The sequence below is a fragment of the Meriones unguiculatus genome, chromosome X (genome assembly GCF_030254825.1).
Source record: "Meriones unguiculatus strain TT.TT164.6M chromosome X, Bangor_MerUng_6.1, whole genome shotgun sequence".
Classification (NCBI taxonomy): Eukaryota; Metazoa; Chordata; class Mammalia; order Rodentia; family Muridae; genus Meriones; species Meriones unguiculatus.
Window position 1 is genome coordinate 127,962,562 of NC_083369.1, and position 288,358 is coordinate 128,250,919.

The window sequence follows — 288,358 nt, forward strand, 5'->3', positions numbered from 1 at the left end:
CAGACTGAGAACCAACCCTGTATCGGACAGAAGGCTAATATTCATAATATATAAAGAACTAAAGATGTTGAACAGCAGCAAATAATGTAATCCAATTAAAAAATAGGGTACACAGCTAAACAGAGAATTCTCAATAGAGGAAAGTGCAAATGGCAGAGAAACACTTTAAGACATGTTTAATGTCCTTAGTCATCAGGAAAAGGCAAATTAAAACAACCCAAAGATTTCACCTCACACCTCTCAGAATGGCTAAGATCAAAAACTCAAGTGACAATGCATCCTGGGAAGGATGTGGAGAAAGGGGAACCCTCATCCTTTGCTGATGAGGGAATATAAACTTGAACAACAATTTAGGAAATCAATGTGGTACTTTCTCAGAAAATTAGGAATAGTGCTACCTCAACATCCAGTGGTACCACTCCTAGGCATATCTCCAAAAGACGCTCAAATATACAACAAGGACATTTGCTCAACCATGTTCACAGCAGCTTTATTCATAATAGCCAGAATCTGGAAACAACACAGATGTCCCTCAACTAAGGAATGGATATAGAAATTGTAGTACATTTACACAATGGAATATTACTCAGCAATTAAAAACAAGAAATAATGAAATTTGCAGGCAAATTGTAGGAACTAGAAAAGATCATCCTGAGTGAGATATCCCAGAAGCAGAAAGACTCACAAGGTATATACTCACTTTTAAGTGGATATTAGACATGATTTAGTATAAGCATACTAAAATCTGTATACCTAGAGAACCTAAGCAAGAAGGGGATCCTAGGTAAGATGATCAATCCTCACTCAGATAGGCAAATGGAATGAACATTGGAAGACTCAGAAATTAGGGAACAGGACAGGAGCCTACCATAGATTGACTCTGAATGACTCTACCCAGCAGGGTATCAAAGCAGATGCTGAGACTCATAGCCAAACTTTGGGCAAAGTTCAGGAAATCTTATGAAAAAAGGGGGAGAAAGAAAGACCTAGAGGGGACAGGAGCTTCACAAGGAGAGCAACAGAACCAAAATGTCTGGGCCCAGGGTTCTTTTCTGAGACTGATACTTCAGCCAAGGACCATTTATGGAGATAACCTAGAATTCCTGCACAGATGAAATCCATGGAAGCTCAGTCTCCAAGTGGATATCATAGTAAGGGGAACAGGGGTTATCTCTGACATAAACTTAGTGGCTGGCTCTTTGATCACCTCCCCTTGATGGTGTTGCACCCTTGCCTGTCCACAGAGGAATACAATACACCCAGTCCTGGTGAGATCTGATAGGCTAGGATTAGAGAAAAGGGGAGGAGGACCTCCCTTTTCAGTTGACTTGGGGTGGGTCCAGGAAGATATGAGGCAGGAAGGGCCAGATTGGTAGGGAATGAGGAAGGGTGTTATAGCTGTGATACAAAGTAAATAATCTGTATTTAGTAAAAAATATTTTTTTTTAATTTTTAAAAAGAGATTCAAATATCAGGACAGTGGTGTTTAGAAAGGTAGAGTGAGTGAAACCAAGAAGACATTTAAGAGAGTATTAATAATGTACATAATATTTTATTTCCTTTTGAAGCAGATATGAAGAAATATTAACATAGTAATTGTATGAGTCATTATGTTATTATTCTTTGTGGATTTTGAAACAGTCTGTAATTTGGAAAGTAAAACATGATATTTACTGATTGCTCGAGATAAATCACTTTTATGACGAATGTCCTCAGAATCCATTATTGCTAAATTGGATGGTGTAAAGTGGTGGCTGCATGCCAAATCCAAACTTCAGACAGACTGATTCTTTGTGCTGTTAAAAAAGGGACCTGCAATGCCAATGATAGTGCTTTAGAATCTGGTTTTCTAAATTCAGTTTAAATAATCTGGGATGGAGATGTCACTCAGACATTTTAATTGAAGTGACCTCTTAGGTTTGGTTGTCAACACTGCAACAAGAACAACAAAAAAAATCTGACAATGGCAAATTTCTGAGTGGATTTCTAAGTGATGATACAGTAGCTGTCTCTTTTCACTGTTTATTCTGACAACTGTCAAAATTTTTTGAAGGTAGATGAAAATAAACCCTCAGATACCAATCAAGTACGTTCAACAATTACAGGTTCATGATGATGGTTTTATATTTGTAGGATTTTTATGAAAACATTTTATATATTCATTTACTTATTAAGTGCTTGAGAAGGAATCCAGGGCCCTGCTGATGCTATGCATATGTTGCAGCCCTGAGCTATAGCCACTAAAAGACATTTACCTTTGTGAAGCTGGTGCTAGAAACCAAGGCATCATATATGGTAGGAAGTGCTCTACTGTTATATTCCATTTCAGCCCCAAGGTTTATTTTGTACTTACTAAACAATTATTGTATGTTTTTATCAAAGACCACATGTTGTTTTGAAATAGTCTACATTGCAGTATTGCTGGATGGAAGGAATAAACACATTCATTACCTCACACATTCCTTTTTGTGGTGAGAACACTTAATATTTACTCTGTCACCAGTTGTCAAGAATACATTGTCAATAATTATAGTCATTATATTGTACAACAGAGACCCTGGCCTTGTTCTTCTTAATTGAAATTTTATACATTGATCAAAATGTCTTTCCCTCTCCTTCTCAGCTCTGAGAACCAAAAGTCTGTTCTCTGCTAATAAGAATTCAACTACTTTAAATTTTACATTTATGTGAGAACATGTGTAATAGTTGCTCTGTGCAGCTTTATAATATCCTTTACATTCATCCATGTTGCCATTAATGACAGGTTTCCACAAAATGAACAGTATTTTGTAATGTGTATATGTCTTTCTTCCCTCCCACCTCTAATACATGACCCAGAGATATGACTTCTGGATTTATTGACAACAAAAATTTGAGCACAGGGGTCTTTCCTGAGACTGCTGAGACACACTAGTTCCTGAGACACACTAGTTCCGTGTGCTCTGCTTAAGAGGCTGTTAGGCCAAGATTTTTTTGTAGACACTGCTTCTACCAGGTTACTCTTTCAGTTAAAATATAAACTTTGTAAATGTTCCAAGGGATATGTCAACTTTAAGGTGCTTCTTTGTAAAATTACTATAAAAGTGTTGGCTTGACTTCAGTAAAGCGCAGAAGATCCAAACCAGTACTACCTGGTGTGGGTCTGACTGTCATTTTGTCTATCTTTGCCTTCCTGATATCCGAATTCCCTGATTCTGCCAGGGTACCCAAGGGGGCCGGTCTGCAGCAAAACCCTTCCCCTCAAGGCTCAGGAAATTCTGTAGAAGAGGGGGAGAAAAGAGTGTAAGAGAGAGAGGGGATGGAGGATACCAGCAGAAGAAAGCCCTCTAAATCAATATGAACAAAGCTCATATGAACCCACAGAGACTGAAGCAGCATGTACAGGGCCTTCAAGGGTCTATCAGGTCCTCTGTGTACATATTAAGGCTTCCAGTTTAGTGTTTGCATGGGATTCCTGAATATGCAAACAAGAGGGTCCCTGATTCTGTGCTTTTGTTTGAGGTCTTTTTCTTGTTGTTTTGTTTTGTCCAATTTCTATGTGTTAGTTTTTGTTTTATCTTATTTTGTCGTTATAAACCTTAGAAACCTATTTGTTATCTTAATGAAACTTAAAAAGGAAGTAGATCTAGATGGAAGTGGAGGTATGGAGGAACTGGGAGTTGGAGAAGGAGGGGAAACTGCAACCAGGATATATCATGTGAGAACAAAAACTATTTTCAATAAAAGAAAGTAAAGGTATTCCATGTCAAGAAAAGAATAATTCAGTGGCTACTAGTATGATATAGAATTATGCACTGTTCTCCATCTATTGACATTACATCTAAAAGAAATGTATTAGCAGCCACTTCTTTTTAACTGCTTTAAATCACATTTATTTGTTTGTTTGTTTATTTATTTATTGTGTGCATGAGTGCTCACGATATGGCACACCATGAACTGTTGGTCAAAGGACAGCTTGTGGGACTTGCTTCTGTCTTTCTGCCATGTAGATTTTGGCCAGCAAACTCAGGATCCTGCCTAATTTTTGTGCAGCCATATGCTTTTAGTTTTTTTTTTGTTTTTTTTTTTTTTTTTTTTGTTTTTTTTTTTTTTTTTACTGTATACCTAGAATTGGAATATTTTAAGTCAGTGTTTAATTTTTAAGGGGACAAACAAATGGTTTCATACTCCTACTAGTGATGTATGTGGTCTGCAATTTATATCCTCATCAACATTTATAATTTACTTTTTTCATTTTAAGACTATCTACATGATTCTAAAGTGATATTGTAGTTTTGATTTTCATTTCTCTAACTACTAATAATAAGGAATCATCCTATGCCATTATTGGCTATTTGTTTATCTGTTTAAGAAAAATGTCTGTTATAATTCTTTGTATCATATAAATTATTTTGTAAATTTATTTATTTCTGTGTGTATGTATGTGTATACAGTTCACAAGTGGAATCACAAGACAAGTTGAGCAATTGAGTTCTCTTCTTTCACCATGTGAATCAAGGGGACTGAACTCAGGTGATCAAGTAGGGCAGTGGGGGTCCTTCCTTATAAAGTGTGCCATCTCACAGGCCCAGTAACAATTTTTAAAATTAGCCAGTTGGTTTGAGGAGTATCTCAGTGGGAGAGTACTTTTTTTTAACACGCATGAGGCTTTAGGTTCAATCTGTAGTGCAACAAAAACAAACAAACAAACAAAACAAAAAAACCCTGAATTTCCCCAAATACCACCATAAATTTGGTTATTTATAGATTTTTTTTCTCTATTTTTTGTATTGTTTTGAGACTGAGTCACACTAGAGCTTGATATGTAGATCAGCTGACCTCAAACTTGTGGAAAATCTTGCTCTGCAACTCATCCTCTGCATCCAGCTTTGATATTACTGGTTATTGTCATCACACTAAGTATATGAAATTATGCACTGAGTTGTACATCCATCTCAATGAAATACTTCCATTCTTAGTTTGTTGGTCGAGTGTTTTCATAGAAAAATTGTGTGGTTGGGTTTCATCAGTTTTTTTTTTTTTTTCCTGTGTATGGTCATGTAAGTTCTATCCCTTATCTTAGAGCTTCTTCAATTTTTTTCCACTTGTGAGCCCTGTTTGACCAAGAAATTTTGGTGCATCCCTAGGTATATTGAAATATAAAACAGGTATATCAATGAAATATTTGCTTATCATAAATCAAAAAATTTGTAAAAATAAATTCTTTTGTTCATCTGTAATGTCACTCCTCATTTAAAACTAAGTCAACTTTGCTTGCTAATGAGATAGATATGACCAATTTTACATAAAGAATCAAATCTTGGCAGAGTGTTTGATACACAGGTCACACAAACATGTACAAATGTGTACATAGCACACATACAAATATAAAATAATAAACTGAATGGTAAAATACTTTATTATGATTGAAAAGTAACAAAATCACAGAATAGTGTAGTCATTCCAATTCTGAATGCATGTAATAATAAAGGCCATAAATGTTTAGTATACATAATAATGGATTAGAATTGCCCAGTAGTATTTTTTGTCCACCTAAACATGATTTTTTTTTTTTTTTTTGTGATTCTGGAAAGCAAACTAAGGGTCCTACACATGCTAGGACCTACATGTATTCAATGGTATACTACCATGGAGCTACATCCCTAGCCTTAAAATTAGATAAATAGGAAAAAAGTAAACATTTTTCTGTGACTAAAGTTTCCTGAGTAGATTTGTTTCAATTTATCATATCTGTAACTTTCTTTTGGGGGAATAAATATGAAAAGCACATTTTAAAGAAGAGCAGAGAACTTTAAAAAACTTAACTCATAATATACAGTAATCTCACATCTGAGCTGCAGGCTGGTTAGTGCTGTGTGGTGTAATGAGGTACATAGTGCTGCATGTTCAGAACTAAGGTTACAGTAAAGTCATGATATAATAGATAGAAACTCTGCCAGAAACACCTTGGATTCATGAGCCACTTAATTTTGAGTTAATTTTCTGTCATTGCATGTTTAGAAAGCTTTGACTGCCACCACTATTTTTGAGCCTCCACATCCAGTTAATACGGCACATTACATCATTTTCTTTTTAAGATTCTGAGCCAACTTTGAATTCTTGGAACAAATCTCACTTGGTTTTTGCTCTGTAATCTCTTTTCTATGTTGCTGGATTTGCTTTGCTAGTATTTTATTGAGGGTATCTGTTTCTTTGTTATTGTAGCTGAGGGTGCAATCTGGGACTGTATGTATGCCAGGCATGTACTCTACCGCTGAAATGCACTCCAGCCTCTCATTTCTTTCTGAGGCTTTAGTGGTAAGTGATACCCCAGTTTCCTTTAATGGTGATAGTTTTGTCTGGTTTTGGTTTCGGGAAAATACTGGCCTACCAGAATGATTTACTGTGTCTCTATTTTTTCTGTTTCTGTGAAAGAGTGGTGTTACTCCTTTAGATGTTCAGGATGAGGAATTGAACATAAATAAAGCCCTTTAAAGCACCGCATGATAATGATGAGTGGTTGGTTTTCAGTAGGTGAGGAGAACAGGGAAGAGTACTGATGAAAACATTCAGGTAGAGAGGAACTGACAGGCAAGTTTGCCCTAGAGGAGAAAAGGAAGTTTGCACATATTATCTATCCATCAAAGGCATTCCCCTCTGCTGCATCTTGAAAAAAGGATCTAGCTTGTAGGATAATCTCATTCCTCAAAAAAATTCTCCACCTGAGCAAATATTGCATTCTTCTAGGCCAGTTGGAGCTTGCTCAAGAGTGTTAGAGCTACTGATCTCCTTTGTGATTTTTTCCTCCTATGGGGATGTTTAACACACTCTTTGAACATCAATAACAGGGTTGTCTAGCACTGGTCTTGACATGCCCAAAGATATCTTATTTCTGGGGTGTCTTATAATTCTCTAAAGTAGTTCACTTTAATTTTCTTTCAGAGAAGAATTATATGCCATTTTAGATAATGCTCAGTTGTGGGTGCGCCAGGGAGACAGAATAGGATGATATGTGCTATGAAATGAAAAAGAATGTAAGGTAATACAATTTTTAAACTACAAACACTCAAGAATCTTGGATTTTAGGCATCCAAAAGTGTCACTTTATGTAACAGAATGCTTGCCTAGTAATGGTTTCTGAAGTAGGGTAAGACTAAGCAAGGATTCTAGTCACTTATTTATTATAGTACTTGGGAAAGGTCTTGATCTATCAGAATATTTGTTCAATAAATACTTATTTAAATACAACTATTGGACCAATAAGTCTTTGTGCATATGAGAGAATAGATAGGATGTGAGGTTTATACATAAGGGTAGATGTAACAATAGGCCCCCAAAGAAATGGAAGGTATGAACATGTAGAGTGAGAGGTGATTATGTGTGGCATTCATATATCCTAGATTATTTTTGAGCCATCTCTACTTTTATGACTCTCTCCCATATTAGAACTCTCAGCCTAGAAGAAATAGACCTGTTTGTAAAGAATATGGTTGTTACAAAACAGTGGGGCGTTTACATGGACTATGGCATAGTAGAGAGAATACTGCATACATCAGAAGGAGTTAGTCACAGCTTTGTTGAGGGTAGATTGTTGGTCATTTTATCAATAATCTAATCTCCTGTGTTCATGGGACATCACTTCCCTTCTTTCTTGAGCCCTCTGTACCCTAGATTCAACCAAAAGAATTTTTTTTTGAAAATGGCATCTACACTAAACATGGACAGACTCTATTCCTAGCCATTATTACCCAAATACTTCATTATAATTGTTTTAAATGTATATTTTAATTGCCAGATAATAATTGAATATATTCAGGACATATCATATCGCATTTCAGTACACATATCTGATGTAGAATAATCATATCAAGTAATTGACATATCCATCACTTCAGGCATTTTTTGTTTCTTCATGTGGAGAACATTCAGAATCCTTTGCCAGCTTGTGTAAAATATATAATTTTTATTAGCCATGGTTATCCTACTGTATTATTAAACATTAAAAGGGTGTAATGCTTACTTATGAACCCTTTATATGGTATTAGGTATCACGGATGTCTTAGTTTGCTTTCAGTTACTATAATTGATCAAAAGCAATTTGGAGAAAAAAGAATTTGTCTTATATGTACCAAGCACAGTTCATAAGGAAAGGAAGTTAGCATAAAAACTCAAGGCAGAAAACTGGAGGTAGGAACTGAAACAGAGATCATAGAAGTACACTGTTTACTGGACCGCTCTCCATGGCTTGTTCAGCTTCTTTCTTATACAACCCAGGGCCACCTGCCCAGAATTAGCACCACCCCACAGTCATCTGTGCTACCCCACATCAATTATTCATCATGAAAATGTTCCAAAGGCTTGCTTCATCATCTCAGTGGTAGAATGTTATCCCAGCATGTACAAGATCTTGAGTTCCATCTGTTAAACTGTAAGAACAAAGAAATGTCATATTATTATATTATTTGGAAAGTGGAGACTAATCATATATCTTCTCTCTTAAAAAAGTAAATGATTTCCATGGGGTTGACATTAGAGGCAGTTGTTAGCCACTGGCACCAGGCATAGGTAGAGGGAACTAAGGTCAAGTCTTCTCTAAGAGCAGTTCTTAATTGATGAGCCAGGAAAACCATTTTACAATGTAATGTAATAGTTATAAAAAAAATCTATGCCACCAAATAACCATCATTAACTTATTTTGCTGGGGATGAAGCGCAGAGCTTCATGCATGCCAAGCAAGAGCTGTAACATTGATGCACATCCCTCTCCCTAGACATTTTTAAAAGCAGGAGCTAAGGTTCCAAGGAGATACAGATGGAAATACAGGCTAGTAGAAGTTTTCAGCACAAAGAAGATCAAGTATCATATACAGCAAGGATACAGAAACAGCAAATGATATAACTAGACAACAGTGGTCTGCATTGAATTTAGGACCCAATAGAGACCTTCCTTCTCAACTGCACAAATAGTAGATCACAAAGAAAACATCAGTAAACTCTATACCATTTCAAAGTTTCCAAACCTCCCTCTTAGTGTAGTGGCATAAGCTAGAATAAAAACAAAATATAAACTCCATTTATGCCTTCCAACTAAAAAATAATTTAAGTACTAGAGATGAGAGAATATTGGATACTTTTAGAGATGACAAGAAAATCTGTAGCTTTAAACACTTATGTCAGTAAGTATAAATAAAATATGTGAATTGTGTTAACATTGAAAGTCAGAAATGCAAATGTACCCAAAGAAACCATAAGGAAGAAAATAATAAGTATGGAAAGCAGAAAAGTAATGAAGATTTAGAATAGGAAATGGGTCAAATTAATGAAAGTTAAAAAATATATAAATCATTTGCCAAATTAAATAGATCAAATTAGGACAGATACAAATTATATATAGTATAACAAGAATAAAGTGGAATATCAATAGATGAATAAACAAACTGTCTTACAAATAGTGAGAGAGGGGAACAATCCAAGACATTTTTGAGTTTGGTATTTTGACTACAAACATTAATTCTAAAGGCTAAGTACTGTGAACAAGTAGTGAAACCCCATAATACATCTGAATTTCACACAAACCTAAGTTAGATGCTTTTTACTCCCATAGTTCTGGGAAGAAACTAAGGGCCCCCATACACTACACAGGTATTCTTCCACAAAGTCATCCATCACCCACATGGACGGCCTAAAACTACCTTGTAGTCTTGTATTTGATAGTCATTTGAATCAGGATTCTAAAGTGTGAAATGCAGAAATGGGAACACTATTGCTGGGGACACAGCTCAGTAGATAAAGTCCTTGCTACATAAGCTTAAGGACTAGAGTTCGGATCTCAATAGCCACATAGAGAGCTATCTAGAACTTGTGAAACCTGTAATCATAAAGAAGGTAGAGATGGCATCCCCAGTGCAAGCTGGCTAGCTAGACTATCCCCAACAGTGAGCTCCTACTTTAGTGAGAAACTCTGGCTCAGAATATAAAATGGAAAATTATCTGCAAAGATATCAAACATCAAACTCTCACCTCTACATACATGTATAATACATCTACATGCATATGTGAACATGTATACGTATAGCCCACACATAAACATGTGTAAAGGGGGAAACAAAAGAAGATACTCTTTTTTGCTGATTGAAGGTAAAAGTGCTAGTAGAAACTCCTGGGTTGTGACATTTTTCTTTCTGTGTATATCTATATGTGTTTTTCTGTCTATTGACAAAAACTTAGTATACTGCATCTTATCCCAAGTGATTATCACCAATCATGGTAAGATCACATATTTGCTCCTTTGCTGAACTGAGAGAACATAACTTTTCTCTGTGGCATTTCAGCCCCAAGTCATAATCCAAAGGGAATGTTAGTTATCATAAGATGGAGGACTTCACCCCAGTATGTGGATTATTCTTTGGAAAGACATCAAGTTTGGAGGGAAAGAAGATGGAAGAGCTATTCTAGATTAAATGAGAATAATGAGCCATGAAAACTAAGAGCCACACATGATTATGGATAGAACTTTGGACCAGAGGACATTATTTAGGAGAGTTGACAAAATTTCTATTGTAGATTAGATAATGGTGTCTGCAGGTTTACAATAGGAAAGTCCAAATACAGAGAGAATGGTAAAAACCATTGTACTAACAGACAAACAGTTGTCTAAATGGGAGTTAGTTGTACTATTTTCTAATGGATTATCCTCTGATTTTTAGATTAGCACTCTACACTGAAGCACATTTCTAGCCTGTTTATTTTTATTTATTTATTTATTTTTTACTTCTTTACTTTTATTTTGAGATAAGGTCTCTAAATAGCCTAGGCTGGCCTCAAACTCACTTGAGCTTGTGATCCCCTTTCCTTCAAAGTAGCTGACATAACCTTCCTGTGCTACCAGGATGAGCTTCTATACACTGCAGCTTTCTTAGTATTTTGAAAATAGTTCAATTTAGAAAGTAATAAAAGGAAGTATTTAAAAAAGTAATTTAGGAGAACTTGGGCTGGGTGACATACATTTATAAACCTAACACTCAGAAGGAAGGGACAAGAGGACTACCAGTTTGGCAGTTTGAGCCCAGCCTGAGCATCATGATGAGATTGTATAAAAACAAAAAAAACAAAAAAAAAAAGAAAGAAAGAAACAAAGAAATAAAGAAACAAGGAAAGAAAAAGAAAAGAAATACCCCCAAACCAAAAAAGAAGCCATTCACTGCATTATTGTTAATGATTAGTAAAAAGTTAGAAACAGTAATTTTCATCAATTGATGACAGTTGATGGATAAGTGATTTGTGTTCTAATCACAGAATGCACATTAGGTGGATTAACTGTTTATTCACATGTGTCACCATGTTAAACTTGAAAAAAGAGTGAAAAGAGTAGACAGCAGGGGGTTAGGTTAGTCTGGTTGGAGGGCGAGCCAACGGGAAAAGGAGTGTGTGGGAGGCAAGTAAAAGTCTAAACTCTATAAATACAGAAAATAAAAAAAATAAATATAGAGATTGTTGAAGAGCAATCTCTGTCTTTGAAGAATTTAAAGAAAATTCAAAGAATCAATGAAACCAAAAGTTGGTTCTTTGAGAAAATCAATAAAATAGACAAGCCCTTCACCGAACTAACTAAAATGCCGAGAGAAACTGTCCAAATCTGCAAAACCAGAACCAAAAAGGGGGGACAAAACAACAGTCACTGAGGAAATCCAAATAATCATTAGGTCTTACTTCAAAATCCTATTCACCACATAATTTGAAAATCTAAATGAAATGGACAATTTTCTTGATAGATTCCACTTGCCAAAATTAAATCAAGATCAGGAAGAAAGATTGAATAATCCTATATCCCCCAAGTAAATAGAAGCAGTCATCAAAAGTCTTCCTTCCTTCCTCCCTTCCAAACAAACAAACAAACAAACAAACAAACACCCAGGGACAGATGGTTTCAGTGCAGAATTCTACCAGGACTTCAGAGAAGGGCTAACTCATATACTCCTCAAACTATTCCACAAAATAAATACAAAAGAAACATTACCAAACTCATTCTATGAAGCCACAGTCACCTTGATACCTAAACCACACAAAGACCCAACAAAGAAAGAGAACTTCAGACCTATCTCTCTTATAAACACTGATGCCAAAATACTCTATAAAATACTTACAAACAAAATTCAAGAACACATAAAAGATATCATCCAATATGACCAAGTAAGCTTCATCCCAGGCATTCAAGGGAGGTTGAATATACAAAAATTCATCAATGTAATCCACCATGTAAAGAAACTGAAGGAGAAATAAAACCACATGATCATCTCCTTAGATGCTGAAAAAGCATTTGCCAAAACCCAGCACCCATTCAGGTTTAAAGTCTTGGAGAGATCAGGGATACAAGGCACTTACATAAACATAGTAAAGGCAATATACAGCAAGCCTATAGCTAACATCAAACTAAATGGAAAGAAACTTAAATCAATCCCACTGAAATCAGGGACAAGGCAAGACTTCCCACTCTCTCCGTATCTCTTCAACATTGTACTTGAGATCCTAGCTAGAGCAATAAGACAACTAAAGGAGATCAAGGGGATACAAATTAAAAAGGCAAAGGCAAAGTATCACTATCATAGATGATATGTTAGTATACATGAGCAACCCCAAAAATTTCACCAGAGAACTCCTTCAGCTGATAAACACCTTCAGCAAAGTGGCTGGATAAAAAATTAACTCAAAAAAAAAAAAATCAGAAGCCTTCCTGTACACCAAAGACAAAAGGGCCACTAAAAACATAATGTACCTTGGTGTGACTCTAACCAAGCAAGTGAAAGACTTGTTTGAAAAAACTTCAAGTCTCTGAAGAAAGAAATTGAAGAAGATATCAGAAGATGGAAAGATCTCCCGTGCTCATGGATTGGTAGGATTAACATAGTGAAAATGGCCATCCTGCCAAAAGCAAACTACAGATTCAATGCAATTCCCATCAAAATATCAACACAATTCTTACAGACCTTGAAAGAAAAATTCTCAACTTCATAGGGAAAAACAAAAAAACCCAGGATTTCCAAAACGATCCTGTACAACAACAGATTGTCTAGAGGTATCTCCATCACTGACCTCAAGCTGTACTACAGAACAATAGTAATAAAAATGGCATGGTATTGGCATAGAAGCAGACTGGTGGATCAATGGAACCGAACATATGACCCAGAAATAAACCCACACACCTATGGATACTTGATTTTTTGAAAAAGAAACCAAAACCATTCAATGGAAAAAAGACAGCATCTTCAACAAATGGTGCTGGTCCAACTGGATGTGTACATGCAGAAAAATGAAAATAGATCCATATTTATCATCTTGCACAAAACTAAAGTCCAAATTGATCAAAGACCTCAACATAAAACCAGACACACTAAATCAGTAAGAAGAAAAATTAGGGAAGAGTCTAAAACTCATTGGCACAGGAGACAACTTGCTGAACAGAACACCCACGGCACAGGCTCTGAGATCAACAATCAATAAATGGGACCTCATGAAACTGAAAAGCTTCTGTAAAGCAAAGGACATTGTCGTCAGATCAAAACGACTGCCTACAGACTGGGAAAGATCTTCATCAACCCTACATCTGACAGAGAGCTAATACCAAGAATATATAAAAAACTCAAGAAGTTAAAAAGCAACAAGTCAAGCAATCCAATTAAAAAAGGGGGTACAGAGCTAAACAGAGAATTCTCTATAGAGGAATATTGAATGGCAGAGAAACACTTAAAGGAATGCTCAATATCCTTGGCCATCAGGGAGATGTGATTAAAAACAAATCTGAGATTTCACCTTACACCCATCAGAATGGCTAAGATAAAAAACTCAAGTGACAATACATGCTGGAGAGGATGTGGAGAAAGGGGAACCCTAATCCACAGCTGGTGGGAATGTAAACTTCTACAACCACTTTGGAAATCAATTTGGTGCTTTCCTTGTCAATTAGGAATAGTGCTATCTCAAAAATCCAGCTATACCATTACTACCCATATATCCAAAATATTCTCAAGTACACAAGGGCATTTGTTCAACCATGTTTGGAAAAGCTTTAATCGTAATAGCCAGAACCTGGAGACAGCCCAGATGTACCTCAATGGAGGAATGGATACAGAAATTGTGGTACATTTACACAATAGAATACTACTCAGCAATTGAAAACAAGGAAATCATGAAATTTGCAGACAAATGGTGGGATATAGAAAAAAATCATCCTGAGTGAGGTATCCCAGAAGTAGAAAGACACACAAGGTATTTACTCACTTATAAGTGGATGCTAGACCTATAAGATAGGGTAAACATACTAAAATCTATACACCTAAAGAAGCTAAACAAGAAGGAGGTCCATGGGTAAGATGATCAACCCTCATTAAGAACGGCAAATGGGATGGACATAGGAAGTAGGAGAAAACAAGAAACAGGACAGGAACTTATCATAGAGGGCCTCTGAAAGACTCTACCTAGTACATCAAAGCACATGCTGAGACTCATAACCAAACCTGGGGCAGAACACAGGGAATCATATGAAAGAAGGGAGAGTTAGTAAGACCTGTAGAGGACAGGAGCGCCACAATTATCACATATATCTGGGCCCAGGGATATTTTCTGAGACTGATTCTCCAACCAAGGACCATGCATGGTTATAACCTAGAACCCCTGTTCATATGTTGGCCATGGCAGCTCAGCATCCAAGTGGGAACCCTATTAAGTTGAACAGGGACTGTCTCTGACATGATCTCAGTTGCTGGCTCTTTGACTTCCCATACCTCGAGGGAGGAGCAGCCTTGCTAGGCCACAGAGGAGGACATTGTGCCCAGTCCTGACGAGATCTGATAAAATAGGATCAGGTGAAATGGGAGGAGGACCTCCTTATCAGTGGACTTAGAGAAGGGCAGGGAGAAGATGAGAGAGGGAGTGTGGAGTTGGGAGAGAATGAGGGAGGGCACTACAGCTGGGATGCAAAGTAAACTGTAATTAATATAAAAATATTTTTTTAAAAAGAAACAGAAAATTCAAGTAAATATATGATTATAATGTAGGAGGAGAAATTCAGCAATTAGTATGTATTATGCTTAATGTAGACGGAGGAGGAGTTGGGACGTAGCTGAGTAAACATTTATTTCTCAGCAATGGTAAAACCTTCTTTGCCTCCCTTTCACACTAAACCAAATCTTGAAAGACCAGAAGGGGTTACCTCGATGAAGCATAGGAGGAAAGGCATGTTTCTAGAAGATACAGTGATTTGCAAAATCCCAAAAGAACCTGGTGGAAACAGCTAGATGTTTCTTGGAGCTGGAGCAGAGGAGGGGAAGTGAAAAACAGCAGATGCTACAGATATAAAGTGTTCTTTGACAAGGGCTCTAGACTTAGCTAAGGAGATGGATGACCTGAGGTAACAATGACAGTTGAAATTTCACAAAGGCAGGCTCTGTAAGCATGCTCAGTTGTCCCCACCACCGTCTGTGAGGAAGAGAATTAAGGAAAGCCCTAATTGGGGGTAGGCCTCACAACAGAAGTAGCAAAGGGAGTGATGAATATAGTAGGGTTTCCATCCAAAAGGGATGTGGACAGTTAACTGTCTAGGCGTATTGGTGCATGTTGGAACAGACTTTTTTTTTTTTTTTTTTTTTTTTTTTTTGACACAATCTTACAGCGCAGCCCATGTTGGCTTGGAACTCAAGCCTCTTATCTTTGCCTCCTTGGTGCTAGGATTACAGGCAGGAGATACCATGTTGGGTTAAGGAGTTTCGTTTTGTGCTGCCTGACCTTGTTTCTGGCCAGTGCTGATTGTACCTTCTATTTTTCACGCTTAGGTCATATATGAAAGGATCAAGAGCAAGGATAAAAGGTCATGGTTATCGCTGGAATAGGTTTCCCTGTAGGGTGTGAGTGGTTTTAGATTCATCTCGAAGGTTGGAATCAACAAGTAAATGTAACAAAGCTCTGTGAGCTCACAGGCGTCACATTTCTGTATTTTCTCGGAATTTAAACTAAATTTAATAACAGGATAATAAAATCGATGTTCTGTCAAGAATTAGTGAACTGAAGATTATTGTGGGTTGGTGGTGGGATATAAGCTCTGGGAAAAGGGATTGAAAGCAGAGAGCGGCTTGGGTAGAAACGGAGCAGATCACTGTGTGCGAGAGACCAGCGAGGCTTGGACCAGGTTGCTTGGGAGGGGGCAGGGAACGGAAACCAGAAAGGGGCAGAAGAGGGCGGAGGGGGGGGCGGAGGAGCGGGACTGTGGCTCAACCCCCCCATTTCCTCCACTGCCTCCAGCCTCGGTCTCGTTTTGCCCACCCCCTCCGCCGCCGCCTTGGTTCCGCCCTAAGCCCCCTACCCTATCCCGTCTCTCTTGGCCCCTCCTCCCTCTGTGACGCTACCTCCGGTCTCCAGGTAACGCTGGGGTCAAACAACGGAGCCGCTGAGGCCATTGACTGTCCATCTCTCTGGTGGGACCGTCGATCCTCATCACACGCTGACAGGCATGGCTCTGCCGCTTCTGCCTGGCAACAGCTTTAACCGCAATGTGAGTAGGCAGGACGCCCGAGGTCCTGGCCAGATCCTGGGGTTCAGACAGGATCCGGGAGTGTTCATCTCCCTAAATCCTACCTGAGAGCTAGTTCCTGTCCGTTACCACGGTGTGCTGAGTATTCCTAAAACCAAACTTCATGTTCCCTCCACCTTTTCTCTCAAAGTACATCTGAATGCTTTTCCTACATGACGTCTAAATACAGGTAGCAGGGCCATCCAAAGTAGATGGTGACAGTGATGATAAAAATAACCACGAAGTGTTTCAAGTATGTGGGGTGCTGTGCTTTAATCGCCTTGGTTATTCTGAACAGTTTGAATTAGATAATACTTTCGTTTCCATTTACAGTTGCGGAAAGTGAGGTCTTCGTTTCCTTTCAGATAGCTTGTCTTTATAGCCTATGAGTCTCATTATCTTTAGTACAATGGGTGAAAAAAAAACCATAAATTTTGTTATTAAATAAATGAAACCCAAAACAAGGCACAGAAAATAGGGAAGCCCTCTATTATCCTATAAAGTTTAGTGCCACACTATGAAGACAGGCACCTAAACATGGACGACAAGATAAAAATACAAAAACAAAACATCACAATAAAGAACTTGGCAAGAACTGGCCATGTACACAACAGAAGGAAAACTAACAAGATTTCTGTTGGCTAGATGCTACTGCCCTTTACTTGGGCTTGCCAGTGTCTTTAGGAGAAGGTAATAAATCTATGCAAAGAAATTCATTTGGAGCCACTCTGTTTGAAAACCTCTGATCAAAGTTTCCAAAGCATGCAGTGTATTGAATTGACAAATTCTGAACAGTGTCTTTACCTGAGTTGCTGGCCCTAAAGTATTATTTATACATTTTTCTATTTGAGGTTAATTTTTAACTCCTCACATCAGTTAGTCAGTTTAACATCAAACACTGGTTTATGCATCTCATTTCTTGGCTGCTGTAAGGCCTCTGAAGCATAGCATTGCTCTTTGGTAAGCTGAAGTCAGCCAAATAAGAATGGCTCCAAGGACAGGGGCATGAGAAAAGATTCCAGAAATAAAGGAGCATGCTGTGCAGAAGTAATTTTAATAAAAATTGCAAGCAAAGCCTACAGCATTTGGCTCAGCTATGCTTCAGATTACTTATGCCCACTGCCTACAGAAGTATCTCAACTCTCATATGCAGTGATTATGGGTGGGAGGGGAAAAGGAGTGTTTGGATAAAATATTTTAAAATCAGCAACATAGTACTGAGTGTACTTGGCTTTTTTAAAACATACGTTTTATTGTGAAGAATAACACATGTACAGAAAAATGCACAATGGATGATCATAAAATGAACATCAAGAAACAGACTACTATCATTACTTTAAAAGCAGCCACCTTGACTATGGCTGCCATTTGTAGCAGTTAAAAATAAATTTTCTGACTATTACCTGGGCCTAGTGTTACTAAAATATCACTTGTTACTCTTGTTACTTCCCTCACCCCCTTTTATTTAAACCTAATGCCCTTCTCCAAATGTAACCACTATTTTGACTTTAATTATTGTTAGGTTTGGCTTTCTTTTGAACCTTTGATACCTGGAAATATCCTGTGGTTTCCTGTGACTTTTTAAGTTCAGCATTATATTTGTGAGATTTGTCCATGTGGATAATGTTCCATTGTATGAATATGTCAGGTATATAGATCCATCTGTATATTTTACTCTTGATAGTCTCTTCAGGGCTTTTACAGATACTCTTGCTGGCATTTTCTTGTTCATTTCTTTCAGTATGATTGTATGACACTGATACATGAACTCTGCAAAGTGATCATTTCCATTGCTACCGGCATTTTTTATTTATGTATTTCTATTTCTAAATGTTTCTTTTGTTTAGTTTTTTAAATTTTACTTTCATTTGTTGGTGGGTAAACTGCAAATCTTTGCAGTTTATGTACTAAACACTCTCAATGACTAGTTTTCAATTTTACTTATACATAGAGTTTTGTAACCAGCTCATACTCAACTAGCTTTATTATTTTTATTGTGCTTTTGATTCTTATTTTGCTGTTGTTGCTGCTTCATTATAATGTAAAAACATTACATGGTTTCAAATTGAAATTTACAAAATGAGACAGGGCTAGTTATTATCCATGGCTTCACAACTTTGCTCCCTCCCTCTCTCTTGAAATAATTAAAAATATTTTTTCCAACCAAAAAATAGGCTGAGCTCGGGGACTCTTGTGGAAGAGAATGGGGAAGGATTAAGGGAGCTGGAGGGTCAAGGACACCAAAAGAATACCTACAGAATAAACCAACCTTTGGCCATGGGAACTTACAGTGACTGAACCACTTACCAAATAACATGCATGGGCTGGACCTAGCCCCCTACACGTACATATCAGATGGGCAGCTTGGTCATCATGTGGGTCTCCTAACAATGGGAGCAGGGGATATCTCCAACTCTGTTGCCTGCCTTTGGATTCCTTTCCCCTAGCTGGGCTGCCTTTCTGGCCTCAGTGGAAAGTATGTGCTTAGTCCTGCTGCAGCTTGATGTACCAGGTTTGTATCCACCCTTCCCTGAGAAGAAGGGGAGGAGGGATGGAGGAAGTGGGTGTGAGGGTGGGATTGGGAGAAGAAAAGGGAGGAGGCTTTGGTCATGACATAAAGTGAGTAAATAAATAAATGAAAAAAAAATCTTTTCTCTTTCTTCCCCACCACTGAAAATATGGTTTCTCTCTCTTCCCCATGTCTTATCACCCTTTCTTGCTTCTCTAACTTTGGGTCTGTCTCGCATCAGTCCATTCTTAAAACAACAATTTCTTAAAAGCATTTACATTCTTTTACTTTATTAAATACTAACCCACTCTGCTAATTCTCTTAAATCATTTTTTTAAATTTCATTTTAATGGCACATCTTAAAAGTCTCTTAATAGGATATAGAATTGGGCCTCATTGCTTTTCACATCTATAGAGCTACCCTAAGGAATGCAATTAACAATAGTTTGTTCAGTCTGTCCACTTATTTCCAACCTTTTGCTGTGATAAACAAATAATGCTATAATACATCATCAAACTTATACTTCAAAAGAGGCCAGCAGAAAACTGAAAAGGAAGCCAGCTCATAATGTGAGGAAAATATTTGCAAGCCATATATATGATAAGGGATTTTGAATGGGAATATATAAAGAACCCTTATAAGAAAAAAAAAAAAACTAATCTAATTAAAGTGGGCAAATGATTAGAATAAACATTTCTTCAATGAGAATATAGAAATAGCAAGTATGCATGTGAATAAATGCTCAGTAGCTTTACTTATTAAAGGCATGCAAATTATCAAGACCACAATAAGATACCACTTTAGACCTATAGGATGACTTTAGAAAAAAAAAAAGAGAGAGATAATAAGTGTTAGCAAGAACATAGAGAAATTGCAAGTGGGATTGTGAAATGTGGCTGCTACTGCTATAGAGAGCAGCAATGGCAGTTTCTGAGATGGTTACATGGAGTCACTGTATAGGCACTCCTAAGCATCTGTCCAAGGAAAAACATGCATAAGTGTTTGAGAGAATTGCTTATGCTTTATAATAATAGCTACTATATCATTATTATTATTACTATTATTATTATTATTTGGTGCTGAGGATTGGCCTTTAGTCCTTGTACATGCTAAACAAAACAAAGAGAAGCAATATCCCAAGCCTAGTATCCTTTGTAATGACTGAAAATAGAAAAAAAAACATAAATAGCTGTCAACTGATAGGTGGAAAATGAAAATTTTGTTTCTACACAAAATCAATTGGTTTTAATCCTTCCTTCCTTCCTTCTTTCCTTCTTTTTTTCTTTCTTGACAGGATTTCTTTGTGTAGTATTGGCTGTCCTCAACTCCTTTTGTAGACCAGGCTGGCCTTGAACTCATAGAGATCAACCTGCCTCTACCTCAACAAGTACTGGGATTACAGGTGTGTTGCACTGTATCTGGCTGGTTTTAGATTTTTTTTTTCACTTAGATTTTTAGAGACTTGCCCACAGGCAATCTGAAAAGAGTCATTTTCTTAATTAAGGTTCCTCTTCCAAGATGATACTAGCTTATGTCAAACTGACAAAAACCCAACCAGGACAAAGGCTCTTGGGAAGGTTGGCCTTGACAAAGTGGCCAGGCAAGCATCAGGATGTTCTTATGCAAGTGGTAATTCAAAGCAAATTGTCTGTACCATACTGAGGGACATTTATTTTCTTCTTCTTGATGTCTTGCTTCACATTCTCTAGGAGCAGCAGATACTTTTTATGCATGCTCCTCAGTGGGGACTGTGTTCCCACAGTGGGATTCCAGAGCTCCCTAGTAAAAATTTTCTATCTCCTGAGGCATGTACTGTGCAGTAGGATAGCTGCAAAAAAGACAGACACAGATTCCTAAGGATGGGAAGAGTGCCCCAAAGCAGGGCGAAGAGAGAGGTGGGGATTTTTACTCCCGCCTTGCCTAGGCTCCAGCATGCTCAGTTTTGACCTGGCAGCACCAAATATCACAAAATGGCCAGCTTGATCAGTTGAAGGCTGGATTCTTTGCTGCTTTTCTAATTCTATGACAGGTATTCCAAAGGAGGGGAAGTCTAGAACTCAACCTGGGTCTTCTGCAAGAACAGGAGGTTCTCTTAACCTTTGAGCCATCTCTCCAGCCCTCTTTCCTTTTTGTTATGTGATTGAAAATTTTATTTGTAGGTTGTTAGGTAGAGCCATATAAAAAATACATAAAAGTTGTAGGTGCCTTTTGCCCAATTTCCTCCAATGACAACATCCCGCAAAATGATGGTATTATATCCCACCCAGTACCATCTGCTAATCTGACTCCAGTTGTTTTCAGTTTGGCATAATTCCCTGGAGGTTTATCCAAGGTTTGTTTTGTTTCTTGTTTTTTGTTTTTGTTTTTTTTTTTGCCTTGTTTATTTGAGTTTGCTGCTGAGTAGCATTCTGTGTATGTACTATAATTTTTCCAATCATTTGCCTGTTGAAAGATACCTGGGATAGGTAGTTTTAGCCAATGGCTACTGGGAATAAGGCTTTTATGAATGTTTATGTACAGGGGTTTGTGTAAACAAGTTTTAAAAACATATTTTTATGTATGCATGTGTGGGTTCATGCTTGCCATAGCACATGTGTTGTTAAAGGACAGTTTTCAAGATTTTATTTTCTCCTTCGACTATGTTAGTCCTGTGGATTCAACTCAGGTTCTCAGGCTTGGTGGCACATGCCTTTATTCAACCGAGCTATCTCACCAGCCCATAAACGTAAGTTTTCATTTCTCTGGCATAAAGAACCAAAAGTACAATTGTTGGGTCATATAATAATGATTCATCTTTAAACAATACTGTCAAACCATTTTTGAGATCAGATACCATATTATATGGCCAGTGTTTATATATAGTGCAATATATATGATCTACTTCACCAATAACCAGGTTAACATTTAGTGTTGTATTTAATTTATCTGTCCTATAAGCATAGTGTTACTGATGGTTCTATTTTTTTTTTTTAATTTTCATGGTTTTTGTTTTTGTTAACTTTACACTATCCTGGGCCATCTAGAAAGAGGTACCTTCAAGTGAGAACATGTGGTCATCAGATTGGCACATAGGTGAATGTGTGGGAGTATTTTCTTGATTAATGATTGATGTGAGGAGGGCCCAGCACACTGTAGGCAGTGCCATTCATGGGCAGGTGGTCCTGGGTTCTATTAAAAGCAGAGCAAAAAAGCTGAGCAAGCCATGGGGAGCAAGCTAGTAAACAGCATTCTTCTATGTTCTCTGCATTAGTTCTTCACTGCAGGTTCTTGCCATGAGTTTTTACCTTGTCTCCCTTTTATGATGGACTGGGACTGGCACATGTAAGCCAAATAGGCCCTATTGAGGGGCTTTCAAGAATCCTGCTTGCAGTTTAATTAGGACACAGTTTAACAAGGAAATCATGAAATTTGCAGGTAAATGGATGGAACTACAAAAGATCATCCTGAATGAGGTAACCAAGAAACAGAAAGACAGGCACGGTATACACTCACTAATAAGCTGATATTAGCCATGTAATATAGGACAACCATCTACAGACCTAAAGAAGCTAAACACTAAGGAGGTCCCAAAGGAAGATGCATAAATCTCATTCAGAATGGCAAACAGGATAGATACCAGCAGCAAGGGAAAAGAGTAGTATAAAAATAGTAGAAAAAATCTACTATATAGGGTTCTCTGAAAGGATTCACCCAACAGAGGATGTAAGCAGATGCTGAAACTCAGATGTAAGCAAATGCCCAAACTTTGGGCAGAGCACAGGGAGTCTTATGGAGGAACAGAGGGTTGGGAGTACAGGAACACTGAGGGAACAGGAACCTCATGAGGAGACCAACAAAACTATAAGATCTGAACCTGGCAGGGGTGGTGGGGACTACAGAGACTGATGTACCAACCAAGGACCATGCATGGAGAGGACCTAGACACCCTGCTCAGATGTGGCCGATTGGCAGATCAGTATCCATGTGGACCTATGAGTGAGGGGATCAGGGGCTGCCTCTATCATGAACTCAGTTGACTGCTCTCTGATCATTTGCCCCTGATGATGCAGCCTTGCCAGGCCATGGAGGAAGAGGATCCAGGCAGTCCTGATGAGATTTAACAAGCTATGGGCAGATGGCAATAGTGGAGAACTCCCCCTTTCAGTGGACTAGGGGAAGGGGATGGGAGGGGGGATGGAAGGGTGGGACTAGGGGAGTTGATGGAGGGGACTTCAATCAGTATATATAATGAATAAATTGTGAAGAAAATTTTTTTTAAAAAAGACACAGTTTAAAGCTGTTGACTTTTTGCTGAGGCAGTCTCTCAGCTAGCTATCTAAACTTATCATGGCTTCTCCATTGCTTCATCTCTCCACATGGTTCTCACTGCCTTCTTTCCAACTACTATACCCTCTCTCTACTCTCTCTACTGCTTTCTTCTCCCTTTCTTTGAGTCTGCCTTGGGTCTGCCTGCCTGGAAGTCCTGCACTGTACTTCCTGCCCCAGCACTAGGCCACCAGTTCTTTATTACAAAAAAAAAAAAAAAAGCCACATTCCAGTCTGAAACAATCAGCAGCAGAACAAAACTGAATCCATCTCTCTCTTTAAAAAAAAATATTTATTCATATAGTATTCTGCCTGCATGTCAGAGGAGGGCACCACATCTCGTTATAGATGGTTATGGACCCCCATGTAGTTGCTGGGAATTGAACTCAAGACCTCTGGAAGACCAGCCAGTGCTCTTAAACTCCGATCCATTGCTTATGGGTTGCCCTTTAGCAGGTGAGGAAGAACAAGCACTTACAAATACAAAACTGGTGCTGGACCATAAAAATTACAATACCAAAAGCAAGCCAGCACTTACCTCTTTTCCAGCACAGTTAACAACTGAAAAACAGCCATACAACTTCTGAATGTGAGGGGAGGTCATCACCAAAATGCCCTTTTCTACCCAAGTTATTATTGATCATAATGTTTTATCACAGGAATAGAAAGCAAACTAGGACACAGGGTTGTCTCTCAGTCTGGTTTTAATTGGCGTTGCTTTGTGGTTAATGAGTTGAACATGTTTTCATGTACTTATTGGCCATTTATAGCTCTACCTTGGTAAATGTCATCTTATAATTTGCTCTTTTCTCTTTCTTTCTTTCTTTCTTTCTTTCTTTCTTTCTTTCTTTCTTTCTTTCTTTCTTTCTTTCTTTCATGTCTCTGTCTGTTTCTCTCTCTCTCTCTCTCTCTTCAAGACAGGGTTTCTCTGTGTAGCCCTGGTTGTCCTGGACTTGATTTTTAGATCAGGCTGGCCTCAAACTCACAGAGATCCGCCTGCCTCTGCCTCCACTTCTGGCTCTTTTGCTCATTTCCAAGTACATTTTTTTAAACTGTTGAGTTTTGAGAATTCTTTATCACTTTAGATAATAATTATTTGAACATGAGGTAGTTTGTGTATATCTTCTCTCAGTCTACAAACCCCTTTAACACTGTGTTTCAAAGGGCAAAAGTCTGAATTTACTTTGGATTAATTAATTGTTTATTTTTTGTGGTGCTATGGATATTATCTAGGACCTTATATATGCTACACAAATATTTTATCAGTGAACTGCACCCTGAGCCCCAAAATTTCTCATTTAATGAGACAAAACACATTACGTTTTTTTTTAATGGATTGTACTTTTTAAGGCTCTGAACATTTTTATTCATTTATTCATTTTGTGTGTGTGTGTGCATATGCATATGCATTTATTTGTGTGGGCATGAATGTAGATCAAAAGACAACTTGTGGGAATCATTTCTCTCCTTTTATCATGTGGGTTCTGGGCATTGAATTCATGTCATCAAGCTTGGTAGCAAGCTCCTGACCCATCTCACTGGCCTGGCTTATGCTAAGAACTCTCTGATCAGCCCTATTGCCTAAAATAGTTTCTTTTTTCTATAGTTTTACATTTTAAATTAATGTTTATGATTCACTTAGTTAATTTTTGTATAAGGTATGAGATTTAGGTTCTGGTTATTTATTTTGGCCTATGGATGCTAATTGCCCAGAACCACCAGTAAAGAGACCTGAGTTGCTTTTGCGTCTTTTGAAAAAGTCAAAACCACCCTGAGATTTCACCTTACACTCATCAGAATGCTTAAGATCAAAAATTCAAGTGACAACACATGCTGGAGAGGATGTGGAGAAAGGGGAACCCTTCTTCATTGCTGGTGGGATTGTAAACTTGTATAACCACTTTGGAAATCAATCTGGTGCTTTCTCAGACAATTAGGAATAGTGCTTCTTCAAGATCCAGCTATACCACTCCTAGGCATATATCCAAAACATCCTCAAGTATACAACAAAGACATTTGTTCAACCATGTTTATAGCAGCTTTATTCATAATAGCCAGAAGGAGGGAACAACCCAGATGTCCTTCAATGAAGGAATGGATACAGAAATTGTCGTACATTTACACAATGGAATACTACTCAGCAATAAAAAAAAAAAAAGAAAAAAGAAAAAAAAGAAATCATGAAATTTGCAGGTAAATGGTGGGAACTGGAAAAGATCATCCTGAGTGAGCTATCCCAGAAGTAGAAAGACACACAGGGTATATACTCACTTATAAATGGTTATTAGACATATAATATAGGATAAACATAATAAAATCTGTACACCTAAAGAAACTAAGCAAGAAGAGTAGGGGACAGGGTGAGAGGAGCAGAGAGTATCCACAGGTACTGAGTGAGCTTGATGGCCAGCTGTGGTCTTTAGTATGCTAATATGCACTCCAGTTAGCTTTCTGTCCGGAGTTTCTTTGGGAACTGACAGTATTGGTAGAGTTTTTATTTTATTTTTTATTTTTATTTTTATTTTTTTTATTTTTTTGAGACAGGGTTAGCTTAGATGGCCTGCACTTGCTGTGTAGACTAGGCTGGCCTCTGTCTCACAGAGATGTGCCTGCCTCTGCCTCCCTGAGTGCTGGGAAATATTGGTAGATTTTAATGTTTAAAGGACAATAGGCCTGTCACATGATATTCTTACATTGTCATTAGCTGGACAAAAAAAAAAAATCTACTAACAAGAGTTTATTAGAGGTCTCTCTCTCTCTCTCTCTCTCTCTCTCTCTCTCTCTCTCTCTCTGTGTGTGTGTGTGTCTGTGTGTGTGTGTGTGTGTGTGTGTGTGTGTGTGTGTGTGTAGTTGCAGAGGTTGCTGTCTCTCAAAGCAGCAGACATACTTTCTCATAGATTCTTCTAGCCTTGTTTCTTTTCCTCACTGCTGTTACCAGTTATCAGGACTGGAAGGGCTTACCTTCTTAAGCGTTCTTCAAGTTTAACTCACCATTTCAGCCTCCTTTAAAAACCATAGAAATGAGCTTCATCCCTCATATATACTTAAACATCTGATTTTTAAACTTAAGCGTCTCTGTGAATTAATTTTCATAGTACCTTTTCAAACATTATTTCCTATAAATATAAGAAATGCGCCCAATCTAGTAAGGTCTGGCTTTTCTCCTTCAACATACACAGTCTTTTTTTTTTTTCTTTCTTATTCTGCAAGACAAGTTCAAGGCTCATCTAAAGATTCGAATGTGGCCTGAATTTGTCTCTGACATCTACCACTTGCTAGTGGAATCCTTTGACTTCCTATATTCTGTAGCCATATGCCATTTGTTACACTTGGTTGCCAAAAAATAAATCTTAAAAAAGAAGGTATATTTAAGTTCAAAAGTGACTGACTACATCTGTATCAGGCCCGGTTAACCCCAGTGGTTGAGAATAAGACCACTACTATATTTTTAAAGCCAAATTTGTAGCAAGCCTTAAATAAATATTAACCAGGTGAATAGGCGCTAGCCAGGTCCTTCTCTGTGTTCCCAGAAAATGGTCCCAATCATGTTTTGCAGGACCTTTAAAAGCAAAACCCATAATTTACCACATTCCCATTAGGCCTGTACCTCCTGCCTACATCAATGAGGGGCAAGTGTACATTCTGATGTATTTTTTTGCCCATGTACCTCCTACTCACGTGTGATCAAGCACTTGTGCAGGTGCATATGGGCCAAACAAACTTGTTTAAGGGAGTGAAAACATAAATAGCCTCCAGTATTTAACTTTGGTTCTCATACCCTTGTTATATACTAAATGAGAAATAAGACAGGCTGTGCTCCCACTTTCATGGAACTCAGAGAAACACTGTTAAAAGTGATTCTCAACCAAGAAATAAAAATTAGAAAATTCATACAGGTTGAGGAAAAATTATTCTAACCAATAATGTCATAAAAGTTGAGATAAATCTATAGAATTATTTAATCAAATGTATGAAACTAAAGTGATAGAAAATGTTCATTGTACTATTATAAAATCCTTTATAGAACTGGATGTCATGGGGCATACCTGTAATCCTAGCATTTTTCAAGACTGAGTCAGGTTCTCAAGTTCAGGCCAGCCTGGGTTACATACTCTGTTTCAAAAACCTAAAACAGAAAGTTTTCATAAAATCTACTTGGAGAAGAGAAAAAAAATAACACTGAATAGTTGTTAGAATCTGCTTAATTTTAGTTTTAGTACTATTATTTTTTAATTTAAACTTTATTTATGTATGGGTGTTTTGTCAGTGTATGTGTTTATGTACCACATGCCTGGTGCCCAAGGTGGCCAGAAGAGGATGTCAAATACTCTAGAACTGGGGTTACATTTGACTGTGTGCTGCTACACAGGTGTTGGGAATCAAACCCTGATCCTCTGCAAGAGTAGCCAGTGCTTTTAGCCACTGAATCATCTCTTCAGCCTTTTATTATTATAATTTTTAAATTGGATATTTAACCAATTTTTTTTTACACAAAATCAATGCTACTATGCAGCCACAATCTCAGATATCCTCTCAGTCCTAAAGGTGGTCCTGTAAAGAAACTTTCACTCCTCTTAATTCAGAGATAGCAAAGCGAAAGGCCTCTAGAAGACAGTAGTTACTTCTAGCTGACATGGTTCATACATGTCCAAACTTGAATAGGATTGGCATCAAGTGCTTGTTTTTTCTTTTTTTTTTATTGCTAAGTTTATGCCTTTAGAGCCTAGTTCTACTCTGAATTTCCCAGAATTCCAAGAGTTTATATTCAATTTAAAGTGCTAAAAGCTACTTTAAAGTGTGTATATCCTTTAAGTGTGCACAAAGAGAGAAAAGGTAACAATATCCAACCATGAGCCACAACTTATTTCTCTTTACTCAAAGGACTTTTTGTTGAATCTGTGCCAGGAACTATTGTCCTTATTTTTAGGAATTAATAAGCCTACTGTCAAACATAAGCAGATCAATAGGTGACTAACATATAATATGCTAGGTACATGGCGGTTATCTAGAAATTAAGGACATGAAGCTGAGGCTCATTTGTTTACTGGATGTATCTGGTAGAAATATTATACAATTATTTGTGTTTGTGCTGTACCCTAAGGATAGCCCCACAAGTGACCAGTCTGACATAGTCAAATAAGTGTCTTTATTCCAGTCAGCAGGGACCACATCCAAGTGTTCTTGAACCTAGGTGTGACCCCAAGTATCAAGAACATCAGAACATGTGTTTTTAAGGGCCTTCACAGAATTAAGTAGTTTGAAGCAAACAGTTTAATAGAAGTTGAGATAAGCAGTTAACTGCCATACAAACAGGCAGTTTTAACAAAAACTAAGGTAAGTTACGCTGGATATCCTGACCTTTGGTTCTTAGAAGAGAGTTTGGGTAGTTTTTCATGGTATTCCTCATCAAGGAGATCAAATTCTAGTTTGAAATGGCCTCAGCAAGAAGACAAGATGAAAGAACCTCTTTAACATCTTGCCCTGTAACAGTACCACTGTTATTTTCAAGGATCTTGTTTGTTTTAAAAAACAAAACAAAAGCAAAGATATTCATGATCTGTGTTCGAGGTACTACGTCTGGTCCTGGCAATATTAGTAGGATTCAGGGGGTAAGTATATAAAATGATTAAAGATAGAGTGACCTTCATGATATCAGTAGAAAACCTATGTAGGAACAGAATGTTCTGTCTCTAGCAGGAAAGACTTCAAGATGTTTTGACAATCATTTATTTATTACATTCTTCTGAGCCTGAGTTATTTTAAGGAAGTTATAAATAGTAGAAACCCAAGAGTTTTGATTTGTAATATCTTACCTAGAACAATTAAAACAAAAACATACAGCTCACAGGGTATTTCTGTCCTCGGGACTCTGCCAAAAGTGTTCTCATCAAGATTATGACTGTTTTTTTTTTTATTGAAAAATCCAGAATAAAGTCTCAAGGCTCATCTTCACATGGTTTACCATTGGCATTTAACCCAGTTAATCACACCCTCCTTCAAATGCTTTCTTTCCAGTTTCCATGACACTGAACCTTCCTGTTTTCTTCCTATCTTGCAGATAGCCCTTTTTGGTCTTCTTTATTAATTCTTTACAATCTCCCTGAATTAAGTTAAACTTTACAGTTCTGTCTTGGATTTCTTTACTACATGATCACTCAATTCAGTATTATATTGCCTTAAACTCTAGCCTTCGGCTGTCATGTGTCACACTTTTATATGAAGCTTTAAACTCTTTTCTAGACTTCAGACTCACATCATCACTGGCTAATCAATAATTCTGCATGCTTGTCTCAAACTTATCATGGGATAGATAGAATTCTGGAATCCTATGTGACATTTTGGCTTTGTTTAGCCCAGTATGTAAAGCTCTACATGTCCTTTTTTCCCATGCCAAAATATTTTCAGCTATTAGACACGTCCCCTATGGCCCCTATTTTTTTCTATACTCCTTGTCTAATCTAGCAATAAACCCTCTTATGTTCTACATTTTTATTGTTTTTACTTCCAGGCATCTGCTTTTGGCTGCCATCACATCTTGCCTGGACTATCACAATATACCCAACAGAGTATTTTTGTAGTGCTCTGCTTATACCTAATGTGGGGAGGGGGAGGGACATGTTTATTTTGGCTCAGAACTTCTGAAGTCAATTAAGTGGAACTCATGGCATTATTTATTATTTATTTACAGTGGGGATGTAATATATTTGTCATGGCACATGTCTGGAAGTCAGAGAATATGTGAGTCCTGCAGAGTGAATTCAAGTTCTTAGTCTTGGTGACAAGCACCTTTAATCTCTGTACCATATCACTAGCCCCTATTTATGATCTTCACCTCATGTGTTCAGTTATTGCTCTATAGGCCTGTGTAAAGCTATATTTGTGTAGTGTCTGGCAAGGTAAGGCTAAATAGGGAGGTGAGGAAGCATGGAATGGTGAGAGAAAGCACTCTTGATGAGAGTGGATTGTTATTTGATATACTTGAAGGTGGAAGGTGTGAAGGTGTGAAGACTGTGAGAGAAGGAAGACTCTTGGTCAGAGGAGGCTTTACCTATATGTGATGTCTAACACTTGAGTATCTTTATGTGTCTCTACCCAGGAACTGACAGGAGGATTTAAAGCTGTTAACCCCAGCACCAGAGACACAAATGAACCCATAATTTGGGAGATATAGTTAGAGTTTGAATGTTGAAACAACCAATTGTTTGTAGTCACTCTTGTTTCCTTAACTGTGTGGTTTTTCACCACATAATCCATCTTATGGACAATGTCTTTTTAGTATCTTTGTTCTTTCTTTCCTAGCACCTTTGCTGATACATGCTGATACATGCATGATGTGACACAGCTTCTGAAGTTACATTGCTGCCAAGATCACTGGTTTCTCTACCTAAATTTCTGTTCTCCTTTTAGGTTCTTTTCTTTATGATGACAGTCTCACTCTGTAGCCTGATCTGAAAGTTGAAATGTAACTCAGGATGGTCTCAAACCCAAGTATCTCAAATGCTGAGATTACTGATGTGACATACCATGCCCAGCTTCTCTTAGTTTTTTCAACTTACTTATTTCTGTGGCATTTGTCCCAGAGAGTGAGATGTTGCCAAACTTTGGCATCATGCACATCATCTTCAGAATTAAAAATAAAACCATCTATAAGTCCAACAAGTCCATTATATAATTAACAACTTTCTGGCAATTGAATACCAATAAAACTAAACATTTAAAGTGGAAACTAGTTCCACTTTATAAAAGTGGAAGATCATAGTCAGAAAAATGGTAGACAAAAAGGGTGTATTTAAACTTGATGCTATGAATATAAGGCCTCATTTTTATTGTTGTAGTTAGAACTGTAGAACTGTTTCAGAATCCCACAATTAAGACAATGTTCTACTGTCAAACTGAGATTTTACTCTCTTTTCACCAAAAGGAAGGAGGTAGAGTGGATGTCTCTGGCATCATACTTGGAAATAGGACGTCAATGTTTATGTGCAGGGATTTTTTTTTATTTTAAAATAATTTTAATTACACATTTTTATTCTTTGAGAATTTCATACAAAGGATCTTGATTACATTAACCCCCATTCTTCTTCTTAATACCTATGAGATCCACTCCTCCCTTTTCCTCCCCCACTTCATGCCTTTTTTGTTTTTGAAAATATTCTATCTTGAAGCAGATATCCGGATCCTCTGGCTCTTATAATCCTTCTACCTCTGCTTCCTTGTTTCCTGAGCCTTAAGTATAAGAGTTGTGTTGTAAATATATTAACTTGGGACATATACCCATGGTCAGTTGATCTGTGCATTTTGATGAGTTGTGAGTTTTTGTGATGATCTCTGTGGTAAAAAGGAAGTTTCTTTGATGATGGGTGGAACTACATTTATCTAGGGATATAGGAATAAGTATTTATAATGCAGTTATAAATTGTTCTGGTTTAATGAGGAGGCAACAGGAGGTTCTCCTTTAGAGCCTGTAGTCTCACAAATGAAGGGTAGTTGGATAGGTTTACAGTACCAGGTAATACTTCCTCCTATTGAGTGGACCTTAATTCCAGTTCTGGATCTTGGTTAACCCTGAGATATAAGTGCCACTATATTTTTTTAAGATTTTTTTTTGTAGTTTGGGGAACAGAAAACCCCAGGTTTTATGTCCAAGGTAAACACTCTACAACCGAGCCTGAGACATCCCAGCCTCAGAAGGTTTCTTAGTTCTGTTGGACATGCTAGGATTTAATCTGCCTCAAGAGATTCATTTGGCTGCATCTTTCTCCAAATCATTTTTCTTCAGATGACCATCTTCTCTTAAGTCCATCATATCCCTGTGTCTTATGGTGACCTTTAACTGTCAACTTGGCACAGACTAGACTCACCCAAAAGAGGAGTCTCAACTGAGGGACTTCCTAGATAAAACTGGCCTGTGGGGCACATCTGTGAGGGATTATCTGGATTGCCTTAACTGATTTAGGAGGGCAGATCCCGCTGTGGGCAGCACCTAGGCAGGTAGTCCTGGGCTATAAAAGGAAAGCTATCCAAGCGTGAGGCAGTGACTGAGCATGTCAGCAAGCCATGTTTATGGTTTATGCCTTCAAATTCCTACTTGAACTCCTGTCCTAACTCTCTTCATATGGACTTGACCTAGAAGTAAAAGTCAAATGAACCTTTTCTTCCCCTAGGTTGTATTTGCTCAGAAAACAAGAACAACCTGAATCCTTTGGGAAATCTTTACTGGCTCCTTCCTGATTTTTTTACCCAGCTCAAAGTTTTTACCTGGACAGACATTTAATGTATCACTCAAGGCTTTTGGATTTCCTATATTTGTAGCAGTGTATTAAGGAGACATACCATAGTATCATCGTTTAAAAAATGTGTCATCAAAGCTGGGTATGGTGGTATACACCTCTACCACTACTTGAACCCAGGAATTTCAGATTGGCTTGGACAATATCTTTCAATTTGTGTTGGTCATCAGTATATCTTCTTGGGAGAAATGTTCATTTAAGTATTTTACTCATTTTAAAATTAGGTTCTTTCATCCTAGCCATTCTGATGGGTATAAGGTGAAATCTCATGGTCATTTTTACTCATTTCCCTGATGACTAAGGACGTTGAACATTTCTTTGGGTGTTTCTCCCCCATTTGATATTCCTCTATTGAGAATTCTCTGTTTAGCTCTGTACCCCATTTTTTAATTGGATTATTTGATTTGTTGCTATTTAACTTCTTGAGTTCTTTATATATATACTGGATATTAGTGCTCTGTCAGATATAGGGTTGGTGAAGATCTTTCCCCAATCTGTAGGCAGTCGTTTCGTTTTGACAGCAGTGTCCTTTGCTTTACAGAAAGTTCAGTTTCATGAGGTCCCATTTATTGATTGTTGATCTTAGAGCCTGTGCTGTTGGTGTTCTGTTCAGGAAGTTGTCTCCTGTGCCAATGAGTTCCAGACTCTTCCCCATATTTTTTTCTAATAGGTTTAGTGTGTCTGGTTTTATATTGCGGTCTTTGATCCACTTGGACTTTAGTTTTGTGCCGGGTGATAAGTATTGATAAGACCTGGAGAGGACAGGAACTCCACAAGGAGAGCAACAGATCCAAAAAGTCTGGGCACAGGGGTCTTTTCTGAGACTGATACTCCAGCCAGGGACCACTCATGGAGATGGCCTGGAACCCCTGCACAGAGGTAGCCCATGACAGTGTCCAAGTGAGTTCATAGTAATGGAGACAGGGACTGTCTCTGACATAAACTCAGTGGCTGGCTCTTTGATCACCTCCCACTGAAGGGAGAGCAGCCTTACCAGGCCACAGAGGAAGACAATGCAGCCATTCCTGATGAGACCTGATCGGCTAGGATCAGAGAGAAGGGGAGGAGGACCTCCCTTATCAGTGGACTAGGGGAGGGGCACAGGTGAGGAAGAGGGAGAGAAAGTGGGATTGGGAGGGGAGGAGGGAAGGATACAAAGTGAATAAACTCTAATTAATAAAATAAAATTAGAGTTTAAAATTAGAGTTTATAATAAAATAAAATTACACTTTTTGCTAATTTGTAAAAGTTCTTCATTTATTTTGGGTTCTAGACACTTTATATGACTTCCAAATATTTTCTCCTATTCTTTTGACTTTATCACTCCCTTGATACTATAGTTTAATGCATCTGCACTATTGATTTTGATAAAATGCAATTTATTTTTCCCTTGTTGCTTTTTCTTTTGATGTTTTTAAAAAGCTATTGCTAAATCTAAGTCTATGAATGCCTTCTAGTCAATGACTGAAAACTGAGATGTGCCCACAGTCATATTTCTGGAGTCTACATATTCCTGGAGTCAGCACAAAGTAGATGTGCATATGATGTTTGTGGGAGAGATGACAATGTAGTAGGGCATTAGTTGATTCCTGAGGAAAGCAGGTTTTAAGTAGAACCTAACCAGGTCCATGATTCTGAATGGGCCTAAAGGTGGCCCTTGAGGTTTATAAAACTTTTTATAAAATATGTTTTTTGAAGTTTATAAAACATAGATCATGATCTGACCAAAGGGAAGATACATACACATTGTGAAGTTCTATGGGTCAGTGAAGTCTTCCAACAATGGCAAGGGGTTTTGATTGTGGAAACCAGGATCTATGCAGGATACTTATAAATCATTGGGAAAGCTCTTCAGGGGATGGGAAGCTGACTATGATTTACTCTTTATACTATAGTACTATGAATAGAGCCTGGTTTATTGACTATTCATGCAGCTTGCTGAAAGAATCTATTAAGGTTTTCCATATTATGAACCTTCTTGGATATTCTACTCTAATGCAATTTCCTTTCAACCTTGAACTTGGCTTGTTTCTTTTTTTTGGGGGGGGACGGAGAGGGGGCTATTCTCACACTCAGAACTGTCAGTTCCTTTATTGTACTTCTCATTGTCTTGCTGGGAATATTGTCATGTCTCCTCTCTGCCTAATTTATCCCTTCCTTGAAGCCCAGAGCAGTAGCCAGTTATCTGTGAAACCTCAATCCTATTACCTCAGCGCAACCATATTCAGCTGTGGCTAGACAAAGTTACCAGAGCATAATGCCATATGAATGTAAACTCAGGTGCTGGCATCATGTCACTATGCCACTTGGAGTATATTAATGTATTGCTTTCCTCCAAAGAACATGACAGCAATGAGACTGATGTAGTAGTTTTTATACAGTGTAGTGGGACAGTAATATACAGTAAAATCTTAATAAATGGTCCAGCTTATAGGCTCAAAAATGTCAACTGTACTGTTTTCTTTTTGTTTTTTTTCTATGTCTAAATCTTGTTTTATCAATAAGTCTGAGTTTCTTCAAGAAAATAACTGAGTCCTTGGCTTATTCTAACTCTTATGTCTGACACAAAACAAGTACTATAGGAAATCTTAAACATTTGCTGGAGTGTTGCTTTCCTGAATTCCTAGATACCCAGGAATTTGAGAAAAAAGGATTACTAATTTGATACATTGTGGGTAACATTTTGCCTAAGAATAAAAACAAAACATAACAACAACAACAACAACAAAATCCCTCTCTCCACATAAAAGCTAAACAAAACAAAAAACCCAATGTGTTGGTTTGCGGTGTTCATGGTTATTTGAAATTAATTGCTTGACTCTTTGGTTGGTGACTTGGGACTGACTTGACGTAACCTGGTTGTGAGTATAAATGTGTTGTGATGGGGGGAGGTATAACAGAGGTGTTGACAAATGATTTTCTAAAGAACAGAACAAGGCTACATACATATTTAACAATCTGAATCATTATTGCTCATGGGTTTCCTTCCCCAGCCTCAGAGCAGAGATATTACTTGCCCTTGGCAGCTGTCATGGTCCTTGGCTCCCCTTGTAAAACTGCCAAGGCCCTTCTAAATTCTTCCAAGTTGTCTGCACCATAAGAGAGATGAGGTTCTTTTGACTCCTGTCTACTTCCAAGATGAAGGCCAGGAACTCACATGGGGCTTTAATAAATTGTATTTGAAATCTTTTACTGTTTATATAAAGTCATATTTCATGTGGTCATTTATTTTGCATCATATATAATTGCATTGCATATTATTGTGGGTATAATATAATTGTGAATTTGCTGCTTAACGTTTCTATGGATATACTATCCATAGCTAATGCTATATTTTTTACCATTTTGAAGTGTTGACATATGTGGAATTACCACTTTTCAAATGTCCTTGTTATAGAACTCTGCCCTCTGGTCATAATATTGGCATTTTTGTCTTGAAATTAGAGAGACAGTGATTACCAGCACAGACCTTCAGAATATCATGTCATCTTAAAAGGGTGCAGGATAGGATAAGAGACCTTCACCTGAGATTCCAACTACTCATGCTTTTCCACTCCCCACCTGTGCATGTAATTCTGCCCCAGCCTTTCATGGTCTTGGAAAGTGCTAAGAGTATTGGATGCTTAGAAACGTAGGGCTGACCATGGAAAGGACTCTAATCTAGTGACACAGCTTCCATGAATCATCACTCACATCAGGGTGGTGCTTTTTTGAGATGCAACTGCTCAGGACTCACTATGCTCTTATACACAACCCCAACAAACTCATTGGTTCATCAAGTTGGACTTAGATGGACTCATTTCTTTGGTCTGTAAGTGCCCGCTCCAGGAAAATAGATGTTTCTATGCATTTTCTCAGGAAAGATCACTCAACTGACCTTCATTAAATTCCAGTTTGGGGAGGGGGTGACACATTTTGACACTTGACTGTGTAAGTACATGTTATTGAAGACTTTTTAACATAAAGAAAAACACACTGAAGTTATCTTTTCTGCAGCTAACAGGCATTGAAATTGTTGCCATTTATGATTCTTATAAACATTGAAAGGCCTCTTGTGTACAGCCCCTTGTGCTTAGAGGGGCCTCTTAGAGGCTTTGCTAGGCCATAGAACATAAACACTTTTCACCTTGGTTGAGGTTACTACCTCTGTGTTTCCTCTGGTTGTCTTTGACTTTGCCAGCATCTATATAGGTGGATTGTCTGGCCTTCATCTATGACAGCTTCTGGCATTACTTGTGCCTTCTCTCTGTCAAGATCACCAAAAATCAGTGGGAGGTAAGGTCTCACAGTTAGGAGAATATCAGCTGTGAAGAATTTTTCTCTATATTAATGTTGATGAGGACAAAATTTGCTTTTCTGCTTTGGTGAATATAGTACTTAGGCTTCTGTGAAAACCAGTGGTTTTCTTCTCTGAAATCATTGTTTTTCTGCTTTGCATGTTTTTTGTAAATATTTAAAATAAACAAATTAGCAAGCCAGTATTCTAAAAGTTTACTTGCAGTAGTAATTATTCTGAAATATTGTAAAATAATACAGAACATTAGCTTTATTTTTATTGCTTTTCGAAGTTTTAAATTAATTAAAAATAAACTGAATTTAAAATGTGATACAACTTTATGGATAGAGATTTCTTACAGTTACTTGACACTTCACATGCATTTTTTGATGGAAGGAATAAACAGGGGAATGTATTTATATAAGAAAAATCAGAAAGAGTAACCTTTGCCTTTTATTTATTTATTTATTTATTTATTTATTTATTTATTTATTATCTGTTTTACTCACAGGCTGGAAAGGAGAAGTTCCATAAATCCCAACATTGGGGCTTTTGCAACAATGTCAGGATGCTTCTGAGTGAAGAGAAGCCTGGAGTAGGTGGAGAGCTGCTACCTGGGCAAAAGATAAAGCCGAAACACACTGTGTATCCCAAAGGAGATGGATACGATGCACCATCTTGGGTGGCTTTTGATAAGCAGGTAAGTCACATGGCATTGGGGAAACATTCAAATTTCAAGTTTCACATGTAGATGAGAGAAAATAAGCATATTTAATATGTATATCAAGTTCTTTTTTTATTTTGCCTTTATACATATTGCCTTTGTGCATAATATTTCTCCCGTTTTTTTGTAAGTTAACAAATAAACATGTGTGCAGTTGTTCTTCTGTGTCTGCAGGATCCACAGATATGGACTCAACCAACTTGCAATCCAAATTATTTGGAGTGGGATATATCTGTGCTGAGTATATATGGACTTTTTATTGTCATTCTCAAAACAATCTCCTTTAACAACTATTTACATAGCACTACATTGTACTAGGTATCCAAGATAAGTTTGAATATAAGAGGCTGTGTGGAAGTTTTAAGAAAACATTGCACTATTTATGTAATGGACTTCAACATTCTTTTTTTTTTTATCTCTGGAACAAATTTCCTGCAGATTCCAAGGGATGACTATATATTTAGGCAGTACAACATGTGTTTTGTTTTGTTTTTTTTTTTCTTGTTTGTTTTGTTTTTAAAGACAGGGTATCAGTATATAGTTCTGACTGGCCTAAAACCAATCATATAGACTAGGTTGGTCTCAAATACCATATAGGCCAGGTTGGCCTGCTTCTGCTTCCAAAGTCCTGAATCAGAGGTGTGAGCCTCCATGTCCAGCTAAGAATGCTTAAAATCTATTCTTATGGTAAGTATGTAATACATTACTATTACCTATGGTCACTGTGTTATGTGATACATCTCTGGAACTTATTCTTTCCATCCAACTTTAATATTTTTATCCTTTAACCAAGGCTACTTCTTGCCTATCCTTAGACAAAAATAAATAAATAAATAAATAAATAAATAAATAAATAACAAATTCAAGAGCAAACCTACCCTTTCTGACAGGGTGCTTTTATTATAGAGTAATAATGGTATTAGTTTCCAAGTAATGCTTATCAACTTTTATCTCATCTCTTTCTCTGGACAGGAGTAGTTAAGAGTCAGGTCACTGTGTCACTTTTGCCATTAACATTGTATGTTCTAAATATGGCATTAAGTAGGAATTTTAAAAAGTGCTTTCTTTGTTGCACAGTAAATGTTCTTATCATGAATATGGCCAAGGCTGGTCTGGTCTTGTACTCCTGATCCTTATGTCTCTGTCTTCTGAGTGATGATATTACATATGTGCACCATTACACCTGGCTTATGAATTTTTAAAATATATGTTTGCAAAGAATACACACAGGGATACATCCAAGAGTAAAAAGGGGGAATGCAATGTTATGTCTTATTTTTTTTGTATTTTTTTCTCTCTCTCACTCTAATGCTGAGGATTGAACCCAGATCTCAAACTTGTTAGGCAAGCACTCTGCCATTGGTTACATTCCCAGACTTTTCGTATCTACAGCAGAGACAAAGATCAAAAGAAAGAAACCCAGGGCAAACAGTGATTTTCTGTAGTGTAGCATATAGATTTACAAAAATTACAATGATCCTGATCATGCTTTGGTCTTGAAAAAGAACCTATTATATTATTTGGGGCCCTCCCGTAAGTTGAAAAGAATTCAGGACTAGATAAAGAATTAATATCACAGCAGTTCTCAAGCAGAGTGTCATCCACTACCGGGCCTTTACTATGAGTGTCCCGGCCTTCATGAAGATCAGTGAGGAAGACCAGGTGCAGCTGAATTTCATGCTTATCTGAAATCAAAAGGAGCTGAGATCTCAGAAAAGATTTAGCTAAGATTATTGATGCCTGTGATGTGTGTCTGAAGGAAGAGGACAAAGATGTTGAAAGTGTGATGAACAGTGTGGTATCCCTTCTGTTGATCTTAGAACCAGACAAGCAAGAAGCATTGAGCAAAAGTCTGTATGAAGAGTTGGTCAAGTTTTGGGAAGGCAATAGCCCATCTCTGAGACTGCAGTTGCTCAGCAACCTTTCTATGGGATTGACAAGAACACTTGTGTAAGGTTCACAGTTACTGCAGCCTCTTCAGAGTGAAATTGCTCAGGAGTTATACAGAAGACAATGCTTCCTAGGTGTGAGTAGATGCCCACAGGTGTATTGTGCAGTCACTGAAGGATCCACATACCGCCCCCCCTTTTTTTGAACATTTTCTTACTCTAAAGCCAATCAAGTTTTTGGAAGGTGAGCTTACCCATGATTTATTAACCATTTTTGTGAGTGATAAATTACCATTATATCTCAAGTTCTATCAGAATAATAAAGACTTCATGAGTTCACTTGCCTATTATATGAGCAAAATATGGTGAAAATGAGACTCCTCACTTTTATGGAAATGGCAGTGGAAAACAAAGATTTCTTTTTATACCATGCAGCAAGAGCTACAGATTAGATCTGATGATATTGAAGCATTTGTTATTGATGCGGTAGCAATTGCTCAGACCCAAATAAAAGTAGTTGTCAGTCACAGCACACATTGGATATTTGGAAAACAGAGGTGGCAACACCTGTACAACACTCTTAATGCCTGGAAACAAAACTTGATCAAAGTGAAAATTAGCCTTTTGAATCTTTTGGATACCTGAATTTTTATGCAAATAATTTTGTTCTTTAAGTAAAAAAAAGTTCTAAGTCATAGTAAACAACAAACAAAAGATATAACCAACAACAAAAAGAATTCAAATCACAATATGTTCAATTTATCAAGTGACTGTATTTTTTAATAGGTTTTAATATGATTCGGTTGGCAACACTTTGATTCTATTCAAAATGTCCTGAAATATGGTAGAAGTGACACATCCCCAATGTGATATGGTGCATCAGTTAAAGTACATATTATTTGAAGCCCACTTCTGATACTTATAAGATATCTAACAGACCACAGCAAGGCTTCTTCCCTGGGAAAGCAGCTTGATTTTCAACCTGGGCTAATATTTCTTTAATTTTTTTATGTCTGGTTTTGTTTTCAACATAGAGCTCAAAAACAATTTCTGGGCTGACTGACTGGCAGCAGTTGTGCATGGTTTCCTGTAATTCTGCATCTTATAGATTATATAATTGGCAAAAGCCAAAGAAAAGATTCTGTTTTTACTTCTTAAGTCAAAGAGAGCTTACTGGGAAGGTTGTGAGCTACCCAGCAGATCCTAGCTAATACCCAGAGCAATCATAAAGTGCTTCCTCCATTAGTGGCTCACCAAAACAAGTCAACACCTGTTAATCATTTGTTTTCTTAAAATGAAACCTTTTCAACTTATTGTCAGCTTTCCTAATAACCCTCTTAATCCCAGGGTTATATGTAAGGTTATATTCTCAAGTAACACAAAGTACAAGTGAAGTCAATTCTTTGGAGACCATATTCAAACAAGTATCTGTAAGTAGATGTTATTAATGTCAACCCAGATCTATATTAGGGGGTGTGTTTCTATTCCCTAGCTGCAATGACTCCATTCCTAAGCAGCCCACACTTGGAATCCTATCTGGAGCCTTGGCTGATAGAAGTTGAAGCACCCAGACACACCCCAGCCCTTCTCTAAGAGCTGACAAGATTAATTAAAACCAAATAAAGCTGGTTCATTGCCTCAAGGTGAGATACTCTATGCAGTATCCAGGCTCCCTTGTGCATCAGGCCAGTGTTCAAGCTGGTCTATGAATGCAGCTTGCTTGGCCCATTTCCCCTTCCTTTGGTGCTTTTTGTCCCTTCCTTACAAATTTTTTTCAAGATCAGGCACATGTGCATAAACCTCTGTCTTAGGCTCCACTTTTGTCAGTCCCAACCTAGGATAATATAATAATAATACAGTTCGTATCTGTGATTCTAAAAGTGACCATCAACATACTCTGGTTAGATAGACTATCACCTGATCAATAAAGTTCTATTTGCAGTGGCCTAAAAGAGCCAGTATGCATTTATCCTTCATGCTCCCTGCTGTGAACACATATTGCCAGCCACCCTTCTTTCATTTGCACTTTTTTCATTTTGTTTTTACAGGTGGACTACCAGTTTATTAGGTTGGAAATGGGACTATTTAATACTGTTTACTTTCCAAGTTCTTGTAGCTATGCAATTCATTTCCAGTCAGTGATACATATGCCTTCCTGCTGATGACATCTATGTTAAGCTTTATTGGGTAGGCTCCTGAGAGAGTCGTTTTTCTAATGAGAAGAGTCAGACTCAGCTGGTGTGATCTTTTTTTCTCCTCTGTAATTAGTAAATAATTCTTCAGCTCTGGAAGCCATACTTTGAGTACTGTCGAGATAATTGGATACTACATACCTTTTTGCACTATAGAGATACTGCCTCAGGCCTGGACTGACTTTCTGTAAGCTTCTTATATGAGAAAAGCAGCCCCTAGTTCAGAAGTTCTCAACCTACAGGCCTCTGAAAATGTGTAGAGGTGTTCCAGTTTGCCACAAAGTTTAAGAAGTAAGATTGTACTAGGACTAGGTGAGAGATAAGGTGAGATGTGGGCTCTCCATTTAAGGGGAGCCCCAAATTTAGCAATCTTTCTTGATAATATTTGTTATAATATATTTAAAAGTTAGTGCAAAAAATGTCATGATTAACACAGTAACATTTTGAACAATGGTAGGATCAATAATTGTGTGTGTTATCCACATGGAGCCTGAGGTAAAAGGCTTAGCAGTATTAATGCCTCCCTAGCACCATATTTAGCATTTTGATATTTTGTTGATCAGGGATTTTTTAAAAATTATTTTGATGTTATAAACTGCCTCATTCATGGCCTAGTACTTACTGGCAGGTCTGCTTCTATCTGGGTGCCTAAGGAATATTACCCATCTTTTCCATGTGAAACAAGCAACCATGTATTGCACAGAATCACTTAACCTAGAATGCCAGTCATGCTCCGTTGAGAAAATCTTGTTTGCTTAAAACCCTTAGCACTGGGGTGATTAATGCAAAGAGCTAAAGCAATTTTGATATTTTTCTTCCCATCTCTGAGAAAGCAATTCATGTCGTTGACTTCAGCTAAAAGGTCAAGCTAAAAGCCAGATTACACCATGGTCAGGTTAGAACACAGAAAATGAACACAGCTAAGCTTGGTGACTTGGGCATGCAATCCCAGCCACTCAGGTGATTAAGGCCTAAGTGGGAAATAAAATGAGTTCAAAGCTAGATTGGGAAAATTCCTGAGACCCTGTCTCAAAAAAGAAAAAAGAAAAACAAGAAGTACAGAAGGACCCAGAGGGAACAGGAGCTCTGCAAGAAAGTTCAGTGTAGAGGGCAGGGTATGCCAATCATGTCCTGTAACAGGTAAGGACTGAGAGATGCTGGGAGAACCTGGAGGCTGGGTCTATTTTGGTATGTGAAATAGGCACCTCAGCTACCTGTCTCAAGTCTGAATACCAACAATTTCTAAGAGGTCTGGCTGTCTAGACACTTGTTCATCCTAGAACTGGGCCTTGGGTTTTAATTACGTTGGGTTGAGATTTGGTATCTAGCAGTTTGTGATATCCCATGGTTGGTTATTATTGTATGTAATCTTGTGGTTAGCTGCTTTTATAAAAGATCAAAATATTTAGAAATGTGCAAATGGCTAAATGTTTTTATATGACTTTTATCGGGATGTTAAATACCATTTACACAGACTCTACAATTATGCTCTCACTTCTTTTCATTTTTTAATGGAAACTAGTTAGCATAATTTATTTGCTATTTCCATAAACAGTTCTGTTATAGAAAGTGCCAGGATAAAAGTTGATGTTGTGGGGACATACATGCATTTAAAAGTGCTATTTTTTATTTATTAAAACATAATTATAATTAAAACTACTGACTACTGAATTAGAATTTTAATAACTTTGCATTAATTGACCTTGAATTTACAGTGAGATAATTATATAGTATTTTATGAATTTTTCTACTTTGAAAAATAGAAAAAATAATTCAGTCTCTTAGGTCACCTTGATTTTCTTTGTGTTCATTTGTATATACAGGTACATATATGTGTGTGTGTGTGTGAACATAAGTGCACGTGTGTGCAGGTCAGGGGTCAACCTGGGGTATGGTTCTTAAGGAGCCACCCACCTTGTTTTTTGAAACAGTTTCTCACTAGGATCTGGACTTCAACAAGTAGATTTGGCTGGTGGGCCATCAAGCCTCAGTGATCCACCCCTGTTTCTGTCCCCAGTGTGTGCCACCACCCCTGGAGTTTTATGCTAGAGATAGAACTCAAGGTGTCATGCATGAGAATCGTTTTGTTCACTGAGCCTCTTGACATAAAAAAATGAGCAAGCTGGTTTACTATACATTGCTTTCTTAGCAGATATCATAGAAGACATGGGATAAGATTGGTGCTTGGGCTGGGGATGTTTGGGGCCTTATGGAAAAGAAGAGTTTTTCTGGATAGATATTATCAAGAAGCAGGCATATTTTTATGTTTGTGCACATCTTAACATATTTCTTTGACAAAGAGATCACACTAGAGAGAGGCTATTACTGTAACTGGGAGAAAAGCTGCTGTCACCCCTATGAACCAGAAAATGGGAGTTTGACTTTTTTTTCTTACATATGTCATTTATTTTCTGCCTGTGTTCACACATGATTATAGAGTTGTCTTGGTTTTTCCTTTACCCATAGTCACAGGGTGGTCGTGTCTGGTATTGTTGATTAAAATTTTTCTTGTTCCCCAGATGAACACCAGGCCAGCTGACAGTATTAAGTGAACAGACCTCAGGCGCTTATTTTCTTTTTTGGCTCAGTTCCAGTAAAAATTGGAAGTTTTTCTGCAGGAAGATTTAGCACTGGGTAATTACATCAAAATATCAGATGATTAACAAAGAACAATACAGAAATATAGATTGTAGAAATCTTGTCTAAAATCAATTAGGCATATGATAAAACATAATCAGTGTATAAAATTAAAAGACAGTTACACTTCAAAGTGTCAGGTACTATACCTTTAAGCTGTACCTCAAAGTGAAATGGAAACTTTTTCATAGGTTTATATAATTTTTGAATTATCTGATTACTGCTAGAAACTTTTTATAAGAGACCAATATGTATAATTATGACAATGTAATTGCAGTACATTACCATCTATTCCCCCTGTTTTACCAAAATTATATAAATCTTTAGCTATTAATCTTTAAAGAAGAAATCAAAAGCTTGTCTGAAATCACACATGTGATGCCCCAAATTCTCAACTATGTATTCTACATTTATCATTAGCAGCACAGTACCCTAGGGTCCTCCTTCTTGTTTATCTTCTTTAGGAGTAAAGATTTTAGTATGTTTTTCCTATATTATATGACTAATATCCACTTACGAGTGAGTATATACCATGTGTGTCTTTCTGCTTCTGGTTGCACAGCAAGTACTTTAAACTTCTGCAGCCTCCACTTACGAATTTTTATAGCTCCAATTTTTACTTGCAGTTGCCCCTTCCAGGCAATAGCACAAACATCTCTTCACCTGTGGTGGATAAACAAGATTATTCAGCAACATAATCTGAAGAATGATAAAACATAGGTGACCCATGAAAGCATGCTAAATGAAAAGAAATCAAATACAGAACTCTTCATATTGTATGATTCCACCTACATGAAATTCTAGAAAAGAAATTATGTAAAAAAAGCAAATGAGTCCTTGCTCGGGCATGCAGAGGGAACATTTCAAGGGTGAAAGAAATGTTCTAAACTAGATTGTATGAATCATTATATGGCACTATAAAATTATAAAATAAAACTTAACGGTGTAATTGTAGTGGCTGAATTTTATGGCATATAAATGGAAGCTTAATATATGGGTTTGAGCTGGACATGGTGGCACACACCTCTAATCCCAGCACTTGGGGAGGCAGAGGCAAGTGGATCCCTGTGACTTTGAGGCCAGCTTGGTGTACAAAGTGAGTTCAGGAGAGCCAAAGCCACACAGAGCAATCCTGTCTTAAAAAACTAAAAACCAATATATACATACATATATATATATATATATATATATACACACACATGTATGCATACATGTACATATACATGTGTATGTACATATATTTGTATATATATGTCCATATATGTATGTATGCATATATATATTGAGGGCTCATATATATATGGTTCATATTATTGTCCCATATATATATATATATATATGTACAATATCCTAGGTGACTTAAAAATGTATTTTCTACACAGTTCTGAGGATTAGAAGCCAAACGTCAAAGTGAAGGTAGGGTTGGATTCTCTTGAGATTTGTCCTCTTGTCTGGTAGATCACCACCATCTTGCTACCTCTCAAATGGTTACCCACTGTGCACATGAATTTTTTTTTTAACATAAAACCTTTTCATTTATTGACTTAAAATTTAGGCCAATTTATATGTTTCCCTGTATTTGTAATGTATAGAAGTCATGGGTACTCATATTTTCTACTTCTGATTTTAAACCAGCTGCAAGTTTATTTGAAACATTTAAAAGTAATTGACCACTTTTGGCTTTCTATTTTAATATTAATAGTGGGAAATAGTACAAATAGTATGAATTCTAATCAAAATCTTGATTTCAAAAATAATTTTAAATAATTTTGGACCCAAGAAAAGTAACAAAAAAATGATACAATGAGTTCTTATGTGCCCTTCCTTTCAGATTTTCCCAACAATGACATTTTATCTAATCGTAACAAAATATTAAAACACTGCAATTACCTTAGATAGTTTTTTGTGTCCTCTTCAGTTAGCACTTCCATTTAAAATTTTTATTTACTTATTTTACAACTTTTCAGTTTTCCTCATTTAGATTTATTCATGTGTGCATTTTACCTGCGTGTATGTATATACACCATGTGCATACCTGGTATCTCTAGAGGTCAGAAGGAATCCATTCCCTTGGAACTGGAGTTACCCATGGTTGTGAGCCAACATGAGAGTTCTGAGAAACAAACACAGAGGTCCTTTGCAAGAGCAATGAGTGCTCTTAACTGCCAAGTCATTTTTTTTTAGTTCCAGATTTTGTTGTTTAATGATATTCTGCTTGTATGTGTGTCTTTGCACCACTTAATGCCTGGTACCCACAGAGGACAGAAGGTATCAGATAGTAGAATCACTGTTTACCTGTTAGTCATCAGTTGACTTTTGTCCTCTCTTGTGTTCCTCTGAAAGTTCCCTTTTATTGGTCTATGACTGCTGCCACTCCACTGTCTGAATAGCCTTCTCATTAACATCTCTACTGTCAACGTGATTCTCTCTTTCCATTGCCATGATTTGCTACGGGTAACTTTAGAGTCCTTCAACTTCCTTTGCATATCCTTGGTACCACTCATCTTTTTAGCCACTTTTGCCCTGATAGTCTAGTCATCCCTGCTACTGTGCAATTCACCAATTAGATGGACAGAATTACCTGCAGCTTGTTACCCAGTTACAGAAAACCTTCATGTTCTTGGAACATTACATATTGTTTCCTTCATTATCTGTGTATTTCTTGATCTAATGTCCCTTTTACATAGCCATTTTAATTTCGGTGTTTGTGCATGGTACTTTTAGGTACAAAACATCTCCATACTATCTTTTAAAATTACATTTATTTGTTTAAATAAAATTTATTATTCTAAAATGTATTTATCTGTGAGTGTACGTACACATGTGAAGGTCAGAGAACCACTTGTGGGAGTGGGTTTTCTCCTTCCACCGTATGTGTCTCAGGTTTCTAACTTAGGTTGTTACGCTTGGCAACAAGCATCTCTTCCCACTTAACCATATTACTGACCCTTCTTCATACTGTCAGAACATTTTTCTCAAACTCCAATAATAATTTTTGTATCCTCCACTTGCAAGTGTAAGCAGAGCTTTTGTGATAGTTCAAGGGATATGGCTAAGTTTGTTGTCTCTAAAGCTGGGAAGCTTGTGTTTTCATCTCACTGTCTCGTTCTTTTACCTTGAAATCTTGGGTACACATAGCTCTACTTACCAAACCTTGACTTCTATAAGAAAATGATCACAGTCTGACCCACTTTATAGGATTAAATGAGATAAGCAGTATAAAAATAAATAACACACTGCAGTGTCCGTTATAGATACCTAATCAGTGATGCGTGCTAACACATGCTTGTGATTTCAGCACTTGGGAACCTGAGGCAGGAGGATTATGACTTCAGGCAGGCTGGGCTCTGTAGTGAGACCTCATCTCAGCCCCTACTCTGAAATAAAAAAAAAATACTTAATGAATGTTGATTATTTTATTTAGCTTTCAATACTTAGTGCCTAGCATAATTGTTGCACTTATTTTAAAATTATTTTACTTGGGATTTCTTAATACCTCTCCCTTTCAACCCTCAACCCCAGGTAGGAGAGAGAAGGTTAGTGGGAAGATGGGCCACACACCCCTTTCCTTCTTCTAGCTGTTTAAGGTCAATGGGTTCTTTTAGGGCTATACCAATTCTCTGTCAATAGCAAACACAGCAATCAGTCTCTTCCAAATCCCTGCATTGAAACATTTCTCTCCATCTGTCTCTAAGTTGCCACACCATTCGTCTCTGGTTTCTCCAAATTACCTCTTGTTACATGCCATCATTGCATACCACACTTTCTCATTCTGGGTTCACATATTCATATCCTCAGAGCCCTAGACCATATCCCTATCTATGCCCTACAAGACAGGCTGTTACCAGCTGTCAAAGACCGTGCCCCCACGTGAGACAATTATCAGCTGTGGACAAACTAAAGCCCAAACAAAAATCCCACATTGAGATTAGAACAAAAACATATTTACATAACATAACTGAGTTTTTAAAGAAAACAAAACTTCAGATAAACAATGCCTGACAAATGACAGGCATTCAGTAATATATGCTAAGAAACATGTTGCAGGGATTACAGGCCTGCACTACCATTAAATAAAATACTTTCGGACCATTAGGTTAATCCAATGTACTGGATGACAAAGGAGTCTGGTTTATTGGGTAACTATTAGAATTATAACCATATTGATTGACTATGGCATTTTTTAAGTGTATTGGTTAGTTACATGATTTCTCTTGGATTGGCTTTCTTGTTTTAATTCTAATATAAATGTAGACTATCAGGGATGGTTTTATGTTTTGTATGTGAATTTATGTGCTTGTGTAGAAAAGTACCTGTGAAAGCCAGAAGGCACATTAGATTCCTTAAAGCTAGAGTTATGTTTGTGAGAAGCCTGACAAGTGCTGAGATCTAAACACCAGTCCTCAAAATAGAGCAAACAATCTAAGCCCTAGAGATGTCTTTCCTGCTCCAGGGAATCTCCTTTCCACAGTGGTCCTAGACCTATTTCTTTAATAATAGCAAGTGTTTTTTAATTGCTTTGATCCATAGATTCCAAAAGGGTGTGAACACCATTTTATACGGCTTTGACAGTATTTTAGGCTATCAGATTTGCATTCTAAATCAATTGTTGGTATAATGTTCTTGTGAAGTGCATACCATTTACCGTTGTTCATTCAAATGCTGTTTTCTCAACCCCACTATCTGGTTTCAATCCAGACATTGCACTGTGATGTTTACTCTAAGCATTACTTGTCTCAAGTTTGTGTAAACATGCCACCATTTGTTCTTTATGTTGTCAATAAAACAACCAACCAGTGTTGAACAAAGGAGAGAATAGTTTGGGGCATCCTGGTCCAGACTGGAAGAGAAAGAAAGAATAGAGTGGGAGGAGCGGTAGTGTCAGAAGAGAGATCTGAGGGGAGAGGATTTAGAACTACCAGGAGAGATGAATAAGACTTAAGATATGAAGAAAAGCAAGTATAATGTAGGAAATCTGAGTGGTAGGAAGCTATGCAGGCTTGGAGGTTTAGGATGGAATAATCATTGCCCAGCATTGTGCAATAGGTTCAACTAAATACATCCTTGTCACTGTGTGGTGATTTGGGTATACAGCTGGTTTAAGAATAACGACTGCCTTTACTAAGTTGAGCAGCTGAAGTTCTTGGATTTCTAGCATGTTGATGATGAAATCTGAAGAAATTTGCAATGTGAGTGAATGGCTGCCTATGCTGTGGTGATGTACTGGTGTCAGGAGAGCTTCACAATTACATTCCAAGTTCAGACTCAAGACTCTCAGTGGCTCACATTCAACCCTACTTTGTCCTTAGCACTTGTAGCACCTTCAGGGTCTCACCTCCCATCACTGCAGTCCATCATACCAATCAGAAGTAGATGCTTTAGGGAGAGATTCTGGGAAAGATATCTGATGATTTCTTGCACAGTATGCAAGCCCATGCCTAGGTGGGCATACTGGCAAAGGCTGTTGGGAACTCAGTGAGGTAGAAAGTAAGGAGCATTGGTTTCAATAAGAATTCTCTGCAGTGGAATCTTTTTTTAGAGCCTCATGTGCCTGCCAGGCAGTAGAGTAAGTCAGAACTGCTGTGAAGCCTATGGACATATTGGGAAAGTGCTCTAGCATGGGCTCAATGAGTGGGTAACTACCAGTGAAACAATGCCTGTGGATCTTGTAGTCATAGGGCACACATTTTATCATGATGTGCATTAGATTTTCATCATCCTCTCCGCAGTGAATCACCAAAAGCTTCTTGATAGATACAGCTAACCTCAGTTGTCACTCAAATACCTTAAACTGATCTGGGACCAGGTGTAGTGCAATTGTAAGAATAATCTCCAAAGGACACAGCCTTGGGGTAGTACAAGGCATACAAGATGTTTCTTCTTGATACTCATTGTAGTTACATGCAAAATGAAGGTGATATCCAAAAGCTCCCCAAACCAGATCTTCGCTCAATAGCTCTTTCCATAGACCATTTCTTAATGTACGAGGATCACAGAAATCAGAGATGCAGCCTTGAAATTCCTTGGAAAAAGTATAGCTATAAATTTTCCTGAACTCAGCAAAGCTTCCTTGGAAGGACAACTTGGAAAACAGCATGTCCAAGTGACAATGAGTATCGATGAAACCTTCCATTTGGCTTGGATGCAAATGACGCCTTGACAGGAAGTCAGCTGCACATTCTCCATGAATATATGGCAATTTGTCCTCTTGATATGTGATCTTTGCCCGGGTTTTTTCACCTTTGGAGGATAAAATTATGTGGGAATTCCAGTATTCTTCATCATCTAGTCCCTGCATATGAATGATCATTTCTTCAGAGGTCATTGTGTAGTAAGAATGACCAGCTGGAATTTCCTTTATGATTGTTTCATCCATGGATGTGGTAGTACTGCTGCTGTTATTGGGATACTGTGAAATCTTGGTACCGCTGGTCCAAGAGCTGGTATAGTCACTCTAAGGGCTATCATATGATTTAGACTGAAGGAGGTCATTCTTAATCTTATCGGATAAAGGCTGTGAAATGGCTGGGAAACTTGATGAGAATGGCTCATCCTGAATGAATCTGGCTGTGGAAGTTTTAACATTAGACCTGTCTCTTCTTGAAGAGTTGGAGGCCTCAATCACCCCCGCCCCCTTTCTTTAGACTTTAGGAATGATGAACAGGAGTTATCCTCGGTTTGATATTTTGGGAGTAGAAGGCTTTTTTTTTTTTTAACAACTAACTGCATTTTTGTCACCAAATACCTCCTCACTAAGTATATTAAAACGACTTAAATGCCATTTTCTCTCACTAAAGCTGACTATCTTGAGAGGCTGAGACACAAAAGGGAGATCTCTTAATGGTCTTCTGCTAATCTTAGGATGCTCCATTCCAGCTAGAACGCTCCCCTTGGGCCACAGGAAACTCTGCTGGTGTATGGACAAACTACTCTGCATTTAGAGAGCTCTGCTCTGGGCACTGTAGGCTCAGCCCTGGGCTGTGAAGGCTCCACTCTCAAATGTGGAGACTGGGCTCTGAGTTGTGGGGGCTCCAGTCCAGACTTTTGTGGATACGCTCCAGGCATTGGCAGCTGCCCTTTAATCTTTGGAGGCTCTGCTCTATGCTTTTGCCACTGAGGCTGCATAAGCTTTACAGGGTCTACTTTGTGCTGTGGAGACTCTGCCTGAGGCACGGGAGACTCCATCTCAGGCTTTGGGGTCTCCGCCAAGGCTGGAGTAGAGTTTAATCAGGGATGTCCACTTCGGGCTTTGCACCAGCTTTAAAATGCTCTGCCCCTGCCTTAGGAATCTCTACCCCTGACTTAGGAAGGGCTCTTAGCCTGGATTTTGTCCTAACACAAGACCCCCTTTTCCTTTTGGAGAGCCAGCCTTCCCTTTTCCTTCCGGGGCACAAGACTCCTCTTTTCTATTAGGTGTAACAGCCAGTCCTTTTGCCCTTGGAGCCATTCCCCTTTTCCTAACATCTTCTCTTGAAATTGATGTGCAAGCTTTGGACACTTGGATTTTTTTTTTTTTTTTTTTTGAGACAGGGTCTCACAGTGTTGTACAAATTCCCAATCTTCCTGTACCTTTATCATTGGGAATGTGCATGCTAGAAAATATACCTGTCTTACATTTAGATGGTTAGTTCCTGAGTAAATAATCCATATGGTTTATGTATTGGTCACTCCAAACATCCCATATTTAAAATGTGATGTGATTTGATTGAAAGATTAGGCTTTAGCTTTAGCTTTTTGATTGTATCTCCTATGCTTTTATGGGTGATGTACACACTTCTGCAATACTGTTTTGTGTCAGTGCTGCACTAGACAATAATCTTTGATAACAATTTAAGTGTAAGATAAGAACTATAATGAATGTTAAAATCCAACTTGGACTATGCAGTAAAAAGCAAATAACTCAGGGATTCCAAGATGGCGGCGAGCAGAGCGCACCGTTTTGGAGAGGCAGAGACATGAATCTCCATAATTGGTGAGTGGAGAGTCAATCAACGCTAGAATTTGGACTGTGGGGCTTTCTAAAGGAGAGGGGCCACCACAGAAGCTTGGAGTGCTAATAGATTTAGATCGGGCTCAGACTTCTCCGGGAAGGAAATAGGGCGCCTCCCTTGCCCCGGCCTCCCGCGGGGAAACCCCCACACAGCACCAGGCAGCTGAGCACAAAACTCACATCCAGGAGATCAAGGCAGCAGAGACAGTGCTCCGGGCCCCTTACAGCAGCGGTCTACTGTAACCACCCGTTGAACACCCAACCCCTCCTGGGACACGTCCCACTCAGGGCCCTCCCGGTGCCGAGGATCGTCCCCTCCCCCATCCCGCTGATTTGATCCCGGGGCTTAGACCACAGCAGGAAGTGCAGCGGAGCTCACGCCCCAAGCGGCCAGAGCGCAATAACCCCAGAAACCTCCTCACAGAAGGAGGGCAGACCCAATCACAGAGCTCCAACCACTGAGCCCTAACCACAGAGACTCAGATCCACAATACAATTCTTCCTGGATACCAAAGCCGCAAAGCTCAGTGCCTGGGACCCAAGACAGGCGGAGGCAGGGAGGCAGGGCTCCAGACCCCGCAGCCGCAGCTGAGAACAGTAACGACCTGCTGAATGCCACCACTCAGAGGAGAACACACCCGACCTAGAGCCCTCTCACGGAGCTCTTGACCCGCGGAACACACTCCCCACTACCACCACCACCCGGCTCTGCAGGAGTGCATGCACCGCCGAAACTCCACCCTGCCAGAGCGCGCACCCAATACAGTGCTAGCCACAGAAACTCAGACCCACAGTACGACCCGTCCCAGATCCCAAGCCTGCAAGTAGCAGCACGGACTACACAGGGCTGCCCAGCCAGTGACTGTATGGGCCATCCAACCCCTCAGTGGCAGAAAACCAGCTGAATAGACACCAAAGACCAGCAGACCGGTAAAATCAATACGCGCACACATTCTTCAACAGCACTTGCGATCCCTTAGCGCCTGCAACAACTTCAGTGCCTGCAAAGCACCCCTCTCACACACTGAAGGCCTCTTCATTCACCAACACCCTGTCCCTTAGGACACACCCACAAGCACACTCTCAAACATGCTATCCCGCATTTGCCCTTCTGCGCCTGCGAACTTTCCTTCTACAGGTATAGCTGAATAACCAACGCACACACTGAAACCACTAGACCTCACTAGACCTTCATTTTCCTGAAGAATTCTCCAGATACCAGAGAAAAACCAGTCTGACCTGCAGAATCCAAGAACAGACAGTAAACACGACAGATAACCAAATGGCCAGAGGTCGGCGAAAGAACACAGCCAATGCAAATCAAGATATCATGGCTTCACCGGCAACCTCCAAAATTATTGGACACTCCAACTCAGCAGAAACAGAAAAAGAAAATGATTTTAAAGCTATGATTATCCAGTTATTTGAGGCACATAAAGAGGAAACCAAAAAATCTCTCAGAGAAATAGTCATAGAGATTCAAACAGTTAAAGAGGATACAAAAAAATCCCTTAACGATTTGGCCTCCCAAATAGAAACAAAGACAAACGAGGTGAACGAAGAAGCTCTTAAAGAAACGCATGCAAATATAGCCAAACAATTGGAGGCAGAAGCAGAGGCACTAAGAGAGGAAACAAACAAAAAAATAGAGTCCATCTTGGAGACACAGGAATCCACACTCAAACAGATGAAGGAAATGTTGCAAGACATGAAAACAGAATTAGAATCAATAAAGAAAACACAAACTGAGAAAACCCTGGAACTGAAGAACTTAGAGAAAAGAGAAGGAATCTCAAAGGTAAGCATCACTAATAGAATTCAAGAGATGGAAGAGAGAATCTCGGGTGCTGAAGATATACTCACAGAAATTTATACTTCTCTCAAAGCAAAAATAAAATCAGAAAAATCCCAAACACAAACAATCCAAGAAATCAAGGATGTCATGAAAAGGCAAAATATAAGAATAATAGGAATAGAAGAAGAGGAGTCCAGGTTACAAGGTCCAGAAAATATTTTCAAGAAAATCATAGAAGAAAATTTTCCCAACCTAAAGAAAGAGATGTCCACAAACATACAAGAGGCCTACAGAACACCAAATAGACTAGACCAGAGAAGAAACTCCTCATGCCACATCATAGTCAAAACACTTAATCTACAGAACAAAGAAAAGATACTAAAAGCAGCAAGGGAAAAAGGCCAAGTAACATATAAAGGCAAACCTATCAGAATCACACCGGACTTCTCATCAGAAACTATGAAAGCCAGAAGATCCTGGGGAGAGATCATGCGGGCCCTAAGGGACCACAGGTGCCAACCTAGACTACTTTACCCAGCAAAGCTTTCAATCAACATAGATGGAGAAAATAAAATATTCCACGACAAAACTAAATTTAAGCAATATTTGAACAGCAACCCAGCCCTACAGAAGATACTAGAAGGAAAATTCCAATCCATTGAAAACAAATACACCTAAGAAAACATAGGTTAAAGATAATTTCCAACAAAAGTCAAAAGCAAACAAGCAATGATTCACAGTAACATCGCCAACTCCACAATAATAGGAAATAACATTCAATGGTCATTAATATCTATCAACATCAATGGACTCAACATTCCAATAAAAAGACACAGACTAACAGAATGGGTGCGGAAACAGGAACCAACAGTCTGCTGCATCCAAGAAACACACCTAAGCAACAAAGATAAACATTACCTCAGAGTAAAAGGCTGGAAAACAGTTTTTCAAGCAAATGGACCCAAAAAACAAGCAGGAGTGGCTATCCTCATATCTAATAAAATAGATTTTCAACCAAAACTAATCAAAAGAGACATAGAGGGGCACTACATTTTCATCAAAGGAAAAATTCACCAAGAAGACATCACAATTCTAAACATCTATGCCCCAAATACAAGAGCACAAACATTCATAAATGAAACATTATTAAAGCTTAAACCACACATTGATGGCAATACCCTAATAGTGGGTGACTTCAACACCCCACTCTCACCAAGGGACAGATCAACTAGACAGAAACCAAATAGGGAAATAAAAGCACTTACAGAGTCCCTAAATCAAATGGACCTAACAGACGTCTACAGATCTTTCCACCCAAACTCAAAAGAGTATACCTTCTTTTCAGCACCTCATGGAAACTTCTCCAAAATAGACCATATAGTTGGTCACAAAGCAAGCCTCAACAGATATAAAAAGATTGAGATAATCCCTTGTATTCTATCGGACCACCATGGACTAAAGCTGGATATCAACAACAATGGAAACAACAAAAAGCCGACACGCACATGGAAACTGAACAACTTGTTACTCAATGACAGCTGGGTTAAGGAAGAAATAAAGAAAGAAATTAAAGACTTCCTAGAATTCAATGAAAATGAAGGCACAACATACCCAAATTTATGGGACACATTGAAAGCGGTGCTCAGAGGAAAATTTATAGCACTAAGTGCCTTCAAGAAGAAATTTATAACATCACATACAAGTAACTTAATGGCCCAACTGAAAACCCTAGAAAAAAAGAAGCAGATACACCCAAGAGGAGCAGAAGGCTGGAAATAATCAAACTCAGGGCTGAAATCAATCAATTAGAAACAAATAAAACTATTCAAAGAATCAATGAAACAAAAAGCTGGTTCTTTGAGAAAATCAACAAGATAGACAAACCCTTAGCCAAGCTAACTAAAAAGCAGAGAGAATCTATCCAAATCAGCAAAATCAGAAATGAAAAGGGGGACATAACTACAGACACTGAAGAAATCCAAACAATCATTAGGTCATACTACAAAAGCCCATACGCCACAAAATTTGAAAATTTAAACGAAATGGACAATTTTCTTGATAGATTCCATCTACCAACATTAAGTCAAGATCAGATAGAAAGACTGAATAGCCCTACATCCCCCAAGGAAATTGAAGCAGTCATTAACAGCCTCCCCTCCAAAAAAAGCCCTGGGCCAGATGGTTTCAGCGCAGAATTCTACCAGACCTTCAAAGAAGTGCTAATATCAATTCTCCTCAAACTATTCCACAAAATAGAAACAGAAGGAACATTACCAAACTCATTCTATGAAGCGACAGTTACCTTGATACCCAAACCACACAAAGACCCAACAAAAAAAGAGAACTTCAGACCTATCTCTCTTATGAATATTGATGCAAAAATACTCAATAAAATACTTGCAAACCGAATCCAAGAACACATCAAAGATATCATCCATCATGACCAAGTAGGCTTCATCCCAGGCATGCAAGGGTGGTTCAACATGCGGAAATCCATCAATGTAATCCACCACATAAACAAACTGAAGGAGAAAAACCACATGATCATCTTCTTGGACGCCGAAAAAGCATTTGACAAACTCCAACACCCATTCATGTTTAAAGTATTGGAGAGATCAGGGATACAAGGCACATATCTAAACATAGTAAAGGCAAGATACAGCAAGTCTACAGCCAACATCAAACTCAATGGAGAGAAACTTAAATCAATCCCACTGAAATCAGGGACAAGACAAGGCTGCCCACTCTCTCCATATCTCTTCAACATAGTACTTGACGTCTTAGCCAGAGCAATAAAACAACTAAAGGAGATCAAGGGGATACAAATTGGAAAGGAAGAGGTCAAAGTGTCACTATTCGCAGATGATATTATAGTATACATGAGTGACCCCAAAAATTCAACCAGAGAACTCCTTCAGCTGATAAACACCTTCAGCAAAGTGGCTGGATACAAAATCAACTCAAAAAAATCAGAAGCCTTCCTGTATACCAAAGACAAAAGGGCCAAGAAAGAAATTAGGGAAACAACACCCTTCACAATGGCCACTAATAACATAAAGTACTTTGGTGTGACACTAACCAAGCAAGTGAAAGACCTGTTTGAGAAAAACTTCAAGTCTCTGAAGAAAGAAATTGAAAAAGATCTCAGAAGATGGAAAGATCTCCCGTGCTCATGGATTGGTAGGATTAACATTGTGAAAATGGCCATCCTGCCAAAAGCAATCTACAGATTCAATGCAATTCCCATCAAAATACCAACTCAATTCTTTTCAGACCTTGAAAAAAGGTTTCTCAGCTTCATATGGAGAAACAAAAAACCTAGAATCTCCAAAACAACCCTATACAACAACAGATCAACTGGAGGTATCTCCATTCCCGATCTCATGCTGTACTATAGAGCAATAGTAATAAAAACAGCATGGTATTGGCATCGAAACAGAAAGGAGGATCAATGGAACCAAATTGAAGACCCAGAAATAAACCCACGTACCTATGAATACTCAATTTTTGACAAAGCAGCCAAAACCATTCAATGGAAAAAAGATAGCATCTTCAACTGATGGTGCTGTTCTAATTGGATGTCTATATGCAGAAAAATGAAAATAGATCCACATTTATCACCCTGCACAAAACTAAAGTCCAAGTGGATCAAAGACCTCAACATAAAACCAGATACGCTAAATCTGTTAGAAGAAAAAGTAGGGAACAGCCTAGAACTCATTGGCACAGGAGACAACTTCCTGAACAGAACTCCAACAGCACAGGCTTTAAGAGCAACAATCAATAAATGGGACCTCATGAAACTGAAAAGCTTCTGTAAAGCAAAGGACACCATCATCAAAACAAAACGACTGCCTACAGATTGGGAAAGAATCTTCACCAACCCTCTATCTGACAGAGGGCTAATATCCAGTATATATAAAGAACTAAAGAAGCTGAAAAGCAGCAAAACAAGTAATCCAATTAAAAAATGGGGAACGGAGCTAAACAGAGAATTCTCTGTAGAGGAATATAGAATGGCAGAGAAACACTTAAAGAAATGCTCAACGTCATTAGCCATTAGGGAAATGCAAATGAAAACGACCCTAAGATTTCACCTTACACCCATCAGAATGGCCAAGATGAAAAACACAAATGACAACACATGTTGGAGAGGTTGTGGAGAAAGGGGAACCCTCCTTCATTGCTGGTGGGAATGTAATCTGGTACAATCACTTTGGAAGTCAATCTGGTGCTTTCTCAGACAATTTGGAATAGCGCTTCCTCAAGACCCAGCTATACCACTGCTAGGTATATACCCAAAATTTGCTCAAGTACACAATAAGGACATTTGCTCAACCATGTTTGTAGCAGCTTTATTTGTAATAGCCAGAACCTGGAAACAACCCAGATGTCCATCAACGGAGGAATGGATACAGAAATTGTGGTATTTCTACACAATGGAATACTACTCAGCAATCAAAAAGGAGGAAATCATGAAATTTGCAAGCAAATGGTGGGATCTAGAAAAGATCATTCTGAGTGAAGTATCCCAGAAGGAGAAACAAACATGGAATATACTCGCTTATATAGACCTAAAAGATAGGATAAACATAATGAAATCTATACACCTAAAGAAGATAATCAAGAAAGCAGACATGGGGTATGATGATCTATCCTCATTTAGAAAGACAAATGGGATATGCATTGAACGTATGACAGGAGCCTACCGCAGAAAGCATCTGAAAGACTCTACCTAGCTGTGCTCCAAAATAGATACTAAGACTCACAACCAAACCTTCGGCAGAGTGCAGGGAATCATAAGAAAGAAGGGGAGTTTGATGTGGAAAGGATAGGAGCTCCAGAAGAACCAAACGTATCTGGGCACAGGGTCTTTTCTGAGATGGACACTCAACCAAAGCCCATGAGAGGATAAAACCTAGAACCTCTGCTCCGATGTGATCCGTGATAGCTCAGTAATCAATTGGTTTCCCATAGTAAGGGGAACAAGGACTATTTCTAACATGAACTCAATGACTGGCTCTTTGACCTCCCCACCTCCCAAGGGAGGAGCAGTACTGTTAGGCCACAGAGGAGGACTTTGCAGCCAGTCCGGAAAATACCTGACAAAAGCGAGTCATATGAAAGGGGAGGAGGTCCTCCCCTATTAGTGGACTTGGAAAGGGGCAGGGAGGAGATGAGGGAGGGAGGGTGGGATTGGGGAGGGAATGAGGGATACAGCTGGGATACAGAATTAACAAAATGTAACTAATGAGAAAAATAAAATTATGGAAAAGAAAAAAAAGAAAACAAAGAAACTTCAAAAAAAAAAAGCAAATAACTCAGTTGGCATGAAAGTAAGTTTAACTTCTTCATTGAAAGCCAAATTTGTAGTATGTTAAGGTAAAACAAGTTACCAATAAAGACGTACTTTTTTTTAAAAGATGTACTTTTGACTGCTTTGAATTTCTTGACTTTATAATATGATAGTGAATTCAGAAACAGAAACATTAATTTTTTTCCTCCCAAAGTAATTTATCCTCACATACCTGTTTTATTTTAGAGATGATATTATTTTCTGTAATCTCTATGATCAAAACTCTACAGATGCTTTGGATATCAAGCAGATAACCAAGTATAATAAATACTGTAGAGCGTTTGGAGGCATGTAGGGAACTGCAGATCACACACGGCGCCAAATTAAATCCACATTCTGTTTTTAAGAAAACTGTGTTTTATTAACAGGAGCAATGGCCAAATTACTCAGTGGGTAGTGGTGTTTGCTGCCAAGTTTACAGATCTAACTTTGATCCTCAGGACCCACATGGTATAAGGAGAGAATTGGTTCTCACAAGTTGTTTTTTGACAACCGTAGTGTGTATATATACACACGTGTACACACACACACACACACACACACACATGCTCACACTTTAAAAGAAAAATTTAAACAGTTATATCCTTTAGGTTTAATCTAGTTTGTGTAACTTACAAATTATGATAAAAACTTTTAGCATCATCTTCACTTTTTTTTGAGGCAGACTCAAATTGTAGTTTTGGTTGGCATGGAAATCACAATTGCTATGAACGGATGGCAATCATTTTGCTGTAGCCTACCGAGTGCCAGGATAATAAGCACTAGATTCATAGTTTTGTGTCTTTAAATTTTTGTTTCTAATGGGTTTTTAATTCCCCTTTCTGGATTCTCTGATAGATGGAATTCATTTATCTTTGTGAAACCACTTATTTTTATATTTACTTAGTGCGAATGGAGTGTGAGTATGGGTGTACATGTGCCCTGGCACATATTTAGAGATTAGAGGACAACTTTGGGGAGTATGTTCTCTGCTTCCACTCTGTTTTTGAGCAAGGACTCTTGTTTTTTGTCACTATATCTCATACTGAAGTCTCCAGGTGATTTTCCTGTCTCTGCTTCCTATTTGGCTATGAGTACTACAATTACAGACCTGAGTCACTGTATCTAACTTTTCTTTCTTTTTAGCAAGGGTTCCAGGAATTGAACCCAGATCATCAGGCTTGTGTGCAGGTACTTTTACCTGCTGAACTATCTCATTGGCTTTGAGATCACTTTTAATCTTTTGGGTGTCTCTTCACTTACCTCATACCTGCACAATTGACCACTAAGGCTACAGTTCAGCTCCTTGTTTAGTTTTTATAATTGAAGTTGGAAAAGTCAGTTGTGTATATGATATAATGCTGTGGTTATTTAAAATGGACAAAATGCACATCAATATTTACTTTAGGTGTATTCAGTTACCCTTATTAATATACACATGTGTAAGCTGGTCAGATGGCCCAGTTGTTAAAAGCATTTACTACTCCTGCAAAAGATTTGGATTTATTTTCCACTACTGACATGGTTGTTCACAACCACCTGAAACCCCAGTTCCAGCCATCTATGACCTTTTCTGACTTTAGTGGGCTCATGCATGCAAGTGGTGCATGCCCATGATAGCTATTCTCCCACTGATGAAATGAGCCAATTCAAGCCAAATTAGAGTATAAATGCACGTTTATTGGGGGCAGCTCTCTGGTGGGTTTACATACCCCACAGGAGGAGGTCAGTGAAGTCACCATGCTAAGAGAGACAGAAAGGGAAATCCTTTCGCAGAGAGAGAGGAGAAAAAAATGGAGACAGGGAAAGGGAAGGAGAGAGGACTGGTGGGAGGGAGGGAGAAGAGGGGAGGGAGGGAGAGGGGAGGAGGGAGGAAAGGGGAGGTGAGAAAGCAGGACAGAAAGGAGAAGGAGAGAGGGGAGGAAGGGAGGGAGGGAAGGAGGGAGAGAAAGACAGACAGTCCAGAGAGAGGGCAGGTTACCCAGTGAAATCCTATAACAAGGTAGGGACTGAGGGATGCTGGGAGAATCTGGAAGCCAGGTCCACTTTGGTTAAATGGGCACTTCAGCTGCTTGTCCCACATCTGAATCCCATCCGTAGCCAAAATATTTGTGACCACACTTTAATACATTTTAGTCCTCCTTAGAACTATTTAAAACAAAAATGACTTACCTAATTCAATTCTGACTAATAAACAAAACCCATACCCATAATGTAAATACAAAAAAACTAATACATTATTTAGTGCCAGACAGGTTAACTCCCAGCTCCACCAACACTAAAAAGTCACGTATGAGGAAAACTTGCATCTTTTCGATTCTAAGCCAAACCACCCCTCTCCAGAAGCTACGGAGCATTGGGGAGGGGGGAGGTACCGGGGGAGAGTGTGATAATGCTAGTGCTGGTTTTTTTACAGACTCCACCAGCAATCATATGAGTCAGAAAATGAAGCCACCAGATGCTTTCCAACTAATAAGGACCAAGTGGGACCGTTCTAACGAGTCCTCACAGATTTCAAAACAGGGGGAGGTACACTAAGATAATTATATCACATAGCTTACAAGATCAGACCTCAATAGCAGACTGCTAGGTTCAGAACTCTGCCTTCCAGGACAAGGTGTTATGCCTAAGAAATTTGGGTGGGGGAGGGCACATTGTATGGTGGCCCTGAAGTGACCAGAAGATGCAGACAGAACCTGGTCCTCAAATTATAAATGGAGAAATGAGAGCATACAAATGGGTCACCTGATGAACAGGAAGTACCTGTGAGTTATGTGACCTCAGCAAAGTACAAGCAGTATTCCCAGCACTGACTCAGGTGAGGGAAATAAGACCTAAACCCTGGGAGTTTAGGAAAGGATTCAGGCCAACCCTGCTTGGAAACAATCTGGAAGAGGGGGAACAGGCCAAGCTGGAGGAAACAGACTGGTAGGTCAAGAGGTGGGCATCCAGCTGTGGCACTTGCCAATGAAGCTCAGCAGTCAGCTTTTCATCTTGGCTCATCCTTCTGGGAGCTAATGTGCACACTCTTCCAGGTCCAACCATCCTGTCCAACAATGCCGCCACTGCCATTTTACACTGGCCAGCAGCAGCCACTACCGAGTTGACTTATTTCCTCAGCAGAGAATATCTATCAACATATACATACCCTTAGGCGCGCACACACACACACACACACACACACACACACACACACACATTTCCTTCTTAGTCTTCTTCCTGGAAAGATGGCTCAGTGGGCAAGAGTACTTTACACATAAGCCTGAGGACCAGAGTTTGATCCCTGGAATTCACATTAAGGTAGAAGATAAACTAATTGCACAGGTATCTTCTATCTTCCACTTGTGTTCCATAGAGCATGCAAGTCTCCACCAACTCCAGCCCATCATATTTTCACGATAACAATAAAAGAGCACATAAAGTCAAACCATTCCAAGAGTACTTAGATCATCTCTATCAGAAGCACAAACTTCACAAGTAGCATTGGGGGTACAGACACAAATGTGGGCACAGTCAATTTTTGAATCCCCAGCACTCACATCAAAAATAGAGTGTGGCAATATTTGTGTTTGTAACCCCAGTGCTTTGTGAGGCAGAGACAGGAGAATTCCTGGGGCTTGCTGGTGCCAGCCTAGCTCCCAGTCCAGTGACAGACCTTGTCTCAAGGGAGTATGGCAGAGAATGATAAGGCAGGATATACAATGTGATGGCATTCTCTGTCCTCTGAGAATACGCAGTCATGCGCAGCTGCACACACGTGTGTACATATATTGCATACACAATAAAATAAAAACCAATTCAATTTGAGAGACCAAGAGAATATTTAAATGGAACATTCTATGAGTGTGGCCCATAGAATCACAGAAGCTTGGAATCACAGAAATATTGTTCCACTAATTGTCTTCAATTTTTGTGCCCTTCTATATGAGCAAGTCTTCCTATTGAGAGTGATTTTCAAAGTTTAAAAAAAAAACATGCTATTCATACCACATGGCACAAAAGCATAACTATTAAAAGTTGTTTTTCAGAAAAGGTACTAATATGGGCGGGGGAAGGATTTATTTTTTCTTATTGTGAGATGTTTTTTCCAAAGCAGTTAAGAAAATTTCTAGGATATTTCTGTCAGGTCCCAAAGAAACTCAGGACAGATGGCTAACTGTGGTGCCTAATAGCATCCAAAATGCATGCTGACCTCAGGCTCTTTCACCATGGCAAGTACCTGTTACAATGTCCTGGCTCTTGTCACTTTAACCTCTTCAAGCCCTGAGCTTTGATTTCCTTCCCCCAGCTTCTGATTCCTATATAACCCTGCCATTTCAGCCACATTTGCCCATTTTAGCTCCATTTGCCCTCTTGTTTCCCTTGGCCCTTTCTCCTCTCTCTTCTCTTACCCTCTTGCTTTCCTTCTCTTTCTCTCTCTCTTCATGGCCTAGTTCAGCCTACCAAATCAGTCCAGTTCAGTTTAGTCTATTACTTTCTTTCCATGCTCCGGATTCCCCCAGATGCATCTAGCTGTACTTTTTCATATATATATAGTGAAAACTTTCTCCTGCACCAACCATACCTTGGAGTAGTCATGTCCTCATTTTTGTTCAATTTTTTCTGTCTGATTTTTAATAAACACTTTAGAACCCACTCCATTCCCATCCACGTTGCCATGTCAGAGCTAGATTATTCAGCTTCCTGGAGAAAGAGTAGGTGGAGTATCCATGCTTTTAAGAAGCTTTCAGATCCGCTGTTTTGAGCTATGTTAAGGCAAGCAATCAGAAAGGCTAGGAATCATGATAATTTTATCCCATAACCAAGGTAGCTTTAAACTATTTTTAATGGGAAAAATAAACAACATTTTGTTCATCATGAAATAAAAAGTATCTTTTGCTTCTGACGTACACTTTGAATCCTATTTTGAGTTTCCAAAGAGAGGCAATTCACTTTATTGTAGAGCTGAAAGATGAGCTTATTATTACTTTAATATAGTTTTATTATTGTTGTAACCAGAGGTTGGTTATGTTAACATACTATTACCTGTATTGTGTATATGTTCTCTTTAGGTGATATACAAAATGTTTTAAGGAAAATCAACTTTTTTATTAACAAAGATTGTATAGGGATAAATTTATTAATTTTAAGTATGCTGATTTTTCATATTTAATTAATTATGATTCTAATTATTATTCCAACAGGTATTATCATTTGATGCATATTTGGAAGATGAAGTGGCTGATAAAAGGCAAGAAAGCCATAGAATAAGATACTATAAAATCTATTTCTACCCTGAAGATGACACCATTCAAGTAAATGAACCAGAACTGATAAATAGTGGACTGCCTCAAGGTATTTATTTAAAACAGCAATGTGGTTCTTTTGCTTCTAATTCTTGTCTTATATATTGTCTGTCTTTAGCTTTTTGAAAGGTCCCATGCTAATACTTAAACATTTCAGTTATGTGGCATTCTCCTTTAGTTCATGATAGTGACTTAATATATTTCTGCCCCTTATAACTCAACATAGACCATTTCTCTCCTCTCTCTGCATTATGAAATACAACTATATCTAGTATAGCAAACTCTTCAAAGCTTTTGGTTTCTTTGTTGTCACTGCATTACCTTACTATGTCATCCAGGATGCTATTGCTTCTTTCTTGGACTGCAATTTGTGTCATCATGGCTCTCCTCATCTACTATTGATACTATGGTAATTATCATGACCTTGCTGTTTGTTTGACTATCCCAGTTAGCTTTAGCATTGCTGCGACCAGTTTCTGATAGAAATATATAAGGGAGTTTTTTATAGAAATATATATGTATATATATTTAAGGGAGATGATAGCTGTTTTGCTTGTTGTTTCAGTTCAGCGGGGAGCATAGTGGGGCAGCTGACATGGTGATGATCAGCAAAACAACTAGAATAGTAGGAGGGGCCATGGCATATACAGCCACCAATGATATGCTAATGACCTATTCCTCCAGTTAGACCCTATTGACAATAGTTTTATATCTTCCAAAGTAATACCTTCAAGTTTTTAATTCATTAATAGATTAAGTCCCTCATTAGAGTCTCAGGTATCCTGTTTATTAGGTCAACACCATTCTATTCTAATCAGTCTAGAAATGCCCTCACAGACAGAGCCATGATGTTTTTCTGGTTTTCTGGCATTTCTGAGTCCAATGAAATCAACAAGATTAACCACCATAGCATCTCAAAAGAGCCCTGTTCCTTCACTATGTATAATATAGGAGAAACATAATAAAATCTAGTCTTAAAGAAGCTAAATCACAAGGAGGACCCTAGGGAAGAGGCTGAATTCTCACTCAGAAGGGCAAGTAAGATAGAGATCAGAGTAGGAGAAGACAAGGAATAGGACAAGAGCCATGATTTCTTTTTTACTGGAATTGTGTTTGTTTTTTTTTTTTTTTTTTTTTGTGTGTGTGTGTGTGTGTGTGTGTGTGTGTGTGTGTGTGTGTTTGGTCTTTTGGAGTATTGCCAACTGTAATATTTTAGACTTTGAAACTTCTCTCTCTTACTATGACATCTACCACTCTTATTTTCCTCATTTTCTCATACTAAACCTACCATTCTGTTTTTGAGTCTCAGCAAAACATATATACATGTCTTTTTGTTCTCTTCGCCATTATTCCTTACATGCTACATTCATTGCTTGATTATAGGAATGGGACAGCTGTCTACCATGGACTTCTTATCTAAAATTTCTGATCCCCTCATCATCTGTTCTTTATGAACATCTTAGATATATAGTATACCTTGAAATATTGTTGGCCTCCAAGAAGTATGTAGACAGATTTTCTTATAGACCACCAAAGAGAAGGCTCATTGGCCAAATTAAAATGAATGAATCACATAATACATTAAAATATTTAAAATGCTTAGTGAAAGCTGGGAATATAACTTAGTTATAAAGCCCTTGCCCAGAACATTAAAGGTGCTGGCTTCCATCTTCCACACTACAAAATCAAACCAACTAACTAAAAAAAAAATCCAACCAAACAAACAAGCAGAAACAAACAACAACAACAACAACAACAAAAAACCCCTTACATTTAAAACATGCAGTGAGTTGCAGTGGTAAAGACACACTTTGGACCAAGCTTAAATGGAAGATAAGTACACTCTGCCTGAGTCTTGGGGGTAAACATTAGCCCCTCCCACCCTACTTTATAAACTTTGATAGAAGTAGTATGGTTTGGAGACCAATATTGTGGGTTAAACAAGGAGAATCACAGGCAGGAGGAGATTTGGGCCAAAGGTACATACGCAGATGGATCAATATGGATGAGTGTGCTTGGCCATAGATGTAGCTCATCAGTAATTCTACTGCATAGTAATAAGTTTTGTTTATCTTTCATGGTCAGAGTGCACTTGTGGCAAGAATGGATGTCACCAGTGAATGAGTGGCTAAATTAAGGTCTCATGAATATTGAGTGTTCATGAATATTTAATGACTTATATATTTAGTATACATGAATATTTAGTGTACATGAATAATTAGAGTCCAGGTACCTCATATATATTTAATATTTACTGAAAGTCTCTGTTTTAGTCCTTCAATCCTTCCTTTCTATATTTGACACATATATTTCATACTTACTATTTTCTTATTGTTATGATTCTGTTCATATTGAGTGAAATTTGTGCTTACTAATTATTTCCTTAGGCTTAACATCCCCATAGTGATTTATCATGATAAATTTAAAGAGGAAATTGGGAGGGGGGGTACAGTGGCTTTTGAAAAAAATCAAGTCATTTTTTCTTGATAGTGTAGTTTTATTGTATCTGGTATATGGGATGATGAATTTGGAGCCAGATAGTACTGACAAGAAGTAACTGTTGAATATCTATCATTGTAAAGTCCAAGAATGGACGATAGAACAAAATGAAGTTTATTGCTCTGTTGCATTGGGAGCCTGGCATCTTTAAAGGGGTGATTAGACATCTGTATGGCGATACAGTGAGAACCTTTTAGGAAAAACTAAAATCAAAATTAGAAATGTGGAGTGGGATTCAGGCACCAAGATTGTAACCAGAACCAGCCTGTTTCCTTTTTCTGAAGGTAAGCAGGTCCATTACTCTGTATCTCAGTTCTTACACTATCTATTCCCTGGCCAGTATCAACGACTGTATGCTAAATTCTTTAAAAATGAAAATAATTTAACATTAAAGACAAAAAAGGTTTTCACAGACATTAAGGCTAAAAATGAGACATGTTTTATTGCGAAGGGACAAGAAGTTTTAGATTCTTAGGGATTTTATTTTTCAAATGTAAGAATTTTTTTTTAAATCAGCAAATTCAGTTGGGGTGGCACACACTTTTAATCTTAGCACTCAGGAGACCAAAGCAGGGGAAACTTTGTGAGTTCAAGGCCAGCCTGTTCTACAAAGTCCACTTCAGGACAACCAGTACTCTATAGAGAGACCTTGTTTCAAGTAAACAAATGTACTAGATGGTTACGTGTGTCAACTGACACAAGGTAGAGTTATTAGAAAGGAGGCAAGCCAGCAAGCAGCACCCCTCCATGACTTCTGCATCAGCTCCAGCCTCCAGGTGTATGCTCTGTTTTGAGTTTTTGTCATGACTTATTTTGGTGATGAACAGCAATAAAGAAGTGTAAGCAGAACAAACCCTTTCATCTCCAATTTACTCATTGTTCATTGTGTTTTATCACAGCAATAGAAACCCTAATTAAAACAACAACAAAAAAAATTAAAAAAAAAAACAGAAAAATCAACAAGTATGTATTAGAAAGTGTTTAACGTAAAGAAAAAAATTACGACTTTTCATTTTTGTGACCCTATACTTTAGTAAATTAGGTTAGGTATGTGGGCAGCATTGCTTTAACAAAAAATATATTGTAAAGACTGATTTTAATTTTGTGCATGTTAGTGTTAGCCTACATGCATATTTGGTGCCTGTGTAGGTCTAAAGAAGGTATTGGATCCCATGGAACTGGAGTACCAGTTGTGAGCTGCCATGTGGAAGTTGGGAAGTGAATTTTCATCCTCTGCAACAGTATAAAGTACTCTTAACCACTGAGCTGTCTTTCAAGCTCCTAAAGTACTCTCTCTTCTAGTATTTCCCTCATATATTTTGCTGTGATGTTCCCTAACCTAGTTTTCTTTACTTTTGGATTATCTTTCCTACCTTGACACCCAGCTTGTCCAAATGGGGGAGTGGAGGTCACAAGACAACCCAAACCTGTATTATTTTCTTGGATTGTTTGTAATTTTATTATTACTTGTGCATGTGTGCAAGCATGTTTGTCTTTGGATGGAAGCCACAGATCAGCTTCAGCATCAAGTATCTTCTTTCAGTGATCTCTGCATTTTTTATTATTAGTATCTTGTTTGAAATAGAGTCTAACTGTGTAGCTGTGGGTGGCCTGGAAGTTTGTATGCAGGACAGGTGGCTGGTCTTAAACCCATGGAAATTCCCTCGCCTCTGCCTCCTGAGTCCTGAGATTATAGATGTATGACACAATGCCTGGTCACCTTACTTTTTTAAATACAGGATCACTCACTGAATTGGGAGCTTATTGATTCACCTAGGCTAGATGGCCAGCAAGCCCAAGGATAGTGCTGTTTATCCCCTCTACAGCTCTGGGATCTACACATGTGCTACAATGCCCAGTTTGCTTTTCTTTTGTTTTTAATGTGGTAGCTAGGGATTAAAACTTGCATCTTCATGCGTGCATGACACAACTTTTATCTATTGAGCCATCTCTCCACCCTATTCTCATCAATTTTAGGTAAAAATAATATTCTTGAAGCTTAGTGGTCCTTGTTTTTATTTCATGAAACTATCCAAGAACTGTCAAATGCAGCCTCTACACGGATTTTAGAAAGTTACATTTTTCTTAATTTCAAAGCTCACAAAAGCAGATTCTCATGTGAGTTCATAATGATTCACTTTAAAATTATTTTTATGTGAGGAGGAAGGAATCTCATGCACAAAGACTTAGGGGAAAGAACCCCAAGAAAAAAGACTGTCTTGTAGCAGCTTTATTTGTAATAGCCAGAAGCTGGAAACAGCCCAGATGCCCCTCAACTGAAGTATGGATGCAGAAATGTGGTACATCTACACAATGGAATATTACTCTGCAATAAAAAATAAGGGAATCATGAAATTTGCAGGTAAATGGTGGGACCTGGAAAGGATCATCCTGAGTGAGCTGTCCCAGAAGCAGAAAGACACACGGTATATACTCACTCATATAGACATATAACATAGGATAAACCTAGTAAAATCTGCACATCTAAAGAAACTAATCAAGAAAGAGGACCCTGACTAAAACGCTCAATCCCCATCCTGAAAGGCAAAGAGGATGGACATCAGAAGAAGAAGAAAACAAGAAACAAGTTAGGAACTTGCCACAGAGGGCCTCTGAAAGGCTCTGCCCTGCAGACTATCAAAGCAGATGCTGAGACTTATGGCCAACTGTTGGGCATAGTGCATGGAATCTTATGTAAGAAGTGGGAAACAGTAAGATCTGGAGAGGACAGGAACCCCACAAGGAGAGCAACAGAACCAGAAAATTTGAACACAGGGGTCTTCCCAGAGACTCATACTCCAATCAAGTACCAGGCATGGAGATAACCTAGAACCCCTGCACAAATGTAGCCCATGGCAGTTTAGTATCCAGGTGGGTTACATAGTAATGGGAAGAGCATTTTAGTTGTCTCTACTGTTTCTTGTTTTGGTTTTGTTTATAGAGTGCATGGAGGTTGGAATAAGTTAGAAATGAAAACAGGCATCCATTAGGATGGTACAAAAATAGGTATTCAGTTTACAGGTACAAAAATAGGTATTCAGTTTACATGAGGTTCTATTTAGAACAGTGCATTTTAATAAACACTAGTTCTTGTTCACAAAGAGATTGGTTTGTGTTATGAATCAAATAAGTCATTGTCACAGTTTAAGACTTTCTTGAATTTCTTGTCAAGACATAGTTTACACATAAGGCCAGGAATGTAAGGTAAACTCCAAAGCTTAACAACTGTACATATCTAACAGAATAATTGTCAGTCCACTACTATCATGTCCAAACTACTCAGTGTTAAAGAAAAAGAGAATGATTAGAAATATGGCATAATTTCTAGCATGATCCAGACCAGTCAGTCTCAGGTAGGGAGTCATAAATTTTGATATTGCTGACCTGGAGTATGGCTTTTACCTGTTTAGTATATCCTTGGTTAAGAACAATGATCTATATTAATACCTTCTTTTGGTTCCTCAACTGGGTATTTCGTCTTATATTTAAAAAAAAAGAGTAAATTTCAACAGGACAGGAGCCTACCATAGGGGACCTCTGAAAGACTCTACCCAGCAGGGTATCGAAGCAGATGCTGAGACTCATAACCAAACTTTGGGCAGAATGTAGGGAATCTTATGAAATAAAGGGAAGATAGAAAGATCTGGAAGGGACAGAAGTGCCACAAGGAGACCAACAAAGACAAAATATCTGGGCTCATGAGGGCCTGCATCGACTGATGAATCAACCAAGGACCATGCACGGAGAGGATCTAGACCCCCTGCTCAGATGTAGCTCATGGGCAGTCAGCTCAGTCTCCATGGAGATTCACTAGTAAGGGGAGCAGGCACAGTTTCTGGCATGAATTTGGTTGCCTGTTCTTTGATCACCTTCCCCTGGCTAGGTTGCCTTACTAGAGCACAGAAGAAGAGGATCCAGGCAGTACTGATGAGACCTGATAGGCTAGGGTCAGATTGTAGGGAAGGAAGACCTCCCCCATCAGTGAACTACGGAGGGACATAGAAGAGGAAGAAAGAGAGAGAGTACAACTGGGAAGAGATGAGGGAGGGAGCTACAGCCAGGATACAAAGTGATGAATTTTAAGTAATAATAATAGTAGTAGTAGTAGTTATTTTATTGAATGAAACAAATGTGTTTATGAACTGTATTTCCTCATTTGGATGCTAGGTATTTGTGTCAGGCACATTCTATATCTAAGTACCTTATCTCATAAAGTAGTGGGGTTGCCGGGTACAATGTGAACTGAACAGTTAAGTTTGTATTTGAAGTAAGGAATAAGGCTTTTAGTATAACCATATCTTAAATACTACATGTGATATACTTACAGTAAAAGTTATTTATTATTTTTCTGTAATTTAAGTTTAGTTGGGAATTCTGTATTTCATTTTGCTAAATATGATACCCTAGGAGGGCAAACATTGGAACAGGAATTATAAATGAATGGCTCAACATAGAATTTTAAAGTAAAAAGGACATAGGAGATAACAGAGTCAGTAAAGTGCTTGCCACACACGCACAACGAACTGAGTAAGGATTCCTCGTCATTCATGGAATAAACCAGGCATGATGGTGCACTCTGTAATCCCAGCTATTCTTACCAAGTCAGTGACTTCCAGGTACAGTGAGAGATACTGTCTTTTAAAAAGAACTGGAAAGCAATAGACAAAGATACCTAATGTTGACCTCTAGCCTACACACACACACACACACACACACACACACACACACACACACTAGCATGCACAAACAGATATATCTGCATGCATATAACATATGCACAAATAAAACATTTTTAAAAAGTATTTAAGAGCAGACGTGAATAAAGATGTGTATATTCCATTCAATAAAGCAAAATGAGAGATGAGGGGAGGAAAGAAAATATGGGAGGTAATATATAACGCTTGTTACACAGTGCAGGTGTCATCACTGATACCAGATGTTTGAGGGATCAGAAGTGGGAAAGCTAGGAACCACTTAGGAACATAGAATTTGAGTGGAACCTCAAAAGTTTCCCCAGTTAAAGGTGGAAGAGAAAGAAAGCATAGCCTAAAGGGATAGCATGGAAGAAATGTAGGTAAGTAGTGGAACAAGAAGTTCAAAGATAATTGGGAATAGATTATAGAATGTGTTATGAAAACTAAGCACTAAGGTAATAATGCAAGAGGATGTTTCAGCATTTACCAGGTCATATTTTTGTACTGATGGAGTGGTTCATGGGGACTTGCATACGGTTATTATTTCTCATTCTGTTCACAGATGGGGTTGTTTAATATTTTGTTCATTCATTGCTAGGTATATGTCATATTAGCAATATATGAAAAGTTACTGTTGTAAAACTTATACTGCTAAGGTGATATTTTAGAAAAATATCAGTAAAATAGGAACAGTTACTTCAGTGGATGAACGAAATGAATACAAAAGAAGGAACAATTCTCTGCCATATCTGATCACTAGATATAAATTTAGTAAACACAACAACAAGAGCAATTCCATTTTTATATTCATTCACTTAAATATTATCCTGTTCACCCTAGGTATGCAGTGTAACTGAAATAAATGTTGGATTTTTAATTCTGCAAGATAAATTCTACACTGCTGAATTTAATGTTATGAGAAAAATCTAAGACATGGAATGCCATGGAAACATGTTAAGCATAAATGGATATATAGCCACTTTGATATCCACCACAGGGAACCGTTAGAAAGTTAAAGTTTGAGTGTAGTCAAATAACAGGGCTTAAAAGAAGAAAGATGAGGACAAACTCTAAGGCAGGCACTTGATGCTTAGATGTGTGTTCAGGGTGTCTTTTTGGGACAGCTGAAAAGATAAACACTGAAAAAGGTAAAGGACTGACTTGCTGCTTTCGTTTCTCCTTTTTTTGTGTGTGTAACATTTTTATTTGTTTTCTTTAATAACTTGAACTGCTTTTCAGTGTGTGCCAAAGGCATGACATCCTGCCCATTTGTTTGGTATGCTACAACAAACTTCTACTGGTAGAGTTCTTGCCATTTATCATGGAAAACTATAAATATACAATTCCCAAAAATGGATGTTATAACCCTCTATAGGACAGTTGATATATCATGAGAATGTATGACTAAAAGCTCTCATGAGCAACTATACATTACAAATGGTCCACATTGGGTTTCTGATTCACACTGTATAATTGTGATATTGGATTTTTTGTTAGTAAAATTTTCTTGTTTGTTCATAGATGCACTTTCTGCTTCCAGCCCATAGATAGTCAGGACTTTTCTAGTACTATTTCCTGGTATTTTCAAAAGCATCTAATGGGGCCTGAAATGAGGAAACTGTGAGGAGATCTAAGATGCAGGCTCCGGAGGGGTGGAAATGTTGTGATGCAGAGATTGATGCAGTAGGCAAGTGGCTGGTTCTGGAAATTAGTCCTTAGACGGAAGTAAGGCTGTTTTGAAAGAGCAGCTTCACCATCAATTTCTCTTCTTTTCCTTGTAGTTGGTATCTCTCTAGTTGGTATCAATAAAAATTGAATTTTTATTCAATTTTGTAATTGGATCTTCTTTTCCTTTACTAAGGTATTTTCTGGATGATGTGTAATGAGATATAACTCAGTGAAAATGGTGGAAAATAATGGTGTTTTGTTAGTCTAAAAGCTAAAGTTCAAAATCCTTTACTCTCATTTCTTAGGATATACTATTGGTGAAGACACTTAAGCATTCTTAGTTTTAGTATCTCATCTATGAAGCAAACACTGATAATTCATGTACTGCCTGTCTCTGTCTCGATTAGATGTATCAGAAAAAGTCTAGTCTAGGGAAATGAAGCTAATTATTATTTAAATCCACTATAGTCTACTCCTACACACCTTGAAAGTGATAATATTCCTATTCAAAGTCTTACTTAACAAAAACTATAGCTTATTTGAATTCTTAAAATGAAGTACAAGTTGTAAGTATATGTATTACTTACTTTTTTATTGCTGAGACAAAACACCATCTTACAGAAGAAAGGTTTATTTGAGCTTATGGTTCTAGAGGGTTAGAGTTCATTATGGTTGAGTGAAGGCATGGCAGCACAGAGGACGCTGAGAGCTAATTTCCTTAACAGCAAGCACAGAGCAGAACTAACCCAAAGCCTGACTCCAGTGACATACTTCCTCCAACAAGGCCGTTCTTCCTATACCTCCCATTTAGTGCCATCAATAGGGGACCAAATATTCAAATGTCCAAAACTATGGGGGGGGGATTTAAATTCAAGTCATTATAGTATAGGTGGAGTTTTTTTGCACTTATATATGTAGTCCTTCTCTCTCTTCATCACTTTCTGTCTGTCTCCCTCTCCCTCTGTGTGTGTGTGTGCGCACGTGTGTGTGTGCATGTGAGAGTGTGCATGCATGCATGTATGTAGTTTATATATGGACATTCAAAGTCTATGCTAGATGTCTTCCTTGATCTCGCTCTACTTTATTGAGGCATGCTTTCTCACTGAACCTTAGGCTCACAGATTCAGTCTAGTCTAGATAGGCAGCATGCCCTGGGAATCCCCTGTGTCTGTTTCCTGAGTACTGGGATTACAGGCAGCTGCCACCCCTGACATGTATTTATCTGTGTTCTGCAATTCCAGGCAAATACTTTATCCACTGAGCCATTTCCCTAGTTCCATAGATGAAAGTTTTGAAGAAACTCCAGATTGTTGATTATTTAATAACCTGCCACAATGCAAGTACATTTAAAGAGGCATATAGTAGCTCCTGGAAATATCTGAAATGCCCATCCTTTTATAGATTTCAAGTGTGCAATTTGTTCTAAATATCTAATTTTGAATGATTAAATAATTTGCATGCTGTTTTCAGTGGCATGAATTAAAGGCTAATTGAAGTATAATTCCTTGCAATAAAATTATATCATCTTTTATGTAGTATATTTAAAAATAGTCTATTCCAGTTTTAATTTTATAGTTTTATTGTTTTAATTTAATGTACTAAGTAATTAAAAATTGCTATGAAGAAAAGAAGATGAACATGATTGATTTTACTTAAGTTTTCCTCAACAAACTTAAAAGTAGAATAATGTTGAGTAGTGGAACAGTGCCCAACACAGTTCCTGGTACATAAAGATTATTCATTAACTGTTCTTATAATAAATAAGAATAAATAAGTTTCAAGTATTTCTAGACTTTGAGAAAAGGCAATATTCTCAATACTATATACAATATAAAGAAGCTAAGTTGATGTCTGTATATTAAAATGCTTCTATACGTAGGTCACACAAACCATGTGTTACTGAATTATTAGCAACTTGGGATCCTTTGCTCTGAGGGTAGGTTCTCATGCTTAAGTCAGTTATAGATGTTAAGAGGCAACTGCATGAGTAGCTTCTATTTCTCACTGAACCTCAAGATATACTGACTGCCATTTCCTCGGAGCTCATTCTTAAAAGCTCTTTATATACACAGACAACTTTGGAAGACAAAGATTGCTTTGCTTTCTAGTGCAGGCTGGTGTGTAACGTTGGAAGACAGAGGCAGTCGGTCCTTCCCTGCAGCATGAAGGGCAGACATGTTTATTGTTTATTCTACTACAACTACTAACTGCTCACAGAAGTCTTAGGTCCCCTAAAGCAAGGTTCTTCTCTTGTTGTGCCAATTGTGTTTGTAAGTGTTGTTTCATCCTCATTTTGCTTCTTTCCCCTTGTGAATTGGGGCTTAGACAATTGGCTCAAGAAAGGCTGATTCTTTTTGCTGCTGTTCACCTCCATTGAATAGTGAACTATCCTTTCGTCTCTACCAGGAAGAGAATGAGCACCACAGAGTTGGATATGGAAGATGTGGTGAGATCAAGAAACCATGATTCAGTGTACTGGCTGAAACTATGAAATCTCTAGCAATCTTCATTTGATGTAGGTGGTTGTGTGGAGATAGGCAGAGGTAATGGAGGAAGAAGGAAGAATATGTTTCCAAATGAAGACGATTCTATGAGGTTTTCAAGCAGCCTAAAGTCGTTCATGCTTATTGAAGCTCTAAATCATATTTCTGGCACACATAAACTAAAGACAGCTACTTAATTTATTTATTTGTTGGCTTTTTGAATCAAGCAAATGCCTTTTATGAGACTTTCCTATTGGGCCTAATGCACTGTTTAGTTGAATGCATTGTATTCTATTTAGTAACTGAAAGCAAGCCTACTTACTGTAAGAAAGTACATGACAGAGTAACATTTTTTGCTCATTGTGCTAACACTACTATTCCTGTCTTCTAGTTTTTATGATTTATAAAAATACTTCCCTAATAACATTAAGGAAATTCAAGTGTCATATCAGGCTGGCTAGTGAACTCTGGACCTTGATTTACCTTAACTCGAGTTTAAATGTATAATGTTGCCTCCTAGAAATGACCCCTTGCATACTACACTGCCACAGGGAAGCATGGTTCTTGTTGAGATATGCCATAATTTCTTATTAACCATATAGCTAAGCAACTGTATTTTATTTGTCCTGCAGGCACTTCTATCAGGCGTCATCGGATTCCTCTTCCACCTCCTGATGATGATCAATATTATACTGTGTATCACTTCAATATCAGCATAGATGTTGTCTTCTATGGACGCAAGTTCAAGATTTATGACTGTGATCCATTCACTAAAAACTTCTTGAAGAAAATAGGAATCAAATTGAATCCTCCAGGACAGCGTCCAGTAGATCCCTACATGAAAATGTGGAGAGAGGTAAGAACTGATCCATCTGTGATTTCCTGCCTTCAAAGAACTGGTGAAGAGTGCTAGTGATCTTGCTGCAGATACAGAAGAGCTTTTGAATCATGGTTTTGTGAGAGCTGTCTTGTTCTTCTTTGGATAGATGGTAAGACTGAATGGTGGCTACAGAACAGGAATGATCCCCTCATTTCTCTCCTTGCAGCCTCCCTAGGCACTTACCTTCCAGTACTTTATGGGAGCCTCCCTTTCAGCTGTAGAGTATTTAGTGAGATGCTTAAGTGGGATAAGGTCTAGGAACCCATGGTCACTGATTGTATATGAGTTGAGCTTACATTTCTTCTGCTTGTGGTTGCTGGGTTTAGTTGCCTCTCTCTGGCTGGGAAAATTCTACAACTGTACAACTGATTAAATAAACCAAACCTCCAACATGACTTTTTCCTTCTTCTTTGAACTTTTTGAGATTGGGTGTTGAAATAGCTTAGAAGAGTGAAGTAGTCATGATTTTCGTTTCTCTCAGTTATGACATATGCATTTAAAATCTGATCCCATTATAAGGAGCAAAGACTCAGTGTTATTGTTCTGTAGTTCTTTAAACTGATTGCGTGACCCTTGTTTTCTATTTTCCAGATGTCTCTGAATACTCAAAATATAAAGTATCATTGTTTAGGTCACATACCTAGTCAAGTTCTTTATGAGAACTACGATGGATATCTTTGGATTCTTACCTACATTTTCATATTGTCATTTTTCTACTTTTTATTTTTGTATTTATTCATTTACAAATTTCTGAGACAGGATCTCACTATAATAGCACAGGCTAGTATTGAATTCACTGTGTAACTCGGGCTGACCTTGAACTCGTGGTTGGTCCTCCTGATTCTGAAATGTTGAGATTAGAGGTGTGTGCTACCCCTCCTCACTATTTTGTTGTTGTTGTTGATATATGACTATGCATAGCCACCTATATAAGCATTAAATGTACTTTGGAATGAATTTTACCCTCCATCCAAATTACAATGTTAAGCATTCCTCCCAGAATATCCCCTCGTGTATTTTTCAAATCAGCCCTTCTTTCCACTCAAGAATAAGCAATATTCTCATTTTTGTCTCCATAAGTTAGTTTCATCTGATTTGTATTATTTTCAAGCCTTATAATTCATTCCTTTCAGAATGATAACAAAATTTAAGATGAAATTCTCTTTGATTTGTTTTATCTCTCTTTAAAAACTATGTGTGAGATCATTCCCCTGTACCTACCTGTTAGTCTTAGCAAATTTTTTTTTCGTCATTAAAGGCATACAGTCTTTCTGTGAGGTATATGTGAGTTCTGTAATATCTAACGTAAAATGAATTTGCATCACTGTAAATGGAGATCTTCAGGTTTGGACTCATTTTTATGCCCTGTATGATACATACAAAATCTTAGAAGCACCAAAGAGAATCTGAAGGGGAAATGTCCATACAAGTCATTGCTCCTTGCATATGGCAATATGTATTCACTAACAGTTATATGATACTGACTGTGAATTCTGTTAAATGTTATGAATAGTACAGAATACTGCCAGAGTTTGTATATTTTTAAAGCAGAAAAAGTTACATAATTGAAAATAAATACCAAGGAAAAGCAAATGTTTTAAATAATTGCTCTTCAGGCTATGAGAACCATTTTAACATTCTGTTAGGGCAAAGAAAACCCATCATTAAATATACGAATCTTTGGAAAGTTAAGAGTTTAATACTAGCTTTTATATTGGATTTTATAGATTTACTTAAGCGTTTGCATCCTTGATATGTAAATTAAAGTATTTTGCTTAAACTGAACGGGATTTTAATGGTATACGATCAATAATGCATTTCTTAGCAGTCTTATACACTAAAAGCAATTTAATTAATGGAAGCAGAGGTCCCATAATTTCATTTAAATATCAAGGATAAAACTTGAAGAGCCTCTAGAAAGCTCTTTTGTTTTCCTCTTGAGATAAGAGTGTACTGAGACTGCCCTAGACAGACATAAAATTCAGGAATTTATATAATGATTATATAGTTCAATTTGCAATAACATCTCTCAAATGAATTTTTCCTTACATAACAATATAATTTGCTTATAGCAAATAGAATGGAGGCAGCTATACTCCAAAGGAGGACTGAGAGGTTGCAAGTTGTAGGAAAGATGCATCAAGAAGACTGTTGAACTCAGTTTCTAGAGCAGAATCCAGGCAAAGAGAGTTTCTGTGTAGACTCTATTTGCTCTGTTCCTGTTTCCACTGGGATTCCATTTCTTGGCTATCTGAAGGTTTTTTTTAACAAAATTAAATTATATATGTATATATATATGTCGATATATAGTTCTTCCTCTTTGCAAAAATATAAACAAGTACACACAGAAGTGATTTTTAGTGAAAAGACACATTTTAAAAACTTAAACATAATCAGCTTGGGATTGGACATACAGATTTTAAGTCAATACAGGTCAGTGATTTGAAAAATGTGTACACCAAAGTAACTAATATGAGAGGAGGTAAAATATTTTGGGCTGGGGTTGTAGCTTACTCGTAAAACATTTCCACAACATATGTAAGACTCTAGGTTCAATCATCAGCATGGCAAAAAAGAAAAAGAAAGAAAGAAAAGAAAAGATAAGATACAATCTATTTCCCATAACCTTAAAATATTCCTTTTTCCCCTTCGCCTTTGTGGTCAAGTCCGCTCAAGTCACCCTTTCTTGTTATGCCATCTACACAGAAGCAACTACTGCTCTGGCTTCTGTCACCATAGATTAGGTTTGTTCATTCTTTTTTTTATTATTTTTTATTTTTTACATTAATCACAGGTTATTTACTTTGTATCCCAGCTGTAGTCCCCTCCCTCTTCCCCTCCCAATCCCACTCTCCCTCCCTCATCTCCTCCCTGCCCCTTTCCAAGTCCACTGATAGGGGAGGTCCTCCATCCCCTTCCATCTGACCCTAGCTTATCAGGTATCATCAGGACTGGCTGCCTTGTCTTCCTCTGTAGTCAACCTCAAACATATCAGAGAAATATAGTTTGGTATGTTAAAATAATGTTTAACAGACTATGAAAATCTTCATAATGTGTGCCTGTATTCTTAAGGTTAAAACTGATTGTGAATTTGTATAACTGTGTGTCTGGATCTGTAGCCATATATCTGTATGTCATAGTATTTACATGGAATCTTTTTAAAAAGTATGAAAGAATAGTCTACAGAATGAAATATTTATATTAATTGATTGTTTGCTTCCCAGAAAAGACTACACAAAGCTGGTCATATTTCTGATATTTTCTCTATTTGCAGACATTAGATTTCGTGCAACCCTTTCATCCATATCAGTCTTTTGACACCCAGAAACAGGCCCTCCAGTATGATGGGAAGGTTTTACGTTTCTTCTGCCTGTGGGATGACTCATCCTCAATGTTTGGAGACCGTAGAGAATTAGTCTTGCATTACTTCCTGTGTGATGGTACTATTAAAATCGTAGAAATAATCCCAATTAATTCAGGCCGGGATGCTAAGCCATCATTCCTCCGGAGGAGTAAGCTTCCTAAGGTAAGAAGTTTTGTGTATGTTTGTGTGCCAAGAGACTTGAGTCATTGTTTGGAATGTATAATGGTGCTGTGATGGCAGTTACCATAATGCTACTTGTTTTAGTTAAGGACAGGAGCCTTTAGTTAAGGACACAGAGGGCCTCTAAAAGACTCTACCGAGCAGGGTATCAAAGCAAATGCTGAGGCTCATAGCCAAACAGTGGGCAGAGTGCAGGGAATCTTATGAAAGAAAGGAGAGATAGAATGATCTAGAGGGGACAGGAGCTCCACAATGAGAGAAAAAAAAAATCTGGGCACAGGGGTTCTTTCTGAGACTGATACTCCAACCAAGGACCATTCATGGAGATAACCTAGAACCCCTGCATAGATGTGGCCCATGGCAGCTCAGTCTCCAAGTGGGTTCCCTAGTAATGGGAACATGGACTGTCTCTGACATGAATGAACTCAATGGATGCCTTTTTGATCACCACCTCCTGATGGGGGAACAGCCTTACCAGGCCACAGAGGAAGAACAATGCAGCCAGTCCTGATGAGACCTGATAAGCTAGGGTCAGAGGGAAGGGGAAGAGGACCTCCCCATCAGTGGACTTGGGGAGGGACATGGGAAGAGACAAAGGAGGGAAGGTAGGATTTGGAGGGGATTAGGGAGGGAGATACAGCTGAGATACAAAGTGAAAAAAATATAATTAATAATAAATAAATTTTAAAAAGGTTTCTATTGCTGTGCTAAAACACCATGGGCAAAAGAAACTTGTAGGGGAATGGGCTTTGTTTCAGCTCATAGTTTCATATTGTAGTCCATTGCTGGGGGAAGTCAGGGCAAGAACTCATGCAAGAAGGTATCTGGTGGCAGTTGCTGATGATGCAGAGGTCATTCAGGAGTGCCACTTATTCATTTTCTCTTCATAGTCTGTTCAACTTACTTTATTATAGCACCCAGGACAACTGATCGATGGGTGGTGCTGCCCACAGTGATCTGTGCCCTTCAACATTGATCATCAACTAAGAAAATGCCCCACAGAATTGCTCAAAGGCCAATTTGATGGAGGCATTTTCTCAATTGAGATTTCCTCTCCCCAGATGGCCCTAGCTTGTGCCAAGTTGACAAAACAAACAAACAAAAACAGCCCCTCCACTAAATATCCAAACTACCCAGCACAAGTATTACAAGTAAAGAAAGTATTACAAGTAAAGGAAAGGAAGATGTGTAAGGGTAAGAAACTATTCTTTTCTTGAATTCACAACATTCAGCATTATGAAATATGGTACTCTCTTGAAGCTAATTGACTAGCTTCAGGAGTGTAACACTACCATTTGGCTTCTATAGCCTGCCAAGAAGACCCTTTGTTATGATCCAGGCATGAATACACACACCTGCATACACATGTATAAACACATTTGTATACAAACCTACACAGAAGTATATGGAAAGGAGCCAATTACAATTATAAGTATAGTGAGTAGTCACCAAATAACTGGTAACCAGTGACAGAAATGACATTGACATTTTCTTTACTATGAGAAAGATTTATCAAGATTTTTTCTACAAATACTTGTTCAAAGTTGAAAGCGAATGTAACTGGCACAGCAGGAATGATACAGAGATAGACCAGGATCAGAATTGTGGATTTGCCCTTTAATAGCCATGTGAGCATAAGTGAGCTACATAAACTCTTTGAACACATATTTCCACGTCTTTAAAATACAGTTAACATAGCTTCCATAACTAGAAGGATTAAATGAGATAGTACAGTAAGAGCCGCTATCTGAGGACCCATATGTTAATACCTATCAGGTCGCAGATCTATTTTGCATTTTATTTCTAATTTGGATAAAATATTTAAACTTCATTCTTACTCTTTCTGAAAAGATTACCAGGAGCACTCATTTCTTATGCAAACAACTACTGGCCATTCAATCCTTACAGGAGGCTCTCCCAAATTTCTGTGCCTACTGCCAGTACTGCTATGTTACTTCAAGGCTGGGGAAAGATAGAGTTTGTCCTTGAGGGAGCTCTAGAATATGAACAGCAGGCTTCCAGGAGGTACCAGGGAAATCTGTTTTTAGAATGTATTTGAAAAATAGTTTAAATATGAAATGATGATGCACCTGACATTTGCAGTATGTCTTACCATCAGTAGCTTAATTTTACTTATTTATTCAACAGATATTGAAATCTGTGTGCAAACTCTTGGGCTATAATGAAAAAGAAAATAGCGTATGTCTTGTTTTGTGGAGTACAGGTTTTTTCTGGGGTGAGATCCAGAAAGGATGGGTATGACCTAGACACTGAAAGCAAGAAGTATGTTGCTGAGGTGAAAGAATTGAAGAAGCTGACGTTCTGAGAGCAAGCCAGGCTGCCAGCTGTACTCCATTTTCTGAGCTCAGGATTAGACAGCTTGGTAGACAAAACAAAGACATGTGGCAAGGAGCCAGTCATTCTTCCTTGGGGATGTTTGCAGTTCAGGAACTAAAAAAAGATGACTGCCTGCACAACAATTGGAGAAATACAGGAAGTGGCCTGATCCCATTGTATATGTATTGGTGCAGTCTGGAAAGGGAAGCAGATAATGGATTGAATGGTTCTCTGTATGTCTGGTACTTAGTGGGGAACTAAGCAGATGGCTACTTTTAGTAATGAAGGGTGGGTGTGGTAAGATATGCCTATACTCCTAGCAAGTGAGAGGTAGAGGAGGAAGTTCAGGAGGAAGATCCTAAACTACTTGAGTTTGAAGTCATCCTTTTCTATATGAGGCCTTGTCTCAAAAACAAAAGAACAAAAAAGATGAAATGGTATAGGGTGGATATGTTTGAAGGAAAATGTGTATTTATCAGGGTTGTGAAGGCTGTATGGTGCAGAGACTGTGTGGCTTCTTGCAGATGTTAGAAAGGAGCCATGCAATGAATATTTCTGGCCTGTATTCTAATACTCTCCCATCTCTGTGTCTGAAGACATCTACCATACTTTGGTTTTATCTTACAGTATGGCCCAACCAGAATCTATCAACCAGGCCAGATAATAGATCGAGCAGTTCTCAATGTGTATGGGGACTTATCAGAATGGCGAGCAGATTGCTACCTGTGGGATAAATACCAGGTGAGGATCCTGTGTTTTATACTGATTCTAATGTGAATTTTGAGAAACCTGGATGTTGGGGTGAATTGTATATTCTTGCCTTGTGAGGTAGTGAATGAAATCAAGAAGTACATAAATGTATGCATTCTATTGCTCTTTGTCAATAATAAACATACTTAAATGCATATAGAAATATATTCATTGTATTGTTTGGGCAAGTACTGCAGTGTCAAAATAATGCTTAGATGAACTGAAATGATAGCAAAGTTGTGAACATGCTTGCTGTACAAATGTGAAGATATAAGTATAACCACCCCCAACCAATGTAAAATCACACACAGTAATGTTCATCTATGGTTAATGTTCATCCTATTGGTGATATGAAAAGCTGAGGCAGGCGAATCCTCAGCTGCTCAAAGACTAACTGCTCTGGCATCAACAGTGCCTAACAACAAAGAGATCCTTTGTCAAATAAGGTAGAAGATGAGTTTCCACATCCATGGTTGTCCTCTGACTTCCATATACTGTCCTTGGCATGTGTGCATCTATACTCAACAGGAATCACACACATGAGCACACATATACTTGTGCAACACATATCATACACATATATACACAAAATGATTAAAAATTAGTTCTTAGGTTTGATTTTAAAATTTAGTTATAAATGATATAATTAAGGTGGTTTTTATAAATTCTTTCATGGGAAACATCATGTAGTTCTTGGATAGATACATAGGGCCAATGATATATTCCTCTGTTTTATCAGCTAGGAAAAATTGAGCAAGAGTTTTACACAGACCGGGACCTGTCTATAGGTGCCACCATCAATGTGTGGGGAAGAAAAGTCCTCCTTTGTGACTGCGATGAGTTTACCAAGACCTATTACAAGACAAAGTATGGAATTGGTAAGTGATACTCATGATGGTTAGAAAATATTTTTTAACACTTTAATTGCTTTATACTCTAGTTAAGAATTTGCTTTTTTCTCTTCATATTAAAAAAAAACAAGCTCTATAAGCAGACTTATTGTCTTCATGTCAGAGGTAAAGAAACTGAGACCCTTTAAGCTCAATTTGCCATGGTTATGCAGTAGAGAGAAAGAGACTCATGCCAGGGCCTTCCATTTCCCCTTGTAATTTGCTTTCTCACTATGGTACACAGTATTGTGGTGAGACACTTGAACCAGAAATGTTAAATCCATTTCATTTAATTCTTGCTTAGCACAATGAATGTCACTCACTTGAGTTTTCTAGTGACATCTCATATACCAGTTAGCTTTGCATTTCCTGGTGAGTCCCAGCTAGGTTTCCTGTTTCTCTTTTCATATGTATCAATTCAGCACTAGGCAAGTAAATTCAGCTTAGTGAAAACTAGTGATTTATTAAGTACTTATTATGTGTAGGTCAGTGCAATAGGCTGAAGGTGATGCAGAGTTATGGAAGAGGTTTATAGACTAGAAAAGGGGATCTGGGACCTGCAGCAAACATTGTACATTATGTGAGGCTAGAAGGAGGCAGAAGATGTGTTATAAAATCTAATATCCAAATCTTCATTTGTCAAACTCTCACCCTCAGTCTCCCGAAGTTCTGACAGCCAGCTCTACCTGCTTCCTATGTTTTGTCTCTATCCATGGTTCTCACACCTGCTGCTGTTGGAATGGATACGATTTGCTGACCTACCAGGGTGGGGGTTGGAATTGATGTGATGGTGCCTAGTCCTCTATGTAATCCTCCTTCAGTGCATGCAGGGAATTGGTTCTAGCCCTTCCTCTTTATCTACATCTGAGGGATGCCTAAGACTATTACATGAGATGATATAGGATTTGCAAAGAATCTATACTCATCCTCCTGTATACTCTTTTATGTGTTCACTCACTCATTCATTAAATTTGAGACACAGTCTCATCATATTACTCAGTCTGGTCTTGAACTTGCAATCCTTCCACTTTAGCCTTTTTAGTAATTTGGGTAACAAGCAGGTTATTGTGCCTTGCTACTTGAAATCAATTTCATATTACTTGTGATAGCTAATTCAATATGAATGCTATATAATAGTTGTTAGTATTTAGGGGAAATGATAGGAAAAGAATTTATATATGATCAATACTACTACCGTCCTTTTAAAAATCCAAGGTGGGGGGGGGGGCTGGAGAGATGGCTCAGTGGTTAAGAGCACTGTCTGCTTTTACAAAGGACCCGAGTTCAATTTTCAGCATCCACATGGCAACTCACAACTGTCTGTAACCCCAATTTCAAGGGATCTAACACCTTCACACTAATGCACATGAAATAAAATTAAATAGACTGAAAAAAATCCAAGGTGGGCTGAATTTGAGCATGTGTGCTACACTGACATGCAGATTAATGTGGACCTTTGGGAACAGTGGAATATTTACTTAAAAATGCTCTCTGAGTAGTAAGATGAAGCTGAACAACTACAGTTTCTTTTAAATAAGATGCTTGGGTATTTTGTTTCATTTTTACAAATTTTTGTCATATTTATATTTTGCTTATTTGTCTTGATTTTCATTTTGTGTTTATCAGGCTTTGTTTTGTTTTTGGGAGAGAGGGCTAGAATATAAAATTAGGTGGGTGTGGAGGTGAGAAGGACCTGGGAGGAATTAGAGGAGAGGAAAACGTAAGTAAAATATATTGTATGAAAAAAGCAACAAATCAAGTAATCCAATTTTAAAAATGGGGAACAGAGCTAAACAGAGAATTCTCAATAGAGGAATATCGAATGACAGAGAATCACTTAAAGAAATGTTCAATGTCCTTAGTCATCAGGGAAATGCAAATCAAAACAACCCTAAAAAGGATGCAGAGATGGCTCAGTGGTTAAGAGGAATCACTGTTCTTCCTAAAGGTCCTAAGTTCAATTCCCAGCACCTACATGGCAACCCACAACTTTCTGGTGCCATCTTCTGGAGTGCAGATGTACATACATACGCATGTTCACAAAATATATAAATAATCCTTTTTAAAAAATACCCTAAATATTTCACCTTACACCCATCAGAATGGCTAAGATCAAGAACTCAAGTGACAACACATGCTGGAGAGGATGTGGAGAAAGGTGAACCCTCCTCCATTGCTGGTGGGAATGTAAACTTATACAATCTCTTTGTAAATCTATCTGGTGCTTTCTCAGACAAATAGGAATAGTGCTACCTGAAGATCCAGCTATATCACTCCTAGGCATATATCCAAAAGGTGCTCAAGTGTACAACAAGGACATTTGCTCAGCCATGTTCATGGCAGCTTTATTCATAATAGGCAGATTCTGGAAACAACCCAAATGTCCCTCACTGGAGGAATGGATACAGAAATTGTGGTACATTTACACAATGGAATACTACTCAGCAATTAGAAACAAGAAAATCATGAAATTTGCAAGCAAAAGGTGGAAACTAGAAAAGATTATCCTGAGTGATGTATCCCAGAAGTAGAGAGACACACCTGGTATATATTTACTTATAAGTGGATATTAAACATATAATATAGGATGAACATACTAAAATCTGCACACCTAAGGAAGCTAAGCATGAAGGAGGACCCAGGGTAAGATGACCAATCCTCATTCAGAAAGGCATACTGGATGGTCATTAGAAGAGGGAGAAAACAGGGAACAGGACAGGAGCCTACCACAGAGGGCCTCTGAAAGACTCTACCCAGCAGGGTATCAAAGCAGATGCTGAGACTCATAGCCAAACTTTGGGCAGAGTGCAGGGAATCTTATGAAAGAAGGGGGAGATGACAGACCTGGAGGGAATAGAAGCTGCAAAAGGAGAGCAAAAGAACCAAAATATTTGGGCCCTGGGATAATTTCTGAGACTGATATTTCAACCAAGGACCATGCATGTAGATAATCTAGACCCCCTGCTCAGATGTAGCCCATGGCAGGTCAGTATCCAAGTGGGTTCCTTAGTAATGGGAACAGGGTATGTCTCTAACATGAACTCAGTGGCTGGCTCTTTGATCACCTCCACCTGACAGGGGAGCAGCCTTAACAGGCCACAGAGGAAGACAATGCAGCTAGTCCTAATGAGACCTGATAGATTAAGGTCAAAGAAAGGGGAGGAGGACCACCCTTATCAGTGGACTGGGGGAGGGAAAAGGAGGAGAAGAGGGAGCTAGGTTGGGATTGGGGGGCCACAGCTGGCATACAAAGTGAATAATTTGTAATTAATAAAAAATAAATTAATAAAAAGAACCAAATAAGATGCATTTCAAAGTCACACTGACTTTTTAATGCTTCTTTTAACATGTTAAAAGTTCTATTTATCAAAGAATATTACACAGCATCTTTTTAAGTCTTCATACTACACAAATGACTATAGAGTATATCTATGGCTGAATCTTGAGAAATAGATTGATCTTCTCTAATAATCTTTACATTTACTTTTTCTTATTTTTGTAAAGTTAAAGACTATACTTCATGTTACTTAAATGGCGTTATTTCTGGTTTTTAACAAATTAAAGAATTGATCTAATTTTTCTTTATTAGTTGCTATCCCACGTTCTTAAAATATTTATAAGGTTGAGAAACTTTTCTATGTACTGTAACGGTTGACGTAAACATTAAAAGCAATTTTAATGAATATTCTGTTCATTATTAATATGATTATAAGAGTGATAATTTCACTTATAATTCATCTGGTTTTAAAAATTGATAAAGAATTTTATACATTATTTTTGGGTTACTGAAGTCCAAACCAGGACAATGTACCACCAGTAATTGTGGTCTTGGAAGAAAGCAGGAAGAGGTTGTGTGTATGTGTGGGAATGTGTGTGTGGTCCTGTTGGTGGGTACATGTGTGTGTGTAGTGGCAAGAGATCATTGTTGTGTATTTTCCTTAATACCTCTTTACCTTATTTTTGAGACCAGACTCTCAATGAACCTAGACTTCATCAGTTCTTTTAGACTGGCTAGCCAGTAAGCCCCATCCCCCATTGGTTATATTATAGGCATATGCTGTCATGCTTTGTTTTTGCATGGATGCTTGGTCTAGAACTCAGATATTCATGATTGTACAGCAACTTTGCCAATGGACTCATCTCATCTCCCCAGCCACCAGGGGCATCTCTAATGCATTATTCAGCTATAGAACTTTAAACCTTTTGTCTTACCACAGTAAAGTTCCAACTTATTTTAGAGGGAAAAAATGGCAGTCAAAGGAGTTGGCCACAATTCAAAGAAGGTGTATGGATATCTGTTTACCTTGATTTTGTTTAGACAAACTTACTTTATTTAGTGTCATTAAATGCTTCTACCTCCCTTCCAACACATCAACACCGGATAGGGCAGAAAGAAGGTTAATGGGGACAGGGGCAGAGTTCTCTCTGCTACTTCCTGTTGGGGAGGGTCCTAGGATTCTTTTGGAGGCAATATCAGTATCAGTCATCCAGAAATCCAGAAGTTCAGGTAATCAGCAAATCAGCAAACAGCTAATGCAGCAGCATTATGAACTAGTAGCAAGCAATCCTCCAAGCAGCATGCCTTCTTCCTCTGGGATGTCATTATTTATACTCCTCAAAGCCCTCAGAATTCAACTAATTCCACCTGGCAAAGACCACACCCTGCATGAGACACTTACCAGGTGTGGACAAACTTGGAATTTTAACTAAAACCTGTTAACACATAATAAACCAAACATTCACAACAGATTTTTTTTTAATTTAATGTCGAAGTACAAAGCTTGATAGAATTCTGAGGGACATTTGAACCTTTGTATGAGAGGTAGTCTCATAGAACGATGAGATGGTAAGGAGATGGCAATTCCATAGATGTCTTGCACAGTCTTTTTGAGTGCAACTTCTGCATCAACCACTGTGTCCATCTTGCTGTTGGCTTGCCTGCCAAGATGGGGTAGTTCACTCCCTCATTGTTGATGTACACCAAACAGACTGGCAAGTAGAGTCTGTTGGTCTTTGCTATAAATAAAGATTTCAAAGATTCAAGGGGCATAGATTGTCTTTCTTGTACTAAGAAGACCTAGATTTGATTTTTAACTGTTCTTATGTAGGAATTTATGCCTTAGGTTATTTATTAATAAGATTATTCTACTTTGTACTCTCTTTTCTCTGACCCTTTATCCTCTCTCTTCTGTCTTCTTTCCTCTCTCTTACACTGTCTTGTTATTGTAGTCCTGACTGACTACTCACTACTCATGAAACATAATCTGCCCATAAACTTATGGCAATCTTCCTTACTCGGTCTCACAGTACTGGGATTTATAGGAATATACCACTGTACCTAGCTTGTAGTAATATTTTCTGATCATTGATTTTGGTGATTGCAATCCAAAAGCAGTAACATAATCACCACTCATTCCCAATAGTTTGAGTACTTATATTGAGATTAAGGTTTAACAAGCATTTTTAAGTGCCTTTCATTTTCTACAATCAACCCTGGCCACCTCTGAGCTATCAGAACCAGAAAGACGAGAACATGGAAGAAGAAAAGTCAGTGATCACTTGAGGAAATTGTAGCAGCAGAGATAGAACTGATTTATGGTCTTACCATGTAACCTTGATAGACTTCACAGTTTTATATCTTTCACCCCCTACCCCCTCATGAGTTTGAAGATGGTTTAAAAATAGCTCTGACATTGTATAATTCACTAATTGTTTAACCTAGTTACTAACTACCAAAGGAGATGGATTTCCTTTTAAGTTAAGGATGGTTGCATAGTTTTCAAGGTTCTTCCTTTATAGGGGCTCTAGTCTAAAGCCCTGGCCTAATTTTGTCTTAGTAGTCTGACATTCTTTGGCATGAAACATTTCTTCAAAATTATTTAAGCTCCAGATTTCGTAAAGTCTGGATCCATCTGTGGGTTGTTAGATCATATAAGATGAACATCTACCTGAGATGGTAAGTAGACTCCGTGTCTATACACAGAATCTCTGCAATTTGTCAAGAATCTAGTTAGTTGTGGATAGGCTCTCACTTGTAAACATTCAACATATGTGTACAAGTCATTTGAAATTAGAGAAATCAGTGTATTTGAAAGATATGAGTGTTTTAGTGTCTACTCAAAATCCAGTTTTAGAATACATTAGGAGAATTGCTTTGTACAAAAGGGTGTTGTTCCTTTTCATTTGCTCAACATTTCTCAGTACCTGAAGTAGGTACTGTTGATGGGGTGATGAAAACCCAACGACGGCAAACTTCTCTTTTACATATAATTCTGTGGCTTTGTGAACCTGTGTGAGCTACCCAGGAAGATGGGATTTAAAGCCGAATCTTGAGCCAGGGTTTCCAAAACTAATCTAAAATGATGTTATAAAAGTCATGGTTAATGATGTGGAACAGTTCTCCCTTTTTATACACTAGATGGCACTGTAGGTGCAGAGGAAAGCTCTAAATTGATTCTTTTGTTAAATTTGTTGCAAAAATTAGCTATTTGAGAAAAAACACCATGTTTTTAAGATCTGTAATGAAGGGTGGAGAAAATATTCTTAATGACTTTGTAATTAAGACTCAGAATTTTCTGTAAGTGCACTCAGATTAGTGTACAGTGTAATCTTTTAGTTAGTGCACTCACATTAGCGTGTAGAGTTGTATGTATATGCCCTCTGTTGCTCAGGCCCCGATTTTCTGATTGCATAAAACTTCCTTGCCATTTCAATGGTTCTTGCACTGGAACAAAAGTGTATTTTTATTTAACGGGGAGCAAGGACAGTGTCTACTGCAGTTCAATTTTTAAAGTTTGAGCTTTTCCCTTATTTCCAAGATGTGACTTTAATCACAAAATGAGCATTAGGAGATGATCACAAGACTCTGTAAGGACACTGGTTATCCGTTTTCACTAAGCCACTGAGAACTATTTGATTGAAGCTCTTTTGTCACCCTGTCTGCTGTGAACAATTTCTGTTAAGATGGAACAATACTCTACTGGGGATTGTGCCTCAGAAAATCTGACACAAAGGGCTCTAGGAAATCTAAGAAAAGTTGAAAGCTGAGAATGTTTTCAAATTAGAATTAGAAATGGCTTCACACTCTGCGTTTTGATGAATTAAACGATGTACTTCAATTGTTGAATTGACTACTTTAGATGACAATTTTTTTTATTAATTACAGTTTTTTCACTTTGTATCCCCCCTGTAGCTCCCTCCTTCTTCCCCTCCCAATCCCACCCTCCCTCCTCCTTCTCCACCCATGTCCCTTTCCAAGTCCACTGATGGGGGAGGTCCTCCTCCCCTTCCTTCTGATCCTATTCTATCAGGTCTCATCAGGAGTGGCTGCATTGTCTTCCTCTGTGGCCGGCTAAGGCTGCTTCCTCCTCAGTGGGAGGTGATCAAAGAGCAGGCCAATCAGTTCATGTCAGAGGCAACCCCTCTTCCCATTACTATGGAACCCACTTGGACACTGAATTGCCATGGGTTACATCTGTGCAGGAGTTCTAGGTTATCTCCATGCATGGTACTTGGTTGGAGTATCAATCTCAGGAAAGACCCCTGGGCTCAGATATTTTGGTTCTGTAGTCCTCCTTGTGGAGCTCCTGTCCTTTCCAGGTCTTACTATCTCCCTCTTCTTTCATAAGATTCCCTGCACTCTGCCCAAAGTTTGCCTATAAGATGCATATTTTTTTTTAATGGTAGTATGTACCAACATTTTGGTTGTTTTCTTCTATTATAAGTTTTACCGTGGAAAAGGAAATATTTACAACTGTAGAACTTTCTATATTCCCCACTGAAATGCCTATCAAGCTTGGGGTAGACATAGAAAGAGGTCTCTGTGTTTTAATTTTTTCTTGGGCAGTATTCTAGAATTTTTGCCATTCTAAGAACAGTGACTTATGTTATTTGTGCCAAAAAGCTTCTTTTAGATTACACAGTCCCATAAATGATTACTCAAGAACTTCTAGAGATATTATAAGTTTGCCACAACTTCTCCATTCTTACCCATAGTAAGTAAAAAACAAATTCAACAGTATTGACCCCATCACATTTCCTTTGGTTGAAGGAAATTTGGTATCCTTAACTGTTTGGTTTTTCCTTCATTATAACTACCATTGCAGTTTTTTCTTGAGCAATAAGTAACCTGGAGCAGTAGCTGGTGACAGGAAGGGGATTTTATTTTTCTGTTTGGTTTTTAGTAGACAGCAAAGTACAGTGTCTTAAAGTTGAATTGGAGGCTAGTGAGAGGTCTTAAATGTAGATCTAAGAAGGAAGATCTGGCTGATAGGTAAAGTTAAAGGGAAAACAGAATTCAGTTCTATTTGGAAAATAAGTTTTATTCATGAGTGTTAACTGAAGAGAGAAGCAGAACAAATTACAGGTTAAATTATGGACTTGATGGCACAAAGTTTCAAGTTTGAGTTTTTATATAATAAGAAAAATCAAGGGAAGAGCAAAATAATATTCAGAAATGTGGAATTGAGGACAAAAAAGAAATGTTTACTTATTTGACAAAGATTTCTGTTTCTTTTTTCTCTTTTGAAGCAATGACTATTAAGTGAACTCTGTGGTTTTATAAATATGATTGAAACCAGCTCTTATAGGATTTTACCCTGTTTTGTTTGAAAGAGTTTAAAATAGTCTACAAAATCTCCATGTTCATCTTGAAATAACAACACACCATTCAAAACAGCCATAATCGGGGCAAAAAATGATGTTTTGTTTGCCTTTGTTTTGTTATAGATAACTTTACGCCCATTCCGCGCAAGCCTCCTCCTCTTCCAAAAATAGAAAGGAAATATCCACCTTACAATGGCTTTGGATCTGAAGAAGATTCTTTCCGTTCCTGTGTAGGCCTCAAGCCCACACCTCATCGGAAGAACTTCAGAAAACTCATGGAACTAGACAGGTGCCTAAGGGGACCATGATTGTAGTCCTTTCTTTCTCTAAGGTGTTTGGAATTTATGACATAGCCCTCTTTTTATAAGAGCTGTTACTCAGCTCATCTGATTTCGAGCCCAGGGACAAGTTTCTATAGTTTAATGAGGTTGATGAATGCATAGGTATTTCCAGCTTCTTCCTTGAGTGCTATTTTCATGTGTTATTTGAAGAACTCTAAAGTCATATCACCCCTTGCCTGTTGTCTTTCCATTTCTGTTTGTCTGTCTGTCTTGAGGAGATAATGCAGAGAGGGAATCAGCAGATTTCAAGGACCAGAAATTTATGAGCCATACGGCCTTCATCACAGCCAATCAGATAATGCTGTTACACTGTGAAAGCTACATGGACAGAATTAAACACATGCGCAACCGTGCCCTAATAAAACATTTAATGGACATTTGAATATCATAAAACTTTTACATACTGCAATATATTATTCTTTTGATATTTTTTTTCCAATCATGTAAAAGTTTACAAACCACACTTAGCTGAAAGGCACAAACAGGTGGCCGGCTGGATCTCTCTCACAGACTTTAAGGTTTGCTAACCTCTGCTATAGAGACTTCAATGGTTTTTAAGTGTGTTTAAACTTATAATTTTAGAAAATTCATGTTGTTTGTCCTGGGAGGTTTAGTTTGAATTGAGTAGGAGTAGACCACTTATATTGTTGAATGTAATTTCAAAAGATAAATTTCCAACTATTCCTAATGTACACAAGACACAATTTGCTTTTGAGGTTTACATGTAGAATGTGAGCACTGGCTATGGCTACTTTTTGGTTTTTCACGATGAGTAGGCCTTGAATAAAAAAAGTGGGAAAATTCTGGGAAATGTTGCAAATGCATGAATAGGATGTTAGCTAAAAATTGTGACTCAGAGTGAAGGGAATTATGGGCTAAGAGATGCTAGGAGAAAATGAAAATGAGACCATATCTTAGGACTTGAAGAAGAACGAAAAGCATCCTGAATTTGGTGTAATTGAATGGAGTTCCATGCTGTTGTCAAAATTTGAAGGGAAGAGAACAAAATGTTATGGTTTAACTGTCTGGCTGTGAATTGTATGGAATGTGGGAAGGTATGCCTTGCTGTGACATGACATCACTTGTCTTTCAAAAAAATAACTTTTTTTTTCCAAACTCTGCTTCTCAAAGTGTGATTCCTATACTTGCTGGAGTGCTAATTCTTATCCTTCATTCTGAATGGACCTAGAAAGAAGGGTTGAGATGAGGTCCACCAATCTCTCTTCACAGGCACCATGGGCAATCCTGAGGCAAATCAGTGTTTGAGAATCAACTGTCTTTTACACATAAGAGGGACATCAACATGTCTTGTTCTCTTGTTGGTAGCAGTATTCTGGTTAGGCTCCAGGGTAGATTTTGATGGACTCTTTCTCAGTAACTGCTGTTTTTAAGGGCAGCCACCTGGAGGATGTGGGCAAGAAGAATGTTCCTATTGTAAACGGACAAGGAAGTTTTCTTAAAACTAAATAATGTGAAATATTATCCAGGGTGTTGCTTTTGGAACTCAGAGAAAAAAAAAATAGTTCTTTGTGGGCAATTGACTTAGTTTCTCTTCTGCTTTGTAAAGTTGCCCCCAGGATCCTGACTACAGATAGAATGTAAGCCATACAGTTGTGGTTATAGGGTGGGGATATAGGCACAAATGTCTCTAATTTCATTTCTTTCTGTTCATTGCTTGTTTTGTGTCAGGAATATACTTCCTTCAAGCTCCTCCCACACAGTGACCTTGTTTCCATGGTAACTAGCAGAAACTGGCTGCACAGGACTGAAGTACTTTGTTCTGTGTGTTCCCACAATACTCTGCTGAATATACTTGTAATAATATATTTGTGATAACAAGCAGTTAGTAGTTCACTGTGAATTAACTACTTTGTAAAATCTGATTTCATATTATCTTTTTTTTAAAGTTGTCAATTTATTACTTTCTTTGTAGAGAGAATTTTTAAATTTATGTATTTACTTTATATCCTGATCATAGTGTCCTCCCTCCTTTCCTCCTGGCCCCTGCCTCCCACCTTCTTCACCCTAACTGCTCTCTACTTTTCTTCAGAAAAGAGAGCTCCCCACTTCTAGCCTACCCCAGCACATCAAGACATCAAGTCAAATCAAAACTGACCTCTTCCTCATCCACTATGGCCAGGCAAGGCAGCCTGGCTAGAGCAAAGTGATTGAAAGCAGGCAACAGAGTCCATGTCATGGACAGCACACACTCAGCTTACTAAGGAACCCACATGAAGATCAAACTGCCTATTGGTTACCTATGTGTAGAGAGCCTAGGTTCAGTTTATATATGTTTTTTGGTTAGTGCTTCTGTCTCTGTAAGCTGCCATGGGTCTAGGTTAGTTGACTCTGTTAGTCTTCTTGCAGAAGTCTTGTCTCCTCTGGGTCCTTCTATCCTTCCCCTCCCACTCTTCCACAGGACTCCCCAAGTCCCACCTGTTGCTTGGCTGTAAGTCTCAACATCTGATTCAATCAGCTGGTGAGGGTGCCTTTCAGAGGCTCCTGTCTGTAAAAATGGCAGCATTTCAATAATGGTGTCAGGGGTTGGCTCTTTCCCATGAAGTGGGTGTCAGGTTGAGCCTGGCATTGATCATTCCCTCAGTCCCTACTTTGTTTATCTCTGCACATCTTGTAGGTAAGTTAAATTTTGGTTCAAATGTTTTGCTGGTGGATTGGTGTTCCTTTCGCATTACTATCGATCCTTCCTAGCTAGAAGGTGTCCTCCTTAAGTCTCATGTACCCCATTGCTAGGAGGCCTAGCTACAGACATTCCCATATCCTCTCTGTAACCTACCATGTCGCAGGTCTTCAGTTTGTCTCAGTGATGTCCCCACCGTCAGTTTCCCTATTCTCTGCCGGCCTTCAAAGCTCCCCTCCCCCACTCTCCCCACATCTGTTCCCCCACCTTATTTCCCTCCACACACCCTCTCCAGATCCTTGTATACTTCCTCTTTATTCTATTTCACCATCTGAGTGAGATTCCAGGAGGGCCTACCTTGGTCCATCCTTGTTACTTAGCTTCTTTGGGTCCATGTTTATTAGTATAGTTATCCTGTAATATATGATTAATATCTGCTTATAAGTGAGTTTATACCATCTGTGTCTTTCTGGTTATGGGCTAGCATGCTAAGGATGATCCTTTCTAGTTCCATCATTTGTCTGCAAATTTCATGATTTTTTTTTTTGTTATGTTTCTAATAGCTGAGTAGTATTCCATTGTGTAAATGTACCATATTTTCTTTATCCATTCTTCAGTTGAGGGACATCTAGTTTGTTATCAATTTCTGACTATTATGAGTAAAACCACTATGAACATAGTTGAGCAAATACCCTTGTAGTATGCTGGAGCTTCTTTTGGATATATGCCCAGAAGTGGTACAGCTGGGTGCAATGCTCTTTTTTAAAACTCTACTTTATTTGGGGCGCATAAGCCTCAACCTACTTTCCAACCTCCCAACCGGAGGTAGGAGAGAGAAGGTTAGTGGGAAGAGAGGGCCTAGACCCCTTTACTTCTCCCAGCTGTTTAGGGTCACTGGATTTTTTTTTTTTAGGGCTACACCAATCTTCATCAACAGCAGATGCAGCCAGCAGTGTCCTCAGTCACTATACCCTAAAATGTTTCTCTCCTTTTGTCTGCTCCAAACCGCAACATCATCAGTCTCTCTGATCTCTTCAAACTTCTATACACTACAGGCCAACACCACATGCCACACCACCTCTTTCTGGGCTCTCAAATTTATGTCTTCAGAGCCCTAGACCACTCCCCTCTCCATGCTGCCCATGGAAGGCCATTTCCAGCTAGCAAAAATTACTCACAGTTAACAGCTGTGGACAAACTATAGCCCAACTAAAATCCCACAATTGGGATTAAAACAAAAATATATTTACATGACATGACTGAGTTTACAAAGAAACCAAAACTTCTATTACAGGTAGGTCCTGAGGTAATACTATTTCCAATTTTCTGAGAAAGTACCAGATTGATTTCGAAAGTGGTTGTACAAGGTTACATTCCCACCAGCAATGAAGGTGGGTTCCCTTTTCTCCACATCCTTACCAGCATGTGCTGTCACTTGAGTTTTTGATCTTAGCCATTCTGACAATTATAAGATGGAATCTCAGAGTCATTTTAATTTTAATTTCCCTGATGATTAATGATGTTGAGCATTTCTTTAAGTGTTTTTCTGCCATTCAAGATACCTCTGTTGAGAATTCCATTTAGGGGTGTACCCCATTTCTTAGATGGGTTATTTGGTTTGTTGGTGTTTAATTTCTTTAGCTTTTTATATATTTTAGATACCAGGATTAGAAAAAAACCTTTTCCTAATCTGTATGGTACTGTTTTGTTTTGTTGACACTGTCCTTTGCTTTACAGAAGTTTTTCAGTTTCATGAGGTCCCATTTATTGATTATTGGTCTTAGAGCCTGTGCTGTTGGTGTTCTGTTTAGGAAGTTGTCTCCTGTGCCAATTAGTTCAAGGGTGATTCCCACTTTCCCTTCTAATAGATTTAGTGTTTCTGGTTTTATGTTGAGGTCTTTAGTCCACTTACACTTGAGTTTTGTGCAGGGTGATGAATATGGATCTGTTTGCATCTTCTACATGTAGACATCCAGTTGGACCAGCACCATTTGTTGAAAATGCTGTCTTTTTTCCATTGTATGGTTTTGGATTCTTTGTCAAATATCAAGTGTCCATAGGTATGTGAGCTTATTTCTTGATCTTCAATTTAATTCCATTTATCAATCAGTCTGTTTCTAGGCCAATACCATGCAGTTTTATTACTATTATTCTATAATACAACTTGAAGTCAGGAATGGAGATACCTCCAGCAGATCTTTTATTTTATATGAATGTTTTCGCTATTCAGAGTTTTTGTTTGTTTGTTTGCTTGTTTGTTTTTCCATATGAATTTGAGAATTTTCTTTCAAGGTCAGAGAAGAATTTTGTTGGTATTTTGATGGGAATTTCATTGAATCTGTAGATTGCTTTGGGAAAGATGGCCATTTTTGCTATGTTAATCCTACCAGTCCATGAACTTGGGAGAATCTTTCCATCTTCTAATATATGCTTCAATTTCTATTTTCAGAGACTTGAAGTTTTTGTCATACAGATTTTTCACTTGCTTAGTTAGATATTTGTGGCTACTATGAAGGGTATTTTTATTTAGTGTTGCTAAGTGATATCTATCAAGAAATTCATCCATTTCATTTATACTTTCCATTTTTGTGGAATACAGGCTTTTGCAGTATGGTTTAATTAAGATTCTTTGGATTTCCTCAGTGACTGTTATGTCCTCCTTTTTATTTCTGATTTTGATAATTTGCATATTATTTCTCTTTCTTTTAATTTGGCTAAGGGTTTGTCTATCTTGTTGATTTTCTCAAAGAACCAGCTTCTGGTTTTGTTAATTCATTGTATTGTTCTCTTTGTTTTTAATATATTGAATTCAGCCTTAAATTCAATAATTTCCTGCTGTCTAATCCTCTTAGGCGTGTTTACTTCTTTTTTTCTAGGGCCTTCAGGTGTGCTGTTAAGTTGCTTGTGTGAGATGTCTCCAGTTTATTTATGAAGGCATTTAGTGCTATGAACTTTCCTCTTAGCATTGATTTCATCATGTCCCATGAGTTTGAGTATGTTGTGCCCTCATTTTCATTGAAGTCTAGAACAGCTTTCATTTTTATTAATTTATTCACTGGTCATTGAATAGACAGTTGTTCAGCTTCCATGATTTTGTAGGCTCTTTGTTTTTTCCATTGTTTATGAAGTCCGGCTTTAAGGTATGGTGGTCTGATGATATACAGGGGTGTTATTTCAATTTATTATATCTGTTGAGGCTTGCTTTGTGACCTACTATATGCTTGATCTTGGAGAAGATTCTGTGTAGTGCTGGGAAGAAGGTATATTCTTATCTGTTTGAGTGAAAAGGTCTGTAGGTATCTGTTAGGGCTATTTAATTTTTGACATTTGTTAGTTTCTTTATTTCTCTGTTTAGTTTCTGTCTGAATGACCTGCCCATTATGGAAATTTCCTCCTTTTAATGTTTATGGTTTGAAGTGTAATATAAGCTTTTTTTTTTTTTTTTTTTTTTTTTTACAAATGTGGGTGTCCTTGTATTTGGGGCATAGATGTTCAGAATTCAGACATCATTTTGGTAGATTTTCCTTTGAAGCGTAAGGAGAGTTCTTCCCCATCTTTTTCTGATTAAGTTTGCTTGAAAATCTATTTTTATTAGATATTAGAAAAGTTACTCCAGCTTCACTCTCGTGTCTGCTTGGAAAAACTTTTTCCAGCCCTGGAAAAAATAAAGGTAATACCTATTTTTGTTGCTGATCTATGTTTCTTGTATGCAACAGAATGATGGATCCTGTTTTTGTGGCCATTCTCTGAGCATGTCTCTTTTTTTGGGAAATTGACTCCATCGATCTTGAGAGATATTAATAACCAATGATTGTTATTTCTTGTTATTTTAATGTTGGTGGTAGTAGTGTGTGTGCGTGTGTGTGTGTGTGTGTGTGTGTGCACATCCATGCTGGTGCCACCCTTCTTTTAGTTTTGCTGCTGTGTTTCTTTGAGTTGGAGTTTTCCTTCTAGTATTTTCTGTAGGGAAGGATTCGTGGAAAAATATTGTTTAAGTTTTGCTGTTTTCATGGAATATCTTGTTTTCCCCATGTATGGCGGTTGAAAGTTTTGCTGGGTATAGTAGGCTTTGCTGTCATCTGTGATCTCTTAGAGACTCCAGGACATCTGTCCAGGACTTCTGGCTTTTAAAGTTTCTATTGAGAAGTCTGATGTAATTAAAATTGGTCTTCCTTTCTTTGTTACCTAGCCTTTTTCTTTTTTTACTTGTGACTTTTAATACTTTTTCTTTGTTCTGTACATTTAGTGTTTTGATTATAATTTGGCAGGGGTATTTTCTTTTTTGGTCAAATCTACTTGGTATTCTGTAAACTTCTTTTACATTTATAGACATCTCTTTTAGTAGGTTAGGAAGATTTTCTTCTGTTGTTTTGTTGAAAATATTTTCTGGGCTTGTGAGCTGGGAATCTTCTTTTATTTCTACTATTCTTAGGTTTGGTCTTTTCATAGTGTCCCACATTTCCTGGATGTTTTGTCTTAAAATGTTTTTTAATTAATTTATTTCTTTTATTAATTATTTTATTCACTTTGTATCCCAGCTATAGTCCCCTCCCTCATTCCTTCACAATCCCTCCCTCCCTCCCTCATCTCCTCCCTTGCCCCTGCCCAAGTCCAATGATAGGGGAGGTCCTCCTCCCCTTCCTTCTGACCCTAGTCTATCAGATCTCATCAGGACTAGTTGCATTGTCTTCCTCTGTGGCTTGGTAAGGCTCCACTCAGGGGGAGGTGATCAAAGAGCCAGCAACTGAGTTCGTGCCTTAGAAACTTTTTAGATTTAACATTTTCTTTGACTGATGTGTCAATTTCTTCTGTTCTTTATTCAGTGCCTGAGATTCTTCTCTCTATCTCTTATATTCTGTTGGTGATGTTTGCATCTGTAGTTTCTGTTTTCTTCCTAGATTTTCAGTTTCCAGGATTCCTTCAGTTTGTGTTTTCTTTATTGCTTCTATTTCCATTTTCAGGTTTTTGTGAAGTTCCACTCATTTTCTCCAGCTGTTTGATTGTATTTTCCTGTAATTCATTGAGGGGTTTATTAATGTTTTCTTTAAAGGCATCTATTGTCTTCTTAAGATTGGGTTTAAGGTCATTTTGTTGTGCTTCAGGTGTGTTAAGATATCTAGGGTTTGTTGTAGTAAGATAGCTGGGTTTGGGTAGTGTCATATTGTCGTAGCTCTCATTGATTATGTTCCTTACACTGGCCTATAGCCATATGGTTATTTTGACATGCCTCTGGTAATGCAAGCAAAGTTGTGGGCCAGAAAATTGGGTGCAAGGGAGCAGGTGCAGCTTACATCTATTGGGAGTACTTTTAGTGGGACTGCCAGGCAATGGATCAGGGGAAGGATCTCACCTCGTAGTCCCTGATGGCTGAAAACCTCTGGGGAAGCAGGCAAAATGTGTACTAGGGAATGAAGTGCACAGGGAACAGGGTGGGACTCAAAGCTTCTGGTTTGCTCAGGAGTGGAGAATGTAAGGGTGAAGAGGATGACATGAGCATGGACCCGGTAGGCAGGGAATTGAGGGGGATGGGTCTCACTTGGTTGTTCCTGATGCCATAGGCCTCTGGGTCTCTAATTCAGTTTTTTTTAATGATGGACTAAAAAGGAAAAGATAGCTTTCTTAACAGGAAAGTTAGCGTCCGATACTTCTGCTGCTCTCACCATATAGCTTCCAAAAAGTCATGATTTTTAATATTAATATTAATCTTTCACTGGTTTCAGATCTTGGCCATCTATTGTTCCCACCAACCATCCTCCTCCCTTAGTCTTTTTCTACCATTACTTTAAAAAAGGTTCTTTATATATTTTCCAATATGAAGACTGTGAATTTCTAGAGCAGTGGTTCTCAACCTACAGTGTGACAGGGGTTATCTAAGACTATAGGAAAGCACAGGTGTTTATATTACAATGCATAACAGTAGCAAAATTACAGTTATGAATTTTATGAAAATAATTTTATGGTTGGTGGTCACCACATGAGGAACTGTATTAAAGGGATGCAGCATTTGAAAGATTGAGAACCACTGTTTGTTGAGTTTTAAATGGGTTATAGTTATAGGTGAGCTTGGGGTGGGTGTGTGGGATGGTCAGCAAATATGTCTCAAGGACCTAAGGGGTGAGAAGCATTTAGTTCAGTGAACAAAACAACCATAGAAGCCCACCTTCCCTCATAAAACATCATTCTAGTTGAGGGCGCTATACAAGAAAGTAAAGACACTCAAGCACATCAAATAGTGTATGAATATGTTAAGCCACATGAAAAATAAACCAAAACATTAATTTTCCATGCAAAGGAGGTAGGAGTATATAAATGATGACTATTCCTAGTGGTGCTCTGATAGACCTTTCTGAGAAAAAACAAAACAAAACAAGAAAAACATAGTCTAAGTAGAAGGAGAGCTCAGTGTAAAATCTTTGAGCAATGCATATGCATGGAGTGTGTAGACACTACTCAGGAGACCAATGTGGATAGAGAAGATGAGGAAAGGGCAGAACGTGCCTCAAAACCATGAGGTAAAAGAAGTAACAAAAATGTAGGGACATGGGTTTTTCAGACTATCATAAGGACTCTTGGTATTTAGAAAGATAAAGAGGAAACATTGGGTGATTTAACCAGATAAATTACTTGATTGGAATGGCCTATTGGAAGGCTATCTCCAATGCAGTGTTAAGAATGGACTGTACAAAGTCAATAGTCAATTTAAGATAACCAATGAGATTACTTCAATATTTCAAGAGAAAATTTATCACATCTGGATGATAGTGTGGAAGGGATGTAATGAAATGGTATAATATGGAAGTATTTTGTATGTAGAGCTAATAGGATTTCCTGATGGATTAGATATGAGGTGTGAAAGAAGTGAAGAGCTACGGATGTCTCAAGTTTAGATCTGAGTAATTGAAAAGGCAAAGAGATGGCAGCCATGAAGACAGGAATGATTATAAGGTAGAATAGGTTTTGGGAGAAGAGCACAGGTTCAGTTTTAGAACAATTTGAGGTGTGAATTAGATATCAAATGAAGATGGGTATGTGTTGAAGGTATTCAGGTGACACATCTTAGTTGGAGATGCAAATTTGAAAGTCATCAGCATGTAGTTAGCAGTTTAGTTCTTGACACAAAATTGTACTAAAGATCTCAGAGTTTTGGATCACCAAGATGAATAGGTATCAAGAAGTACGTGAATAAACCTTGGACCATGCCAAATTAAATTAAGATTTTGGAAAAAGGAGAAGAAACTATTGAAGGAAGATGACATGTGACAAACACGGAGATAGGGATGACATAAACCTAAAAAATGTGTAATTCTGTGAACCGAGTTATCAAAAATGCTATGGAAGAAGTTGCTGAATAGTAAGTTTAGACACAGAAAAAAAAAGGCTAAGGAGTAGATTTGGCATTGTAGAGATGACTGTTTAGTTTTCTAAAAGTAGTTTAGGTAAAATAACCTTTTATTAATAGGAATTGATTTAAGTGAAATGGGAAGGGGCCAAGGATATGATTTAATGGCATACTTAAGGCAATGGGTTCCATCCCATGCATAGGGAAGGCAGTGGGAACTACGGGACAGACAGGAGAGTTCAATGCAGTCAAGATAGGTAACATTGGGCAATATGTAGAAAACATTAACACATCCTAGATCTAGAAATTTATAATTCATTTTGGGACAATGGGAATAAACATCTTTTAAGACAACTGACCAAGAATACAAGACTTTATGGTGCTAAAATTATCTGCTCCCCCATAAGGGGGAGGTGATCAAAGAGACAGTCACTGAATTCATGTCAGAGAAAGGCTCTGTTCCCATTACTAGTGAACCCACTTGGAGACAGAGCTGCCATGGGCTACAACTGTGCAAGACTTCTAGGTTATCTCCATGCATAGTCCTTGCTTGGAGTATCAGTCTCAGAAAACATCCCAGGGCCCAGATATTTTGGTTCTGTTGCTCTCCTTGTGGAGCTCCTGTCCTGTCCTGGTTTTTCTATCTCCCCTTCTTTCATAAGATTCCCTGCACTCTGCCCAAAGTTTGGTTATGAGTCACAGCATTTGCTTTGATACCCTGCTGGGTAGAGTCTTTCAGAGACCCTCTGTGGTAGGCTCCTGTCCTGTTCCCTGTTTTCTCCCTCTTCTGTTGTCCATCCTGTTTGTGTTTCTGAGTGAGGATTAATCATCTTACTCAGGGTCCTCCTTCATGCTTAGCTTCTTTAGGTGCACAGATAGTATATTTATCCTATATTATTTGTCTAATATCGACCTATAAGTGAGTATATACAATAAGTGTCTCTGCTTGTGGGATACCTCACTCAGGCTGATCTTTTCTAGTTTCCACAATTTGCCTGCAAATTTCTGATTTCTTTGTTTTTACCTGCTGAGTAGCGTTCCATTGTATACATGTACCATAATTTCTGTATCCATTCCTCATTTGAAGGATCTGGGTTGTTTACAGATACTGGCTATTATTAATAAAGCTGCTATGAACATGGTTGAGTAAATGTCCTTGTTCTATATTTGAGCATATTTTGGATATATGCCTAAGAGTGCTATAACTGGATCTTGAGGAAACACTATTCCTAGTTGTCTGAGAAAGCACCAGATTGATTTCCAAAGTAGTTGAACAAGCTTACATTCCCACCAGAAATGGAGGAGGGTTCCCCTTTCTAAATATCTTTTGAAGCAAGCATGTGTTGTCACTTGAATTCTTGATCTTAGCCATTCTGATGGGTGTAAGGTGAAATCATAGGATTTTTTTTTGATTTGCATTTTCCTGATGACTAAGGATGTTGATCATTTCTTTAAGTGTTTCTCTGCCATTCAATATCCCTCTATTGAGAATCCTCTGTTTGACTCTGTACCTCATTTTTCAATTGGATTATTTGTTGCTATTTAACTTCCTGAGTTCTTTATATATTCTGGATATTAGCCCTTTGTCACATATAGGGTTGGTGAAAATACTTTTCCTGTCTGTAGGCTGTCCTTTTTTTCTGATGAGAGTGTCCTTTGATGTACAGAAGCTTTTTATTTTCATGAGGTCCCATTTATTGATTGTTGATATTATAGCTTGTGCTGTTGTTCTTTTCAGGAAGTTGTCCCCTGTGCCAATGAGTTCAAGGCTCTTTTCCGCTGTTTCTTTAACAGATTTAGTGTGACTGGTTTTGTGTTGAGATCTTTGATCCACCTGGGCTTTAATTTTGTGGGTCTCTTAGCATTTTTCTACATGTAGTAATCCAGTTAAACCAGCATCATTTGTTGAAGATGCTGTCTTTGTTCCATTGTCAAAATCAAGTATCTGTAGGTGTGTCTATTTCTGGGTTTTCTATTTGATTCCATAAATCTATCATTTTGTTTCTATGCCAGTACAATGGAGTTTTTATTACTATTGCTTTGTAGTACAGCTTGAGATCAGGGATGGCACTACCTCCAGATGATATGTTGTTGTCCAGGACTGTTTAAACAGTTCTGTTTTTTGTTTGTTTGTTTGTTTGTTTGTTTTTCCATATGAATTTGAGAATTGTTCTTTCATGGTCTATAAAAATTACTTTGGTATTTTGAAGGGAATTACATTGAATATGTAGACTGCTTTGGGCAAGATGAGCATTTTCTCTGTTAATCCTACTGATATGTGATTATGGGAGATCTTTGTAATTTTTGATATCTTCTTTGATTTCTTTCTTCAGATACTTGAAGTTTTTGTTTTTTTTTTTCAAACATATCTTTCATTTGCACTTGCTTGGTTTGAGTCACACCAAGGTACTTTATGTTATTAGAGGCAATTGTGAAGGGTGGTATTTCTCATCCCCTTTTGCTTTCATACAGGAGGGCTACTGATTTTTGAGTTAATTTTTTATCCAGCCACTTTGCTGAAGGTGTTTATCAGCTGAAGGAGTTCTCTGGTTGAATTTTTGGGGTTACTCATGTATACTATCATATCATCTGTGAATAGTGATACTTTGACTTTTCTGATTTTGCTGATTTGAATAGTTTCTTTCTGCCTTTTCATTAGTTTGGCTAAGAGTTGTCTATCTTGTTGAGTTTCTAACGAACCAGCTCTTGGTTTCATTGATTCTTTGAATTGTTTTCTTTTTTTCTAATGCATTGATTTCAGCTCTGAGTTTGATTATTTCCAATCGTCTACTCCTCTTGGATGTGTATGCTTTTATTTTTTTGGCGGGGGGAGGGGGCTATTAGGTGTGCCATTAAGCTATTTTTATGAGATGTCTCAAACTTCTTTCTGGAGGCACTTAGTGTTATGAACTTTCCTTTCAACACTGCTTTCATTGTGTTCCATAAGTTAGGGTAAGTTGTGCCTTCATTTCATTGAATTTTAGGAAGTCTCTAATTTCGTTTTCCATTTCTTCCCTGACCAAGCTGTCACTGAGCAGAGAGTTTAGTTTCCATGTGTATGTAGGCTTTTTGTTATTTCTTTTGTTATTGGGGCCTAGTTTTAAGCCATTGTGGTCTGATAGGATACAAGGGATTATTTTGACCTTCTTGTATCTGTTGAGGCTTGCTTTGTGCCTGATTATGTGGTCAATTTTTGAGAGGGTTCCATGAGGTGCTGAAATGAAGGTATAACCTCTTTTGAGTTTGGGTGAAAATTTTCCCTAGTCATCTATTAGGTCCATTTGATTTAGGACCTCTGTAGTGTCATTATTTCCCTATTTAGCTTCTGTCTAGATGATCTGTCCCTTAGTGAGAGTTGAAGTCTCCTGCTTTTAAAGTGTTAGGATCAATGTGTGATTTAAGCTTTAATAATGTTTCAATTACAAATGCAGGTGTTGTTGTATTTGGGGCATAGGTGTTCACGATTGTGATGTCCTCATGGTGAATTTTTTCTTTGATGAGAATGAAGTGTCCATCCTCATATTTTCTGATTAATTTTGGTTTAAAGTATATTTAATTAGGCATTAAGATAGCTACCTTAGCTTATTTTCTGGGTCTGTTTTCTTAAAAAAACATTTTTCCAGCCCTTTACTCTGAGGTAGTATCTATCTGTGTTGCAGTGGTGTGTTTCTTGGATGGAGCAGAATGTTGGATTCTGTTTCTGCAACCAGTCTGATAGTCTGTGTTTCTTTACTGGACATTTGAGTCCATTGATGTTGATAGATAATATTGAGCAATGAATGTTAGTTTCTGAATGTTAGTTTCTTTTGTTGTGGAGTTAGTGTTGTTACTTTGTTCCTATGCTTGTTTTCTTTTAATTCTTTGTTGTGAAGTTATCTATATCCTGTGTTTTCTTGGTTGCAGTTGTTGGATTAGTGGTTTTCTTCTAGTATCGTCTGAAGGGCCGGTGGTGAGATTATGAATTCTGCATATGTAACAAGTTCTCTAGGTGACTTTTATGTAAACTTTTATGTAAACAGTAAACTTCATGAATGCTCCATTTTATTAAGTAGGTTTATTTTACCAATTGATGAGATCTCCAGAATACTAAAATTAAGGGGAAAAATGAATGGCATAGTCAAATATTCTCACTAAATATATGCACTTAACTTCAAAGATGTTAAATTTAAAATAGTATTCATTTGGACTTAGATTAGACCTCATTCAATTTTTTACTCATATTTTCGGCATCTGTAACATTATGGGTCTTCCATAAGAGGGGGCTATCAAATATTTCTTACCTATAAGTTCAACTAGGTACCGTAGAAGGGAATTGGTAGAGTTTAGCCGGCCCAAACAATATATAATATCCATGTGAAGCTTTGGTACTAGACACTTATAAAAATCCAAATTGTGACCCTGCTGGTAGTTTTGTCCAGGCTGCCCTGACAAACTGTTGTGCTCTCTCTCAGGCAGTCATACAAACTGCTGTGCTCTCTCTCACCAAAGGCCTCAAGCTGCCATTCTTGCCACTGTGCTTTCTCAACTAACTTTCCTGTTCAATTTAAGAAAGGGTTGGAGAAAGGTGTTTTATGCCTCTGCAAATTAGAACTACTTTATTGTGGTTTTTATCAGTAAACAAAAAGAATGGACTTCGGAATAGGAGAATCTGCAAGTGATGAACACTCTTGGAGTTGTGGCAGGGAAGTGATAAAGGACATGATTGATTTTAGCAGACATTTACAAGGGTAGTGGTTTTGATTATGAAAGACTTCCCCAAGGTCTTAGTATTTGTTAGAAGACTGACATCTGTTGGCTGATAACTGCAGCTGTGCTTCTACTAGAGACCATGAGTTATTTAGTTCACTGCTTGCATCCAACTTTGGGAACTATTTCTTTTATTTTTAAGATAGGGTCTCAGTGTGTTCTTCAGGCTGATTTCAGACTTATCAACTCTCCCTTGTGCTGAGACTAAAGGTGTGTGTTACCATTGCTTACCTGAGAAAAATTTAAATTTTATTTGATTCCATCTTTAACCAACTAATCGTGTATTGGGCTCTAACTATACTTTCTAACCTTTATGTGTGTAACTTTCTGCAAACATTTAGTGTAATCCATTATAATGTAAAAACAATGTCATAGCAGGCAATGGTTAATATGACAGCAGTTTTTCCCCATGGAAAATGGGCATGTAAAAAAAATAGGCATATAATAGCTACTTAAATACAACAAATACATGCATTAAAATGGAGGCATGTTCATAATGTTTATGAAGGGATACGTTAATGTTTTGCTTAAAAGGAGTTGAAAATGATCCTGGGAGATGGAGTGATTGCGAGAGGAGTGTGTATATGTTGCAAGGCAGAAAAAGGACTTGGGACAGGTGTCCCATGAACCCAGTAAAGAATGTCTTCTGGATTGTATCAGGCCACTCTGCTAAATGTTTGTGCCTTTACCTGACAGAATTACTATGATTGTTGACCAGCTCATGATCAGAGAACACCTGCTTTGAACATGTATTTATGACTTTTTCTGGTTCTGTACATATTCATAAGGGTGCATGTGTCTGCATGTGCATATGGAGGCCAGATCAACCTCAGTATTCTTGTTTTTGTTTTTGTTTTTTTAAGATAGGATCTCTCATTGTACTAAGGATTAGGCTTGATTGGTTGTCCAGTGTGCTCCAGAATTCAGCCTGTCTCTCTTCCAATTCTGGGATCTATAGAGTGTGTCATCAGGCTTGGTTTTCAGATTATTTCCTGGGCATATAAAGAGTAAGAAAGATTTTAATCTACTGAGAAAACATAGGACAGTGTTTAGATTTAGAACCTTAGTAAGAAGTTTAGACTGTTTAGAGAAGCATAAACTCCTATATTAAAGCCATGGCACACCTTTATCTTTATTTTTATATATTATAGAGGATTACTTGCATATTTCTATAATGCTCATGTTTTATGTCCCTTCCATTTAGCTATGGAAACATAAGCAATATACTCCGGTATTTTGCAAAACTAATCACAGACAAATGTGCTGATATGGACAGGATGTTTGTTATTGCATATTATCTTGGCGATGACACGCTTTCAGTGTTTGAACCTATCGAGAGGAACTCAGGTAAGAGACTTATCTTACTTAGCATTTTCCTCAGAACAGATAGCTGCCTTTTCTTTTTGAAAATTAGAGTATGATGTGATTTGATAGCCTAGAAGATCCATGATGATAATTTTCTAGCCAATAAATTTCTTCTTATGAAAAAGTCTTAACCATGAAGCCAAACATATAAAATGATAAAGAACAGCTGTAGTTGGTTACTGGGGGAAATCCCCTTTGCCACTTTTTCTGAAGCATTTCTACAGAACTTTTGGGCTTCAAAGTCATGGTTTGACTGCCACTATTCAAACTCACAGCTAATGACCCAAATGAGTGTTCCACTGTCCAGCTTAGAAAATCTTTGCCTGATTAATAAAAGAATACTAAATATATAAATTTAATCTTCAGAATCCATCTTTTGGTGATACTTCTGTTTGTTTGGCTATTGCCAAAGGTCCTGCCCCCAGGCCTGTGGAATGTTTTCCGATGTGTTGATCCCATTGCAGAGGACAGCCATTGACTTGCAAATTATGGAAATGCAGGGCTCTGTTTTTTGTTTCAACATGTTTACAACTTTTATCTGTTCTGAAAACTCAGAGAAGAATAACCAGCTCAACTGGCTCTTTGAAAAAAAAAAAAGTTGGTTTGTACCATTTGCCAGTTTCATGTTATGAATACCCGATCAAGGCAAGTTCCAAGAAACCAACAAGTTAAAAAATAACCTGGCATGCAAAAGTCTGAAAATGTAACAATCAGGTCATAAACTCAAGCTGCTATTAGTAAAAATAATTATGAGTAATAAATTAAGTCAGGCCCCAGTGTAATTTGAATAATAGTAAAATCTTAAAATATAAAACTGAATAAGGATAAACATTATGCTATGCTCTGAATGGCCAACAAATATTGATTCTGTACATTTAGAAAGTAATTATGGAGCCAAGAAAATTGCATCATTTGTAAAATAGTCCAATGGCTTATGAAATAATGACCATCACTGAGTACTTAATATTGTCCTTGAGTTTCATAGTAGGATAGGTCCCCCTAAAGTAGGAAAATTCAGAGACAGGGTTTATGTGGAAGAGATTTATTTAACCAACAAACAAAAAAATGTGGAGGGAAGCAGAGGAAGCCAAGATTACCATCAGACTGCAGTGGGTTCTCTCTCTCTCTCTCTCTCTCTCTCTCTCTCTCTCTCTCTCTCTTCTCTCTGACTGTCTCTCTTTTCCTCTTTTTCCCTCCCTTTGCCCCTCCTTCTCTCCATCTTCCATCTTCCCACCCCGTCCCTCAACATCCTCTCCCCTTGTCATCCTCGTTTTCCATAGTCTCACTATATAGCTCAGGCAGATACTAAATCATTATCCCCCTGCTTCAACCTCCTGAATGTGTAATAAATACCACATCTGGTTGCAGTAGTTTCTAATTCCTATGAAGGACAGAGAAAACGGAGAATGTGGTAAGTCTTAGACCTTAGTGTACTTTTAAGAAATTTCTGATAGGCCTATCCAAAGCTGCCAATAGGAAAAATCCTACAGGAATGGACCAGTCTTAGTGTCCTTACCTTGAACAGTCATTTGCTGGTAGCAGCCTATAGGAGCTGGGGCCTTCCTGTGGTAATGTTCCCTATAGTGATTGATGTGAGAGTACATTTTCATGACTCCCCACACATACAAATCCTGAAATTCCAGTTTACTGATACTAACTCCAGCAGTTTGGAGAGCTTAAAGAAATCAAGAGCATGCCACAGGCAAGTGACAGCGCCGGGACAGAATGCAGCTCAGTGAGGATCTAGAGCCTGTGTCTTCCTGCCACTACTCATGTCTGGTCTCATCTGGTCCCAGTTACTTTCATAAGCCTGTAGATTTCAGTTCCATGTCCGAAGATACTAGAATCTCCTGCTCAGCTCTTTCTGTTTTCCAAAAAGTCAAGGAAAGAAAACAAACAAATCAATACCAAGTAGTTATGCCCTGAAGAGAACAAACCAAATGATGAGAATTCTGGAGAAGAAGCAGTATAAGAGCATTACTAAAAGAAACAGAGACAATTTATTATACTCTCAGAGAAGAAACTCAAAGGGAACATCCATACCTACTTTTTAATACTTAAATAATCTAATCCTTATTTTAGAAGTGGGGCATCTTGCCCTTAATCTGAATGCCAGTGTGAGGCAGATCTGTGGAAATAAAGCAAAGTAGGTGTTTCAGTCATGACACAGGAAAGAAGAACTTGCTGCCATCCCACAGTTCCAGTTTGTTGCAGAGCATATATAGAAAGTCCTTGCTAAATGTTATATGGATTAGGGAGAAAGAGAGGAAACAAATGTTTGGATTAAGATATTACTCTTTTCTTTAACACACTGACCCAGGAAGTCTTTGTAATTTAAAAGCATGCAAAGTAATAGATTGACTTTTATCCATGCATATAATATATTTTGACAATATTCATTTTCTCTATTATCCTCTCTTATAGCTCCTTTCTGTAATTTAAAGTCCTCGCCTCCAGTGTTTGTTTGGATTCACAAGATGATGTTTAGTTCCTGAAAATGACATGATTCCATTGTTTATAACTGAATGAAATTCACTGTGTTTATGTGCCATATTTTTTCTTAATCCGTTCATCCACTGATGAATCCCTTTGGCTGATTCTATTACTTGGTCATTGTGACAAATACGAGTTTTGTAGTAAGATGACTTTGAACCTTTTAGATCTATAACCAGGAATGTTATATGGCTAGATTATATGCAAGTTCTACTTTTAAATTTTTGAGGAATTATGATTTCTACAGTAATTTACGTTTTCTCCTGTGGTGTTTAAGAGTTACTGCAGGAAAAAAATGCTGTTTCTTTGCCCACTGCTCCATTCTTCTCTCTCACAATGCACAACATGGCTTTATAAATAATTTGTACAGTCTATGTTGGAAAAGAAAATAACTAAAAGCAAGTTGTGGTTCTTTTAAAAATAAAACAGCAATTAAAAATAAGGAAATCATGAATTTTTCAGGCATAGAAAAGATCATTCTGAGTGAAGTAACCCAGAAACAGAAAAACACATATGATATATATATTTACTTATAAGTGGATATTAGCCATATAATATGGGGTAAACATACTAAAATCTATAGTCCAAAAGAAGCTAAACAACAAAGAGGACCCTAGGGAAGATGCTTAATCCTCATTCAGAAGGGCAAACAGAATAGACATTGGAAGTAGGAAAAGACAAGAAACAGGACAGAAGACCTCTGAGAGACTCTACCTCAGTATCAAAGAAGATACTGAGACTCATAGCCAAACTTTGGGCAGAGTGCTGGAATCCATGGAGAAGAGGGAGCTAGAAAGACCTGGCGTAGTCAAGATCTCCACAAGGAGAACGACAGAAACAAAATAACTGGGCCCAGAGCATCCTGTAGGGACTGATACTCCAACCAAGGACCATGCACAGAGAGCACCTAGAACCCTTGTTCAAAGGAAGCCCATTGGCTGCTGAGTTTCCAAGTAGGTTCTTTAGTAAAGGGTACGGGGGCTGTCTCTGACATGAACTCAGTGGCCAGCTCTTTGATCGCCTCCCCTGTGGGTGCAGCCTTGCCAGACCACAGAGGAAGATAAAGCAGCCAGTCCTGATGAGACCTGATAGGCTAGCATTGGATGGAAGGGGAAGATGACCTACCCTATCAATGGACTTGGAGAGGGGCATGGGAGGAGATGAAGGGTAGGGTTGGGAAGGAATAAGAGAGGGGGGCTACAGATGGGATACAAAGTGAATAAACTATAATAAATGAATATGTAAATAAAATTAAATTTTTAAAAAGAATAAAGCAGCTCTTGAACTTTTTTTTTCTGTTTCTTTAGGAAATGCTGGTGGGATGCTCTTAAAAAGAAGTCGTGTGAAAAAGCCTGGACAAGAAGTCTTTAAAAGTGAATTTTCAGAATATATCAAGGCTGAAGAGCTCTATGTTGGTGCCACTGTGAATATCAATGGCTACCTGTTTATTCTGCTTAATGCTGATGAGTACACCTTAAAGTACATGGAGAATAATACAGACAAGGTTTGTCTTAATACAGTTTGTATAATTATACACTTTTTGGATAAGTCTTGCTTCTCCACCCTTTGCAGTGTGTGTTTCCCTTTCTCTAGGGCTTTTTCTTCTGCATCTTGCCACTGGTTTATATTGCACATTTACACATCTGGGCATGAATAATGGATCTGTGGGACTTGGCCACAGGGCCCATCACAGAAGCCCAGCCCTTGTCTCCTCTGTTTACATGCTTAACTCTCCACTAACCAGCATCACAAATTATAAACACAAGCAGGAGGCAGGCCCAGGGCTGGATCAAATTTCCTGTTTGTTTATTATTATTTTTTAATTTTTAAAAATTTTATTTTTTGGCTGACATCGACAATGTTTTTGAAGGCAATGCAATAACTATAAGAAAGGAAGGAAATCTGGTGTCACACACTGTGCCATCCCAGTTAACTAGCACAGGGCAACAAAGGAGGCTATTACTAGAATGGACAAAAACCCTAAGGGAACTGAAGAGTTGCTGAGGTTGGTGATCCCTTTAACAGACTCACCTGAGGTGTAAATTAGAATCTAAGGAGAAATTTGCCACAGTGACCTCAAAGAAATGTTTTCTTGTTGTTGTGCTTCATTTTTGTGTTAATTTTAATATTTTTGAGACACATCAAGCCAGATAGCCCAGGCTGGCTTTGAATTCATTGTCCTTCTGCCTCTCTTTCTCCTCAGTATTGCGATTAAAAGCATGTACCACTACACCCAGCCACAGTTTCTTTGTTTACATACTGCAATGGAAAATGGTTAATGTTACCAAAAGTGCTTTGCTGATTATATTGTTCAGTAAAAAGACTATGGCTAAAAGGCCCAGTTTTTACATGTATATTTTCTCAGTGTGTAAATTATGTGCATTTGAACATCATTGTAATTTTTTTAAAAGTCTGGACAATTTTTATTTTAAAGTTCATTAAATCATTATGCATTATTTGCATACACACAGTACATTCTTTCTCTTATTTATAAAGAAAGTGCTCAAGGTTGAGTTGCTAGGTGTCAAGACAGAGTTAGAGCCACTGTATTCAGGGAAAGACCTCTGGAATGAAAGGAGGGGGATCGAGAAGACATGGAGCATGACTGCTACCTGGAAAATGAGAAGGTAAAGAAGAAGTGGTAGGTGGGAAAAATTTTAACTAGTTAGCACAGTTCAGAGAAAGTCTTTAGCAAACAGACATGAATCCCAGTGTACTTCTCAGAGAAGTTGATAGTCATGCATAAGTGACAGCTAAAGGCTAGTGGTTCACAGTGCTCTTCTCAGTGTCACTGTTGAGTGCAGTATCAACTGTAGTCACTACACCACCTCTCTGTTTATAGTTTTAGAAATCCAAGTGATTCTAAAACTATGAACCTATACTATATGACAATTCTGGTCTCAGGTGAGAAATGCAATGATCAAAGCAGTTACATTTCTAGAGACTACTAGGAATGGGTTGGAAACTGAGCTCTGCACTAATAGGTGATGGGCTTTAGTTATGTCTCATCTCTGAGCTTTAGTCTTCTTGTCTTTGAAATAATAGTAATAACAGTGCCTGTTTGATAAAGTTGCTGCAGAGGTTAGAGGTATTAATTTGTGTGAGGGGCTTAGCCCTATAGGACTCATGGCAAACAGTCTTTGTAGCTGTTATAAACCAGGGTTCTGATTCTGAACAAATCCTCTACCTTAACATAAAACATATAGTTCTTGGAATTGCTTGGCATAGAATTTTTTACTTCACCCTGGTAAAAGTGATAGCTTTCTAACTGAAACTGTTTAAAATTCTGAGGTTTGATCCCCTTCCAGATAGTAAGTACTGTATAATCCATCTTCTTACATGATATTGGGCATCAGCAGTAATATCTCAGTAATCCTTATGATCACAAAGAGAAACAACCTACACTCTACAGCATGCCCTGCTGCTAAGCTTGTAAGTTAGTTGCAGTTGATATTTTTCAGCTAACAGTAAGTTTATTAACATATAACTCCTTGTAAATTGAGGATTATCTATATATATATTAAACCATGCATGTGTCTTTTGCTTTGTTTTGTTTGCAGTGGTAGGGATTGAACCAGGGCCTTGAACATGCTAGGTGAATAATATTCCATTCAATTATACATCCAGCCAGAACATAATATATTTTTATTAAGGTATAAAGGCCTTTTATACCTTATTAATGTATAAGGTTTAAAGGTATAAAGACCTTTTCTTCTTTCATTATAATAAAGCAGGATAAGATATTACCTAGTATCAGCATCTCAAGTAAAAACTGCATCATTTTCCAAAATACTCTAAACAAGGACATTGTTAGAAGATAAAGATTAATGCACCACTACCAGTCTGAGTAGTCTTTTCTAAAGAGATAATAGATCCTATCTTGGAAATAGATGAAAGGCAAAGCAAAAAAGGAGATGGTTCCTCAGTCAGTGCTTCACTAGGTGCCAAACCACCAGAATCATTTGATGCTGAAAGAGAGGGAGCTTTATGCCAAAGTAGCATCAGGGTTTTTATCCTAAAATTTCATCTTCTTACTTTTGATCTCTTGTCTGTAGTTATTTACAACCTTATGCTTTATTGTATTGAATAAGAAATATTCTTTCTAAGTCAAAAAGCTAATCACAAAGTAGGTGACAGAAACAGTAGGCTGCCCAAACAATAAATATATGTGCCTGTGTAAAACTTTGATAAACAACTTTGCTTTGATCAGTGCTTTGCCTATTGATGAGCATTTCCAAGGGGTCCATCCTAATGATCTAGAGGAAATAAATGTACATATAGTCAATTTTAAATCTTTCTATCAGGGTCTGTGAAAATATTGGGGCTATATCTAAGAATTATAAGGAGGTTATATGTAAGAGTTATAAGAAGTTATAATAACTTTGTTCATTAAGCTTTATTACCTGTTACCCCTTAAGTTCAATTATTTGTGATCTAGGATATGAGTTAATGTCGGTCCTTGTCCTAAAATGTTGGTTTCTATGTAAAAACATGTACAGCTTATTTGGGGTTCATCATATAGTCTTGCTGGTCTCCATTAAACTCCTATTTTACAGGGAATAAGAAACTGCAGGATGCTCAGCCCTAAATGGAACATTATACCATTTTCCTTCCTCAAGGCTTAGGGATCATGTTAGAAGAGGGACACAGAAAGATTGTAAGAGCCAGAGGCAGTGGGTGACCTGGAACCAGTGACATCTAGGCACATCAGAGCAGCTGCACATATGAGCTCACAATGGTTGTAACGACATGCATAAGACCTGTGAAAGCCCAAGGCAGTCCAGATCCCAACAAGGAAAGTGGAGTTGAACATGAAATCCTACTACTAGTCTCATAGCTATTAACAATTGTTAGCTGCTAGAAGGAGTCTATTTTCTTTAATAAGTGTAGCCTTTGGTAAGGCAACCCTACTGTAGTGGAAGGTCACACATCCAAAACCCACATCTGTAGCACAAATTGCTCTTGATGGGTTAACAAGAAAAAGAACACAGTTGGGTGAGTAGAGAAAGTGGAAGGACCTGAGAAGAGTTGAGGAAGAGGTGAATGTGATAAAACCACAATGTATGAAATTGTCAAAATAGTAAGGATGATGATGATGGTCCTGGCAGTGGCAGTGGTGGTGATGATGATGACGGTTTCCTGAAGTCTCATTCCAATATCTTGTTTTTATTCCTTCAAGTTTCCATATAGCAACTTTGAACTTGCCATACAAAAGCTGAAACAAGAACAATCAAAATCTAGAGAGATCACCCAGGTATTTTCATCTGCTGACTCTAATCACACGAAGATGGTACCTTACAATACATTCAGGTAAGACATGTTCTGCTAGCAGTAGTCTTCCCAAAGAATAGAAAGAACCATCTTGTACTTACTGCTTTCTAATCAGTTGACTACATGGTATTCTCTTAGAAATTATGATTTCTTTGCCTTTGTACTGCTTAGTACTCAAGATTTGGCTGTAGTATCCTAGTAAGTTTTATGCAATTATGTGAGACATTTATAGGTAAGAATGGAGACAAAAGCTAGTTCTTGATTATCAGAGAAAAAGTCATGTGTATATTTCAGTGTTCCTCTATGCTCACATGCATCTGCATTCTGAAAGAAAAAAGACAGGCATCAAAGACTTTATCTTAATTTCCCTTCATTTTTTTGTCATGTTATAAATGATAGTAGTGACAAGTATCATATAAAATCATGAGCATTAATTTCTTAAAGGTAAAATAGAATTCTGGGTCTTCCCAGTAGCTGATCTAGGCAAATTCTCAAATTGCAGAAACACAGGGAAATTAAATTTCAGGGTATAGTACAATTGTAGTATCTCTTTGCTGGAAAACAAAGTGAATGGAACATTTAGAAAAAATGTAAATTAAATCATGGATGGAGACAAAGAGAGTTTCCTCTTTAGGCTGAGAATTCTGACTTCTGTAAAGAATAGTGGCTAAAAACTATATAGTGTATTGAGCTTGATGCAGTCAAGATTTTGGCTGGGAAATGAGGATAAGAGCCAAGATTGGAGTGACAATGAGGACTTTCCAAATGTGTATTTACAGTTGCTTGTTGCATCACTACCTGGTAGCCTGTAGCCCATGATGAGGCCTCATATTTTCCACGAGTTCATTTGTTGTTTTAACAGAGTTCTTTTGAGAGGAGCTGACAGGGGACATATTTTTATTTTGAAAATTCCATTTTTCTTACATTTAGTCATAATTTTTAATACAGTTTATTCACTTTGTATTCCAGCTGTAGCCCCCTCCCACATGCCCTTCCAATCCTGCCTTCCCTCCCTCTTCTCCCCCCATGCCCTTCCTCAGTCCACTGACCCTGGATGCACTGTCTTCCACTGTGATCTGGTAAGGCTTGCCCCTCTCAGGGGACAGTAATCAAAGAGCCCACTATTTATTTCATGTCAGAGACAGTCCCTGTTTCCCTTACTGGGGAGCCCACTTGGAGACTGAGCTGCCATGGGCTACATCTGTGCAGAGGTTCTAGGTCATCTCCTTGCAAGGTCCTGGTTAGAATATCAGTCTCAGAAAAGACCCCCTGGGCCTAGATTTTTTGGTTCTGTTGCACCCCTTGTGGAGCTCCTGTGCAGGGGATATATTTTTATTGTTTAGATTTGCAAAATTTTTAGGATCAATGAGAATTTATGGTTCTTTGTAATATGCATCATCGTATAGACATGTTCATGGAGTTCTGGAATAGAAATGGAGACAGAGTAAACAGCAAAGATAATTAACTACTCAGACTGTGAACTAATGGGAAGCGCTGGAGGAGAAAACAAGAAATTTCCATCAGAAATAAGGGAGTGGTTTTGTTTTATTATTTTGTGTCCTTTTACAAAAGCATGAGTTCTCCCAGTATTCTCACAAAGACTATGGGAAATGTTTTAGTGAGTTCATGGGGTTTTGGTGGGAGCACTTTGGCAAGGAAGGACATCCAAGGAAGAGAAATTGGTTTGTAAATCTAGGCCTCACCCTAATTGTGGATATAATAAAAGCACACCACACTGTTTGATTGGAAGAATGGCCACCAGACATTGTGGTCTGACAAAAACAAGCAAGCAAGCAAACAAACAGCCCACCTCTCATCCCCAAAATTTCATAGTATAAAACCCAGCTTAGGTTACCACTGGCCTAAAAAACTCCTCCAGTGGCTTTCCCTGACTATAGCCAAAAGTGTCTTGAATTATGGGTCTGTTATCTTTCCATGCTACTGCTGCTTTTTTTTTTTCTAGCCCTGTCTTTTGGCCCCATTGGCTGCCTTTCAGTTTTTCAAACACATCATGCTCTTCCCTGCTTTCAAGCTTATACACATAGTTCTCTCTGCCTTGAAAATCCTTACCACTATCCTTTCCAGGAAAAAATCTAGGACTTTTTATTGTCAGAATATTTGTTTCTGTCTGACAGTCCTAAGTAAATACTCACTGTTAGTCTTAGACCTTTGTTTATATTTCTTCACAGCATAATACAGTTTGTAATTGTTTTACTTATAGAGATGTTTACTTGGAGGAGTAATGTTGTGTATATACTTAGGTGTGATTTCTTCTAATAGAAAATGAGAACTTTTTGAGGGAAAGAACCTTGGTTATTTTGTACACTACAGTATATCTGGGCTTGTCATGCAAATCTGGATTCACACACAGTCACTGAATGAAATGATCCACTAGCATTATTCCTGGATGCTGTAGTTTAGAGGTGGCTGAATGATCCTTGTATTAGTAAGTTTTATATTGCTACAACATATTGCCTGATGCTGCATAATATATGAAGAAAAGAGATTTATTTAGCTCCCAGTTTTGGAGGCTCACGGTATTAATCTAAGTATTATCTCTAGTCTGGTGAAGACCGTGATCAGCAGAAGGCATTGTGGTGGAAATGGATGTAATACAGTGGAGAAGCTGGGCTTCTTTTAAGAAACAACCACCTCCTGAGAAATCTATGAGAACTTTATTTATCTCTTCCCTGAAGCAGTGCCATTAGTGACCCAACCTCCTCCTGTAGTAAAGCCTCATCTCTTAAGTATTATTACTGTCTCCCATATTACTACACTTGGAAAAGAATCAAACTTCTATTGTGGAGAAAATGGTATCCAAATCATGGCAGTTTCCAAATTAGAGTATAGTCAAGATGTTCTGGTCCATGTTACTTCTTCAGGTTGAACACTGAGTCCTGGTCTTGGAACACTTTTTCCATACTTAGTTTAGAAATGTTAAGTTTCTGCACAGCTTAAGTCTCCTCTTTTGCTTCTCAGATCCAAGCCTGGACAAAGAGAAAGAAACTCCATAGCCAGTCATTTTCAAATTACACCTTAATTTAATGTTTTGCTCTGTGCTTTTCCTAGCTCATAAATGTTAGTTAAGTGACCATCTTTTATCGAGCCATGACTATTCTGGTTCTGACAGAGAGATGTTTCAGTTGGCGTTTCTGTGTTAATTCCTCAAACATAGTTCTCTTGAAGTGTAGCAACCTGTGAATACAAGTATCTTCAGACTGTCTCCCTATTGGATGTTCCTCAGGCATCCACAAATAACCTTTCTTAAATTGACTCATTTTCTTTATTTTTATGATTTATTTGTGTGTGTGTGTGTGTGTGTGTGTGTGTGTATCTGCCTGTGTTTATGTATAGCATGTACATGCAGGATCCTGTGGAAGCCAAAGGGGCCACAGGGTCTCATAGAACTACACCACAGGTCATTGTAAGCTGGCATGTGGGTACTAGGAAATGAACTCAGGTCTACTACAAGACCAATAAGTAATTTTGACCTCTCTGCCATCTCTACAGCCCTTTAATCTCCCATTTTCTTCTCCCATTAAATTGCACCCAAGGACTATATTCTGGTAAAGGTCACCTCATGTGTTCTAGGACTAGGAGAGTCCTTGTTCTTATTTTTTTCTTATTTTTAATAATTTATTCACTTTACATTTTGATTGTAGGTCCCTACCTTGTCTCCTTCTGTTCCTGTTCTCCCTCTCTCTTCTCCTCTGTCTCCCTCCCCTATTCCTCAAAAAGGAGGAGCCCTCATCCCCTTCCATCTGACCCCAGCCTATCAAGTCTCATCTTGCATCCTCTTTCTCTGTGGCCTGGAAAGACCCCCACCCCCAAGTAAAAGTGATCAAGGAGCAGGCAACTTGGTTCATGTCACAGACTGTCTCTTCTCATGTTACTAGAGAAGCCACATAGACTGAGCTGAGCAGAGGTCTAGGTCTTCTCTGTGCATAGTCTTTGGTTGATGCATCAGTCTCTGTAGGATCCTCTGGGCCAAGAATGTTTGGCTTTCTTGGTCTCCTTGTGGAGCTCCTGTCCCCTCTGGGTCCTTCTATTCCCCCGGTCTTCCATAGAACTCCCAAGTGCTCTGCCAAAAATTTGGCTGTGAGTCTTATCAACTGCTTTGGTCCCCTGCTGGTATAATCCCCTGCCTTATGTCCTTACTCCATCTAACATTTGTGTCTACCACCCACCCATCTTTGGACTTGCATCTCTTTGCTCCTCTAGAATAGCTCCCTCCTTTCTATCTGAAACCCCATTGTTGCTGTTAAGTTCATTTTCCTGAACTTTGGAGAATGAAGTAAGTGATCTTTCATTTAAAAGTTTCATCCTACAAAGTTTCTCCTAAATGATCCTCTTAAAATGTGATTAGGTTTTTTTTTTTTTATTTCTCTTATAACTGTATTAACTCCCTGTTGTCTCTGGGACAAATCTTAGCCACTCAGTGTATCATTTGAGTTTGACCACAGTCTGTTTCTTGCCTACTTGTTTATTTTCAATTTGTTAGCATAGTTTTCTAGAAGCCACAATTTCTGAGCACATACTATGGGCTAAATAGGTGTGCTGAAATATTTTACATTTACTTTGCACTGGAAGGCCTTTGTTGTTGCTACTTTTCTTTCTCCATAGTCCTGCCAAGCACAATAGATTTTTACTGAATAATTTAAAAAAATTACTCTCTAGCAATGTTAAGTCTAAAGCTCATAGATGACAAATACATAACTGATTACTTTGCATCATGGAAGGACCATCTTGTCTCTGGCTTATTGAAAATAGGGAAAACTATCTTTGACACTCACCAGAAAAGAGACTTCCTTATACTTCTTATATCCACACTTTGGTCTCTAAGGTTATTTCTGTACTCTAACCTTCTAAAGCTCTTACATTATAGGTTTACAATGAATTTGTCAGATGATCTCTTCTCTGGGTCATGCATGGAAATGATAGAACATAATAGAGGCTTTTAGGCTTCACTTCTTTGGCCCCAGTATTCTGGCATAGAGACCTACCTTTTACGTGTTATATACCTGGGATTTAAGGGGCTATAATCTCTTGTATTGTCCAAGCTCCCTTTGTCCCAAGAAAACTTTGGATTCAGGAGCTAATAAACTACAGCCTGTACCATGGTTGATTGTAGACTAACCTGGAGACATCCCTGAGAATGTCTCAGTTTAGATGTGAAATGTCAATAGTTATCATTTAAAATATGATTTTAAATTTATTTTATTTTTTGTATCTGAGTTCTTTGCCTACATGTATGTATGTGCATATATATATATATATATATATATATATATATATATATATGAGTGTTTGGTGTATGCAGTCCCCAGGAACTGTAGTTATAAGTGATTGTTAGCACCAGGCAGATGCTGGATCCTTTTCAATAATACTTGGTGCTCTTAGCTGCTGAGCCATCTCTCCAGTCCTATGGAGAAAAAGTAGACTTTTCTGTTTTGTCCTATGGAAATCACCAATTCTGCCTCAACATGGGACCTGTTCCTCTGCAACACTTTATTCTCTGAGAGGTTCACCCATAAGATCTACATGTAGAAAATGCAAATAAATCTATATTTATCACCCTGCACAAAACAAAATTCCAAGTGGATCAGAGACTTGTAACCAGACACACCAAACCTGTTAGAAGAAAAAGTGGGGAAGAGTTTGGACCTCATTGGCATAGGAGACAACTTTTTAAACAGAACACCAACAGTACAGGCTCTAAGATCAACAATCAATAAATGGGATTGTGCTTCTTTAGTAAAATGTTAGTTGTAGGTTCTCTTCTAAAATCTATGACTTTAATTTACTAGCTAACCTTTCAGTACAAGGCATGATTTCTCTTTTGTTAAGGAGGTCTGAAGTCTAATTAGATTGTTGCTGGTTACCACTGAGGCATGCATGCCACTACTGCACTGTTAGGGTTATCCTGCCATGTTGGTCATTGAGGTGGTCCATAGGCATCATAAAACTGTTGATTGCTTCCCTCCTTAAGAAGCTTGCATGACACCTTCTGGTGTCATGAAAACTAGCTCTCAAGGAGATGGTATTCAGACAAATACTTAGGGGCCTCTAGGCTGTACTTTTAAACTACAATTTTTTTGAGTTAATTTTGTATCTGACCACTTTGCTGAAGGTGTTTATCAGCTGTAGGAGTTACCTGGTAGAATTTTTGGGGTCACTCAGGTATACTATCATATCATCTGCAAATAGTGATAATTTGACTTCTTCCTTTCCAATTTGTATCCCCTTGATCTCCTTCAACTGTCTTATTGCTCTAGCAAGGACTTCCAGAACTATGTTGAAGAGATATGGAGAGAGTAGGCAGCCTTGCCTTGTCCCTGATTTCAGTGGGATTGCTTTAAGTTTCTCTCAGTTTAGTTTGATGTTGGCTACAGGCTTGCTGTATATTACCTTTACTATGTGAGAGCAGCCTTACCAGGCTGATGGACTTTACTATGCTTAGGTATGTGCCTTGGATCCCTGATTTCTCCAACACTTTAAACATGAATGGATGTTGGATTTTTCAGCATCTAAGGAGATTATCATGTGTGGTTTTTTTTTTCTTTCAGTTTGTTAATATGGTGGATTATATTGATGGATATCCATATCTTGAACCACACCTGCATATCTGGGATGAAGCCTACTTGGTCATATTGGATAATATCTTTCATGTGTTTTTGTATTCGGTTTGCAAGTATTTTGTTGAGTATTTTTGCATCAATGTTCATAAGGGAGATTGGCCTGAAATTCTTTCTTTGTTGGGTCTTTGTGAAGTTTAGGTAAGAAGAAGGCTTCATAGAATGAGTTTGGTATTGTTCCTTCCATTTCTACTTTGTGGAATAATTTGAAGAGAACTGGAGTTAGTTCTTCTTTGAAGGTCTGGTAGAATTCTGTGCTGAAACCATCTGGTTCTAGGCTTCTTTTGGATGGGAGACTTTCGATGACTGCTTCTATTTCCTTAGGAGATATAGAACTATTTAATTGATTTACCTGGTCTTGATTCAGGTTTGGTAAGTGGATTCGATCAAGAAAATTGTCCATTTCATTTAGATTTTCAAATTTTGTGGCATATAGACTTTTGAAATAATGATTGTTTAGATTTCTCAGTGTCTGTAGTCATGTCCCCCTTTTCATTTCTGATTTTGTTGATTTGGATGGTGTCTCTCTGCCTTTTAGTTAGCTTGGCTAAGGGTTTGTCGATCCTGTTGATTTTCTCAAAGAACCAGCTCTTGGTTTCATTGATTCTTTGAATTGTTTTATTTGTTTCTAGTTGATTGATTTCAGCCCTGAGTTTGATTATTTCCAGCCATCTACTCCTTTCCAGCCTGCTTTTTCTTTTTCTAGGGTTTTTAGTTGAGCCATTAATTTGCTTGAATGAGGTGTCTCGAATTTCTTCTTGAAGGCACTTAGTGCTATGAACTTTCCACTTAGCACTCCTTTCATTGTATCCCACAAGTTCAGGGATGTTGTGTCTTCATTTTCATTGACTTCTAGAAAGACTTTAATTTCTTTCTTATTTCTTCCCTGACCCAGCTGTCCTTTAGTAGGAAGTTGTTCAGTATTTTGTGTTTGGGTTTAAGGTTCTGTAAATGTCTGTTAGGTCCATTTGATTCATGACCTCTGTTAGAGACATTGTTCCTTTGTTTAATTTTTGTTTTGTTGACCTATCCTTTGTTGAGAGTGGGGTGTTGAAGTTTCCCACTATTAATGTGTGGGGATCTATGTGTGGTTTAAATTTTATTAATGTTTATTTTACAAATGTGGGTGCCCTTGTTTTTGGGTCATAGATGTTCAGGATTGTGATGTCTTCCTGGTGGAATTTCTCCTTGACTAGTTTGAAGTGTCTTTCTCCATCTCTTTTGATTAATTTTCATTGAAAGTCTATTTTATCAGATATTAGAATGGCTTACTCTTGCTTGCTTCTTGGGTCTATTACCTTGGAAAACCATCTTCTAGCTCTTTACCCTCAGGTAATGTCTATCTTTGTGACTTAGGAGTATTTCTTGTATGCAACAGATTGCTGGGTCTTATTCACCTCATTCACACATCCATTCTGTAGTCTGTGTTTTCTTTCTTTCTTTCTTTCTTTCTTTCTTTCTTTCTTTCTTTCTTTCTTTCTTTCTTTCTTTCTTTTGAGAATTGAATCCATTGATGTTGAGCGAGATTAAAGACCAGTGGCTGTTAGATCCTTTCATTTTGATGTTGGCTGTGGTTATAAGTTTGTCTGCTTGGTTGCTTTTTGTTTTAATGTATTGAGGTTAATTATTGCCTGTGTTTTCTTGAAAGTAGCTAGTTTTCTTGAGTTGTATTTTTCCTTCTAGTATCTTCTTTAATGTTGGATTTGTGTGTAGGTATTGTTGAAATTTGTTGTTGTCATTGAATATCTTGTTTTCTCCGTCTATGAGGACTGAGAGTTTTGCTGGGTAGAGTAGCCTGGGCTGACATCTGTTGTCTCTTAGGGCCTGCATGATATCTGTCCAGGCCCTTCTGGCTTTCATAGTCTCTGTTGAGAAGTCAGGTGTGATTCTGATGGGTTTGCCATTATATGTTACTTGGCCTTTTTCCCTTGAAGCTTTTAGTATTTTTTTCTTTGTTCTGTATCCTTACTGTTTTGATTATTATGTGGTGAGAGGATTTTCTTTTCTGGTCTAATTTATTGGGTGTTCCGTAGACCTCTTGTATTCTTATTGGCCTCTCCTTTAAATTGGGGAAATTTTCTTCATTGATTTTGTTGAAAATATTTTCTGGGCCTTGGAGGAGGGAATCTTCTTTTTCCTCTATTCCTATTATTCTTGGATTTTGTTTTTTTATGTTGTCTTGAAATTCTTGGATGGTCTGTGTCAGGAATTTTTTAGATTTAACATTTTCTTTGAGAGATACATCAATTTCTTCCATTGTATCTTCCACACTTGAGATTCTTTCTTCCATCTCTTGTAGTCTATTGGTTATTCTTACCTCTGTGGTTCCTGTTTTCTTCCCTAAGTTCTTTTTCTCCACAAGTTCTCCATTTGTGTTTTCTTTAATTTTTCCAATTCTATCTTCAGGTCTTGAGCCATTTTGTTGATCTCCTTCGCCTGTCTTACTGTATTTACCTGTTTTTCCTTCAATTCCTTCAGCTGTTTGTTTGAACAATCCTCTGTTTCTTTTATGTCTTTTGATGATTTAAATATTTCCTCTCTAAAGGCCACAAACAGTTTGGCTGCAACTTCCTGTATTTCTTCACGGATGGTCATAATCTGTTTTTCTTTATCTTCTTCTATTTCTTTAGGGATTGCCATGATCTGTTTGTTTTTATCTTCCTGTATTTCTTTACGGATGGCCATAATCTGTTTGAATTTATCTTCCTCTAGGTCTTTATGCATTTTACTTATTTCGTCTTTATCCCTCTTCATGAGCATAGATCTTAGGTCATCTTCTTGAATTTTAATTATGCTGGGGTGTCTAGGGCTACTTGCCCCTGGATAACTGGGTTCTGTAGATGTCATATTGCTCTGTCTTTTGTTGGTTGAGCTTTTACGCTGGCCTCTACCCATTGGGCTATCTGAGGTTTTGCGTGTTTGTTTCTGGTGGTTCCTGAAATCCTGTGGTGGAGAGAATCTCCTTCACAGGAAGATGGTTTTGCCTGGAGGAAGCTTCCTCAGCCTTTTGGGTATGGTCACTGTATGGCCAGTGTTTTTTAGGAGTTTCCACAGCTTACCTCAGTCTTAGAGACCTGAGTGGTAACTGTGGTCCTTGTCAGTTGAGAGGGCTCTCCTCTCATCCAGAGAAGTCCTGGAAACAGCTGCCCTGCTTCTGGGTTTCTTGCTGTAAATTTAGTGAGCTGCTGTAACCTGGGTGTCCCTTGGTTTGGTCAGTTTTGTTAGGGATAACTGGTTGCCCCTTGGAGAGCAGTATCTGGGGGTTGTTCTAGGGAATCCCAGGCTTCTGTAGGTTTGAGGTTGGGGCTCTGTGACCCGGCACCCAAGCGGTAATCTGTGGCAGGTGAATACCATTCCCCTAGTAGCAGTAGGTGATCTGGTACACAGCAGGTCCCTGGGTTCTGTTGGTCTGAGGGACTTTTCCAGGGATATATTGGATGACCTAAGTCCATTTAGTTCGCTTAGTTCACTGTGGGGATTTCTCCTGACAGGGACTCCAAGACTCTGGTGCTCTGGGGTGCACAGTTCTGTTTGTGAGGAATCCTTGGTGTAGAGCAGGTCTCTGGGCTGGTTGCATGTGCCCACTGTTCTGCGGGACGTTTTCCAGGGATATACTGGTTGACCTAATTGGGTCCCCATTTCCTTCCTTCCCTTTGGGGTTTACTCCCAACAGGGACTCTCAGTCTTTGTTGCCCTGGGGCGCACAGCTCTGTCTGTCCCAGAGAGCTGGGCGCACAGCAAGTCTCTGTCTCTGTGCTCTCTGGCTGGAGCCTAGTTCAGTGATGGAGGCTCTCACCTGCCATTTTGCGTGACTTTTTCCAGGGAAAAACTGGGTGACCCAAGGCCAGTCCCATTTCCTTCCTTCCCTGTGGGTTATTCTCCCAATAGGGACTCCCAGGCTCTGGTATTTTTGTGCAGGCTGGGAAGGTGATCAGGACATGTAGGCATGTGGTTCTGGTCTGGTGACCTAGTGCATGGGTGAGCCAGGATCTCTTCCGGGTTCTGGCTGGGTGACCTGAGAGTGGACCTGACTGATTCCCAAACCGTGGGGGTTTCCTTTCACCCGAGAAACCTAATCGCTGTTGTTTTAAGGCCCAGAGTTCAGTCTCTTGGTCGCTGTATGGAAAATGTTGTCCTGCTCTTCAGATGCAGTGTTCTCCCTGGCTGTCAATTTCATAAACATTTTTTTATGTTTTTAAAAAGGTTGACTGAATTTTGACGACTGGGCTTGAATTTGTGCATTAGTTTGAAGACAGAATTTGGGTCACTCTGAAATAGAACATTCTTGATTATGGATATAGCATACCTGTTCTATAATATTTTAGTTTTGTTGCTATTATAAAGTTATTTTAAACTTGGGTTTTCTAGTAGGCTGTTGCTGGTGTGTTCAAATGCTATTGGTTGTTAAATATTGTCTTTATTTTCTTTTTTGAGTTCATGGATTCTATAGTTTATCTTATGTTTTAATATGAGAGATCATGGAAAGTATAAACGCAGATTTGCCTCTTCCTAATCTGTATATATTTTTATTTTTCTTATTATAGTGGCTAGTGCCTCCCATTCAATATGTAAAGATTTTTTCTAATTTTAGAGGAACATGGATAATACTTCATTACTAAGTGCTTGCTTTGTATGACTTTTTGGTAGATGAAGATTTTATGTAGGATTTTCATGTCTTTGTTCATAAGAGAGGCCTATGTTTTTATTTTTGTTTTTGTTTTGTACAGTTGCTGTCCACTTCAAATGACAGTGCTTTGTAACATTTTGGTAAATCAGTTTCGGAATAGCTGTTCTAGGTTCTTAAACCAGTTTGTAAAAGGTAGATATTTGTTAGTTCTTTGAAGGTTTATCTAAGTAGCCTGTCAAACCACTTGGTGCTCCCTTTTAGCAGAAAGTAGATTACATAATAATTCACTCTCTGAGAATGTTACATCTTACTTCACGCTTCTATTACTTATTGAGATTATTTGGGAAGTTATATAGCTTCCAGATGCTTCCATTGATTCTAATCTTACAGTTATCATCTTTAAAACCCTGTTACTGTTGACTTATGCTCCTTGTCTTTTAAATAAATTTTCAACTTGTTTATATTCTTTTAAAACTTTGGAGATTGTTTTGGTTTGTTTGTTTGGTTAGTTTTTTTGAGACAGGATTTCTCTGTGTGGCCTTGGCTATCTTGGGCTTGCTTTGTAGACCAAGCTGGCCTCGAACTCACAGAGATCTGCCTACCTCTGGGTCCCTGAGTGCTGGAATCACAGGTGTGCCTCACTAGACCCAGCAAAACTGTGTGTTCTTTATTTCATTAGTTCCTATCTTTTTTTTAAAAAAAAAAATTATGGTACAAATCCTTATAACCTTTTTTTTTCTTTTATCTTTCTTACTAATTTTTTTTAACCTTTCATTTTGGAATATGTACTTTTTTTCAGGGATTTGTTGCTGTTATTGTGTTGCTATTATTTGTTTTATCTTGAAATTAACTGCAGCTAGCGGTAAACTGTTTATGGATCCTCTGCCTAAGCATACAGGGTGTTAAGATCGTAGACGTGTACCACCACATCCAGCTTAAGAGAATTGTTTTTACTTTTCTAAGAAACTAGTTAAGATTTTATTTTCTCTGTTAAGTATTACATTAGCTTTTATATGCTAAAAAAATATCATACATATATATGCTTTAGTACCTTGGCCAATTAATGAAAGGATTTTTTTCTGATTTCTAAATGTGTATGAGGTTTGCTTGTTTTTAATTTTTGAAGATTCTGGTTTAACATCTTCCTGTATCATGGAGGTTTATCTATGCCTGGATTTTATAAATGCTCCTTTGTTGCCATTTGCCCTCTTTTCTCTGGTTGCCTTCTTCTGTCTTTAGTTTTCCCTAGTTTAGTTAGAATATATTTTGGGTCTATTTTCTATTTATTTTTTAGTATATTTTGAGACATGATCTTACTGTTTAGCCCTGTCAGTCCTAGAACTCAGTATGTATACCAGGCTGGCCTTGAACTACCAGAGAGTTCTGCCTGCCTTTTTTTCTGTAATGCTGGGAATCAAGTTACATCCCACCTTGCCTAGCTTGAAACGAGTTTTAACTGTTGGCCTTGAGAATTAGTTTAAGCCATACCATATATCTCTTAGAAAAGCTTCTCTTGTTTATTTCCTGTCTTGCTTCTTATGGGCTGTCACTCTTTTGTCATTGCCTTAATTTCTCTCTGATCACACATTTATACTATATAAATATGTATTTTATATGTATATAAATATGTATTCGCTGCTATACTCTTGGAGGTTTCCTGAAATCTCTCATGTAGTTCATTGTTTCAGTGATTGTACTTTCTAGGTCCATGAGTGCAATTAAACCTATCATCTTTCTGTTTTTATTTGCTGTCATCAGCAGTCTATGTATGTTTCTGTTCTTTTGCACTTTATACATTTTTTATACTTTACACTTTTCTTTTTTTATTTTATATGTGTGAGTGTTTTGGTTTCATGTATATCTGTGTACCACATGTATGTAGTACTCAAGGAAGCAAAGTGACAACATAAGATCCCCTGGACCTGAAGTACGGGAAAACAAACCAGGATCCTCTGAAAAAGCAGTACATACTCTCAAGGACTGAGCTACCTCTCCAACACGTCATTCTTTTCTTTTGGCTTCTCTATTTTATCTAATTTTTTTTGGATAAGTTTAAAAACATAATGTTAGGGGGCATTGCAGATTTTTTCTTTTAGCCCCCACTTTAGGGATCCTAATTATTATATTACATCTGCTGACTCTTACTCATGGAGGTTTGTTTCCTTTGATGTTTTATGAGCTCGTCTGAAACTACTTTCTTCTTCCACTGTAGTGTTCTTTGTTGCTTGGGTTGGCTGTAGAAACACAGTTTTTAAAAGCCTTCTATTTTGAACTATGTAGATTCACAGAAAAGTTTTCTAAATACCGTAGAGCACTTCCATATACCCTTTCCCAAGCTTCCCATAATATTAACCTCTTACATGGAATAATTATCAAAACAAGGAAATTAACTTTGGGATAGTACCATAAGTCAAAAGCCGTATTTGAGGATCACTGCTCCCCCGCCTCCTCTGCTGCTAAAATCTTTTTTTTTTTTCTGTTTCAAGATCATTCCAGGATTCTACTCTTTATTTATTCATTGTTTATTGTTAGTATTCTGCAGGCTGTAACAATTCTTCATCCTTTCTTTTTTATGGCATTATATTATATGACACTATTCCCGGGCACATGTGAATTACTGTCTACCCACCCCAGAGAGGAAACCAATGACAGGCCAAAGTGCAGATATACCACTGAAGTCCAAAGTTTCATTAGGTTACTTACAGTAATATATGGGTCAGGGTTAGTTATAGAAGCAGAAATGATTCCCAGAAAGCTGTATCACCAAAGCCCACCCCAGCATGGGTTGCAACTCATGAAGTTTAGAAATCTGTGTACATTACAAAATCAATTGATAGTTCAATTAATTTGAGCCTCTTCCAGGCAACTCAGCTGTTCTCTTTCCTCCCAGGAGCAGTCCTTACTGCTTATATATACTTGACTAGGGACCCTGGTAAGTGTCAGGTACTTCCTGAAGCCATTTTAGTTATTTACTTCCTTAGGTTAAGGAGCTTCCCTACAGGACAGAATGTTTGCCTCCTTAGGACATCCAGTCACTTCACCTCCTCATAAACTTTCTGTGTCTTAATGAACTTGCCTCTAATATAGAAGGTTTTAAATTTGGAGAAAACTGCTACATAGCACCTTGACATTAATGTTCCTCAATGTAAAGTAGAGTGATGTTTTCTCATGGTTGGACTGAGAGTATACCATAGAAATGTAGTTTTCTCATTCTCAGTGTATCAAAAAATTCCTGGTGTCAATGTCTTAACTCCTGGTGATGCTGAACTTCATCACTTGATTAAGGTGGTGTCTGCCAGATTTCTTCATTGTAAAATAACCATCTTTCCTTCCATTCTTTTTGTGGCTAATAGATACCTCAAGACAGCTGCTTGTAGACTACACAAATCTTATATTTCTTCAAATTCACCTAATATTAGTCTACAGAAAGAATTTTCAGAGTGCCTTCACCTTTGGCTCTCTAAGCTAGCTTATACATTGGTTAGATTTGACCTTATTTTTTTTTAATTAATTTATTGTCATGGAGCTTTCCTCAGTAGTGGTTAAAATTAGTTAGTACACCAAATTCTGTATACCCAAAATGATGGCTTTGAGATCCAGCAGAATGTGTATTTTTATACATATAAATATATTTAAAAGCTATATATACTTGTGAGTGTTTTATAAATGCACAGACTTAGACAAAATACCTCATTGTTAGATTTCTAGACCAGTGGGTAAAGATTACTAACTCTTCTACACCTTCTTTGACTTCAATTGTGGTCATTTGCAGTACTAGCTTTCTGCACAGATTTCATAAGTAGGGGTTACAAATTGGTATTCTCCATTCTCAAAGGTCTTGTCTCATATGCCTGAGTGACCACTGAAACAAGTTCTTACATTCAGGGGATTTGGTTCCACATCTGGCCCTAGCTTTTACCTGTTAAGATGCTTATCTTCCTCTCTGACCAGCAGATCCCTTTTTGCCTTAATTCGTAGTTATATTTTCTGTTTTCTTTCAAACTCAAGTAGGAGTTTGAATTGCTGCCTACCTCTATAATTCTTACCACAGACAATCTCTAATACTCTAAAATTACATCTGAAAAACACTGACTAGACACATCATTATTCTGAGGAACCAACATATTATTATTAGCATAGATGCTGAAATGGATTTGGTAATGATCATATGGTGCTAATTAAAATGAGCACCTCTATTTAAAACTTGTAATCACTCTCAGGCATTTTTTCTTTCTTTTTAAAATGACAGTCCATTTTTATCAACTTGAGCTTTATGGGATGGTAGAAAAAAAGTACTTGGCATTTTAGAATAAATAAACTATATAATGTTGTACCAAAACAGATAGTATTTTTCTTATGTTTTTAAAAGTGGAAAACGGTCTAGCTGCTTTGCTGGGTTATACATGGACATATACATTTATATTATGTTTATTTTATTTCTTTTTTCCGTGATTATGTTCTTGTGGAAGTAGCTAAATCATTAACAGTGCAACTACTATTTTACCCTGAATTCCAATGTGCTAATGGCCTATTTTCTAAATGAAGATTCTGTGATTTAAAAGCAAGGCAACAATGTGGCCACATGGTTGCTAACAAATGACCCTGTCAGTGCCACCCATGCTTTCCTCTTTAATTAGAGTACAACTTACGTTTGAAAAAATTAAATAGTAAGAAAATGCTAATTTGTAGTTCCTCAGACAGAGAATTATGATGTAAAATTGAGTGTATAAAACAAGAGGCTATTTAGAGCAGGAAGGTCACCTTAGGGCAAGATCGGCCTGACCACCTTCTATGCAAGTAAATTTTGCAGTCAAAGGTACTGGGTGCAATGGCATGCTCATAGTACTGTGTTGAACAATGGATGCTTGTGAATTATGCATAGCAGACCCCATGGTGAGTGAGAGAGACTGAGAGCTGAGTATGCAGTCCTTGTGAAGTTTCAGCCTTAGCTGTGTTCTTAGATTGCTTGTTTGGGGCTTCACATTTATTTTTCCACCTTGTTTTGGAGTGGCTATCTCTCTGGTGGTACAGTTCCAATTGTTTTTCCTCACTTAATAGCTGAAATTCTATTTGTGTACGCGCATGTGTGTGTGTGTGTGAGTACATTAGTATGCTGTTATGCATTCCTCTGTGTATCCATGTGGAGAGCTTAGCAAGGTACTCTCTGGCTTCCTCTTTTTTCTGTTTTACTGTGTCTTGAGATAGAGTCTCTCAGTGAATCTGAAGCTTATTATTTTGGCTAGGCTGACAGGCCTGTGAGATATGGGAATCTGTCTCTCTTCAACCACCCAATGCTGGGATTGCAAGTATGTGTTTATCCATTCTTTGCTTTTTACATGAGTACTGAGGATTTGAACTCAACACCACATGCTTACTCTTAGCCAGTGAGCCCTCTCCTTAGTCCTTGTTACGATGCTATTAATAGAGTACTTACTTACAAAGGCTTTTTTCTTTTTTTTTTTAACTGTTATTACACTTTATTCACTTTGTATTCCCCCATAAATCTCTCCTTCTTCCCCTCCTAATCCCTCCCTTCTTCCCCCTTCTTCACGCATGCCCCTCCCCAAGTCCACTGATAGGGAAGGTCCCCCTCTCCTTCCTTCTGATCCTAGTCTATCAGATCTCATCAGGAGTGGCTGCGTTGTCATCTTCTGTGGCCTGGTAAGGCTGCTCCCCGCTCAGGGGGAGGTGATCAAAGAACTATCCAATCAGTTCATGTCAGAGGCAGTCTCTGTTCCCATTACTATGGAACCCACTTGGACACTGAACTACCATGGGCTACCTCTGTGCAGGGGTTCTAGATTATCTCCATGCTTGGTACTTGGTTAGAGTATGAGTCTCTGGGAAGACCCCTGTGTTAAAAATTTCTGGTTCTGTTGCTTTCCTTGTGGAGTTCCTGTCCTCTCCAGATCTCACTATTTCCCACTTCTTAGTTAAGATTCCTTGCACTCTGCCCAACAGTTGGCCATAAGTCTCAGTGTCTGCTTTGATAGTCTGCAGGGCAGAGCCTTTCAGATACCTTCTGTGGCAGGTTCTTAACTTGTTTTGGCCCTTTTCTTTTTGAGATGAGGTCTCACTATATAGCTGAAGCTGGCTAGAAACTTGCTATCTTCTTGTCTCAGCCTCCCAAATGCTGGGATTAAGGTGTGTATTACCATGCCAACCTTTATTTTGGTGTTTATTGAAGGACCGTTCATTACCTACTACTAATAGTAGCTAACCCTTATAAAAATAGCCAATTCTTTACTATGTAACAAACATTGTAGAAAATGTTTATACATATTAGTCTATATTCAATGTACATAGCACCCCAACAAAATTGGTATGATTATTACCTATTTTTAAGGTAAAAAAAGTGAGAAGAGAAAAAGATCCAGGATGCTACCTAAGATCACATTCAGTTATAAGCCTAGGATTTATATGATAGAGCTTAACAATTACATCATATGCTAAAATTTAGATCATGCTAGTTAAGGTTCTTTTTTGTAGTGCCTTATATTCTTCATCTGTGAAATAAAAGGTTACTGGACCCATTGCAGGAATTAACATATGCTAAGCACCATGCCAGGTAATAGCTATGGTATTAGTTTCATTTACTTCGCCTTGCCAAACCTGCCTACTCCTTGAATATGGCTGGGCTCTGAAATGGGAAAGAAGTTAAGACTATGACTGACAACTGGATTTCACATTTTGTTTTATTTTAATACACTCATGCTATTATTTTTCTTTATTTTTTAATTAAAAAATTATCATTGTGACTGGGCACAGTGGTATATGCCTTTAATCCAAGTACCCAGGAAGCAGAGTCAAGTCAGCCAGGGGTATGTAGTGAGACCTTTTCTTAAATAGTTTGTTATACTTGTGTGTATGCACATATTTGGGTGCCATAACTTGAATGTAGAGTTCAGAGGACAAGTTTCAAGAGTTGGTTCTGTCCGTCTACAGGGGTATCTGAAGAGTAAAGTCTGGTTGTCAGACTTGGGCATTAAGTGCTTCTGTCTGCTGAACCATCTTGCCAGCCTTTTTCAGTATTTCTTTTTATAAATAAAAATACAAAATACCTAAGAGATAAGCATTTATGTTTGATTGAGAGACACATATGCTTTAGAGAGGATGCTGTTGGCATAGGAATATCTTCTTTTACTTTTAAACCTACTGTACATAAGACTGACATTTTTTTGTGGTTACATACTCTGGTTGCTTATATAGTCTTTAACCACAGTGTATTGAAAACAAGGCAAGAACAAGTTCCCATTAGGATATCTGGACTGAAAGTGATTTCTTATAAAGTTGCAAAGTTTAAAAGTTCCAGCTGCTGTCAAAATGTAGATGATTTGTCTCCATTGTATCTGTGACTTCTGATTTAAATAATTGAGTTTGAAGCCCAGTACTACTTTCTCCAAAGCTCAGAGTCTTCATAGAAAACTAAAATCCTAAAATTGGCTGCAATGAAAACTTTAAGAAAAATTTCTACAGTTAGATAAAGTTGTAGATTTTTAAACTAATTAATTTTTAAAAAAATTTAAGTTTGCATGTGGGCTTTTGTACATGTATATGTACATGTGTGATGGTATCCACGAAGGCCAGAGGAGGGTATCAGATCCCTTTGAGCTGGAGTTGCAGGCAATTGTGAGCTGTCTAATGTAGGTGCTGGGATTTGAACTCCGATCCTATGCAAGAACAATAAGGACTTAACTATTGAGCCACCTCTCTTGCCTTATGATATATATTGTTTTGTTACTAGTACTTTTTGGATTTGTATGCTGACATATGAGACCTAGTTGCTTTGGTGACTAGTCATCAAATGAACATAATCCCAAATCTGCTATAAAATTCTTCCACTCTGTCACTGCTAAGAGCTGTAGTAAACTTAAAAGAGGCATTTAGGCAAGGTTCTTCAGATTTATTCTGCTACTCATTATCTTTCTTTCCTTCCTGAACATCCAACCCAAATGTGGCTTTATAGTCTCCAAATTAAAAGCATATCTACCTCTCTCCTTCCTTCTCATAAGCACATGGAATTTCTTTTCCTATTGACTTGGCACATTTATTTAGGCTAGGATTGATTGAATCCTTCCTTTTCCTTAATCATTCCAAATGTGTATTCACATATAAACAGACATGCATATTCACACAAATACAAATACACACACAGGTACCATCTGTGATAGAGCCTATGGGTTTTAGTGAACCGTGAGCACCCAGACTTTTCTATAGACATCTTTGTAAAGTTGTACATACAACAACACAAAACTCTCACGACCTGGATTCTCATGCAGACTCTGAAAGTGATTTGTTGGATGAAAAGTTGGTGTTTGTTTGTGTTTACAATAAAATTCATTAAAATCTCAGCAGAAATAGACCATTTTGAGAAGCAAACAGACCAATAAAAAGACTTATTTAAAGCTTACAAAGTACATTTTTTTAAAATTAAAAACTAAACAGGAGGTGCCAATGGGTGATTGGACAATAGAGGAGATGTGACAGTAAACAAGGGAATTCGCTAGAGAAACATGCCCTACACTCAGTGAAATTATGAAGAGAGCAGAGATGGAGGTAGAGAGGGGCAACCACTGGAAATAAAGTAATAGCAAATCATCCTTCATCATCTTTCTCTTTTTCTTCCTTTTTTTTTTGAGGTGGGTTTTAGAGACAGAATTTGGGGTTTTGCACATGACAAGGATAGGCTGCACTATAAAGTCATTATACCTCCAGCTCCTAGAAATCAGGGGAATTCATGGTCTAAGCGAAATAAAAGAAAAGAGGTCATTATACTTTGGTAGGGGCTTACAAGGACATAGAAAAGACTCTTATAAACATCAAAGAAAGATGGACATAAAACCAGCAGTCCAGAAGCAGAACAATTGACCTAGAAACCATGGCTGTGGGAGATGCAAGGATATGCTGGATCAAATCTTCAATTCTCTGAGGGTAAACAAAGTGTGGACAATTTGCTGTTTTTGTACATGGGTCATGAAAAGTGCTTTCAAAACTTCAAGGAAACGGAAAACAACTTCTTAGACAATTGTTCAAAGTAATAAGTTACTTTAGTAAGTTAGTGGAGGGCATGAAGAGAAAAAAGGAAAGAACTCAATGGGAGAGGCCCTCTTAAATGAATGGAAGAATACTGACCGTTCAGATAGATTTCATAGACACATGTGTGCCTATACTTGGAAATGGACATCTAAAACACTTCAGAGAGGTGAATGATGTCATTTAACAGTTTAAAAGTACATGATATGGTTTATGCCACCAGCAAAATTTCCAAGACAGAGAGACAGCTGAATGTCTCCTATGTCATCTGGGAGTAAAATTGGTTTACACTGTTATCTTTGATAAATAGGTAAGTAATGATTTGTGATATTTTAAGATAATTTCAAGTTAATACACAATAGAATTCAAATAAAGTTACAGATTTTATGAACAAACCACTAAGTATTATAGTCTTTTTCAAAAGCTGAGCAGTATTAGGAGAAAACAACAGCCAATTCATGAAAAACTAAAACAACATAAGGTGACAGGGATTAAAAAACTTCCTAGAGGTTGTGATCATAAATGTCAACTGCATGCTTCTCACTGGACTTATTATGATACATTCTATCTGCCTCCAGTCAGCCACTATCATCTCTCCTCATTTAATTCCTTAAGCCCCTATTGGCGCTGAAGAATTTAAGACCAGAAAGCATTTTACATCTTGATGTTATTTATATCAGGTAATATTTGTATAGACCTTACCAGTTGACCATAATTAATCCCCAAACCCCAAACTGGAAATGTTCCAAAATCCATAGCTTGTTGACACTGAAAGGATGCTTTTAAAATTTTGTATTCTGTTGGGCAATGGTGTCACATGCCTTTAATCCTAGCACTCAGGAGGCAGAGGCTGTTTGTTTTTCTTTCTTTGCCTTGTTTTTTTTTTTTTCTTTCTGGGCTGTGACCAACTCTAGAATGCAGGTAGTGAGAGCTAGGAGTTAAGTCTGTTCCATTCCTTTCTTTTTCTCGATCAGTTCCCAAGAAGTTTAGTATTCAAAATTTATTAATGAAATGAATACTCTATAAAGAATACTTATATCCAGAACACACCAGAGTAAATATATTTTTCTAACAACAATGAAAGAAAAAGAGCTCACAAATTTGAGAGCGAGGAGGTTGCATGAGAAAGCTTGGAGGGAGGGAAGGGAAGGAGAAAATTATGCAATTGTATTATAATTTAATACAATAAAATTCTTATATAAATGGATAATACCCATTGCTATGAGCTTATCATTGCTAATAGGAGGGTGAATATAACATAGTATCATATATGAAAATTCTTTAAAATATTCTTTTCTTTTGCTCCATGAATTATATTCCTGAAACATGATCTAAAGGAACATTCGTAAATATGGACAAACATGTATATAGACCAGGTACTAATTGTGATATTATTTATATAATATGTGAAATGAAGCCACAAAATATATGGATCTATCATATAATATTTTGATTTGGGAAGACTGATAAGAAATAATAGTTGTGAGGAAAAAAGCAGATTATAAAATATATTCACTACTATTTAGAGAATAATGAGCAAAAGCCTATATAGAAAACAGATTGCAAATCAGTGTGCCATATTGATTTGTTTGTATTTAAGTGGCGGGAGTGTGTATGTCCCTCTTCCTTCTTTTTCTCCTTTCCTCTCATCTCTCTCTTCATCCCTTTTTCCCTCTGTTCTACTGAGGACAAATAGACCACAGAGCTATAAATCAAGCCCTGATTTCTTTTTTAAAATTTCATTTTATATATTATTCCAATTCTTTACAATTTTACATATATATTTTATACTAGATAATGTCTTTATAAAATGGTTTTGATTATATTTTATACAACTGTTTGATAACAGTGATAGCAGTAAGTTGAATTTCTGAGTTGCTTATAAGCACATAGAGGGTATAGGCCCCATGTTATATTGATGCTGTGTGCAATCAGTCAGCACTACAGGGCTTATGTATGCTGACTGTTGCAGAGCTCTGCCTTAAGTGAGAAGCATTCACAAAACAAGCAGGGTGGTACCACTTTTGGGGGTAGAAGCAAGAATACTGGGAAGGGTAGCCCAGGCTGCTACACAGTGAGACATTTCCTCCCCTAAAGATAAGTGTGGTTTACTTGGAGATTTGCTCTTTGAACACAGGATAGTCTTAGCGCAAAAGAAGGCACCAGAAAATGAAAACCTTTACTAGAAAATAAAATGCCTATTTATCTCTTTCTACCCACATTGCCAGTTAATCACCATCCCCCCCATTTCTATTTGCTTTAAAAAAAAAGAAATTTTCACAAAATTTAAGAAACAATAAAAGCAAAAATCACTGTCACATCAGTTCATTTGAATGCATTGTCCCAAATGGTAGAAATATACCTGAGTTTGTTTTAAAGGCTGTCTAAAATTATGCCTCTGTGAAGAATAGACTGTTAATAACATATAACAATTGCTCTCAACTGTGTGAAAAGATCTTTCTGTTTGGCTACACTCAAACAGTCCTTAAGTGGAGTGCACCAAAACATAGTGAATTCCACACTAAATAAATTAAAAGTACATTCCACTGCGTGTCAAAACAGGAAAAGCCATAACATTTGATATGAAATAAGATGAGACTCGTAACAAAGAGAAAATAACAAGCTGCTTACAGTTAATTGGAATAAGAAATTAGGGTCAATGAGATTCAATACAGATGCATCTCTCTTTTAGAAAATATTTCCCCAAGCCAGATTTACAAAGCAGATATATTTGGAAGTATTTATACCATCATAAGATACTGTAGTTTCAAAGGGATGTATTTCAAGGTTCAGTGTGCTTGTTGTTAAGATATTGACAGAAATTGGAGGAATTTATTGCTAAGAGGTTGGGTGTCATTGCCCATTACAGATGGCCAAAAAGAAGATAGCCAGTCTTTGTGTGTAACAAGAAATGAAAGAGGGCATCTGATTTGATTTCTAAAAATTCCTTATTGGTGTGGTTTTGATGTCTAACCAGTAAATAAAGGAAGGCCCACCTGGAGCTTATTAATTTATCCCTTTATACTTATTCTCTGAGTATGACTATTTAAAACAAGCAAACCATTTTCCCCTAGCCATTCTACAAACAAGTTCTGAGATTTAATAGTCATTAAAAATAGTTCCTGTCCTCCAAGATAAATTTACTTAGAAAAGTCACTTCTCCCATTTAATACAGCTTGAAACAATCTCCATCATAAGATGTGAATACTAAAAATTGCTCTCATTAAATTCTAGTCAGTATGCTAATTGCTTTTCATAGTTTGCTAACTTAATCCTAGGTTTTCATATCTTTAACAAACAATTTATTATGCAGGGCTTAGAATGTACCAAGGACTATGTAAAGTATTGTAGATTTAGTACACTGAATAGACAAATAGCCCTGGCCTTTGTGTATCATACATTCTAGATGATATATAAAGTTATTAAGAAAATGATACATAGGCTAAAACATGATGGATAGCACCAGCAGAAGACAGCAGGGAAGGGGTTAGAGTTCTAGACATTTAACAGGGTTCAGAAGGGAAGGCCTCATAGAGAAAATGACATCTGAGCAGGTGAGAAGATGTCCAAGCTCTAAGCTTTTGGAATTTTCTTGGAGATGAATATTCATGGCTAGAAGGAATGGCAACTGCAAAGCCCATGCCTGGCTTCTTTGAGGCAGAGCAAGAAGCACAGTTTGGAAGGTACAGGGAGAAATAATAAGAGATTTGATTCACAGGAGATTAGTTATAAGGGGCAACAGCTTGGAAGGACCAGATCTCTTTGGTTGGCTCTTGAAAAAAAAAAAAAAAAAAAAAAAAAAAAAGCTCATCAAGCTTTTGGCTTTTTATTTTTGGAGAAATGATAAGAATGTTTAACAGGACAGTGGCATGGTCATACTGATATCTTGAAAGGATCCTGAGCAAACCAAACTTCTCTGACACAAATGCTTTTGTTAAATTTCACGGATGGGAACAGAGGCTCAGAGGAGAGGTTTGGTTTTCTGCTTACTAGTGAATTACTGGGACTGAAGTTTTGATGGAGACCAGAGTAATTTTATAGTTTGCGCTCCCCCATCTCCACTAAACCACATCATTTTCCAGTTCAAACACGTTCCTAGTCTTTGCAGGCAAAGATGACGTTCTTATAGTACTAAGTGACATTCTTCCATTTGCCTTTCCTCTGGAATCCTTTGGCCTCAATGGCAAGGTCACCATCTTGCACAGCTCTTGAGGAAACCACTTACAGCACATGTTCATTTTCAGTGTATTCTATGAAGATGATAATACTTAACCAGGTGTCCATATGTAATAGCCTGGCTCTCTAATAAGGTTGGAGAACTTTGTAAATGGCTTTGAACTACAGTTAAGCCTCAGCAGAATCTCTGGTCATGTATTTGTATTAGCACTGTTTTGACGTACGTTTCCATCTCTCTTTCTCCTGACATATATTCCACCAAATACCTCTGCCACCCTCTAATGTCTGACAATGTCTTAGTCCAACATTATGCCATACAGGGTTGTTGGTGACAATAAAATAGGGATTTTTTTGGCCCTTGGGTATGAAAGAAAGCTTCAGGGAGTGTATGATGTGAGCAGCCATGTATGAATTCTGATTAGAGGAAGAAAAACACATTTTGATGACTATCAAATTAAAAGAAATGAGAAAGGGTGTTAATAGTCATCAAAACTGCTGCTTAGTTTAATTTAGGCTAAATCATATTTTTTGTAAGCCCAAGGCTTAGGCTCTTGAGGACTTGTTTATGCTGAAACTTGTTTTTTAAAAGTTAATTTGAAAGACATTGCTTAAACTTAATGACTTGATATATAAGAAGATACCCTAAGATCCAAAGCTTTAAAGTAAAGTTTTGATTTGCCATTACTTGCCTGGATAACGCTAATGGAATGAAAGCTTATCAAGCTGTTTAACATTTCATGTTTCAGAATTCTGCATAGTTACTTCATTACCCTAGAACATCTTGACATTCCTTGTTTTCAGTCTTATGAATTTAGTTACAAGACCAGAATCATGATAGTATCCTTTCTAATATTAACTAAATAATCTATTATTACCATAGTATTAAACTGTAGAAAATGTTAGTGCTAAGAATATAATACAGTATTTATAAAGACAAAAGTGACTTGACATTGGAATATTTCAGATAGTTAATTATTAATCACTGAGAGGAATAGAGTTAATGAATGATATTTCTAAAAGATTCTGTTTTGTTTTATTTGTAACTATCTGTGCATGGGTATGAGTTTGGGCACAGGAGTTCAATGCCCATGGAGGCTAGAAGAGGGTATCAGATAGCATGGAGCTGGAGTTACAGGCAATTTATGGGTGCTAGGACATGTACTTGGTCCCTCTGCAAGAGCAGCACATGTTCTTACTTGCTTAACTACCCACTAAGTAGTTTTTAAAGTATATTTTCATTTTTCCTCAGTGACTTCACAGGAAATTATGAGGTGAGATATTGGTATCAGGTCTCATTCCAGATTCTCTGGACTTTTAGATGAGGACTGGCTATGACTGGTGGAAACTAGACATTTGTTTTGTGGTTTTGAAAAGCTAAAGTGGAATGTGAAGGAAACAAGTAGGCAGTTCCTTAATAACTTAAACACTAATTACTATGCAGCCAAGACATTAAATTCCTGAATACACATATCACCTCCAAGCTGAAACCAGGTTCCCAGATCAGCATGGCAGCATAGATCTAATCCCAGCACTCAGGAGGCTCAGGCAGGAAGATTAATGTGAATTAAAGACCAGCCTGGACTACAAAGTGAATTCAGGCTACCCTGGGTTATAAAGTAAAATTCTGGCTCAAACAAAGTGGGACTAAACAAAGTAGGTATTCAAAAAGGACCTTGTGCACAAATACTCATGGAAGCACTGTTTACATTAGCAAAGGGTGGCAGCAATCTAGATATCCATGAATACACAGAAAAGAAAAACTGTATATTCACACAATGAGATATTATTCTACCCTGAAAAGGAACTGAGTACTTAAATATGCTACAATGTGGGTGAACCTTGAAAACATGTGTTACATAAATGAACCCAATAACAAAAGATCACATATGACTCCATTTATATGAAATATCAAAAACTGGCAAACCTGCAAAGACAGAAATCATATTAGGGCCTGCCATGGAGGGGAGAAGGCTGGTGGCAGGAAGGTGCTTAATGGGTATCATGTTCTTTGGGGGTGATATAATGCTTTGGAACTAGATGAAAGTAGCAGTTGTCCAGCTTTACCCACATCCTAAGTGTCAACAATGGTAAGATGCTGTTTACTGTACCACAGAAATAGAATGTACTATTTTGTAAAGATTTTTGATTTTTTCTTTTGAAGCTTGTTGAAGTTTGGCAAGATGGTTCAAATCCTAAAGAACATGGGGAGTCAAGGCAAATTAGTAGTAGAGCTACCATTTAGACATCTGAGTGGTGAGGCATGGATTTCTGGGTAGAGATCCTGGAGGTGGAGACCCACTTCTCACTCTACAGCAGCCATACAGGCAGCACTTCAAGCTTTTGGCTGGGTCTTTGTTTCTGCTTGGAGTGGCTTGGTCCTGAAGTTCTCATATAAAGCGATGGAATGTAGGATACAGAGATGTTTAAAACAAGCATACAGGGGACCCAACAGACATAAATTTGAGCTGCAGCGAAGCTAGGATAATTTCAGTTTATGCAATGAAAAGGAAAATAAATTTTTATGATCTGGAGGTATTATAATATGTTTAGTTAAAGGTGTATTGAATGTTTCTAGCTACTGCTGTGCATGTCTTCTTTCCCCCTCTACTCCCATCCCTCCTCTTCCTCCCTCCCTCACTTCCCTCCTTGTTCTTTTTCCTTCCTTCCTTCCTTCCTTCCTTCCTTCCTTCCTTCCTTCCTTCCTTCCTTCCTTCCTTCCTTATTTTTTTCCTTCCTTCTTTTGCATTGTGGGAGTATGCCACTTACTCATCCTGCTGTGTTCTACTTTCAAATGCATTCTATTTTAATTTTTTATATTAATTATAGTTTATTCACATTGTATCTCAGCTGTAGCCCTATCATTCATTCCCTCCCAATCCCACCCTCTCTCCCTCTTCTCCTCCCAAGCTCCTCTCTAAGTCAACTGATAGGGGAGATCCTCCTCCCCTTCTGTCTGACCTTAGCTCATCAAGTCTCATCAGGACTGGCTGCATTGTCCTCCTCTGTGGCCTGGCAAGGCTGTTGCCCTCTCAGGGGAGGTGGTCAAAGAGCCAGTCACTGAGTTCATGTCAGAGACAGTCCCTGTTCCCATTACTAGGGAACTCACTTGGATACTGAGCGGCCATGTACAACATCTGAGCAGGGGTTCTAGGTAATATCCATGAATGGTCCTTAGTTGGAATATCAGTCTCAAAAAAGACCCCCATGCCCAGATATTTTGGTACTGTTCCTCTCCTTGTGGAGCTCCTGTCCTTTCCAGGTCTTACTAACTCCCCCTTCTTTCATAAGATTCCCTGCACTCTGCCCAAAATTTGGTTATGAGTCTCAGCATCTGCTTTGGTACACTGCTGGGTAGAGTCTTTCAGAAGCTTTCTGTGGTAGGCTCCTGTCCTGTTTCTTGTTTTCTCCTACATGGAATGTCCATCCTGTTTTTCTTTTTTGGTAAGGATTGATCATCTTACCAAGGGTCCTCCTTCTTGCTTGGTTTCTTTAGGTGTACAGATATGTGTAGGTTTATCCTATATTATATGAACAATATCCACTTATAAATGAGTATATACTGTGTGTGTCTTTCTGTTTCTGGGATACCTCATTCAGGATGATCTTTTCTAGATCCTACCATTTGCCTGCAAATTTCATGACTTCTTTGTTTTTAGTTGTTGCGTAGTATTCCATTGTGTAAATGCAACACAGTTTCTGTATCCATTCCTCAGTTGAGGAACATCTGGCTCATTTGCAGCTTCTAGTTATTACAAATAAAGCTGTGACAAACATGGTTGAACAAATGTCTTTGTTGTGTATGTGAGCATCTTTTGAATATATGCCTAGGAATGGTATAGCTGGATCTTAAGGAAGCACTATTCCTAATTTTCTGAGAAAGCACCAAATTGATTTCCAAAGTGGTTGTACAAGTTTGCATTCCCACCAGCAATGGAGGAAGGTTCCCTTTTCTCCACATCCTCTCTAGCATGTATTGTCATTTGAGTTATGAAAAGGAAACAGATAATGCCTGTTTTCATGTATATGCCCCATGATTGTTGGTTTTTCCCTGTTATTATATATTCACCCATGTCTTGAGCTTTGTTGGGAACTCGCTATGCTTATCAATAGAGATCAGCATTATTATTATCATTGATACCACGAGGCACACTATTTTCTTTATCAATAGAGTTTATTCACTTTGTATCCCAGCTGTAGCCCCCTCCCTCATTCCCTCCTAATCCCATTCTCCATCCTTCATCTCCTCCCTGCCCCTCTCCAAGTCCACTGATAGGGGAGGTCCTCCTCCCCTTCCATCTGACCCTAGCTTAGCAGGTCTCATCAGAACTGGCTGCAATGTTCTCCTCTGTGTCCTCCCATGGGGGGTGGGGACGTCAAAGAGCCAGTCACTGAATTCATGTCAGAAACAGTCTCTGTTCCCCTACTAGGGAACCCACTTGGATACTGAGCTACCATGGGCTATGTCCAAGCAAGGGTTCTAGGTTATGTCCATGCATGGTCCTAGGTTAGAGCATCAGTAAGAGGCACACTATTAATGGTATTTCATTTTATACATGTTCATGGAGTATTGATTCTATTACTACTGTATTAAACAGTCTAGGTCTCTCCTTGCAAATTTTCTTTTATGTTCAGTTAGTCTTTTGTCAGGGATGCTTAATGAGTCAGAGTTTCTAAAATTATTTTGAAAATTTTAAGTTTTCAGAACAGACTTTAGTAATATATCCGAGTCCATTTTCTGTTTCTATAACAAAATACCTATGATTTCGTAGCTTACAAAAAAGCACATTTGGCTCAGACTTCTGGATACTGGGAAATCTATTAATGTGATGCTGCTATGAAATAAGGGACTTTTTAGTGCATCATAACATGAGAGATGGTATGACATAGCATGGCAGAGTTATACTAGCTCAGGGCTCTGTTCCTTCTTTGATGAAGCCCGTAAAACCTTCTTGGTAGCCCATCCTCATGAGTTTCTCTAACTCTGCTTTCCTTTCTACATTACAGTAGCATTAGTTTGGAGATTTAAGTTTCCAACACATGAATTTTGGTAAACTTATTCAAAAAGTTGCATAGACTGCAAAGAGAGGCCCATCCAAATTTAGCTCAAGGCTAGAAATCATTACCTAGCATGTGCAAGGCACTAGCTTTGATCTCTGGCTCTACAGACACATAAAGTTCAGTTCAAGTCTCATGTCTTTCAAGGATGTTTTTTTCTAAGTCTCTCTTCTGTCAGTCTTTCTTCTGTCCTAACAGAAGAGTGCATTAAGCAATACATAGAAGCATAGGCTTTGAAGCCAGATGCTTAGGTTTATATTCTAGCTTTTGGAAATATGAGCAGGTTACACAAAATTTTGGTGCTTCCATAGTCTCATCTAAAAAATATGAATAATTATAGTATCAACATTTTAGGTCAGGTGAGATAATCTATGTCAAAAGTTTCTGTAGCACAGGATCTGGAATATAGCTAGTTTTCAGCAAATAGTGGAAGTTGTATTACTATTACTTCATTCATTTGGTCTTGCTAGTTTGTGAACTTGAGAGCTCATCTCATGCTTGGAAAACCCAACTTACGATATAGAGTCTGAGAAATTCAGAGGCCAGTATACCTTTCATGGGGTTTCCCACAAAGTATATATATCCTTTGTTAATATCACTGATTTATTGACCTGAATTACTGACATTGAGGGATGCTTTTTTTAAGCTTGACCTTCTTTAAAAATACAGAAGCAAAGCAGAAAAGTCAATAGCCTGACCTATATGTAAAATGAAGTTCCTTTGGACAAGGGCAAGATCATGGACTCCAGGACAGGAAATTTGTGATTAGGATAAACCAGCATGTGTACATGCATTTAGTAATCTACTCATCCATTTATTCATTCATTCACTCATTTATTCATTCATATATTCTCATTCATATTCACCAACCCTCCTCTCCCATATGTGTGTTTATCTGTGTGTGTGTTTTATATATGGCTATGTAACATGGGTTGGCTTTGAACTCCTAGCTATTCTCCTGTCTCAGCATCCCAAGCCTTCCAAGTGTACCACCACCACACATTTCTGAGATCCTTAAATGATAATAACGATCAGAATTATAAAAAAAGAACTAAAGCCTATTAATCTGAAAGATCCAACTATAGTAGAAGAACAAATAAAAATCTCATTTTTCCGTGTTTATTTGGAACTCTTGTGAGCTGAATTATTTCCAGTAAGTCAATTTTCTTGTGGCAGTTTATTCATGTGACCACCGTGACACTTTTTATTTCAATGATTTTGAGGTAGGTCTTTCTAATATATGTTGCACAATTTATAGCTTTCATACATATAATTTTTTAAAAACAGTACAGACAGTGTACTGTTAGGCTTTGCATACTCATCATCAGTAATATGTTGTTTGATTGGCTGTTTTTTTTTAAGGTCTGCCAGAAAATCCCAGTGCTATTTATCTTCTAAACACTCAGACAGCTGGATTCCTACATGACTCTTTTAAGTGTTTTCTCATTAATAGGGTATTTCAGTTTTTACTTTTGGCAACAGAAATGTGAGCAACTGCTTTTCCCATGTACAAAATATCCTTCTTTATTGATTTACCAATTCTGTGTCCTGGGAAAACAGAAAACCAAGTCAGTTACTATTTCTTGTAATGACAATGACTAGACATTGAACCCAAGTCATATGACAGGTGTTTTGACCTTGCAAGGACTTAACAATTCACTTCCTCATTGCAGATTATTCTCAAAGTAGAAAAATATTTTATTTAAAAACTATGATGCTTATTATTTTCTATCCTAGCATTGGTGTTTTCTTGCTGCTCCTAAATTAAATGTATGTAAGTTAAAGAAAACAATTGTTGGGCTTGGTAGTAGAAGTGTGTAATCCCACCTAATTGGGAGCTGAAGCAAGAGGGTCTCAATTTCAAGCCCTGCCTTGGCTACAGAGTGAATTCAAGGCCAGCCTAAGTAAATTAATGAGACCCCACCTCAAAAAGAAAATAATGATAACAATAACAAGAAGCATAGGGTCATAGCCCAATGGGAAAGGGTTTGTCTCCCATGTCAGAGGTCTGGATGTAATTCTTAGTGCTGGAAAAGGAAGAAAAAAATATCAAAATAACTAACAATAATTGTCTCCTGAGAAACAGGGAAAGTTTTATGAAATGGAATTTGAACTTTTAACAGAGAAAATATTCTTCTGTGGCATTTTATCAATGTTGTTCTACTTTCTTTGCAGAGAGATCCTGATGAACATAACTGTGGGGAAGCTCATAGAGCAGGAGTTCATAACTATTGCACGTCACTACCGTGTGCCTGAGAGCACGGAAACAGATCTAACTTACTTAGTTGCACAGGCCCATGAAAAGTTCAAGAAAAATATGTTTGAGAATTTTGCCGTATTCATTTATAAGTGTGAATATGAAGATAGACAGAAGTAAGCTTTTATTGATTCTAATAAATCATTTAAGTTTCTGACCTTATCTAGTAAAATAAATTTATATATTTTATGAAAATGGGTAAGACAAAAATTGACATATCTCAATTTTTAGCGAAACTACCTTAAATCATAGGAGACAGGGAAAGGATAGAGAAGATCCTCTATCATAAATAGAATAGTTTGTCCTCTTGCATGTTTTTTTTTTTGTTTGTTTGTTTCTAGGTGCTTTGTACTAAAATAGGGTAAATTAGGAAGTCATAGGATTTAATGATAAGGTTTCATCTTTGTATTATTTTGGTACTAACTAGGATTTATAAACTGTGGCAGATACCTTGCAAATAAACTTTGTTTATTTGGGGGAAGCTATGTCTTTTTAAAAACTAATGAGTGAAGCTCTGTGTGGTCTATTTCTAATGCACTGCCCATGTATGTTCAGTTTTATTAGGTCATTTAAAAACCTTTTCATTTTAAAAAGGAGTTCTATTTTTATTTTTTGCGTATATGTATATCGGGTCTCTGTGTGCATATGCATATCACCGCAGTGACTGTGGAAGACAGAAAAGTGCATGGATCACCTGGAGCTGGAGTTACAGGTGGCTGTGAGTCACAGGCCTGGCTGCTGGGAACCTCTGGAAGTACAGCAAGCACTTTTAACCACCAAACCATCTCTCTAGCTCCAGATTATTCTTTTATATACAGATTGATATAGTGATCTTAATATGTTTTGATTATAGATCTCAATGACTTTATTGCAAATAAAGAACCCATTTTTTTCCCCTTTGGGTTCTAATTTTGTGGTTCATGAAAGAACACTGATTGACTAAGAACCCTGGAGAAATTTTTCTGTGTAAAGTGACCTTTGGGCTTCCTGTGGACAACATGACTTGATTCTAAGAAAATTAAAGTGAAGGCCCTAGTTGGGTTTGGATCCAACAAAGAAACAGTTCAGAAAAATACTTCCAAGTCATTTTATAATTGGGTTAGGGGCTCTAAATGCTTGTCAGATTAGGGGTTTGTTTTCAAATATTAAACCATTTTTGTCTAGTGGTCAAGAATGCAGATCAGTTACTTAGAGCAGCACTCATGGCTACAGCTTCAATATGCTGTGCTATCACCAACCAAGAACTGCAATCTCACTCTTGCAATCTAAGGACAGTCTTGTCACCCTAAAGTGGAAAACATTGGTGAAACGCAATATGATGACTGCTTTTCCTTACTTACAATTCCAATGTCAGTTTTTATACTTCCATTTTGGGATATATATATAATTTATATTTTCCTTCCTATAACATGCAACTCTTGTTAAAAAGGAATACAATAAATGAAAGCTTATTTACTTTCTTTGAATACAGAAAAGGTGTATTACCCTCCAAAGATATCAAAAGGATGTGCAAGTCCGCCAGACTACCTTTGAGTGAGGACCTTCTAGATAGCTTACTGTCTAGGTAAGTAAGAGATCCGCCATTGAGGGAGACTGATCTTTATATTTTTATTTGGGGGACTTTCTTTAACTATCTTTGATTTTTCCCTTTACTGTTTTGGCCATATCATTGATAACCCACTTACACATAAGGATTATAATAGGAAAACATAGTCATTATTTTAATTCTTATAATGCCTGTTATGAATTATTATTTCATCTTTTGGACATTAATGTGAACATATGTTCCTGAGGTAAAATGAAACATACAACTTTATTGGTTATGATATTGCCATAAAATTTAGGTCAGGCTTTTTAAGGCAGTAGTGCCTGATATCTAAAGAAGACTTATAGGTAAGAATACCTATGGTTATGAGTGGTTGCTTGTATCCTTCTCTAGAGTCAGGTGTAAAACAGATGATGTTTCCATGAAAGATGCTGTCACCATACTGTTCTGTTTGGGTCGTTTATGCTTCATATGCAGTCTAAGTTCCCTTGCCCTTTGACTAACATATCTTGATCAGCCTAACATTTTGTTCTTTGTGCCAGATACGACCATTGCTTTAGATACACTATTTCATGTACTTTTTGAGAACAACTTGGAGTGGACAGAACTATTGCTACTACTACTTGTACATGAGATGCTGAAGTTTTGAGAGAGGTGGTATTTTGTTCAAGGTCACAATATTGTAGAAAAATATCTAGAACATAACCATTAAACCTTTCAGTTTGCACACCTTGTTTCTAATAGTTTTGAATTAGTGTGATGAAATAAACAACATATTAGGATGCCTTTACAATCATGCCTCCTTTCACTGCCTGACCCTACACATTCTTCTCTTTTGTCACAATCTATCACTACTCTTATTCTGACCTACGTTTCTTCCTCACCAGTGCAGGGTTTTCATATTGGTCTTCTGCCAAGCTCTGTAGTTCTAGGTCTGTTTTTACATATAACATCTAAGTGTATTATAAGACCAAAATGTCCATGTGTTACCCTTTTTACACACCAGTGTTATTTCTTTGTTGTGTGCAGAAGGATCGATCATTCTGTCGTTGGCTCAGAAAGTTTGGTTTTGGTGTGTTCTCAAATGGGGATGTACTGGACAATCTTCATCTGAGACAAAACATGAAAGGAAAGGAAAGATAAAACTGATTCTCACACTGGGGAACTAGAATCTAAAGTGTCGGGAGAGGAACCTAGAGGAAGCCAATCAAGATAGATGTGTTCAGTGAACTGACCTAGAGGAATTCTCTAGAGAGAATCATCTCCATTTATTGCTTTTCTTTCTTTCTTTCTTTCTTTCTTTCTTTCTTTCTTTCTTTCTTTCTTGTTGCTTGCTTGTTTCGGTCTATTTGCATTTACTTTCTAGTAGCAGTGTGCAGGGGAAGTAGGTCATCCTGGTGTAAAGTAACTGGAAAAAGTAAGCAACGTAGGAGTGTAGATTCTCCATAGTCATCATTTTCCCAAAGCTTCCACTTTCTTCCCCATAATCCAGATAAATTAATCATCTGCCATTTTGTACATACATCCTCTGCCTTCTAACTTTTTTGGTTTTGTTTGGCTTTTTCTTCAGTAGGAAATTGCTTTTGCTATTCTTAACTCTCTGAAAGCCACGTCTTCAAGAACCCCTTCAAATAACAGCACAAACATGAACCTCTCTTGTATTTCTTTAGTTGGTGACTGCTGTGATTTTCTCATAAGAATTATTTAAAAATTCTGTGTTTTTCCTCTTGTTCTTTACATAGTCGTAAGGAGTTGTGATTTGACCCTTGGTCCATTCATATGCTGGCATCTTTTCCTAACGTGCTTGACTTCCCATGTATGAACAAGCAACAAGCTGCCCAGTATTGCCACCTTGGGCATTCTACATTGTCTCTTATGTTCTTTGAATATACTTATAGCTCTGCAATCTTTTTTAATTCTTTATTAATTACACTTTATTCACTTTGTATCCCCCCCTGTAGTTCCCTCCCTCCTCCCATCCCAATCCCTCCATTCCTCCCCACTCTGCACACATGCCCCTCCCCAAGTCCACTGATAGGGGAGGTCTTCTTTCCTTTCTTCTGATCCTGGTCATTTAGGTCTCATCAGGAGTGACTGCATTGTCTTCTTCTGTGGCCTGGTAATGCTACTCCCCCCTCACGGGGAGTTAATTAAAGAGCAGGCCAATCAGTTCATATCAGAGACAGTCCCTGTTCCTATTACAATGGAACCCACTTGGATACTGAACTGCCATGGGCTACATCTGTGCAGGGGTCTTAGGTTATCTCCATGCATAGTCCTTGGTTGGAGTATCAGTCTCAGGAAAGACCCCTGTGCTCAGATTTTTTAGTTCTGTTGCTCTCCTTGTGGAGTTCCTGTCCTCTCCAGATCTTACTGTTTCCCACTTCTTTCATAAGATTCCCTGCACTCTGCCCAAAGGTTGGCCATAAGTCTCAGCATCTGCATTGATAGTCTGCAGGGCAGTAGCTCTGCAATCTTATGCAAGGGTTTTTCTCCTGTCTGAATCTTCCCTAAAATGAATAACCAATTTACTTCCTAGTATTTGCATCTTCTGAGTTCTGAAGAGTCACTGAGGTAATGTATTAAAAGTTAGTGGCAAAGCACCTGATACTATCTCTCCACTAAGAACTAGGAGCAAAGCAGAGCCAGAGGTCACAGTTCATATGGTGAACATCAAAACTGTACTGGAAGGAGCTTGTGTCTTTTCTGTAGGGAGCCCTGTTTTGGGACAGTTGGATCTGAATGCCTTTCATACATTAAGTGTCTCTTAGTAAGGGAGCTGCAGATTTTTATTAGATTACCTCGTGATGGGCTTGACATTGAGTTCTGCTGTAAAGTCCAGTGATGTGGGAGTTTGGCCCTGGAGGACCCAGAGTTCTTACCCACTGCTACGGCTACCAACTTATCATCCTCCCATTCTCTCAGCAGACTATTTTGTCTTTGCCATTATGATTTGACCTTAAATTCAAGAAGCCTATTCTGCAACTTGTCTTGGAGTCTTTCTCAATCTCTGTGTGACTGCCTCCAAGCCTGGCTTAACATTGAGGAGGTCATCCATCTCTGCTGCTGAGCAGCCCATGTTCAGTCTAACTTTGCATCTAATTGTGCAGTGACCCTTCCCCATACTCAGGGGAACTTCAGACCAATCAGATTAGAAAATGGCTCATTCCCATTCCCCTCTCCATCCAATGTGCCCTGCCATGATTTGGGTCACATGCTTGCTGTTTTGCGTCATCTCCGCAGATTCCTTTAAAGACTGCCCTAATTCCTAATGGACCCATCAGCCTGCAACTTACATTTAGATTTTGCATTCTTATTGTTCCCCACAGACTTCACAAGGCTTTACAGCCTTGATGAGAGTCTCTTGTCTGCACAGACCTCCTCATGGCATGCTAAACCAGAACCCATTTTGACGTCTGCAGTCTCTCTTGGGAGGCAGGCATAGAGCTTGTTGTTTTTGTTCAATGTATAATGTGCCCAGGATTGGGGGAGATTACCTGTTATATAATGAGGGTGGGTAGCTGCAGTGCTATGTAAATTCAGATCACAACATTAAGAGCACTATGGCTGCAGGATCAGATGCTTCCTTTTTTTAATGACTCTATCCAGTCATTTTTCTGATGTCTGCGTAAGATTTCTGTTTTATTTGCTGTGTTCTTAGAACTGGGTTAGGTCTTTTCCTTATTAGTACAACCAAAGATGCAATGTGGACTTCACAGTCTTCTCATTGGTAGTTGCTTCAGTCCCCAGAATTTTGTGTTGTAAGAGATGGTATGAACTCATCTTCCTCACCACCCAAGTTCTAGTAGTGTTGGCTAGTACCCATCAACCACAGTGGTGACACTTTGTATTGACATAGTGTTAAGAACCTGAGAATACTTGGTAATGATCATTTTAAAAGGTGTATTTTAATTGATAATGGACATCATTTATTATTTCATAAGTGCAAGCTTTGAGATATAAGGAGAGTCACTGAAAAAGGGTACTCAATGCCAAGGTGACTTTCAGAGTTGTAACTCAATATGATAGCCTAATCCCTTGTTTCTATCTGAGCTCCTAAATATAGGACTCTGGCCCCTTTGTCTTTGAAGGCTAGGAGATTAGTTCTTTGCTGATACACTGTATGTGTCTGTAATCCACCATACCTAACTTTAAAATCCAACCCAGCTGCTCCCTGGGTATGTGCTCTTACTTATTCAACCCCTGTGAATCTTTGTTTAGATGTGAATGTCCTTTAGTACTTCCCAGCAAGATATTTTGTTTCATACACCTCAAAAAAATGGAGGGAAATCTTAGGTCATTCCATCTTGTGTTCCTTGAAAAACTAAAGAATAAAAAGGTGGCCTTCTCTAATTTTGACCTTCTGAAACTAGACGGGAATTCAAATGCAGTCTTCTCCCAGCAGCTCTGCCTCAAGCTAGTCTTTTATGGCTGGCTTTGGGTCCCATGGAATGCCTTAGAACTGGCCTCCCAAGAGAGCTGGTGCCCCATACAGAAAGATCAGTTAAAATGGAAAAAGTTAACAGGGCTTTAAAATCATGTCATTAGGCTTTGCCCAGCCCTACCCCCTCTTAGTGGCAGGGCTTAGTCTTATGCAGTTTTACCCAGCAATACCTGGCAGTGAGGCTGAAAGGCAGGCACTAAGCCATGTGGCTATTGTTTCACAATGCTTGGTATACTCCAGAGGGTTTCAGAGAAGAGTGCTTGTTTTCTCTTTCTGTTTCTTCTACTGCTCCCTCTCCTCTGTCCTCACCACCCTTTTCCTTCATGCTCACTGTGCTATATATGCATACCTACCCAAGGTCTTTCTGTGGGTTCAAATATAGAGTGATTTGAGGTTGAAAATGTAAAAGAATTATACACCAATTCTCTGTCAATCAACAGAGAATTGACTATCTGTACAGTCCATATTTGGCAAACATTACCCACCTCACCAGGCACCTCTGTACGAGAATCAAAATTTCAATTTAACGACCTGGCTACTTAGAAATAGCCAGTTACTTACTGTCAACCTGAGTGATGCTGTCTTGTCAACTACACCCACCACAGTGACCCAGGGCTTCTCTTTCTTAGGGCATCTGTCATCACAGACTTCCATCAGGTGTTCCAGAGTACAATTCTTGGATTCTGTAGTAATGAACACAAGCCAAGTATGACTAAGAGTCAAAGCGTTCCTTCACTGTTTTTCCCTCCCTTCTGGACCATTTCCGAAGCAGTGAGGTAGCCAGTACAACAGAGGAGGAGGAAGATTCTTCTTCAACAAAATACAGCTTCCACCAAGCCTTGCACCTCTGTGGAGGGTGGAAATATAAAGCAGCATAGCATTATTCCCTCTGGTGAGGGGGTGGCTGGCTTCTGCAGTTTTAAAACTATTCATCATTCTTGGGAATGGAAGCATGAACATCAGTCAAACATCCCATTAGACTCACTTCTAAGAACTCCCACCTTGCAAGGCCTCAGGAGGCATGTTTGGGGCTGTTATTATTTAGAGAGGAACCAGAGAGATTGCCTTTCCTCCCCCTTTCCACCAACATGTCTCTTAGTTCATGTAGGGAGGGAAATAGTGGATTGCTGGAGCATCAAAGGGAAAAAAGAATTTATGGAGGCTTTAGGAAAACACTTTAGCAGTGTGAGCTGGCACTTTAAAGTAAGGAGGCTGACTTTTTAACAAGCATAGAAACACTTAAAAGCCAGAATTAGCCTTGCCCTTTGGGGCAGTCACCCTGGAAGGCTGTGCACTGATTCCAACAATGTTGCCATAGAAAGTTCTTCTTTGGAATTGGCTTCAAAGCCCTTTCAAATGAGTTTCTTCCTGTGTGGCAAATCTCCATCCTTTGAATATAGATCAGAGTTTTAGCAGAAGCCAAATGTCTTTTGGTGAAGTAGAAAACTCAGGTGGAGAATCTGGAGCATGTTTTAGATCAAAAGCCTGGTATGACTGTAAAATGAGATCTATTTTCTATAAGGTTCATAGGATTTTCCAAAATACTTTGAAAGGCTGTTTTCTACTTGGCAAGTGGTTCCATTAGTTATCAGGCAAAGAGGTCTCCATGATGAGTGACAGAATCAATAACCTTCCAGGGCAGCTTTTTGGTTCTGACTGACCTGTTTGGCCTCACTCTCCTGATATTCAAACCTTTTTCCATTTCTGAGCTGTTTCCTGTCTCCTTCTCCAACATATCCTGGTTTTAATGCTAAAAGGAACCACATTTTTGGATTTTCTCTTACATTCTTATATAACAAACATGTCAAATATTGAATGGAAATATATACTACGATAACAAATGATGGCATGGGAAAAAAAAATCTCACCACATCAGTGGTCCAAGGAACAAGCTATATGCAGAATTTAGGCACAAGGAAGACTGTCACAGAGTGACTAATTCTAAGTAAACAGGATCCCAAGTAGGAGTATTCCTGTCTTTCCAAGACTGTTTTCCCTAAGATTACTAATGAGATTAGCATGCTTTAAGGTCTCTCTGTCTGTTCTTAATGCCCTTTGCATTTTTATTTGTACAAAATTGGTACATTCTCAGAGTAAATGTAACACAACCATTAATGGGGCTGCTTCTTCTTCTTCTCCTTCTTCTCCTTCTTCTCCTTCTCCTTCTCCTTCTCCTTCTCCTTCTCCTTCTCCTTCTCCTTCTCCTTCTCCTTCTTCTTCTTCTTCTTCTTCTTCTTCTTCTTCCTCTTCTTCTTCTTTCTTCTTTCTTCTTCTTCTCTTAAACAATCGCACTCTCTGGCAGCGTCAGTAGCCATATTCAACCTTTCTAACTGCTTCTGCAGTTAATAGACTAGCATGCACACACACATCATTGCATTTTGATTTATCAAATATGTCAGTAGTATCTACTAACCTACTATTTTGATGATGACTGAGATGTTAGCATAACTATGATTCTATTATTATTTTTATCTCTGTATGCTCTGAAGAGATTTTCTTTATACCCGGTGTTCTAGAAGTTTATTGTGTGACTTAGAATATGTAGTATGTTTACTACCTTTTGGGTTTTTTTAGCTTGAAGACACTTCCTTTTGTTGGTGATAAGTTTTCTACTAATAATTTCCTCCATTCCTATTTTGAATACGTAAAGTCTATCAAGTTTGAATATTTTGTCTCCTCAGTTTTCTCATTTTAATTGTGTATTTTTTATTAAGTGATCTCTTTTATTTCATATTCAAACCTTTCTATGGAGTCATCTTATGGCTACCATATTTTTAATTCCAAGGACATGGTTAGGTCACATGCTCCTTTCTTATAGACTTCTGTATTCTTCTCAGGAAAGGTAATATAGTTTTGCTCATTCACATCTTGCTATCTGCTTTCTGAACAGTTTTTATTTCTCTGTTTCCTTTCTTTTTCCTTGTTGCTTTTTTGACTTCTATCTTGAATGTTAGATGCTTGGTTTGGATGGGGAATGTCTTGTTGACAATGAGCTTCACTGTACAAATTAGTTCCTGTAGCTTCATCTTCAATGGGGAATAACCAAAAATTGGAATCTGCGGATTTCTCCACAACCATTTGGAGTATTGAGAGATCAGTATTGTGTGTGTGCTTGTGCATGTGTGTATGTGTGTGTGCATGTGTGTGTTCTGCTGCAGTAAGAGAGGATGGATTGAAAAAGGGGAGGAGAGTCTAAACATGGCCATTGATGTTTTGGAAAGGGTAAAAGGGTAGGAAAGCAGATCATCCTTAAAATCACAATGTAATGTTTCCCTCTGCCTCCATAATGCTCTTCAGCAACCTAGGATTGAAAATTATTCACTTTTTAAATTTCTCTGTAGCTAAAACCTTTCCCCCTAGATCACAGAGAAAGATACTTAGAGGTTTAACCACTTGTGCCTTCAACCAATCCTTGGCTTTCGTGCCATACTTTATTTCTGCTTGGTTGATACATAATTTATTCTCTGAGTCTCTTGGGACTTCTGTGGGTTACTGAGTGTCTGGGCTCCTCTCCTTGGTCACATAGTGCTCAGCTTCCATTCTTTTGCTCTGCCAAGTCCATTGTTAATGCTGGATCTGCTTTTCATCTTGAAGTATATTTTAAAGTCCCTTTTCCATTGCTGCCCTCTTCCTATCGTTGCCATTGTGTGTATTCTTTTGGTATTCCTGTTTTTATTTCTTTTAGGTAAAAGGTGAAGATAAAATTTAGTGTTGATCCATTCTAATTCACTAACTACTTCCTAAGAAGAAAATATTCATCCCAGAAACTTCAGCCAGTATTATCTGTTTAAATTGAAAGTTTATTTGTTTTTCACTCCTTGAACTCTTCAGGGTATTCTGACATCCACAGAGGTCTTCTGAGAAGAACTAGGAAAGAAACTATGGACGGTTATACCACATTAACTAACTTCAAGCCTGGCTCTGGGACTTGGGAAAGATAAAGTTTTTTACTTCTTTATAATTTTCATATATATCTGAGATTTGTACACTTTTATTCACATTTTTCATCCTTATTTGATTCAGAAATTTCTCTCACAAATACCCTTCTAAATAGAGAAGTCATTAGGTATATTGTGTCTTGCCTTATGAGGTGGGCAGGGAAGAGGGGTACAGTTAGGAAATAATTAGGAAACATGAGCAAATATCTAAGTACATCACAGCAAAATCTAGTAGATCTTCCCAAAGTAACTTAGAGAAAATGTTCTGAATTCCAGTACAAATCTAGGGCAAATACAAATTCAGGCAAAGGGCTAAGATGCACTTCAGGAAGACCTTAAGAAAGGAGTTATTTGAACTGAGTTTACACAGTCAAAAGGAGCAAGAGGTACAGAAGGGCAGCAGACCTAAAAGACAAGACAGGGAGAGAGTTTTCAAGTGATAATCAGAGATGTAAGCATGGTCCAAATAAAGTTGGTTCATGTACACCTTGCTAAGGATCTTAGGTTGTTTTCTGAATGCAATGGGAAGCTACTAAAGGAGTTCAAGCAAGGAAGTGACTGAATGGCTCTGTATTTTTGCAGTGGGTTCTCTGATGGGGGATGGGCTATGATAATGGCCGAGTGGAGAGAAGGAATAAGCTCAAGGTGGAAAACTGTTGCTATATGCATGGTGAGTGGTGAAAATGGTGTTAACTTAAAGAGCAGTGAAAGAGATGGAGAGGTTATGTACATTTATAATATGCTCAGTAGTTTGGACTCGCAAGACTGCTCAATGGATTGTGTGTATGAGGAGTGAAGTTGGATGTGACCCCAGATTTATTTGAGAAATATATTGACTGTTTCCCAAATTACCTAAATTCTGAGATTGAACAAGTGCCCTCTGGAATTCATGTTGTAAAAATTTCCTGGCAATTACATTCTCATCTGTATGAACAAATAAGAACAATTACTTCATTGGTGATTTCATCCAGTTTCCCAGTCTTTTTAAATATCATGTGCTTTTAAATTATCATCTATAGAGCAAATGACTCCCATATCATAAATCTTCAGAAGGATCTCCTCCTTGAACTTCAGGCTCATTGCCTCTGCTTCTAACTTTTCATTAAACATTAGTGTTTCTAGCCCAAGAGATGACTCAGCAGTTATGAGTAGTTGCTGCTCTTCCAGAGGACCTGAGTTTCCAAACATTCATGTTGGGGAGCTCACACCTGCTTGTAATTCCAGTTCCCAGATAATCTGATGCATTATTTTGGCTTCCATGGGCACACAAACATGTGTTACACACTCACATAGCAGACACATACACACATGGACATACATTAACATTTAAAAAACTCTTTTCTAAAAGTAGCATATCTAAAACTAAACTTTGGGACTTGCTACCAGCCTTCAAATCATCCTTAAACGTACCTCCCCTACCACTATTGTGTGTGGGTGTGCATGTGTGTATATATCTTTAACTATTATGTGTGTGTATGTATGTATGTGTGCATGTTTGTGTATATGTAGATATGTATGCATGCATGCATGCATGCATATATATATATAGATATATAGATATATATATAGTGTGTGTGTGTGTAGTCTTTTAGTAAGCTACATTCAAAGTGCATTCAGAGTTGATAATTCCTCACTGTTACCAGCTTTATTTAAACCACTATCATTTCTATCTGGATTACTTGAGATAGAATACTACCTACCTCTTCCACTTCTGTGGTGTCCCCAGTATTCTAAGTATTCTACTCATATCAGTTAGATTGTACGAATAAGCTTTACATATATGTTAGAACTTATCTAGGCTTATTTATGTTAGGGTCTTGTTAGATGACAGATTTAAAACTACTTTTTACAGTTCTGGGTAGTGAGAAACTAAGAAAAAAATAAAAAAATAAAAATAAATAAATAAAATAAAATAGAATAAAATAAAAAAGCCAACCTGTTGAATGTCTAGTTGAGAGTCCTCACCTGCTTTTTTAATGCCTCCTTCACGCTGTGTCCACATATGGCAGAGGAGCAAGGAAGTTCTCTTCCTGTCTATCCTAATTTTTTATCTATTTCTATGACAGTGTGTTACCGTGTAGCCCAAGCTGGCCTCAAACTTGGAAATCTATCACCTTTATTTACTTTCTGAAGTTATAGACATGTGCTACTGTGACATGCTCTAGTGAACTGATTTCAGGAAGGATTTGCCCTATGATCTATATAATCTCATAGGACCTAATAGGACCACGTTGGCACTTAAGTTTCAGTGTATGAACTTGGAAGGGACCTGATCATTTAGAGAGCTGCAGTATTCCAGTTACTATTCCAGTAGCTCCTAGATTTCCCCAGAATAAAAGTCCAAGATTCTGTATGTTCTCCTTCTCTGACCTCAGGTCTCACTCAGACTGCTAAGAAAATGTTTTCTTCAAGATGTTCTGCTAATGGAACACTTCTCACCAAACATCTTTAACTGAGTTTTAGTTGTTCCCCAGAAACATACACAAATAAAATACATAATGATCCGACATTTCGACTATAAATATGCTCATAAACAGAGACATCCTTTAAAAGAGTTGAAATGATAAGTGAGCCAAATTCAAAGGATAAACAGTGGTAAGGGGCAGAATGTTGTAGCTGTATCAGAATTCTTGGTCAAAGAAAATGTACACAAAAGAATTATAGAATTCCTTTTCCTGTGTTCTTATTACTTTGTTTATTCCACTCTTACGATGGATGAATCGATACTACTTCAGCTTGTAACATTTTTGGTGCCGTGATTTTTTTTTAATGAATTTATAAATATGGGCTATTGTTTTCATGACACCTTGAAAAGAAAAGAGAAACATCTTTTGACTAATTGTGCACATATTATTTTAAGGATAGAATCCTGGAGCAGTGTGCTTGGAATGATATCTTTTTCAAACCCTTTTATTTCCTTAAATATTGGTATAATGAGATCAATAAATAATTTGCTTTTAAATTTGGCAGGATGTGGCCAAGTTTAGGAAAAATGGCTTGGAGTATTACATTAAGAAGTAGTACAGCTAAATAAAAAAATTTCAAAAAAATATTTCTCAAAAATGAGAAAAAGATTAAAAAGAAGTAGTTAGGCACTATTTGGGACACTACAGCAATTATGTTGAAATTATCATACCTTAGTGATCAAAATTCTATTATGTAAAGTTGAGGATGAATTTAAACCAATATCGATAATTTAAGATTTATTAATTTTAATCTAACTTTTATGGTGCAGGATAATAATTTTTTTCTTTTGTTCCACGTAAAAATCGGCTTGTTTTTCTGATTATAAATTTAAGTCAATTCAGATGATACAGATAGTCAAAATAATGAAAATTCACCATTTGATTTTCTGGTTTTCTTCTTATATAAGTGTATTGCTACCAGTTTTTAAATCGCTTTTTATGTAAATATAAACCTAAAGCAGAAGAAGAACTGTACATATGAGGCTAGAGAGATGGCTAAGTGATTCAAAGCATGAATGTAGTACTCTTGCAAGTGAGTTTGCTTCTGAGCACCCACATCAGGGAGGTACAACTGCCCGCAACTTCAGCTCCAGAACATCTGAGGCCCTCTTCTCGGCTCCATGGACACTGCACTTAGCTGAACATACATTCAAGAGCATGCACGCGCGCACACACACACACACACACACACGCATAATTAAAAATAATAAAAACAAAATAAAAATTTACAAAACTGTAATACTATTTTATAACCTTCTTTGCACTGTATGTCAAGAACATTTCTTTTTTAAGATCATATTTCTGTGACTTCTAATATGGCTACATAATAAGTGACAAATATGCTTTTTGTTTTTCTTAAAAATACATAATAGATGAGATTAGGGAGATGGCTCAGTCGTTAAGAGCACTGGCTGCTCTGCTAGAGTACCTGGGTTCAGTTCCCAGTACCCACATGGCAGCTCACAACTGTCTGTAATTCCATTCCCAGGATCTGGAATACTCACACACACATGCTTGCAGGCAAAACACTAATGCACACAATTTTTTAAAGATTAGTCATATGTATTAATTAATTAATGCAGGCTTGTCTTAAACATTTAAATGCTATGGAATTCAAGAGCAACAAAAGTACTTTATTTTATTGACATGTATTAACCACTAAAATAATAAACCTTCAAATATTCTTAACAAAATGTAGCAGTAGTCGTAGCTACCAAAAATTGTTTGGCAGTTACACCAAACTTTTACTGAACTTCTACCAAGCACTACCACTGGAAAATTAGATAGGTGAAATCCTTGCTTTCAAAGAATTTACATTCTGGGTGGATCAGAAGTAGATAATCAATTAATAAGAAATGATGATAACATCAGCTAATTAAACATGCATGAGAATATGTTTTAGGTAAAAGTTAAGCTGGCTTTGTGGTCTCAAATGCTGAAGACTGAATCAAATTATATGCTTTCAGGTTTGAAGACAAAGAAAACCAAATAAATTACAAGTTATTTTTCTCTGTTCTGAACTGGAGAATTAATCCGACACCTGAATTGCAGGCTCCATCGTACCTTAAAGAGGTAAATTTTACGCTTATTTTAAAATCAGCTATGACCACCTCCCTTATATTTTTAGCATCCTTTATCTTTAAATTATTTTCCAGTGGAATTTAGTAGCAACATCATTGCTTTTGGGAAGAGCATATTCTGGGTATTTCTGTTGAAATCTAATTTATTCCCATGCTGAACAGTCGTCTGTCCTGGAAGAACAGTCGTTTTCTTTCACAGTTGGATAGTTTTTAGTCTCAGTTGCATCCAATTATATAAAAAATAGTATAGTTACATTTATAAATATAAATATCTTATCAAGAGATTCTGGCAATATTAACATAATCCATAACAACAAATCTCAAAAGGCGTCTATGTCAATAACCCTTAGTTTATCTGTGGCTTTGGTGTAGGTTTTACCATTTATAAAACAACAGGGTATGTTTTACAATGGAGCCAATTTGAAAAGAAAAAAAAATCAATAGAAAAACATGCTTGGTTAGGAAAAACTTTCTTGGTTAGGACTTTCTCAGGAAAGTCCCTTGATAAAGCCAATGTCATATGGTTGGTAATCTCAGAAAAGAAGAATTTATTCTGCCTCTGCTAACCAGTTTATTCTGTCCTGAGCTTGCCAAGAATATAGCTTCTTGGGAATGTCAGGGAAAACCTGAGAAATTCCAGTTGGTTGAGGAGCAATACTGACCATTTGTGTTAAAATCTAGGGTTAAAATCTAGCTATTTCACCTATGTATCTAAATGATATCAGGTGCATTAAGTTCCAAACCTCATCTGCTCAGAGATATAACCTTCAGATAAATAAGGATCCACTCTGACCCCGTTCCTTGCATGCTGGCATCAAGGATAATATCATCACTGCTCCCTTTGGTGGAGTCTATTCCTTATGTGGAATAGGCACTCTCATGATTTGGGGTTTGACTTGATATGGCTTGCATAGGATGCTGTGGAATGAAAGTAGCTACTTCTAAATCAGAATGAGGAATAACACATCATCTTGAAGAGGTCTCATTTGACATTTAAGGGATATATAGTGAATTTTGTAGGAAAGTAACATGCCATGATGGTATGCAAAGGCATTCCTAAAGGAGTGCTCTAGAAAGTGGGGCAGCATGGCAGTGGAGGAGCTGCTGTGGCTAGAGTGATGGCATATGGGGAAGAGTAGAGATGAAGTGGGAGATATTTGCAGGACTGGATGAAGTTTGAATATTGCGCTGGAAGGACTGGAGGCCACTAACAAATACCTAATTTTATTTCTGGTTGTAAAAATTATTTTAGTTGCACACATTTATGCAATATAGTATGGTAATTTGATATATATGTACATTAATAAAATAATGGCAAATAGTATTCTAATGTAAGCAATACTTAAAAAAAAAAGACTCTTATGCAACCCAGGCTCAATAAGTAGCTGAGAATGGCCCTGAACATCCTTATCTTCATGCTTCTACTTCCTAAGTGCTGGAATTATAGTCATACAACTAGGTCATTCGAATTTTTACAATTATTTGTTAATTTTTGCCATACGTGAGGTCAAATCCAGGGCTGGTCAGTTAGATGGCTTTAACCAACTTCTAGAGATGACGTGAGTAGCTCTCAAGAAGTTATCAATACTGCCACCATTCTAGATGTTCTATCCTGATTTGAATGTTACCCTCAGGATTTATCCCCTGCAAGTGCATTGTATTTTCCATGTACGGTCCTTGGTTAGAGTATTGGTCTCTGCAGCTCCCCTGGGCACAGTTTTTGTTGTTGTTGTTTTTTGTTTGTTTGTTTGTTTTGTTTTTTGTTTTTTTTTTTGGCTCTGTTGGTCTCCTAGAGTTCCTGTTCCCTCTAGATCTTTATATCTACCTCTTCTTCTATAAGGTTTCCTGTACTCTGCCCAAAGTTTGGCTGTGAGTCTTAGTATCTCCTTCAATACCCTGATGGGCAGAGTCTTTCAGAGGCCCCCTCTGGAGGGTTCGAATCCTGTTCCTTGTCTTCTACTTCCAATGTCTATCCTGTTTGCCCTTCTGAGTGAGGTTTTAGCCTCTTCCCTAGGGTCTCCTTGTTGTTTAGCTTCTTTAAGACTATAGATTTTAGTATGTTTATCCTATATTATATGGCTAATATCTACTTATAAGTGAGTAGATACCCTATGTGTCCTTCTGCTTCTGGGTTACCTCACTGCTCAGAGTAAGACCATAGGCTGCTCAGTTTACAAGTGGGTTCTCTAGTAAAGGGATCAAGGACAATATGGGACATGAACTCAATGGCTTTCACTTTGATCACCTTTCCTTTGGGGGATGTATTCCTTCCAGGCCACAGAAGAAGATGATGTAGCCAGGCCTGATGAGACCTCATAGGCTAAGCTCAAATAGAAGAGGTCCTCCCTTATCAGTGGACTACGGAAGGGGCATAGGAGGAGAAGGGGGGGGTGAATGGGACTGGAAGGAGGTAAGGGAGGGGGCTACAACTGGGATACACATCAAATACATTGAAATAAATAAATAAATAAATAAATAAATAGCATTATATTTTTCAAAAGGTCTTCTTGAATGATGGAAGCTGAGTAGGCCTTCATGTCTGTATCATTGTTAATAGGATGTTTCATATTCCTCTTCTGTTATTGTGACAAAATACTCTAATAAAAACAATTTCAGTTAGAAAGGACTTGTTCTGGAGTATAAAGAAAATCAAGATAGGAGGTGCCTGAAACAGCTGGTCACATCACATCTACAATCAAAAGCAGAGTCATGACCATATATTACTGCCCTGATCCCTCTTGCTGCACATATACAGAACCATGATTCTACCATCACCTTTCCCACCTTACTTAACTAATCAAATTATCCATTATAGGCATGCCCAGGGGCTTACTGCTTAGGTGACTCTACTACATCAAGTTGTTAATTAACACTAGCCATTACAGTGACAGTTTGGAAAGAAGTTTGGGACACTTTTTTATTCTAGCCTGATTAACTTCAGTGCATGGTTTAGACAGAGGACAGAGGCCAAGGACAGGACTAGTAGTTGTAGCTAAACAGAGATTGAATAGTGTGTGATCTGGTACATATGATATAGGATTGGACAGATATGTCATGTAGGAGTACCAACAAGTGATCTAGAAGTTAGCACCACTCAGCACTTAAAAAGATCCATTTGGGCAGCTCCCAAACTTTTATGGGGATGAATTAACATTAGGGACTGTTGACACAGTGCAGATAGGGTTAAGGGACTCAAATAGGCAAGTGAAACACTTCGGTACTAGTAAAAAGACAAAAACTTTGCCATGTGTAGGACTTAGAGGAGGAACTAGTATTACTGAAGGATAGCTAGAACTAGAGCTACAGGCAGAGGGGTATAAGCACTGTCCAACTATAGATCCCAACAAACCATGGCCCAGCAGAGAGAACAAAATGAAGAAGAGGAAATCAACATTCTCATCCCTCACTTATCTTACTTTTGCACCCGCTGAGGACATTTCTCGTTGGCAGACCCCACCTCGAAGCCAGAGAGCACAGGAGCTCAGCAATGTGATCCACATTGTTCTTCCTCCCAGGGCAGAGAGTGAGGTGAATGAAAGGAGTTAAGGGGAAATGTAGAATGACCCAGTCCAGTCTGTTATCAGAATATAGAGTATTACTTAGGAGAGCAAGGTCCCTAGCCAGATCTAAATCTTTATCTAGACTAACAGCCTCTGTACCATGGTTGAGTTGGATATCAAGACCAGTCCTCCAGAGTCAGATGTGCCCTCTCTACACATCATCATCCAGTGGCCCCAGTGGCCCCTAGCAACAAATCGGCAACCTTGTTATAGCTAGTTGAGCTATGATTAGTCTTTATGGTGAGATGCTGTTCCTGAATGGATAAATGCAAACTGAGTATCATCAACTATCATGACTGCTGGCTGTGGGCCACAACCACTTGCCCCTGGTTGGGGGAAGGGGAGTGCTGCTCCCTTTATTATTATTCTGTGCAACCACTCAGTAGTGACTGACTGTGGCCTCAGAGTGTTGCCCAAAATGTCATGATAGCCTAGAAACCGCAATTTCCATTCTCTTGTGTTTGCTCTCATACTGCAGTTAGATACTAACAGACTAGGCCTCACAATTTAGAGTCTGTCTGATGACTCTCATATGTTGCATTTTGTACAATAACAATCAGTTCTTGTATAAACTTTGCTATTTGTACTGTGTGACTGGTGTCTTGTGTTTTGACACTTCTAAGAAAAGTTGGGCATGAATTCATTTTATGAGCCTTATCACTGCAAAAATATCAGCTGAATCAAAGGTTCCCTCTTTCTTTCATGGTAGGATGATAGATGGCAGTAGGAAGTAAGAGGTTGGGTATACTTTGGGATATGTCTTTGGATACCCTGAATGCTGAGGATTGCCTTTTGGCATCTTCTGTACCATTTTATTGTCCCTAAACCTTGCCAAGTAAGTATCATTCCTACTTTATAGATAACAAAATTCAGACATTCCTAAAAGTAAGGAATATATTGTGTCAGAGGGTAGTACAAAGTTGTTGTTTTTATGAAACAGGATATTACTATCTTTTAAGCTGACCTCAAACCAGCTTCTCCCTTCTGAGTGCTAGCATTAAAGGTTTACATAACAATGCTTGGCAAATCAATGTTTTTCACTTTTTTTGTCATAGTTTTCAAAGTAATATCTAATATTTGTGGCAAAATTTAACAGTTGAAATATAGAGTTAATATGTGTTCTTATATTGTTAAAATAACAAACACGTGCTGATTGTATAACATCAAACAACAGCCTAGTAGAAAATGATATATTGGAAGATCTGCTATGATATAAAGCATTGAATGACATTTACTATAGATATATGCAAACATTTGACTAAAGTTTACAAAGAACTCATGTCTCTTACACAGAGTGTAAGCAGACACAAATGGAAGAGTGAATCCGACTTTGTATATGAACTTTTTTCTAGTTGTCAGGATATTCTTGATTAGCTCAAGAAGTGTTTAGAAAATTCTCTTTTTAAAATGAACTTCCATTTGATATGCTAAAATTAACTGCTTCTATGTTTGTTTGTTTGTTTTTTTTTTTTTTTTTACCTAATGTGATTATTTCTAAGGCTGTGTAACACTTATTAGAAGGCAGAAAATCCAAGAAAGAAAGAGACAGAGACAGAGACAGACAGAGAAGAAAGGGAAATTTTTCTATTCATGTATGGTACTAGACTTTCTATATATTTGTAGACATATTTTTCTTTTTTAAATTTATTATTTTTTACAATCTATTCACTTTGTATCCCAGCTGTAGCCACATTCTTTATCCCCTCTCACCCCTCCCCCAGTCCACTGATAAGAGAAGTCTTCCTCCCCTTCCATCTGACCCTAGCCTATCAGGTCTCATCAAGTCTGGCTGCATTGTCTTCCTCTGTGGTCTGGCAAGGCTGCACCCCCCAGCGGGAGGTGATCAAAGCGCCAGCCACTGAGTTCATATCAGAGAAAGCCCCTGCTCCCCTTATCAGGGAACCTACTTTGAGACTGAACTGCCATGGGCTACATCTGAGCAGAGGGGCCAGGTCCTCTCCATGCATGGTTCTTGATACATCAGTATCTGCAGGTCCCCCTGTGCCCAGAATTTTTGGTTCTGTTGGTCTCCTTGGGGAGCTCCTGTTCCCTCCAGGTCTTTCTAACTCCTCCTTCTTTCATAAGATTCACTCTGCCCAAAGTTTGGCTGTGAGTCTTTGCATCATACTATTTTCTGAAAATGAAAAAACAGAAAACAACAACAACAACAAAAAAAACCCACAAAAGAACTATATCCTTTTCCAAGAGAGTAAGGGGGAAGGGAGAACAACGTGGTAAAATCACTAATATGACTCTATCAGTCTTACATGTGAGAAGAATAAAAATAACCCTATTGCAGAAAAGCAGAGAAGCATGGAATTTAATTGCCTCCCAATCTCCCCCCTTCATACATCTGGTAGCCAGTACTACAGTAGAAATTTTTAAGCTAGAAGACATAATCCAATTATACAACTTCGCTATTCCCACTGGGCAGCTGTTGTTTACTGGATTTTCATGTGTTGCCATCTTCACTTCTCATTTCAGGGTGCTGTGATGTGTGTGTGTGTGTTTTGTAAGAGTGTAAGAGACAGAGACAGAGAGAGCGAGACAGAGAGACAGAGAGACAGAGAGAGAGTACACAGATCAACAGCTACAATTTTCACCATTGATTAATAAGTAATTTACTTCTAACTTCTTTGACATCATAAGTGGCTCTAGTGACAGCCAACTTGGAATATGTTATAGGGCTCTCTTGGAGGCAGTGTTTTCCAGCCATTTTAGATTCTTGATTTTTCTGTGGTTGAGTTTCACTCTATGTTCTGTAGCTCTTACATCTAACAAAATGCTACCCGGCACATACTATTTAATGCTTCAGAGTACATTTCATTGTGAGATTTGAGTGTTGTCTCTTATTTTATCTGTAAATCACTGTGGAGACTGGATTCACCCAGTTTGTTTGGATGTTGCTTTGTTCCAAGATTTGTTGGCAACTCTCATATACATACATGTTCTTACTTTTGACAAACTTAAAACTGCCTTTTGCCTTTAGAAGCAAAGATGGAGACAAGGATGATTTTGTTGTGTAAGTAATGGGGGAGGGAGTGAAAATTAAAGTATCCGGAAGGGATTTGAGAGAGTGACAGAGGAAGAGATTGAGTTAATAAAGGGTACCTTATTAAACCAGTTACATAGGGAGATGGCTGCTGCTTAACGTACCTCAGAAATGCAGTGGTCTAACAGAAATGTATACCTCAGAATTATCCTATAGTATTAATCTGCCAGTCTTCTTTAGACAGTCATTGCTTGAGGGCTGCTCTTGAACATAGAGTTACTACAAAATTGATTTGTCTATTTAATATTTAATTCTCCCAACATCCAGCAAGTTATCTGATCAATTTCAATTTTCAATCACATTGCTGTTCTTATTCTGTCCATAACTGACCAGCAGCTTCTCTCATTGTACCATCATGTATGAACTAGTGCAGAAGGCTTAATCTTTCACCTCATCTTCTCTTTTCAACCACCTATTGACGCTTTGCACTATGTGACCTAGACCAAAGTGGACTATTCACTCTTTCTTGCAAAGGAGTTTTGAGGTCTCTGGGCCTTTGCTTATACTTTTGAGTATAGATAGAACACCTTTTGGTGTTTCAACCCCCTGATAAACTGATGCCATAATCCCCAGTAGGGACAGCACTGGGTCAGTATACCTCCAGAACACCATCGCATAAAATCATCTAGCCTTTCCCTGTGTTTCTGTGACACTTTGTGACTCTGGATATTAACGGAATGGTAACAAAGAGCCAAAACTTCTCATATGGTAGTGGGTATTAAGTTAGTGCTTGTTTAATATGCTCAAGGCTCAAAGGTGGAACCTATACTGAAAAAGTAAAATGAAGAAGAAAGAGAGCATTGCATATGAAAGAACCTTGAGAATGGCACCAGTTGTGCACTTTCTCCTTAGTTGGTATTAACACTAATGGACCTTATGCAAAGAGTTTGTGTGTATATGTATGTGTACATACATAGACACACTTAGCATCACTTAATCATGACTGATGTTCTAAGAGGTATAACATTGAGTGATTATGTTGTTTTAAATACCTGGAGGAGGAGTTACATGAACTGAGATGTTGCAGGGTAGCACATTCTGGACTATATGGTATATTTATACTCGAATACATATGGTATAGCCTGTTGTTTTAGGGCCACAATAAATAAAAAGAAGATCAAACACACAAGAGAAAATTATGTAGTCAAGACATATAAACATAAGATGATGGGGCTGCTGCTGGCCTGACAACCTGAATTCAGTTCTTGGAATCCACAGGATGTAAGGAGAGAACTGATTTTCCCAAATTGTTCCTTGACCTCCACAAGCATTCCATGTCAAGGATTTGTATATGCAAGTGTATGCCCATACACACACAAATAAATTCAGTAATGTTTTTAATAGTAAATGATAATTGTGTTGTACATTTATCTGACTGACAGAGGGAATGGTTTGCTTAAATACACATGTGAATTTAAGTGTTGTGCCACAGCATCATGATAGCTACAAAATGACTAGGCAATAAGAATTTATCAGCAGCCAGGGACACTCCTGTAATCCCAGCATTTGGGAGGCAGAAGCAGGCAGATCTCTGAGTTAGAAGCCAGCCTTGTCTACAAAGTGAGTTCCAGGACCACCAAGGCTACACAGAGAAACCCTGTTTAAAAATGTTTGTTTTGTGTTCTCTGATTTTTTTTGAGTTTTTTTTGTGGGTTTTAAGATGGTTTTGCTTTGTTTCTGTTTATATTTCAATCTATATTTCTATGTATATATTACGTAAGACTAACACTTTCTCAAATTCACAGTCCAGCTGCCCAAGCCTCCCAGGCACTGAGATTAGAAGCATATGGCTCCCACCATAATTTTATGGGACCACTGTCATTTATGTAGTACATTATTGACACAAAGTATTATTTTGTAGTACCTAACTGTATATAAGATAGCTTCTGCCTAAGCATACCATGAGCAACCTACTGTTCTTAATGATCAATTGAAGAAGCAGTAACCATGCAACTGGTAGAAATGCTGTCTTGAATATAAAAACTTCAGTTCTCAATACTGCATGAGAGGACTTGCCATGGCCTTAAAGCTGCCCAGCTCCCAGAATTGAAGTGTTTCACATGACAAATTCATTTTTCTATAAGTCAGCCAGTTGAGCCTGGCTCATGGTTTAAGTTGAGCCTGGTTGTCCCCATCTCTGTTATTCTAGAATCAGCACATCTGCCATACATGCACAAGTCATGGGCATTTGTGTGTTCATGTTCCTCTCAGAGGGACTAGAAAACACTCCTTTTCCTCTTCCCTCAGTCTCTTCTTCCTCCTGTTCTCTTTCTTTGCTTGTTCTTCCTCCTTCATTAATCCATCCTTTCTTCCTGTTTCTCCTCCACCAAAGAGGCTGCAGTTACATGGTAAAGATTAGGGATATAATTCAAATACAAGGAGTACGCAAACAAAAGTAAGACTATGCTCTTCCTCAAAGTCTTTCTGATAACTAAGAAGAATAAAGAAACATCTACTCTTTCCTTTTAAGTGATGACTTTGTGTGTGTCTGTATGTGTGTGTCTCCCTGAGTGTATCTTAGGGTAAGTATGTGCCATATGTGTATAGTAGCCTATGAAGGTCAGAAGAATATGTGGGTCCCCTGTAGCTAGAGTTAATGGGCTGCCATGTCTGTGAGCTGGAAACCAAACCTGGGTCCTCTGCAAGATCAGTAAATGCTCTTAAATACTGAGGTATCTATGTCTTCAGCCCTCAAACAACTTCAACAAAAGTTTATTTAAAAATTAAAAAATGTAGCACTGAATTTTCAAAACTGAACTTGGAAGTGTGGGTCTAATTTTGTCCATCTTTGTTATCTTTCTAGAGATGTGAAGACGTTTGGATAGGAATGCCATCACCTATTCCTGTGAAATACATTAGATACTTAGACTTTTTGAAGGATGTGTATGGCTTAGAGGAGAATGGAGCATGAAAGTTTTGATCAACTCTCTTTGATTTACTATTCTCATTTTGCCATGTTTATTTTAATAGATATAATTTCATTAAAAACAAAAAGAAGCAAGGTTTGTATTAAATGGAAATCCATAAAACACATTTAATTATCTTTACCACTATAGTTCCTCAGAACAGCTTGTTATATTGCTGATGTACAAGCACTATTAAAAATACCATTTAAAACCATGTTGACCATTTTTATTGTATGTATTATTTATGAATACCAAAGAAATCTTATGATAGATAATTTCCATCTAATATAATTTGATTCATTGCAATGCGAAAAGAAAATGACTTTTGACAGCTATGCACAACAATATAAAATCAAATTATATCAGAGCAATAAGTTGCAATTCTGTTAAGCATTTCTGAAATCTTTTTGACACATGTTTATTACTTACATAATTAAGTTTTGTAGCAATGCACCTCATCAAATAATTCTCAAACCTCTCTGGAGTGGGTGTGTTTATTTTCTGAAGTTAGTAAAGTTATGGGGAAAAAAGAATCTTCTCTCTACCAACACACACATACACATTCAGGCGAGAAATTGAAACATATGCTGTGTTTATATTTTTAGAGCCAGTTTATATCTAAAATCAGCTTCTTAGCTTAGGAATATATGCATGTGTATGTAATTACAGCATGACCAAAAATGTATTATACCTAAAATATTTAGAGATGTGATTGTGGAAGGTTCGGGGGTTTGTTTTGGTTTGCTTTACATACATACTAAGAGCCTCTCAACATCTAGCCCAAAGGTTTAAGTAGATTAAAATTACAATGTATCTTTCCTGCATTCCCCTGGATTGATTCCTCTGGCCCCAACACAGCAGAACGCTTGTCATATACTGTGAATCTGATTACAGCTTATCACCATGGAGCTTTCTTCAGTGTCCAGAAGTCTTCCCTAGGCCATGCCAAGCCCTAGTGTTGCATGCTAAATAGCATAAATGTTTGTATCAAAGGCAGTGAGAGTCTTTTTAAAAAAGACTCTCAGGGATCATCTTAAGGAGAAGAGGAGCCCAGTATATTTCAAGGTTCCCTTCTATCTCCTTATTCTTTCATTCTACACTTGCAGCATTCCCTTGTCCCCAAATGACTTGGCTTCCACTTGCATGGTCCAATTTGCTTGACAACAACAGCTTTTTCATTTCCTTTAATCAAAACTAGTCAGTAAATTACTTCTATCCATGAACCTAAGACAATTCCATGTGCACCAATAGAATTGACCCATAGAGTAGTATGTTAAACTAATATTCACAAGTTAGATACTAGAACAGTGGGCCCATAAAACTCTAGTTTTGATGATTTGATTTTTGTACATGTTTTTCAAAAAGGCAACCAACAATGCCAAACTGTTTTGTTTTAAGGTTTTTCTACTTCCCAGCTTTTAGGAGGGATGACACTGCCTGGAAGTTTTCAAGCTGACACATCTGTCACTTACCTATTCACTCTTCACTCAATTGTCTTTCCCTCGAGTTTGACTGTGTGTATATTTTAGCCCTTGTGCAGGCTTGTAATGTAATTCACTTGAGAAGCAGAAAGAAAAGGAAGTAAACCAATGATAGTGTTCTTGAGTCCATGGGGTGATGACTATTCATTCTATGCCTTGGATCTGTGTTCCTGCCCTGGTGGTTCCTGGTTCAAGCTCACAATTAAAAATAAAATGGCCATTATAGGAATCGTGCTGATAAACATGATACATTGCAGCCATACAGACACTTTAAATAATTATTCATTTTATGAATAAGCCATATACTGAAGGAGATTTATAATTCAGAGATAATATCCCCATTAGTAAAGTTTATGACCCAATAAACAGCTCCCACTAGTTAATAAATGACAAAGCCATAAAAACAAAGACTATTAATGTAATAGAATTTCTGTGCCTCCCTCTCTCACTGGTGGTCTGAAGAAACTGAGGAGAAACGCTATCTTAGGAAAAACATTTATTTTTGTTATGTAAATATCAATGAATAGTCTTACACTTGAGTTGGAAATTTCCCTTTTCCCCTTGGTCCCAGGTGGTCCCAAAATGCTGATGCGTTCTGCTTAGGTTTCAAGCAGTAGATAACCAGTTTCAACAAATAAACACTGTGACTAATATCTTTAGGGCAGATTGAGGGAAGAGCTATGGTATCTGCCTCTCCTCTTTATTCTGGAAAAAGAAACTCTAGTATTCTAAGGTAATATTTTGAAAAGAAGTTTCTTAACCCTTGTACAGATCTATTTTCAGTTTCTGACCTTTTCCTCCTGTGATGCAAAACAAGAGTTACATGTAGATATCAGGGTGAGTTGAAGGTTAATACAGGCAAACCTTTTGTCCTATGAACTGATTATTTATTAGTATTCTTGGAGTCCTGGGAATGATTGATAAAGTCATTTAGAAGCCCAAATCAAGTCATGTCTTTTTGTACAAAACTCATTAAAAGCTTTTGAAGTTCACAGTAATGCCATGCTTAGTCACTGTGAGAAGCATGCTTATTGTCAGAAGGTGACTAATTTGCAGCATTAATTGGCCTTTTCATTCTCATCTTTTTTACTTATTACCTAACCATTAAAAACAGAGTGTGGATAAGTCTATTGGTCGGCTTAAGAGTTACTAAATGGTTAAGGTTTTAGAAAATAGAGAGGAATTGAAGAGCACTATGACCATATAGTAGTTGAAACTCTTCTTTTTTTATATATTGCCTTTGATTCAGCTAATGTCATATACAAGATTATTGGTATTTTTAGACATGTGCTACTGCATTTTGCTTCCCTTGGGGATATAGAGCTTCTAGGCTTTCTAGATCCCACAATCACAAATTTAAAATATTTAATTGCCCTTTATTCTTTTAAATAGCATGGAATTATTGATGAATAAAAAAAGACCTCAAGTTTTTCAAAAACACAAGAAACAAAACACAAAAAAAAAGAAAGAAAAGAAAAAAAACTTTCTTTCCCACTTGGATCTATCTCAATTTGAATGACACCTGTTTTCTAACTTGTTCAGCTGCTATGTTCCTTGACCTTGCTGTTCTTAATGCATTATAAAATTTCTAGTTATGATTTCAGGGGCTGAAGTCTTAATGAACTAGTCAGGTTCCTCACAAAATAATTATGATACTGAATAATGTAGAATCCATCCAATAATAAAATACCATGGTCTTAATGGTATGCATATACTCTTTTGTTCTTAGTACAGATCCCTGAGTTTTAAATAGCCTTCACCATCATTCTATAAATGGCATTTTAGAATGACAGCTTCCAAATGATGGCAAAACATGCAGATCCTAGTGATACATACATCTCTGCCCTCATGTTCGCTTGGCCAAAGTCTGAACTGCTTTAAGCTGAAAGCATGTTAAGACCTTTTCCAATATGAGTCTTTTCAAGTTGACTGAGCATCTTCAGAAACACAGTGCTTTTCTATTCCCAAGAAAATGTAATGTGTAAAAACTGGAAAGCCTACTGAGGCAAGATCAATGAGGCTATAAAGCAAATAATCAACCTGGAACAATAATGGAGCAAGATCATTATTACAAAGGGTAGCACTGACTGTGCAATTAGTTTAAGAGAATCTTGCAGCTTGCCTCTGCGTGAGTTCTACCAAATTATATGTTGGTTTAAATATATATTCATACTTCACGTCAATTAAGTTCCCCCAAAGTAACCGTTCTGAGATACTTTTGTTACAGAGTGGCCAGCATGGGCACCATTTTTTGCATCTGTTTTTTGGTCCCCAGTAAAATTCCTTCCAAGGGAACTTTAGAACCTATTGTATGTCTGGTGTGTGACACACACAGGATCGCACGGGTCAGCTCTGCTGCTCAGAAATAACTGATAATGGCTAAGAAATGTGGCCTATGAAAAATTCCACAATGGCTCTGCAAGCAGAAAATTAATGGCCCCCTGGAATCAGTAGGAGCTTTGACTTCTAAAAACACTCATTAGTTAAAGCAGTGAGGCCTGATGTTATGCAAGTTAGAGACCAGAAAAGAGGACCGCACCTCCCTATTGTCTATTCTGAACAGAATACTCACATTTAACTCAAAAATGCTTAATGGATCAAATGCATCAAATCAACTATTCATCAGTTCCCAGCTTCATGAGCACCCCTCTGCATCTGTGTAAAGCCAATAATAGAGGATATTCTTGTAATGATCCCACTATAATATTAAAACCCAGAGGAGCCCATAGCTTGGTGAAAACAAAAAAAAATTGCCACCAAAGTCATCTTTATGTTTCTTTTTTCCTACATTGCCTATATTACTTTTGCTTGCTTTTTCTTTTTCTCCCATACCACTTTGGCTCTTCATTATTACTGTGAGGCCACCCATGGAATAGGGAACTGGAGCTGGAAATATTGCCAGTTTTAACTATGATCATACTCTGCAGGGGGAAGAGAGAGGCAGCAAGAATCAGCAATTGCAGGGGGAAGGGAATCTGGAGGAGAATGGAGACCACCTGTGTATGTGACTCACCTTAAAGAATTTGACCTTCCTCTTGAGAAAAGAGATATTACTGAAAGATTTGAATCTCTTGCCTGAAAAGTCATGCCTGGATTTAAAAAATTGTTGCCTGGTGTGTGTGTGTGTGTGTGTGTGTGTGTGTGTGTGTGTGTGTGTGTGTGTGTCTGTGTGTCTGTGTGTCTGTGTGTGTCTACACTTGTAGAACTGAGCTTGGGAGGTGAGAAAGTTTGATTAGGTGACTATTGCTGGAGACTTGACAGATGGCTTGTATTAATGTTAGTAAAACTGTTGAGAACTGGAGAAACTCATGACATATTTTTCATGTTAGAGATGAGAGACCTGAAATTACAGTTATGGTTGAGTCATTTTGACAGCTGGGTAGATGATGTTGCTGTTAACTGAACTGGGATACACCACCACCACCAACAACAACAAAAGCATTGAAAGAAAATTCGAATTTGCCTAGGGCTGGGAATAAAGGCACTTGCCACAACCACCACCTCACACTGGCCCCCATCCCCCAAGATCAATCTCTGTAACCTACATGGTGGAAGGAGGGATCAACTCTTGAAAGTTGAAGTCCTCTGACTTCAGTATATGCCTATGCATGCAGACACATGTATGCACAAAATAAATAGTTAAAAAAATAATTTGCTTGAAGACAGGTATGGTGACATACACAATAATTCCCACCTTAATGAGTCGAAGGCCGGCTTGGGATACGAAATAAAATTCTTACTTGAAAAGCCAACAACATAACAAAACCAGATTCTACCTTAAAGTTCAGGTAAGTTAGAAAATGGAAAAATGACAAGTTTTGATAAGGCAACCTGATAAAACAGGTCTGATTATTTAGAGAGTGGTATGGGCTAAGGATGCATTATTTGAGTCATCAGAATGTTGACATAAGAAACACGGTTCTCATATTAAACACAGGGATTATTAAACAAAAATATCACTGCCTGGCATGGGTACCTTTCTATTATATATTGTTTAGACAGGCCTCAGAGGCTCCCAAAACAAAACAGGCTTTTGCCATTGTCCTTGATTGCCTACCATAACTGTAGTAAGATCCTATTCCTGAAGACACCATGTATTTTGGTTGCAGGGCATAAAATCAAAATCAATCTTGAATTGTCCAGAGAACTCTCTAAGCTAGATAGATTTCATAATTTTGGAAGGTGTTATGCAGTTTGCTAGGCAGAATGGCATCGATGATCTTATCCATCACTGGACTCTGCAATTCTGGTCTATTAGGCAAGATGTGCCCACTTGTGCAAGACTGTATATGGTAACCAGCTGCTTCCTTGATTGGATTTAAGGCCTGTACCACAGGAGGGAATTCATGCCTGGTACTGCAAACATGATAAAAAATCAGGGCTAGGGAAATCAAAGGCCTTTGCAGAGACACTTTTGATGTTTTTCTAAATGGTCATGTTGACAAACTGCCTTCTAAATATTTGTTTATATGTGTAGGTTTGTGCTGTTCCCAGCCTTGGTCAGCAAAGCATCCTAATGCAATGGATAGCAGTTAATACAGAGATGCACTACCATTCAGAGTGCTGAGAATAAGTGATTAAGAGAGCTCAGTCACAAACAGTACTTCTCTTCCAAGGCTCAGGAAACACAGAGAAGAGGGAACAGAAAGAACATAAGAATCAGAGGATGAGGAGAAGTATTGTGAAATGCTGTCCTCTGTATGTGCCATGGATGTTGCACACATGATCTCATAGCAACTGTGGTTACCTACATAAGACCTGCACAAGATCAACAGAGTGAAACATTTGAGCACTGAAGAAGGGGCTACAAAAGCCTTATACCTAGCAAAGGAGATATTGGCAGTTGATGACTGCTGGGGGAGGAAAAGACATTTTTCTTTAGGAATGATGCCACTGGTATATTCCTGGTATTTCAGTAAATGACCCCATGCCAATATGCATATGGCCAACACTAATTGGACTTGTTGAGTCAAAACAAATAATACAAGAAGATATGAATTTGGGAGGGAAATGTTATGTGTTTGTTTGTTTTTTTCTGAGACAAGTTCTCACAATATAACCCTTGCTGTTCTGGAACTCATACAGATGTTGGCAGTTGAAGATTGGTTGTTGGGGGTTGTATTTTGGTGCTAATTACTAGCCCTCAAGATCTGGTTACTGCCCAGATACACCTATCCTTGTTGTATAAACCTGCCTAACACATTATTCCTGATTGTGTAATTTTTAAAAGTCCTATACCAGATCAGGGTGGAAAGAGATAAGCATGGCTAAATTTCCAGGCTTTGGGGACAAGAGAATCACGGAAAGGAGACAGACAGACTGGAAGAAAGGAAAGAGGAGGATTCCTTGATGAGTTATTGTGGAAAAGGAACCACATGGGCTGGGAGGAAGGATTCCTAAAGTGGCATGGAAAGTAGTGCTCCAGATAAAGGATAAACGAGTATTTATACAATTTATACAGTAGCTCAAATAAGGATGGTTAAGGTGGATGGCATTAGATGGGGGCTGGGAGGTGGATGGTGAGGTTATTGAGATAGCATAGGTGAAATTATTTGCCCATTTATAAGGCAATTATAAAATCTAACAGGTGTATATGTCTTATTGATTATGAAAGCAGGTTAGATAATACCACCATAATAATTATAGGGCTAATATGAAATCATATATAGTCCAATAACATTTTATTTTAAATAACAACTGCTGGAGCAGGAAAGTCATTTTTCTTTAGAGTGAGGCCACTGGTATGTTCCCTGTGTTGCATCCAGTCTACCTCTGCCTCCTAAGGGCTCCTGAAGGCATGTTCCTCCATATATTTGGCCTTTCAGGAACTTTCATTCACAAGACTGTGGGTTACAATTACAAACTTTGATTAGGTCACTTACAGAGCATGTTGCTGGAAAACAATAGTGCTAAATCATTTTTTTAAAATCAGCTTAGCTGGGCTGCCTTGTCTACCTCAGTGGGAGAGAAGGTGCTTAGTCCTGCTGACACTTGAGGTGGCAGGGTGGGTTGGTACCTCTTGGGGGTCTCCCTTTCTCTGAGAAAAAGGAGAATAGGAATGAAGAGAGGGAGTATGAGGGTGGGCCTATGAAGAGAGGAAGGAGACTGGGATCAGGTTGTAAGGTGATCAAATACATAAACAATGGGGTACAGAGATAAACAAAGAAATCTCAATAGAGGAATATCAATTAGCAGAGAAACACTTAAAGAAATGATCACCATCCTTAGTCATCAGGGAAATGCAAATCAAAACAACCCTGAGATTTCACCTTACACATATCAGAATGCCTAAGATCAAAAACCCAAATAACAACACATGCTGGAGAGGAGGTGGAGAAAGGGGAAACCTTCTCCATTGCTGATGGGAATGTAAACTTGTACACCACTTTGGGAATCAATCTTGTGCTTTCTCAGACAATTAGGATTAGTTATTCTTCAAGATCCAGTTATACCACTTCTAGGCATATATCCAAAATATGCTCAAGTATACAAGAAGGATGTTTGCTCAAACATGTCCATAGCAGGTTTATTCGTAATAGCCATAATCTGGAAACAACCCAGATGTTCCTCGACTGAGGAATGGATACAGAAATTATGCTACAATTACACAATGGAATACTACTCAGCAATTAAAAACAAGGAAAATGTGAAATTTGCAGGTAATTGGTGGGAACTAGAAAAGATCATCCTGAGTGAGGTATTCCAGAAGCAGAAAGACACACATGGTGTATACTCACTTTTAACTGAATATTAGACATTTAATATAGGATAAACATACTAAAATCTTTTCACCTAAAGAAGCTAATCAAGAAGGAGGATCCTGGGTAAGATGATCAATGTTCACTCAGATTGACAAATGGGACAGACATCGGAAGAGGGATAAAACAGGGAATAGAACAGGAGCCTACCACAGAGGTCCTTTGAAAGACTCTACCAGCAAGGTATCAAAGCAGATGCTGAGACTCATAGCTAAACTTTGGACAGAATGCAGGGAATCTTATGAAATAAGGAGTAGACAGAAAGACCTGGAGGGGACAGGAGCTCCACAATGAGAGCAACAGAACCAATATCTGGGCACAGAGGTCTTTTTTAAGATTGATACTCTAACCAAGGACGATGCATGGAGATTACCTTGAACCCCTGCACAGATATAGCCATGGAAGCTCAGTCTCCAAGTGGGTTCCCTAGTAATAGGAACACAGACTGTCTCTGACATGAACTCAGTGTCTGGGTCTTTGATCACCTCCACCTGATGGGAGACCTTACCAGGCTACAGAGGAAGACAACACAGCCAGTCCTGATAAGACCTGATAGGCTAGGGTCTAATGGAAGGGGAAGAGGACCTCCCCTATCAATGGACTTGGGGAAGGGGAGGGGAGATGATGAGGGAGGGAGGTGGGATTGGTAGAAGATGAGACAGGAGGCTACAGCTGGAATATCAAGTGAATAAACAGCAATTTATAAAAAATAAATAAATTTTAAAAATACAGAAACAAATGAAAGAACAAACAAACAAGTATGTAAGAAAATTAATTAATGGATGTGGGAATTAGCCTCATTGAAATACAATGAACTGCACACACTTGTAAACTTAAAGTCTATTATGAATTTCTATTTCCTCTACATTTTTGATGCCAAGAATATTAGGGTGTTTTTTGAGAATGTAGAGCCTTTTCCAAAATTAAATAAATAAATAAATAAATAAATAAATAAATAAATAACCTATGGTTCAACTATCACTACAGCTCCTCCAAAGCCAGTGGCTTTCTGTTTCTTGTGTTGCAAATTCAAAGAATGAAATTCACAGACCACAGAGGGTTAGTTGTAGAGAGAAGTTTATTGTAGATTCATAGGTATGATCTTAAGGAGGCAAGGAGAAAGAGAGGAGAGGAGAGGGGATGAGAGGAGAGGGTAGGTTAGGGGAGAGGAGGAGATGAGAGGTGAAAAAAGTTGAGCAGAGGAGAGGGGATGAGAGGAGAGGGAGAAGGAGAGACAGAGGGATGGGGAGAGGGAGAGGGGAAAGAAAAGGAGGAGAGGAGGAGAGGAGGAGAGGAGAGGAGGGGAGGGGAGAGGAGAGGAGGGGGGGAGGGGAGGGGAGAGGAGAGGAGGGGAGGGGAGGGGAGGGGAGGGGAGGGGAGGGGAGGGGAGGGGAGGGGAGGGGAGGGGAGGGGAGGGGAGGGGAGGGGAGGGGAGGGGAGGAGGGGAGGAGAGGAGAGACATACAGAACAATGCTGCTATATAAAGAATGGGACCCAGGAAATAGAATACCCTTGAGCTGCTAGTTTCAGACATTGTGAAGGACTAAAACGAGATGCAGGGAGGAGGATAAGCAGGACAGTATAGCTTGGTCCAATGACAAGGTATCCCAGTCCCTCTTCTCTGTTTTAGGTACACACATATAGACTTTAGAATTTGCCACATTCTGAACTCTCCACAACTTCTGGAGACCAAATCTCTCTCTCAGCATTTCTGGCCTCCAACAAGCGCATTTGCAGAACTAGTACTTTGGGTCCCTTCTCTGCATGTATGAATGAATAATATGCACACAGAGGTCAGAAGGTAACTCTGGATCCTCTAGAACTACTTGATGGTTGTGAGCCACCAAATGGGTACTGGGAATTATATCTGTGTCCTCTCAAACAGCAGCCAGTATTATTTTTTTAATACTTAATTGTATTTTAATTTCAAATATAATTTTTGTTATTTTTTATTAATTACAGTTTATTCACTTTGTATTCCCCCTATACCTCCCTCCTCTCCTCCCAATCCCACCCTATTTCTGCTTTCTCCATCCATGCCCCTCCCCAAGTCCACTGATAGGGGAGGTCCTCCTCTCCTTTCTTCTGATCCTAGTCTATCAGGTCTCATCAGGAGTGCAGCCAGTATTCTTAATTTCTGAGCAATCTCTCCTGCATCACAGAAGGAACAAAGGCTTTGTTCTAATGGAGTCTATTGTTTCAATACAACATTTTTAATATAATTTTTTTATTTATTGCAGTTTATTCACTTTGCATCCCATCTGTAGCCCCACCCTCATCCCCTCCGAATCTGGCCCGCCCTCCCTTCCTCCTTCCCTCATCTCCTCCCATGCCCCTTCCCCAGTCCACTTATAGTGGAGGACCTCCTCCCCTTCCATCTGACCATAGAGAAGACTATGAAAGACAGTCCTAATGAGACCTGCTTAGTACATCATTTTATGGACTGCTGTTTTTGTTAATAAACCTTTGCCCAAGCCAGTGTCGTCAATGTATTTTCCTAAAAGTTCTATAGTTTTCATTTAGATTCTTAATTCATTTCAAGTTTGTTTTTTTAAGCTATGACAGCAACTTTACTTTTTTTGTTTTTTTTAAGATTTAATATTTTAATTATGTCTGCACCTGTGAGTATGAGCACGTGTGTACAAGTACCAGAGAAATGAGAGGATCGGATTGCCTGGATCTGGAGTTATATAGGCAGTTTTATGCTACTTGACATAGGTGCTGGGAACTGAATTTAGGACATCTGGAAGAGCAATATGCACCCTAGCTCCCCTATGTTGTGTAGCAGTTTTGCCCAAAGTGAATGTCTTCCCTCTTTTAGGGAAATTTAAGATGTAAAAGAAAAGCAGAATAGACTATTTTGGGAGAGGATCTTTACAAAGAAGTAAAACAACAATGTGTTCAAGAAGAGATGAAAAACCCCATCCTTCATGGAAGCTCTTCTGAGATAGGAAATAAAAGTTTCAGAAAGTCCCTGAAATTGACCAGATTTGTTAACCCCCCCCCCCCACACACACACACCAAGATTAAACAAATAGTCAAGACTGCTGAGAGTTACTCCCAGACAAGTCAGACAACCTGGAAGAAGCACCAAACCAAACCAGCAGCCTGGAAGAAGGTTACAACAATCCAGCTACCTGAAAAGGGCACTTTCCAATCTATTAATGTATTAATGTGCCTTCAGGCTGTGCAGTGCCTCCAGATTCCCAGCCTGTATAAGCTGTCAGTATTGCTGGAGAGACCTTGGTGATATGTCTTTGAGTTATTTATGCTCCTGTAAGTAACTTCCCTGTCTTAGTCAGTGTTCTAATACTGTGAAGAGACACCAGGACCATGGAAACTCTTATAAAAGAAAACATTTACTTGGGGCTTGTTTACAGTTTCAGAGGTCTAGTCCATTATCATCATGATGGGGATCATGGCAGTGTGGTTCAGTGTCAGCGTGGTTTTTTTATTGTTGTGTCCTTGACCTCTCTGGCTCTTTCAATCCTTCCTCCCAGTCTTCCCTGACCTCTGTCTAATGTTGGGCTGTGGGTCTATGCATCTGTTTTTATCAGCTGCTGTGTGAAGGCATTGAGATGACTATTATGCTAGCCTCCTGCCTGCAAGAATAGCAGAATATTATTAATAGCTGGGATGCAACTCAAGTTAGGCCAGTAATCTATTGGCTGTAACCTACCACAGAGGACCTTTGAAAGACTCTACCCAGTAAGGTATCAAAGCAGATGCTTAGACTCATAGCCAAAATTTGGGCAGAGTGCAGGGAATATTATGAAAGAAAGGGGAGATAGAAAAACAGGAGCCCCACAAGGAGAGCAACAGAACCAAGAAATCTGGGCACAGGGATCTTTACTGAGACTAAAACTCCAACCAAGGACCATGCATGAGATAACCTAGAACTTGCACAGATGTAGCCGATGGCAGCTCAGTGCCCAAGTGGGTTCCCTAGCAACGGGAACAGGGACTATCTCTGACATGAACTCAGTGGCTGGGTCTTTGATCATCTCCCCCTGATGGGGGAGCAGCCTTACCAGGCCACAGAGAAAGTCAACGTAGCCAGTCCTGATGAGACCTGATAGGCTAGGGTCAGAGGGAAGGGGAGCTTCTCCTCCTCTATCAGTGGACTTGGGGAAGGGCATGAGAGGAGATGAGGGGGAGAGAGTGGGATTGGTAGGGTGTTAGGGAGGGTGCTACAGCTGGGATACAAAGTGAATAAACTGTATTTTTTTAAAAAATTAAATTAATTAAAATAGAAATGTTGTGTGTGTGTGTGTGTGTGTGTGTGTGTGTGTGTGTTGGTGTCCCCCTCCTTCTACTGGAAGTCTCTCCTGGCTACATGAGGTAGCCACTTCAGTCTCCATTTCCCTAGCTGCTAGGAATCTCACCTAGGGTCACTGTTATAGACACTCTGTAGCCTCCCCCATCCCACAAATGCCCAATCACCAATTTCAGTTCTCTCTCTCAGCATTCCCTCCTCCCCCCCCCCACTTATCCCCACCCTATTCCCATTCCCACCCACTCTCTCACCCAGTTCCCTCCATTCATCTCCTTCAGGTGTCTATTTTATGTACTCTTCTTTGTGAGAGTCAAGCATCCTCCTTTGGGTCTTCCTTCTTACTTAGCTTCTTTGGGTCTTTGGATTGTAGGATGGCTGTCAAGTGAATATCTACCATGTGTATCTTTCTGGGTCTGGGTTATCTCACTCAGGATGATATTTTCTATTTCCATCCATTTGCCTGCTCTTTTTGCCTGCTTTTGGGACTCTCTCCCACATATAGGGTTTCCTTATCTAACCTTAATAGGAGGGGAGGTACATCGCTTTACTGCAGCTTGATATGCCAAGTTTGGCTGATATCCATGGGGGGGGCAGCCTTTTTCTGAATAGAAACAGAGGACAAGTGGATTGGGGGGAGTGGGTGTTATAGAAGGGAGGTGATGAGGGAGGAACTGAGAGAAGAGGAAAGGAGAGAGGGAAAACTTTGGTCACAATGTAATACATAGGAAAAGCAGACGGCCTCTGAAAGACTCTACCTAACAGAATTTCAAAGCAGATACTAAGACTCATAAACAAACCTTCGATAGAATGCAGGGAATCATAAGAAAGAAGAGGGAGTTAATATAACCTGGAGAGGACAGGAGCTCCACAAAGACCAAATATATCTGGGCACAGGGGTCTTTTATGAGACTGTTTCTCCAACCAAGAACCATGTATGGATATAACCTAGAACCTCTGCTCAGATGTAGCCTGTGATAGCTCAGTAACCAATTGGTTTCCCATAGTAAGGGGAACAGGGACTATTTCTGACAGGAACTCAATGGTGGGCTCTTTGACCCCCTACCCCGAGGGAGGAGCAGCCCTGCTAGGCCACAAAGAAGGACTTTGCAGCCAATCCTGAAGATACCTGATAAACCAGGGTCAGATGAAAGAGGAGGAGGTCCTCCCCTATCAGTGGACTGGGAAAGGGGCAGGGAGGAGATGAGGAAGGGAGGGTGGGATTGGGAGGGAATGAGGGATCGGGAAACAGCAGGGACACAAAGTTAACAAACTATCTAATATTAAATATTATTATTATTATTAATAAAAGAAAAGAGTATTTTTAATTTTATATATATTTATTTCAAGTGCATTGGTTTTAACTTGCATGTATGTCTGTATGAGAGTGTAGGATCCCCTAGAAATGGAGTTACAGACAGCTGTGATCTGCCATGTGGGTGCTGGAGATTGAACTCGGATTCTCCATTTCTCTTAGCGGTGGAGCCTTCTCTCTAGCAAAAATGTATAAGTTTTTAAAAACTAAAAAACAATGCATTTGTACATATGTTTGTGTTTTCTTTCTTCAATTTATTTGCCATGTGAAGTAATATCAACTAAGAGAAATCAATGGTTATTATATTTAAGTTTGAGATACTAAAATAATTTCCCTCAAGGGACACTGCCACTTATTCTAAATTTATAATGCATTTGTGATTGTACAAAGGATAGTTATATCATGTTAGGTTTAATTATGACCTGGTTCAATATATAAAGCATTTTCTATTGTATGTGGGATAGTTATGTTTAGGCATTCTTATGACCTAGTCATTGGTTTCATTTGGAAATTAAACACAACATAAGGAGATATGATTGAGTGTCAAGCTGACAACAGGTGAACTTGTGATGGCTATTCTTGGTTATCCACTTGACCACATCTGGAATTAACCAAAATTCCAAAATGGAGTTAATCACTGTGGGGGATTTTTGCTTTATTTGAAATGGGATGATTCGTTTCTAATCTGGATCTTTGAGATGGGAAGACACACCTTTAATCCAGATCTTTAATCCAGAGCTAATCTGAGCCACATCTTCTGCAAGAAGCCTATATAAGGACATGGAAGAAGGAAACATTTGCTCTTTTCCTGCTGCTTGCTCTCACCTTGCTAACATTCATTCCCTGTCATTACAGCCTGCTTCTTCAGGATTCTAGTATCTACTAAAGACTACCTGAAACATTCAGCCTCATATACCATGCAACTACTGGATTATTGAACTATATATATATTCTATAAGTTCTAGAGTCTAAGGAACCCTGAGTAATACACTATGCTTAATGTGAAAAGTGATGTCATAAACCTTGTTTTATGTGTATTTGCCTCAGTATTAGTTTTTCATCATTTGAGCACATACTTTGCAAGTGAAATCATAAGAACAAATAATAATTCTGCATTTAATTTTTGAGTAATTGCTAAAAGATTTTCACTGTGGTTGACTCATTTTCTCACTAGCAATATATTAGGGTTCCAGTGTCTCTACCTCCTGGAGAATGTTTTATTATAACAATGTTGATAGGTGTGGACTGTATCTCATGTGAGCTTTGATTTATAGTTTCCTAATGACTAATGATGTTGATACATCTTTTCATGATCTAAATGCATTTGTATCTAACTGGCCATTTGTATATTTTCTGCCGAGAAATGTCACTTGGTATGCTGGACACGTATCTATAATCCCAGCACTTGGGATATAAAGGCAGAAAGACCAGGAGTTCAATGTCATCTTTGACTATATATCAAATTTGTGTCTAATTCAGGGTACATGAAAACTTATCTCAAAAGATAGAGGAGGAAGAGGCATGTCTATTCAGATTTATTCACTTTTAAATGATCTAAAACACTTTGCATTAACTGGCATAAAGACTATGGTATGTTCTCCTTCTTACATATTATTGGATTCAATGTGTTAAAAATTTTGCTTCTCCTATGTTGATAAAGAGTATTGGCCTGTATTTGCTTTTGGTGTTTGATTGTGTATGTTGTTTTGTAATATTAGCCTTTTAGAATACATTGTGCAATATTCTTTCTTTTTCAATTGTACTATACATGTATGATACATAATTTATGCTGTTACTTCCTAATAATTGATAAAGTTAATCAGTGACTATCTGGGCCTGGAGTTTCCTTTGTAGGATGATTTAAAAGATTTTGAAGCTGAATTTAATGATGCTTCAGGGTTCATATATTTCTTGTGTAGTGATTTTGGTAGGTTAAATCTTAAATGGAATTTCTATTCCATGTTGATTGTTAATTTGTAATTATCCTTAGACAGGTAAATCATAAATTTTAATGTCTGAAGAGCTTTGGCAATATTATTTCTATTCATTTTTTAGTTTGTCTGGTTGGCAATTATCAATTTTATTGATCACAATAAAAATAGTTTGCAATTATATTAAATTTCTCTAGTGTCTTTCCTTCTCTTGTCCCGTTTCCTGATTCTTTTACTTTTCTCCCATTCTTTTTCATTTGGGAAAAACTGAGACAAGATTTTACTCTTTTATTTTTATTTTATTTTTTTATTATTAGTTACATTTTATTAACTCTGTATCCCAGGTGTATCCTGCTCCCTCATTCCCTAAAAACTCTCCCTCCCTTCCTCATCTCCTCCCTGCCCCTTTCCAAGTCCACTGATTGGGGAGGACCTCCACCCCTTTCAGCTTACCTGGTTTTATCAGGTATCTTCAGGATTGGCTGCAAAGTCCTCCTCTGTGGCTTAGCAGGACTGCTCTTCCCTTGGGGAGGTGGGGAGGTCTAAGAGCCTGCCATTGAGTTCCTGTCAGAAATAGTCCCTGTTCCCCTTACTATGGGAAAACAATTGGTTACTGAGCTACCATGGGCTTCATCTGAGCAAAGGTTCTAGGTCTTAACCTATGCTGGCATGGACTCTGCAGTGACCCTCATCTCTGTCTCCCCTGGCTGGGACACAATGTGTGAGCTACCACGCCCAGCTTATTTTTCAAATTTCTATTTATTTGGTTTCTCTGTTCTGGTCATTATTATTTTCTTTTATCTTCTTACTTGAGTTCAATTTGCTTCTCCTTTTTATTTTCTTAAGAACAGAATCAGAAGTAATTGATATGAAGACTTTTGATTTTTTTTTCCCCAAGTCAGCTTTCAGTTTAAAAAAAACCTTTTAAATCCTGCTTTGATGGAAACCCAAACATTCCTTAGTCGGTGTTGTCATTTCATTCATTTTTTTTTATTGATTTACTAATTACCTTTTTATATCTCCTTTTATCCATGAGTTACCTATAAGCATTTTATTTAGTTTGAAACATTTGGGCCTTTGCAAAGATATTTCTGATGATTCCTAACTTAATTTCTTCTGAGTCAGAGAATGTACTTATGTGACATCTATAGTTTAAATAATTCATTCAGACTAGTTTTATAGGCCAGAAAATAGCCTATCATTGTAAAGGAAGCATGGGCACTTAAAAAGAATGTGTGTTCTACACTTTTTTTCATGGTACCTTCTGTAAATGTTAATTAAGCCAAAGTGTTGAGATCTTCTGTGGCTTTACTGATTTTCCTCTCTTTTTATTGGAATAATTATTAAAAGGAAGGTACTGACATTTCTGTTTATAATTGCAGTTCTCAGTTTTTGATCATGTATTTTTGTTTGTTTGTATTTTTACATTTTTAATTTTTTTATTTTTTATATTGATCATGTATTTTTTTAATTCTTTATTAGTTACACTTTATTCACTTTGAATCCCCCCTGTGGTTCCCTCCCTCCTCCCATCCCAATCCCTCCTTTCCTCCACCCTCTGCATGTATGCCCCTCCCCAAGTCCACTGATAGGGGAGGTCTTCTTTTCCTTCCTTCTGATCCTAGTCAATTAAGTCTCATCAGGAGTGGCTGCAGTGTCTTCTTCTGTGGCCTGGTAATGCTGCTTCCCCCTCAGGGGGAGGTAATTAAAGAGCAGGCCAATCAGTTCATGTCAGAGACAGTCCCTGTTCCCATTACAATGGAACCCACTTGGATACTGAACTGCCATGGGCTACATCTGTGCAGGGGTCTTAGGTTATCTCCATGCATAGTCCTTGGTTGGAGTATCAGTCTCAGGAAAGACCCTTTGATCATGTATTTTTAAACTGATAATTTATACATAAATATTTAGGATTGGTATATTATCTTATTCAATTAATCCTTTTATCACTCTATGGAGTTTGCTTATTCTTGAAAATTCTTTACCTGAATCTAGATTATCTAATAATAAAGGCACACTAGTTGTCTGTTTTCAGTAGTGTTACCATGTCTGATAATAAAGCCACTCCCACCTTTTTATAAGTGTTACTGTAGTATACAATTTTTTTTCTGTCTTGTGGTGGAAATTTAACTCAGAATTTCTTACATGCTAAAATTGTATACTTCCCCTATTTGTTTTCAATTTTATTTTGTTGTTATTATTGAAAATGGATTTTTTCATACACCATATTCTGATTCTTGTTTTCCTCTCCTACTCCTCCCAGCTCCTCCCCCTTTCCTCACTCACCCAAATCTCTTTTCTTTCTTTCTTTCTTTCTTTCTTTCTTTCTTTCTTTCTTTCTTTCTTTCTTTCTTTCTTTCAAATAAAAGACATTTTAAAATATTATTAGATAAAATAAAAACAATCCAGATTAGGACAAAAGAAGCAAACAAACAAAAGAAAAAAGCCAAAGAGAAAGCTCAGGAAATACATATAGATGCAGAGACACACCTATTTGCATACACAAAATTCCCATGAGAACACAAATCTGGAAAGAATAATATATATGCAAATGACCACTAAGATGGTTTTAGAATTTTTATTTGTTTTTGGTTTTTGGTGTGTGTGTTGACAAAGCATTATAAGATGAAGAACCTCCAAAAATGCCATTGAGTTCCTTTTGTGTTGTGCATCTATTGCTGTGCATGAGACCTGGCTAACACTTGACAATTGGAGATATATTCTAGGTTAAGGGTGTGGGTTTATGTCCACTTAGCTGCTTAGGTCTAAGATCCAGACCCATGCAGGGCCTATGCATGCTGCCCAGCCTCTGTGAATTTATATGTGCATTGGTCCTGCTGTATTTAGAAAACTTTGCGTCTTTGGTGTCTACATCACCTCTGGCTCTTATCATCTTTCTGCACCTTTTCCAACAGAGTTCCCTGAGCTCTAAGGGGATAGAGGAATTTGATGGAGACATTCCATTTAGGACTAAGTGTTCCAAGGTCTTTTGCTCTCTACACATTTTCCAGCTGTGATTTTCTATATTTATTCCCATCTACTGCAGGAGGATACTTTTCTGATGATGACACTGATGTATGAGTATAGCAGAATGTTGGGTATTTGAAGTACTTTCCTTATAGGTAGTATGCAGGTATGTCTTATTTTTAATACATTTAATGATTGCTGCCTTTAAAATATTTTTGTTAATTTAAAAAGTAATTATCATTTTATGTGTATGGTTGTTTTGTTTGCACATACACATGTATACCACATGCATATCTAGTACACAGAGGCCAGATGAAGGCATTTGTTTTCCTGGAACTGGAGTTTCAACTGGTTGTGAGCTGCCATATGGGTGTTAGGAATTGAAATTGTGTTCTCTGAAAGATTAGTCAGTGCTCTTAACCATTGAACCATCTCTTGAGGTCCTTGACTGATGCCTTTTAATTGTTATATTTATATAACAATAATTGTTATAATATACTCTGGTTTAATGCAATTATTAATATGGTTAATTGAAAACTTAATCATATTGCTATTTTTTTCTTACTTATCCAAATTTGTTGATCTTTTCCTATTTTCCTTACACTTTGAAGGATTTGTCAAACTCCATTTTATGTTATTTATATTATTTGCTGTTGTTGGGGGAGGAAAGATTTCCTTTTATCCCTTTATTTTTAGTCCTTGGGGCTCTGTAAATTAAACCAAAAAGAACAGGCTAACAGGAGGAAAAAAATTATGTATGTATACAAGAGTTCACACAGAAATAAGACTGAAAGAAACAATTAGAATTTGGAGTAATGTTGCAGCTTTATAAAGGCTAAGGAGGAAGAAAGCATGTCTGGGTAAATAACATTTATTAAAAGGGAGAAAAAGGAGTATCTACAGAGAAACATTGTTTCAGAAAGATAAATGGGAATAGATATAGAGAAAAGCTGAAATAAATACAGAAAGTAGCTGAAAGATAGTTTCATTGTATACCATGAAACTATCCAGTGCATGAAAATTATACAAAAAATGTTTCTAGCCATGTTATTTTGAATAGCCCAAACAACACTTCTGTCATGAAGTGGGTATTAAAGGGTGGTACCTAATATTACTCATCAATATGAGAAAATGACTCATTGATAATGTCTGACAACTTGGTTGAACTGCAGAGAGTTAAGCTGTTGGGGAAAAAAACCCAGTCTTACAATATTACCTATTGCATTATTCCACTTATATAACATTCTTGAATGATACAATAATAGAAATCAGCAGATGTGTGGTTGTTTCAGGGGCAGTGTGGAGAATGAGAGGAAAGCAAATGGGTATGGCTGGAAAAGCATCAGGAGCAGCCCTTCTGTTGATGAAAATGTCAGGTATCTTCACTATAAATGTTCTAGTTGCAATTTTTCAAGATGTTACCATTGTAAGGATTGTATAAAGGATACAAAAGATTTCTTTTTCTTCTTTATTCTTCACTCATACAATAGATCCCGCCTGCAGCCTCCCCTCCCTCTCCTTCTGCCAGTCCCCACTCCACCTACCCTCTCCCCAAGATCCACTGCACTAGATCTTACAATGGAATGTTAACCTACTATTTTATGGAACTAAATGTCTTAAAGTGCCAGCAAGATGGTTCAGTGGGGAAAGATGTTTAAACAGTTATCCTTTAAACCTGCATTCAATGCTTAAGACACACTTGGTAGAAGCACAGAGCTGATGTACAAGTTGTTTCTGACCCCTTCATACATGCCATGAAACAAGCTTGCACACACACACAAAATACATGTAATTAAAACTTCAACGTCAGTAGCCATCAGGGAAATGCAAATCAAAACCACCCTGAGATTTTACCTTACACCCATCAGAATGGCTAAGATCAAAAACTCAAGAGACAACACATGCTGGAGAGGTTGTGGAGAAAGGGGAACCTTCCTCCACTGCTGGTGGAAATGTAAACTTGTATAAACACTCTGGAAATCAATCTGGCCTTTTCTCAAACAACTAGGAATAGCGCTTCCTCAAAATCTAGTTATACCACTCCTAGGTATATATCCAAAAGAGGCTCAAGTACACAATAAGGACATTTGCTGATCCATGTTTGTAACAGCTTTATTTGTAATAGTCAGAAGCTGGAAACAAGCCAGATGACCCTCAACTGAAGAATGGATTACAGAAATTGTGGTATATCTACACAATGGAATACTACTCAGCAATGAAAAACAAGAAAGTCATGAAATTTGCAGGTAAATGGTGGGAACTGGAAAAGATCATCCTGAGTGAGTTATCCCAGAAGCAGAAAGACACACATGGTATATACTCACTCATATATACATATAACATAGGATAGACCTACTAAAATCTGTACACCTAAAGAAACTAATCAAGAGGGATGACTCTAGCTAAAATGCTCAATCCCCATTCCGAAAGACAAAGAAGATGAACATCAGAAGAAGAAGAAAACACGAAACAAGTTTAGGAGCCTGCCACAGAGGGCCTCTGAAAGGATCTGCCCTGCAGACTATCAAAGCAGATGCTGAGATATATGGCCAACTGTTGGGCAGAGTGCATGGAATATTATGAAAGAAGTGGGAAATAGTAAAATATTGAGAAGACAGGAGCGCCACAAGGAGAGCAACAGAACCAAAAAATCTGAGCACAGGGGTCTTTCCTGAGACTCATACACCAAACAAGTACCATGCATGGAGATAACCAGAACTCCTGCACAGATGTAGCCTATGGCAGGTCAGTGTCCAGGTGGGTTCCATAGTAATGAGAACAGGGACTGTCTTTGACATGAACTGATTGGCCTGTTCTTTGATCATCTCCCCCTGAGGGGAGAGCAGACTTTCCAGGCCAAAGAAGATGACAATGCAGCCACTCCTGATGAGATCTGATAGACTAGGATCAGAAGGAAGGAGAGGAAGACCTCCCCTATCAGTGGACTTGGGGAGGGGCATGAGTGGAGAAGGGGGAGGGAAGGTGGGATTAGGAGGGGAGGAGGGAGGTGTTTATGGGGGGATACAAAATGAATAAAGTGTAATTAATAAAAATTTAAATAAAAATATTTAAAAATGTTAAGAGAAGGCAAAATGAAGACTTTAGATAGAGAAACTAAAACATTCTTCAACAGCAATTCTCTTAGTGCCTATATAATTCTAGTCACAATGTGACTACATCTTTGCAGAAATTGGTTGATTCTAGGTTTCATGTGAAATGCAAAGGCAGCCCTTCAAGCAAAAGGAAAATAGCTTCAACAGGAAATTGTACAAAGCATTTAACAGGGTAACAGTGGTCCTATAGAAACTCTTACAGACAAGTAAAGTGTGCTTCCTAATTCATTCTGTGATTTAAGAATTACTGATACAAAAAGATGGAAAATATAACTAGAAAAGAAACCACAAAATAATAGTCCTCATGAGCAGGGGTGGAAATTTACCTTCTTTCTTTCTTTCTTTATTTATTTATTTTTAGAAATGTCCAGTATCTTTAAAAGTGATGCTATATATCATGATCAACTAGATTACCTTGGCTGTGAAAATTTGGTTTGGTATTTAAAAATCAGTCCTGAACACTAGTAGATTAAAAAAAAAAAAAAAAAAAAGATACCTCTATGAAAGCTTCAGTATATTTAATAAAAGATTTTGGCAAAAATCCAAAATTCTTGACTTTAAAAAGTCTCAGCAAAGTAATAGTAAAAAGGAACTCTAGTTCCTTAGATAAAAAAATACTTCTGGAAAGAAGGGGAGGGGAGTGAAAACAAAACAACAACAAAACCCCCTACAGCTATCCTCATAAAATGAAAGGCTATTTTCCTTGTAAGATCATGAAAGGGGTAGGACCCATCACTTCTATTCATCATTATACAATGTATACAGATGGCAGATTAGTCCAGGAAAATATGTTTGCAACAAGTAGTTTGGTGGAAATTTAAAATCATAACAATGCCTATATATACTTCCATCTTATTCAGTTTTCGCAACAATACTGAACAATTGGCACATTGCTGGTGGGCATCTGGGATGGTGTGACAACCTTGGAAAATAATTTAGCAATTTCTTTAAAAGCTCAACATTTCCTTTTTCTAAGATTTTATTTTATTTTTAAGCCTGTTATATATTTGTGTGTCTCTGTGGATTTGTGCATGAGTGAAGGTGCCAGCAGAAGTCAGAAAATACCCTGACACTGGCCAAAATGACTGCAGTCATTAGAAATGGTTAAAACAAAACAGAACAGCAACAACAACAAACAACACACACACACACACACAAAAAAAAAACCTCCCACCTGTGGCATATAGAGTGATGCATGCTTGGGATTCTAGGAAGCTGATGTAAGAGTTCAAGGCCAAAGCACACTTTCATTAGAAGAAAATGACAGTCTGCAGATTAGGAAAAGATCTTCACCAATCCTACATCCAACAAAGGCCTGATATCCAAAATATATAATGAACTTGAGAAATGTTGTTCTCCATTAGGTGGGGTGCCTGGATTCCTGCTCGGGTCCTGGAACTTGGCTTCCAGACAGAAAATGGGTGTTCCTTTCTTTCAGGATCAACTAGAGCACCTTAGGGTGAGGCCTAAGTGCACTAAGCTGGCATGTGGAAAAAGTTTCCCCCAGAGTGTTATAGTTTAGCTCTTTTAGCTTGAGTTCAACCCTGGCAGTGGAAGCTCAGGCTTTCCAAAGCATATGGAAGATACCAAAGTGTTACAGCTCTTGGTCAAGTGACTGTGCTGAACATGGCAGACTTTGGCTTGCAACCAAGACACAGGCCTAGAGAGGCCCAAGCCCAGTGGGCCAGAGGGTGAGATGCAACCTGGTGGAGGATATGGTCTTGAAGTGAGAAATTGCAAACCTACATATCTTTATTCATGTGAAATCAAGAGCAATATAAACCCTGGGTAGAGAGAGGGATATCAAGGGTAAATGTGTTTTATTTGCTGGGGTCAGGGAGGCAGGAATAACTTAAGTGGTCCTTTTTTTATTATTGTTATTATTATTATTATTATTATTATTATTATTTGAATTTTATTTTTTTATCAGTTACATTTTATTAACTCTGTATCCCAGCCGTGTCCCGATCCCTCATTCCCTCCCAGTCCCTCTCTCCCTCCCTCATCTCCACCGTGACCCTTTCCAAGTCCACTGATAGGGGGAGACCTCCTCCCCATTCATCTGATCCTGTTTTATCAGGTATCTTCAGGACTGGCTGCAAAGCCCTCCTCTGTGGCCTAACAGAACTGCTCCTCCCTTTGGGGGTGGGGAGGCCAAAGAGCCAGTCATTGAGTTCCTGTTAGAAATAGTCCTTGTTCCCCTCACTTTGGGAAACCAATTGGTTACTGAGCTACCACAGGCTATATCTGTGTGGAGGTTCTAGGTTATATCCATACATGGTCCTTGGTTGAATGTCAGTCTCAGAAACGACCCTGTGCCCAGATATATTTGGTCCTTGTGGAGCTCCTATCCTTTCCCCACCAGACTAACTCCCCTTCTTTCTTATGATTCCCTGTACTCTGCCAAAGGTTTGGTCATGAGTCTTTGCTTTGAAAACACTGCTAGTTAGAGTCTTTCAGATGCACTCAGTAGACTCCTGTCATAATTTCAATGCACAACCCATCTGTCTTTCTAAACGAGGATTGATCATCTTATCCCATGTCCGCTCAATTGATTATCTTTTTTTAGGTGTATAGATTTCATTATGTTTATCATATCTTATAGGTCTATATAAGTGAGTATATCCCATGTTTGTCTTTCTCCTTCTGGGATATTTCACTCAGAATGATCTTTTCTAGATCCCACCATTTGCCTGCAATCTTCATGATTTCCTCCTTTTTGATTGCTGAGTAGTATTCCATTGTGTAAAAATACCACAATTTCTGTACCCATTCCTCCGTTGATGGACATCTGGGTTGTTTCCAGGTTCTGGCTATTACAAATAAAGCTGCTATAAACATGATTGAGCAAGTATCCCTTTTGTGTACTTGAACGAACTTTGGGTATATACCTAGCAGTGGTATAGCTGGGTCTTGAGGAAGTACTATTCCTAATTGTCTTAGAAAGCGCCAGATAGCTTTTCAGAGTGGTTGTACCAGTTTACCTTCCCACTAGCAGTGGAGGAGGGTTCCCCTTTCTCCACAACCTCTCCAGCATGTGTTGTCGCTTGAGTTTTTGATTTTGGCAATTCTCATGGGTGTAAGGTGAAATCTCAGGGTCGTTTTGATTTGCATTTCCCTGATGGCTAATGAGGATGAGCATTTCTTTAAGTGTTTCTCTGTCATTCGATATTCCTCTGTCGAGAATTCTCTGTTTAGCTCTGTTCCCCATTTTTTAATTGGATTACTTGGATTGCTGCTTTTCAGCTTCTTTAGTTCTTTGTATATACTGGATATTAGTCCTCTGTCAGATAAAGGGTTAGTGAAGATTCTTTCCCAATCTGTAGGCAGTCGTTTTGTTTTGATGATGGTATCCTTTGCTTTACAGAAACTTTTCAGTTTCATGAGGTCCCATTTACTGATTGTTGCTCTTAGAGCCTGTGCTGTTGGTGTTCTGTTCAGGAAGTTGTCTCCTGTGCCAATGAGTTCTAGGCTGTTCCCCACTTTTTTTTCCAATTGATTTAGGGTATCTGGTTTTATGTTGAGGTCCTTGATCCACTTTGACTTTAGTTTTGTGCAGGGTGATAAATATCGATCTATTTTCATTTTTCTGCATGTAGACATCCAGTTGGTCCAGCACCATTTGTTGAAGATGCTGTCTTTTTTCCATTGAATGGATTTGGTTTCTTTGTCAAATATCGAGTATTCATAGGTGTGTGGGTTTATTTCTGGGTCTTCTATGTGGTTCCATTGATCCTCCTTTCTGTTTCTATGCCAATACTATGCAGTTTTTATTACTGTTGCCATGTAGTACAGCTTGAGATCAGGGATGGAGATACCTCCAGATGATCTGTTGTTGTACAGGATCGTTTTGGAGATTCTGGGTTTTTTGTTTCTCCATAAGAAGCTGAGAATCTTTTTTTCAAGGTCTGTAAAGAATTGAGTTGGTATTTTGATGGGAATTGCATTGAATCTGTAGATTGCTTTTGGCAGGATGGCCATTTTCACAATGTTAATCCTACCAATCCATGAACACGGGAGATCTTTCCATCTTCTGATATCTTCTTCGATTTCTTTCTTCAGAGACTTGAAGTTTTTCTCAAACAGGTCTTTCACTTGCTTGGTTAGTGCCACCCCAAGGTACTTTATGTTATTAGTGGCTATTGTGAAGGGTGTTGTTTCCCTAATTTCTTTCTCAGCCTTTTTGTCTTTGGTATATAGGAGGGCTTCTGATTTTTTTGAGTTGATTTTGTATCCTGCCACTTTGCTGAAGGTGTTTATCAGCTGAAGGAGTTCTCTGGTTGAATTTTTGGGGTCGCTCATGTATACCATCATATCATCTGCAAATAGTGACACTTTGACTATCAGAAGAAGGAAAATGCAATACTTAATTATCCCATGAAGGATACGTAGTGAGACTGTGTCTCAAAAATAAAACAAAATCCCATACAAATTTATTTGTATTCCTTATGTTTATTTTGAGAAAATTAATAGCCTTAGATTTATAAAAGTTCCTATGTACAAAGTCCAAATGTTGTAAAAAGAAACTCACAAATTTTAAACAAGAAGCAGCAATCACCAGAATTTTCTAATTAAATTTATGAGTTACATCTAACACAAAATATCTTTTCATGAGGTGAAGAATCATACTTGCAATAATGTATAAAGGCAGGAACATTATAAAAATATAGAAGAACAGATGCATAAATACATTACCATATGAAAGCTAATAAACTGGAAAAAATCTATGGTTTTCCACTTTTACAGTGTTAAAAATGCACTGCTGGTGGGAATGTAAACTTGTACAACCACTCTGGAAATCAATCTGGTGCTTTCTCAGACAACTAGGAATAGCACTTCCCCAAGATCCAGCCATACCACTCCTAGGCATATATCCAAAAGAGGCTCAAGTACACAAAAAGGACATTTGCTCAACCATGTTTGTAGCAGCTTTATTTGTAATAGCCAGAAGCTGGAAACAACCCAGATGCCCCTCAACTGAAGAATGGATGCAGAAATTGTGGTACATCTATACAATGGAATATTACTCAGCAATGAAAAATAAGGAAATCATGAAATTTGCAGGTAAATGGTGGGACCTGGAAAGGATCATCCTGAGTGAGTTGTCCCAGAAGCAAAAAGACACACACGGAATATACTCACTCATATAGACATACAACATAGGACAAACCCACTAAAATCTGTGCATCTAAAGAAACTAAGCAAGAGAGAGGACCCTAACTAAAACGGTCAATCCCCATCCTGAAAGGCAAAGAGGATGGACATCAGAAGAAGAAGAAAACAGGAAACAACCTAGGAACCTGCTACAGAGGGCTTCTGAAAGCCAGAAGAAGAAAACAGGAAACAAACTAGGAACCTACCACAGAGGGCCTCTGAAAGCCTCTGCCCTACAGACTATCAAAGCAGATGCTGAGCCTGATGGGTAACTGTTGGGCAGAGTGAATGGAATTTTATATAAGAAGTGGGAAATAGTAAGAGCTGGAGAGGAAAGGGTCTCCACAAGGAGAGCATCAGAACAAGAAAATTTGAACACAGGGAACTTCCCAGAGACTCATACTCCAACCAAGGACTATTCATGGAGTAACCTAGAACCCCTGCACAGATGTAGCCCATGGCAGTTCAGTATCCAAGTGGGTTACATAGTAATGGGAAGAGGAACTGCCTCTGACATAATCTGATTGGCCTGCTCTTTGATCACTTCCCCCTGAGGGGGGAGCAGCCTTACCAGGCCACAGTAGAGGACAATGCAGCCACTTTTGATGAAAACTGATAGACTAAGATCAGAAAGGAGAGGAGAACCTCCCCTATCAGTGGACTTGGGGAGTGGCATGAGTGCAGAAAGGGGAGGGAGGGTGGGATCGGGAGGGAAGGAGGGAGGGGCTTATGGGGGGATACAAAATGAATAAAGTGCAATTAATAAAAAATTTAAAAAAAGATGGAACACAGTGCCTCATGCATGCTAAGCATATACTGTACCACTGAGCTATACCCTCAACTCCGTATTTTTCTTTATGTTGTTTTGGCCCCTGTTACCATCTTATCCAATGACCCCTTCAGGATTCCCTCCCAAGGTACCTCTTTCCACTAGATCCTCATCTGCAGAAACACTTCCAGGATTGGGAGTAGGATTCAGTACATAGATATTTTGAAGTGACACATTTGCTGCAGAGATGATTGGGATTATTTGGAAGTTCTAATTAGTCTTGCCAAAGTATTAATTCTTCCCCAACTGCTGTCTAAATAGCTCAGTATGGATGGATTCCTTCCCTCTAAGTATCTAAAATCAGTCACATGGGCTCCCACCTCATGCTTTTCTTCCAGTGTCCTCGTTTTCAGATACTCCAAGATATTATGGTACGGATCAAGTGATATGGTACCCTTAACCATACCACTTGAAGTACGATACCCAGGCTAGTAGCATTCCCATCTTCTAGGAGCTTGTGCAGAGTCTCAGGCTCCACCTCAAGCCTAAATGAGATTAACATTAACAAGAACTTCAGATGAGTTGTGTGCACCTTAAACTTTGAGAAGTAGGCCCCTTGAGGAGCACACATTCTCATTTGCCAACATGTAATATAATGGGTGCTCTCCAAATGGCAGATGACCCTGTGTTTCTGTGGCATATAAAGCAATGGTTAGAACTTTAATATAATCATTCATTGGGGAAACTAATATTTATGAAATTTGTTACTTTCTGAAAACTACTGTTACCTGGCACTTTGTAGAGGGAGACAAAGGTGAAAAATCAGATCACTGTAAAGGTCTAAGACATCAGGCTCCAGTGGAAGAGCTGCCATAAGACATAAGTGATACACAGTAAAATCATTATATAGATGGTATATAGGGTGGCTCAGAGGGCAAAGCTCAACTGGGAACAGGTTCCAGAGGCAAGAACCTGTCTCTGGACTCAGAGGATTAAACACCAGCTCATCCCTGGGTATGGTAGTGGGTATGTGATGCAATGTGCTGAGACAAGGATGCCTCAAAGCTTAAGAAGCATTGGCATCATCAAGAGAGCTTATCATTAAAACAGAACTCTCCAATAAAGCTCTTTTGAGCTTTTAATCTGATTAGTTGGATTAAATGAGGCCCAAGAATGCATTTCTAGAAAGTTCCCAAGTTATGCTGTTTCTGCTAATTTGAGAATCCCATGTAGAAAACCATTGGTTTGTGAGGAAATCTTGTGGGTCTAGGAGCCAGTTTGGATTCCTTCAATTTTCAGTTTTTAGCTTAATTTTCTTTCTGGTAGTTCTCTTAAAGAAACAGAGTGTGACAATATCCATCTTGTAAGTTGTTAAGAAGCACCTTGGTATAGTGCCTGGTGCTCTGTGTGTTGTTTTTTGTTCACATAATTTTGTTCTACTTTATCAATGGGATAAAATTTCATAGTGAGCATATACATTATTTTCTTTAACCATTCATCTGCTGCTGGACACCTAGACTAATCACATATCTTTGCTGTTCTGAATAGTTCAGCAATAAACAAGGGTGTGCAGGTGTCTCTGTAATATGCTGGCTTATAGTCCCTTGGTATATACCCAGGATCTCTGTCATATGATCATTTCATGTTTAGTTTTATGATGAACCAGCATCATGCCTGACTATTTTACATTACTGCCAGAAAGTAATTAAAGGTTTGTTTATTTTGAAACTTCAATTAACATTTATTGTTTTTTTTTTCTTAATGATAGCTACTTTGATTAAAGTAAGATGTAGTCAAAGTATAGTTTAAACTTACATTTCACTGATGGCTAAGGAGGTGGACAATTTTTCATGTTTGTTGGTTAATTGTACTTAAACTTTTGAAAACTATGTTTTCGTTTCATTAGGCCATTTATTGACTGACTTTTTGCTTTCTATTGTGTATTTAAATTTTTAATTCTTTATATATTCTAGATATTAATCTTCTATGAGCTTTATAGCTAGCAATTATTTCTCTCCTTTTCTATAAGCTGTCTGTTTATTCTATTGTTTGCTTTGCTGGGCAAAAGCCTTTAATTCTGTGCAAGTCTTTTTGTCATCATAAAACAAGCTTGATGATTAAGAAACAGAACAATTTAGCTAGTGTGAAGCCCTAGGTTAAATCTCCAGCAAGACACATGTGCATGCCCCCCAACACATATCCCAAAACAAACAAACAAAAAAATCAAACAAACAAAACTGAAGCCTACATAGAACAGATCCATTTTAGTTGATGTGTCAAGAAGGGGTCTTATAGAGCAGGAATCTTTTTTTAATTAAATTTTTATTTTTTTATATTAATTACAGTTTATTTACTTTGTATCCAAGCTGTAGCTCCCTCCATCATCCCCTCCCAATTGCACCCTCCCTCCCTCATCTCCTTCTATGCCACTCTCCAAGTCCTCCTCTGTGGCCTGGCTGATTCCCCATCAGGGGGAGACAGTCAAAGACCTGCCGGCCGAGTTCATTTCAGAGACAGTCCCTGTTCCCCTTACTAGAGAACCCACTTGGACACTGAGCTACCATGGGCTACATCTGAGCAGGGGTTCTAGGTTATGTATATGAATGGTCCTTGGTTGGAGTATTAGTCTCAGAAAAGATCCCTGTGCCCAGATATTTTGGTTGTGTTGCTCTCCTTGTGGAGCTCCTGTCCCCTCCAAGTCTTACTATCTCCCCCTTCTTTCCTATGATTCCCTGAACTCTGCCCAAAGTTTGTTTATGAGTCTCAGTATCTGCTTTGATATACCACTAGAGTCCAGAGTAGGAAGCTTTATCCAGTTGAAATTAGGATGTTTAGGAAGCAACCTCAGGATGGTACCTAACAGTGGGAGTAGCTGCTATCTCTGACTCTGTTGTCTGCCTTTGGATGCCTTTCTCCTAGCTGAGCTACCTTGTCTGGCCTCAATGGAAGAGAATGCATTTAATCCTGTTGTGACTTGAGGTGCCAGGGTGGATTGGTACCCCTTAGGGGCCTCCTGTTCTTTGAGAAGAGAGGATAGAAGGGGGGGCATAAACTCAGGACTGGGAAGAGAGGAGGGAAGGGGCCAGGATCAGGCTGTAAAGTGATTAAACAAATAAAAAACAATTTTAAAAGGTGGTAGGAATCTGCAAAAATAGACTTTAAGCAATGGGATGAGCTCAGATATGGGATAAACATTGTCTTTGTTGTTGCTTGAGGTTTCTATATTAGAGTCAGGTGTTGTTTCTGTATCTTCTCAATCACTGAAGTTTAACAAAAAATATGTCACCTCCCAGATTATGTGTCCTACTGGCACCACTGTTACCTTCTCAATCAAATTTAAATGGCCTATTTCAAGAGCAGCCAGCATCCCTTTACTCTACTGGTACATTGTATAAATAGCAATCATGGGCAATTAGTGTCTCTGATTTTTTTTTAAATAATGTGGTTGAGATTTGTTTAATATATTTTAATTTTCTCTTTCAAACCATGTCAAGTAAATTATATTTCTTATGGCTTGCAAAGTTCATGCATATATTACTTCAACCATGATTGAAAAGGATAAAGCAATTTTAAGAAAAAGAATACAAACCAGCTAAAATTTTATGTGCCTAAGACTGTTTTGTTCAGAAATTCCTGAGGAGAAATGTCTACGTTTTTAAGAAAAGACATTTAATATTTTGATATAGTGAATGTCAGGTGACCATATAACATTAAACAGGAATTTTCAGTTTTCCTATTTTTCTGTTCCTTGTCCACCCATACAACCAATGTCACACACATTTATTGTTTAAAACACTTGAAACAAACCGTGATTCTGGATTCCCAGAGCCCATTAGCAAAATTGTAAATATCCCTGTAACATTCTTGTTCAGGTGTTCTGTGCTATCTGATTCTGGGGCAAGAAGCAAAAAGGTTCTAGCAGCATTTGGAAGGGGTAGCACTGCCTGCTAAGTACCAGGGTCCTGTTTCAGTGGCTGAATCCAGTATGCTTAAAGAGATCATGAATTTACCAGGGGAAAGAAATACAGAAGGAGTTGGAAGGGGGAGAGATAAGGGCGCAAATGATGTAAATACAGAACTCATGTATGAATTTCAAAAAAAGGTTTTTAAAATTAACATGTATAATAACATATCAGATTTGGATTTAGAGTTATTTAGATTTAGATGTCAAACAGTTTGTTTAAAGGGACTTTTTTGTCAGTTATATGATATTTAGAAGCCAGCTCAGCCTACTATTCCTTGAGACATCTCCTTTGGACAACAGTTTGCTCTCATTTCACTGTTTTCTTCTATATCCTACTGAATTTAAAAAAAAAAAAAAAACTTCTGCAGGGCAAGTGGATTCTATTGACTAGGACACAAAGCAGAAGAAATCAAATTTTAGCTCCAATTAGTGATCTTCAAAGACTGTTTGAAGATCTCGGGTGCTGACAGAGATCTACAGCACCTTCCTCTAAGACCCGTGGTCATCTTTGGGGTTCAGTTTCTATTCCCTGCCTACTGACACATGATTTCATTTCTCCTGGCTTAATCCCAAAGATTTGGCCTTTTTCAATCCATAGCTATCTTCCAGATCCAAAATAAGTGAAAAGAGTTTGAAGCCTCCCTATTGGGAAGAGCAGTTGTGAGGAAGTGTGAGAAAGTAGTGAGCCAGACTGTGGGAGCAGAAGTTGTTGGTACCTCATCAAAGATTCCTCAATTCCACTTACCTAGACCTGATACTTTCTTATTTCTAGTGCCTGGGTCTTCTCCTGGGGGATTTCCTTGGCCGCTAGAGTGAGGTAAGTTTGAGCATAAGGCATAGCAGAAGTGATGGGCAGTTAATGAATAGAGGAGTAGTTCTCAGCCAGTAAGTAGCAGAAGATAGTGTGTGATCCTTCCCTCCACCAATCATAATTTCTGCAAGGGTAACTTTTAGTTGTTGTCCATGCCTGAGACTTATTAGGAATGTACTCCAGTTGTGATGGTAGGAATCTGTTCTTTAGCTCAACACTAATGAGTTTTTTATCCTTCTGATCTCAACCACTAACTTAGTTACTGGTGCTTCCTGGCTCACTAATCATATACTTGTCACAGCTTTCCCTTCGGAGAGATCCAGCCCTTAAGAGTTAAAAGATGGATCCGTTGGTGAAAATCATTTTCCAGACTGTAGGTTGTCATTTTGTTCTGACGACAGCATCCTTTGCTTTACAGAAGCTTTTCAGTTTCATAAGGTCCCATTTATTGATTGTTGATCTTAGAGCCTGCACTGTTCTTGTTCTGTTCAGGAAGATGTCTCCTGTGCCAATGAGTTTAAGGCTCTTTCCCACATTTTTCTTCTAACTGATTTAGTGTGTCTGGTTTTATGTTGAGGTCTTTGATCCACTTAGACTTTAGTTTTGTGCATGGTGATAAATATGGATCTATTTGCATTTTTCTGAATGTAGACATCCAGTTGGACCAGCACCATTTGTTGAAGATATTATCTTTTTTCCATTGTGTGGTTTTGGCTACTTTGTCAAAAATCAAGTATCCATATGTGTGTGGGTTTATTTGTGGGTCTTCTATTCAATTCAATTGATCTACCAGCCTGTTTCTATGCCAGTATCATGCAGTTTTTATTTCTATTGCTCTGTAGTACAGCTTGAGATCAGGGATGGAGATAACTCCAGAAGCTCTGTTGTTATACAGTATTGTTTTAGCAATTCTGTTTTTTTTGTTATTCCATAAGAAACTGAGAATTGTTCTTTCAAAGTCTGTAAGGAAATGAGTTGGTATTTTGATGGGAATTACATTGATTCTGTAGATTGCTTTGGCACTATGGTCATTTTCACTATGTTGATCCTACCAATCATTGAGCATGGGAAATCTGACAGAGGGCTAATATGCAGAATATATAAAAAACTCAAGAATTTAAGAAGGAACAAATCAAATAATTCAATTAAAAATGGGATACAGAGCTAAACAGAGAATTATCAAAAGAGGAATATAGAAAGGCAGAGAAACATGTAAAGAAATGCTCAATTTCCTTAGTCATCAGGGAAATGCAAATCAAAATGACCCTGAGATTTCACCTTATACCTATCAAGAATGGTAACATCAAAAACTCAAGTGACAATACATGCTGGACAGATTGTGGTGAAAGCGCTATACTCCTGCATTGCTGGTAGGAAGTAAATTTATACAACAACTTTGGAAATCAATCTGGCATGAATAAGAATAACACTTCCTCAAGATCCAGCTATACCACTCCTAGGTATATATCCAAAATATGCTCAATTATATTACAAGGAGATTTGTTCAACCATGTTCATAGCAACTTTATTTGTAATAACCAGGATCTGGAAACAACCCAGCTGTTCCTCAATGGAAGAATGGGTACAGAAATTGTGGTACATTTACACAATGGAATCCAACAGCACAGGCTCTAAGATGAACAATCAATAAATGAGACCTCATGAAACTGAAAAGCTTCTATAAAGCAAAGGACACTGTTGTCAGAACAAAACAACAGCCTACAGACTGGGAAAGGATCTTCACCAACCCTATATCTGAAAGAGGGCTAATATCCACAATATATAAAGAACTAAAGGAGGTAAAAAGCAACAAATCAAGCAATCCAATTAAAAAATGGTGCACTGAGATAAACAGAGAATTCTCAATAGAGGAATTTCAATTGGCAGAGAAACACTTGAAGAAATGGTCAACATCCTTAGTCATCAGGGAAATGCAAAATGACCCTGAGATTTCATCAGAAGGGCTAAGATCAAAAACTCAAATGACAACACATGCTGGAGAGGAGGTGGAGAAAGGTGAACACTCTTCCATTGCTCATGGGAATGTAAACTGGGTGTACAACCATTTTGGAAATCAATCTGGTGCTTTATCATACAAATAGGAATAATGTTTTAAGATTCACCTATACCACTCCTAGTCATATATCCAAAATATAGTCAAGTACACAACAAGGAAATTTGCTCAGCCATATACACAGCAACTTTATGATAGCCAGAAACTGGAAACAAACCAGATGTCCCTCAACAGAGGAATGGATACAGAAATTCTGGTACATTTACACAATGGATTACTACTCATCAATTAAAAAAAAGGAAATCGTGAAATTTGCAGGCAAATGGTGGAATCTAGAAAAGATCATCCTGGGTGAGGTATCCCAGAATCAAAAAGACATACATGGTATATATTCACTTATAAGTGGATATTGGGCATATAATATAGGATAAACATACTAAAATCTGTACATCTATAGAAGTTAAGCAAGATTAAAGACCTTGGGTAAGATGATCAATCCTCATTCAGAAAGGCAAACAGGATGGACATCGGAAGAGGGAGTAAAGAGTAAACAGGACAGCAGCCTACCACAGAGGGCTTCTGAAAGACTCTTCCCAGCAAGGTATTAAAAGAGATGCTGACCACAGGGGTGGGGGGTCCAAGATGGCAGCAGCCAACACGCACAGTATCTAACAGGCAGAGAATCTGAAACTCTGAAATTGGCGAATTGAAAGGCAACTGAAGCCAGAAAATCAACATCAAGGCTTCCTGAATGAGAGGGGACATCACATGAGCTAAGACCATTAAAATTAGGTCACCCATGCACTTCTCTGGGGACAATGAGTGGCAAACATTCCAACCCCTTGCACTTCCCCTTTTCGGCCTCTGTCCTCCTTGGCATAGCCAACCCACAGTGCCAGAGACTCTCAGCATAGAACTCACTGCCTGGGAACTGAGAAAGCAGAGGCAGGACTCCTAGCTCCTCAGCCACAGCTGCCAGCTGTAACAGCCTTTGGGGTCCCAGATCAGATGTACTAGCCTTATGAGTCCAGGGTTTGCGATACCAACCTTTCAGGTCCAGGGTCCACAAGCAGCTCTATGGAATCTGCAGGGCTTCCCAGCCAGTGACTGTATGGGCTGCTCAATCCCTCAGTGGTGGACAGCCACCAAAGTCCACCAGTCCTGCCAAACCACCCAGGTACACCAGGCCTGACAGGCCACCTAGGTCTATGGAGCACTGTTGTGGCTCCCCAGGACTTTCCCGCAGGCATCTGTACTGACCTACCAGTTCTGCTGCTGCAGCTAGAATCCCAAATTCAGCAGATGCAGAACCACTGAGCTGACTGAGCTCATACACCCGCATTTGCCCAAGCAGTCCTAAACCTGAGAGTAGAGAACAGGGGGAACTCCTATGCTTTTCAATTTGACCTGCTAGAGAGTGAGTGTGCTTTCAAGAGCCTGCAGAGTTCCAGATCCAAGGTCCATCTGAGATAGCAGCCAGACATCAGATCCTTCCCACCCACACACACAGTGTGAGAAAGAGAGGGTTTCTAGAGACAGTTTTCTAAATATTGAAGCTACTATTCTGTGGGTCTACCAATGGAATTCAGGCTAACAACTCCTGGAGCTCAGTCAGAGCTATGTACCAGTAGCCTGTAGGCCACTGAGGTACTCAGGGAATCTGCACAAGCAAATTGTGCCCGCGATCACTACCAGTGCCTATGAACACCTTCAGCGCCTGCAACCCCTTCTGTGCCTGAACCACCACCCTGCCTCACACTCCAGTGTTCTATATTCTCTAGCATCCTGTGCTTCAAGGCACAATTCCATGCACATGAACACACTTTCCCACATTTGTTCTTTTGTTCCCTTGGACCTGCCTCCCTTAGATACAGCTGAAACACCAACGCAAGTGCTGAAACCACTGGTAGTCTCTCATCTTCTCCAGACACCAGAGAAAAAAGGTACCAGTCCAAACTTCAGCATCCAGGAACAAACAGTGAAGGTTACAGATAAGCAAATGGCAAGAGGTCGGTATAGGAACACATACAACAAAATTCAGGACATCATGGCTTCACCAGCAACACCCAAAATCAATGGATACTCCAATTCATTGGAAACACAGGAAAATAACTTTAAAGCTATGCTTATCTAGCTATTAGAGGCATATAAAGAGGAAACAAACAAATTTCTCAAAGGAAGAGCCATGCAAAAAGAGATAAATAAAGAGAAAATGAACAAAGCGCTCAAAGAAACAAAGGCAAATATAGCCAAACAAATAGAGTCACAAATAGAGGCACAATTAGTGGCATATAATGAGAAAAAGAACAAAAAAATATAGACCATCATAGAGACAGGAATCCACATTCAAACAGAAGAAGCAAAAGGCACAAGCCATGAAAACAAAATTAGAATCAATAAAGAAAACACAAACAGAGAAAGCCCTGGAGCTGGAGACTTTAGAGAAAAGATGAGGAACCACAAAGGTAAGCATCACCAATAGAATACAGGAGATGGAAGAGAGAATCTCTGGTGCTGAAGATACACTTGCAGAAATTGATACTTCTCTCAAAGAAAAAGTACAATCAAAAAAGTTCAAAATGCAAAACATCCAAGAAATCAAGGATGCCATGAAAAGACAAAATTAAGAATAATAGGAATTGATGAAAAAGAAGATTCTAGACCCCAAGGTCTGGAAAATAGTTTTAAGAAAATCATAGAAGAAAATTTTCCCAACTTAAAAAAAGCAATGTCCATAAGACATACAAGAGGCCTACAGAACACCAAATAGACTAGACCAGAAAAGAAACTCCTCATGTCACATCACAGTCAAAACACTAAATCTACAGAACAAAGAAACTATATTATTGCACCAAGGGAAAAAGGCCAAGTAACATATAAAAGTAGACCTATCAAAATGACAACAGACTTCTTATCAAAAATTATGAAAGCCAGAAGGGTCTGGTCAGATGTCATGAAGACTTTAAGGGACTAGGGATGCCAACCCAGATTACTCTACCCAGAAAAGCTTTCAATCAACATAGATGGTGAAAACAAAATGTTCCATGACAAAACTAAATTTAAGCAATATCTACACAACAAGCCAGCCCTACAGAAGATACTAGAAGGAAAACCCCAATCCAATGAAAACAACTACACCCAAGAAAACATAGGATACAGATAATTTCCCAACAAAAAAAAATAAAAGAAAACAAGCAATGAATCACAGTAAGACTACACAATAAAAGGAACTCATATTCATTGGTCACAATTATCTATCAACATCAATGAACTCAATTCTCCAATAAAAAGACAAAGACTAACAGAATGGCTGGAGAAACAGAATCCAACATTCTGCTGCATCCAAGAAATACACCTCTGCAACAAAGATAAACACTACCTCAGAGTAAAGGACTGTAAAAAATGTTTTTCAAGCAAATGGGCCCAGAAAACAAGCTAGGGTAGCTATCCTAATATCTGATACAATAGACTTTCAACCAAAATTAATCAAAAAACGAGGAGGGGCACTTCATTCTCATCAAAGGAAAATTCCAACAGGATGACATCACAATGCTGAACATCTATGCCCCAAATACAAGAGCATGTACATTTGTAAATGAAACATTGTTAAAGCTGAAATCACACATTGATCCCAACACCTTAATAGTGGGAGACTTCAGCACTCCACTCTCACCAAGGGATAGATCATCCAGACAGAAGCTAAACAGGGAAATAAGGGTGTTTACAGAGGGCCTAAATCAAATGGACCTAATAGATGTCTACAGAGCTTTTCACTCAAGTTAAAGAGTATACCTTCTTTCAGCACCTCATGGAACCTTCTCCAAAATAGACCACCTAGTTGGTCACAAAGCAAGACTCAACAGATACAAGAAGATTGAAATAATCCCTTGTATCCTATCTGAACACCATGGTGTAAAGCTGGACCTCATCAACTGAAATAGCAAAAACCTACACATACATGGAAACTGAAAAACTTGCTACTCAATGACAGATGGGTTAGGGAAGAAATAAAGAAAGAAATTAAAGTCTTCCTAGAATTCAATGAAATTGAAGGCACAATATACCCAAAATTATGGGACACAATGAAAGCAGTTGCCAAGAGGAAAGTTCATAACACTTAGTGCCTTTAATAGGAAATTTGAAACATTGCATACAAGCAACTTAATAGATCACCTGAAAGCCCTAGAGGAAAAAAAAAAAAAAGCAACCACACCCAAGAGGAGTAGATGGATGGAAATATTCAAGTTCAAGGCAGAAATCAATAAATTAGAAACCAATAAAACAATTCAAAGAATCAATGAAACCAAGAGCTGGTTCTTTGAGAAAATCAACAAGATAGACAAACCTTTACCCTAAACTAACTTAAAGGCAGAGAGAAACTGTCCAAATGAGCAAAATAAGAAACAAAAAGGGAGACATAACAACAGATACTGAGGAAATCCAAACAATCATTAGGTCTTACTACAAATGCTTTATGTCACAAAATTTGAAAAGCTAAAGGAAATGGTCAATTTTCTTGATAGAGTTCATTTACCAAAATTAAATCAAGATCACGTAGAAAGATTGAATAGTCCTATATCCCCCAAGGAAATAGAAGCAGCCAATAAAAGTCTCCCTTCCAAAAAAAGCCCAGGGCCAGATGGTTTCAGGGTAGAATTTCACCAGACCTTCAGAGAAGAGCTAACTCCAAATCTCTTCAAACTATTCCACAAAATAGAAACAGAAGGAATATTACAAAACTCATTCTATGAAGCCACAGTCACATTGATACCTAAACTACACAAAGACCCAACTGAAAAAGAGAAATTCAGGCCAATCTTTCTTATGAATATTGATGCAAAAATAATCAATAAGATACTTGCAAACCAAATCCAAGAACACATCAAAGATATCATCCACCATGACCAAGTAAGCTTCATCCCAGGAATGCAAGGGTGGTTCAAGATATGGAAATCCATTAACATAATCCGTCATATAAACAAAGTTAAGGAGAAAAACCACATGACCATCTCCTTAGACACCAAAAAAGCATTTGACAATACCCAACAGCCATTCATGCTTAAACTCTTGGAGATTTCACGGACACAAGGAACACACCTAAACATAGTAAAGACAATATACAGCAAGCCTATAGCCAACATCAAACTCAATGGAGAGAAACTTAGATCAATCCCACTGAAATCAGGGACACGGCAAGGCTGCCCACTCTCTCCATATCTCTTCTACATAGTTCTTGAAGTCCTAGCTAGAGCAATAAGATAACTAAAGGAGATCAAGCGGATACAAATCAGAAAGGAAAAGTCAAAGTATCTTATTTGTAGATGATATGATAGTATACGTGAGTGACCCCAAAAATTCAACCAGAGAACACCTTCAGCTGATAAACACCATCAGCAAATTGGCTAGATACAAAATTAACTCAAAGAAATCAGAAGCCCTCCTGTATACCTAAGACAAAAAGGCTGAGAAAGAAATTAGGGAAACAACACCCTTCACAATAGGCACTAATAATGTAAAGTACCTTGGTGTGACTCTAACCAAGAAAGTGAAAGACCTGTTTGAGAAAAACTTCAAGTCTCTGAAGAAAGAAATTGAAGAAAATATCAGAAGATGGAAAGATCTCCCATGTTCATGGATCAATAGGATTAACATAGAAAAAATGGCCATTCTGCCAAAAACAATCTACAGATTCAATGCAATTCCCATCAAAATATCAACACAATTCTTTACAGACCTTGAAAGAAAAATTCTCAGCTTCATATGGAAAAACAAAAAACCCAGAATTGCCAAAACGATCCTGCACAACAACAGATTATCTGGAGTTATCTCCATCCCTGAACTCAAGCTGTTTTGCAAAGCAATAATAATAAAAACTTCATGGTATTGGCATAGAAACAGAATGGTGGACCATTGGATTCGAATTGAAGACCCAGAAATAAACCCACACACCTATGGATACTTGATTTTTAACAAAGAAGCCAAAACCATTCAATGGAAAATAAAACTGCATCTTCAACAAATGGTGTTGGATATTTACATGCAGAAAAATGAAAATAGATTCATATTTATCACCCTGCACAAAACTAAAGTCCAAGTGGATCAAGGACCTTGACATAAAACCAAACACACTACGTCAGTTAGAAGAAAAATGGGGTGAAGAGCCTTGAACTCATTGGCACAGGAGACTACTTTCTAAACAGAACACGGACAGTACAGGCTCTAAGATCAACAATCAGTTAATGGGACCTCATGAAAATGAAAAGCTTCCACAAAGCAAAAGACACTGCAGTCAGAAAAAAATTACAGCCTACAAACTGGTAAAGGCTCTTTACCAACCCTGTATCACACAGAGGGCTAATATCTAGAATACATAAAGAACTAAAGAAGTTAGAAAGCAACAAATCAAGTAATCCAGTTTAAAAGTGGGGTATGGAGCTAAACAGAGAATTCTCTGTAGAAGAATATAGAATGACAGAAAAACAAAGCAATGTTCAACGTCCTTACTCATCAGGGACATGCAAATCAAAACGACCCTGATATTTCACCTTACACCCATCACGATGGCTAAGATTAAAAACTCAAGTGACTACACATGCTGGAGAGGTTGTGGAGAAAGTGGAACCCTCTTCCATTGCTGGTGGGAATGCAAACTTGTACAACCACTTTGGAAATCAATCTGGTGCTTTCTCAGACAATTAGGAATAGCACTTTCTCGAGATCCAGCTGTACCACTCCTGGGCATATATCCAAATTACTCTCAAGTACACTACAAGAAATTGGTTTAAACATGTTCGTAGCAGTTTTATTCATATTAGACAGAACCCTGAAACAACTCACATGTCCCTCAATAGAGGAATGGATGCAGAACCTGTGGTACACTTATAAAATTTGATACTACTCAGAAATTAAAAAAAAACAAACAAGGAAATCATAAAATTTGCAGGCAAATGTTAAGATCTAGAAAAGATCATCCTGAGTGAGGTATACCAGAAGCAGAAAGACACACATGGTATATACTCACTTACAAGTAGATACTAGACCTACAAGATAGGATAAACATACTAAAATCTGAACACCTAAAGAAGTTAAATAAGAAGGAGGAAACGGGTAAGATGATCAATCTTCACTTAGAAAGATAAATGGAATGGATATTGGAAGAAGGTGAAAACAAGAAACAGGACAGGAGCCTACTACAGAGGGCCTCTGAAAGACTCTACCTAGCAGTGTATCAAAGCAGATGCTGAGACACATAACCAGACTTTGGGCAGAGTGCAGGGAATCATATGAAAGAAGGGACATTTATTAAGGCCTGGAGAGGACAGGAACTCCACAAGGACCAAATATATCTGGCACAGGGGTCTTTTCTTTTTGTTTTTTTTTTTAATTCTTTATTAATTATACTTTACTCACTTTGTATCCCCCCTGTGGTTCCCTCCCTCATCCCATCCCAATCCCTCCTTTCCTCCACCCTCTGCATGCATGCCCCTCCCCAAGTCCACTGATAAGGAAGGTCTTCTTTTCCTTCCTTCTGATCCTAGTCAATTAGTTCTCATCAGGAGTGGCTGCATTGTCCTCTTTTGTGGCCTGGTAAGGCTGCTTCCCCCTCAGAGGGAGGTAATTAAAGAGCAGGCCAATCAGTTCATGTCAGAGACAGTCCCTGTTCCTATTACAATAGAACCCACTTGGATACTGAACTGCTATGGGCTACATCTGTGCAGCGGTCTTAGGTTATCTCCATGCATAGTCCTTCTCCCCTTCCATCTGACCCTAGATTATCTGGTCTCATCAGGACTGGATGCAATATTCTACTCTGTGGACAGGCAAGGCAGCTCCTCCCTCGAGAGGTAGGGGATCAAAGAGCCTTGGTTGAAGAACCAAAAAATCTGAGTACAGGGGTCTTTCCTGAGACTGATACTCCAACCAAGGACTATACATGGAGATAACCTAAGACACAAGGGTCTTTTCTGAGACTGGTTCTCCAACCAGGACCATTCATGGATATAACCTAGAACCCCTTCTCGAATGTAGCCCTTGGCAGGTCAGTATCCAAGTGTGTTGCCTACTAAAGGGAACAGGGACTATCTCTGACATGAACTTTCGTGGCTGGCTCTTTGTCCCACCCCCCCTCGAGGGAGGAGCAGCCTTGCCTGGCCACAGAGTAGGACATTGCATCCAGTCCTGATGAGACCAGATAATCTAGGGTCAGATGGAAGGGGAGGAGGACCTGCCCTACCAGTGGACTTAGAAAGGGGCATGGGTGTAGATGAGGGAGGGAGGGTTGGAATGGGAGGGAATGAGGCAGAGGGCTACAGCTGGGATACAAAGCAAATAAAATGTAATTAATGTAAAAACATAAAAATTTAATAAAAAAGAGATACTGCTTTGAAACAATAAACTCTTTAATGTGTTTTTAAAAAACGCAGATGCTGAGACTCATAACCAAACTTTGGGCAGAGTGCAGGGAATCTTATGAAAGAAGGGGGAGATAGAAAGACCTGGAGGTTACAGGAACTCCACAAGCAGAGGACAAGAACCAAAATATCTAGGCACAGGTGTCTTTTCTGAGACTGATACCCCAAACAAGGACCATGTATGAAGATAAACCTGAATCCCTGCACCGATGTATCCCATGGTAGCTCAGTCTCCAAGTGGGTTCCCTAGTAAAGGGAACAGGGACTGTCTCACACGTGAACATGAACTCAGTGACTGGTTCTTTAATCCCCTTACCAGGCCACAGAGGAAGACAATGCAGCCAGTACTGAAGAGATCTGATAGGCTAAGGTCAAATGGAATGGGAGGAGGTCCTCCCCTATCAGTGGACTTGAAGAGGGGCAAGGGGGAAAAAGAGGGAAGGATGGTGGAATTGGGAGGGGATGAGGGAAGGGCTATAGCTCGGATACAAAGAGAATAAACTGTAATCAATAAAACATAAATTAATTTAAAAACATGGATATGTAAGGTTGTAGCTGCCCACAACAGATGAGACCATGTTAGAGAGACCTTGATGCCACACTGAGGCTTTATTCCATAGTGACTGAATTAGCAAATCTTCAGGAAATATAATAATTTGATTAGACTTCTATGCACCAATTGCTAAAACAGGGGAGAATGGATTAGAGCAAAGGTTCTCTGCATGGTACCAGGAACATAAGAATCGCCTGGGAACTTTTTTTAAGTACTAAGCATCGAATCTAGAGTTTTGCATGTGCTAGGCATGCACTCTTCCATGGAGCTACAGATCCAGAATTTTGTGTTCGAAACATAGCTTTCAATTGACTTCTGATCCTCTCACCTCAGCTTGCAGAATAGATGGGATTACAGGCCTACATTATTATGCCCTATGCCACCATACTTTGGAGATCTCAAAAACCGCAAAATCTTACCTTTTCCTGAAGACTTATTAAATGAGACAATTTGAGAATGAAAAATATGTGTTTTAACAAGCTCTCCAAGGAATTCTAATGCCCTCAAAGTAGAGGAAACTTGCAGCCTAGGAACTATTTTCCAGGCTATAGTAAGAATCCTGGTAAAAGACTGTAAGGCTCAAAGCAATTGGATTGGATTCCCATCTCCCTTTTTTTTTTTTTTTTTTTTTGCCTTGGGCCATGTTCTGCCTGCATTGTGCTTAATAAGTACTGTGCCATCATCAAGTGAGAGCAGTAGTGAAATAGACAGAAAAGAAGAACAGTGGAGTGAGGAGGAGGTAATTGTTTATATAAGGTTCAAGCACTGACAACATGGCTTTGAGAGAGCACTGTCCCTTTGTTCCAGGGACAGAATCCCTGGGGAAATTGGAGTAATGCCACAATTTAGTGAAATCAGATGTCTCCTTTTGAATAAACAGCAGATATTCCCTCCTCACAAATCAAGATCCCATGGCTTATGTTCATGAAGCCTGAGATGTATTATAAATTTGAGAATGAACTATCCATAAAGTAGGCAATAAAAGCTTTTTAACAGACATCATTTCCTGAGAAAAGGAACTGTGTGTATATGGACAGGGAGGAGTAGATTTGGGGAAGATAGAGGGAGATGTTGCTAAGTGTCCTAAAAATCTCAAATTACATTGTGTTAATTTGAGACTTAATCCACATTATTTACTTTTGTTGGGAAGCTTTTGTGTGTGTGTGTGTGTGTGTTCAAACACAGCTTGTCCAGGGTCTAGTTTCTGTCATAAGTTTTGAGATCCCATAATTATTCTTCACAACCTCTTCCATTAGCATTAGACTCTCTGAGCCTGCCTGTGGGTCTGTGGGAAATTGAAGTCTCCCAATAGTCTCCAGGGCTGGGTGGTTGAAGGAGACATGGTTGGCAATGAATTCTTGGAACAAGAAGGCCTTTGAGGCCTGTGCAGAAAACTGGACCACATTCTGTAGGGCAAAAGGAGCAATTGCAAAGGTAGTTTTGTGGGTTGATTTCTAAGCCAGAGTTGAAATCAGGCTGAGGCTGTAGTAAGACTGAAGGAAATCTGGCAGAGAAGGAAAAGGCTCTCCCTGAGCCAGCAACTGCATAAAGCCATGACCCATCACAGGTTATTAGAGCAGAGTGGAACTATTTGAGACTGGCAAAGATAGCTCCACTGTCTGAAGATTTACTGTGAGTGATGGAAGCCCAGTATTCTGCCTGGTAGAATGTAGTCTGTGGAAGGAGAGCCTGCCTAGAACGATTGTTGTGTTATTTATCTTTGACCGGGAAAAACAAAGTAGGTCTTTTCAAGAAGAACTAAAGAGGAGAAATGTTTTGTGACCACAAAGCCTTGAAAAGGCACTGTGTGCCCTTCTTACACAGCTGGACTGAGTTATTGCTTGAGCTGTGTCATACAAAATTACTATGAAAATAAAGATGTATGTGTACAGGCTTTTACTAGTACTACGCATATTTTTCATAAACAAAGAAATCATTAGTGAGTGTACTTTGAAGAACAAACTATTATTGGCTATACCAAGGTACTTTTCAAGTCAACGAGGGTTTCTTTGTAGATTAAATACTAAACTGTCATGAAATGAATAAGCACACAAATCTTATGTCAGATAGAAAATCTAATGGGGCCAATGTCAGCACTATGCTGGAGAGAACAAATTCATGCGGCCAATCCAATATCTTCGAATCTCCCACAACAGAGGGGCCTCTGGACACATCCATTTCTCTCCACTGAATCTCTGGCTTCAGTAGCGATATATCTGGTTGCCATAACAACCAGCTGTGGAATGATTAATGTTGCTGAGCAGCCTACCAGTTCAGTTGTTAAAAGCTGACCCAGGATTTAGCAATTGCATGGTTTGCTTGATAGTTATCAACCTGAGAGTGGTGGAAGCAACAGAGCTTGGTTCCTGTGACTTCTTTCCCCAGATCAGAGGCTCATAGAGAGAAGGTGGCACCCAAGTCACTACTGGTATGTGGTGAAACCCTAATGAAACTCGCAAGGTAGAGTCTCTGCTTTTCTCTACCATCTGGTCAACGTACAGCACCTACCTGACTCACAGAAATCAGCCAAAGCATTTTTCTAACAGACTTTAATTCCCTAAAGATGTATCTTAATTAAGTCAGCATAAGAAAAATAACAGCAATAACTATAAAATTGATGCAAGATAAATACCATCGTTTTCTCCAGCTTAATTTATTAGGACTTTTAAAAAGTTGCTACAGCTTGCCTTCATTCTGTGAAACGTGCATTTTTGCAATTCCCTTCAGTTTTAAATTAATATTGGCCATCTGGGATGAAACAAATGGTGGATGAAGACTTTCTTATGGGGAATCAGAGCACCTGAGAAAATGAAAAGAAAAAAAAAAATAGCTACAGTGTACACACTTCCAACCAATGATATAACTTGTCATAATAGTCCCCAAAGAGGCATATTAATTCTTAATAAATCAGCCACATTTTTCTTTCCTCTCCACCTTAAATTTCTATTGCTGTGCTAAAACACCATGACCAAAACCAACTTGGTGAGGAAAGGGTTTATTTCATTTTAGAACTCTCAGGTCACAATTTTGAAGGCTAATCAGGGCAAGAACTCAAGGCAGGAACCCAGTGGCAGGAATGGAAGCATACATGACAACAGAGTAAACCTACTTACTGGCTTGACCCTTATAGCTTGTTCAAGTTGACAGAAAAAAACAACCAGGAAACTCAATAATTGTATTTGTACAACCATATGATTTTTTCTATGCTGGCCCTTGCTCTGAATAATGACACAAAGACTTTTATATTTATTATAGGCTTTGGACATTATAGTTGGGCAGACAATCAGTTATTCTAACCTGATAATACTGGCCTGGCTTATGTCCCACCACGTGGCCTGTTACCTGTCATTTTAGTCTGTTTCTGGCACCTTCTTCTTTTTTTTTTGTCTTTTTTTATTTTTTATTTTTTTTTATCAGTTACATTTTATTAACTCTGTATCCCAGCCGTGTCCCGATCCCTCATTCCCTCCCAGTCCCTACCTCCCTCCCTCATCTCCACTGTGCCCCTTTCCAAGTCCACTGATAGGGGGGACCTCCTCCCCATTCATCTGATCCTGTTTTATCAGGTATCTTCAGGACTGGCTGCAAAGCCCTCCTCTGTGGCCTAACAGGACTGCTCCTCCCTTCGGGGGTGGGGAGACCAAAGAGCCAGTCATTGAGTTCCTGTTAGAAATAGTCCCTGTTCCCCTCACTTTGGGAAACCAATTGGTTACTGAGCTACTACAGGCTACATCTGAGTGGAGGTTCTAGGTTATATCCATACATGGTCCTTGGTTGAATGTCAGTCTCAGAAAAGACCCTGTGCCCAGATATATTTGGTCCTTGTGGAGCTCCTATCCTTTCCCCATCAGACTAACTCCCCTTCTTTCTTATGATTCCCTGTACTCTGCCAAAGGTTTGGTCATGAGTCTTTGCTTTGAAAACACTGCTAGTTAGAGTCTTTCAGATGCGCTCAGTAGACTCCTGTCATACGTTCAATGCACATCTCATCTGTCTTTCTAAATGAGGATTGATCATCTTACCCCATGTCCGCTCAATTGATTATCTTTTTTAGGTGTATAGATTTCATTATGTTTATCATATCTTATAGGTCTATATAAGTGAGTATATCCCATGTTTGTCTTTCTCCTTCTGGGATATTTCACTCAGAATGATCTTTTCTAGATCCCACCATTTGCCTGCAAATTTCACCTTACACCCATCAGAATGGCCAAGATGAAAAACTCAAGCGATAACACATGCTGGAGAGGTTGTGGAGAAAGGGGAACCCTCCTCCACTGCTGGTGGGAATGTAAACTGGTACAACCACTCTGGAAAGCTATCTGGCGCTTTCTAAGACAAATAGAAATAGTGCTTCCTCCAGACCCAGGTATACCACTGCTAGGTATATACCCAAAGTTTGTTCAAGTACACAAAAAGGACACTTGCTCAACCATGTTTATAGCAGCTCTATTTGTAATAGCCAGAACCTGGAAACAACCCAGATATCGATCAACGGTGGAATGGATACAGAAATTGTGGTATTTTTATACAATGGAATACTACTCAGCAATCAAAAAGGAGGAAGTCATGAAATTTGCAGGCACCTTCTTCTTAATCCATATCCCGATGATGACTCCCTCTCTCTTTGGGCCCCATCTGAGACCCCATCACTTTCCACCTGGAAGTCCTGCCTTAACTCTCTAGCTCAACTACTGACCATTTAGGTCTTTATTTGATCAATCAGAAGATGATGGAGAACAATGTTTACAAAGTACTAAGACAAGAAGTGATACATAATAATGACAGTATCAATGTCTGGACTGTAATCAGTCTTCACTGGGACAGAAATGAACATTTGAATAATATAAGGATAAACTTTACACAGGGCACAAAATCATCACTCCAACATATTGGTCACCATGTTCAAACCCAGGAAAATTTAGGATAGATACTGTTCTGGTTCGAATGTGAAATGTCCCCCCATAGGCTCATGTGTTTAGACGCTTGGTCTCCAACTAGTAGTGCTCTTTAGGTGTTATGGAACTTTTGGTATATGGGCACTGTCTGGTAGTGGGATATCACTAGGGGCCAGGCCTTCAGGGTTATGGCTTAGGCCTTCTTCCAGTCCCATATTTTATATTCTTCTTCCTGCTTGCCATGATGTGAACAAGTTACTACTGCCTGCTATTATTGCTACAAATGGAGCCATTCCTACTGCCATGTATTCTTCATTATCACTGGATCTATATTTTGAAATCCTGGATCCAGATAAACCTTTTCTTCTGTAAGATGTTTCTGTCTGGTATTTTGACCACAGTAGTTAAGAACTTAACTTTAATAGTTTAAAGAGGTTTTAGTGTTAAGGAGCTGTGATAGGTTCATGTTTTAAACTTACATTCATTCATTTATTCATTTTGTATGTATGTACATGAACATTCATGTATCATGGCAGTTGAGGTTAGTCGGAAAACAACCTGCAGGAAAAACTTCCTTTCACACTGTAGATCCTGGAAACTGAACTTAGGTCCTCAGGCTTATCACCAAGCACCTTTACCAGCTAATCTATTCCCCTGACCCAGCAGACATAATTTAAAGTTGATTTGCCTGATAACTTCATATAAATACTTGGATCCTCTTTTTTTTTCTTTTTTTTTAAATTTTTCATCAATTATACTTTATTCATTCTGCATCCCCCCATAAGCCCCTCCCTCCTCCCCTCCCGATCCCACCCTCCCTCCTCCCTCTGCATGCATGCCACTCCCCAAGTCCACTGATAGGGGAGGTTCTCCTCTCCTTTCTGATCTTAGTCTATCAGTTCACATCAGAAGTGGTTGCATTGTCCTCTACTGTGGCCTGGTAAGGCTGCTCCCCCAAGGGGGAGGTGATCAAAGAGCAGGCCAATCAGATTATGTCAGAGGCAGTCCCTCTTCACATTATTATGTAACCCAAATGGATTCTGAACTGCCATGGGCTACATCTGTGCAGGGGTTATGAGTTATCTCTATGAATAGTCCTTGGTTGGAGTATGAGCCTCTGGGAAGTTCCCTGTGTTCAAATTGTCTTGTTCTGTTGCTCTCCTTGTGGAGAACCCGTCCTCTCCAGCTCTTACTATTTCCCAGTTCTTACCTAAAATTCCATTCACTCTGCCCAACAGTTACCCATCAGGCTCAGCATCTGCTTTGATAGTCTGCAAGGCAGAGGCTTTCAGAGGCCCTCTCTGGTAGGTTCCTAGGTTGTTTCCTGTTTTTTTTCTTCTTCTGATGTCCATCCTTTTTGCCTTTCCGGATGGGGATTGAACATTTTAGTTAGGGTTCTCTCTCTTGCTTAGTTTCTTTAGATGCACAGGTTATAGTGGGTTTGTCCTATGTTGTATGTCTATATGAGTGAGTATATACCATGTGTGTCTTTTTGCTTCTGGGACAACTCACTCAGGATGATCCTTTCCAGATCCCACCATTTACCTGCAAATTTCATGATTTCCTTATTGTTCATTGCTGAGTAATATTCCATTGTGTAGATGCACCACAATTTCTACATCCATTCTTCAGTTGAGGGGCATCTGGGTTGTTTCCACCTTCTGACTATTACAACTAAAGCTGCTACAAACATGGATGAGCAAATGTCCTTTTTGTGTACTTGAGCCCCTTTTGGATATATGCCCAGGAGTGGCATGGCTGGATCTTGAGGAAGCGCTATTCCTAGTTGTCTGAGAAATCTCCAGATTGATTTCCAGAGTGGTTGTAAAAGTTTACATTCCCACCAGCAGTGGAGAAGGGTTCCCCTTTCTCCACAACCTCTCCAGCATGTGTTGTCACTTGAGTTTTTGATCTTGGCCATTCTCATGGGTGTAAGGTGAAGTCTCAGGGTTGTTTTGATTTGCATTTCCCTAATAGCTAGTGAGGTTGAGCATTTCTTTAAGTGCTTCTCTGCCATTCGGTATTCCTCTACAGAGAATTCTCTGTTTAGCTCTGTTCCCCATTTTTTTTTTTCAATGCAGCTTATTCAGGAACCTTGAACAATCCTCGGACCCTGGGGAAAGCCAGCCCACAGCTTAAATAGCCTCTGGGTAGCCAACCCAGGCATGCCACCTGGGCAATGCAGATAGGTCCACGTACATGGAAGCAAGCCAGATCCTCAGCCTTAGCCAAATGTGGAATTGTTCGTGACAGAGAGCACTCACCATTGGGAAGGTGGAAGGCAGAAACCAGCTCCATCTTTAAGGCATAGCATTCCGCAAGCTCTCTACAGTTCCCCCTTTTTGTTTTAGACGCATCAGGCAAGAGTAGAGGTCTGATCTCTGATATAAGAAATAAATTGGGACTTTGTACCGATGTTCATTTAGGTGTTATCCACCCAAAGAGCATCAGACCCATCTGATACCTTTTTCTCAGAGGCGGGACCTGGGGCATCAACCCGCATGCAATCAGACATGCTCTTCTCTGGGTCCAAAGTGGCTGACCCTGAGTGCAGTGCTTAGCCTCACATCCTGAGTGTAACATTTTAGCTTTTTATGGTAGCCAACCATGCTTGGGGAGACTGTCCTGCTTCAATGGCTGTAAAGGCCTGAATGCTCATGGCTGCATTACGCTGTTGTGAGACTCTAATCTTGCATATATACCACAGGCAAACCAAGGAGACCAACACCAGAAGGCCTGCTAACGCTCCCATGCCCGCCCATTCCATAAGATGATTCATGGTTGCTTCAATCCATGATGATAATCCTGTGGCTAGTCCTGCGTCCACTCTGGTAGAATTTACTGTGACAATAGCTACTCTCAGCTGCTCCATTGTAGTATCGAATTCTCCAGTCCAATTACCTAAAATATAGCTCGACAATTGTTTAGACAGATTTGCAGCACAGTCAAAATTCTCATGTTATATGCTGCCATTCGGTATTCCTCTACAGAGAATTCTCTGTTTAGCTCTGTTCCCCATTTTTTAAGTGGATTACTTGGTTTGCTGCTTTTCAGCTTCTTTAGTTCTTTATATATACTGGATATATATAAAGATAAAGGGTCCTCTGTCAGATAAAGGGTTGTTGAAGATTCTTTCCCAATCTGTAGGCAGTCGCTTTGTTTTGGTGATGGTGTCCTTTGCTTTGCAGAAGCTTTTCAGTTTCATGAGGTCCCATTTATTGATTGTTGCTCTTAGAGCCTGTGCTGTTGCTGTTCTGTTCAGGAAGTTGTCCGCTGTGCCAATGAGTTCTAGGGTATTCCCCACTTTTTTTTTTAAGCCGATTTAATGTGTCTGGTTTTATGTTGAGGTCTTTGATCCACTTGGACTTCAGTTTTGTGCAGGGTGATAAGTATGGATCTATTTTCATTTTTCTACATGTAGACATCCAGTTGGACCAGCACCATTTGTTGAAGATGCTATCTTTTTTCCATTGTATGATTTTGGCATCTTTGTCAAAAATTAGGTGTCCATAAGTTTGTGGGTTTATTTCTGGGTCTTCTGTTCAGTTCTATTGATCCACTATTCTGCTATTATGCCAGTACCATGCAGTTTTTAAAACTGTTGCTCTATAGTATAACTTAAGATCAGGGATGGAGATACCTCCAGAAGATCTTTTATTGTAGAGGATTGTTTTAGCAATTCTGGGTTTCTTGTTATTCCAGATGAAGTTGAGAATTTTTCTTTCCAGGTCTGTAAAGAATTGTGTTGGTAATTTGATGGGCATTGCATTGAATCTGTAGATTGCTTTTGGTAAGATGGCCATTTTTACTATGTTAATCTTGCCAAGCCATGAGCATGGGAGATCTTTCCATCTTCTCATATCTTCTTCTAATTCTTTCTTCAGAGACTTGAAATTTTTTTCATACAAGTCTTTGACTTCCTTGGTTAGGGTTATTCCGAGGTACCTCATGTCATTTGTGGCTATTGTGGAGGGTGTTGTTTCCCTAATTTCTTTCTCAGCCCTTTTGTCTTTTGTATACAGGAGGGCTACTGATTTTTTTGAGTTAATTTTGTATCTGGCCACTTTGCTGAAGGTGTTTATCAGCTGTAGGAGTTCCCTGGGAGAGTTTTTGGGGTCACTCACGTATACTATCATATCCTCTGCAAATAGTGATAATTTGACTTCTTCCTTTCCAATTTGTATCCCCTTGATCTCCTTCAACTGTCTTATTGCTCTAGCAAGGACTTCCAGCACTATGTTGAAGAGTTATGGAGAGAGTGGGCAGCCTTGTCTTGTCCCTGATTTCAGTGGGATTGCTTTAAGTTTCTCTCCATTCAGTTTGATATTGACTATAGGTTTGCTATATATCACCTTTACTATGTTTAGATATGTGCCTTGTATCCCTGATCTCTCCAAACTTTAAACATGAATGGATGTTGGATTTTGTCAAAGGCTTTTTCAGCATCTAGGGAGATTATCATGTGGTTTTTTTTCTTTCAGTTTGTTAATATGGTGGATCACATTGATGGATTTCCGTATATTGAACCACCCCTGCATACCTGGGATGAAGCCTACTTGGTCATGGTGGATGATATCTTTGATGTGTTCTTGTATTCGGTTTGCAAGTGTTTTGTTGAGTATTTTTGCATCAGTGTATGTAAGGGAGATTGGCCTGAAGTTCTCTTTTTTTGTTGCGTCTTTGTGAGGTTTAGGTACCAAGGTGACTGTGGCTTCATAGAATTAGTTTGGTAATGTTGCTTCTGTTTCGATTTTGTGGAATAGTTTGAAGAGAACTGGAGTTAGCTCTTTTTTGAATGTTTGGTAGAATTCTGCGCTGAAACCATCAGGTCCTGGGCTTTTTTGGATGGGAGACTTTCAATGACTGCGTCTATTTCCTTGGGAGATATAGGACTATTTAATTGATTTACCTGGTCCTGATTTAGCTTTGGTAAGTGGAATCAATCAAGAAAATTGTCCATTTCATTTAAATTTTCAAATTTTGTTGCATATAGAGTTTTGAAGTAAGTCCTAATGATTGCTTGGATTTCCTCAGTGTCTGTAGTTATGTCCCGCTTTTCATTTCTGATTTTGTTGATTTAGATGGTGTCTCACTGCTTTTTAGTTAGCTTCGCTAAGGGTTTGTCTATCTTGTTGATTTTCTCAAAGAACCAGCTCTTGGTTTCATTGATTCTTTGAATTGTTTTATTTGTTTCTAATTGATTGATTTCAGCCCTGAGTTTGATTATTTCCAGCCATCAGCTCCTTCTTGGTGTGTCTGCTTCTTCTTTTTCTAGGGTTTTTAAGTGAGCCATTAAGTTGCTTGAATGAGCTGTCTCGAATTTCTTCTTGAAGGCACTTAGTGCTATGAACTTTCCTCTTAGCACTGCTTTCATTGTGTCCCACAAGTTTGGGTATGTTGTGTCTTCATTTTCATTGATTTCTAGAAAGACTTTAATTTCTTTCTTTATTTCTTCCCTGACCCAGCTGTAATTTAGTAACAAGTTGTTCAGTTTCCATGTGTGTGTAGGCTTTTTGCTATTTCTGTTATTGTTGAGGTCCAGCTTTATTCCACGGTGATCAGAAAAGATACAAGGGATTATTTCAATCTTCTTGTATCTGTTGAGGCTTGCTTTGTGACCCACTATATGGTCTATTTTGGAGAAGGTTACATGAGGTGCTGAGAAGACGGTAAATTCTTTTGTGTTTGGGTGTAAAGTTCTGTAAATGTCTGTTAGGTCCATTTGATTCATGACCTCTGTCAGAGACATTGTTTCTTTGTTTAATTTCTGTTTTGTTGACCTGTCCTTTGTTTAGAGTGGGGTGTTGAAGTCTCCCACTATTAATGTGTGGGGATCTATATGTGCTTTAAATTTTATCAATGTTTCCTTAACAAATGTGGGTGCTCTTGTATTTGGGGCATAGATGTTCAGGATTGTGATGTCTTCCTGGTGGAATTTTCCCTTGATGAGTATGAAGTGTCCTTCCCCATCTCTTTTGATTAATTTTGGTTGAAAGTCTATTTTATCAGATATTAGAGTGGCTACTCCTGCTTGCCTTTTGGGTCCGTTTGCTTGGAAAGTCATCTTCCAACCCTTTACCCTCAGGTAATGTATATCTTTGTGTCTTAGGTGTGTTTCTTGTATGCAACAGATTGCTGGGTTTAGTTTACATATCCATTCTGTTAATCTGTGTCTTTTTATTGGAGAGTTGAGTCCATTGATGTTGGAGAGATTAATGACCAGTGGCTGCTAGATCCCTTGATTTTGATGTTGGCTATGGTCATCAGGTTGTGTGCTTGGTTGCTTTTTGTTTTACTGAAGTGAAGTTATTTATTTCCTGTGTTTTCTTGAATGTTGCTAGGTTTCCTGGGTTGTATTTTCCCTTCTAGTGTCTTCTGTAATGCTGGATTTGTTTGTAGGTATTGTTGAAATTTGTTTTTGTCATTGAATATCTTGTTTTCTCCATCTATGAGGACTGAGAGTTTTGCGGGGTATAGTAGCCTGGGCTGAAATCTGTGTTCTCTTAGGGTCTGCATGATGTCAGTCCAGGCCCTTCTGTCTTTCATAGTGTCTGTTGAAAAATCAGGTGTGATTCTAATGGGTTTGCCATTACATGTTACTTGGCCTTTTTCCCTTGCAGCTTTTAGTATTTTTTCTTTGTTCTGTATACTTACTGTTTTGATTATTATGTGGCGGGAGGATTTTCTTTTCTGGTCAAATTTGTTGGGTGTTCTGTAGGCCTCATGTATTCTAATTGGCCTCTCCTTTAGCTTGGGGAAATTTTATTCAATGATTTTGTTGAAAATATTTTCTGGGCCTTGGAGAAGGGAGTCTTCTTTTTCCTCCATACCTATTATTCTTAGGTTTTGTCTTTTCATATTGTCTTGCATTTCTTGGATGGTCTCTGTCAGGAATTTTTCGGATTACCATTTTCTTTGACAGATACATCGATTTCTTCCATTGTATTTTCTACACCTGAGATTCTTTCTTCCATCTCTTGTAGTCTGTTGGTTATGCTTACCTCTCTAGTTCCTGTTTTTTCCCTAGATTCTTCCTTTCCATTATTTCTTCCATTTGTGTTTTCTTTAATTTTTCCAGTTCTATCTTCAGATCTTGAGTTGTTTTGTTTACTTCCTTCACCTGTCTGATTGTATTCTCCTGTTTTTCTTTTAGTTCCTTCAACTCTGTTTCTTTTATTTCATTCAGTGCTTTAAGCATTTCCTTTCTAAAGGCCATAAACTGTTTGGCTGCAGCTTCCTCTATTTCTTTACAGATGGCAATATTCTGTTTGAGTTTATCTTCTTCTATGTCTTTACGCATCTTATTTGTTTCCTCTGTTATCATTGTCATGAGCATAGTTGTTAGGTCATCTTCTTGGATTTCAGTTATGCTGGGGTGTCCACGGCTACTTGCCCCTGGGTAACTGGGTTCTGGAGATGCCATATTGCTCTGTCTTTTGTTGCTTGAGCTTTTACGCTGGCCTCTACCCATTGTGCTATCTTAGGTGTTTGGGGTTATTTTCTGGTGGTTCCTGGGGATCCTGTGGTGGAGAGAATCCCCTTTGCAGAAAGCTGGTTTTTCCTGAAGGATGTCTTCTCAGCTTTTTGGGTATAGCCCCTGGATAGCTGGTGTTTTTTCAGGAGTTGCTCACCTCAGGGATATAGACCTTAGTGGTAACTGTGGTCTTTGTTAGTCGAGAGGGTTCTCCTCTCACCCAGGGAAGTCCTGAGGGCAGCTGCCCTGTTTCTGGGTTTCTTGTTGTAAATTTAATGATCAGCTGCTGTGACCCAGTTGGACATCTGGTAAGCAGCAACTGTTTGTGCCTGTGTCTGGAGCACAGCTGAGTGATGGCCCCACTGGTCTGCTAGACTGCTAGACTTTTTCTAGGGAAGGATTGGGTGATTTAACTCAGTACAGTTTCCTTCCTTCCCTATGGATTCTCTGGAGACAGGGACTCCCAGTCTCTTTTTTTGCCCTCGTGAGCACTGCTCAGTCTCCGCCAGCTTGCTGGCCGCAGAAACTGCTTGTGTCTGCCTTTCCGGCCTTTGGGAGCCTGGGAGTCTGCCTAAAATGGGTAATTTTCCTGAGACCTTTTCAGGGTGGGGGTGTCGGCCGAGTGCTCTAAGATCAGACCAGCCGTTTCCCTCCCTGTGTGTTTGCACCGGACAGTGAAACTCATTTGTTGGTTCCCTGGTGCCCACAGTTCTATCTCAGCGGATGAATCAGGCGAGCAGGCAGGGCTCTGTTCCGGAGCCTGGGTCCCCGGCTCTGGCTCTGGGCTGGCTCCTGGGGTGCCTGTGGAACCTGAGTCTTTTCCAGGGGATGTCTGGGTGACCTAAGGTCAGTCCCAATCGTTTCCTGCACTGTGGGGTTATCTCTGGACTGAGAATTCCAGTCTCTGATAGTGTGGTGCACATGGTTCAGTCTGGGACTGTGACCAGAGACACTGGCTTGTGGCTCTGGGCTGGGGCTGGGGCTGGAGGCTGGCAGCCAAGCATCTGTCGGAACCGGGATCTCTTCAGTGGTTTAGCCAGGTGAGTTAAATCCCCCACCGTGGGGTATCCTCTCACCTGGGAAACACAATGACTGTGTTTTATGGCCGCGAGTTCTGATTACTGGTCACTGTGCTGATCCTGCTGCTGCTGCTCAGAATGAGAGTCCTCCCGGCACTGCCATCTTACCCCTCCCCCCTTGGATCCTCTTTTATAGAAAGTACAAATTCACTGTTGAGATTTTGTGCTGATGAAGAGAAAAGCTAGTATAGCCACAGGTTGGTTGGCCATTATCAACATATCCAAATCTTTTTCTTTCAGAAACTTAAGAAAGTATTAGATTCTTCCTAGTGTAACAAGGATAAATCTAGAGGACTTTAGGAAAACTGAGATTGGATGAAACAGTGTATCAGGAAGTTTTTGTCCCATAGGAGAGGCATGTAAATAGCTGAGAGAGACTTGAAGAAGATAAATAACTCACTGGAGGGGGCTATAAGTAAAAAACAAATTTCATGCTCCACGGAATCCTGGAAAAAAACTGTGTAGTCAATTTGAAACCAAAATATTAAGTCCAAGTCTTAAGACATTGACAGTTATGTGAACTCAGAAAAGAAAGATGAGTATGTCTAAAGACATAGATAGGTGTTGTTTTCCTACAGAGAAATTTATGCTATATCTAGGCAAGTCATACCTTGGTGAAGCAGTTAACTTCAACCCCCCTCTTCACACTTCTATTCCCACCTCTCTTGCTGCCAGTGTTGGCTTCAGTGTCCTTAAAACTTTTGTTTAAGAAACTTAAATAGCAAATCTTGCTTTTCCTCACCCAGGAAACATAAATGAACACTCAAAATTAAACTGCAATAAATTAACAGAGAAGGATGAGTATGCATAAGACATTAGGGATTCTGGTTCATGCCAGAAACCCTATGCTCCATTGCCTGCCACACACAGCACAGCTGAGGAGAAGCAATAAATGATTAGAAATGGAAGTCCCCTTGGAGAGTAGCATTGTGACATCTTGATAGCTGTGGGCATCACATCACACACAGCAATCATCTGGACCACCCAGTCTCTGTACCAACATGATATAGCAGCCACTGACTTTTCTCATTCTATTTCAGTAAGGAAACCATGGGTGGATGAATCAGCTCATGATAAATCATAGTAATGGCCCAGTTGACCCACGTTTGGTTCCATCCAGAGGTGAGGCTGATGTAGAACAGAAACAAAGCATAAAATTGATTTGGTATAAATTAGTTTTTCTCTAAAAATTTGCAATGTCTCCCTAAAGAAGGTTATTTTTTTTTGTAAATCATTATTGTGTGTCATGAAAAAAAGTGATTGGGATGTAAGGAAGCTAGTAAGTTATCCAAATGTGGCTAGAAAAAATTGACCAAGTTGGGAGCCAACTTAATATAGAGTATAATTATATCCAAGTGAGAGAAAGAACAGGTTAAAAAGAAAGCCTGTTCTTTAAGTTTTTTAAAAGTGTGTGTGTGTGTGTGTGTGTGTGTGTGTGTGTGTCGTGGCATGTGTGTGAAGGTCAGAGGACAGCTTGCAGGAGTCAGTTCTTTCCATCTACTATGTGTGTTCTGGAAATTGAATTCAGGTCATCAAGCTTGACAGAAAGTGCCTTTAGCAGCTGAACCATCTGTTAAATTCTCTTTTTGCATTTGGCCACTCAAGAAGCTACAGATGATAGGAAGACTAGTTGAAACAGGAAACAACCTTGACTGATAGGTTATTTCCTTACATTATGTAAAAAGATATAGAGAATTTAGTAGAATCATGGCCTGCCCTTAGAACTGCTAAAGGTTATCATTTTATACTGTGTCCCCAGCGTCTTTTCTGTTTCATGTACATGGGAGACCTTGATAAATGTGTGTTGAGCTGTGATATCACTATGCTTGTTAGGGGTTTTTTGTTTGTTTGTCAATGTGACATAAGCCAGGGTTATGTGAGAGGAAGGAACTTCAACTGAGAAAATGTCTACCTCAGATTGGACTGTAAGCAAGTTTTTTAGGAGCATTTTCTTGATTAATGATTGATGTTGGAAGTCCAAGCCAATGCTGGGTAGTATAACCTCCAAGCAGGTAACTGGGGTGTTGGGGGTATATAAGAAAGAAAACTAATCAAGCCATGAAGAACAATCTAGTAAGCAACATTCTTCCATGGTTTCTGCTTCAATTCCAGCTTCCAGATTCTTGCCTTGACTTCCTTCAGTGATAGATTGCTACCTGAAAATGTAAGAGGAAACAAAACTTTTCTTCCCCAAATTGTTTTTGGTTATGATCTTTATCACAGCAACAGCAACTCTGATTAAGACATGCCCAGTACTCTGCTTTCTTATTTTGAAGAAGAACCAGGGTTAACAGAGGCAGTAAGTGTGTGGTGATTTATTAACTCAATCAAAACCATCTTCATTAGTCAGTTTATGTCATTATAATTAAATACCTGCCATATTAGTTATGGCATGGTTCTAGAGGCTTTAAGTTCAAATGTCATATAAATGGGCTCACATTTCTCATCCTGGGTCTTTGGCACTATATGTTAGATTATTTTTTAAAAGCATATATAATGAGATGAAAAGTGGATAAAAAAAGAGGCTTAGTCTGACCTTGGGCATGATCATATTTATTCATGGTGAAGAAGCATTTTCTCACCTATGTGTCCATGGCCAAAATGCCTACGTAGGAATGGAGGATGTAGCCTTTTATAGGAATGGAAATGACTCCTGTAGCCTGGAAAGGAAACAGGGAAGTATAGTCTTTCAGCAAGAAACTATTACTGCTAACTCTGAGAGGATATAAAAATGCAGGACAGGGGTGTCATAGCTTCTGCTGAGAAGGGTCTTTGTTGCAGGGACTAGTTCTTGGCCCAATATATATATATATATATATATATATATATATATAGAGAGAGAGAGAGAGAGAGAGAGAGAGAGAGAGAGAGAGTCATTACTTGATTGCCACCTTGTATTTCTGAAGAGACTTAGAAAATAATTATTAGATGGCTGTAGTAAGATTATGTGGTTAAAGACTAAAAGTGAGAGATTTTCTATGAAGGTAGAGGGGGATGAACAGAGGCAGGAGAGACAGAGTGGGCTGGTGAGAGAAGTGGGCATGGAGTTGATGGAGAGTAACAGTGACTGGTCTCATTGCCAGGACTGTTGCACCAAAGTGAGCCAGCAGAAGGAGCAAGGAGCTACAGAATATGAAAGCAATCAAACAGGAGAAAATAGAGGACTAATGTAAAGAAATGTATCTGGCCTGATGTGAAAATAATGAAGGTTCCTTCTGGCCAGAGTTTCCCCATCACAGCTAAACTGTCTTTTTGCAGATATATCAGGAACAAATGAAATTATTACATGGTGAGGACTATTGGGAGAGCTTGTGTGGAACATTTTGTTTGGGGATTGAATGAAGTTCAGCTAAGTAAAACATTTAAAAGATGGGGTAACAACATAGGTATGAGGATAATAAGGAGGAAGATTTATGGATCAAGGTGAAGATTCAGAAAAGGAGTGAAACAGATGCCCATACATATCAGGTGACTGTGGTTGAATTTTTTTGTAGCTTTTCTAGGTATCATTGCAAACCAGATAGGAATTGTTAGTATGGAAGCAGTATTGCTTATGGAGGAGGGCTCAAATCTCATCATTAGCAGTAGTCAGATCTAGTTCTCTTTAGTCTTGGAGCACTGCAGCAGTCAAAGGATCAAGCTGGTCCTAAAGGATGTTAAGCTGATCTGAGCTAGTGAGACAAAGAGGCCAGTTGAAGCAAAGAAGGCTTCAGTCCAGATGTTTTAGTTCTCAGTCCCCCAAACAATGTACCAAATGAAAGAAGAAGGATATATTGGATGGCCTATGGTCCACTAGTTCCCTTTCAGTGGTTACCTGAACTGCTTTTAGGAATTTAGGGGCCTTGATTTCTCAGTAACTGCTTCAAAGATGGCAGAAGGGTGTTTAGGGGCAGAGAAGAGGGTCATCAAAGGGGCCATGATAAAACTTAACAGTTGGCAAGACTCCAGAACATAAGCAAGGAGGTAATAGCTATACAACTTTGGGGGGTACATTAAGAGACACAGTTAAATGAGGAAAACACATTAAGGTTAACATGAGTTATATGCAATTGTGTAACTGGCTGAACATTGTACTAGAGATCTGTAGAAAAATAATGTAATTGTAATTGGCTGTTTGTTTACATCAGACTCCACCGTAAGGATCAAGTACCTGGAATTCGAGTTTTAAAAAAGAAGTCAGTTAAAGTCAGCATCCAAGGAATGAATCTGAACAGAAAGTATCTAGTGATAGTACTTGTTTTTACATATGTTAAACTTTGTATATTTGACTTGAATATTAAAAATACCAGCTATTATTTAATGAACAAAAATAAAGTCAAGAAAAAGACAATTTTTGGTTAGAAATAATTTGATAAGGTAAAATTTAAAAAACGATGACTATTACCTTAAATGACCATGCTTTGAATTTGAAAACCTGAGCATATATTTTGTTAATATCAAATTGTTATACATATATTCCAATAAATATATTCCAGTAAATATCAGGCTACATGGAGAGATAAGTTAATTCTAAGTTATATTTACCAAAAGAAATGATTTTAAATTTCCAGCTTAAAAGTATAGTCTCAAGTCAAATTATCACTATTTGCAGATGATATGATAGTATACGTGAGTGACCCCAAAAACTCTACCAGGGAACTCCTACAGCTGATAAACTCCTTCAGCAAAGTGGCCGGATACAAAATTAACTCAAAAAAATCAGTAGCCCTCCTATATACAAAAGACAAAAGGGCTGAGAAAGAAATTAGGGAAACAACACCCTTCACAATAGCCACAAATGACATAAAGTACCTTGGTGTAACCCTAACTAAGCAAGTCAAAGACTTGTATGAAAAAAATTTCAAGTCTCTGAAGAAAGAAATAGAAGAAGATATGAGAAGATGGAAAGATATCCCATGCTTATGGCCTGGCAGGATTAACATAGTAAAAATGTCCATCTTACCAAAAGCAATCTACAGATTTAATGCAATTCCCATCAAATTGCCAACACAATTCTTTACAGACATGGAAAGAAAAATTCTCAACTTTGTATGGAATAACAAGAAACCCAGAATTGCTAAAACAATCCTCTACAATAAAAGATCTTCTGGAGGTATCTCCATCCCTAATCTCAAGCTGTACTATAGAGCAACAGTTATAAAAACTGCATGGTACTGGCATAGAAACAGAACAGTTGATTAATGGAACTGAACAGAAGACCCAGAAATAAACCCACAAACTTATGGACACCTAATTTTTGACAAAGATGCCAAAACCATACAATGGAAAAAAGATAGCATCTTCAACAAATGGTGCTGGTCCAACTGGATGTCTACATGTAGAAAAAAGCAAATAGATCCATACTTATCACCCTGTACAAAACTGAAGTCCAAGTGGATCAAAGAACTCAACCTAAAACCAGACACATTAAATCGGCTAGAAAAAAAAAAGTGTGGAATACCCTAGAACTCTTTGGTACAGGAGAAAACTTCCTGAACAGAACACTAACAACACAGGCTCTAAGAGCAACAATCAATAAATGGGACCTCATGAAACTGAAAAGCTTCTGTAAATCAAAGGACACCGTCATCAAAATGAAACAAATGCCTACAGATTTGGAAAGAATCTTCACCAACCCTTTATCTGATAAAGGACTCATGTCCAGTATATATAAAGAACTAAAGAAGCTGAAAAGCAGCAAACCAAATAATCCACTTAAAAAATGGGAAACAGAGCTAAACAGAGAACTCTCTGTAGAGGAATACCGAATGGTAGAGAAGCATTTAAATAAATGCTCAACCTCATTAGCCATTAGGGAAATGCAAATCAAAACAACCCTGAGATTTAACCTTACACCCATCAGAATGGCCAAGAGCAAAAACTCAAGTGACAGCACATGCTGGAGAGGTTGTAGAGAAAAGGGAACCCTCCTCCACTGCTGGTGGGAATGTAAACTTGTACAACCACTCTAGAAATCAATCTGGCGCTTTCTCAGAGAACTAGGAATATCACTTCCTCAAGATCCAGCCATACCACTCCTAGGCATATATCCAAAATAGGCTGACCTACACAAAAAGGACATTTGCTCCACTAGTGGACATTTGGTCCACTAGTTCCCTTTCAGTGGTTACCTGAACTGCTTTTAGGAATTTAGGGGCCTTGATTTCTCAGTAACTGCTTCAAAGATGGCAGAAGGGTGTTTAGGGGCAGAGAAGAGGGTCATCAAAGGGGCCATGATAAAACTTAACAGTTGGCAAGACTCCAGAACATAAGCAAGGAGGTAATAGCTATACAACTTTGGGGGGTACATTAAGAGACACAGTTAAATGAGGAAAACACATGTTTGTAGCAGCTTTATTTGTAATAGCCAGAAGGTGGAAACAGCCCAGATGCCCCTCAACTGAAGAATGGATGGTGTATACTCACTCATATAAACATACAACATAGGATAAACCCACTAAAATCAGTACATCTAAACAAACTAAGCAAAAGAGAGGACCCTAACTAAAATGCTCAATCCCTGTCCTGAAAGGCAAAGAGGATGGACCTCAGAAGAAGAAAAAAACAGGAAACAACCTAGGAACCTACCACAGAGGGCCTCTGAAAGCCTCTGCCTTGCAGACTATCAAAGCAGATGCTGAGCCTGATGGGTAACTGTCAGGCAGAGTGAATGGAATTTTATGTAAGAAGTGGGAAATAGCAAGAGCTGGAGAGGACAGGAACGCCACAAGGAGAGCAACAGAACAAGAAAATTTGAACACAGGGAACTTTCCAGAGACTCATACTCCAACCAAGGACTATTCATGGAGATAACCTAGAACCCCTGCACAGATGTAGCTCATGGCAGTTCAGTGTCCAAATGGGTTACAAAGTAATGGGAAGAGGGACTGCCTCTGACATAATTGATTGGCCTGCTCATTGATCACCCCCCTCCTCTGAGGGGGGACCAGCCTTACCAGGCCACAGAAGATAACAATGCAGCCACTTCTGATGAGAACTGATAGTCTAAGATCAGAAAGAAGGAGAGGAAGACCTCCCCTATCAGTGGACTTGGGGAGGGGCATGCATGCAGAAAGGGGAGGAAGGGTGGGACTGGGAGGGGAGGAAGGAGGGGCTTATGGGGGGATACAAAATGAATTAAGTGTAATTAAAATAATAATAAAAAAGAAAAAAAGTATAGTCTTAGAAACACTGCCAAGACTAAATGATTCATTTTACAAAGTTTTCTAAAATTAACACTATTAACAGAACCCTTTAAAATTTCTCTATGTTTTCATTCCATACCCTCAACCAACAGATGAAATCTGTCATTCATGTCAAATCTGTGACAAATAATTTACAGGTAACATGGACTGGATTGACAAAGGAGGCTAAAGCTTATTCCTTCTACTGATAGGCAAATCTCCAGGTCACTGCTGTCAAGATAGGCAGTCATTGCTTTTCTTAACACCATTCTATTTAAAAATAAAATGGCTGTGTAGAGACATAATTTGTAAAGCAAGATGATCAAATTAAATGAGCTTTTGGCTTTGGAATTTCTTAAGAAACATCACTGCTAAAGCCCTTATGCTCCTTGTAAGTTTCGAGGTGAGGGTGCAAGAATTCGCCCAGGAGCTCTCAATCTGGTATAAACTGACTATATTCTCAAAACACGATAGCTGCACACAAGTTAGAAAGAATCCCTTAATCTAAGTAATTTCCTCCAGAAAAAACTAAATGTTTGGGATATCATGTAATGGAATCATTAATTGCCTCAACAGATAGAAAACCAACTGTCAAAGACACTGCTTGGATATTCTGAATAACTTTCCAAAGTTATGAGTTTGATGAGTGAATGTCTGGCATCCTGCTTTAATGAATAACCATGAATGGCTACAGTTTAGACCCTGGAATTAGCCTTTGAGAAACGGTAAGAGAAAGAATTAAATGCCAAGGTAAAGGGTATGACCAACTAAACTAGCATATAGGTACCATGTCAATCAGGTAGTAAACTTAGGTACAGGGTTCCTCTGCTCACAGTATCCTCATACATCAGTTTAATTGAGGGCAGAGTGATTGCCTTTTGCCTTTCTGCTGTTGGAGACATCTAAGATCTGAGATCCTCCATGGGACAAGAGAATCCGTTCCCTAGACAGGTAAGACATAAGGAGTAATTCATCTTGAAATAAAGAAGGTTGTTTTGTTTTGTTTTGCTTTGCTTTGTTTTGATTTATGGTTTGGCCTACATGGCTGAAGCTTGTCAGGCCTGCACAGCCAGAACTTGTCACAACTATGCAACTGGAGCTGGAAGGCTTATGCATCCATAGGCAGAAGCAACAGGCTTCTTCTTTACCCCTTACTTGCCATTTATCCTTGTCCTGTAATAAGGCTAGCATGCAACTTACTCTGGTTATATGATTCTCCATTCAAAGAAGTTAGACACCCTACTTTGTAACCTCTGTGAGAAATGGTTAACTCCTTAGTTGTTTTCAAGCACAAAATGTCTTTTCCTGTACTGTTCCGTTTTGCTTTCCTTCTCCATGTCACTGAGTCAGGTGGTCAGCCTGACCTAGGACAGAGACTATGGAGGAAAAATTTTAAACAAACATGCTTGGATATGGAGCCCAAATCCAACCCCATATCCAGCCTTCTCAGTAGAGTAGAACAGCATGAAGCAATTTTTCAATATTATCCATACCCAAAAGATATCTTTGTAACACTGAAACCAGTAATCTACATATCCATAACCAGTTTGTGTATGCCTGCAGACGGGAGCAGACAAACTGAAATGCTTTTACTTCTTAACTGTTAAAGACACAAACAAGATTCTCCAGGCATGGAGAGGCAGAAACACAAGCAGGTCAAAACATAAGGCAAAAGAGTTCTATGCTATCTCAGGAATAGAAACAAGTTTGGAGGCTCAGCAGAAAAGGCAGTACGCATTCTGACTTTGGTTGTAAAGCAGGGCCCTGAGAAAGATGAACGTGAACTGTGAGGTTTATGGGGCAGGGCTTTGGACCATGCTAGCATTCTGTCATGTGGAATTACCTAAGAAAGTTTAAGTTTTAGAAATTGAAAGACGTAAATTTGGGCCAGCAGTGACTATTTATTCAATGTATATGCGGGCAGATTTGGACCAAGAGTTGAACAAGTGAACCTAGCATGAAGTTTCCCAAATGGAGCCATTTATAATAGCCTACAGTCAGACTGAAGGTGTGTCTATGGAATAGGGAATTGGGAACCCATGGTGGGGTCCAGGATCAAGGTAAAAAAAAACAAGGGTCAATATCCAGACACTTAGAGCATCCCCTACATCTTTAAATGACCAAATGTACCTGCCGAGTAAGGGGACATCTTCAAACTTTACAATTCCAGAGTTAAGAAACCATAGGGCCCGTGGAAGGTCCTTGGGCTTTCAACTGATCAAATGGTAGGCCAGTGGAGAATTCCTGGAATTAGAATTCTCAGCCAGACTTTCTCCAGTGCCTTTGATTGACTGTGTCTGAAGACAGAAAACAAAACAAAACAAAACAAAACAAAACAAAACAAAACAAAACAAAGCTCCAGTGAGCTCCTAGACCGAACTAGGGCACCTCTGAGATTACCTTCTCCTGGCAGCTTAATATGTTGCATGGATGTTCTGGTTGAATGCAGCGTGGTTCCCCATCTACAGTAAATTCAGACTGTGTCAGGTGAGAAGTAAAGGTGAGGAGAAATGGTGGAGACATTGAAAAGAAAAGGCTGCCTGATAGAATTAGGTGGATCTGCTTGCCCCTCTGACACAGGGGCAAGGATCATATGAAAACCAGGGATGGTTGTCCTTGGGTGGGCTTGAGCTGTAAGTGGGTTCAGATTTTCCATTCCTATTCTTCAGCACCATATGTTAGATTATTTAAAAGCAGCTGTAGAAAGACAGAAGGAGAAAAGGAGAGAGGCCTAATGGGTCCTTAGTCAGGACCATGTTTATTCATAGTGAGCGAGCATTTTGTCATCTACTTATGCAGATAGCCAAAACACCTATGGGAAGATGGAATGTGACCCCCTTATAGGGGTGGATAGGACTTCATGGAAACTGGGAAGTGTAGTCTTTCAATAGGAAAATATCACACTTTCCACTACCCTCCACAGAAATAGTACCAACAGTTGTGAGCACTGGGGAAGTAGTTATAAATGCTGTTATTAAAATAATAAAAGAGCCTCTAAGAGCTACTTTGTCCCTTCTTCCATGGGAAGGTATTGTGAGAGTGTGTCACCTGTGAGACATAAGAACTCATTAGGCAGCAAATTTACCAGTGTCTTGTTTCTCAGGCTGTGTGAACTTTATTACTACTGGTTAAAAGTCATCTAGTTTACAGTATTTCATTACAGATAAAGTCAATATTTACAAGCCAAACAGTGGCTCAGCTATACTTCATCTTACAGAAAACTTAACTCAGAATGGTTCATAGACCTAAATGTAAAACTTCAGTCAATAAGACTTTCAAAAGAAATTAAGGCTATCTTTGTGACCTTGAATTAGGCAATGAGTTCTTGGCTCTGATACCAAAAACATTATCTATAAAGAATAATAAAAAAATAAATAAACTGGGTCTCATCAAAATTTAAAACTTTCGCTATGCCAAAAATACTTTTAAAAGAATAAAAAGACAAGCTGCAGGCTTGGCAAATGTATTTACAAATCACAGAAATGACAAAAGATTTTCAGTCAGACTGAAGATGTTCCATCCTAAACCATAGAAGAGCAAATAACCCAATTAAAAGAGGACAAAGACTTAAATAAAAGTTTCGCCAAAGAAGATCTTTGGAAGAAAATATACACATCAAAAACAGTGGACGCTGTTAGCTATCGCACACCTCGGGAAAACAGTAAGTATTGCTGTTAGAGATGCAAAATGGTGCTGCTACTTGGGAAAACAGCTTAAGAATACCTTAGAAATTCAGGTATACACTCATCATTTAACCCATAAACCCTACTCCTAGCCACACACCCATGTAAGCTGGAAACTTTATTCACACAAAAAATTGCACATGGATTTTGATACCAGTTTTATTGTAAGTACTAGTATGTGGAGACTATACACATGCCCTTCAACGGATGAATGGATTAACAAAACATGGTCCTTCCACAGATTGAAATATTACTTACATAAAACTAATAAAACAAATATTGGTAAATACAACATGATCACATCTCAAATGTTGTGCTGAGTGAAAAGTTAGATTTGAAATGCTATGTGATTTTTTTTTATATCTAAAAAAAAATGGGATGATGGTGGTGGTACGTGTGTTGTATATATATGTGTGTATATACTGGGTTTCAGTGCTGTGTGCAGTACACTACTCAAGGTAAGCATTTATATCAGTGAAGTATGTCCCATCCTTGTTTCTGGGACATTTTGGACAGCATTGCCAAGGGCCCGGGTTTGGAAGAGGGTCTTACTAAGAGTATGGAGGAAAAACCCTGAAAAGTAATAGAACTCTGTAACAAAAGAAGAATTTTTTTTTGTAACACTACCAATAAATTTGAAAATTTCCCTGAATTCTTATTTTCATATCTTCCCTTGAATCGGATTTTGGACTGATTGGTTGATGTCTACTTTGGCTGTTTAGTGAAGATCTTAAACCTAACTCAGTACAAAGCGAACTCCTGAGCTTTGCCCCCAAACCTGCCTCATCTCCACCCTTTTGTATATCAGTGAATGACAGTTGTAGATGCTTACCCATAGGGCTCAGAGTCATCTTTGACCTCCCTCTTGATCTGCCAGCCCACAAGGAAACCAATCATCTTTTGTTGTTAGCTTGTTTTTTTTTTTTTTTTTTTTTTTTGAGACTGGGTTTCTCTGTGTAGCCCTAGCTGTCCTAGAACTCTGTACATAGACCAGGCTGGTCTCAGACTCAGATAGATGCTGCCTCTGCATCTTCTGGGATTAAAGGCATGTACCATCACACCTGGCAAAAGCCAATCATCTTTATGCTACTGAAAACATAATGAAGCTCTCAGTATGGACTAATCCTGTTAGCTTGGCCCAAGCTAGACCTGGAGATCTGTCCCCTGATGCCTGTTTCAGAAAGATATTGCCAGGCTATGGGAAATGCTATCTGAAATCTGTTTCAGCTACTGGAAGCCAATCACTGGCTCTTTCCACTCCACTGCCTTCCACTCCACTGTTCCACTTTTTCAGGTCTTCCTTCTTGCCTTTTAACAAAGGAAGCAAGCAAAAAACAAAACAAAACAAATAAACAAACAAAAAACCAACAAAAACAAACAAACTAACAAAACAAAACAAAACCAAACCAAAACAGAACAAAAAACCTGCCTCAGGGCCTTAATATCTGAATTTCTTTACCTGGATAGCTTTGCTTCTCGTAGGTACTCTATATTAGTAGTCTTCTAAAGCAACTAATAAAGGTCACAAAATTTCCTTCATACTGGGTTGTCTCATCCAGCCTTGATACAAGAATTTGTGCCTAGTCTTCTTTTAAATTTTTAATTTTTTCATTTTATATTCCAGTTGTAGCTCTCTTCCTCTCCTCCTCCTGGCCCATCCCTCCCTCCTTATTTCCCCTATTACCCCTCGCCTATTCCTCAGAGAAGGGGATTCCCTTACCCACCATATCAAGTCATATCAGCATATCAAGTCACATTTAGACTGAGTGCTTCTTCTTCCCCTGTGGCCTGGCAAGGTAGCTCCACCAGGGAACCAATGGAAAATCAGGTATCAGAGTTTATGCCAGAGTCAGCCCCTAATTGCCTTACTAGGGGATATGAGGACAGATCTGCCCATTGGCCACATTTGTGTAGGGGACCTAGGTCTAGTACATTCATGGTCCTTGGTTGGTGCTTCAGTCTACACAGGCCCCGCTATGGGCCCTGGTTAATTGGCTCTGTTGGTCTTCTTGTGCAGCTCCTGTCCCCTCAGGGTCCTACTATCCTTTCCTCCACTCTTCCGCAGGTTCCCTGTGCTCTCCACCCAATGTTTGGCTGTGGGTCTTTGCATCTGTTTCCATTAGCTGCTGCGTGGACCCACTCAGAGGACAGCTATGCTAGGTTCCTGTCTGCAAGGACAGCAGAATAGCATTAATAGTATAAAGAGTTGGCTGTTTCCCATGGGGTGAGTCTCAGGTTAGGCCATTCGTTGGTTAGACATTTCCTCAATCTTTGCTGTATTTTTGTCCCTGCTCATCTTGTAAGCAGGGTAAATTTTCAGTCAAAGTTTTTGTAGGTGTGTTGATATTGTCTTCTCTCCACTAGGAGTCATGTCTTGTTAGAGGCTGTCCTCTTCAGTCTCCATGACTCCTGTTACTAGGAATCTCAGCTAGAGTCACCCTTATATCCTCCCGGAAGCCTAACCTGTCGTAAGTCTCTAGCTTGGCACAGAGAAGTCCCCAGCCACGGTTTCTCTTCTCTCTGCAAGCCCTCTGTTTTCCTGTCCTATCAACTCTCCTTATTACTCTTTGTGCTCCCTCTCTTACCCTGATCCCTCTCTTCAACCACTTCTGCTGGGTATTCTATTTCTACTACTGAGTGGGCATTAAGCATCTTTCCTTGGGACCACCTTGTTACTTATTTTCTTTGGGTCTATGAGTTGTAGTATAGTTATCCTGCACTATATAGGTAAAATTCACTTATAAGTGAGTACATATCATGTATATCTTTCTGGGTCTGGGTTACCTCACTCAGGATGATCTTTTCTAGTTATTAACTGAGTAGTAGACCATTTTTTAAATGTACCACAATTTCTGTATCCATTCTTTGGTTGAGGGACATCTAGGTTGCTTCAAGATTCTGGCTATTAATAATAAATCTGCTATGAACATACTTGAGCAAATGTCCTTGTTGTGTGGTAGAGCATCTTTAAGTATATGCCCAGGATTGGTATGGCGGGATCTTGAGGCAGAGCTGTTCCCAATTTTCTGAGAAACTGCCAGACTGATTTCCAGAGTTGTTATACAAATTTGCACTCCCACCAACAATGGAGGAGTGTTACCCTTTTCCCACATTGTCACCTGCATGTGCTGTCCCTTGTGTTTTTGATCTTTCCCATCCTGAGGGGTGTAAGATGGAATCTCACAATTGTTTTGAATTGCATTTCCCTGATGATTAAGGGCATTGAGCATTTCTTTAAGTGCTTCTGGGCTATTCAATATTCCTCTTGTAACTTGTTAAGCCATGTTCAGTTGCTATCCCTGGGAGGCCTTATGGGATTTTTTTTTTATTTATTTTTATTTTTTTTTATCAGTTACATTTTATTAACTCTGTATCCCAGCCGTGTCCCGATCCCTCATTCCCTCCCAGTCCCTCCCTCCCTCCCTCATCTCCACCGTGCCCCTTTCCAAGTCCACTGATAGGGGGGACCTCCTCCCCATTCATCTGATCCTGTTTTATCAGGTATCTTCAGGACTGGCTGCAAAGCCCTCCTCTGTGGCCTAACAGGACTGCTCCTCCCTTTGGGGGTGGGGAGACCAAAGAGCCAGTCATTGAGTTCCTGTTAGAATAGTCCCTGTTCCCCTCACTTTGGGAAACCAATTGGTTACTGAGCTACTACAGGCTACAGCTGAGTGGAGGTTCTAGGTTATATCCATACATGGTCCTTGGTTGAATGTCAGTCTCAGAAAAGACCCTGTGCCCAGATATGTTTGGTCCTTGTGGAGCTCCTATCCTTTCCCCATCAGACTAACTCCCCTTCTTTCTTATGATTCCCTGTACTCTGCCAAAGGTTTAGTCATGAGTCTTTGCTTTGAAAACACTGCTAGCTAGAGTCTTTCAGATGCGCTCAGTAGACTCCTGTCATACGTTCAATGCACATCCCATCTGTCTTTCTAAACGAGGATTGATCATCTTACCCCATGTCCGCTCAATTGATTATCTTTTTTAGGTGTATAGATTTCATTATGTTTATCATATCTTATAGGTCTATATAAGTGAATATATCCCATGTTTGTCTTTCTCCTTCTGGGATATTTCACTCAGAATGATCTTTTCTAGATCCCACCATTTGCCTGCAAATTTCATGACTTCCTCCTTTTTGATTGCTGAGTAGTATTCCATTGTATAAAAATACCACAATTTCTGTACCCATTCCACCGTTGATGGACATCTGGGTTGTTTCCAGGTCCTGGCTATTACAAATAGAGCTGCTATAAACATGGTTGAGCAAGTGTCCTTTTTGTGTACTTGAACAAACTTTGGGTATATACCTAGCAGTGGTATAGCTGGGTCTGGAGGAAGCACTATTCCTATTTGTCTTAGAAAGCGCCAGATAGCTTTCCAGAGTGGTTGTACCAGTTTACATTCCCACCAGCAGTGGAGGAGGGTTCCCCTTTCTCCACAACCTCTCCAGCATGTGTTATCGCTTGAGTTTTTCATCTTGGCCATTCTGATGGGTGTAAGGTGATATCTCAGGGTCATTTTGATTTGCATTTCCCTGATGGCTAATGAGGATGAGCATTTCTTTAAGTGTTTTTCTGCCATTCGATATTCCTCTGTCGAGAATTCTCTGTTTAGCTCTGTTCCCCATCTTTTAATTGGATTACTTGGATTGCTGCTTTTCAGCTTCTTTAGTTCTTTGTATATACTGGATATTAGTCCTCTGTCAGATAAAGGGTTAGTGAAGATTCTTTCCCAATCTGTAGGCAGTCGTTTTGTTTTGATGACGGTATCCTTTGCTTTACAGAAGCTTTTCAGTTTCATGAGGTCCCATTTATTGATTGTTGCTCTTAGAGCCTGTGCTGTTGGTGTTCTGTTCAGGAAGTTGTCTCCTGTGCCAATGAGTTCTAGGCTGTTCCCCACTTTTTTTCCAATTGATTTAGGGTATCTGGTTTTATGTTGAGGTCCTTGATCCACTTTGACTTAAAGGAAAATGAAGGAGGAGTAGATCTGGGAGAGCAGGGAGGTGAGGGACTGGGAGGAGAGGAATTGGGGGAGGGGAAGGGGGAAACTTCAACTGGGAAATAATGTATGAGAGAACAATAAAAATGATTTGTAGCTTAAAAGAAACATTTTTTTTTTTCAATAGTTCTGGAAGCCCTGTGTATAAAATTGAGGTGTAACAGGACCACACCTTGCCGGAATCCTTGCAAGGCCTGAATCCTTGCAAGAATCCTTCCTTGCCTCGGTCAGTGTTTCCCTGATCCTTGATTGTGGCCTTATTACACTAATGTCTGCCTTTCTTGTCACATGGCATTCTCTGTGTCTGCCTTTTCCTGTTCTTTGTCTTGCCTTTGCACCTGTCATTGGATTTAGGGCCTACCCAGATATTCCAGAATTCTATAACTCATCTCAACTTAATTGTACCCTCCCTAGAAGATTCTCTTTTTTTAAATTTTTTTATTTGTTTTTTGTTTTGTTTTACATGTACATTTTACTAAATTAGAGATTGGACTCTACTTAATAATCAGAGAAATATATAAATGTCTTGGTTTGAGCTGTTATTTCTTACTTTAGGGAAATTAAGATTCTCTTTCAAAGTAAATTTGCATTCATAAATTCTGGGGGTTAGAACATGAACCTATTTTTGAGACATATACTCAGTCCACTGTAGCCTCTCAGCTCAGTTCATTTCCACTTTTAGCAGGCACCTTCTGGGCATGGGACCTGCCCCCACCACCATTCTGAAAATTATAACTTCTCTGACATATCCCCTTTATCGCCTTAATTTTTCACATAATGCTTACCACCATCTAACATGGCATATACTATACTGACTTGTTGTTTATTATGAATAAAAGTCCACCTCCCCCATTAGAACTACCAGGTTCTTTTTTCAGTCAATCCTCTATGATGTTGGATGTAGAAGCATGGTTCAGTGAGTAGCCATTGTTGTCATTTTTAAAGTTGCTTGTATAAACCTCGGGAGGATAAGTAACTTTACCAAGTGTGACATTCAAAGTGAGGTGTCTCCCACCCAAAGCCACTCTTCTAACATGATAACATGTCCTACTGCTTGGTGGACAACACACATAGTAAGCTAGAATTTCTAGGGACACCCATCAGCTTTTAATTGAAAAAACATGGAATGGACTTCTTACTCTTACAGAGTTTGCCCTCATCTAAAGGTCTTCCCCCATTCTTAGCTTTATCCAGTCCCATTCCCCAGGGAAGAGGTTTCCCTTGTAGCATGTTTAAGTTTCATGTTATAATAGATGCCCACCACCTTCTTTGTCCTACGTGGCAGGAGAAAAAAATAACAGCTCCCTCCAAACCCCTTGGATTTGGAGATTATAAGCAAGTTGCCCTATGGGCATTGTAGATACAGATAAAACAATCTAGACAAGCTTCTTCAGCATTTTCCAGAAGTTTCATTTCATTCTCTCCCTCCCTCTTCTGTCCCCATTTCCCTGCAATAGGTTTCTGATAAAATGTAGGATGAGATTTTTGGCTTGTTCCATGCACTGCCCTTAGGTGATGTTCTATAAATAATGTAAGGTGTTCTGTTGCACATTTTTTAAAATGCATGTTTTGGCACAAATTCAATTAGCAGTATTAGCACTTGCAAATCTAGTAAATAAGTGCCTTTCCTTGGCAAGCAATACCCCAGCTCTAGCTCTTAAGGCCTGCTTTCTGGCCATCTCATTTACAAACAGCAGCAAATACTCTGGAGACAAGGGCAAGGCAGATAAAAGTCCCATCCATTCTCTGGCAAGAGGCTAATGTGAGGAGGGATTCTGCCCCTCTGGGATAGACAGACAGCCTGGGTCTTTCCATATTGGTCACACTGATTCACAGAGCTCCACAGGCATTTGCTCATTCCATCATGTTCTAAAAAGCAAAGCCAGATTTTAAAAAACAAAACAAAACAAAACAAAAAACCAAGCTATTGTTTAGATGGACATTACTGTGTGTTTTAAAGGGCCGTATTCTCAGCCCTTAGAGCTTCATGGCAATGTTTTTGGACACTCCTCTCACACTAGGCGATGGGAATTTCTCTAAGAAGAGAAACTGAAGCCAAATTCTCAACCAATATAACTCTGTGAATTCCCATAGAATTACGTATGTTGGGAATCTGTGTACATGCATGTATACAACTCACAGTATTTTATGAGGTCAATCCCACTATTGAAATGACCATAAAAGTCTCTCAGTCACATTGTTATTCTTTCTGAGGGGTCATGCTCCTAGGCTAGAATTCCATAATGGACTAAATGGGAAACGGTGTATGTCTATTTTTGAATGTATTTGTGCCCACACATCACCTCACAGTCTGCAGAAAAATAAGCTCCATTCTGTGACTCCATATTTTTTTCCATTCTTTCCAGGATTTTCCTCTTTCCTTAAGTTTTCAGTTTGATTGAAATAGGGTGACCCCATTTGTGAACAGTTCTCATCAACTCTGAACGGATGTGCTCTTTAAATTGTTGGGAAAGTGCTTGAGAATTCCATTCAGGAAGTTCCTGAGCAATTTAGAATTGTCTGTATTACATCCCTGTCTCCCTGCCTGCCCATGCAGGTGCTTTTATCTTTCCTAAGGATTTTTTGGTGGAAGGCTTTGGTCATTGGAGTTTATTTACAGTGTAACTGTTAAACCTGCATAAAATAAATTCCACATGTGCAAGTGGGAGTAGCAGCAACAAACGAGCTTGTGGAAACTTTCATATTTCCCCTCCAGCCATTGGTTGGGAGCCAGCTAGGGTCTGCACTGGCAGAACATATCAACCTTTTGGGGAAGGGCATTTCTTGGGCTGTGTTAAGAATATTTGTTGTCTTCCTCTGGTGGGTCTATAGGGGAACTGCCAGCACCTCTAACTTGAAAGCGCTAGTACTTAAAAGGGAAAGTAGATTCTACCTCTGCTCAGGGCTGAGCAGAGAGACCCAATTACTCTTAATACCTTTGTGATGGAACCTGGAACTCAGGGTGTCACAACCAGGTTTGTCCAACAGTTCTTAGTAAACCAATTAAAAGGGCCAAATTATTGGTAGAGAGCAGAAAAATGTGACTTATTCAATGTGGTCACATTGGGAGGAGCAACAAACAGATCCAGCAACACTGCTTAGGCTTTGGGGTCCTGAAATGAGACCGAAGTTTAAGTAGAGGGCCAAGGACATGCATATCTAAGTAAGGGTCAAGGCATGGTTCCACCTAACATTAACCCCTTATTGTCTGAGCTTGGATCTCATCCTGTAAGGTGGTTTGACAAGTTGGTAGAACTAAGTAAAATCTCTTACCCACTAGTTGTTGTCTTTTCTTTCTCTCAGCACGAGATTGCTGGAATATGCTGCTTGTCAGCTTGACACACAAACTAGAATTTTCTGAAAGGGTAATATTTAAATGAGAAAAATGCCTGCATAAGATCCAACTGTGAGGCATTTTCTTAATTAGTTACTAAGCAGGGAGGGGAAGGATCAGCCTATTGTGGGTGAGGTCATCCACTGGCAAATGGTCCTGAGTTCTATTAAGAAGAAGGCTGAGCAAGCCAGGTGGAGAAAACGGTAAGCAGAATCCCTCCATGTCCTCTACATCAGTTACTGCCTCCAGATTCCTGCCCTGTCTGAATTCCTGTCCTAACTTATTTTTGATGATGGACAGTGATGTGGGAGTGTAAACCAAATAAATCATTTCCTTCCCAACTAGATTTTTGGTCATGGTGTGTCATCACACCAATAGTAACCCTAACTAAGGCATGGGAAAATTCCCATTCCTTTGAGTTCCACTGTTTCAGTAGTCTGAGAGATTGAGAGACTAAATCATCTCTCTAGATATTTTCATTTCTGCCAGGCTGATCACTGCTCTTCCTTGTCTTCTTTCTTCTAGTTGCAGGGACTGTTTTTCTTTTCTATCCCTGCAGACAGTGCCTTTTCTCTTTATTTCAATGTTCTCTCACATTTCAAAGATAATTAGTTCAGCCAGTTCAGTTAGTTGCTGGACAAAATCTACATCCTTCAGGTCCTGGGCCTGACTCTCATCTTGGTGAGTTCACAGCCTGGACTAGAAGAGTGAAGGCAAAGCCATGGTTACTGTGTGGCATCTTGGGTCTATATGGAAACACAGACACAAGGAACTGTCTTGACACCAGTCAGGGATTTGGCAGAGAGAAAATAGAGATCTTTGAAGAAGAATCAAGATGTGGGCTCTTAGTAAGACTGTTTAACCAGGCTTAGGGAACACCTTGAATAAATGTTAAGCATGACTCAGCATACCCATAATCCACCCCCCCCCCCCCATATAGGATGCCAGGGCAGGAGGGTCACAAATGCAAGGTCAGTAGCCAGAGGACCCATCTCAAAACAAAACAAAACAAAACAAACAAGCACAAAAAGGTATTTGTATGGCTATGGAAACCACACTAGGCTTCCTTTTGCCGTCATGCTAACAAGTAAATGCCTAAGCATGCCCACAGAACTCTGCATTTGACTGGTGTCTCTTACGTCAAGATTCTGATCTCATTGTTTCCCTTGTGCTTGACCTTTACCACAGATGGTCTTAATATTAAGGGCCTAACTTTCTCACATTCCTGCATGTTTACATTGGCTACCTAAATCTCCCTTTTCCAGCTCTCTCTCTCTTTTTATTCATTCTTCACAATTTCAGTCAAGCTTCTCTACTTTGTCTTCTTCCATTCTCCCCACAGATGACAGTCAATATCCCTCATGGTATTTCTATTGCCCCTTGTATACAACTATACTGTACTGTCACTTTAAGCTTTTCCTTCCTTCCTTCCTTCCTTCCTTTCTTTCTTTCTTTCTTTCTTTCTTTCCTTTGTTCCTTCTTTTTTTTCTTTTATTCTTTCTTTATTACTTTTGGAAAAGGATGGGGTCTCTTAGTTTTGTTTCCAAAGTACCTAAGAAGTTGATTAATAGTGGAAAGGAAAAACTTCTACTGTATCCTCTTAGGTTCATTTGGAGGGGGACTGAAAATTAAAAGGGCAAAACAAAATAAAAGATTAGTAAGAGAAGAAAATAGATTTAACAACATACATTCATCTCAAAAATTTCCAAATAAATATTATTCAACAGGTGTTAGAATTTGGGGTATATACCATCTTAGTAAGGAATGAAAAGGGAACTTCTGGGAGAGTGAATGACTTTAGGAAAACTTAAAATGCTGTTCCATGAATAGATGGGAAATGATGACAGTTTTATGATAACTTCTAGGCTATTTCTTGTTTCTAAATATTTATTGAGGTAAATGTGGGTGTGTTGTTCACACAGATGTGTGTGAATACACCCATGACCCACCCACACATAAGCACATGTGATTTCATGCACATGAGTGCAGTGTCCACAGAGTCCACCAGGGTATGTTGGAAGCTCTGGAATTGGAGTTTCAGTCAGTTCTGAACCAGGTGCTAGGAACCTAACTTAGGGGCAAGAATATTAGGTAATCTTAACCTCAGAACCATTGCTCCAGCCTCTATTTAAGCTATTTCTTTTCTTGACTAATCATGACCTCTCTTTGGTGATAAATCTATCTTTCCAGGTTGGAAAACTCAAAGGGAAAGGAGTTGTAACATTTGAATTTTTCTGGGAAGTGTCTACTTTTAGACACTTAACTAGAGTTCAGAGAAAAAGACTCTTCCTGAAGCTGATAATTTTCAAATATCTTTAGCTCCAAATAATCTGTATGCCCCTGTAGTGTATATTGAAACCCAGCACTAGTATGTAGTAGATACTCCAAAAACCATTTAATAAATGTAGTAAGAGTACCATGAAGGATGGTGAGACCTCCAAAACTAAGGAATCTCCCTTTCCAGGACAAAGAACAGCATCTGCCTCTCCAGATTAAAAAAAAAAAAATCTCAGGGTAGTTTTGATTTGCATTTCCTTGATGACTAAGGATATTGAACATTTCTTTATATGTTACTCTGCCATTCGGTATTCCTCTATTGAGAATTCTCTGTTTAGCTCTATACTCCATTTTTAAATTGGATTACTTGATTTGCTGTTTTTAACTTTCTGAATTCTTTATATATTCTGGCTATTAGCCCTTGATCAGATAAAGGGTTGGTAAAGATCCTTCCCCAATCTGTAGGTAGTCATTTTGTTCTAATGACAGTATCCTTTGCTTTGCAGAAGCCTTTCAGTTTCATGAGGTCCCATTTATTGATTGTTGATCTTAGAGCTTGTACTATAGGTGTTCTGTTCAGGAAGTTCTCTCCTGTGTAAATGAGTTCAAGACTCTTCCCCACTTTTTCTTTTAGCAGGCTTAGTGTGTCTAAATTTATGTTGAGGTTTTTTATCCACTTGGACATTAGTTTTGTCCAGAGTGATAACTTTGGATCTATTTGCATTTTTGTACATATAGACATCCAGTTAGACCAACACCATGTGTTGAAGATGCAGTCTTTTTTCCATTGTATGATTTTGGCATCTTTGTAAAAAAAAAATCAGGTGTCCATAAGTATGTGGGTTTATTTCTGGGTCTTCTATTCGATTCCATTTATCCATGAGTCTGTTTCTATGAAGCTAAGCAAGGAGGACCTTGGGTAAGATGATCAATCTGCATTCAGAAAGACAAATCAGATAGACATAAGAAGAGGAAGAAAACAGGGGATAGGTCAGGAGTCTACCACAGAAGGTCTCTGAAAGACTCTATCCAGGAGGGTATCAAAACAGATGCTGAGACTCATAGCCAAACTTTGGGCAGAGTATGGGGAATCTTATACAAGAAATGGGAAATAGAAAGACCAGGAGAGGTCAGGAGCTCTACAAGGAGAGCAATGGAACCAAAAAATCTGGGCCCAGAGGTCTTTTCTGAGACTGATACTCCAAGCAAGGTTTATGTATGGAGATAATCTAGAACCCCTGTACAGATGTAGTCAATGGTAGCTCAGTCTCCAAGTAGGTTCCCTATTAAGGGGAACAGAGGCTGTCTCTGACATGAACTCAGTGGCTGGCTCTTTGATCACCTTTCCCTGAGCTGAGGGCAGTCTTACCAGGCCACAGAGGAAGACAATGCAACCAGTTCTGATGAGACCTGATAGGCTAGTGTCATATGGAGGACCTCCTCTATCAGTGGACTTGGAGGAACTTGGGAGGAGAAGAGGGAGGGCTAGATTGAGAGGGTCAAGGGAAGGGGTTACAGCTGAGATACAAAGTGAATAAATTGTAATAAATGAAAAGTTAATTTATAAAACACAAGATAAACTTTCCAATGTAAAATAATCCCAGGTATCCATTCTCAGAAAAACTAAACAAAAATTCTTTTGCAGGGAATCTTATGAAAGAAGTGGGAAATAGTAAGATCTGAAAAGGATAGGAGCTCTACAAGGAGAGCAACAGAACCAAAATATCTGAGCACAGGTATCTTTCCTGATACTGATACTCCAACCAAGTACCATGTATGGAGATAACCTAGAACCCCTGCACAGATGTAGCCCATGGAAGTTCAGCGACCAAATGGGTTCCATAGTAATGGGAACAGGGACTGTCTCTGACATGAACTGATTGGCTTGTTCTTTGATCAGCTTCTCTTAAGGGGGAGCAGCCTCACCAGTCCACAGAGGAAGACAATGCAGCCACTCCAGATGAGACCTAATAGACTAGGATCAGAAGGAAGGAAAAGAAGACCTCCCCTATCAGTGGACTTGAGGAGGGGCATGCATGGAAAAGGGGGAGAAAGGGAAGGGTTGGGAGGGGAGGGGGGGAGCTACAGGGGGGATACAAAGTGAATAAAGTATAGTTAATAAAAAAATAAAAAAAAAAGTCTTTGCGCCACCCTTATTCTTATCTCCAACCAAACCCTGGTTCTTACACTCCCAGGGTAAGCAACCTTCATTCTCATGAGAAGCAATACAGTGTTGTTTCTCTTAAGACCAATTTTACTCTACCTTATTTTCGTATTTTTACTTTGATCAACCTCAATTTAACAACCATACTTTCTCTTATTCTAGAATTCTCCTTCTTGAGCAAACATAGCATCATTAGGAGTTAGCCTTTATTTCTTTATTAAGACACATCCAAATACTTTAGCTGTTTTTGTAACCTGTGCCTCCAAGGCATATTAATCTATTTACTCCTTCTCTATTGACATCTGCTTCTCATACACCATCATCTTTGACCTGGACAACTACAATGATCTTTTCCTGTGTCTATCCCAATTCCCACATTTGGCTATATGTAATCAACCATCACAATCCAGAGCATCCTTCATTAAGGAGAATTCTGAACATGTTTTACTTAAGCACTGATCACCCCATCCTCACCCCCAGAGAACAGATTTGAGTTAAGGATTCCTATCACAGTACTATGTTCAATCTCAGGAATTGGGAGTGAAGGACTAAGGAAGTGGGGTAGAAGTGTAACTCAGGTCAATGGAGGGAAAATCCCTCTTTAGCTTCAAGTGAAAATGCTCTAGTTAATGAAATGATGTTCTAGTTTGGATCTAAAAAAACATCCCTGGAAATTTGTGTATGAACATTGATGTGTTTTTTGAAACTGTCTGGATCATGACGAAGTTAGTATCAATACCTGATGGATTCATAATGTAGTGGCATTATTAGGTGGTGAGTACAAGTTAGGAGTGTGGGCTGGAAAGTTATCTTGCCCAGTCCATTTTTCTTCTTTCTGCTTCCTCATGATCAGGAGGTGAGCTCCCTCTGATTCATTTCCCCATAGACATGATCAGCCTCATCTCAAACATAGAGCAGTGGAGCCAAGTGATCATAGACTGAATCCATAAACCAAAATAAATCTTTCCCTATTTCAAGTGATTTTCTTTGTTATTTTGTCACAATGGCAGAAATCTGACTAACATACTTCAAGATGTCAAGGAAGAGATACATTTTAAGACAGGTTTAAGGTAAGGAAGGACAAGAATCTTTAACTAAGTAGTATCTCCTGTCCAAAGAGCATGAATGGGCTAGACCTAGACCCCATACATATACGTAGCAAATGTGTAACCTGGTCAACATGTGGGTCCCCTCACCATTGGAGGAAGAGTTGTGTCTGACTCTGTTATCTGATTTGGATCCCTTTCCCCTAGCTGGGCTGCTTTGTCTGGCCTCAGTGGGAAAGGATGCACTTAGTTCTTCTGTGACTTTATGTGCCAGAGTGGGTTGACACCCCTTGGAGGCCTTCCTTTCTCTGAGTAAAAGAAAAAGGAGAAGCTTGGAGGAGGGGCCATGAGGGTAGGACTAGGAGAAAAGAGCCTGGGAAGAGAGGGGGGAGGGGCTAGGATCAGGCTGTCAAGTGATAGGTAGGTAGGTAGATAGATAGATAGATAGATAGATAGATAGATAGATAGATATAAAGGGGGAAAGAAGTCCAGCGTAGTCATATGGTGTTGTTCGCCAATAATCTCAGTACTTGGGAGACAGTGGGAGGAGATTCATGAATTTGAAGTTAACCTCAGTTGCACAGCAAGACGCTATCTCAGTGTGCGTATGTGTGAGTGTGTATGTGTTGCATGTGTGTACACTTCATGAGGTACCTCAACAGCAAGACCAATGATTTGTTCATTCTTGCCTGCAAAGACATTTATCATTCCTATTTACTATGCTTAGAGGGTGTAGTTTGCATTATGATATAACCTGTCACCTTATCCAAGAACTCTTTCCATATTCCCTTAGCCCTTGAAGCAACCTGCAGTGTTCTTCTGGCAGTATTTACCTCATTGTCCTAGGTAGGATGTTCTCTGTCATAATGGATTGTATGAAAAAGGGCTACCATAAATGGTTTCTCCATCAGTTCAATACATGTGACATGAATGGGCATTAAGTATATTCTGCTCAGAGAAAATAGCCAGCCACAAAAGGATAAATATTCCATAGTTTTAGTTATGTGAGAACCTAAACTAGTCACACACAGAACGTAGACAGAATGTAGAATGGTGATTGCTTGAAGTGTGTGCTATCGATAATGGAGAAGAAATATGTTAGAGAAATAGTTACAGTTTTCTAAATTCTAGTGCTAGATTGTGCAGCTGTGTGAATGTGTCTACACTTACTGAACTATATACTTAAAATGCCTAAGATGATGAATTTTATATTATGTACTTCCATACCACAATTTCAACTTTGAAGCAAAACCACAGCAACATTTGGGGGTTGATGACTTATTGTCAACTTCGAAGTGATGGAATCTGTTTCTGTTCACCTTGAACTTGTCCTGACTGCCTGTTTACAAGGTATATAAGAAACAATGTGCTGTGTCTGAGTCATAGTGATGACACAGTAAGACGAGGCTTTTGCTCTTTCGGCATCCTGCAGTTTATCTTTCAGTATAAAGTCTGACTACCAGGAACCTACCATGCTACAGAGGCCACATGGAGAGAGCAATGACACAGCAAGTGAGATATATGAAGATGCTACAAATTTTCACCCAGTTGCTTAAGTCTTCCGAGAAGTAGAGTTTATGTTATCTGCTTCTCTAAGCCCTGCCCAGATCAGAGCTTGGGAAAGGCACAATAAATATTGTTCATAAGGTAATCAATTTTTCCTGAGATTTCTAGGCCTTTTTTCTATTTCAGTGCCAAAGATTCCATATCTCTGGAATCTCTTCAGTGCCAGGAAAACCAGGATTGTTGTGTATTTTGCCCCATGTTCACTTATTAAAATCCTAACCCAAAGCCACTCAAAATTGAATTTTTTATTAGGTGTGGACTTTAAAGAGGAAATTAATCTACCAGTGAGGTAGTAAGGGGGACCCCTAACCAAATAACACTAAAGTCCCTTCTTTAAAGAATAGAGTCGAGTACAGGATAAACACAGAGACGCAGAAACCATATGAACACATGGCAAGACAGTGACCATTTTAAAACCGAGGAAAGAAGTTCAGAAGAAACCAGTCCTGCTGACAACTGGCTCATGGACCTCTAGACCCTGGAACTATGGGAAAATCAATTTCTGTTATTAAGCCACCCAGTCTGTGGTGTTTGTTATGGCAGCACAAACTGTTGGTCACTGTTATGCATCGAAAGTTTGTGTTCCCTCAAAATTCATAACGAAGTCCTATCCCCTATTGTGATATTTTGAGGTGGAGACCTTGGGAAGTGATCAGGTTTAGAAGAGGCCACGAGGGTGGGAACCTTATAATAGGATTTGTGCCTTTATAAGGCAGAATTCATGAGGCCATGTGAGGACTCAGTGAGAACATTGCCATCTGCAAGCCAAGAAAAGAGACCTCAGCATGACCACGTTTGCTCACACCCTGCTCCTGGACAGCTTAACCTCAGATTTTTTTTTCTTTTTTTTGGGACAGTGTCATTTTGTAGTCATGGCTTTCCTTGAATTTGAGATCATCCAGGGTACTGAGAATATAGGGATGTAATATAATGCCCAACAGAATGCCTCAGAATTTTGACAAGTAAATGTCTTTTACTTAAGCTGCTCAATCTATGCGCTCTGTGTGTGTGTGCGTGTGTGATATTTCTTCTTGTGCTGGCATGGAACCCAGGGACTTTTACATGCCAGGAAATTGCTCTCTCACATCTGTGTTATTTGTTATAGCAACTTGAACTGACTAAGGCACCCACACTTCTTGATGGTGTACTAAGACTATAGGATGTGAGGCAGTTTGTTCTGTAGCAATACAGACCAAAACAATTGGATAGTCGACCTTTGAAGACAGAGGTCGTGTCTCTTCTTTTTCATCCACAACACCTTACACAAAAATATTATTCAGAGGGTGTTTTAAATGTGAGAATGACTGGCTAAGTAATTGGTACATCAAGGAGCAGGCAGTGGGCATCCAAAACAGGCACCTTATTAGGTGTTTATATAACTGGGCTTTACACTAGCTGTGTTCATAAAGCAGTATGACAAAACAAATTGCTTTCAGCAGCTAACTCTGTTTCTTTCTTCTGGCAAGCACAGCTTGTGTGATTGCTTCTACCTCTCTGCAATTGCTCAGTGGCCCAAATGTGGTTACCAATCAAACTTTTTGTTTATTTAATCTTCCACCCAGCAGGGGCTATCAAAACAAAGAAGAATCATCTTGCTGTACATCTGCTTCTCCAATCATCACAGGCTGAGATTTCAGACCATTATCTTTATATAATGATGTCTCTCTCTCTTTCCATCATGTTCAGATTGATTGAATTTGAAAGTCTTGGATCCTTTTTGCTGAAAGATGAACCTCCAGGGATTACAACTCCTCACCCAGGTCTCCATCTGTAGTCATCAATGTCGGATTGTTCCCTAATAGTTAAGCTGCAGGTATACTATACTAGTAAAATAAGCACCACTGCTCACATTTGTGTGGGTTCCAGAATATTACCCAGATGTTGGGAGGAATACCATAGGATCACTTATGGGAAAGCCAAATGAGCTGCTATGATGAACAGAGGCTCTTGACAGAGCTGATGTGCAACACGCAGTGAGAAGTGTTGGGGACTGGGTGCCAAGAGGCTATATTAGCAGATTCCTCTATTAAACCCTGTCTTGACACTTTCATTGCTACAACATTGTTGATTTGAGGGATAAGCAAACTAGATTAAAAGAAAAAGAAGGGGAAAACAACTCTCTGCCCAGGGAGTAAGACACAGCAATATCAGGAGGTCAGGAGTCAGTGGAATTGTTGTAGTCCCTGGAACAGCAAGTCCTTTCCCGCTGAGCTGGTTGCTTCTATTCTGTGTAGTCAAGAGTTATAGCATTGGCACATGGGCAGCCAGTCTCCAACTTGGGAATGAGTATGCAACAGATGAGAAAGAGAGGTCATTTTTCAGTTTGAAATATTTTATTCATGTACAGATTACATGACCTGTGTATATTTCAATCAGCTTTCTCAAACAGAATACATACATATAAACATTAACCAGATCTAAGAGCAAAGCATGGGGCTATAGAGATGGCTCAGAGGTTAAAAAACGCATGGTGCTTTTGCAGAGGGCCTAATTAGGATCCTAGCACCAACCTGTGTCAGGCAGCACAAAACAAATTGTAACTCCGACTCCAAGAGGATCCAATGTCCTTTTCTCTTCTTGCCTCAGTGGGAACCTATCTGCACATGGTACCTCCTACTCTTCACACACACACACACACACACACACACACACACACACACACACACTAAAAATGTAAAGATAAGCAGTACCTGTAACATTGTGGAATATTTTTTTTTCTCCATAATGACCATCCATATCCCCCAGGCTCACTTCTACTGTGATATCCAAGTGCATCAATATGTTTTGACTGTTTGAAAGCTTATGCTAATTCAATTTTGAAGCTGGTTTCTATTTGCTTCATCTGTATCTGTGAATTTTACCATGGTATATGCATAGATAACTCTCTTGACCAGATTCATTTGAGAATCTATTATGATTTATTATCCATTCTGTTGTTGTTGTGCATTTGACTAATTCCTAGCTTTGCCTATTATAGGAAGTACCGCTCTGAACATTCTAACTCTTAGCTCATACATGACCTTTATCCTTACAGACAAGGATTGCAAGGAGTAACCATTTTTTTAATTTTTTATTAATTACACTGTATTCATTTTGTATCCCCCCATAAGCCCTTCCCTCCTCCCCTCCCAATCCCACCCTCCCTTTCCTTTCTGCATGCATGCCACTCCCCAAGTCCACTGATAGGGGAGGTTCTCCTCTCCTTTCTGATCTTAGTCTATCAGTTCACATCAAAAGTGGCTGCATTGTCCTCTACTGTGGCCTGGTAAGGCTGCTCCCCCAATAGGGGGAGGTGATCAAAGAACAGGCCAATCAGATTATGTCAGAGGCAGTCCCTCTTCCCATTACTAGGTAACCCACTTGGACACTGAACTGCCATGGGCTACATCTGTGCAGGGGTTCTAGGTTATCTCCATGAATAGTCCTTGGTTGGAGTATGAGTCTCTGGGAAGTTCCCTGTGTTCAAATTTTCTTGTTCTGTTGCTCTCCTTGTGGAGACCCTGTCCTCTCCAGCTCTTACTATTTCCCACTTTTTACATAAAATTCCATTCACTCTGCCCAACAGTTGGTCATCAGGCTTAGCATCTGCTTTGATAGTCTGAAGGGCAGAGGCTTTCAGAGGCCCTGTGTGGTAGGTTCCTAGTTTGTTTCCTGTTTTCTTCTTCTGGCTTTCAGAGGCCCTCTGTAGAAGGTTCCTAGGTTGTTTCCTGTTTTCTTCTTCTTCTGATGTCCATCCTCTTTGCCTTTCAGGATGGGGATTGACCGTTTTAGTTAAGGTCCTCTCTCTTGCTTAGTTTCTTTAGATGCACAGATTTTAGTGGGTTTGTCCTATGTTGTATGTCTATATGAGTGAGTATATACCATGTGTGTTTTTTTGCTTCTGGGACAACTCACTCAGGATGATCGTTTCCAGGTCCCACCATTTACCTGCAAATTTCATGATTTCCTTATTTTTCATTGCTGAGTAATATTCCATTGTGTAGATGTACCACAATTTCTGTATCCATTCTTCAGTTGAGGGGCATCTGGGTTGCTTCCAGCTTCTGGCTATTCCAAATAAAGCTGCTACAAACATGGTTGAACAAATGTCCTTTTTGTGTACTTGCGCCTCTTTTGGAGTAACAATTTTTATCATTCTGTTTTATATTAGTATAACAAAATACCCAGAGGCTGGATGCTTTAGGAAGAAAAGATGTTTAAATTCACAAGCCTAGAGATTCAAAGTTATAAATCAGTTCTGGTGAGAACCTCATAGCAAAAGGTATCACAACAGTGTGTGTGTGTGTGTGTGTGTGTGTGTGTGTGTGTGTGTGTGTGTGTGTGTAAAGACAAGGTGAGCCAGCATGCCAAGGAGAATGAGGTCTCAGGGGAATTCAATTAATCTCTTCCAAGAGTATTTCTTAATAATCCGACAGGCTCCAACTAGGCTACAATTCTTAAATGTTCCACCACATCTTAGTTGTGGGAAATGTGAGGCTCTGACTTGAAAGACTGAAGTATGATGGTCTTCAGTAATGTACTGGATTCAAGGGCTAGAAGTAATCCCCAAACCAATTAAGGCAAGTGGACGCAGGCTGGAGAAATTGTTGGGTTAATATAGCATCAGTGTTTAAATCTGAATACAGCTCTCTGGAAGAATCAGCATTGAGGAACACATCTCGCAAAACCTTCCATTCACTCCCATAGGGTGTGTCTTTTGTTGGACCAGGCATTGATGGGGTAGTCCACCAATCTCTGCTCTACTTGCTCTATTTTTATCCCTGCAGATCTTGTATGCAGTGTAAATTTGGGGTCGAAATTTTTGTGAGTGGGTTGATATTCCCCTCCCTCTATTAGGAGACTAATCCTCTTCAGTCTCTGTGTCCTCCCCTACTAGGAGTCTCATATCCACCCAGGAGACTACCCTGAGAACCTTGATTTTTTTTTCACCCTTCCAAGTTGCTCCCTGCCCTTTACTAACTTTGCTTCCAGGGAAGAATATCAGATATTTGTCATTAAAAATTGGGTCTGGGTGATGCTAAAGCAGAAAAAGCCTCCCGGTTTCTCCTCTGCCTCTGCCTCTGCCTCCTTCTCCACCTCCTATTCTATCTCTTTCTCCTCTTCCTACTCCTCCTGTTTTTGTTGTTGTTGTTGTTGTTGTCTTTTTTTTATGATTCCATCTCCATGGTGTCACTGAGCTACACATTTCCAGGCTTTGCTTTTCCATTTCCTTAATTAAGAGGTTAAATGCTATTATGAATAAAGATACTATGAACATGGGTGAGCAAATGTCCTGTTGTATACTTGCGCATATTTTGGATAAATGCCTAAGAGTAGTATAGCTGAATCTTGAGGTGGTAGTATTCTTAATTGTCAGAGAAAGCACCAGATTGATTTCCAAAGTGGTTGTACAAGTTTACATTCCCACCAGCAATGGAGGAGAGTTCCCCTTTCTCCACATCCTCTCCAGCATGTGTCGTAACTTGAATTTTTGATCTTAGCCATTCTAATGGGTGGAAAGTGAAATCTCAGGGTTATTTTGATTTGCATCTCCCTGATGACTAAGGACATTGAACATTTCTTTAAGTATTTTTCTGCCATTCGATATTCCTCTACAGAGAATTTTCTGCTTAGTTCTGTAACCCATTTTTTAAATTGGGTTACTTGATTTTTTGCTGTTAACTTCTTGAATATTTTATGTATTCTGGATATTAGTCCTCTGTCGGTGAAGGTATTTTCCCAATCTGTAGGCTGTTGTTTTGTTTGGATGACAGTGTCCTTTGCTTTACAGAAGCTTTTCAGTTTCATGAGGTCCCATTTATTGATTGTTGCTCTTAGAGCCTGTTGGTGTTCTGTTCAGAAAATTTCTTCCTGTGCAAATGAGTTCGGGCTCTTCCCCACTTTTTCTTTTAACCAATTTAGTGTGTCTGTTCTATGTTGAAGTCTTTGATCCACTTGGACTTTAGTTTTGTGCAGGATGATGAATATGGATCTATTTGCATTTTTCTACATGTAGATATCCAGTTAGACAAGCACCGTTTCCTTAAGATGCTAGCAGCTTTATTCATAAAAGCCAGAATCTGGAAACAACCCAGATGTCACTCAACTGAGTAGTGGATACAGAAATTGTGGTACATTTACAGAATGGAATACTACTCAGCAATTAAAAACAAGGAAATTTGCAGGTAAATTGTAGGAACTAGAAAAGATAATCCTGAGTGAGATTTCCCAGAAGCAGAAAGACACACATGGTATATACTCACTTATAAGTGGATATTAGCCATATAATATAGGATAATCCTACTAAAATCGGTACACCTAAAGAAGCTAAACAAGAAGGAGGACCCTGGGTAAGATGCTCAATCTGCATTCAGAAAGTTAAAAAAGCTAGACATCAGAAGAGGGAGAAAACAGGGAACAGGACACTGAGCCTACCAAAGAGGGCCAATACCAATACCACAGGGTATTGAAACATATGCTTAGACTCATAGCCATACTTTGGGCAGAGTGCAGGTAATCTTATGTAAGAAGGGGAAGATAGAAAGACCTGGAGGGGACAGGATCTCCACAAGGAAAGCAACAGAACCAAAAAATCTGGGCACAGTGGTATTTTCTGGGACTTGTAATTCAACCAAGGATGATGCATGGAACTAACCTAAAACCCCTGCACTGAGGTAGCTCATGGCAGCTCAGCCTCAAGTGAGTTTTCTATTAAGGGGAACAGAGGCTGTCTTTGACATGAACTCAGTGACTGGCTCTTTGATCACTTCCCCCTTAGGGGGCCAGTTTAACCAGAGGAAGACAATGCAACCAGTCCTGATGAGACCTGATAGGCTAGGGTCAGATAGAAGAGGAGGAGGACCCTCCCTATCAGTGGAATGTGGGAGGGACATGGGGGGAAAGGAGGGAGGGAGGGTGGAATTGGGAGAGGACAAAAAGGGAGCTACAGCTGTGATACAAAGTGAACAAATTGTAATAAATAAAAAATAAATGAAAAAGGGTAAATTCATTCTATTATTATTATAACCATCACTATTATTAATTTTTTTGTGTGTGTGGTATGAGGGATAAAGCCAAGGCCTTGTATATTCAAGATTGTTAAGGGGTGTATTGCTGTGATCAATACTGTGATCTACAGCTACCTAGTCAAGGAAGAGTTTATTTCAGCTTACATCTTATAGTCCATCATGAAAGTGAGTCAGTGTAGGAACTGGGAACCTAGAGGAAGGAACTGAGTCTGAGACGATGGAGGAACACTGCTTCCTGACTTGTTCCCCAGCTGTCTATAAGCTTGCTTTCTTATACAATTCAGGACAACCTGACAGGGGTGGTAATACCCACTGTGAACATCAATCATTAATCAAGAAAATACCCATAGAGACTTGCTTACATGCCAATCTGATGAAGGCCTTTTTTGAATTGAGGTCTTCTCTTACCAAATGCAGCTAACTTGTGTCATGTTGACACAAAATTAACCAATACATTTAGCAAGGGTTCTGAGCTCCATCCATAGCTCACAAAGTGCTTTAGACCAACAGATGTGTACACCATTTTCTCTAATGAAACACCTTGGTTTTATTGGGTTTCCTTGCAACAATAGCCACCATCTGACAAGTGCTTATATTTTACTCAGCTCTTCTAATCAGCTTTGTAGATGCTTTTGTAAGTAGATGACCAATGATCAGTAAACACTGAGAGAAAAGCACCATACAGGAGGCAGAAAACAAAGAAGTGAGCTCAAAGAATCCAGAGAAATGAAGGGAACAGAACATCCAGGAGCCACAACTATGATTAGGACAACAATAACCAAAAAAAAAAAAAAAATCTAAAGTATTACTGCTCCCTTTAAGAGAAGGAATTGAATGTGTGAGACATGATCAGGCTATTGGAGTAAAAAGTAGGGTGCTTACAAATATTGATAGACTTTTGGGGTGTAGTTCAACGGTAGAGTGTTTGCTTACTATTCGAAAGGCCCTAGGCTTCTATCCTCAGTACACCAGGAGTGTGTAAGATAAAGTTGGAAATATTCTCTCAAGAAACTATAACAAAAATATTGAAGAATGAAACACAGAAGAGGAAAATAAGAAAATCGGGTGCTCCACAGGGACCAAATATATCTGGGCACAGGGGTCTTTTGTGAGACTGTATCTCCAACCAAGGGCCATGTATGGATATAACCTAGAACCCCTGATCGGATGTAGCCCACGGTAGCTCAATATCCACTTGGGTACCCTATTAAGGGGAACAGGACCTATTTCTGACATGAACTCAGTGGTTGGCTCTTTGACCTCCCTCCCCCACCCGAGGGAGGAACAGTCCTGGTAGGCCACAGAGGAGGACTCTGCAGGGAGTCCTGAAGATATGCTAGGGTCAGATGAAAGGGGAGGAGGTCATCCCTTATCATTGAACTTGGAAAGTGGTAGGGAGAAGATGAGGGAGGGAGGGTGGGATTGAGAAGGAATGAGGGAGCAGGATACAGCTGGGGTACAAAGTTAATAAACTGTAACTAATATTAAAAAATAAAAATTTAATTAAAAATGTAAAAAAACAGAAAATCAGGTAAAGAAGACACATTTCTTCCATCTCACCACACCAATTCCCTTACTCCAACCTAGGTCTTAGAATAAAATTCATGTAGATACACCATTAAGGTAGATACACCATTGAGGTAGATACACCATTCATAAATAACCCATATATGTTACCTGGAGAACCTTTCACTGTGTATACCTCTCTCATTGATGTGGTCTACAATGCAGTGTCTGAGTCCCTGGAGTAGAGAGGAGAGTCCATAGCCAAACACTTTGAAGAGCCATTGAGTTGTCAAAATCTAAGTTTAAGATGGGTATCTAAAGAGAGGCCAGATCTAAGATGTCAACTAATCTAATCTGAGTTAGGCAAAGCAAAGGAGTTGGGGTTTTGTTTTATTTCCCTGCCCACACACATACATTCAAGACAAAGGGAGAGAGAATAACAAACAGAACATGGCAGAAGAGGGCTATATCACACAATTTGACTCAGTTGTATATGAGCTGTTATAAGTCAAACATCCTTTCTCTTCAGATTGTTAGTAACAAAGACAGCTACTCCATATGACTTGATGTGACTGGGTTGATTCTTCTGATTTCTTTTCTTTTTTAATTTTTTTTATTTATTACAATTTATTCACTTTGTAACCCAGCTGAAGCCCCACTCTCATCCCCTCCCAAACCCTCACTCTCTCTCTCCTTCATCTCCTCCAATGCCCCTTCTCCAGTCCACTGATAGGGGAAGACTTCTTCCTCTTCCATATGACCCTAGCCTGTCAGGTCTCATTAGGACTGTCTTTCACAGTCTTCCTCTGTGGCCTGGTAAGGCTGCTTCCCTCTAAGGGGGATGTGATCAAAGAACCAGTCACTGAGTTCATGTCAGAGACAGCCCCTTCCCCTTACTATGGAGCTCATTTGGAAACTGAGTTGCCATGAGCTACCTCTGTGCAGGGGTTCTACATTATCTCCATAAATGGTCATTGGTTGGAATATCAGTCTCAGAAAAGACTCCTAGGCCCAGATTTATTGGTAATATTGTTCTCCTTGTGGAGCTCCAGACACTTCCAGGTCTTTCTGTCTCCCCTTTCTTTCATAGGATTCACTGTACTCTCCCCAAAGTTTGGCTATGAGTCTCAGCATTTTCTTTAGTACCAGTCTAGGTAGAGTCTTTCAGAGACCCTCTGTAGTAGGCTCCTGTCTTGTTCCACCTTGTTTTCACCTTCTTCCTATGTCTATCCCATTTGCCTTTCTGAATGCAGATTGAGCATCTTACCCAGGGTCCTCCTTCTTGCTTAGGTGAACCGATTTTAGTAGGATTATCCTATATTATTTGGTTAATATCCACTTATAAGTGAGTATATACCATGTGTGTCTTTCTGCTTCTGGGATACCTCACTGAGGATTATCTTTTCTAGTTTCCATCATTTCCCTGAAAATTTCATGATTTCCTTGTTTTTAATTGCTGAGTAGTATTCCATTGTGTAAATGTAAGGTTGATTCTTCTTTTATGGATGGGGTGCATGTAGGAGGGGGTTCTCTTTCTATTGTCAAGGCTGGTCTTGAACTCTCAAACTAAGGTGGTGCTCAAGCCTCATACTTCTAAGTATCTGGTGCCACTGTGAGGTGATATTTAAATGTGAGAAAATACAGAGGGAAAAATAGAGGTGTTCCATGTTGTACAGAAGGGAGATGCAGAACAGGGCTGAGAAGCTACACAGCAAGAAGAATCATCCACTTCCCCATCCCTTTTTTCCTACATACTCAAAGCCCCAGTGCAGCTGGAGGGATTGCAAGATGTGCATACACTGGGTAACATTTGAACAGATGTCATTTGAAACTCAAGGGTAGGGCTATTTTAGCTTATGTCATCATTACATAAAAGAGTCTCACTTACATCCTTAGCCAATATGCAACTTAGTCATTGTTGTTATGATTTTCCAGAGGGAGAAACATAAGAAGGCTTAAAATGGAGCTTGGATAACTTACCCAAAACATTCTAGTTTTCAGTGGCTGGACTAGAATTCAGATCTAGGCCCCATTGGTTTCAAAGTTTATACTTCTCCCTAAGCCCCCACAGCAAGGTATAAAAGGTCAAGTTCAATTCTTCCAACCTCTTGCTGGTAGAGGTGCATTTCCTGACAGTTGGAGTTTTGATATGACTGAATATGCTTTAGTAGGGAATATTTTTTTTTGTATGGGTTGGTGTTTATGTCTACCTTTAATCTGTTTGGGGCTTTTTCTTCTTCCAGCCTCCTCTTCCTTCTTCTCCAATTCTCATCATCCTCCAACTTTTCTTCTCTTCCCTTTCCTCCTCTAACTTACACTATTCTCTTTTCTTCCCCACACTAAACCTATTCTGTTTCTTACCATAAGCAAGCAAACATGAAACACAGAGAGCCTCATTTATTTCAACTAAAAAGGAAGAGCCCTGGGAAGTTAATCAGACTGCCAGGAATGTAGAATTTGCTGATTAATGGACATTTGGCTTAGAATAGTAAATTCTCAGCTGATTGAAAGCAGATAACAGGAGTAATGCATCCACCTTGAAAAAACATCACACTCCTAATAAATAATTGGAAATGGCAAATTTTTGACATATGAACTGAAGAGGAAATGTCTTAAATAAATTCTGGACTAATTCTTGTCACATATATTATACTGTATTTAGCAATTGTGTTATATAAGGAGATTAAAAGCTATAAATCTCCACACAACACCATCCATAGCACTGTTCTAAAACCAGAATAAATAGGAGTACACTCCTTAGAATGCCTCATAAAATATTGATTTCCAAGGTTTTAGCATTGGGTGGGGTTATTTATTCCCTCCTCTTCTTGCAAGGTCACAGTCAGAAAAAGAAGGTAATTGAAGAGATCCAAAGAATTCTTCTAGTTGTTATCTGGTTGTTATCACAAAATATTTCTTGTCACTTGGTTGTTATCACAAAGTACTTCTTCTGAAAGGCTCTTGTGAGCTCCAGTATGATCTGTGTGCCAAAACAACAACAACAACAAAAAAAAAAAAACACAAAACAAAACAAAAACCAAACCAAAACAAAACAAAAACACCAAGGCCTTGCCTGAATGCTAAAAATGAAGAAATCGGGGCTTCATCTGGGACCTGCTGAGCTAAAATCTGCATTATAGCAGGATCTCTTGGGATTCTTGCACACATTTGCCTCTAAGAAGTGCTGTAGTGTCCTATCCAGGGCAATTCTAGATGACTTGTGTGATGACAGAAATAGCTGAATTCACTCAGGATTAACTTAATTCCAGTCTTTGTGATAAATCAATACTTAGATTATGTTCTGAAACAAGAATTTATTTTCTTTTTACCCTGTGTTAGCAACTGGCCTCTATCTCCTTCTCAGGCCTTGGGCTGATAATTCCAGAAATCAGGTCCTCATTTGCTCCACCATTCTTATGTCATATTTTAGCTCCTTTCCCATGGCTCCTTTCCTCTAGAGTGACAACTTCTGACTAGGTCTCCTTGGTTCCTTAGCTGTCTTATCTGCAGGCTATCTCAGGCATGTGTATCAAATGGGCTCTTGCCTGTTATTGAATTCCTTGGACAGTACCTATTTGCCTGTTGGGTAAGGCCAAAAGGACTTTAGTGATGCAATACCAGAAGCAAACCATTGAATAAGGGATTGTTTGTGTCATTTGTCCCTGCTCTGGAATCCTCTTGGGTTTCTGAATAATGCAAACTCTTTAAGATTTCTGAAGTCTTGCCTGGCTATAGGAGGTGGCCACTTTAGGCCACATTTTTCCTGATACTAGGAATCTTAGCTAAAGTGACTCCCATAGACTTCCTAGAGCAACATCTATCCTAGGATTCTGGCATTTTTTAGAGATGTCCCCTACCCCCTCTGATTTATGTTCTCTCATCTGGCCCTCTCTCCCCTGCTCTGCCTACTCCTAATCCCTGCCATTCCCCTGCTCCTCTCTGCATCCTACGCTATCCTACCCTGTTCCCTCCATCCATCACAACACTTATTTTATTTCACTTTCTGAGTGAGATTCAAGCATCCTGTCTTGGGCCCTCGTTGCTCTTTAGCTTATTTGGGTCTGTGGATTGTATCATGATTGTCCTATACTTTAAGGCTAATATCTACTTATAAATAATTGCAGACCATGTATGTCTTTCTGTGTATGGGTCACCTGAAGCAGGATGATCTTTTCTAATTCCATCCATTTGCCTGTAAATATCATGACATACTTGCTTTTAATAGCTGAGTAACAGACCACACAGGAAGAAAATGAATTCAGTCCTGATAAGACCTGATAGGCAAGGATCAGATGGAAGGGGAGGATGAAGTCCACTGTCAGTGGACTGGGGGAGGGTTATGGGAGGAGTAGACAGAGGGAGAGGGTGGGGTTGGGATGGGATGAGGGAGGGAGCTACAGATGGGATATAAAGTGAATAATTTGTAATAAAATATATTAAGAAAAATAGCTGAGTAGTATTCCACTGCATAAGTGTACCACAATTTCTGTATCCAATTTTTGGCTGAGCTATATCTAGGTTGTTTCCAGTTTCCAGCTGTTACCAATAAAGCTGCTATAAACATATTTCAGCAAGTGTCCTTGTTCAATGGTGGGGCATCTTTGGAGTATATATCCAGGAGTGGTATAGCTGGATCTTTTTTTTTTCTTTATTAATTACACTTTATTCACTTTGCATTCCCCCTGTGGTTCCCTCCTTCCTCCCATCCCAATCCCTCCCTTCCTCCACCCTCTGCATGCATGACCCTCCCCATGTCCACTTATAGGGGAGGACTTATTTTTCTTCCTTCTGATCCTAGTCAATTAGGTCTCATCAGGAGTGGCTGCATTATCTTCTTCTGTGGCCTGGTAATGCTGCTTCCCCCTCAGGGGGAGGTAATTAAAGAGCAGGCCAATCAATTCAAGTCAGAAACAGTCCCTGTTCCTATTACAATGGAACCCACTTGGATACTGAACTGCCATGGGCTACATCTGTGCAGGGGTCTTAGGTTATCTCCATGCATAGTCCTTGGTTGGAGTATCAATCTCAGGAAAGACACCTGTGCTCAGATTTTTTGGTTCTGTTGCTCTCCTTGTGGAGTTCCTGTCCTCTCCAGATTTTACTGTTTCCCACTTCTTTCCTAAGATTCCCTGCACTCTGCCCAACAGTTGGCCATAAGATTCAGCATCTGCACTGATAGTCTGCAGGGCAGAGCTTTTCAGAGGTCCTCTGTGCCAGGCTCCTGGCTTGTTCCCTCTTTTCTCCTTCTTCTGATGTCCATCCTCTTTGCCTTTCTGGATAGGGATTGAACATTTTAACAAGAGTCCTGCCTCCTGATTAGTTTCTTTAGGTGTACAGATTTTAGTAGGTTTTTCCAATATTATATGTCTATATGTCGTGAATATATACCATGTGCATTTTTCTGATTCTGGGATAGCTCACTCAGGATGATCTTTTCCAGATCCCACCATTTACCCGCATATTTCATGATTTCCTTGTGTCAAATTGCTGAGTAATATTTCATTGTGTAGATATACCACAATTTGTGCATCCATTCCTCCACTGAGGGGCATCTGGGCTGTTTCCAGCTTCTGGCTATTACAAATAAAGCTGCTAAAAACATGGATAAGCAAATGTCCTTATTGGTATAGCCGGATCTTTGGGAAGCACTATTCGTAATTGTCTAAGGAAGTGCCAGATTGATTTCAAAAGTGGTTGTACAAGTTTATATTCCCACCAGCAATGGAAGAGGGTTCCCCTTTCTCCACAACCTCTCCAGCATGTGTTGTCTCTTGAGTTTTGGATCTTAGCCATTCTGATGGGTGTAAGGTGAAATCTTTTTTTTTTTTTTTTCAATGCAGTTTATTCAGGAACCTTGAACAATCATCTGACCCTGGGGAAAGCCAGCCCACAGCTTAAATAGCCTCTGGGTAGCCAACCCCAGCATGCCACGTGGGCAATGCAGATAGGTCCACATACATGGAAGCAAGCCAGATCCTCAGCCTTCACCAAATGTGGAATTGTTCATGACAGAGAGCACTCACCATCGGGAAGGTGGAAGGCAGAAACAAGCTCCATCTTTAAGGCATACCATGCTGCAGCTCTCTACAGTTCCCCCTTTTTCTTTTAGACACATCAGGCAAGAGTAGAGGTCTGATCTCTGATATTAGAAATAAATAGGGACTTTGTACTGATGTTCATTTAGGTGTCATCCACCCAAAGAGCATCAGACCCGACCGACACCTTTTTCTCAGAGGCGGGACCTGGGGCATCAACCCGCATGCAATCAGACATGCTCTTCTCTGGGTCCAAAGCGGCTGACCCTGAGTGCAGTGCTTAGCCTCACATCCTGAGCATAACATTTAGCTTTTTATGGTAGCCAACCATGCTTGGGGAGACTGTCCTGCTTCAATGGCTGTAAAGGCCTGAATGGTCATGGCTGCATTACGCTGTTGTGAGACTCTAATCTTGCATATATACCACAGGCAAACCAAGGAGACCAACACCAGAAGGCCTGCTAACACTCCCATGCCCGCCCATTCCTTCAGATGATTCATGACTGCAGCAATCCATGATGATAATCCTGTGGCTAGTCCTGCGTCCACTCTGGTAGAATTTACTGTGACAAAGGCCACTCTAGGTCTGCTCCATCATAGTATCGAATTCTCCAGTCCAATTACCTAAAATATAGCTCTACTATTGTTTAGACAGATCTGCAGCACAGGAAAAATTCTCATGTTATATGCTAGTGACTCAAAGTCCAGCATACTTTCATTGACAGCCAAGTTGAACGATTTGCCATAGGGTATCAATTTGCTCCTGCACGAGGTCAATCCTCTGATTGAACACCATCAAGCTTCCTTTTAGTTGAGCATTAATTCCTCTTTGTACAACTAAGGCATGAGCTACATTGGCTAAATGATTATTCAGGGTCTTAGCAGTCTGCCCAGTATGACTCATGGCTAATGCCCCGGTGGTAGCTCCAACAGCCACCAATGAGATGGCAGTAACAATGGTGGCTGTAGTTCCAAGATCCCTTTTCTGTCTGAAGACAGTCATAGCGTGAGGGGCATCAACGGGCACAGGCACCCAGCGAGGCATGAGAGTAACCAGGGCATACCTAAATTTACTAGCATTCCCGCATTGGGCAAAAAAGCAAGTATCATTACCATAATTGCTTGGCTCTATCTGGCTAATAATGAATAAATATGGGGGATATAAACAAACAGGTGTGGGCTCATAGGAAATATTATGAGAAGCCTTAACCCCCTCGATGGAACATCCTGCATCAGTTCTAGAACTAGCAGTGGTGGTGTCCGAGGTCTGAGTAGGTTCAGGAGACCATTGCCCCCAGGGGCGAGACGTGCTCCATGCCACTTGACTAACTCCATGTTTTCCTCCACTTTTGAAAGTCATTTAAGGTTCTTAAATTATTTTTTCCCTTTTTTTAAATTTTTCCTCAATTACACTATATTCATTCTGCATCCCCCCATAAGCCCCTCCCTCTTCCCCTCCCAATCCCACCCTCCCTCCTCCCTCTGCTTGCATGCCACTCCCCAAGTCCACTGATAGGGGAGGTTCTCCTCTCCTTTCTGATCTTAGTCTATCAGTTCACATCAAAAGTGGCTGCATTGTCCTCTACTATGGCCTGGTAAGGCTGCTCCCACCAGGAGGAGGTGATCAAAGAGCAGGCCAATCAGATTATGTCAGAGGCAGTCCCTCTTCACATTACTATGTAACCCTATTGGACTCTGAACATCCCCGGGCTACATCTGTGCAGGGGTTCTGAGTTATCTCCAAGAATAGACCTTGGTTGGAGTATGAGTCTCTGGGAAGTTCCCTGTGTTCAAATTTTCTTGTTCTGTTGCTCTCCTTGTGGAGACCCTGTCCTCTCCAGCTCTTACTATTTCCCAGTTCTTACCTAAAATTCCATTCACTCTGCCCAATAGTTGCCCATCAGGCTCAGCATCTGCTTTGATAGTCTGAAGGGCAGAGGCTTTCAGAGGCCCTCTGTGGTAGATTCCTAGGTTGTCTCCTGTTTTCTTCTTCTTCTGATGTCCATCCTCTTTGCCTTTCTGGATGGGGATTGGACATTTTTGTTAGGGTCCTCTCTCTTGCTTAGTTTCTTTAGATGCACAGGTTATAGTGGGTTTGTCCTATGTTGTATGTCTATATGAGTGAGTATATACCATGTGTGTCTTTTTGATTCTGGGACAACTCACTCAGGATGATCCTTTCCAGGCCCCACCATTTGCCTGCAAATTTCATGATTTCCTTATTTTTCATTGCTGAGTAATATTCCATTGTGTAGATGTACCACAATTTCTGCACCCATTCTTCAGTTGAGGGGCATCTGGTTTTTTTCCAGCTTCTGACAATTACAAATAAAGCTGCTACAAACATGGTTGAGCAAATGTCCTTTTTGTGTACTTGAGCCTCTTTTGGATATATGCCCAGTATATATTGTATATATACCAGTAGTGGTATGGCTGGATCTTGAGGAAGCGCTATTCCTAGTTGTCTGAGAAAGCGCCAGATTGATTTCCAGAGTGGTTGTACAAGTTTACATTCCCACCAGCAGTGGAGAAGGGTTCCCCTTTCTCCACAACCTCTCCAGCATGTGTTGTCACTTGAGTTTTTGATCTTGGCCATTCTCATGGGTGTAAGGTGAAATTTCAGGGTTGTTTTGATTTGCATTTCCCTAATGGCTAGTGAGGTTGAGCATTTCTTTAAGTGCTTCTCTGCCATTCAATATTCCTCTCCAGAGAATTCTCTGTTTAGCTCTGTTCCCCATTTTTTAAGAGGATTACTTGGTTTGCTGTTTTTCAGCTTCTTTAGTTCTTTATATATACTGGATATGAGTCCTCTGTCAGATAAAGGGTTGGTGAAGATTCTTTCCCAATCTGTAGGCAGTCGCTTTGTTTTGATGATGGTATCCTTTGCTTTACAGAAGCTTTTCAGTTTCATGAGGTCCCATTTATTGATTGTTGCTCTTAGAGCCTATGCTGTTGGTGTTCTGTTCAGGAAGTTTTCCCCTGTATCAATGAGTTCTAGGGTATTTCCCACTTTTTTTTCAAGCCGATTTAATGTGTCTGGTTTTATGTTGAGGTCTTTGATCCACTTGGACTTCAGTTTTGTGCAGGGTGATAAGTATGGATCTATTTTCATTTTTCTACATGTAGACATCCAGTTGGACCAGCACCATTTGTTGAAGATGCTATCTTTTTTCCATTGTATGGATTTGGCGTCTTTGTCAAAGATCAGGTGTCCATAAGTGTGTGGGTTTATTTCTGGGTCCTCTGTTCAGTTCCATTGATCCACCATTCTGTTTCTATGCTAGTACCATGCAGTTTTTAAAACTGTTGCTCTATAGTACAACTTAAGATCAGGGATGGAGATACCTCCAGAAGATCTTTTATTGTAGAGGATTGTTTTAGCAATTCTGGGTTTCTTGTTATTCCATATGAAGTTGAGAATTTTTCTTTCCAGGTCTGTAAAGAATTGTGTTGGTAATTTGATGGGCATTGCATTGAATCTGTAGATTGCTTTTGGTAAGATGGCCATTTTTACTATGTTAATCTTGCCAAGCCATGAGCATGGGAGATCTTTCCATCTTCTCATATCTTCTTCTAATTCTTTCTTCAGAGATTTGAAATTTTTTTCATACAAGTCTTTGACTTCCTTGGTTAGGGTTACTCCGAGGTACCTTATGTCATTTGTGGCTATTGTGAAGGGTGTTGTTTCCCTAATTTCTTTCTCAGCCCTTTTGTCTTTTGTATACAGGAGGGCTACTGATTTTTTTGAGTTAATTTTGTATCCAGCCACTTTGCTGAAGGTGTTTATCAGCTGTAGGAGTTCCCTGTTAGAGTTTTTTGGGTCACTCACGTATACTATCATATCATCTGCAAATAGTGATCTTTTGATTTCTTCCTTTCCAATTTGTATCCCCTTGATCTCCTTCAACTGTCTTATTGCTCTAGCAAGGACTTCCAGCACTATGTTGAAGATATATGGAGAGAGTGGGCAGCCTTGTCTTGTCCCTGATTTCAGTGGGATTGCTTTAAGTTTCTCTCTGTTCAGTTTGATGTTGGCTATAGGCTTGCTGTTTATCGCCTTTACTATGTTTAGATATGTGCCTTGTATCCCTGATCTCTCCAATACTTTGAATATGAATGGATGTTGGATTTTGTCAAAGGCTTTTTCAGCATCTAGGTAGATTATCATGTGGTTTTTTTCTTTCAGTTTGTTAATATCGTGGATCACATTGATGGATTTCCGTATATTGAACCACCCCTGCATACCTGGGATGAAGCTTACTTGGTCATAGTGGATAATACCTTTGATGTGTTCCTGGGTTCAGTTTGCAAGTATTTTATTAAGTACTTTTCATCAATGTTCATAAGGGAGATTGGCCTGAAATTCTCTTTCTTTGTTGAGTCTTTGTGAGGTTTAGGTACCAAGGTGACTGTGGCTTCATAGAATGAATTTGGTAATATTCCTTCTGTTTCTATTTTGGGGAATTGTTTGAAGAGAATTGGTGTTAGCTCTTCTTTGAAGGTCTGGTAGAATTCTGTGCTGAAGCCATCTGGTCCTGGGCTTTTTTTGGATGGGAGACTTATGATGACCGCTTCTATTTCTTTGGGGGATATAGGACGATTTAGTTGATATACCTGGTCCTGATTCAGCTTTGGTAAGTGGAATCGATCAAGAAAATTGTCCATTTCATTTAGATTTTCAAATTTTGTGGCATATAGACTTTTGAAGTAAGTCCTAATGATTGTTTGGATTTCCTCAGTGTCTGTAGTTATATCCCCTTTTCATTTCTGATTTTGTTGATTTGGGTGGTGTCTCTCTGCCTTTTAGTTAGCCTGGCTAAGGGTTTGTCGATCTTGTTGATTTTCTCAAAGAACCAGCTCTTGGTTTCATTGATTCTTTGAATTGTTTTATTTGTTTCCAATTGATTGATTTCAGCCCTGAGTTTGATTATTTCCAGCCGTCTACTCCTTCTTGGTGTGTCTGCTTCTTCTTTTTCTAGAGTTTTTAAGTGAGCCATTATGGTGCTTGAATGAGCTGTCTCGAATTTCTTCTTGAAGGCACTTAGTGCTATGAACTTTCCTCTTAGCACTGCTTTCATTGTGTCCCACAAGTTTGGGTATGTTGTGTCTTCATTTTCATTGATTTCTAGAAAGACTTTAATTTCTTTCTTTATTTCTTCCCTGACCCAGCTGTAATTTAGTAACAAGTTGTTCAGTTTCCATGTGTGTGTAGGCTTTTTGCTATTTCTGTTATTGTTGAGGTCCAGCTTTATTCCATGGTGATCAGACAAGATACATGGGATTATTTCAATCTTCTTGTATCTGTTGAGGCTTGCTTTGTGACCCACTATATGGTCTATTTTGGAGAAGGTTCCATGAGGTGCTGAGAAGAAGGTAAATTCTTTTGTGTTTGGGTGTAAAGTTCTGTAAATATCTGTTAAGTCTATTTGATTCATGACCTCTGTCAGAAACAATGTTTCTTTGTTTAATTTCTGTTTTGTTGACCTGTCCTTTGTTGACAGTGGGGTGTTGAAGTCTCCCACTAGTAATGTGTGGGGATCTATATGTGCTTTAAATTTTATCAATGTTTCTTTCACAAATGTGGGTGCCCTTGTATTTGGGGCATAGATGTTCAGGATTGTGATGTCTTCCTGGTGGAATTTTCCCTTGATGAGTATGAAGTGTCCTTCCCCATCTCTTTTGATTAATTTTGGTTGAAAGTCTATTTTATCAGATATTAGAATGGCTACTCCTGCTTGCTTCTTGGGTCTGTTTGCTTGGAAAGTCGTCTTCCAACCCTTTACCCTCAGGTAGTGTCTATCTTTGTGTCTTAGGTGTGTTTCTTGTATGCAGCAGATTGCTGGGTTTTGTTTACGTATCCATTCTGTTAATCTGTGTCTTTTTATTGGAGAGTTGAGTCCATTGATGTTGAGAGATTAATGACCAGTGCCTGTTAGATCTCTTGATTTTGATGTTGGCTGTGGTCATCAGGTTGTGTGCTTGGTTGCTTTTTGTTTTACTGAAGTGAGGTTATTTATTTCCTGTGTTTTCTTGAATGTAGCTAGCTTTCTAGGGTTGTATTTTCCCTTCCAGTGTCTTCTGTAATGCTGGATTTGTTTGTAGGTATGGTTGAAATTTGTTTTTGTCATTGAATATCTTGTTTTCTCCATCTATGAGGACTGAGAGTTTTGCGGGATATAGTACCCTGGGTTGACATCTGAGTTCTCTTAGGGTCTGCATGATATCCGTCCAAGCCCTTCTGGCTTTCATAGTCTCTGTTGAAAGGTCAGGTGTGATTCTAATGGGTTTGCCATTATATGTTGCTTGGCCTTTTTCCCTTGCAGCTTTTAGTATTTTTTCTTTGTTCTGTATACTTACTGTTTTGATTATTATGTGGCGGGAGGATTTTCTTTTCTGGTCAAATTTGTTGGGTGTTCTGTAGGCCTCATGTATTCTAATTGGCCTCTCCTTTAGCTTGGGGAAATTTTCTTCAATGATTTTGTTGAAAATATTTTCTGGGCCTTGGAGAAGGGAGTCTTCTTTTTCCTCTATACCTATTATTCTTAGGTTTTGTCTTTTCATATTGTCTTGCATTTCTTGGATGGTCTGTGTCAGGAATTTTTCGGGTTACCATTTTCTTTGACAGATACATCGATTTCTTCCATTGTATTTTCTATACCTGAGATTCTTTCTTCCATCTCTTGTAGTCTGTTGGTTATGCTTACCTCTCTAGTTCCTGTTTTTTCCCTAGATTCTTCCTTTCCATTATTTCTTCCATTTGTGTTTTCTTTAATTTTTCCAGTTCTATCTTCAGATCTTGAGTTGTTTTGTTTACTTCCTTCACCTGTCTGATTGTACTCTCCTGTTTTTCTTTTAGTTCCTTCAAATCTGTTTCTTTTATTTCATTCAGTGCTTTAAGCATTTCCTTTCTAAAGGCCATAAACTGTTTGGCTGCAGCTTCCTCTATTTCTTTACAGATGGCAATATTCTCTTTAAGTTCATCTTCTTCTATGTCTTTACGCATCTTATTTGTTTCCTCTGTTATCTTTGTCATGAGCATAGTTGTTAGGTCATCTTCTTGGATTTCAGTTATGCTGGGGTGTCCAGGGCTACTTGCCCCTGGGTAACTGGGTTCTGGAGATGCCATATTGCTCTGTCTTTTGTTGCTTGAGCTTTTACGCTGGCCTCTACCCATTGTGCTATCTTAGGTGTTTGGGGTTATTTTCTGGTGGTTCCTGGGGATCCTGTGGTGGAGAGAATCCCCTTTGCAGAAAGCTGGTTTTTCCTGAAGGATGTCTTCTCAGCTTTTTGGGTATAGCCCCTGGATAGCTGGTGTTTTTTCAGGAGTTGCTCACCTCAGGGATATAGACCTGAGTGGTAACTGTGGTCTTTGTTAGTCGAGAGGGTTCTCCTCTCACCCAGGGAAGTCCTGAGGGCAGCTGCCCTGTTTCTGGGTTTCTTGTTGTAAATTTAATGATCAGCTGCTGTGACCCAGTTGGACATCAGGCGCGCATTATCTGTTTGTGCCTGTGTCTGGAGCACAGCTGAGTGCTGGCGCCTCGGCCCCACTAGTCTGCTAGACTTTTTCTAGGGAATGATTGGGTGATTTAGGTCAGTACAGTTTCCTTCCTTCCCTGTGGATTCTCTGGAGACACAGACTCCCAGTGTCTTTTTTTGCCCTGTTGCACACTGCTCAGTGTCCGCTAGCTGGCTGGCCTCAAAAACTGCCTGTGCCTGGAGGACAGCTGTGTGATGGTGGCTCAGTCTCTGCCAGCTGTCTGGTGCGCAGAAACTGCCTGTGTCTGCCTTTGCGGCCTTTGGGAACCTGGGTGCCTCCCTAAGCTGGGTAATTTTCCGGGGACCTTTTCAGGTTGGGGGTGTCGGCTGAGTGCTCTGAGATCAGACCAGCCGTTTCCCTCCCTGTGTGTTTGCACTGGACAGTGAAACTCATTCGCTGGTGCCCTGGTGCCCACAGTTCTATCTCAGGCGGAGAGTCAGGCACGCAGGCAGGCAGGGCTCAGTACCGGAACCTGGGTCCCCGACTCTGGCTCCGGGTTGGCTCCTGGGGTGCCCGTGGACCCCGAGTGTAAGGTGAAATTTTAGGGTCATTTTGATTTGCATTTCCCTGATGGCTAATGAGGTTGAGCATTTCTTTAAGTGTTTCTCTGCATTCAATATTCCTCTATTGAGAATTCTGTTTAGCTCTGTACTCCATTTTTTAATTGGATTACTTGATTTTTTTGCTGTTTAACTTCTTTAGTTCTTTATATATATTGGATATTAGTTTTCTGTCAGATACAGGTTTGGTGAAGATACTTTCCCAATCTGTAGGCTGTCGTTTTGTTCTGATGACAGTGTCCTTTGCTTTACAGAAGCTTTTCAGTTTCACGAGGTCCCATTTATTGATTGTTGCTCTTAGAGCCTGTGCTGTTGGTATTGGTTCAGGAAGTTGTCTCCTGTGCCAATGAGTTAAAGGCTCTTCCCCACTTTTTCTTCTAAGCAGTTTAGTGTATCTGGTTTTATGTTGAGGTCTTTGATCCACTTGGACTTTAGTTTTGTGCAGGGTGATAAGTATGGATCTATTTTCATTTTTGTACATGTAGACATCCAGTTGGACCAGCACCATTTGTTGAAGATGCTATCTTTTTTCCATTGTATGGTTTTGGCATCTTTGTCAAAAATCAGGTGTCCATAAGTATGTGGATTTATGACAGGTTCTTCTATTTGATTCCATTGATCCACCAGTCTATTTCTATGCCAGTACCATGCAGTTTTTAGTACTGTTGCTCTATAGTACAGCTTGAGATCAAGGATGGAGATACCTCCTGAATATCTTTTACTGTAGAGAATTGTTTTAGCAATTCTAGGTTTCTTGTTGTTCCATTTTAATGTGAGAATTTTTCTTTCAAGGTCTGTAAAGAATTATGTTGGTAATTTGATGCGAATTGCATTGATCTGTAGATTGCTTTTGGTAAGATGCTTTTGGCCATTTTTACTATATGAATCCTGCCAAGCCATGAGCATGGGAGATTTTTCCATCTTCTGATATCTTTTTCTAATTCTTTCATCAGAGACTGGCAATTTTTTTCATACAAGTCTTTGACTTGCTTGCTTAGGTTCACAGCAAGGTACTTTATGTTCTTTGTGGCTATTGTGATGGGTGTTGTTTCCCTAATTTCTTTATCACCCCTTTTGTCTTTTGTATACAGGAGGGCTACTGATTTTTTCGATTTAATTTTATATCCAGCCACTTCGCTGAAGGTGTTAATCAGCTGTAGGAGTTCCCTGGTAGAATTTTTGGGGTCACTCAGGTATACTATCATATCATCTGCAAATAGTGATAATTTGACTTCTTCCTTTCCAATTTGTATCCCCTTGATCTCCTTCAACTGTCTTATTGCTCTAGCAAGGACTTCAAGAACAATGTTGAAGAGATATGGAGAGAGTGGGCAGCCTTGTCTTGTCCCTGATTTCAGTGGGATTGCTTTAAGTGTCTCTCTGTTTAGTTTGATGTTGGCTATAGGCTTGTTGTATATTGCCTTTACTATGTTCAGGTATGTGCCTTGTATCCCTGATCTCTCCAAGACTTTAAACATGAATGGATGTTGGATTTTCTTAAATGCCATTTCAGCATCTAAGGAGATGATCATGTGTTTTTTTCTCCTTCAGTTTGTTTATGTGGTGAATCACATTGATGGATTTCCATATATCGAACCACCCCTGCACGCCTGGGATAAAGCCTACTTGGTTGTAATGAATGAAGTCTTTGATGTGTTCTTGGATTTTGTTTGAAAGTATTTTGTTGAGTATTTTTGCATCAATGTTCATGAGGGAAATTGGCCTGAAATTCTCTTTCTTTGTTGGGTCTTTGTGAGGTTTAGGTACCAAGGTGACTGTGGTCCTATATGTGACACTATTTGTTTGACTGTATATGCCTGTATTTCTTTGAGAGCTTTGTTTGTTTCCTCTTTATGTGTCTCTAATAACTGGATAAGTATAGATTTGATATAATTTTCCTGTGTTTCCAATAATTAAAATATCCATTGAATTTTGGGGTTGATGGTGAAACCATTATGGCCTGATTTTTATTGGATGTGTTCTTTATTTTTTTAAATATATGTCCTTCTGTCTCTCTTTTTATTCACTCCTTAAAAAGCAACAATATTTAAATATAATCAGCAAATAAATGCATTTGTTAAATAGGGTAGGATCTGACATATAAAACCCCACAAACTAATTATAGCAATTTAGATATTCAGCACATCCCTCATGTCCAAAGTCAAATGTGACTGGATGTGTTATGCCGGCCTCTAGCCATCTGCTGCTTATCCATAGCCTTTGTTGTTTGTTTCTAGATCCTGTACTACAGACTGGGTCTGTCTGTCTCTGGAGTCTCATTTAGAGACTGGATGTTAGTGTTTCAGATGTAGCTAATGGTGGTAGGGAGCAGGCATATGTGCCAAAATGTAGAGGGAGTGTACTTGTAAGTGTGCTTGATTGACAGGTGCTATAGCTCCAGGAATTGTTTGCCTGTACTCTACTGGGAGACCCTCAAAACAGGGGTTTCAATGTTGAGAAGGCTTTCCCAGGGATCCTTATGTTGCCCAAAGTGGGCACTCACTTGAAGGTTCACTTGTGGGCTTTTGCAGAAAGCACAGGGGGGCTATAGTTCTTTACTCTCAAATTTGGGCCTGCAGGGCCTGAAGTTGTAGGAGATCCACCGGTGGTGTCCACTGTTTAGCCAGGCAGGGAGGCCCGTACTTGGGGCAGCTGTCTCTACTGCCTGGGCAATGGAAAGTGTAGGGGGTTGAAAATTTGACACTCTTAGAATCCGGAGAGGTCCATGGGTGACCTCGGCCCAATCTGTCCCATGTCTCAGGTTGTTGTCCTCTTAAGCCTGGGAAGACTCAAAGTCTATGTTCTAGCTTCAGCAGCCCCTCCACTCACCAGTTTTGGGGTTTCAGATCCTCTGCCCCTCAGATATGGTGTGCATGGTCGCTGCCACTGTGGAGCCCGCTGGTGAGATACATTAATCCTCATGTTACAGTTAGTGAATGTTACCTAACTAGCCTTGACCATATGAGAAGAGAGCTGTCCTTTTTTTTTTTTTTTTTAGACAATTTCTCTGTGTGTCCGTACCTGTGTAGCTGTCCTGGACTCGCTAGTCTAGAATGATGCTCATGCCCACCCGCCACAAGTGCTTTGATTACAGGCCTGCGACACAGCACTCTGCTACCATCCTCATTCTTAGCAAATGTTGCAGCTACAAGAGCTGTCTTTAGCTCCCCTTCAGGATGGACTGTACCAAACATTTGAAATTGTATGTTTCTCAGTGTATCTTGTGCTATCATTCTCTGCATCTGAAGATTGTCTTCAGTCCTGCTGGATTCCTTGCCCTGGTTTCTGGGAATGAGCTTTTCTTTTCATCTCAATGGGTTTGCTCAGAATTGAATAAAACTTTCAAAGATTATTTTGTCTGAGGGGTGGTTGGGTATGTCCTGACATAACCACCAAAGTAGAGTCTGGGGAACAACAAAGGTGAAATCCCCTTCTGGGGGCTCACAGAAATGGAAACTTCTCCTGTTGGGTCTGATTTAGGGAGGCAATGGTTAATTTTCTGAGTCAACTTCACTAGATCATAAGATATGGAAATACTTGGTTGAGCAAAATTTCAGAGTATGTTTCTGAAGGTATTTCTAGATAAAATTAACCAAAGTAGATTGCTGTCACCTAAAGTTTGTGGCAGTATCCATCTGTTGAGTGCCCCCATATAACAGAAAGGTCAAGGGAGAGAGAAATTTCTTTCTGCCTGGCTGTTTAAGCTGGGTTCTAAGTCTTTTCCAGGTCTCATATTTGGACTTATAACACTAGTTTTTTCTGGATTTTTAGGCAAGGGAGTCAGACTAGAACTATACCACAAGCATTCCTGGGTTTCTTGTAGCTTTCAGATCATGGAACTTCTCAGCCTCCATATCTCATTGAGCCTCATCATCCATTCATTTATTCTCCCCTGACCACCACACACACTATTGGTTTTGTTTATCTAGAGAACCCTAACTAACTAACATAGAGGACATTTAAAATGTTCTATTAGTAATATCCCAATCTGTTTGCTAAAATTTCTGAGGAGATCCTTCAATGTGGTGAGACTTTTTGGCTTCTTTAAAAACACAAAGAAGCTGTGGGAATATGTTTTTGTCTTAATCCCAGGTGTAGGGATATAAAGCTGCTTCAGATTGTTCACAGCAGTTAAATATGATTTGCCTCAAATTCTAGCAGTGGCGTGATTTTGCCTGCTGCGGATAAAATTCTGGAGACTCTGAGAGGTTATATAAATGTGAGAGACCTGAGAGGAGCTGGAATGGCTGCTGCTCCTCCTGTTTCTCCTGCTGCTGGTGCTGCCAGTTGTTGTTAGTTGTGGTTTGTTGCAGTTTGTCAAGCGGTCATGTGTAATGAGAAAAGAGACTGGATATCTTGTTGGTGAAGATCAATGTTGCCCCAATGAACTTGATGCCCCTAATCAACAGGAAATAATCTAATGATATTGATGTCTCCTTTCCCCTCTAACCGTCCTTCTCTCCTACCTAGTGTTGGTGGATGTCTTGGAAGTGGAGAGAATAGTGGTAGAGTGAAGAACCCAATGAATATCCACAAAGTCTGGTTATGCTTCATCTTCCAAAGACCCACAGTTTTTCTGGAAGAACTCAGCATGTCTTTCACTGAGTCCACAGGCTGATCAAATGGGGAAAGAGTGCAAAATGACTTGTAAGCAGTAAAGTGTCCTGTGAAATTATTTGTTCCAGTTCCTCACCCTTAGTTTCTGGGTTGCTTTAAGGTGCAACTTTAGCCAAAAGGATAAATTTCCAATCTCACATCCGCAAAGAAATACTTGACATAATGCTGGGGATGTATTACATTTTCTTCGTGGTACTTCCTTTTATGATATAAAAATGTTATATATGATTAATTTTACTCCTAATAAATTAATTATTTTTATTTACTCCTAAATAAATTAATAAAACTCCTAAACGAGTTTTACTGATGATAGTCTAGCTGCTAATTTGTTTTACTGAGTTTTACTTTAAATATTTAACATAAAATTTAAATGATAAATAATTAAGATAATTATGCAAGCAGTTATATAAAGAATTACTTTCTTATAACCATTCCAGAAAGAAAGAAGAAAAATCTAGAATTTGAGTTGAGTAGAAGAAAAGTTGCTCATTAAAGCTAATTATTTCATTAGACAAATATTAGGCAAAGGGTTGACAGTTTTTTTTTTAATTCACAGAAGTTGAACATCTCCTATAAAATTAAAATTTAAAAGTTTCTAAGAATCATTATTAAATTACTCCTAATTTTCCTTTTAACTCCTATTTTCATATTTCTGGGTGTTTGGTGTTTTCTTTTCTTTTTTTTTTTTTTCAAGACACGGTTTCACTGTGTAGCCTTGACTGTACTGGAACTTACTCTGTAGACCAGGGTGGCCTTGAGTTCATAGAGGTCTACCTGCCTTTGTCTTCTGATTAAAGGAGGTGCCACCACTGCCCACTGCCCAGCTTTCTGTTTTATTTTAAATGTTTTTGTTTTATTTAGTTATGCATACATACATACAAAATACATACATAGAGTGTATGTATCTTCAATGTATATATATATATATATATATATATATATTATATGTACATTTAAAATCTGCTGAGCATATTTTTGTTGTTTGAGTGTGTGTGGTTTCAGGGCTGACCATGTTGCATTGGATAAACACTTATCCTGGGAAATTCTCCTTCTCCCAACCATCCTTAGTTTCCTATAGTTCTTTGTCTAGAGATAGACCCTGTTAAAGTTTCCTCACTCCACTTTACCATATCCATTGATATTGGCATTGTTCCAGTCTTCTTTCTGCAACCATCTCTAGAAAAGAATTTCACAGCAGCCTTTCTGGTATTCTGACTCTTACAATCTTTCTGCTCCTACTTTTGATATAATCCCTAAACCCATAGCTGTGATCTAGAGGCATCCACTAAGGCTGGGCTCCCCATGATCTCTTCATCTTTGTATTTTGTATAGTTGTGGTTGTCTGTGGTGCTTTCTATTTGTTGTAAGGGGAAGTACGTTGGGTGGTAGCTACATTTACTAGTGGGGACAAGATTTAGAATATAATAAGAAATTGAGACGTTAGCTAGGATTCCAGTACTAGGCTTGATTCCCTTCCTGTTGAGTGTACCATAAATCTGATTAGATCACTTGTATCCTGCTACCCCGTACAAAGTGCCCATGATTAATACCACCAACAGTCCCTTTATATTTTCCTCTTTTCTATGGTTATTCTGTGTTGTATTCTCATATCTGAGAATTTGGAGCTAAGAACCACAGAAGAGAAGGAACATATGTTATTTGTCTTTCTGGCTCTGGGTTCCCTCATTTAGTATAATATTTTCTAGTTCTTACAGCCTGATTCCAGCACTCTCCTCCCAGTCTTTCCCAAGTCTTGCCTCTCCTCCGATTTCCCCCTCTCCTTCTTCTCAGTAAAAAGGGGTCCCTTAAGGGTTAACAAACTTCCATGGCACATAAAGTTACAGCAGGCCTGAATGCATTCTGTCCCACTGAGGCCAGACAAGGCAGTCAGCTAAGGTAAAGGGATTCAAAGGCAGGGAACAGAGTCAGAGAAAGCTCCTATTCCCATTGTTAAGGGACCCCCATGATGAGCATGCTGCACATCAGTTATATATGTGGGGAAAGCCTCCACCCATCCCGAGAATGTGTCCACAAAGACCAGGAGGTACCAGACAGATTTGACTGCTGGCATGTGAGTAAAATCAAGTTGCCAGTCAGTTCCAGGCAGAGAGCCTCTAGCTTGCTGGTAGGGAAAGGGGGGCTACGGTATCCTGAGTTAGGATCTGAGGTCTGACAGATTTTACAAAAGGTAGGAATAGTCTTTAGGAAACTCAAGTCCAAAGGGGTAGGCTGCAGGGGAGTCTTGAAAAAGTTAGACAAGGCTTGACTGTTAGTATGAAGAGCTGGTGTAGATAGGACAGAATCTGACAAGTGTCAGTGAGATATGGGTTGTAGTATAAGGATGTCCAGTGGTGAGTGGGACGAGTCTAGGCCTTTAAGGGCCACAACCTTAGTTGCCTTAACAGCCCAGTTATTTCCTTTGGAAACTATGGAATTGTCCATCCAGTGGGACTGGCAGTGGACTAGTCCAATTGCTGTGGGAAGGTAGGCAGTTTCTAGCATGGCCATAATCTGGCCTGCATTGGTTACAGATTCTCCCTTTGCTGTAAGTAACCCATGTTCTCTCCAGATGGCAGCGTGGGAGAGAAGAATATGAAAGGCATATTTCGAGTCTGTGTAGATGTTAAGGAATTGTCCCTGGGCCAACTGGAAGGAGTGGGTAAGAGCTATTTTTTCAGCCTGTTGATTAATAGTGTAGGCAGAGAGGACTTGTGCCCCAACCACCTCAGTATCTGACACTATGGCATAGCCTGCCTTTTGAGCTCCCTTGTGTACAAAGGAGCTGCCATCTTTATACTAGGTATAGATGGCCTGAGGTAATGTGCCCTCCTGTGTGTGTGAGGGGTGGGGCAATAGTTCCTCTAAAGTTTCAGTGCAAGAATGAGATAGGGAGTAGTCAGAGTTAGGTCAAGGAAGGATTGAAATATTAAGAGGTGGGCATGGTTGGAAAGTAAGGGTAGGGTCTTCTATTAGCACCACATGGAGGGAAAGGACCCTGGAAGGAGGTAAAGTTTGTAAACCTTTATATGTTAAAAGGTGAGTTTTTTGGACTCCGCATCCACCAAGGCACGAATGAAGGGTGCCCATCATTGGACTGTCATGTCTAGTTGTCTTGATAGGTATGCTATAGGTGCAAAGGAGGGTCCCAGTTGATGACCCAGAGCTCCAAGGGCATAGCCCTCTTTTTCTGTTAAATAGAGGAAGAAGGGCCAGGTTAGGTCTGGGAGATGTAGGACTGGTGCCTCAAGAAGAGCAGGTTAGAGCCTCTGAAAGCGCTTAGTAACGTGATTAAGAAGGGGTTCATGCAAAGGTCCTAATGCTGCTTCATATAAGGGACTGGCAAGAAGGGAAAAGGAGGGGACCCAGGACTGTAGGAAACCAGCCATTCCCAGAAACGATAAAATTTCTTCTTTATTAGAGGGAACTGCCAGAGACTGTATTAGGTCTTTTCTATCTAAGGTGATGCCCTTGTGGGTTGGGGTTATTGTTAGTCCAGGATTAGTGACCTCAGAGGTGGACAATTGGACCTTGGAGGGTGAGACCCTATAGCCCCTGATGGATAGGAAATTTAGAAGAGCAGAAGTGTTAGTTTGGGTAACTTGTAGGAATGTGCTGCAGAAGAGAAGGTCATCTACATACTGAATAAGTTTAGATTTAGGGAGAGATGAGGAGAATAGATCAGAGGCTAAGGCTTGTCCAAAAAGGTGTGGGCTGTCCCAGAATCCTTGGGGTAGAACAATCCAGGTAAGCTGAGTAGAAACAAGGGTGTCAGGGTCAGTCCAGGTGAAGGCAAAGATATTTTGTGCCTGGGTGTATAAAGGAATAGAGAAAAATGCATCGTTGAGATCTATAACTGAAAAATGGGAAGTGCCTGAGGGGATAGTGGAGAGGAAAGTATAGGGATTAGCTACAACAGGGTGGATGGGGACAACTGAAGAATTGAGAAGCAGGAGGTCTTGAACCAGGTGATAGGTTCCATTGGGCTTTTTAACCACAAGTATAGGGGTGTTAAAAGGAGAGGAAGTGGGGTGGAGGAGGTTTTTCTTGGAAGGTCAGTGATAATAGGCTTAAGTCCCCTAAGGCTCTTGAGAGGAAGTGGGTATTGAGTTTGGGTTATATACTGGGTGGGATACTGTAGCTGAATGACTACAGGGGAATGGTGCCTAGCCACAGAGGGGTTTTGGACATCCCAGACTTGGTGGTCCACTTGAAAGGCTGGTAGAGGAAGCGACGTGTCACAACTGGTAGGTAGAGTAGCTAGGAGAAAGAAGAGACAGGACGCTGGTGAGCTTGAGGTCAGGCGAATGGGTGGAGTAAAAGAGATAGAGGATCCCTCTTTGGCTAAAAAGTCCCTTCCCATCAAGGGAACTAGACAGGCTGGCATTACTGAAAAGGAATGAGTCAAGGAACACGCCTGAAAATACAATTAAGTGGTGGAGTCCGGCAAGGCTGGCAAGGTTGTCTCCCTACCCTGACAATAGAGGAAGTACAAGGAGAGGTTGGTCCCCACTACTCCATTAGGACTGAGTAAGTGGCTATGGTGTCCAAAAAGAAGCAGATGGCCCGCCTGGATACTATGATAATTACCTACGAATCTGCTAGTGATGGCAGTGGTCTGGTCAAGGGAACCCAGTCCATAGCCAGACCTAGGATATTGGCTGGAGGGTGATCTGGGAGTGATGCCTCCATATCATGGGAGAAACGGTGGCAGTCAACACCCCAAAGTCTCTCTTGGTGGAATCTTTGACATGGCCCCGGTGGCTTGTGGGGGTTAGGACAAACCCAGGCCCATTGACCTTTTTGACCACATTTGAAA

The 288,358-nt window shown here is 38.8% G+C and overlaps 1 protein-coding gene and 1 pseudogene across 1 annotated transcript; both read left to right on the forward strand.

Moving 5' to 3' along the window:
- The first annotated feature begins 16,417 nt into the window (after positions 1 to 16,417).
- On the forward strand, positions 16,418 to 173,295 carry Efhc2 (EF-hand domain containing 2). The gene is made up of 15 exons (XM_060374307.1): positions 16,418 to 16,518; positions 37,429 to 37,617; positions 64,663 to 64,813; positions 76,741 to 76,964; positions 80,263 to 80,514; positions 83,497 to 83,610; positions 84,359 to 84,497; positions 93,237 to 93,402; positions 109,382 to 109,524; positions 113,343 to 113,539; positions 117,215 to 117,345; positions 149,008 to 149,205; positions 150,561 to 150,653; positions 163,450 to 163,555; positions 172,979 to 173,295. The coding sequence occupies exons 1-15, from the start codon at positions 16,477 to 16,479 to the stop codon at positions 173,084 to 173,086; spliced, it is 2,253 nt and encodes a 750-aa protein (XP_060230290.1). The 5' UTR covers positions 16,418 to 16,476; the 3' UTR covers positions 173,087 to 173,295.
- LOC110541776 (eukaryotic translation initiation factor 3 subunit M-like) lies at positions 39,262 to 40,175 on the forward strand (annotated as a pseudogene).
- Positions 173,296 to 288,358: the final 115,063 nt, after the last annotated feature.

Coding starts and splice junctions, on each gene's coding strand:
- Efhc2 (XM_060374307.1), top strand. CDS start 16,477: ATGGCTCTGCCGCTTCTGCCTGGCAACAGCTTTAACCGCAAT. Junction 113,540..117,214: donor TGGAGAATAATACAGACAAG/GTTTGTCTTAAT, acceptor TATTCCTTCAAG/TTTCCATATAGCAACTTTGA. Junction 117,346..149,007: donor GTACCTTACAATACATTCAG/GTAAGACATGTT, acceptor CTTTCTTTGCAG/AGAGATCCTGATGAACATAA.